This window comes from Bufo bufo, chromosome 6, assembly GCF_905171765.1.
Source record: "Bufo bufo chromosome 6, aBufBuf1.1, whole genome shotgun sequence".
In the NCBI taxonomy this organism is placed as follows: domain Eukaryota; kingdom Metazoa; phylum Chordata; class Amphibia; order Anura; family Bufonidae; genus Bufo; species Bufo bufo.
This window is the reverse complement of record NC_053394.1, coordinates 170,022,278-170,310,635: the sequence shown is the minus strand read 5'-3', so window position 1 is coordinate 170,310,635 and position 288,358 is coordinate 170,022,278. Positions and strand designations below refer to the sequence as shown.

Here is a 288,358-nt window from a genome sequence, read left to right as displayed (position 1 = left end):
AAGGCATCCGAGAGACCATGAGAGAAAGCAGCGACCAGAGCCTCATTATTCCAGCCCACCTCTGCTGCCAGGGTACGAAACTCAATGGCGTATTCAGCTACGGATCGTGAACCCTGTCTGATGGACATAAGGAGCTTCGCAGCAGAGGCAGCACGAGCCGGCACATCGAATACCTTCCGAAGAGAAGCAACAAAACCGGAAAACTCGGCAACCACCGGATTGTTGTTCTCCCATAAAGGGCTGGCCCAGGCCAAGGCCTTGTCCGAGAGCAGCGAGATCAAGAAGCCCACCTTTGATCTCTCAGTGGGAAAGGCATGTGGCAGCAACTCGAAATAAATGCCCACCTGGTTAAGGAAACCTCGGCACTGAGTTGGCTCTCCCCCAAAGCGCTGTGGAAGAGGGGCAGAACCGGTCATACCCCGAAACACCGCAGGTGCAACAACAGGTGTCAGGGTAGACTCTGGCGCAACAACCGAAGCGGCAGTAGGAGCGGGCCCAGGAGCGACAACCGACCCATCGGCAACGGGAGCGAAATGAGCCGTGCGTTCAAGCAGGGTTTGCAACGCCACAGCGAACCGACCCAACAGGTGATCCTGCTGATCAAGTCTGGCAACCAGCGTGGGTAGCGAGGATGGCCCTGTACCGTCAGAATTCATGGCTTGGTCCTAATGTCACGGAACCATGAACCAGACGTACAACAAGGGATAAGTGAAAATAAGAAGGCTTTATTGAAAATAAAGCTGTAGAGCAAAAGTCCAAACGGATGGCGAAACCGAAGCAGAGTCTTTGCGAAGCCAGAGGTCAGGAACCAGAAGAGTAGTCAGACGAAGCCAGGATCAGGAACCAGCAGGGTAGTCAGACGAAGCCAGGATCAGGAACCAGCAGGGTAGTCGGACGAAACCAGGATCAGGAACCAGCAGGGTAGTCGGACGAAACCAGGATCAGGAACCAGAAGCAGCAGCAGTCTAGAAGCAAGTGAACACAGGAGGACCAAGCAAGGAACTGAAGCCACAGACCTCCTATATATATGAGCTGGGCATCCAGCTCCTCCCAGTGGGAAGGAGGAGCCGCAGGGTGGGAGGCTACAAGAAACCCAGAAACCAAGATGGCCGCCAGCACATGTCAAACGAAGGAGAACAGCAAGAAGGTAAGACCATGACATCGGCCCCCCCTCACTAAACATACTGTCACGAGGGTATCAAGAGCCACGTCTGACTCTGTTATACCCGGGGTCAGGAAGTCGCAGCGGGTGGCTGCGCGCTCTATATCTAAAGATCACGTTGTTTTTTAGTGATTGTTTTCTGTGTTTGCCTTGCTATCCTTTTTGTCTCTCTCAGGGATCCGTAGCTTCTCCTCCTCAGCTGTTTCTTGTCTGCCACTCCCTAACTCCTTATATTCTCCCCTCACACTTCTCTAGTTGCCAGTTATAGAGCTTCCTGCCTGGACATCTATACTGACCCACTGGAGTGGTGAATCCTGCTTGTCGTTCCTGTGTGCTACCCTCCGGATCCCTGTTGGGCTTATTGTTGTCTCCTGTTGTCGCCCACCTGGGAATATATGTTGAGTCTGTGTTGTCTGTCCTCCCCTTGGTGTTTTCCCTTAGAGTTAGTGGTGCGGACTAGTGTTCCCATCGCCCTGTTCACTACCTAGGGCTCAGCTCAGGGAAAGCCAGGGCTTTAGGCACGTGATCGGCGTACGGGTGAGGAACCCGTCTAGGGACGTCAGGGCAGCCAGGTGCCAGCCGCCAGGTGAGTCAGGGGTCACCATCTTCCCTCTCACTTGGGCAGGGCCTTCCTCGTTCCCTCCCTCTGTGTCACGTATGTGATAGCCACGCCGACCGTGATATTATAACTGGCCCTTACTTTTTGAGAAAAAAAAAATAAAAAATTATATAATTTTTATTTGTTGTTTTTTTTTCTCTCTCTACTTAGAATCCAATATGGATCCTATTGATGCCTTGGCAGAACAGCTTCAAAGCCTGTCTTTGGAGGTGGCAGGATTGAAGGCGTCTGTTCTCCAACAACAGCAGCAAATGCAGCAGACCGCACCCCCAGCGGTTGCTATGGGTAACCAGGTTGTCACTGAACCCAAGGTTGCTCTTCCCGACAGATTTTCTGGGGGAAGGGACAAATTTGTGACGTTCCGTGAGGCCTGCAAATTATATTTTAAGTTGCGCCCTTACTCCTCAGGTCATGAAGAACAGCGGGTAGGGATTGTCATTTCCCTGCTTCAGGGGGATCCGCAATCCTGGGCGTTCTCGTTACCCCCTGGTTCTCAGGCTCTTCGGTCAGTGGAGGGATTTTTTGGGGCTTTGGGTCTCATATATGATGACCCTGACCGAGTCGCCCTGGCTGAGTCGAAGTTACGGAGACTCCTACAGGGAGATCGGTCAGCAGAGGAATATTGCTCAGAGTTCCGTAGGTGGGCTACGGATACTCAGTGGAACGACCCGGCTCTCAGGAGTCAGTTCTGCTCTGGGTTATCTGAAAGGGTTAAGGATGCACTGGCGCTGTATGAGACCCCCCTTTCCCTTGATGCTGTTATGTCCCTCTCTATCAGAATAGATAGACGTCTTAGGGAGAGATCGAAAATTCCGGAGCAATTGGTTACCTCTCCCAAGCAACAGTCAGCCTGTACTGACTTAGATGAGCCTATGCAGCTAGGCGGAACTTCTCGTCAGGTCCGTCCTCCCGAGGTTCGCCCTAGGGGGGGGCTTGTTTTTTCTGTGGGGGGAGGGGTCATTTCATTAATGTCTGTCCCTCCTTTCTCAAAAACAAAAGACCGTCGGAAAACTACTAACCCCGGGCTGTGCGGAGGATGTCAGCCGGGGGGTATACGTTTCCTCCATACGAACATCTCAATTTGTGTTACCAGCGGTCATTGTTTTTGGTGTTAAGACGGAGTCTATTTCTGTTTTTCTAGACAGTGGAGCAGGGGTAAACTTGATTGATGCCCATTTTGCCCGCACTATGGGTTTGTCTCTCTGTACGCTGCAGAGACCTATTCCCGTATTCGCTATAGATTCTGCTCCTCTGTCTCAGAGAAACCTCACCCACATTGTTCGTAATTTACACCTTCGGGTAGGGGACCACCATAATGAGTGTCTTTCATGTTACGTTCTGGAGGGCCTTCCCCCTCCGGTGGTATTGGGTCTTCCCTGGTTGATAGCGCACAATCCAGTGGTGGATTGGCAGGCCAGGGAGATATTGGAGTGGAGTGAGCATTGCAGAGAGAATTGCTTAAATAACAATTGCTTAATCGCCTCCATAGCTTCCCTACCTACATTTATTTCGGACTTTGAGGACGTTTTTTCTGAAAAGGGTTGTCAGAAACTACCACCTCATCGTCCTTATGATTGCCCGGTTAACCTGATTCCAGGGGCAAAATTACCCAAGTCCAGGTTGTATAATCTTTCGGGTCCCGAGAGACAAGCCATGAAAGATTATATCTCCGAGAGTCTGGCTAAGGGACACATCAGACCCTCTTCTTCACCCGTGGCTGCAGGGTTTTTCTTTGTTAAAAAGAAAGATGGGGGCCTGCGTCCTTGCTTAGATTTCCGTGAGTTAAACCAGATAACCATCCGTGACCCATACCCTCTTCCTCTCATTCCTGACCTTTTTAATCAGATTGCGGGTGCTAAGTGGTTCTCCAAACTTGATCTTAGGGGGGCCTACAATCTGATTCGTATCAGGGAAGGGGATGAGTGGAAGACAGCTTTTAACACCCCTGAGGGGCATTATGAAAATCTAGTTATGCCTTTCGGTCTGACCAATGCCCCTGCTGTCTTCCAACATTTCGTTAATGATATTTTTAGTCATCTCATCGGCAGGTTTGTAGTCATATACCTAGATGATATCTTAATTTATTCGGCTGATCTGAAAACACATGAGGTGCATGTCAGGCAAGTACTGCAGGTCCTACGGACGAATAAATTATATGCGAAAATTGAAAAATGTGTCTTCGCTGTTCAGGAATTACAGTTCCTGGGATATCTATTATCTGCTTCAGGTTTCCGCATGGATCCTGGGAAGGTCCAGGCAATTTTAGATTGGGAACTACCTGAGAACCTTAAAGCCCTACAACGGTTTTTGGGTTTCGCTAATTTCTATAGAAAGTTCATTAAAAATTATTCAGTGATCGTTAAACCCCTTACCGACATGACTAGGAAGGGGACGGATTTTTCCAAATGGTCTGTCGCCGCTAAAGATGCATTTTCCTCTCTAAAGGAGAGGTTTACCTCGGCACCTGTTCTAATTCAACCTGATGTCTCCCAGCCTTTTATTGTCGAGGTAGATGCGTCAGAGGTGGGAGTGGGAGCTGTATTGTCTCAGGGTCCGTCTCCTGGCAAATGGCGTCCTTGCGCTTTCTTTTCCAAAAAATTATCTTCTGCGGAGAAGAATTATGATATTGGAAATAGGGAACTGTTGGCGATTAAACTGGCGCTTGAAGAGTGGCGTCACTTCTTAGAGGGAGCAATCCATCCCGTCACGGTGATTACGGATCACAAGAACCTTCTGTACCTAGAATCGGCTAAGCGTCTCACCCCTAGACAAGCTAGGTGGTCGCTATTCTTTACCAGATTTAACTTTGTAATCACCTATCGTCCTGGGGCAAAAAATACCAAGGCAGACGCATTATCTCGTAGTTTCCCTGGAGGGGGTAATGTTTGTGATCCGGTACCTATTTTACAAAGAGGAGTGGTTATCTCTGCTGTACACTCTGTTCTAGAGGGAAAGGTGTTAGAGGCTCAGGGGGACGCCCCGGACTCTTGCCCCTCAGAGAAATTGTTTGTACCGTTAAACCTGCGTCTTGAATTATTAAAAGAACATCATAATTCGGCACTTGCTGGACACCCAGGTAGTAAAGCAACCTTGGAGCTTTTATCTCGTCGTTTTTGGTGGCCAAGGTTGCGTCAGGATGTAATGGATTTCGTGTCTACTTGTTCTACTTGTGCACGCGCGAAAGTCTCTCATACACGTCCAGCAGGGTCTTTATTGCCACTTTTCATCCCCAATAGGCCATGGACACATCTGTCAATGGATTTCATCACTGACTTACCGTTGTCGGCGGGTAAAACAGTTATCTTGGTAGTAGTAGACAGGTTTAGCAAAATGGTACACTTTATTGCGCTACCCGCACTTCCTAATGCTAAAACTCTCGCTCAGGTGTTTATCAGTGAAATCGTGAAGCTTCACGGGGTCCCTTCCGATGTGGTTTCGGATCGGGGAACCCAGTTTATTTCTAAGTTTTGGAAAGATTTTTGTTCCCGTTTGGGGGTTCACTTGTCCTTTTCCTCAGCTTTCCATCCTCAGTCGAATGGACAGACTGAGCGTACCAACCAAAACCTTGAAACATATTTAAGGTGTTTTGTGTCTGAAAACCAAGAGTTGTGGTCATCATATTTACCGTTAGCTGAGTTTGCCATAAATAATCATTATCAGGAGTCCACTGGCAAGTCACCATTCCTTGGTGCATACGGTTTTCATCCCCAATTTTGTACTTTCAAAGAGGGGGGGTCTTCTGGGGTTCCCGAAGACGAAAGGTTTTCTTCATCTCTTTCATCGGTATGGCAGAAGGTGCAAGTTAACTTGAAAAAGATGAGTGGTAAATATAAATGCATGGCCGATAAGAAACGGTCGCCAGGTCCGGACCTAGGAGTGAATGACTATGTGTGGTTGTCTACTAGGAATATTAAGTTGAAGGTTCCTTCTTAGAAACTGGGTCCTAGGTTCATTGGTCCCTATAAAATAGTAGCCGTCATTAACCCTGTGGCTTTTCGCCTGGAGCTACCTCAGACTTTTAAGATCCATAACGTCTTCCATAAATCGTTACTCAAGAAGTATGTTCCACCTCTAGAACCATCGCCGCTGCCACCTCCTCCTGTCATTGTGGCTGGTAATCTGGATTTTCAAATAGCCAGAATTGTTGATTCTCGTCGGGTCCGCCGCTCTCTTCAGTATCTGGTGCATTGGAGGGGTTACGGTCCCGAGGAAAGAATGTGGGTTCCAGCGTCAGAGGTAAACGCCAACAGGTTAATTCAGACTTTCCATGCCTCTCATCCGGAGAGACCTGGTCCTGAGTGTCCGGAGGCCCCTCGTGAAAGGGGGGGTACTGTCACGAGGGTATCAAGAGCCACGTCTGACTCCGTTATACCCGGGGTCAGGAAGTCGCAGCGGGTGGCTGCGCGCTCTATATCTAAAGATCACGTTGTTTTTTAGTGATTGTTTTCTGTGTTTGCCTTCCTATCCTTTTTGTCTCTCTCAGGGATCCGTAGCTTCTCCTCCTCAGCTGTTTCTTGTCTGCCACTCCCTACCTCCTTATATTCTCCCCTCACACTTCTCTAGTTGCCAGTTATAGAGCTTCCTGCCTGGACATCTATACTGACCCACTGGAGTGGTGAATCCTGCTTGTCGTTCCTGTGTGCTACCCTCCGGATCCCTGTTGGGCTTATTGTTGTCTCCTGTTGTCGCCCACCTGGGAATATATGTTGAGTCTGTGTTGTCTGTCCTCCCCTTGGTGTTTTCCCTTAGAGTTAGTGGTGCGGACTAGTGTTCCCATCGCCCTGTTCACTACCTAGGGCTCAGCTCAGGGAAAGCCAGGGCTTTAGGCACGTGATCGGCGTATGGGTGAGGAACCCGTCTAGGGACGTCAGGGCAGCCAGGTGCCAGCCGCCAGGTGAGTCAGGGGTCACCATCTTCCCTCTCACTTGGGCAGGGCCTTCCTCGTTCCCTCCCTCTGTGTCACGTATGTGATAGCCACGCCGACCGTGATACATACAAAACTGAGGATGGAAACCATACGCACCAAAAAATGGTGACTTATCGGTGGATTCTTGACGACGATTATTAATGGCAAACTCGGCTAACGGTAAATAAGATGACCATTCCTCCTGATTTTCGGAAACAAAGCATCTCAAATATGTCTCTAGGTTTTGATTGGTACGTTCAGTCTGACCGTTGGACTGTGGATGGAAAGATGAAGAAAACGACAGGTGAACCCCTAAACGAGAACAAAAAGCTTTCCAAAATTTAGAAACGAGTTGGGTACCACGATCCGAAACAATATCGGAAGGGACCCCGTGAAGCTTCACGATGTGGTCAATAAAAACCTGAGCCAGTGTGTTAGCATTAGGCAATGCGGCAAGAGCAATAAAGTGCACCATTTTACTGAATCTGTCAACAACTACAAGAATAACAGTTTTCCCCGCTGATACTGGTAGATCCGTAATAAAATCCATAGATAGGTGCGTCCAATGCCTGTTGGGGATGGCTAGAGGTAAAAGACGCCCTGCCGGACGAGTATGATCTACCTTAGAACGAGCACAGGTAGCACATGCAGACACAAAATTCAACACCTCCTGGCGCCACTTAGGCCGCCAGAACCGACGAGACACTAATTCAGAGGTTGCCCTACTACCTGGGTGTCCTGCCAGTGTGGAGTTATGGTATTCTTTTAGTATCTCCAGGCGTAAATTTTCTGGCACAAACAGTTTACCCGAGGGGCAGGAGGCCGGGGCATCCCCCGGAGCTTCCAACACCCTCCCCTCTAAACCTGAGTGTAATGCGGAGACCACCACCCCCTTTTGCAAAATGGGCTCTGGTACCTCAACATCACCCCCTCCAGGAAAACTTTGAGACAATGCATCCGCCTTAGTATTTTTTGCCCCCGGGCGATAGGTTATTACAAAATTAAACCTAGTAAACAATAACGACAACCGAGCCTGTCTAGGGGTGAGATGTTTAGCAGACTCCAGAGATAATAAGTTTTTGTGATCAGTAATCACCGTGACGGGATGAACCGCCCCCTCCAAAAAATGGCGCCACTCCTCAAAAGCCAACTTAATAGCCAAAAGTTCCCTGTTGCCAATATCATAGTTCCTTTCTGCAGTAGACAATTTCTTCGAAAAGAAAGCACACGGACGCCATTCACCAGGGGACGGGCCCTGAGATAGTACCGCTCCCACCCCCACCTCTGATGCGTCAACCTCTACAATAAAAGGAAGCGAGACATCTGGCTGTACGAGAATAGGGGCCGAGGTGAATCTCTCCTTCAGAGATGCAAAGGCAGTTTTGGCTGCATGTGACCATTTGGAAAAATCGGATCCCTTTCGGGTCATGTCAGTCAGTGGTTTGACCACCAAGGAATAGTTCTTTATAAATTTTCTATAAAAATTGGCAAACCCCAGGAAGCGTTGCAATGCCTTCAGGTTCTCAGGCAGATCCCAGTCTATAATCGCCCGGACTTTCTCTGGATCCATGCGGAAACCTGAATCTGACAACACATACCCCAGAAATGGCAGTTCTTTTACGGCGAACACACATTTTTCTAACTTAGCAAACAATTTGTTGGCCCTTAATATCTGCAGCACTTGTCTCACATGGATCTTATGTGTATCCAGATCCGGGGAATAGATCAGGATGTCATCAAGATATATCACAACAAATCTCCCGATAAGGTGACTAAGATATCGTTGACAAAATGTTGGAATACCGCAGGCGCATTAGTAAGACCAAATGGCATGACCAGATTTTCATAATGCCCTTCCGGAGTATTAAAAGCCGTCTTCCATTCATCCCCCTCTTTGATGCGAACCAGGTTATAGGCTCCTCTCAGATCCATTTTGGAGAACCATTTAGCACCAGCAACCTGATTAAAGAGGTCGGGAATGAGAGGAAGAGGATATGGATCTCGGATAGTTATCCGGTTTAATTCCCGGAAATCCAGGCAAGGACGTAGGCCCCCATCTTTCTTTTTAATAAAAAAGAACCCTGCAGCCACAGGTGAAGAAGAGGGTCTGATATGTCCCTTAGCCAAACTCTCCGAAATATAATCTTTCATAGCCTTCCTCTCCGGGCCGGAAAGATTGCATAACCGGGTTTTAGGTAGTTTTGCCCCAGGTAATAGATTAATCGGGCAATCATATGGACGATGAGGTGGTAACCCCTGACAACCCTTCTCAGAGAACACATCCATAAAATCTGACAGAAAGGCAGGTAAAGATGTTACAGAGAGTGTAGAGCACCTCCTACTCAAGCAGTTGTCCTTACAATGTTCACTCCACTCCACAATCTCCCCGGCCTGCCAATCCACCACTGGATTGTGAGTCACCAGCCAGGGAAGCCCCAATACCATAGGAGCCGGAAGACCGTCCAGGACATAACAAGAGATATGCTCTTTATGGAGGTCCCCTACCTGCAGATGGATATTATGGATGATCTGAGTTAACTCTTTCTGAGTAAGAGGGGAGGAGTCGATGGCAAAAACAGGAATAGTTCTGCGTATCGGTTCCGGAGTAAAACCCAGAGCCAGAGCAAACCGTGAATCCACCAAGTTGACCCCCGCCCCACTGTCCAAAAAGACGGAACAGATCTCAGTCTTATTGCCCGCCTCAACGGTAGCGGACAACAAAAACTGAGACATGCGTATGGAGGAAACGAATACGCCCAGACTGTTATCCTCCGCACAATCTGGGGACTCTAGTTTTCCGGCGGCTCCTTTGTTTGTGGTCTCTTGGGTTCTGAGGGACAAACCTTTACAAAATTACCCCTCCCCCACAACGAAAACAAACCTCTGACCTACGGCGGAACTTAGGAGGATTCACCCGTCTAGTGGCGCCCCCTATTTGCATTGGTTCGACTGGATCATAACAAACCGATCCCTGCCCTATAGAGGCCTCCGTAAAATTTAATAGTCTCTCCCTGAGTCGTCTGTCGATTCTTATGGACAGAGACATAGCAGCCTTAAGAGACCCAGGGACCTCGTATACCGCCAGCGCGTCTTTTAATTTTTCAGACAACCCCTGGCAGAACTGACTCCTAAGGGCCGAGTCGTTCCATAACGTATCAGTAGCCCACCTACGGAATTCGGAACAATATAGTTCAGCAGACCGGTTCTCTTGCCGAAGTCTACGTAGCTTAGACTCAGCCAGTGAGACCCTGTCCGGGTCATCATATACGAGACCCAGGGCTTCAAAAAACTCCTCCACTGATCGTAAGGCCAGAGAGTCTGATGGTAGGGAGAAAGCCCAAGCCTGCGGATCTCCTTGCAGGAGAGAAATTACAATGCCCACCCATTGTTCCTCACCGCCGGAGGATCTAGGGCGTAACCTGAAGAACAATTTGCAAGCTTCTTTGAAGGTTACAAATTGGTCTCTCCCTCCTGAGAACCTATCAGGTAAAGCCACTTTTGGCTCAGGAGTACCTTGGTTTCCCGAAGCAACGGTAAAACCCAAGGATGGCTGCTGCTGCTGCAGCACTGTTGCTTTTAATCCTGCCACTTCAAGGGATAATCCCTGTAATTGTTTCGCCAAAACCGTAACCGGATCCATAGTGGAACAGAAAAATACAAAGCAAAACAGCAAGAAAAAAAAAAAAAAAAAAAAAAGGAATGTCACTTTATATTTTTATTTTTTTATTTTTTTAAGAGGCCAGATATACTGTCATGACCGCTATCCCAGCAGCAGTCGTGTCGCACCAGACGGAGGGGAAGGGGGACCCTTATCTACGGATGGGAATAGTATGGCCACCCCTGACTAACCCTAAGCTGGCACCTGTCTGTCCTGATACCCTAGACGGGGTGTGAACCCGTGCGGCGAGCAGTATGCCTAAACCCTCAGTAACCCTAACAAGCCTAGAGTGGGGAAAGACCGATGGGAGCACTAGTCACCATCACTCATGTCTAGGAGAACAGCAGGGGAAGACAGCAACAAACAAACTATAGCAGAGATAGACTTATCCAGTCACGAGCAGAGAAGGCGATCCCAATCACGACAGTCCACGCCGGACAAGAGCTCCACAGCAACACCATCAAACGATCTCCTTCAAAGGTCAGAATAGAACTGGAAGTAAGGACTATATCTGGCAATGAATGCAAGTGAAACTGAAACTAATATAGTAGCTGGGAGTGGCAGACAGGACTCACCTGAGAAGGATGCCTACAAACTCCCAGTCAGGACAAAAGGGTTCACAAGGCAAAACCTGGATGACATACCCTGAACCATGGGGCAAACTCACAAGCTATCGCGAGTAGCAAGTCGCTGCGACCTTCTCCTCCCAGACCTGTCTGGATCAGTCACAGTCGTGACAGGCTGCTTGATATGGAATCCTGGGGGAGCAATTCAATGATTAAGAGATGCAGGACATGTTGGAGCCTGCATCTCATATGGTTTGTTAATACCGAGAATGGGGCTCCTGTTTGGGCTACAAGGCCTACAGGAGGGATACTGGTTTACTTCAAGGAGTTGGTGCCCTTGGGTCGGTGAGTGCGGCCAAGGGTAAGCTTGAAGTACGAGGTGAGGCGGTGAAGGAGGATACTGCTAGTTTGGGTTGCCCTCCAGGATCCTTGTTACGGTGCAGTAGGTGATAATGTTGAGGGATGTTTAAAAAGTGCCTGCTGTTGTTATTGTTATTATTATTCATGTTATATGGTGAAAGATGTTGCTTTTAATGTGTGGAATAATAAAGTTTGGCCGTCATGGTCATTTTACCAAAGCAAGTAGGTGTTGGTGTGATTATTTAAAGGGGATCAGGGTAGGTATCAGTAGACGGAGGAAATTCTTCCATCCTATTAAGTCATGTAACAGACAAATTAGTGAAATGTTTTTAACTGTCTACTAGGTACAGCAGTGGTATATCATAGCCAAAAATTTGTGAATTTCACCCGAATATGTAACAGACAAATTAGTGAAATGTTACCTGTCTACTAGGTAGAGCAGGGGTATATCACACCCAAAAATTTGTGAATTTCACCCGAATATGTAACAGACAAATTAATGAAATTTTTTTACCTGTTTACTAGGTATAGCAGTGGTATATCACAGCCAAAAATTGGTGAATTTCACCCAAAAATATAACAGACAAATTTGTGAAATGTTACCTGTCTAGTAGGTAGAGCAGGAGTATATCACACCCAAAAATTGGTGAATTTCACCCCGAATATGTAACAGACAAATTAGTGAAATGTTACCTGTCTACTAGGTACAGCTGGGGTATATCACACCCAAAAAGTGGTGAATTTCACCCAAAAATGTAATAGACAAATTAGTGAAATGTTACCTGTCTACTAGGTACAGCCGGGGTATATCACACCCAAAAAGTGGTGAATTTCACCCAAAAATGTAACAGACAAATTAGTGAAATAACATAAAATAAAATACGTACAAATAAAAATAAAATAAACTTGATTTATGAGGTGGAGGTCCATATGGAGTAGGAGTTTGAGGAGGCTGTGGACATAGCGGTGTAGGTTGAAGCGGCGGTGGAGGAGGACGAGGTAGCCAACACTGGTTTTTGGTTTTAAATTTTTTAAATATTTTTTAAATATTATTAAATATTTTTTATTAGGGTACACTGTAAAAGAGTGTGAAATATCCAAAATACAACAATGAGCAATTGCGCTGTAGTATAACAATGACTAGTTAAGGCCGGTATACATGTCTATTCTACACAAGGTATGGACAAGTCCTGTGGGATCCATGCCTGGTTCATTTTGATGAACGTGAGCTGGTCCACATTGGCTGTGGACAGGCGGCTGCGCTTGTCTGTGATAATGCCCCCTGCCGTCCTAAACACACGTTCAGACAATACACTGGCTGCAGGGCAGGCCAGCACCTCCAAGGCTTAAAGGGCAAGCTCAGGCCATGTGCCCAATTTGGAGACCCAGAAGTTGAAGGGGGCAGACCCATCATTCAGTACGTGTAGGCGTGTGCACACATACTGCTCCACCATGTTGCTGATATGCTGCCTCCTGCTAAGACGTTCCATATCAGCTGGTGGCGCTGGTTGTTGTGGCGTGCTGACAAAGAATTTCCACATTTTGGCCATGCTAACCCTTCCTTCTGATGTGCTGGTGGTGCCCCAGCTGCGTTAGCGACCTCTTCCTCCTCCTCTGCCTCCGCCTTGTGCTTCCACTGTGCCCCCGCTGTCAGGTGGGAATGTCACCAGCAGCGCATCTACCAGCGTGCGCTTGTAGTTGCGCATCTTACAATCACGCTCCAGTGACGGAATTAAGGACGGTACGTTGTCCTTGTAATGGGGATCCACCAGCGTGGCCACCCAGTAATCAGCACAAGTTAGAATGTGGGCAACTCGGCAGTCGTTGCGGAGACACTGCAGCATGTAATCGCTCATGTGTGCCAGGCTGCCCAGAGGCAATGAAAAGCTGTCCTCTGTGGGAGGTGTATTGTCTGTGTCCTCTGTCCTCCTCTTCCTGTGCCACATCCTCTTCCATCATCGCCAGCAGCGTTTTTTCAAGGAGGCATAGAAGTGGGATAGTAAAGCTGAGAACGGTGTTATCGGCACTGGCCATGTTGGTGGAGTACTCGAAACAGCGCAACAAGGAACACAGGTCTCGCATGGAGGCCCAGTCATTGGTGGTGAAGTGGTCCTGTTCCGCAGAGCGACTCACCCATGCTTGCTGCAGCTGAAACTCCACTATCGCCTGCTGCTGCTCGCACAGTCTGGCCACCATGTGCAAGGTGGAGTTCCACCTTATGGGCACATCGCATATGAGGCGGTGAGCGGGAAGGCCGAAATTACGCTGCAGCGCTGACAGGCGAGCAGCAGCAGGGTGAGAACTCCGAAAGCGCGCACAGACGGCCCGCACTTTATGCAGCAGCTCTGACATATCGGGGTAATTTTTAAGGAACCTCTGCACCACCAAATTCAGCACATGTGCCAGGCAAGGGATTTGCGTCAAACCGGCTAGTCCCAGAGCTGCTACGAGATTTTGCCCATTATCGGATCGAATTCCACTTTGTCAACTTCAATTCACTCATTTCTAGTAGAAGGAGTTAAAGGTTGGCCACTGTCTGGTCATTGTTGACCGATGTGTTTGTACAATTATTATATGACACTTACTAATTTAGTCTTTGTTGAAATTCTGTGGTATTTTCTATATTTCATAAATGCTCCCTTTTTTTTTTTACAAAATCTTCTGTGCTGTCCACACAGAGGTCCTGTCCATAAGATGGCTGCTGATGGAGGGTCATGTGACCCAGGAAATCATCTCCATGTGATGCCTCCTCCATTCAAATACACTGCCCCTGCACTAAACTCCCAACAGACCAAGTGCAGATAACAGGTGCAGAGTATTTGCACATATAAGGGTTTGTCTGCCATCCAAAAACAACAAGTTTGAGTTCGCTCATCTGTGTTTTTCGGTCCGCAAATTGTGGAACAGGCGGTCAATTATATAAATGCTTATTCTTGTCCATGATTGTGGACAAGAATAGGACATTCTCTATATTTTTTGCTGGACCGCGGAACGGAACAACAGATGTCTGCACCTTTTGTGGCCCCTTTGATATGAATTGATCCGCACCCATGCAAAATTGAGTAACGGATACCGACCTATTCATATGACCGTGTGAATGAGCCCATAGTCTAAGACTATAACATTTTCCTAGGAAGCTGCATTACAATCTATGACCACATGGTTGTGGTCTATCCAAACTCCTCAAGTGCTCTTCAGTTCTTGATTTACATCTTATACTCTAGTCACAACTAATATGACATTGTGCATTCTTCTGAATTCCTAATAGGACTTTTACCATCATATTGTATGGCAGTTCCTGTTTACTCTTTGGAGTAGTTTTAAAAACAATATATCTCTCATGGTTCCCCTCGCCGGTGCTGCCTCAATGCAGCAGTGGCATCCGGTTGCCAGAGGAAACAACATTTTGATGCAGATGAATACAGTTCAGTATTTCTCTCCTGGTTTTTGACTTGTGGTGTGTTTGGCTCTCTGTTTGGCTTCTGGCATTCTTGGCACTTGACCGACTGGCTTTTGACCATGGTACTGTACTTCTACTCTTATTGTGTCTGTTTGTTTATTCCCTGTTTGTGTGTCGCTCCCTCACCTATGTAGTATAGGGACCGTCAACCAGTTGTGGGGTTACTGTGTCGGGTGACTGTGCAAGTAGGCAGGGGTAGTGGGTCTGGGGAGTTTGAGGGCTGAACTATCCGAGTGTATGCGTGCTACATTGCCATCATATCCTGACAGTATCTACTCTTATGGGGAAGCCTTCATAAACCCAGTGCAGAGCCTGTGAGTGAGTCATGCACTACCCCCAACATCATCCAGACACTACAGTATGCATAATACAGTATATCTTTTTTTTTCTTTCAGTGTTCCTTTAAGCTGAGAACTAGTTATACTTAATAATACATGCAGCTATAAATTCTAAATAATAATATGGGGAAATCAATTTTAATTGATTTGAGATAGGGGAAAAGTTCCGGGATTACACATCTTAGTCATACACTTGCTAGCATGCCATTTCCAGAATAATGTCTGTCAATATGAAATCAAAAGTATATTAAAAGTACCATGTGCAGATGAGAAAGAGTCCACAAATTAGATGATAACATTATGGCTGTGTGTTCCTTACCAGAAATCAAGTTTATTTTATCATAATTACAATCTGCCAGCAGCAATTATCTGGATGCAGCAGTGTTCTATGGAATTGACAATGCACCATAGGGCACATGAGTGTAGATAGATAGATAGATAGATAGATAGATAGATAGATAGATAGATAAGAGCTTGAACATAAAAAAACAACAACATAGTATGGTTCAGATTTGTAATACAACTCCTGACCACATGGTGTGCTGTTGGACTACTTCTTTGGCCCCATTTAATGATCAAGGATGCAATGATCACTCCTTACCCACTGGTTATCATACCTTTAGCAATGTTCCACCTCCTAATATTCCTCCACCGACATATCCGCTTAATAGCCCACCTATTGAACAATGGAGCGTGGAAACACCAAGACATACTATCAACACTTCACCCTCTCAAGCAACAACTGTCTACAATCAACAATGGAATGCAGAAACACCAGCATCTACCCACCATGGCTATTCCACCCCCCCCAAAAAGGGCTTATGGTAATCGTTTCCAGAATGTAAGGAACATGACCACCCAAAGGACAACTTCATCTGTCAATGAATAAAGACTTCTAAAAGGATGAAAAAAAACGTCCTTGGGGCGAGTTATAAATACAAATAAAGTAAAGTAGTTATACAAAAAGGAAATCATAAAATAAAGAATATATGACAAAAATAAATAAATCATAGAGGATCAAAAGGAATGTATGTTTAATGTAAAGGATAGGTTATCCCATGAGAATTATTCATCAACTGTTCACCACATATGTGATAAATAATGTAATGTCCAGCAGTATTGATCCCTTTAAAACATAACTTTTACTTATTATATTATAAAATAATACCACGGTAGTGGTTCACCAGTGAAAAATAGTGAGACGAACAACAATAATAAAAGATACAAGATACAACCATCATCAAATGATAAGATAAATCAAATATACTTAAGATATAGTTGAGGACACAGGACCAGAGACGCAGATGATGATAAGCATAGGACCAAGGGACCAGTTTGATATGTCCCATATCTACCAAGATAAATCCCACTCTTCACTCATCTCTGACATATCAAACTGGTCCCTTGGTCCTATGCTTATCATCATCTGCGTCTCTGGTCCTGTGTCCTCAACTATATCTTAAGTATATTTGATTTATCTTGTCATTTCATGATGGTTGTATCTCTGACCGTGAATGCCCCCTGATGAACCTAGGAATAGGGGAAACGCGTAGGGGCTTATGTGGAACCAGCCTGGGAACGCACCGTTATGATGCCCCTGTGCTTGGCTCCTTATTATTATAGGTTATATCTATCCTATTCACCTAAATGTGATTTGGTCTATGTTTATCCATCGGTGTCCCTTAGGGTAATTAGTTACCAGGGACGCATTATTACACCCGTCAGCTTTCTGGGGAGCGTATTTGTTACCTTTATTGTTGGAGAGGAGGGTAAACGCAGGGCAGTCAGCCCAGGCACGAGGACAGGGAGTCTCCACCATCAGGGGACGTCCCTGGGCTGAGGTTTTAGTCAGGGTGAGCGTAGGGAAAGGACAGTTTCACCCACTGCTCCCCCCAGCTGCCTTGTGTTTACTCACCACCTAACCAGTGTATCTACGGCTGGCTCCCAGGAGCATCTTGTATCTTTTATTATTGTTGTTCGTCTCACTATTTTTCACTGGTGAACCACTACGGTGGTATTATTTTATAATATAATAAGTAAAAGTTATGTTTTAAAGGGATCAATACTGCTGGACATTACTTTGATTCTAAGATCCTTTTTCATTGATTTATATTGATTTAGCTGGACATTTATTTCTGTGATAAATAATGCCTCCACTCAGGCCCAACCATTGTAATCCTCTGCGGTCCTAAGAAAAAAGGTTCCCTGGGACCCCTGTCTGAGTGGAGCAGTAGTATGCATGTCTGTTTGGCACTCAATTTACTTTTACTGAACTATGTACATTCTTGGGAATGTGGGGAGGTCCCAGCAATCGGACCCCTTGTGAGCCATTATTTATCACCAATCCTGTGGGTACAGTCTTAAAGCAACATTAAACCCTGAAAAACAAGAAAAAAAAGAGACATAACCTGCTCAGGAAATTTTGTCTTTAGTACTTTATGGCCATCTACAAACTTCTGAATAAAACATTTAAACAGATACTATAGTTTCTACATTTTTAGCTAGAGATGATGATCTCACGGGGAAACAGGACGATCAGGAAAGGGGCAGGACTGAACACTACATTCACTCAATACACACTGGGAAAGCTGGAAGATGCAAAAATATTGTAGGGCCGTTGACACTACAGAAAGTGCTGCCCAGCTTATCCAAGTGCCCGAATGTCAAATTTGCCTATATATGCAGGATGGATGTCTCACTGCCTATCTTGGCGAATTTGACATTCATCAATATTGGAGACCTAGATTACAAGCCTTGTGGAGCTTTACAAACTGACCAAATAATATTACCCTTATATTGTACAAGTAACCCAATTACCCTTATATTGTCCAAATAAGGCATCTTGCACACGAACGTACGGCGGGTCCGCAATACACAGGCACTGTGTATTGCATACAGCGGGTCCGCAATACACGGGCACTAGCCCGTGTGCACTCCGCAACACGGATGCGGACCCATTCACTTGAATAGTTCCACAATCACGGAGATGCGGAACGGAAGCACGGATCGGAACCCCACAGAAGCACTACGGAGTGCTTTCATGGTGTTTCTGTCCGTGCCTCCACACCGCAAAAAAACAGAACTAGTTCTATTTTTTGGCCGTGCGGACGGATCACGGACACATTAAAGTTGAATGGGTCTCGATCTGTCCCCGCCGCCGCACGGAAACTGCCGATCTCCAATGCACGGAACGGATGCAAAACATCCGTGTGCAAGAGGCCTAACACAGTGCTGGTTTCCCAGGACCCTAAAAGGCAAATCTGCTCTCTTATGGCACTATTTATGAGTGAAGAGTGGGATTTATCTTGGTAGATTTAGAATTCTGCAGTCTATTACAGCTCTACATGTTTGAAATCGAGCATCCCCAGAACTCTGAAACACAAATCTGCCTAGCTATGGTACTATTGGGAATAAAGAGAATGATTTATTCAGGTAGACTTATTATTTAGCAGTCCCTACTACAATTCCATATATTTTTTTTATTTTACTCGCTTATATAGCGCCAACATATTTTGTAGCCCTTTATAGGCAATTATTAGAGATAAGCAAATTGTTAAAAAATTTGATTCGGCCGGTTCGCCGAATAAAAAAAAAAAGTTGGTTTGATCAGAATTTACTTGTGGCAAATTTAGCTAAAAAAAGCGATTTACTGGCTGCAGAGAGCCTTTATCGTGATGTAGAACACTGTGCCTTACAGTAACACGCATAGGGAGTCTGCTCTGGTAGTGAAATAATACTGTGAGTCAGTATGACATGCAGATGATAGGTGTCGCTTTTAGAATCACTGCACACTTCACTTATTTGGGCAGTCATGGGGTCAAAACTGACCAAATAACGTAAGTATGAACTCAGCCTTACAGTTCGATGTTAGCAACAAGAAGAAGCGCACTCCTTTTAAACCGTCGTCAGCTGATTCCACATAGATGTTGTAGGGATTTTCTCTGGTAGGCAGGGTAAGCGGACGCAATACAGAAGCAAGACCACGGTTGAAAAGCAAAGGTTCAGTGTTTATTCACACAAAAAGGCAGAAAAGAAAAACAATACTTTGCAAGGTCCTGGTGTTAATTCACACAGCAAGAGTCTGGTGTTAATTCACACAGCAAGAGTCTGGTGTTAATTCACACAGCAAGTGTGAACTCGGTCAGCATTTGGTCGGTAATCCATCAGTATTGCTAATGCCAAAAAAACAGGAGTGGATCCAAAACAGAGATGACATGTGAATGGAATATTTGCATGTCTTCTGTGTTTTGTACCCACTCCTGCTTTTCGCTACTAAATCACAAGCCAATTCTGATGGGACCATACAGGCCTTACAGCTGCTACACAGACAGGATATGTTGTGGGTCTAATTTTTCCTTCCTTCTGACAGATCAGAAGAAGGGTCAAATAAATGATGATGTCAGCGAGGCCGAAAGGCAAAATAGTGGCCCAGTCATGAAGTGGGGAGGGTGGGAACAGAATAAGAAGTCCACAGAGTGGCCCTATGACATAGTGGTGAAGTGGAAGCAGCATGAGGAGGCCACAGAGTGGCCCAATGACAGTATGGAGGTGGTGCCAGCATCAGGAGACCAAAGAGTGACCCAGTGGCATAGTGTGGAGGTGGTAGCAGTATCAGAAGACCTGTCACGGCGGGCGCGCACTCAGTATAACAGATAACGAACCAACCAGGATCTGGGCGAGAGACAGGGGAAGGGTCACCTCCTAGCTAATCCCTGACCTCTTTCTCTGCACTGCTCAGCCCACCTACAGACCTTGAAGGTAGATCTGAGATGTCCCCGTGCCTGGGCTGACAAAACCCTGAATTCCCTGAGATGGTGAAGTGGGAAATAGGAGCAGCCTGCTCGCACAGAACCTGGATGGGATAGATGACACAAAACAACCAACTAGAAACAACACTTATCTTCCTGAGCTGGAGCAGACAGCCAACCTTCCTTCCTAGCTTCCAAGATCACCATGATGAGTATAATCCGCTCAGGGCACTGGGCTGAGGAGCTATTTAAACTAATGACTCCACCCAGTGCACCTGATGAGGGGCGGATCCAGCACGACTCCAAAACAAACACTAAACTCGTGCTGCAATCCTGGCCGACCTCCGCACATCTTCAGAGTGGGGCATGACAGTACCCCCCCTTCTACAGGTGACCTCCGGACACCCTGGACCAACCTTATCCGGATGGGACCTATGAAAAGCCCTCACCAGTCGGCTGGCATTGACATCCGATGCCGGAACCCACATCCTCTCCTCAGGACCGTATCCCCTCCAGTGCACCAGATACTGAAGGGAACCCCGAAGAACTCTCGAGTCGAGAATCCTGGAGATCTCAAACTCCAAGTTTCCCTCGACTAGAACAGGAGGAAGAGGCAATGGCGATGGTTCCACCGGTCTCACATATTTTTTTAGTAAAGACCTTTAGAACACATCATGGATCCTCCAAGTCTGCGGAAGATCCAGCCGAAACGCCACAGGATTGATCACCGCAGAAATTTTATACGGACCAATAAATCTTGGACTCAGTTTCCAAGATGGGACTCTCAATTTGATATTTTTAGTGGACAACCACACCAGATCACCCACACACAGGTCCGGACCAGTCATACGTCTCTTGTCAGCCATTCGTTTATACCTCTCACCCATCCTCTCCAAATTCCCTTGAATCCTCCGCCAGATAGAGGATAAGGCAGAAGAGAATCTCTCCTCCTCTGGCATCCCAGAGGAACCAGACCCAGAGAAGGTACCAAACTGGGGATGGAAACCGTATGCGCCAAAAAATGGCGACTTACCCGTGGACTCCCGTCTACGGTTATTCAACGCAAATTCTGCTAAAGACAAGAATGAGGACCAGTCCTCCTGATTCTCAGCCACAAAGCACCTCAAGTAGGTCTCCAGGTTTTGATTAGTATGCTCCGTCTGACCATTCGACTGCGGATGAAAAGACGAAGAGAATGAAAGTTGAATGCCAAGCCGGGAGCAGAACGCCCTCCAAAACCTGGAGACAAACTGTGTGCCCCTATCAGAGACCACGTCCGAAGGAATACCATGCAATTTCACAATATTATCCACAAAAATCTGCGCAAGAGTCTTAGCGTTAGGCAGACTAGTTAGTGGTATAAAGTGAGCCATCTTACTGAAACGGTTAACCACCACCAAAATCACTGTTCTCCCGGAGGAACTTGGCAGATCCGTAATAAAGTCCATAGACAAATGCGTCCAAGGACAAGACGGAATTGACAATGGAAGAAGTGAACCAGGCGGTCGAGTATGAGCGACCTTTGACCGAGCGCAAGTTTCACAAGCTGTCACGTAATTCTCAATGCTCTTACGTAACCCTGGCCACCAGAACCTCCAGGATACTAGATCACAGGTGGACTTACCACCAGGATGTCCAGCGAGAACAGTATCGTGATGTTCCTTGAACACCTTGTATCGTAGGCCCTCGGGAACAAACAACCTCCCTGGGGGACAAGAACCAGGAGCCCCCTCCTGGGCTCCCAACACCTCCATCTCCAATTCAGGGTACAGAGCGGAGACCACCACCCCATCCGCTAAAATCGGCGCAGGATCCTCTGAATCACCTCCCCCAGGAAAGCTGCGAGACAAGGCATCTGCCTTGACGTTCTTGACCCCTGGGCGAAAGGTAACCACAAAATTGAACCTGGTAAAAAACAGTGACCATCTGGCCTGCCTACGGTTCAGACGCTTGGCAGATTGCAGGTAAGCCAAATTCTTATGGTCAGTATACACCGTAACGGGGTGAGACGCCCCCTCCAACCAGTGGCGCAATTCCTCAAAGGCCAACTTGATAGCCAACAACTCTCTATCTCCAACATCATAATTCCTCTCGGCAACCGAGAGCTTCTTGGAGAAGAAGGCACACGGGACCCACTTGCCAGGAGATGAACCCTGTGACAGCACCGCCCCAACCCCCACCTCTGATGCATCAACCTCCACTACGAATGGTTGAGACACATCCGGCTGCACCAGAATGGGAGCGGACGCAAAACGCTCCTTAAAAGCCAAAAAGGCCTGCAATGCCTCATCCGACCAGACAGAGACATCGGCGCCCTTCTTGGTCATATCAGTAAGAGGTTTTACTAGGGTAGAATAATTTGAAATAAATTTCCTATAATAATTAGTAAACCCCAAGAACCGCATCAAAGCTTTCTGATTCTCTGGTCGGTCCCACTCCAGAACCGCCCGGACCTTTTCGGGGTCCATACGAAAACCGGAATCAGAAAGCATGTATCCCAAGAACGGAAGTTCTTGCACCGCAAACAAACATTTCTCCAATATGGCATATAAGTTATTCTCCCGAAGGATCGTCAAAACCTGTCTCACATGATCCTGATGGGTCTTCAGATCAGGAGAATAAATTAAAATGTCATCCAGGTAAACTACTACGAACCTCCCCACCAAGTGATGAAAATGTCATTGACGAATCGCTGAAATACTGCTGGCGCGTTCGTCAACCCAAAAGGCATCACCAGGTTCTCAAAATGACCCTCGTGCGTATTGAAGGCCGTTTTCCACTCATCCCCCTCCTTGATCCTGATCAGATTGTAGGCTCCTCTCAAATCCAACTTGGAGAACACCTTGGCTCCAACAATCTGATCAAAAAGATCAGAGATCAAGGGCAGAGGATATGGATCCCGGACTGTAATACAGTTCAATTCCCGGAAATCCAAACACGGTCTCAGTGATCCATCTTTTTTCTTCACAAAGAACAAACCTACTGCCACTGGAGACTTAGATGGTCTAATATGACCCTTTGCCAAACTCTCGGCGACATACTTTCGCATGACATCTCTTTCGGGTTGAGAGAGGTTGTAAAGCCGAGACTTTGGCAATTTAGCGCCAGGAATGAGATTAACTGGACAATCATAGTCCCGATGAGGGGGCAATTCCTGAGCCCCACCCTCCGAAAAGACATCCGCAAAATCCGAGAGATACGGAGGTAAAGCCGTAATGGACATACCAGAGATAGATGTGCCAAGACAATTATCCGAACAAAACTCGCTCCAACCAATGATTTGTTTCGCCTGCCAGTCTATAATTGGGTTATGTCTAGTCAACCATGGCAACCCCAAAACTATAGGAGCTGGCAAATCCTTCATGACAAAACAAGAAATAATTTCAGCATGTGAATCATCCACCCTTAAGTGAATACCATGAACAATGTGAGTAAGACTCCTTTGAGAAAGAGGGGAAGAATCAATTGCAAAAACACAAATCTCGTTCTCTAATGTGCAAGTACTTAGTCCCAGGCCTTGAAGAAAAAGAAAGTCAATTAGGTTTACCCCAGCACCACAATCAAAGAATACATCAACAAACAATTTTTTTGACTCTAGCGCCACCATAGCTGAAAGGAGAAAACGGGAACTGCAGGGAGCTTGCATACCTGTCTGCTCCACCACACCGTTCATACAACCAAGTGTGAGGGAAGTTTTTTTTTCTTTTTTCTTTTTCTGTTCCACCTGTGATTTAACATGAGGACAAGAAAAAATAAAATGACCCCTCTTTCCACAAAAGTAACATACACTCACCTAAAGAATTATTAGGAACACCATACTAATACGGTGTTGGACCCCCTTTTGCCTTCAGAACTGCCTTAATTCTATGTGGCATTGATTCAACAAGGTGCTGATAGCATTCTTTAGTAATGTTGGCCCATATTGATAGGATAGCATCTTGCAGTTGATGGAGATTTGAGGGATGCACATCCAGTGCACGAAGCTCCCGTTCCACCACATCCCAAAGATGCTCTATTGGGTTGAGATCTGGTGACTGTGGGGGCCATTTTAGTACAGTGAACTCATTGTCATGTTCAAGAAACCAATTTGAAATGATTTGAGCTTTGTGACATGGTGCATTATCCTGCTGGAAGTAGCCATCAGAAGATGGATACGTGTTCTCATTCTGTTTACGCCAAATTCGGACTCTACCATTTGAATGTCTCAACAGAAATCGAGACTCATCAGACCAAGCAACATTTTTCCAGTCTTCTACAGTCCAATTTTGGTGAGCTTGTGCAAATTGTAGCCTCTTTTTCCTATTTGTAGTGGAGATGAGTGGTACCCGGTGGGGTCTTCTGCTGTTGTAGCCCATCCGCCTCAAGGTTGTGCGTGTTGTGGCTTCACAAATGCTTTGCTGCATACCTCGGTTGTAACGAGTGGTTATTTCAGTCAACATTGCTCTTCTATCAGCTTGAATCAGTCGGCCCATTCTCCTCTGACCTCTAGCATCCACAAGGCATTTTTGCCCACAGGACTGCCGCATACTGGATGTTTTTCCCTTTTCACACCATTCTTTGTAAACCCTAGAAATGGTTGTGCGTGAAAATCCCAGTAACTGAGCACCAGTAACTGAGCAGATTGTGAAATACTCAGACCGGCCCGTCTGGCACCAACAACCATGCCACGCTCAAAATTGCTTAAATCACCTTTCTTTCCCATTCTGACATTCAGTTTGGAGTGTTTGGACTTCAGGAGATTGTCTTGACCAGGACCACACCCCTAAATGCATTGAAGCAACTTCCATGTGATTGGTTGACTAGATAATTGCATTAATGAGAAATAAAACAGGTGTTCCTAATAATTCTTTAGGTGAGTGTAGATTGTGCACTTTTCTAAAGTCTCTAATATCAGAATGGCAAGATATCTGACCAAACTGCATGGGTTCCTCCCCTACTCCAGAGTTATAAGCAATATCACCCTGGGCAGTAGAAGAAACAAAACCACACGCAGGAGGGATACCCTGCACGGAGGGACCCTTACACCTCTCTCGGATACGTCTATCCAACCGTATAGCCAAAGACATTGCATTCTCTAAAGTATCCGGATACTTATGAAAAGCCAGGGCATCCTTCAACCTTTCAGATAACCCCTGACAAAACTGACTACGTAACGCGGGGTCGTTCCACCCCGACTCAGTAGCCCACCTCCTAAACTCTGTACAGTAACCCTCTGCAGTATGTTCACCCTGCAGTAAGTTACGCAATTTCGATTCTGCCATCGAGACCCGATCTGGGTCATCGTAAATCAATCCCAGGGCTTGGAAAAATTCCTCCACTGACCGGAGAGCCAGAGAACCAGGCGGCAGAGAAAAAGCCCAGGATTGCGTGTCCCCTTTAAGCAGAGACATGATGATACCAACCCTCTGATCCTCATTTCCTGACGAAAATGGACGCAGTCGAAAGTACAATTTGCATGACTCTTTAAAGCGGAAAAAATCTTCCGTACTCCCTGTAAATCTGTCGGGAAGAGCGACTTTAGGCTCCCCACCAATTTGACCTGTACCTGATGCCAGAAACCTCTGACACTGTGTGACCGAACTACGCAGATCCGCAACCTCTAGGGATAAACCCTGCATGCGGTCACTCAGTGCATCAATTGACGCAGTATGGCGGATTATAATGTCACGGCGGGCGTGCACTCAGTATAACAGATAACGAACCAACCAGGATCTGGGCGAGAGACAGGGGAAGGGTCACCTCCTAGCTAATCCCTGACCTCTTTCTCTGCACTGCTCAGCCCACCTACAGACCTTGAAGGTAGATCTGAGATGTCCCCGTGCCTGGGCTGACAAAACCCTGAATTCCCTGAGATGGTGAAGTGGGAAATAGGAGCAGCCTGCTCGCACAGAACCTGGATGGGATAGATGACACAAAACAACCAACTAGAAACAACACTTATCTTCCTGAGCTGGAGCAGACAGCCAACCTTCCTTCCTAGATTCCAAGATCACCATGATGAATATAATCCGCTCAGGGCACTGGGCTGAGGAGCTATTTAAACTAATTACTCCACCCAGTGCACCTGATGAGGGGCGGATCCAGCACGACTCAAAAACAAACACTAAACTCGTGCTGCAATCCTGGCCGACCTCTGCACATCTTCAGAGTGGGGCATGACAAGACCACATATTGGCAAGTTGACATAGTGTGGAGGTGGCAGCAGTGTGAGGAGACCACAGAGTGGCAGGGTGACATAGTGTGGAGGTGGCAGCGGCATCAGGAGGCCACAGAGTGGCCCAATTACAGTGTGGAGGTGGCAGCAGCAGCATCAGGAGGCCACAGAGTGGCACAATGACATAGTGTGGAGGTGGCAGCAGCATGAGGAGACAGCAACTGGTAGTCTCTTGCTGCTGCTTATTAGCCTCCCGCTGGTGCAGGTTGGTCTCTCGCTGCTGCAAATTAGCCTCCATGAGGTCCTTCACAACAGCCTCCATTTTGTCATGTGACACAGGTTTAAATTTAGCTGGTTTGATAAATGACATACAACAGTGCCAAAAAAATGCAAACCAAAAATATTTCAGCGTTCACGCCAGTCTCACTGCACTTGTCCGCTCCAAGCATCCAATTCTAGGGATTTGCTCTGGTAGGCAGGGTAAGCGGACGCAGTATAGAGGCAAGAACACGGTTGTAAAAGTAAAAGTTCAGTGTTTATTCACACAAAAAGCAATAAAGCAAAAACAACACTGTGCAGAGTCCTGGTGTTAATTCACACCACATAAAGTCCACAGCACAAACGTGTCACCTGGCGGACTGTATTGTCCATGGCAATCCACAGCCGTCCACAGCAGGCTTTAGGGCGCCTGATTTTCAGCGTGCAGCTCTCCAGCACGCTACCAACTGGTTGGAACCCAAAAACCACAATGCTTCACAGATCCACTATGAAAATGCAGGGTAATCCACACACAGCTGTGACTGCTGGCTGGGTTTTTATTCCCAGCCCAAAACCTGGCCTGCATGAGGGGAACAGCCACCCACCCTGCTCTTTGGCTGCTCCCAATAAGAACCGGCCCGGATCGGCTTTACAACCACACTAAGTAAAACAGTGTCAGCGAGCATTAGCTGCTGCCTGCACACAAAATTACCGGTTCTTATCTCACCGAGGCCAGGAACCTCGTTGACACATACCTTCAGTCAATGACGGACCCTTGCACCTATAAAAAAAAAAAAAAGGGGAAATGATGGCGGCACTGGAAAAAACAGATGCTAGCAGGTGCTAGGTCCAGGGATATAGCTGCTTACCCCGTGAAGATAAAGACAAAAAGCGGACAGCACTCCAGATAAAAAGCAATAGATGTTTATTCACCCATGTGAAAGGCAACGTTTCAGCTCATACAATAGCCTTTCTCAAGCAATGAACACAGTGCATTATGGGGTATATATTGTCCAACCCCTATTACATCATAATAAAATCAATCAATAATTAATACAAAAATAAAGTGCAAAAAGTGCATAAAAAATTGTGAATACCTCCCACATTGTTAATGATGCGCACATGTATCCGCTTACTGTTTATTGCACTTTATGATGTAATATGTATGTTTTGTACTGTACACATGTTGTAATGTCATTGCGGGTTGGCCGCACATGAGAGGTGCACATCTAACATGTATTCACAATTTTTTATGCACTTTTTGCACTTTATTTTTGTATTAATTGTTGATTGATTTTATTATGATGTAATAGGGGTTGGACTATATATACCCCATAATGCACTGTGTTCAATGTCCGCTTTTCGTCTTATATATATATATATATATATATATATATTTATATATATAGTGGATATAAAAACACCCCTGAAATACACACCCCTGTTAAAATGTCGGGTTTCTGTGACGTAAAAAGATGAGACAAAGATAAATCATTTCAGAACTTTTCCACCTTTAATGTGACCTATAAACTGTACAACTCAATTGAAAAACAAACTGAAATTTTTTAGGTAGAGGGAAGAAAAAATATAAAAATAAAATAATATGGTTGCATAAGTCTGCACCCCCTTAAACTAATACTTTGTTGAAGCACCTTTTGATTTTATTACAGCACTCAGTCTTTTTGGGTATGAGTCTATCAGCATGGCACATTTTGACTTGGCAAGATTTGCCCACTCTTCTTTGCAAATACACTCCAAATCTGTCAGATTGCAAGGGCTTTTTCTGTGCACAGCCCTCTTCAGATCACCCCACAGATTTTCAATCGGATTCAGGTCTGGGCTCTGGCTGGGCCATTCCAAAACTTTAATCTTCTTCTGGTGAGCCCATTCCTTTGTTGATTTGGATGTATGCTTTGGGTCGTTGTCATGCTGAAAGATGAAGTTTCTCTTCATATTCAGCTTTCTAGCAGAAGCCTGAAGGTTTTCTGCCAATATTGACTGGTATTTGGAACTGTTCATATTTCCCTCTAGCTTAACTAAGGCCCCAGTTCCAGCTGAATAAAAACAGCCCGAAAGCATGATGCTGCCACCACCATGCTTCACTGTGGGTATGGTGTTCTTTTGGTGATGTGAGTGTTGTTTTCGCACCAAACATATCTTTTGGAATTATGGGCAAAAAGTTCAACCTTGGTTTTATCAGACCATAACACCTTTTCCCACATGCTTTTGGGAGACTTCAGATGTGTTTTGCAAAATGTAGCCTGGCTTGGATGTTTTTCTTCGTAAGAAAAGGCTTTCATCTTGCCACTCTACCCCATAGCCCAGATATATAAAGAATACAGGAGATTGTTGTCACATGTACCACACAGCCAGTACTTGCCAGATATTCCTGCAGCTCCTTTATTGTTGCTGTAGGCCTCTTGGTAGTCTCCCAGACCAGTTTTCTTCTTGTCTTTTCATCAATTTTGGAGGGACGTCCAGTTCTTGGTAATGTCACAGTGCCATATTTTCTCCACTTGATGATGACTGTCTTCACTGTGTTCCATGGAATATCTAATGCCTTGGAAATTCTTTTGTACCCTTCTCCTGACTGATATCTAGTGATGAGCGGCAGGGGCAATATTCGAATTTGCAATATTTTCGCGAATATATGGTAGAATATTCGTCATATATTCGCGAATATTCGTATTCGAGATATACGTTTTATTGCAAAAAATCTGTAATAAAAAAAAATCGCATAATGCTAATTTTTATGCGAAAAAAAGGTATTGGTCAAAAACGAGTATATAGCACTACAGAATATACTGCTATATATTCATTTTTAGTATATTCGTCATTTTTTCCATCTGAACAAATGATTCCTCCCTGCTTAAAATGCTTGTGGTCAATGAGTCATTGGCCCACAAGCAAGAAGCAGGGAGGAATCATGACTTTAGATGTTGAAAAAAGACGAATATTCTAAAAAATAAATACACTGCTCAAAAAAATAAAGGGAACACTTAAACAACACAATGTAACTCCAAGTCAATCACACTTCTGTGAAATCAAACTGTCCACTTAGGAAGCAACACTAAGTGACAATCAATTTGTCTGTGTGCTGTTGTGCAAATGGGATAGACAACAGGTGAAAATTATAGGCAATTAGCAAGACACCCCCAATAAAGGAGTGGTTCTGCAGGTGGTGACCACAGACCATTTCTCAGTTCCTATGCTTCCTGGCTGATGTTTTGGTCACTTTTGAATGCTGGCCGGGCTTTCACTCTAGTGGTAGCATGAGACTGAGTCTACAACCCACACAAGTGGCTCAGGTAGTGCAGCTTATCCAGGATGGCACATCAATGCGAGCTGTGGCAAGAAGGTTTGCTGTGTCTGTCAGCGTAGTGTCCAGAGCATGGAGGCGCTACCAGGAGACAGGCCAGTACATCAGGAGACGTGGAGGAGGCCGAATGAGGGCAACAACCCAGCAGCAGGACCGCTACCTGCGCCTTTGTGCAAGGAGGAACAGGAGGAGCACTGCCAGAGCCCTGCAAAATGACCTCCAGCAGGCCACAAATGTGCATGTGTCTGCTCAAACGGTCAGAAATAGACTCCATGAGGGTGATATGAGGGCCCGACGTCCACAGGTGGGGGTTGTGCTTACAGACCAACACCGTGCAGGACGTTTGGCATTTGCCAGAGAACACCAAGATTGGAAAATTCGCCACTGGCGCCCTGTGCTCTTCACAGATGAAAGCAGGTTCACACTGAGCACATGTGACAGACGTGACAGAGTCTGGAGACGCCGTGGAGAACGTTCTGCTGCCTGCAACATCCTCCAGCATGACCGGTTTGGCATTGGGTCAGTAATGGTGGCATTTCTTTGGAGGGCCGCACTGCCCTCTATGTGCTCGCCAGAGGTAGACTGACTGCCATTAGCAGTGCCGTTTCTAGGGGCGGGCGGGACGGGCGGCTGCCCGGGGCGCTGTCAGAAGGGGGACGCCAGCAGGGGCGCCCTCTTGTCGTTTCTCTGCCGTGCGCCCTGCCTCCCTCCCTCTGACATCTCGCCTGACCTGCGCCCGAGTGCCGGCCCGAGTCCTCTCACGATTCAGACAGTGCGGGCGGCACTTACTGACGTCACGCGCCTGCTCCTCCCACTAGGCGGCGCAGACCCGTGACATACAGTGAGTGAGTGAGCGCCACACTGCCTGCCTGTTACCGCCCGCCCTAAGCAGTGCTGATGCCTGCTGTAAGGTGAGTGATGGTCGGGGGGGGGCATTAATTACAATGGGGGGGCATTAACTACAATGGGGGGACATTAATTACAATGGGGGGGCATTAATTACAATGGGAGGGCCACTGTCACTGTGGGGGACATTAAGTTTAATAAGGATCACTATGGACATTATTTAGAATGGAGGCTGCTGTGGGTGTCATTACTCATTATACTGTATAACTGTATAATGTCTGATAGGCCTAGTCCTGAGTTATATATACCCTGCCCTGTATAATAATGTACCCTGATACCCCTTAGTTATATTACTCCAGCGGGGTAATATAACTAAGGGGTATCAGGGATGGGTACATTATTATACAGGGCATGGGCAGGGTAATATAACTCAGCTCAGGACTAGGCCTATCAGACATTATACAGTTATAATGAGTAATGACACCCACAGCAGCCTCCATTCTAAATAATGTCCATAGTGATCCTTATTAAAAATAATGTCCCCCCACAGGCAGGCTCTGCGGGCGGCGGCGCTCACTCACTGTACGTCACGCACTGCGTGACGTACAGTAGTGAGGTGAGCACCGCCGCCCGCAGAGCCTGCCTGTTACTGCCCGTCCGGAGCAGTGCTGAGAAAGAAGCCTGCTGTGAGTGAGAGCCTGAGTCTATGGGACAGTGGGTCACTGGGTGCGTCACTGTTACCGTCCGTGCAATGTGGTTCCACATTTTTTACAATGGGGAGACACTTATTTCATCGAGCAGTTTTGAGGGGGGGGGGGGGGGGGGGAGTTTTTTGGACACTCGCCCTGAGAGAAATTTTACCTAGAAACTGCACTGGCCATTAGGTACCGAGATGAGATCCTCAGACCCCTTGTGAGACCATATGCTGGTGCGGTTGGCCCTGAGTTCCTCCTAATGCAAGACAATGCTAGACCTCATGTTGCTGAAGTGTGTCAGCAGTACCTGCAAGACGAAGGCATTGATGCTATGGACTGGCCCGCCCGTTCCCCAGACCTGAATCCAATTGAGCACATCTGGGACATCATGTCTCGCTCTATCCACCAATGTCACGTTGCACCACAGACTGTACAGGAGTTGGCAGATGCTTTAGTCCAGGTCTGGGAGGAGATCCCTCAGGAGACCGTCCGCCACCTCATCAGGAGTATGCACAGGCGTTGTAGGGAGGTCATACAGGCACGTGGAGGCCACACACACTACTGAGCCTCATTTTTACTTGTTTTAAGGACATTACATCAAAGTTGGATCAGCCTGTAGTGTGTTTTTCCACTTTAATTTTGAGTGTGACTCCAAATCCAGACCTCCATGGGTTGAAAAATTTGATTTCCATTTTTTAATTTTTGTGTGATTTTGTTGTCAGCACATTCAGCTATGTAAAGAACAAACTATTTCAGAAGAATATTTTATTAATTCAGATCTAGGATGTGTTATTTTTGTGTTCCCTTAATTTTTTTGAGCAGTGTATATAGCACAGGTCTGTGTGGCGTATGCTTATAGCAATGCGCCACACAGACCTGTGAGTTTGAGAAGAAGGAGCGCCCGGCGGCCCCAGCGCAGGTAAGTACAATGCTGACTAACTGACCATGGCAGCCAGGACTTCAGTAGCGTCCTGGTTGCCATGGTAACCGATCGGAGCCCCAGCATTACACTTCTGGGACTCCGATCGGAGCTGCGGGTGCACTGCCAACAATGATTAATACTGGGGAGGGAGGGGGGATTGAGGGCGCACTGCCAGCAATTATTAATACTGGGGGGGGGGGGGGGGGGGATTGAAAGCGCACTGCCAGCAATGATTAATACTGGGGAGGGGAGGGGGGGAGCACTGCCAGCAATGATTGTAATACTGGTGAGGGGGGGTTAGGGCGCACTGCCAGCAATGATTGTAATACTGGTGAGGGGGGGGGGAGTTAGGGCACACTGCCCATGAATGATTTTAATAGTGGGGGGGGGGGGGCGCACTGCTGCCCGGCAGCACCCGACCTCTGACAGGGTGCTGTGATCCGCACAATTAACCCCTCAGGTGCGGCACCTGAGGAGTTAATTGTGTGGATCACAGTGCCCTGTCAGAGGTCAGGTGCCGCCAAGCAGCAGGGGGCCAGTATGTATGCGCCTGTTGGTATACTCTAACTTCAAGCGTCCCCATCACCATGGGAACGCCTCTGTGTTAGAATATACCATCGGATTTGAGTTTTCACGATCTAACTCAGATCCGATGGTATATTCTAACCACCAGGCATTCCCATGGTGACGGGGACGCTTGTGGGGAGGAGTATGCCTGATTCATTGACCACAAGAATTTTAAGCAGGGAGGAATCATTTGTTCAGATGTAAAAAATGACGAATATTCAATATAACAAATATATAGCAGTATATTCGTAATATTCGCGAATTATCGAAGTTGCGATATTCGGGATTAATATTCGTTATTCGAATATTCGCGCTCAATACTACTGATATCTTTTAACAATGAGATCCGTCTGATGCTTTGGAAGCTCTCTGTGGACCATGGCTTTTGCTGTGGGATGCGACTAAGAAAATTTCAGGAAAGACCAACTAGAGCAGCTGAACTTTATTTGGAGTTAATCAGAGGCACTTTAAATGATGGCAGGTGTATGCTGACACCTATTTAACATGATTTTAAATGTGATTGCTTAATTCTGAACACAGCTACATCCCCAGTTATAAGAGAGTGTGCACACTTATGCAACCACATTATTTTTTTTTATTTTTTCTTCCCTTCACCTTAAAGATTTCAGTCTGTTTTTCAATTGAGTGGTACAGTTTTTAGGTCACATTAAAGGTGGAAAAAGTTCTGAAAAGATTTATCTTTATCTTATTTTTTTACAGCTCTGAAACCTGACATTTTAACAGGGGTGTGTAGACTTTTTATATCCATTGTGTATATATATATATATATATATATATATATATATATATATATATACATACATACACACACAGTACAGACACAGTACACCTTCTCATTCAAAGAGTTTTCTTTATTTGAAAAGGCATGAAGGCATCAAAACTATGAATTAACACATGTGGAATTATATACATAACAAACAAGTGTGAAACAACTGAAAATATGTCATATTCTAGGTTCTTAAAAGTAGCCACCTTTTGCTTTGATTACTGCTTTGCACACTCTTGGCATTCTCTTGATGAGCTTCAAGAGGTAGTCACCTGAAATGGTCTTCCAACAGTCTTGAAGGAGTTCCCAGAGATGCTTAGCACTTGTTGGCCCTTTTGCCTTCACTCTGCGGTCCAGCTCACCCCAAACCATCTCGATTGGGTTCAGGCCTGGTGACTGTGGAGGCCAGGTCATCTGGCGCAGCACCCCATCACTCTCCTTTTATGGTCAAATAGCCCTTACTTTCAAAGTTTTCCCAATTTTTCGGCTGACTTACTGACCTTCATTTTTTAAAGTAATGATGGCCACTCGTTTTTCTTTACTTAGCTGCTTTTTTCTTGCCATAATACAAATTCTAACAGTCTATTCAGTAGGACTATCAGCTGTGTATCCACCTGAGTTCTCCTCAATGCAATTGATGGTCCCAACCCCATTTATAAGGCAAGAAATCCCACTTATTAAACCTGACAGGGCACACCTGTGAAGTGAAAACCATTTCAGGGGACTACCTCTTGAAGCTCATCAAGAGAATGCCAAAAGTGTGCAAAGCAGTAATCAAAGCAAAAGGTGGCTACTTTGAAGAACCTAGAATATGACATATTTTCAGTTGTTTCACACTTGTTTGTTATGTATATAATTCCACATGTGTTAATTCATAGTTTTGATGCCTTCAGTGTGAATCTACAATTTTCATAGTCATGAAAATAAAGAAAACTCTTTGAATGAAAAGGTGTGTCCAAACTTTTGGTCTGTACTGTATATACAGTCAGGTCCATAAATATTGGGACATTAACACAATTCTAAAATTTTTGGCTCTATACACCACCACAATGGATAATAAATGAACAAACAAGATGTGCTTTAACTGCAGACTGTCAGCTTTAATTCAAAATCAGGTGAATGGTGTAGGAATTACAACAGTTTGCATATGTGCCTCCCACTTGTTAAGGAACCAAAAGTAACGGGACAATTGGCTTCTCAGCTGTTCCATGGCCAAGTGTGTGTTATTCCCTCCTTATCCCAATTGCAAAGATCAGATAAAAGGTCCAGAGTTCATTTCAAGTGTGCTATTTGCATTTGGAATCTTTTGCTGTCAACTCTCAAGATGAGATCCAAAGAGCTGTCACTATCAGTGAAGCAAGTCATCATTAGGCTGAAAAAACAAAACAAACCCATCAGAGAGATAGCAAAAACATTTAGTGTAGCCAAAACAACTGTTTGGAACATTTTTAAAAAGAAGGAACGCACCGGTGAGCTCAGCAACACCAGAAGACCCGGAAGACAACGGAAAACAACTGTGGTGGATGACCAAAGAATTCTTTCCCTGGTGAAGAAAACACCCTTCACAACAGTTGGCCAGATCAAGAACACTCTCCAGGAGGTAGGTGTATGTGTGTCAAAGTCAACAATCAAGAGAAGACTTCACCAGAGTGAATACAGAGGGTTCACCACAAGATGTAAACTATTGGTGAGCCTCAAAAACAGGAAGGCCATATTAGAGTTTGCCAAACGACATCTAAAAAAGCCTTCACAGTTTGAAACAACATCCTATGGACAGATGAGACCAAGATCAACTTGTACCAGAGTGATGGGAAGAGAAGAGTATGGAGAAGGAAAGGAACTGCTCATGATCCTAAGCATACCACCTCATCAGTGAAACATGGTGTTGGTAGTGTCATGGCGTGGGCATGTATGGCTGCCAATGGAACTGGTTCTCTTGTATTTATTGATGATGTGACTGCTGACAAAAGCAGCAGGATGAATTCTGAAGAGTTTCAGGAAATATTATCTGCTCATATTCAGCCAAATGCTTCAGAACACATTGGATGGCGCTTCACAGTGCAGATGGACAATGACCCAAAGCATACTGCAAAAGCAACCAAAGAGTTTTTTAAGGAAAAGAAGTGGAATGTTATTCAATGGCCAAGTCAATCACCTGACCTGAATCCGATTGAGCATGCATTTCACTTGCTGAAGGCAAAACTGAAGGGAAAATGCCCCTTAGAACAAGCAGGAACTGAAGACAGTTGCAGTAGAGGCCTGGCAAAGCATCACCAGGGATGAAACCTAGCATCTGGTGATGTCTATGCATTCCAGACATCAGGCTGTATTTGACTGCAAAGGATTTGCAAAGAATTTGCAACCAAGTATTAAAAAGTGAAAGTTTGATTTATGATTATTATTCTGTCCCATTACTTTTGGTTCCTTAACAAGTGGAAGGCACATATGCAAACTGTTGTAATTCCTACACCGTTCACCTGATTTTGATGTAAATACCCTCAAATTAAAGCTGACAGTCTGCAGTTAAAACACATCTTGTTTGTTTAATTTCAAATCCATTGTGGTGGTGTATAGAGCCAAAAATGTTAGAATTGTGTCGATGTCCCAATATTTATGGACCTGACTGTATACACTGTAATCTGAAGAACTATAGGTAATTAACAGACTGCAGAGCATCTGTCAGCAGATTTGTGAAATTGGCTGACCTGTTGAATGTGCCATTAGCAGGTGGAGGTATCTGTGTTGGTCCCATGTTCATATGTGCCCTTATTATTAAGAAAAATTATGTTTTAAAAAATGCAAATGAGCCTCTGGGAGCAATGGGGACTTTGTCATTACACCTAGAGGCTTTGCTCTCATTGCAATTGCCATGCTCTCTCCACTCTGATTGACAGGGCCAGATGTGATAATGTATCACTGCCTGACATGTCAATCCAAGTGGAGAGAGCATGGCAATTGCAGAGTGAGCAAGCCTCTAGGAGTAATGGCAACTCCCCTGTTGCTCCTAGATAGAGTTGAGCGAACACCTGGATGTTCGGGTTCGAGAAGTTCGGCCGAACTTCCCGGAAATGTTCGGGTTCGGGATCCGAACCCGAACCGAACTTCGTCCCGAACCCGAACCCCATTGAAGTCAATGGGGACCCGAACTTTTGGGCACTAAAAAGGCTGTAAAACAGCCCAGGAAAGAGCTAGAGGGCTGCAAAAGGCAGCAACATGTAGGTAAATCCCCTGCAAACAAATGTGGATAGGGAAATGAATTAAAATAAAAATAAAAAAAATAAAAATGACCCAATATCAATTGGACAGAGGTCCCATAGCAGAGAATCTGGCTTCACATCAGCAGAGAATCAGTCTCTTCATGCCATAGCAAAGAATCTGGCTTCATGTCAGCAGAGAATCAGTCTCTTCATGCCATAGCAGAGAATATGGCTTCATGTCACCCACCACTGGAAGAGGCCACTGTCACATATTTAGACCCCGGCACCCAGACAGAGGAGAGCGGTCCCGTAACAGAGAATCTGGCCTTGTGTCAGCGCAGAATCTGTCTTCATGTTATAGCAGAGAATCAGGCTTCACGTCACCCACCACTGGAACAGGCCACTGTCACACATTTAGGCCTAGGCACCCAGGCAGAGGAGAGAGGTCCCGTAACAGAGAATCTGGCCTTATGTCAGCACAGAATCTGTCTTCATGTCATAGCAGAGAATCAGGCTTCACGTCACCCACCACTGGAACAGGCCACTGTCACACATTTAGGCCCCGGCACCCAGACAGAGGAGAGAGGTCCCGTAACAGAGAATCTGGCCTTATGTCAGCACAGAATCAGTCTTCATGTCATAGCAGAGAATCAGGCTTCACGTCACCCACCACTGGAACAGGCCACTGTTCCCGTAACAGAGCGGTCCCGTAACAGAGAATCTGGCCTTATGTCAGCGCAGAATCTGTCTTCATGTCATAGCAGAGAATCAAGCTTCACGTCACCCACCACTGGAACAGGCCAATGTCACACATTTAGGCCCAGGCACCCAGGCAGAGGAGAGAGGTCCCGTAACAGAGAATCTGACCTTATGTCAGCACAGAATCAGTCTTCATGTCATAGCAGAGAATCAGGCTTCACGTCACCCACCACTGGAACAGGCCACTGTCACACATTTAGGCCCAGGCACCCAGGCAGAGGAGAGAGGTCCCGTAACAGAGAATCTGGCCTGATGTCAGCACAGAATCTGTCTTCATGTCATAGCAGAGAATCAGGCTTCACGTCACCCACCACTGGAACAGGCCACTGTCACACATTTAGGCCCAGGCACCCAGGCAGAGGAGAGAGGTCCCGTAACAGAGAATCTGGCCTTATGTCAGCACAGAATCTGTCTTCATGTCATAGCAGAGAATCAGGCTTCACGTCACCCACCACTGGAACAGGCCACTGTCACACATTTAGGCTCAGGCACCCAGGCAGAGGAGAAAGGTCCCGTAACAGAGAATCTGGTCTTATGTCAGCGCAGAATCAGTCTTCATGTCATAGCAGAGAATCAGGCTTCATGTCACCCACCACTGGAACAGGCAACTGTCACACATTTAGGCCCAGGCACCCAGGCAGAGGAGAGAGGTCCCGTAACAGAGAATCTGGCCTGATGTCAGAAAAGAATCTGTCTTTATGTCATAGCAGAGAATCAGGCTTCACGTCACCCACCACTGGAACAGACCACTGTCACACATTTAGGCCCAGGCACCCAGGCAGAGGAGAGAGGTCCCGTAACAGAGAATCTGGCCTTATGTCAGCGCAGAATCTGTCTTCATGTCATAGCAGAGAATCAGGCTTCACGTCACCCACCACTGGAACAGGCCACTGTCACATATTTAGGCCCAGGCACCCAGGCAGAGGAGAGAGGTCCCGTAACAGAGAATCTGGCCTGATGTCAGCGCAGAATCTGTCTTCATGTCATAGCAGAGAATCAGGCTTCACGTCACCCACCACTGGAACAGGCCACTGTCACACATTTAGGCCCAGGCACCCAGGCAGAGGAGAGAGGTCCCGTAACAGAGAATCTGGCCTGATGTCAGCACAGAATCTGTCTTCATGTCATAGCAGAGAATCAGGCTTCACGTCACCCACCACTGGAACAGGCCACTGTCACATATTTAGGCCCAGGCACCCAGACAGAGGAGAGGTTCATTCAACTTTGGGTTGCCCCGCAATATAATGGTAAAATGAAATTAAAAATAGTATTGAATGAGGAAGTGCCCTGGAGTAGAATAATATATTGTTAAGGGGAGGTAGTTAATATCTAATCTGCACAATGGATGGACAGGTCCTGTGGGATCCATGCCTGGTTCATTTTTATGAACGTCAGATTGTCCACATTGGCTGTAGACAGGCGGCTGCGTTTGTCTGTAATGACGCCCCCTGCCGTGCTGAATACACGTTCAGACAAAACGCTGGCCGCCGGGCAGGCCAGCACCTCCAAGGCATAAAAGGCTAGCTCTGGCCACGTGGACAATTTGGAGACCCAGAAGTTGAATGGGGCCGAACCATCAGTCAGTTTGTGGAGGGGTGTGCACAGGTACTGTTCCACCATGTTAGTGAAATGTTGCCTCCTGCTAACACGTTCCGTATCAGGTGGTGGTGCAGTTAGCTGTGGCGTGTTGACAAAACTTTTACACATCTCTGCCATGCTAACCCTGCCCTCAGAGGAGCTTGGCGTGACACAGCTGCGTTGGCGACCTCTTGCTCCTCCTCTGCCTTCGCCTTGGGCTTCCACTGGTTCCCCTGTGACATTTGGGAATGCTGTCAGTAGCGCGTCTACCAACGTGCGCTTGTACTCGCGCATCTTCCTATCACGCTCCAGTGTAGGAAGTAAGGTGGGCACATTGTCTTTGTACCGGGGATCCAGCAGGGTGGTAACCCAGTAGTCCGCACACGTTAAAATGTGGGCAACTCTGCTGTCGTTGCGCAGGCACTGCAGCATGTAGTCGCTCATGTGTGCCAGGCTGCCCAGAGGTAAGGACAAGCTGTCCTCTGTGGGAGGCGTATCGTCATCGTCCTTTGTTTCCCCCCAGCCACGCACCAGTGATGGGCCCGAGCTGCTTTGGGTGCCACCCCGCTGTGAACATGCTTCATCCTCATCCTCCTCCACCTCATCCTCGTCCTCCTCGTCCTCCAGTAGTGGGCCCTGTCTGGCCACATTTGTACCTGGCCTCTGCTGTTGCAAAAAACCTCCCTCTGAGTCACTTCGAAGAGACTGGCCTGAAAGTGCTAAAAATGACCCCTCTTCCTCCTCTTCCTCCTGGGCCACCTCCTCTTCCATCATCGCCCTAAGTGTTTTCTCAAGGAGATATAGAAGTGGTATTGTAACGCTGATAACGGCGTCATCGCCACTGGCCATGTTGGTGGAGTACTCGAAACAACGCAACAGGGTACACAGGTCTCGCATGGAGGCCCAGTCATTGGTGGTGAAGTGTGTCTGAACCACAGTGCGACTGACCCGTGCGTGCTGCAGCTGAAACTCCACTATGGCCTGCTGCTGCTCGCACAGTCTGTCCAGCATATGCAAGGTGGAGTTCCACCTGGTGGGTACGTCGCATATGAGGCGGTGAGCGGGAAGGCCGAAGTTACGCTGTAGCGCAGACAGGCGAGCAGCGGCAGGGTGTGAACGCCGGAAGCGCGAACAGACGGCCCGCACTTTATGCAGCAGCTCTGACATGTCGGGGTAGTTGCGAATGAACTTCTGCACCACCAAATTCAGCACATGCGCCAGGCAAGGGATGTGCGTCAAACCGGCTAGTCCCAGAGCTGCAACGAGATTTCGCCCATTATTTCACACCACCAGGCCGGGCTTGAGGCTCACCGGCAGCAACCACTCGTCGGTCTGTTGTTCTATACCCCGCCACAACTCCTGTGCGGTGTGGGGCCTGTCCCCCAAACATATGAGTTTCAGAATGGCCTGCTGACGTTTACCCCGGGCTGTGCTGAAGTTGGTGGTGAAGGTGTGTGGCTGACTGGATGAGCAGGTGGAAGAAGAGGAGGAGGAAGCTGAGTAGGAGGAGGAGGAGACAGGAGGCAAAGAATGTTGCCCTGCGATCCTTGGCGGCGGAAGGACGTGCGCCAAACAGCTCTTCGCCTGGGGCCCAGCCGCCACTACATTTACCCAGTGTGCAGTTAGGGAGATATAGCGTCCCTGGCCGTGCTTACTGGTCCACGTATCTGTGGTTAGGTGGACCTTGCCGCAGATGGCGTTGCGCAGTGCACACTTGATTTTATCGGACACTTGTTTGTGCAGGGAAGGCACGGCTCTCTTGGAGAAGTAGTGGCGGCTGGGAACAACATACTGTGGGACAGCAAGTGACATGAGCTGTTTGAAGCTGTGTGTGTCCACCAGCCTAAATGACAGCATTTCATAGGCCAGTAGTTTAGAAATGCTGGCATTCAGGGCCAGGGATCGAGGGTAGCTAGGTGGGAATTTACGCTTTCTCTCAAATGTTTGTGAGATGGAGAGCTGAACGCTGCCGTGTGACATGGTTGAGATGCTTGGTGACGCAGGTGGTGGTGTTGGTGGTACATCCCATGTTTGCTGGGCGGCAGGTGCCAACGTTCCTCCAGAGGCAGAGGAAGAGGCCGAGGCGGCGGCAGCAGCAGCAGAAGAGGCCGAGGCGGCGGCAGCAGAAGAGGTAGCAGGGGGAGCCTGAGTGACTTCCTTGTTTTTAAGGTGTTTACTCCACTGCAGTTCATGCTTTGCATGCAGGTGCCTGGTCATGCAGGTTGTGCTAAGGTTCAGAACGTTAATGCCTCGCTTCAGGCTCTGATGGCACAGCGTGCAAACCACTCGGGTCTTGTCGTCAGCACATTGTTTGAAGAAGTGCCATGCCAGGGAACTCCTTGAAGCTGCCTTTGGGGTGCTCGGTCCCAGATGGCGGCGGTCAGTAGCAGGCGGAGTCTCTTGGTGGCGGGTGTTCTGATTTTGCCCACTGCTCCCTCTTTTGCTACGCTGTTGGCTCGGTCTCACCACTGTCTCTTCCTCCGAACTCTGAAAGTCAGTGGCACGACCTTCATTCCATGTGGGGTCTAGGACCTCATCGTCCCCTGCATCGTCTTCCACCCAGTCTTGATCCCTGAACTCCTGTTCAGTCTGCACACTGCAGAAAGACGCAGCAGTTGGCACCTGTGTTTCGTCATCATCAGAGACGTGCTGAGGTGGTATTCCCATGTCCTCATCATCAGGAAACATAAGTGGTTGTGCGTCAGTGCATTCTATCTCTTCCACCCCTGGTGAAGGGCTAGGTGGATGCCCTTGGGAAACCCTGGCAGCAGAGTCTTCAAACAGCATAAGAGACTGCTGCATAACTTGAGGCTCAGACAGTTTCCCTGATATGCATGGGGGTGATGTGACAGACTGATGGGCTTGGTTTTCATGCGCCATCTGTGCGCTTTCTGCAGAAGACTGGGTGGGAGATAATGTGAACGTGCTGGATGCACTGTCGGCCACCCAATTGACTAATGCCTGTACCTGCTCAGGCCTTACCATCCTTAGAACGGCATTGGGCCCCACCAAATATCCCTGTAAATTCTGGCGGCTACTGGGACCTGAGGTAGTTGGTACACTAGGACGTGTGGCTGTGGCAGAATGGCCACGTCCTTTCCCAGCACCAGAGGGTCCACTAACACCACCACGACCATGTCCACGTCCGCGTCCATTACTAGTTGTTTTCCTCATTGTTACCGTTCACCACAATAAGAAAAATATTATTCGGGCCAATGTATTGAATTAAAATTCAGGCCTTTTTTTACAGACACCTAACACTGTCTGGCTATCTATTTAGGTACCGTATTACACTAATACAGGCACACAAGTAATGACAGATTTGGTTGAATATAAATGTGAGGCCTATTTTTTACACGCTGTGTGACAGATATACCTTTAATCACAGAATTAGACTTGTATCTGCACGGTAGCGTGTGTGTTAAGTTTTTCAGAATGACACTATCAGCACCTTCAATCTAAGATATCCTTTTTGGGATAGATTTAAAGTAGGCCTGATATAGCAGAAACTACTAATTTTGAGAAAGGCAAATTTGGGAATAGTTTTTCAACCCAGAACAAAAACTGTGCTTTTACGGTCACTAAATATAACTTGACCAGCTAAAACTGTACTGATTTGGAGGAATAGAAATGTCAGGCCTATTTTTTACGCGCTGTGTGACAGATATACCTTTAATCACAGAATTAGACTTGTATCTGCACGGTAGCGTGTGTGTTAAGTTTTTCAGAATGACACTATCAGCACCTTCAATCTAAGATATCCTTTTTGGGATAGATTTAAAGTAGGACTGATATAGCAGAAACTACTAATTTTGAGAATGGCAAATTTGGGAATAGTTTTTCAACCCAGAACAAAAACTGTGCTTTTACGGTCACTAAATATAACTTGACCAGCTAAAACTGTACTGATTTGGAGGAATAGAAATGTCAGGCCTATTTTTTAGGTGCTGGGTGACAGGGTCAACTTGCCCCTGATGTAGTATATGGCCAAAAATTAACCACACTATTGATGGTTAAATGCACTTGGGTGATACAGGCTCAGCCTGCACCTAATGTAGTATATGGCAAAAAATAACCACACTATTGATGGTTAAATGCACTTGATGAAAGCTTGACCCTGATGCAGGATATAGCAAAAAATAACCACACTATTGATGGTTAAATGCACTTGGGTGACACAGGCTCAGCCTGCACCTGATGTAGTATATGGCCAAAAAATAACCACACTATTGATGGTTAAATGCACTTGAGGAAAGCTTGACCCTGATGTAGGATATAGCAAAAAATAACCACACTATTGATGGTTAAATGCACTTGGGTGACACAGGCTCAGCCTGCACCTGATGTAGTATATGGCCAAAAAATAACCACACTATTGATGGTTAAATGCACTTGGGTGACACAGGCTCAGCCTGCACCTGATGTAGGATATAGCAAAAAATAACCACACTATTGATGGTTAAATGCACTTGGTGGTAGCTTGTGCTGGCGCACCACAAGCCACAAAATGGCCGCAGATCACCCCAGAAAAAAGTGATATAAAAACGTTCTGGGCAGCCTAAAAAAAGTGAGCAATTCAATATCAGCACTTCAATGATCCACAGCTGGAGATCGATCACTAAATTAAGTCTTTTGGAGGAGTTAATCTGCCTAATCTCGCCCTAACGTCGCAGCAGCAACCTCTCCCTACGCTTGTATCAGCAGAGTGACGTGCAGCGCTACATGACCCAAGCTTATATAGAGGCTGGGTTACATGCTGCACTGGCCAATCACAGCCATGCCAATAGTAGGCAAGGCTGTGATGGCCTCTTGGGGCAAGTAGTATGACGCTTGTTGATTGGTTCAAAAAGCGCCAAGAAAGCGCCGAACACCGAACCCGGACTTTTACGAAAATGTTCGGGTTCGGGTCCGTGTCACGGACACCCCAAAATTCGGTACGAACCCGAACTATACAGTTCGGGTTCGCTCATCCCTAATCCCAATCTCAATCTCTCTAAATTCCCCAGCTGGTATCATTGTGGGGCTGGGGGTGCTGCCTCGAGAGGCGTTAGTATAGGCTTTCACAGGAGTCTTCCCTTTCAATATTTATCCCATGTACAGGATCCAGATGGTAGATATCTCATTCTCAAGGGCCAAGTGGGACAATCCCTATTCACATTTGTGAACATCTATGCCCCCAACTCAGACCAAGTTAACTGGCTTATTAATATTTTTTCCTTAGTCGAAACACATAGGGAAGGTTTCCTGATTTTAGCTGGAGACTTTAACTTGGCTTTCAACCCACTTATCGACACTTCATCTAGGAAATCACCTATATCAATGAGAGCCCTTAAATTGTTCCATACTGAGCTCTACAACCTGGGTATGGTAGACATATGGCGTTGCCTTAACCCTGAGACAATAGACTACTCCTTTTTTTCCCCAGCAAATACCTCTTATAGCAGGATAGACTATATTCTATTACCAAAAGAAAAGATACAACTCTGTTCGTCCTCCCATATAGGAGACATTACCTTATCCGATCACTCCCCCATATACTGTATCATACGCCCGGATTACAAATCTGACAGACACCCAATTTGGAGGTTTAATGAGTCTCTGCTGGGCAATGCCAAACATAAATCACAAATAGCTTCCTTCCTGGAGGAATACTTTTTAATTAACAATACCCCTGAGATATCCCCCCAGATTCTCTGGGATGCTCATAAACAATACATTAGGGGCAGACTGATTGGTCTCTGCTCCTTCCTAAAGAAAGAGTCAGAAAAAAAGCTTGCTACATTACTAACTAAAATTCACGTGGCGGAAAAGGCCCATAAGCAGTCCCTACTCGCCCATCAATTATTGGAACTCTTCTCTCAGAACTCAATTGAAAAATTTATTGAACGAACGTTCAGCCAAGTTTTTTTTGTCTGCTCAACAAAAAAACTTCGCTCACGGTAATAAAGCCTCAAAATATATGATGCGTAGGATAAAACAGAGAAGAGACTCCCGATATGTACAAAGCATCAAATCCCCTCAGGGCACTCAACTATTCAAAGCAGAGGAGATTGCGGAACAATTTAGGTTGTTCTATGAGTCCCTATATAACCTTCCACCCTCTGATCTCCCAAACCCTTCCTTGGGAAGAGAGGCCAACATCAAATCCTTTTTAGACACCCTCAACCTTCCGTCCCTAACTCCATCACAGCAGGAATCTTTGTCCAAACCATTTACCTCCCTAGAATTAACAACTGCCATTAAATCAACTCCTAAAGGGAAAATCCCCGGCCCTGACGGCCTTCCTATATCTTATTATTCGGCCTTTGGAGAATTATTACTGCCATTTATGCTCCCTATTTGTAACCGTGCATTAGCCGGTCACTCGCTTTCCTCAGATATGACAAAAGCCACAATCACAATGATACATAAAGAGGGAAAAGACCTCACATCCTGTTCCAACTATCGACCCATATCATTGCTCAATGTGGACCTTAAACTTTTAGCAAAAATGTTGGCCACAAGATTGCAAAACCTACTTCCAGACTTGGTCCACCCAGACCAAGTGGGTTTTGTTAAGGGACGTGTGGGGAAGGACAATACTACCAAGATATTGGATGCTCTATACTACGCGTCCCATAAAGCCACCCCTCTAGTCATGATTGGCACGGATGCTGAAAAAGCATTTGACAGAGTGGACTGGTCATATATTAGGCAGGTCCTCTCTAAATTCCAGCTACCTGAACAGTTCATTAATGCAATGTTTTCTATGTATACACATTCTTCAGCATCCGTGTCGGTCAATGGCCTTATGTCCTCCCACTTTCCTATAAGAAATGGTACGAGGCAAGGCTGCCCGCTGTCACCCCTAATATTCATCTTAGTGATGGAGTCACTGTTGCAATCTCTTAGGCAAGACAGGGAGATTGGTGGATTGGTGGTCGATGGTCATGAACTTAAACAGGCGGCCTTTGCAGACGATCTACTGATCCTGACTACCAACCCCCTTAAATCCATGCCCAAAATAGTTTCAAAGCTTAATCTATTTGGTTCTTTATCCAATTTCAAAGTTAACCCTTCGAAATCCCAAATCTTACATGTTGGTCTCTCTCCTCCAAGTCTCAATTCCCTCCAAGCAAACTCCCCATTTAATTGGCAAACCTAACAACTAACATACCTAGGGGTAAAGATCTCCCCTCACCTACCAGATTTATTCCGACTGAACTATAAACCCCTCCTAGCATCCATACAGACCCAGTTGGACTCATTGGACTTCCCCTACCTTTCCTGGTTTGGGAGAAAAAACATACTTATGTCTCTAATCCTTCCCAGACTCACTTACTTGATGCAGGTGCTCCCCATTGAAATCCCTAAATCCTACTTCATCTCCCTGAATAAACTAATACGCAAATTTATTTGGCAGGGCAAACATCCTCGCATCTCATTTAGCACCCTGACTAGACCTAAAGCTAAAGGGGGAATTAGGCTTCCTGACCCAGAGACGTACTTGAGGGCCATACAACTCTCTAGAATTGTAGATTGAATTAGAAACCCGTCCCATAAATCCTGGCTCATAATAGAAAATGCCTTTCTACCCTCCCCTACCAGGGCCCTCCTGCTGGCTGACAGATCACCTCCTGTACCAAGCTCTACCCTCAATCCCCTCATCCGAAACACTTTAAAGGTCTGGAGGTGGTTCTCATCCTGCTCCAGGGCTCTGGCTCTGTCCTCCCCTTTACTGCGGATAAAAGATGTAATTAATTTGGCTCCCAGAGATCTGAGAGATAGCTGTCCTATCGCTCTAAAGGTCCTCGGAGACCGCTATTTCACAGATCCTAGATCAGGATGGTTGTTTACTCCCAGACATTGAAATCTGCAAAATACTTGACACACAGACTCTCAATCCTATCCTCTTGAGTTTCATTAAAACAGAATCCCTCCTTCTCATAAAGAAAACTTCTCCTACTAATGTTACTAGCTGGTTTGAAGAGTTGTTAAGCAGCAAGAAATATCCTCACAAAACCATCTCCACAATATATAAACAGCTGATAGCCCCCTCTTCAACACTCAAACCTGCAATAATCGCCCTATGGGAAAAAGACCTTCAACGAACCCTGACACCTCTTGAAATAGCTAAAACATTGATCTCCCCACACAGGATTTCTAGATGTGTACGTATTCAAGAAAATAGTTACAAGGTCCTTATGAGATGGTACAGGACCCCGGATAAGACGTGTCTATATAATCCCAATGCTCTTGATACCTGCTGGAGATGTAATAAGGCCAAAGGCTCTTTTTAACACATCTGGTGGTCTTGTGAGCTAATCAACCCCTGGTGGCACAACATAATCAATTTGAGCAATCAGATTTGCCAGACTTCCTTCCTCTGCTCCCCCGATCTAACTTTGTTATCATTAGGTATGGGCGGAGTATCCCCCTTTAAGTCCTCGCTCTTCTCTCTCTTGGTAGCAGCAGCTAGACTACTTCTTCCGACTCATTGGTTATCCATTGGTCCCTAGTACTGAACACTGGATTAACAGAGTTGACCAGATATATAGAATGGAGGAGATCTCGCATTGGGAGTTGCGCTCCAGACCCACTTTCCTCCAAATTTGGTCCCCCTGGAAAACTTATAGAAACTTCTCTTAACTCCCACCCCTCAACATCCGCTGACCAGCTCCCATATCATAGGACTTTCCTACACTAGTTACCTTTCATCTCATGTTATAACAATCTTGCTTCAGTATCCCTGTCATACTGTTAACTCAATTGAGTGTTTGTGTTCACTTTTCCTGGACACCTGTCTTTTTGAGGCCTTGTAGGCCTTCTTTTGCTTTTTCAATTGCTCTTTGTACTTACGTCTGTTACTCTCAGGCATTTATTTTGTAAAAGTTTATATACTATGTATCTGACAATGCTTGATCTATTGAATATTAAAAACAATAAAAATTGTCAATATAAAAATTAAAAAATGCGCCATTAACTCACCGAACAACGAACTCAAACTTTTACTGAAAAGTTCGGGTTCTGGTCCGGGGTCCAAAAATCCTAAAGTTCGTTACGAATTCAAACTTTACAGTTCGGGTTCGCTCAACCCTAGCAACCAGCCCACACAAAACCTGTGGCAGACAGTGTACAAGTAGCATAAAGTGGTAAATGATTTTGTTATGCACCAGACCACTTCAGCAGGGAGCATATATCATTTTGACCTCAGGCAGTGGCAACTCATCAGGGAAGCATGTTGCTCACTTAGACCCTTAAAGAAGCCATAACATTTGTCAGTAGGGAAAACTGCGGCATCAACAATGTTATCCCCCTGATATTTATATTAGAGCAAATGCTCATGCTGATAAAACAAAGGATAGCAAAAGAAGAACAGCTTCAGAATCTTGCTGGCTTCCCTGTAGCTGTTGAGGACCTACACAGACAGTGCCATGGAGGAAGCAGTGGAGGAGGAGGATAAGGAGCTACCACTGGTGGAACAGGAGGAGAAGGATTCACTTGTGCTGGAAGACAAGGCTGATGATGATGACAATGACACTGGCCATTAAAATTAATCATCTCAGTGGAGGGCAGAGCTGGAAAGAATTAGGTCCTCGGGCATGCTGGTGAACATGGCAAACTATATGCTTACTTGCTTATGTATTGACAGGCATATTATCAGTATGAAGGAATCTAATGATTGCTGGATAGAAAAATGGGAGAATAGTTCCCTGATGCCAAACAAGACACCAAATTGCTGTATTACCAGAATAGAATTAGTGATGAGCGGCAGGTGCCATATTCGATTTCGACGAAATTCGTGAATATTTGATGGAATATTCGTTTCATATTCGCCGAAATCGAATATTCGTCATTATTCTAGTTGTGGTCATGGCTACGGCCAAGAGGTATCCGAAGAACCCTAGGGAGAGAAACAACAGGAACAACCTAACCCAGCTAGGCGTGTCTTAGCTGACCTGACTAAATGGCTTGTTGTGTGCCCTGAGCCACGATCGTGGGTAGGCCTATAAGTGGGCATACCCTGTGGAAATGAGAAGATAAGGGAGGGAGGGTGGGGCACCTGAGAACACACGCCTGGAAGTGAGGGTGTGGCTCGTATATGAAGAGCCTCCGCCCCTCCCACAAATGCAGGCTGACTAATCAGCCTTACCAACTTGTGGTCATGGCTACGGCCAAGAGGTATCCGAAGAACCCTAGGGAGAGAAACAACAGGAACAACCTAACCCAGCTAGGCGTGTCTTAGCTGACCTGACTAAATGGCTTGTTGTGTGCCCTGAGCCACGATCGTGGGTAGGCCTATAAGTGGGCAAAAACCAAGCCAAGTAGGGTAGAAAAGGAATTCGAATGGCATGTGCAAACTAATCCCCAAGCCAACTGCAAGGCGTCAGGGATCTAGAGCGAAAATTCGGGGTATACGAGGCAAGACCAGTAGGAGACCTACAACCCATCTTGTGGATGACAAGGCCAGAGACATGATTCTCAATATTGCGTATACTGCCCCAAAGCGGAATGGAGGACCGGGAATACGTTGTGAAATGGATCATAAAAACCAACTGAAACTTGTAAAGTTTGGCTCTAGTGCGAGTACTGGCAATGCCCTAGCCTCAGGAGATCGTGGGACCGCAACCTAACTGCCTAGACTATTTAGAAATGAGGGCCAAAAAGAAACCATGAAGATAGGAAGAGAATTCTTGAATAGTTCCCCAGACAACAGCTATCTGCTAGCCGTGGTCCGCGCGTTGTTCTACTGTGTGCCCGAGAATTATTTCTGCGTTTGAGACGTGAAGACCGACCTACAATCTGAAACTTCTACCGTGAGGAAATGCTGGACCTTGTCCAAAATCCGATTTAACGTGGTTGTAGGGAGTCTGAGGTTAGTGCGGCAAGAAGCTACGAAGCCATAATATACAAGATTCTGTCTATGCCCTCCCATGAGTGAGGGAATGCAATGCAATGAAGCTACCGACGAAAATGAGTTCCTGGTCATGGTAAAAAGGCAAAGACTTTGCGCGGGGACCTGGTTGACAAGATATGATCGACTACGATCAGAGACTGAAATGTTAGAGGGAATTGCCCTACTTGTTCTTCATCTGGCAGGACCCGAACGAAAGCATGAACCATTAAAGAAAGACTAAATATCTGCGTAAGACATGACAATGATGCTGTAGGGCGAACCGGACCAGTTTGTGGTCAAAACATAAAGTGAGCAATCAACGTTGATTATTAGGAAATTAGGGAAGCAGGTATGTATGCGATACATAGGGGCCAAATCAGCCCAGATGCACAACCAACCAGGCAATCAGCCCAGCAGGACTGAAAAACAGTCATCGGGCCCCCGAAGCCATGGGGCCGAAGCTGTCATCGGGCCCCCGAAGCCATGGGGCCGAAGCTGTCATCGGGCCCCCGAAGCCATGGGGCCGAAGCTGTCATCGGGCCCCCGAAGGCATGGGGCCGAAGCTGTCATCGGGCCCCCGAAGCCATGGGGCCGAAGCTGTCATCGGGCCCCCGAAGGCATGGGGCCGAAGCTGTCATCGGGCCCCCGAAGGCATGGGGCCGAAGCTGTCATCGGGCCCCCGAAGGCATGGGGCCGAAGCTGTCATCGGGCCCCCGAAGGCATGGGGCCGAAGCTGTCATCGGGCCCCCGAAGCCATGGGGCCGAAGCTGTCATCGGGCCCCCGAAGCCATGGGGCCGAAGCTGTCATCGGGCCCCCGAAGCCATGGGGCCGAAGCTGTCATCGGGCCCCCGAAGCCATGGGGCCGAAGCTGTCATCGGGCACCCGAAGCTGTCATCGGGCCCCCGAAGCTGTCATCGGGCACCCGAAGCTGTCATCGGGGGGCCGAAGCTGTCATCGGGCCCCCGAAGCCATGGGGCCGAAGCTGTCATCGGGCCCCCGAAGCCATGGGGCCGAAGCTGTCATCGGGCCCCCGAAGCCATGGGGCCGAAGCTGTCATCGGGCCCCCGAAGCCATGGGGCCGAAGCTGTCATCGGGCCCCCGAAGCCATGGGGCCGAAGCTGTCATCGGGCCCCCGAAGCCATGGGGCCGAAGCTGTCATCGGGCCCCCGAAGCCATGGGGCCGAAGCTGTCATCGGGCCCCCGAAGCCATGGGGCCGAAGCTGTCATCGGGCCCCCGAAGGCATGGGGCCGAAGCTGTCATCGGGCCCCCGAAGCCATGGGGCCGAAGCTGTCATCGGGCCCCCGAAGGCATGGGGCCGAAGCTGTCATCGGGCCCCCGAAGGCATGGGGCCGAAGCTGTCATCGGGCCCCCAAAGCCATGGGGCCGAAGCTGTCATCGGGCCCCCAAAGCCATGGGGCCGAAGCTGTCATCGGACCTGAATAAAAGGTGCAGGTTAAATTAAACCATGAGCCTGACCAATGTGGCAGGCGATACCTAAGATAAACTACGTGGCCTGAATGACATGCAAGGCGAAATATCGTTAGGAACGAGACCTGACCGACGTGGAAGGTGACCCCAATAAGAGTTCAACTGCATGACCTGAAAAGACGAAGGGAAACGTGACAGAAAATGGAGATAATAACGGACAAAGTAAAATTAAACCTGAATAAAATAAGCTGGCAAGCAGGTAAAGATATGAGTCATTCAAAAGCATAGATGCACAGGTGGACAGACAACCATTGGTCGGACCCCTGAAGCCATGGGGCCGAAGCAACCACCAGGGGCCCATGGGGCCGGGCAGCCGCCAGGATGCGAACCTTAGAATTAAGGACGGCAGGGGAAAAGATTGGGGCTTAACCCAACGGGTTTAGTAATCAACCGGGACTCGATAACCTAGAAAGACAAAGACATGGGGTAAAGCTTCTTAATGAAATGAGGCTGAAATGAACTGCAAGTACTAATCTGTAAAATATAAATGAACAAAAGAAAACTTCTGAAAGGTGTGCCATGGAAAATAGTAGCAGATGGCCGTATGACCTACCAATGTCGATGACGATTGTGAGATCCTCTAAGCCAAGAGCCATGCGTGAGAGTCCCCCATGGCGGGAGCCATGCGTGAGAGTCCCCCATTGCGGGAGCCATGCGTGAGAGTCCCCCATGGCGGGAGCCATGCGTGAGAGTCCCCCATGGCGGGAGCCATGCGTGAGAGTCCCCCATGGCGGGAGCCATGCGTGAGAGCCCCCCATGGCGGGAGCCATGCGTGAGAGACCCCCATGGCGGGAGCCATGCGTGAGAGTCCCCCATGGCGGGAGCCATGCGTGAGAGCCCCCCATGGCGGGAGCCATGCGTGAGAGCCCCCCATGGCGGGAGCCAAGCGTGAGAGCCCCCCATGGCGGGAGCCAAGCGTGAGAGCCCCCCATGGCGGGAGCCAAGCGTGAGAGCCCCTCATGGCGGGAGCCATGCGTGAGAGCCCCTCATGGCGGGAGCCATGCGTGAGAGCCCCTCATGGCGGAACAAGTATCAGATGACCGTGCGAACCACGAATGACGATGCCAGTCGTGAGGTCCTATAAGCGAAGAGCCACTCGTGCGAGCCTCTTATGATTTTATTATTATTATTTTTTATAAACCACTTATGCAGCACCAGAATGCCTTGGGGACTCGCATAACCATGACCCCCTCCAACAGCAAACCTGGAAACACTAACCAGCCTACAACCATGTTGTACCCCTAACAAACAGAACATGAAAAAACGGTCATGGGGCCCCCGGAGCCATGAGGCCGGATCAGTCATAGGGCCCCCGAAGACAGAGGGATGACGATAAGTAATTAAAACGTAAGCCGGACCTGATGGCATATGAAGCGACTTGAATGATTAGATTGGCTAGAAGGTGGCCTAAGGAAGATGACTGCCAACAGGCGTTAAAATATAGTCATTAGTAATCCGAAGCACGTGCATACATAAAACACTAACCACCGCGAACCATAAACGTAAACATGAAATTGAAACAGAGATGGGAGAAAAAACAAGAGCCTGAGGCATTGCAAGTTCGCTAAGAGAAGTCTCTTATCGTGACAAACAAATAAACGGTTTGTGAAAACATAGCAGGAAACTTACTGGCCCACTGCTGAGGAGCTGTTTGGTGAACTGGGGCAGGAGACCAATCTGAGTGAATACGAACCAGAAGTAAAAGGAGACCAGTCTGAGTGAATATGAACCAGGATTAAAACAGAAAGTAGGCCTATGGAATGTAACAGACCACCGAGGAAGGGAACGTAAGCCTGAAAAGAACGCAGTTATGTTTGTCGGGAGAGAGGTACCAGAGCGGTGGGTGCAGACTGCCCCAATGAGATTGAGCAAAACCATGACGTAGCAATGAACAGGAGAATGCAGCTTTGAGTGGGAGCAGAGTACAACACATGATGTAACAAATGGGTGAATGCAGCTTTGGATGTGAGTGGTACCTAAAAAACATGGTATGGGCGCAGCTCTGAGTATGGGTAGCGCATGAAAAGCATGGTATAAAGCGGACGTATAAATGCAACCTGGAAGTGAGCAGAGTATTGACGTGATGCGAAAGCAGACACGTGGACGCAGCTCTAGTAGTGAAAGGAGTATAGGACAACATGCGAAAGCAGACATGCGGACGCAGCTTTGGATGTGAACAGAATATTAACTTGATGTGGCAGCAGACATGGAAAGCGGCTTTGGTGAGTGGGGTATACGACCTGGTGTAGCAGTAGAAGTGTGAACACAACTTTGGGTATAAGCAGAGCATGAAATTTGGTATAAACGCAGCTCTGGTTGTGAGTGGAGCAAGGTGGGAACACCAGGGTGGTGCGTCCAGAGCATGAAAACAGAGTAACAGTAGCAGCTATGGCTGTAAGCCGAGTATACAACATGTAATAACAGGCGTGTAATACGGATCCGGCTGTCGGCTGGGGACAGAATGAGATGTAACAGCCAACAGGTGAACGCAGCTTGAATGCGAGACCAATCTGAGTGAATACGAACCAAGAGTGGAAAAGTACAGGACAGTAAGGACGTGCGGATGCAGCATAAGACATGAAATAAAAGCCGAAAGTGTAAATGCAGCTCAGGATAACAGCAGAGCATGAAAGTGCGGCAGGGTTTTTAAGTACATGAAGCAGTGAAATACGTGAAGTCTAAAGATGGTGGTAGCGGGGGGAGGGGGGGGGAGACACATCGCAAGGAACAGCTACAGCAAGAGGCCTAAACAATAACAGCTGCGTCTGATCTCCAAACATGACGTCACGTGCAGCCCGGGTAACTTTTTTTACAGCAAACCGGCTGAAGTAACTTTTCATACGAGACGAACGAAACAAAGTGAAACTTGTAAGATTTATAGGAGCTAACTCCCATTACCAACAAACAAAGTTGAAAAGAAAATAGAAGTATTTAGGCCCAACAAGCAAACCTGAGGTAGCAGATTCTGAGGCAAAGCCTCCCGTTCGCTAGCAAAGTCGGTTCCGACCGGCCAGGAGAGACGGCCCCGGCACAACCTACTTACGTAGTACGGCGCGTGCATGCCACGGTAGCAGAGAGCCAAATAACAAGCTCCATGCTGCAAAGAAAGACTCCTACCACCAGAGAAGCTAGTCTGCTAATGACACCCAGCAGCAGCTGTGCACCTGAGAACACACGCCTGGAAGTGAGGGTGTGGCTCGTATATGAAGAGCCTCCGCCCCTCCCACAAATGCAGGCTGACTAATCAGCCTTACCAACTTATCGCGATTAAAATGCAATTTAAATAATCGCGTATTGCGATTTTAACTTAAGGCTACTTTACTAATGGTTTGATATCTAGAATTAGCGAAGATGACGAATATGACGAATGTATTCGTCATATTCCTCAAAACGAAGATAAAGAAGTATTCTCCATCTTCGTTTTTAGCTACCTATTTGTCAACTTCGCTAATTCTAGCAATCAAATAGGAAAGTTGACTATAGAGACAGCCAGCTAAGTTTAATTCGCTATGCAATTATATTACTTTGCTTTTTTTTAAAAAAAAACTGAATAGTTAAATACTTGATTATTACAATGATTCTTTTTATAAAAAAAAAAAAGCTAAGTAATTAAATTGCATAGCGAATTAAACACAGCTGTCTCTATAGTCAACCTTCCTATTTGATTGCTAGAATTAGCGAAGTTTACGAATAGGTTGCTAAAAACGAAGATGGAGAATACTTTGTTATCTTCGCTTTGAGGAATATGACGAATACATTCGCCATATTCGCTAATTCTACCAAGCTAATCATAGTAAACAAGGTTGAAATCGCAATTCGATTATTATAACTTGAATTAATCGAATTGCGATTTCAACGTAATTCTCAAATCCGACAGTACATTCTAGTATGGAGACGTTCCCATGAGCACGGAAGTCGGCAGAAGCGGCAACGGGCACTGACTGGAGCAGGAAGTCAGGAATCCTAAGGACAGGTAAGAACAACTTTAGGGAAGTGGGAAAGAAAAAAATATAACAATAAAAAAAAATTTTTAAAAAATGGATATTCGAAATATCGAATTTATAGCACTATATTCAAAATATTCGCAAATTAGCGAAGTGCCGATATTCGCAAAAAAAATTTGAGATTCGAATATTCACGCTCAACACTAAATAGAATGTGCATGGGGCTTTCAGCATGCATACGCCTGCTGTCTGGGTGTCTGACCAGAAGGCCCCTCACCAGCTCCCACAGTCATTCCCCTCTCTGCTAGCACAATTAGCAGAAGCAGCAGCAGTTCAATCTCATGAACATGATGTAGCATTTTTTTCAAGTTCCAAGTGCCAGGCTGACTTAAATCAGCAAGCTGAGATGAACTGCCTGAACAAATAGGTTTCGTACTATCCGGACTGTGCCCTTTCTCTAGCACTTTCAGTTTTCCTTGACAACATGGACTTCTAGGCAAGCAGACTGGATCAGTAGCTGACATTGACCTAGTATGCTCTCGTTATACTGTGTAGTCCAGCCTCCAGTGCCATTTCAGAGAAGGCTTTCAGCACAGCAGGTTGCATCATCACATCAAAATGGACAAGCTTGTCTTCCACAAGTGTACAAAACATCACTTTGTTCAAAATTAATAGGATATTGATCCATAAGGATTTTCATACACCTCCGACTGAGGCCAATGAATAGTTCTCCAGCCCTATCATGCCACTTCCGCTGTTTACTGACCATCATGTTCCTTACTGTATGGCTGCTGATGCCACCAGCGCTGAAGATGCTAATCTTTCTGTTTCCAGTACCATTACCCCTATATAGCCACCACTACTACCCCTAAAAAGCTGCACACACACACACAATCTACTTTCTCTTCTGTTCCATGCTGTACTGCTACTGCTGCCACCTGACATTGCTATACTGCTACTGTTGCCATATTTGCCCCCATTAAGGCATACATTTTGGATGCTTTTGCAGAACAAGCTACTATCTGTTCCGACACTACCATTTGTGTGTATAAATCCAAATAGGCATCTGCCCCTATTAAGGCCAAATTTTTGGATGCTTGTGCAGAACAAGCCACTGTTTATTGTGATACTACTATTTGTGCATGTATAAACAGGCCTCATTAAGGCATAGTTTTTTATATTTATTGGAAGGTTTCTAACATCAAAAAGCATAACAAATGTGGCAGTGCAGTGTGTTTAACACCGTCAAGCATGAGCTTACCCATAGGTATATATCAGTGTCACTGCAACATTATGTACTATTGCTGTCATTGCATTAAAGAGCTTAAAAAGGGGGCGGAGCAATTTTTTAAAAAAAATATTACAAAAAAACCCATACAGAGTATGAGTCCTACGAGACTGCAGAGTGTCATATACAAACTTTCAGGCAAATTGAGGCACATTCAATTTAGGTAGAGTTGATTTGGATCTTAATCAAAATCTCCAAAATTGTCCTGTTGGAATTGCATTGATGGTCTCACTTGGATGTAGAGAAATTGCATGAAACATGGAATTTACTGAGGTTTGTTTATGGAATTAATCTAGCTGAATAAAACTATCTTAGCTTGCCTTACTTCCATCTGATCTTCAAGAATTTGCATCGCTTCACACACCATAGACACTTGTGGATGCATTGTCTTCCTTTCGGTGGTACCATTTCTTAAAAATATGTGACCATGCAAATAAGTGTAAATCAAATTAAGAAGAAGAAAATGTAAGACCTCTTGACTAAACATTTAAGTCACAAGGAGACAATTCATGTGTAAAGAGATTTATTGCCTTCAAGTTGTTATGCCCAGGTGGACAGGGCCGGTTTTAGACAAAATGTGACCCTGGGCAAAATCAAAAGTGGGGCCCCAAATCTTGGAATAAGGTACTAACAACAGTCACATTCTGTCGATTCCGGCCCTCCCTCACAAATTTGCACCACATAAAGCCCCACACACACAGATCTGCACCCTCATGGCCCCTAGAATATATCACATGCCCCCTCCCCTCACAGGAATGAGTTCCCCTCCCTCACAAAAAGCTATAGCAATGGAATTTGTCATCAACAGCATGTACCCCAGGACTCCACTGCACACCACTAGACCATCCCTCACATGGCCGTTTGCAGAACTCTGTGCATAAAGAAAGCTCTGTGCTATACACATTTGGTCATGTGACCATTAACCCCTTCCCAACATCTGCCGTAAATGTAACAGCGCATGTCAGGTCTCTACTGATTGTGCCTATAAAAGGATTGTGACTATAAAAAAGTAATGGGGGGTCATATTATAGCAATGAAGAGAAAAACATATTTTAATTTTTTTTCCCAGTATTAAAACGTGGTATCGTCGGATTTGTACTGACCTGGAGAATGAAGAGCACAAATCAGCTTTACCACCTAGGGAACACCATAAAAAAAACTGGTGGAATTGTGTTTTTTCCCAATTCAACCACATTTGGAATTTTTTACCCACTTCCCACTACATCCTATATATTATTAAATGGTGGCATTAGAAAGTACAACTTGTCCCGCAAAACAAGCCCTCATAAGGCTATGTGAATGGAAAAATAAAAAAAGTTATGGCTCTGAGAAGGCAGGGAGCGAAAAACTAAAATGCAAAAACAGAAATCATCACGTCAGGAAAGAGTTAAACAGCATGTGACGTCACAAACCTCCCTCTAACAAATCCATTCTAGCTTCTACGCTAGCACAGCAGTGTGGTAAGAAGAAGGAGGAGGTGACAGCAGGTTTGCGCTCCTCACAGAATGTCCTCACACTAGTGTCCTGACATTTTGAACACTGAGTCTGTGCTTGCTGCAGTGAGTGGGCCTATAGAGGTCCTGAGCAGGAGTGCTGTTAGGGTTGCCACCTTTCCCAACAAAAAAAAAAAATAGCAGCCAAATTTCCTCAAGTTAAAAAGGTTGGCGTGGTTTAACACAGGTATTATTTGATTATATTTTATGTTTTCACTATTGGGAATACCCTGTGTATTTAAGTTTTTTCATTAGCTTTTTGAAACGTTTCTGCCAGGATTCAAACTCGCGACCATCTACATTAAAGGTAAGAGCTTTAACCAATGAGTTATAGAGATCAACGTTAAACTACTGCAAATATATTATGGCTAAAAACTGCAGTAGTAGTAGTTTTTCATGAATAGCAAAAAAAACATCCAGCTCCTTATCCTTAAAAACCAATGCTTTATTCTTTCACATATTCAATTAAAATGCATGTGTACAAACGGAGAAACTGTAGCACAATGTGACGCATTTCGGGCCACTTGCGTATGAGCCCTTCATCCAGGATGGATAATGTCTGGATGAATGGCCCATACGCAAGTGGCCCGAAACGCGTCTTATTGTGCTACAGTTTCTCCGTTTGTACACATGGATTTTAAGAAGACAGGTTGGCCTAATTTATTTTGTGCCATACATCTTTTTTTACAATTACAAAAAAATATATAAAATGATACTTCTGCTATTTATGAATGACTAATACATGCAGCAGTTTAACATTGAGCTCTATAACTCAGTGGTTAAGGCACTTGCGTTTCATGTAGATGGTTGTGAGTTGAAGTCCGGTAGAAACACTTCAAAAATAGAGGCTAATTAAAACTCAAAGGGAACCGGTCATCAACTTTATGCTGACCGTACTGAGGGCAGTGTAAAGTAGTGATAGAAATGCTGATTTCAGCAGTGTGTCACACATCAGCTAAGGCTACTTTCACACTAGCGTTCGGAGCGGATCCGTCTGATGTTTCATCAGACGGATCCGCTCCGATAATGCAGACGTTCGCATCCGTTCAGAACGGATGCGTCTGCATTAAAACGTAGAAAATTTTCTAAGTGTGAAAGTTGTCTGAGCGGATCCGTTCAGACTTTACATTGAAAGTCAATGGGGAACGGATCCGCTTGAAGATTGAGCCATATTGTGTCATCTTCAAGCGGATCCGTCCCCATTGACTTACATTGTAAGTGTGGACGGATCCGCTCGCCTCCGCACGGCCAGGCGGACACCCGAACGCTGCAAGCAGCGTTCAGGTGTCCGCTCACTGAGCGGAGCGGAGGCTGAACGCTGGCAGGCGGATGCATTCTCAGTGGATCCGCCTCCACTGAGAATGCATTGGGGCCAGACGGATGCGTTCGGGGCCGCTCGTGAGCCCCTTCAAACGGTGCGCACGAGCGGACACCCGAACGCTAGTGTGAAAGTAGCCTAAAAGTGGTTGCTGAGAACCAGCATCATAATTATTGAATTAAAGAGTCAAGTCTATTTGAGAATAGTCATAATCTCCTGCTCTCCCCGCCCATCTCCTGATCATTGGCAGTTCTCTCCTAGAGAGAAAGGGAGAAAACTAGGTAGAGAACTGCCAATCATCCGCAGGTGAATGGGGAGAGCAGGAATTCATGAATAACCATGACTCTTCTCAGGTAGATTTGACTCTTTTCAAGCCCTGTGCTGCAATGATTATGATGCTGGTTCTCGGCAACTACTTACTTTTAGCTGATGTGTGACACACTACTGAAATCAGCATTTCTGTCACTATTTTATACGGCCTTAGTACGGTCAGCATGAAGTTGATGACAGGTTCCTTTTAAATACACATGGTGTCCCCAAGCATACTGATAATGCTTGGGGATACCCCCTGAACTGACTCCCTATATGGACACAGCCATATATAGAGTTAGAGTAGGGACTCCCAGAAGCACTGACTCCATATATGGATATAGAGCAGGGACTCCTAAGCCATATATGGAGTCAGAGCACAGACGGGAACAGGAACACTGCCAGAGTTTGGACCTGCCGCCTGTGCGGACGTTCAGCTGAGAAGGGGGCCCTGGGCAAATGCCGTTTTCAGCCCCTAACTCTAGCCCTACAGGTGGATGACTTTCATACTAGTCTGTTGTTTGTGGCACTTTTATGTCTGATTAAGTTTGGGTATCCATGGAGGGTTTTGTGTATACTGACTTATCACAATGTGGTGTCTACTGTATCCAGAATTGTAAATATGGTACTGTTGTTAATGCAATTTCAAACTATTAAATCACTGAGCAGTTCAGATAAAAGTGCCCTCTGGCTAGGTAGTGACGTAATTTACTGTTTTGTCGATCTGGGAGTGCTGCCAGCTACAGAGGAAATGATCTGTCTCTGACATTTATTTGTAATAAACACGAGACTGTAGAAGATGCAGCTCCAGTTAATTCTTTCACTGGTTTCTATGAAGAACTGAACAGTAGATACAAGGGAGAAGGTTCGTTATTGTGGTAAGTCAGTGCCCAAACAACAGATATTTTATTTTGTAGACTGCATCCATTAATGCATGACAAATTTGTGGAGTACTTGTGGAGTCACATACCTTATTAGCTTGTGTGTATCAGCTGATCTTAAAGGCTAGCTACACCTTCAGGGGCATTTTTTTATTATTGCATTATACTCATTTTTAGTGTTGATTCTAAATCGCAAATCTTTATCACGAATATTGGCACTTTGAGAATTTGCAAATATCTAGAATATAGTGCTATATCTTCGCAATCGCGAATATTCTAGATTTTTTTCATCAGTACCCATGATCCCTCACTGCTTCTTGCTTGTGGGCCAATGAGAAGTCTGCAATATCTTTGATGTTAGGAATAGTGTTGATCGCAAATTTTCAGATTGCCGATTTTCGCAATCAAGAAAATAATGATTGGAGATCAGGAATTCTCAAATATATGACAAATATTCCTGAAATATTGCGGATTCGAATATTGACCCTGCCGCTCATCACTGCTCATTTTGATCTAAAAATCATTTTCTGACATACAGGGATTCATCAGTCTGTTTGCAAGCTGTCACTTTCTGTTTTCTTGTTCTCATCTGACAGCTCATGTATAGATCCTATCTCTGATCTTCTGACTTCATAAACACTTATATAAGCCTTATTCTTATCAGTTCAATAAGAATGTATCTATTATGAGGTCAGGAGATCAGAGATAAGTCCTACACATGAGTAGTCAGATAACAGAATTAAAAGAAAACAGAACATGACAGCCTGCAAATAGACGGGTTTTAACCCTTGTAGCTCAGAAACGGCTGAACATTTTTAACAAAGATTGGAAAATAGATTTTTAGCCTAAAATGAGTAAAATGCAATCATAACAAAATGCCCCTGAAGGTGTATATCGTGTGGGGATTCGCTCTGGTAGGAAGTGTAAGCGGACGTAGAACAGAGGCACCAAAAACTGTTCTTGCTCAAACTGCAGTGTTTTATTCACACAAGCAGGTTTAGCATATCTGCAAACTTCACCTTAGTTGAAAGTCCTGATGTTCACATCATGCTGCAGGTCCTGCATAAAGAGTCCAACTCAAGGATCTCTGGTCCTCTTTTGTGATTATTATGTCACTGCTTGGGTCCTCCAGAGTGTGCTCTGGTTTCAGATCCCCTTTTGAGCCTATTGAAACACTAAGCATTTTTATATATTTCTGTTCTGAATAGATTTTTGTTTTGCAACAAGTGTGTTAAAGGGATTTTGCACTTTTTGAAAAAAATGGGGGTCTCCCGTCTATTAGACCTGTGAAGGGAAGCATACTAACCTGCTCCCTGCTATTCGGTTCTGACTTCTTCCATTCACAGAGCTCCAGTCCCTGCTTGTCAACATCCCCCATGGATGGTGGTCATGTGTGCTGTTGCAGCCAATGACTGGCCAGGGTTACGTGCCATATTGCCTCTAGTCTGCAGCCAATGACACATGATCCCCATCTATACCGGAAGTCGACTAGCTGGGTTTGGAGCACTGCAAATGGATGAAACCAGAAGCAAGCAGCCAGGAGCAGTCAAGTATGCTTCTTTCCACAGGTTTAAGGGGAGGAAGTGGACCCAAAATTTGTTCAAAAGGTGAAGATCACCTTTAATATGTCCTGACACTTTCTAGCTGACATTTTTTAAATGCTACAACAGAAGGCATAGTACCTACCATGTCCTTAACGGTACAAAAGCTTATTATAAATGTTGTTGGGTTAATGATTACTGCATCTTTAACTGCATCGACTCAATACATAATGAGGTATGAGACATAATGTTTTGAATGTTTGTACAGGTTTTTCTATGTGTTTCACCACAGAAAGAATTACAGGAAACCTCCTTGACAAGACCATCCAAAATTACTTTAAAAAATGCTCCTTCCCCTTTTCCTATCTCTTCCTTGCATTCTTTATCTCACTTTTCTCACTTTGCATTCATGTTTAAGAGATGGCAGCAATTATTGCTGGGTCCATACATCAATGTTCTTGCAATATTGTATAGTCTGAAGGTTTTATCCTTAAATGTTAATGGTTTAAATTCCCTGCACAATAAGTACTTGGCATGAATAATAAGCAAGGGGCCATTCACACTTCGGAATTTGCCCCTTGGCGCTGCAGTTCGCGGGATGGCAGTTTAAAGCCATGAATGCGCCAAAAGGGACATGTGTGGGTGCCCGCTTGCTGTTTAGCTTCAATGGTGCTAAACCATGATCAGGTCCGCGGCATTCAAAGTGTACAACCATGGCAGAAACTGGTGGTTTCTGCTGCAGAGTACATGGCATTTGACAGCACCAAAATATGTTGTGTGAACAAAACCTAACTACAGCAAGTGTATTTTTTTATGATCTCATCTGCTAATAGGGATAGAACTGGATTTACTATATCTTTTACTCATATATTGTATATGAATAGTTAGAACTACAGGTCCCCGGTCGCTAAGAGGAGGAGGTCCTCCTCATAGCGGTGGCTGGACCATAGTGATCGGGGGCAGCTGCCCATTGTGGCTGGGGTCACAGTGTCTTCTATCTCATCATACTGGGACACACCCAAGCAGTTCATAACATCTTGTTGCTTTGTCTATATGACCAGCTTTGGCTATATGTGCCATGTTTTGTTTTTATGCATACCGATATGTCGTTTTCTTTCTGTGCAAAATTTGAAAAGGGAACTAATACCTGGAGAAGTACTGCATTGTGACGTGGTATTTCAGAAGAACTGTTTTACTCATCAACTACTATTCATCCTGTCATACCTCACAACTTTTAAATAATTTTAAGAAAGATACTAGTGGCACAGCAACTCTTTTTTTTTTTTTTTACTTTAAGTCACGCTTCCATCCCTTCCCAATCTTTATCCATGTACATCTAATACCACCTAGTCCCTTTTGTGACCCCCACACAGTAATAGTGGCTGTTTGTGCCCCCATACAGTAAGGATTAAATCATACTCTAACAACTTTAGTTGTTTCTTTATTGTTGTTATGATGTTCATTATTATAAAAAATAATAATAATAATAATAATAAGTGGCTCACCCTGTCAGAAAATGGAACATATATATCAAGTGCACTGCTAAATTCTGGTACACTCAGAAGAAAGGTTTGGTTATAACTAGGGTTGAGCGAACTTTAGGATTTTTGGACCCCGGACCCGAACATTTCAGTAAAAGTTCGGGTTCGGTGTTCGGCGCTTTCTTGGCGCTTTTTGAAAGGCTGCAGAGCAGCCAATCAACAAGCGGTTAACTGTTTGACCTTTGAAGCCATCACAGCCATGCCTACTAATGGCATGGCTGTGATTGGCCAGTGTAGCATGTGACCCAGCCTCTATATAAGCTGGAGTCACGTAGTGCTGCACGTCACTCTGCTGTGCTTAGTGTAGGGAGAGGATGCTCGTGGTGATTTCAGGGAGAGAATAGGAGAGAGTCTTTGCTCAAAATCTGAATCTAACTCGGCGATCTACATACATTGTGTTTTGTGGGTGCAGGGCACAATTTTTTTATCCTGCCCTGAGCCCAGTGACCGAAAAAAAAGAACTTTAATAAGTCAGTTAGGTGGGGGGTGGCAGCCATTTTATGCAAGCTCAGTGCACCAGCACTGCATCTAAGCTTTTGGGACATGAAAATCCCAATTTTTTGGGCAATTTACAACATCTGGATTAGTCAGTGTGCAATTTAAGCTAGAAATACACCCATCATTTTCTGGGGTTTTAAAAACACACTTTTTGGCCAAAAAACACTATTTTCCTGATCTGCAAGTGTTAAATTCAAGTTTAATATATACAGCTTTCATATTCTGTTACCAAAAAAACACTTTTTTTTGGCAATATACAACATCTGGATTAGTCAGTGTGCAATTTAAGCTAGAAATACACCATCATTTTCTGGGGTTTTAAAAACACACTTTTTTGCCAAAAATCACTATGCAGCATCAGCACGTGTGCAATTACAGGCTTATATACTGCTGTCAAATTCAGTTATTAATTGAGGCCTACAGTGGGTCAGGCCGTGTCAGATACAACCTGTATATACAGGGCTTATATTTTTTCATTAATAAAACACCCTTTTTGGGGCAAAATACACAATATTTCAGGCCTTGCATCATAAGCACGTTTGAAATTCCTGGGTCATATACTGCTGTAATATTGAGTTATTAAACAAACACCTGTTTGGGCAAAAAAGTTTATTTGGCAGCCTTTGCTGAATATGTCATTGTGAGATACACCCATAATAAATTTGGGTTAGATTCAGATATTTTAAATACCGCCATTTGGTGCACAAATCTTTAATTCAGGCCTACTGTGGGTCAGGCTATGTGAGATACACCCTTTACATACATGGGTTTGATTCAGGCATTTGAAATACAGCCATTTTCGGCAAACAAATCTTTAAATGAGGCCTACAGTGGGTGAGGCTGTGTAAGATACACCCTTTAAATACAGGGGTTTGATTCAGACATTTGAAATACAGCCATTTTGGGCAAATAAATCTTTAATTGAGGCCTACTGTGGGTCAGGCTGTGTGAGATACACCCTTTACAAACAGGGGTTTGATTCAGGCATTTGAAATGCAGCCATTTTGGGCAAATAAATCTTTAATTCAGGACTACTGTGGGTCAGGCCTTGTGAGATACACACTGTATATACAGGGGTTTGATTCAGATATTTGAAATACAGCCATTTTGGGCAATGAAATCTTTAATTCAGGCCTACTGTTGGTCAGGCCATGTGAGATACACCCTGTATATACAGGGGTTTGATTCAGGTATTTAAAATACAGCCATTTTGGGCAAAGAAATCATTAATTGAGGCCTACAGTGGGTCAGGCCGTGTGAGATACACCCTTTAAATACAGGGGTTTGATTCAGGCATTTGAAATACAGCCATTTTGGGCAAACAAATCTTTAATTGAGGCCTACTGTGGGTCAAGCCGTGTGGGATACACCCTTTAAATACAAGGGTTTGATTCAGGCATTGGAAATACAGCCATTTTGGGCAAACAAATCTTTAATTTAGGCCTAGTCTGGTTCAGGCCGTGTGAGATACACCCTTTACATACTGACATTCTATTCTACTATTAATTAAACCCCCATTTAGGGCAAGATCCTAAATTCGAGAAATATGAGGAGAGCGTCAAATAAGGGACGTGGCACAGGTCGTCGTGCTGCTGGTGGAGCTCCTGTTGCAGGGAGAGGACGTGGTCGATCTGTGCCAGCTACACGAACAAGTGAAAACCCTTCCACAGGTGCGAGTAGGCGACAGAACCTGCAGCGGTATTTGGTCGGGCCTAATGCGGCTCTGCGAATGGTTTGGCCTGAACAAGTACAGGCGATAGTAGATTAGGTTGCTGACAGTGGATCCAGTTCATTCACATTGTCTCCCACCCAGTCTCCTGCTGAAAGACCACAGTTGGCACCTGCAGCCGATGTCCATCAGTCTTTCACCTCACCCCCTTGCAAATCAGCCAAGCAGTCTGAGCCCCAAGTAATGCAGCAGTCTCTTCTGCTTTTTGATGACTCTGTTAGCAGGATTTTCCAGGGCCATCCACCTAGCCCTGCCCCAGAAGTGGAAGAGATTGAGTGCACCGATGCCCAACCACTTATCTTTTAAGATGAGTACATGGAAGGACCATCGCAGCACGTCTCGGATGATGACGAAACAGGTGCCAACTGCTGGGGCTTTCGAAAGTGTGCAGACCGACAAGGAAGGCAGGAGTGAAGACTGGGTGGAAGATGATGTGGACGACGATGAGGTCCTCGACCCCACATGGAATCAAGGTCATGCGAGTGTCTCTAAGTTTCATTATCCTGGTAAACTGTGTTAAAATTTAATGTAAAATGCCTGCAGTATTTGTTTGGTCAGTAGATGGCAGCATAGGACCAATTTGCATTGGAGGTTACCATAGAGAAAGTGTATTAATGTGATACTGGTCCTTTAAGGCAGTCTTCTTTTTCTTTTTCTTCTTTTCCTTCTTTCCATTTTTTCCTCTTACAGGAATTCATCTGCAAACAGTTGTGTTTTTCTTGCAGCAACCATTACATTAACATCAGGATCGATCCACGATATAGGGTGTAAAAATACACGATTTATGACATCATGCTATTACTATTATAATATTGTGTGAAACCCTTATTAGTGACTTAGTGATAATATTTAATTGTTTAGAAATTAATCTTTTATTCTTTTTTTTTTTTATGTATAAGTACAATAAACCTTGTGATCTGCACTAAACCATACAGTCCCATGTTTTGAGTGTGCCAGTCTTCTAGTACTATATATTTTCTTGCATTTGTGAAGGGTGATTCATTTTAGACTAGAGCACCTCTCTGTGGCTGTGAAAGGGTGAGCTATCTCCCACATTATAACCTATATTCGTTATCTGACCGTTAATTCTCCCAATACCACCGTTATCAAAATCGCCTAAGTTGTAATCACAATGCAATAATAACTTACATTGAGGAAGATGTAGAATACTTCGCTATCTTCGTTGATGTAGATTCTACATCAACAAAGATAGCGAAGTATTCTACATCAACGAAGATAGCGAAGTATTCTACATCAACGAAGATAGTGAAGTATTCTACATCAATATAGATAGCGAAGTATTCTACATCAACGAAGATAGCGAAGTATTCTACATCAACGAAGATAGCGAAGTATTCTACATCAACGAAGATAGCGAAGTATTCTACATTGTAGAATACTTCGCTATCTTCGTTGATGTAGAATACTTCGCTATCTTCGTTGATGTAGAATAAAGAATACTTCGCTATCTTGATTCTTTTATTAATATAAAGACATAGAATATAGTGCTATATTCGTGTTAAATCTAGATCTCCAAGATTAAAGAATAGGAAAGTTGCCTTATTATTAAGTTATAAGGCAATTAGAAGTTATAATTTATAACTTCTAATTCTAAGCTTAAAACTCGCAATATGCGTATAATAAAATCGCATATTAATCGCGATAAATACAAAAATGCTGAATATTCGATTTCGACGAATATAAGACGAATATTCAAGTGAATATTCGCGAAATCGAATATGGCACTCCCGCTTAACACTAGCTACAAGTTAAGGTTTTGCAACAGTTGTAGAGCAAGAGGTTGGAGACCCTTGGATAAATGCTAATGTTGAATAATATATTTTCTGTTGCTTGACAATACACAGTGCCATCTAACAAACAATTGTCACTCTTTTGCTGCAGTAAACCCAACAAATGTCCTCACCAGGCAGGGGAGTCAACCTGAATAACTATGGATTTGTTCACTATAGACCTTCTGGATATCCAGGTTCATATTCAGTTCAACCTACAAATCAACAGCAGCATAATTATTCCCCTCCTCCTGCATATGACACCATTGACAGATTACCAACATGGAGTGAGGAAAATTCCTACTTGAATACACCACAAACTACTGAAATTTGGATACGAAGAACTGAAAACAATCTTCCCTCGACTTCTCAAGAATCAAATATGCCTCCTAATGTTCAACAAGCTCCATGCCCACTGTGTAATACTCCATCCATCTCTCCAGAACTAAGTGAAACTTCTGCTCTCTCACATCAGAACTCTACCCCAGTGGTGTCACGAACAATTGACTTTAAACAAGTGTTTAGGAATTTCCGACCACAATTTCTTGGGGTGAGTCGTGATCTGTGAAAAAAATGTTTTCTAGTTCACAGTTTTTGCACCCAGTAGACCACTAGCACCTTCAGCATGTATTCAGTTCTACCATGAAAGTTTAAAGGGAGTCTGTCACCTCCATATAGCCATATACAGTGCTTACATTGCCCTATAGCACACCTATACATGAATGTTATGGTACCTTTGTCTTTGTCTTTAGACTTGCAGAAGCTGGAAAAACGAACTTTAAATGATATGCAAATGAGCACTCTCAAGTGCCCAGGGGCGGGTGCCCTGCCCCAGCCTGTGCATATGCCCGCCCTCCTATTCCCTTGCGTCATCCTAAGGTCCGGCCAAGATCCCGCGACTGTGCACTGCCTCGCCGGGCCGGAGCATGCGCACTGCAATGCCCATTGTTGGCACGGCATCGCTTTAACTACTGCGCATGCTCCGGCGAACGGCGCAAAACCAGCGCAGTAGTTAAAGCGATGCCGTGCCAACAATGGGCATTGCAGGGTCTCAGCCGGACCTTAGGATGACGCAAGGGAATAGTTGGGCGGGCATATGCAGAGGCTGGGGCGGGGGAACAATGAAAAAAGGCAGGGAAGCCTGGGCACCAACACAGTGAACGTCGCCCCTGGGCACTTGCGAGTGCTAATTTGCATATCAATCAAAGTTCGTTTTTCCAGCTTCTGCAAGTCTAAAGACAAAGACAAAGGTACCATAACATTCATGTATAGGTGTGCTATAAGGCAATGTAAGCACTGTATATGGCCATATGGAGGTGACAGACTCCCTTTAAGATATAAAATGCATACAATATGACTAGAGATGAGCGAATAATTTTTAAACTACCCAAATTTATCTTGAATAGAAAAAATCTTTTGCAATTCGATTCAGACTAATTTCTCAAAATGGGGCTGCTTTTTGACAGGTCAGAAACAGAGAAGAAATCGCCACCAAAAGGGGATCATTTGTAGACCATGTTTTAATTTAACAACTTTAACCACCAGACCAGGCCATTTACCATCTTTCTTAGGGCTCATTCACATGGCCGTTGCCATATTGCAGCCCACATTCGGCGGGTCTGAAATACACGGGGCACCGGCCATGTGCATTGCAGCAAATCCGGAGATGCGGTGCGGAACGGAAGCACGGAACGTAACCCCACAGAAGCACTACGGAGTGCTTCCTGGGGTTCTGTTCCGTGCCTCCGCACCGCAAAAAGATAGAACTTGCTCTATCTTTTTGTGGAACAGTCGGATCGCGGACCCCATTCAAGTGAATGGGTACGCGATCAGCATGCAGCTGGCCCATGGTCGGTGCCCGTGCATTGCGGACCGCAATTTGCAGTCCACAGCACAGGCACAGAGCCCTTATGTTCGTGTGAACAAGCCCTTAATCAGGTGTTTTTTTTAAGTACATGCTTCTTAGACATGTATTTTTTTGGTTATGTAAATAATATTTGCACCTTTTTTTGGTCATATATGGGGCTTTATTTTTATGTAATTTTTATTTTAGTATTTTTGTTTTTATTTTTATAACCAGAAACATTTAAAAAAAAAGGGAAAAATACAATTCTTTTTTAAATAGCACAATGTGCAACTAAAATATATTCTTTATTATGACCCCTTTCCATAATAGTTGATTCAATATATGGGATACATGGGTTTTGGTCGCTGGGAGTGGCGCTAGATGCTATGGTTCAGCATGCGGTGGCGGTTTAAATTTCTCACTGTGCCATGAGTAGAGATGGTCTTGCGTTTTGCCCGGCGGTTGTTTCGCGGCAAACTTTGCTCGTTCGCTAAAAGGGCCACAAAAGTCCTTTTAAGGACTGGTATAGGTGTACTATCAATAGGTGTGACTTACTCAGGGGTGTGATTTACTTATAATATACTTTCTAACACAGAAAGTATATTATAGTGTATTTGTATTGTGCAGCACATGTGTGCGTTTCTGCTGAGATACTGCAGCTATACAGAAGGGCAAACGCTCTTGAAACAAATAATTTCAACTAGTGTGATATACCAGTTTTCCCCTTAAAAAACTGATTGCGGCAGGGGTGTGATATAACAATAATATACTTTCTATATAGTGCATTTAGGTAGTGCAACATTTGTTTGCGGTTCTGCTGCGTTACACCGGCTAAACAGAGTGACAAACACTATTGGAACAAATAATTTCAAAGGGTGTGACAAACCAGTTGCCCCTCAAATAAAATAATTGATGCAGGGGTGTGATATAACAATAATATACCTTCTATATAGTGCATTTGGGTAGTGTAGCATTTGTTGGCAGTTCTGCTGCGTTACCGCAGATACACAGAGTGACTAAAGGCTATTACAATAAATAATTTCAACTGGTGTGATATACCAGTTGCCCCCCCAAAAAACTTATTCAAGCAGGGGTGTGATATACCAATAATATACTTTCTATTCAGTGCATTTGGGTAGTGCAGCATATGTTTGTGGTTCTTCTGCGTTCCCGCAGCTACGCACAGTGACAAATGCTATTGGAACAAATTATTTCAACTGGTGTGATATACCAGTTGCCCACCAAAAAACTGATTGAAACAGGGGTGTGATAAACCAATAATATACTTTCTATATAGTGCATTTGGATAGTGCAGCATTTGTTTGCGGTTCTGCTGTGCTGCCGCAGCTACACAGAGTGACAAACGCTATGGGAACAAATAATTTCAACTGGTGTTATATACGTACCAGTTGCCCCCCAAAAAAACTTATTGAGTCAGGGGTGCGAAATACTAATAACATACTTTCTATATAGTGCATTTGGGTAGTGTAGCATTTGTTTGCGGTTCTGCGGCATTACCGCAGCTACACAGAGTGACAAACACTATTTGAACACTTAATTTCTACTGATGTGATATACCAGTTGCCCCCCCAAAAAAACTGAATAAAGCAGGAGTGTGATATATCTATAATATATTTTCTATATAGTGCATTTGGGTAGTGCAGAATTTGTGTGAGGTTCTGCTGCGTTACCGTAGCTACACAGAGTGACAAACGCCATTGGAACAAATAATTTCAACTGGTGTAATATAACAGTTGCCCTCTAAAAAACAGATTGAGGCAGGGGTGTGATATAACAATAATATACTTTCTATATAGTGCATTTAGGTAGTGCAGCATTTCTTTGCGGTTCTGCTGCGTTACCGCAGCTAGACAGAGTGACAATTGCTATTGGAACAAATAAATTCAACTGGTGTGATATACCAGTTGCCCCCCCAAAAAACTGATTCAAGCAAGGGTTTGATAAACCAATAATATACTTTCTATATAGTGCATTTGGGTAGTGCAGCATTTCTTTGCAGTTCTGCTGCATTACTGCAGCTACACAGAGTCACAAACGCTATTGGAACAAATATTTTCAACTGGTGTGAAATAACAGTTTCCCCCAAAAAAACTGACTGAAGCAGGGGTGTAATATACCAATAATTCACTTTCTATTTAGTGCAGCATTTGTCAGCGGATCTGCTGCAATAACGCAGCTACAAAGAGTGACAAACACAATTTGAACACTTAATTTCCAATGGTGTAATATACCAGTTGCCCCCCAAAAAAACTGAATAAGTGTGATATACCAGTTGCCCCCCCAAAAAACTGATTAAAGCAGGGGTGTGATATACTAATAATATACTTTCTTTATAGTGCATTTGGGTAGTGCAGCATTTGTGTGAGTTTCTGCTGCGTTACAGCAGCTACACAGTGACAAAAGCTATTGGAACAAATAATTTCAACTGATGTGATATACTGTACCAGTTGGCCCCTAAAAAAACTGATTGAGGCAGGGGTGTGATATACCAATAATATACTTTCTAAATAGTGCAGCATTTGTTTGCGCTTTTACGGCATTAACGTAGCTAAACAGAGTTACAAACGATATTGGAACAAATTATTTCAACTGGTGTGATATACTAGTTGCCCCCCAAAAAAACTAATTGAAGCAGTGGTTTGATATACAGTACCAATAATATACTTTCTATATAGTGCATTTAAGTAGTGCAGCATTTGTTTGCGGTTCTGCTGTGTTTCCGCAGTTACACAGCATGACTAATGCTATTGGAACAAATAATTACAACTGGTGTGATATACCAGTTGCCCCCAAAAAAACTGATTGAGGCAGGGGTATCATATACAATGAATATACTTTCTATATAGTGCATTTGTGTACTGCAGCATTTGTTTGTGGTTCTGCTGCATTACCGCAGCTACAGAGCTACACAGAGTGACAAACACTATTGGAATAAATAATTTCAACTAGTGTGATATACCAGTTCCTCTCCAAAAAAAAGATTGTGGCAGGGGTTTGATATACCTATATTATACTTTCTATATGGTGCATTTGGGTAGTGCAGCATTTGTGTGAGGTTCTGCTGCGTTACCGCAGCTACATAGTGACAAACGCTATTGGAACAAATAATTTCTACTGGTGTAATATACCAGTTGCCCTTCAAAAAAACTGATTAAGCAAGGGGTGTGATATACCAATAATATACTTACAATATAGTGGAGCATTTAGGCGATGCAGCATTTGTTTGCGCTTCTACTGCATTACCGCAGCTACACAGAGTGACAAACGCTATTGGAACAAATAATTTCAACTGGTGTGATATACCAGTTGCCACCCAAAAAAACTGATTCAAACAGGGGTGTGATATACCAATAATATACTTTCTATTTAGTGTAGCATTTGGGTAGTGCAGCATTTGTTTGTAGTTCTGCTGCATTTCCGCAGCTATACAGTGACAAACGCTATTTGAACACATAGTTTCCACTGTTGTGATATACCAGTTGCCCCTCAAAAAAAATGAATGAGGCAGGGGTGTGATATACCAATAATATACTTTCTATATAGTGCATTTGTGTAGTGCAGCATTTGTTTGCGGTTCTGCTGCGTTACCGCAGCTACACAGAGTTCCAAACGATATTGGAACAAATAATTTCAACTGGTGTGATATACCAGTTGCCCACAAAAAAAAAAATGAATTAGGCAAGAATGTAATATACTATTAATATACTTTCTATATAGTGCATTTGTGTAGTGCAGCATTTGTTTGCGGTTATGCTGCTTTACCACAGCTACACAGAATGGCAAACGCTATTGGAACAAATAATTACAACTGGTGTGATATACCAGTTGCCCCCAAAAAAACTGATTGAGGCAGGGGTATCATATACAATGAATATACTTTCTATATAGTGCATTTGTGTACTGCAGCATTTGTTTGTGGTTCTGCTGCATTACCGCAGCTACAGAGCTACACAGAGTGACAAACACTATTGGAATAAATAATTTCAACTAGTGTGATATACCAGTTCCTCTCCAAAAAAAAGATTGTGGCAGGGGTTTGATATACCTATATTATACTTTCTATATGGTGCATTTGGGTAGTGCAGCATTTGTGTGAGGTTCTGCTGCGTTACCGCAGCTACATAGTGACAAACGCTATTGGAACAAATAATTTCTACTGGTGTAATATACCAGTTGCCCTTCAAAAAAACTGATTAAGCAAGGGGTGTGATATACCAATAATATACTTACAATATAGTGGAGCATTTAGGCGATGCAGCATTTGTTTGCGCTTCTACTGCATTACCGCAGCTACACAGAGTGACAAACGCTATTGGAACAAATAATTTCAACTGGTGTGATATACCAGTTGCCACCCAAAAAAACTGATTCAAACAGGGGTGTGATATACCAATAATATACTTTCTATTTAGTGTAGCATTTGGGTAGTGCAGCATTTGTTTGTAGTTCTGCTGCATTTCCGCAGCTATACAGTGACAAACGCTATTTGAACACATAGTTTCCACTGTTGTGATATACCAGTTGCCCCTCAAAAAAAATGAATGAGGCAGGGGTGTGATATACCAATAATATACTTTCTATATAGTGCATTTGTGTAGTGCAGCATTTGTTTGCGGTTCTGCTGCGTTACCGCAGCTACACAGAGTTCCAAACGATATTGGAACAAATAATTTCAACTGGTGTGATATACCAGTTGCCCACAAAAAAAAAAATGAATTAGGCAAGAATGTAATATACTATTAATATACTTTCTATATAGTGCATTTGTGTAGTGCAGCATTTGTTTGCGGTTATGCTGCTTTACCACAGCTACACAGAATGGCAAACGCTATTGGAACAAATAATTTCAACTGCTGTTATATACCAGTTGCCCCCCCAAAAAAAAATGATTATGGCAGGGGTATGAAATACCAATAATATACTTTCTATATAGTGCATTTGTATACTGAAGCATTTGTTTGCAGTTCTTTTGTTTGCGGTTGTCCTGCTTTAATGCAGCTACACAGAGTGACGAACGCTATTGAAACCAATAATTTCAACTGGTGTGATATACCAGTTGCCCCCCCAAAAAAGTGATTGAAGCAGGGGTGTGATATACCAATAATATACTTTCTATATAGTGCATTTTGGTAGTGCAGCATCTCTTTGAGGTTCTGCTGCGTTACCGCAGCTACACAGAGCGACAAACGCTCTTGGAACAAATAATTTCAACTATTATGATATACCATTTGCCTCCCCAAAAAACGGATTTAGGCAGGGGTGTGATATACCAATAATATACTTTCTACATAGTGCATTTATGTAGTGCAGCACTTGTTTGCTGTTCTTCTGCATTACCGCAGCTAAACAGAGCAACAAACGCTATTGGAACAAATAATTTCAACTGGTGTGAAATACCAGTTGTCCCCCCAAAAAACTGATTGAGGTAGGGGTGTGATATACCAATAATATACTTTCTATATAGTGCATTTGGGTAGTGCAGCATTTGTGTGAGGTTCTGCTGAGTTAATGCAGCTAAACATAGTGACAAACGCTATTAGAACAAATATTTTCAACTGGTGTGATATACCAGTTGTCCCCCCCAAAAACTGATTGAGGTAGGGGTGTGATATACCAATAATATACTTTATATATAGTGCATTTGGGTAGTGCAGCATTTGTTTGTGGTTCTGCTGCGTTACCACAGCTACACAGAGAGACAACCGCTATTGGAACAAATAATTTAAACTGGTGTGATATACCAGTTGCCCCCCCCCCAAAAAAAAAAACTAATTGAAGCAGGGGTGTGATATGCCAATAATATACTTTCTATATGTCATGGTCTTACCTGCTTGCTGCTCTCCTTCGTTTGACATGTGCTGGCGGCCATCTTGGTTTCTGGGTTTCTTGTAGCCTTCCACCCTGCGGCTCCTCCTTCCCCTGGGAGGAGCTGGATGCCTAGCTCATATATATAGGAGGTCTGTGGCTTCAGTTCCTTGCTTGGTCCTCTTGTGTTCACATGCTTCTAAGACTGCTGCTGCTTCTGGTTCCTGATCCTGGCTTCGTCTGACTACCCTGCTGGTTCCTGATCCTGGCTTCGTCTGACTACCCTGCTGGTTCCTGATCCTGGCTTCGTCTGACTACCCTCCTGGTTCCTGACCTCTGGCTTCGCAAAGACTCTGCTCGGTTTCACCATCCGTTTGGACTTTTGCTTTACAGCTTTATTTTCAATAAAGCCTTCTTATTTTCACTTATCTCTTGTTGTACGTCTGGTTCATGGTTCCGTGACATTAGGACCAAGCCATGAATTCTGACGGTACAGGGCCATCCTCGCTACCCACGCTGGTTGCCAGACTTGATCAGCAGGATCACCTGTTGGGTCGGTTCGCTGTGGCGTTGCAAACCCTGCTTGAACGCACGGCTCATTTCGCTCCCGTTGCCGATGGGTCGGTTGTCGCTCCTGGGCTCGCTCCTACTGCCGCTCCGGTTGTTGCGCCAGAGTCTACCCCGACACCTGTTGTTGCGCCTGCGGTGTTTCGGGGTATGACCGGTTCTGCCCCTCTTCCACAGCGCTTTGGGGGAGAGCCAACTCAGTGCCGAGGTTTCCTTAACCAGGTGGGCATTTATTTCGAGTTGCTGCCACATGCCTTTCCTACTGAGAGATCAAAGGTGGGCTTCTTGATCTCGCTGCTCTCGGACAAGGCCTTGGCCTGGGCCAGCCCTTTATGGGAGAACAACAATCCGGTGGTTGCCGAGTTTTCCGGTTTTGTTGCTTCTCTTCGGAAGGTATTCGATGTGCCGGCTCGTGCTGCCTCTGCTGCGAAGCTCCTTATGTCCATCAGACAGGGTTCACGATCCGTAGCTGAATACGCCATTGAGTTTCGTACCCTGGCAGCAGAGGTGGGCTGGAATAATGAGGCTCTGGTCGCTGCTTTCTCTCATGGTCTCTCGGATGCCTTGAAGGATGAGGTTGCAGCTAAGGACCTACCAGTTGAGCTCGAGTCTCTTATTTCTTTCCTGATTTTGATTGACACCAGACTCAGGGAGAGACCTTCCTTTAAGGAGAACCTGCGGAGGTCTTCTAACAGATTGGTGCCTACGTTTGCTGTCCCACCCGTGCCTCCCTCTCCTCCCACGCCTCCTGGGGATGACTTGTCTGGGGGTGAACCCATGCAGCTGGGGTTTGCTCGCCTGTCCGAGGGGGAGAGGGCACTCCGGAGACGCGAGGGCCGATGCATGTACTGTGGTCTCGGTGGGCATTTTCGGTTGGCATGTCCGAACCGTCCGGGAAACGCTCGTACCCTGAGATCCTGTCGGGGGCAGATCTTGGGTGGAGTCTCCTCGTCCCCGGTTTCCCGTGTTGACAAACCACTGATCACTGTTGTCCTCTCCTGGGTCGGGGGCTCGGTGACGACCCAGGCGTTGGTGGACTCTGGTGCTGGTGGTTTGTTCATTGATAGTGTGTTCGCTGCCGCCAATTCCATTCCTCTGCAGGCTCGAGGTTCCCCACTGGCTCTTGAGGCGATAGACGGCAGACCCCTTCTGCCGCCACACGTGACTCATGAGACCCTTCCAGTGGGGATAGCCATTGGTGCCGTTCACAGAGAGTCGGTCTGCCTCCAGGTTATTTCGTCTCCACACTACTCGGTGGTCTTGGGGTACCCCTGGCTCCAGAAGCATAATCCGACTTTCGATTGGAGATCGGTCGAGATCCTCTCGTGGTCACCGCAGTGTGGGGCTAGTTGCATCCATGGGTCTGTCAAGTTGCTGTGTACTTCCTCGGACTCTCTGTTGCCTCCTGAATACGAGGAGTACCGGGATGTATTCGATAAGGTGCGCGCGGTTGCCCTACCTCCGCACCGCCCATACGATTGTGCCATAGAGTTACAAGCTGGTGCCGTTCCTCCTCGTGGCAAAGTCTATCCACTGTCGGTAGCGGAGAATGAGGCCATGGAGGAGTACGTGAGGGAGGCGCTTTCACGCGGACACATTCGCAAATCTTCGTCCCCGGCAGGGGCTGGATTTTTCTTTGTGAAAAAGAAGGGCGGTGAGTTGAGGCCTTGCATCGATTACAGGGGTCTCAATCGCATCACGATCAAGAACGCTTACCCGATACCCTTGATTTCCGAGCTGTTCGATCGCCTTAAAGGGGCCACGGTCTTTACCAAACTCGACCTGAGGGCGGCATATAACCTGGTAAGGATCAAGGCGGGTGATGAGTGGAAGACCGCGTTTAACACCAGGACCGGTCATTACGAATCCTTGGTTATGCCCTTTGGGTTGTGCAATGCGCCCGCAGTCTTTCAGGAATTCATCAACGATGTTTTCCGTGACCTGTTGCAGCAGTGTGTGGTAGTCTATTTGGATGACATCTTGGTATATTCTGAATCCATGGAGGCCCACATTCTGGATGTCAGACGAGTGTTGCAACGGTTACGAGAGAACAAGCTGTTCGGTAAGCTTGAGAAATGCGAATTTCACCGATCCCAGGTAACCTTCTTAGGTTACATCATTTCCGCTGAGGGGTTCTCCATGGATCCTGAGAAGGTTTCGGCTGTCTTACAGTGGCCCCAGCCCAGTGGTCTTCGTTCCCTGCAGCGCTTTTTGGGCTTCGCCAATTATTATCGGAAGTTCATCAGGGACTTTTCCATGCTGGCCAAGCCTCTCACGGATCTGACCAGGAAGGGCAGTAATTCCCAGGTCTGGCCGCTCGAGGCCATCCGAGCTTTTGAGGCCCTAAAGTCCGCCTTTGTGTCGGCTCCGATTCTGTCGCATCCCAACCCTGGGTTGCCCTTTGTCCTCGAGGTGGACGCGTCTGAGACGGGAGTAGGCGCCCTTCTGTCTCAGCGTAGAACACCAGAGGGTCCTCTGCTTCCTTGTGGGTTTTACTCCCGGAAACTGTCTTCCGCGGAGTGCAACTATCAGATTGGTGACAGGGAGTTATTGGCCATCGTGCAGGCCCTTAAAGAATGGAGGCACTTGCTCGAGGGTTCGGTGGTTCCGGTTCTCATCCTGACGGACCACAAGAATCTGACCTACCTTTCTGAGGCCAAGAGATTGAAACCACGTCAGGCCAGATGGGCTCTGTTCTTGTCACGTTTTAATTACGTGGTCTCCTACCTCCCCTCTCTACAAGCCCTTCAAGAACATCAGGGCGGATGCCTTATCACGGCAGTACTCCGAGCTGTCCAGGGAGGAGTCGATTCCGACTTCGGTCATACCTCCGAATCAGATGCTGGCCGCCATTCGCACCAGCCTGACCTCTCCCCTGGGTGAGCAGATTTTGGCGGCTCAATCTGGTGCTCCCTCTGGGAGACCCAACGGCAGATGTTTTGTGCCTGAGGAGTTGCGCACTCGGTTGTTGCGAACCTACCATAACTCCAAGACCGCGGGGCATCCTGGAAAGAATCAGCTGTCCTGGGCTGTTTCACGTCTGTTCTGGTGGCCTTCCCTACGTTCCGACATCGCCGCATATGTAGCGGCATGCTCCGTTTGTGCCCAGAGTAAGTCCCCTCGGCACCTTCCGTTGGGCCTTCTGCAACCCATAGCCACCGGGGAGCGCCCATGGTCACACCTGGGGATGGATTTCATTGTGGACCTCCCTGCATCCCGAGGCCATACGGTCATTCTCATGATTGTGGATCGGTTTTCCAAAATGTGCCACTGTGTTCCTCTCAAGAAGTTACCCTCTGCACAAGAGTTGGCCACGATTTTTGCCAGGGAGGTCTTCCGGTTGCACGGTTTGCCTAAGGAGATTGTGTCGGATCGGGGGAGTCAGTTTGTGTCCAGGTTCTGGCGCGCCTTTTGCTCCCAGTTGGGGATTCATCTCTCCTTCTCCTCGGCCTACCACCCTCAGTCCAATGGGGCCGCAGAACGATCCAATCAGGCCTTGGAGCAATTCCTTCGTTGCTATGTCTCCGATCACCAAGACAATTGGGTTGACCTCCTGCCTTGGGCTGAGTTTGCCAGGAACACGGCGGTGAACTCTTCCTCTGGGACGTCTCCCTTCATGGCCAATTATGGGTTCCAACCTGCCGTGTTACCGGAGGTATTCTCTCCCCAGGATATTCCGGCTGTGGAGGATCACCTTTCCGTCCTACGTGCTTCTTGGGTACAGATCCAGAAGTCCCTTGAGGTCTCTGCGCAGCGCCAGAGACTCCAGGCTGATCGCAGACGAGCGCCTGCTCCTTCCTACCAGGTCGGAGACCGTGTATGGTTGTCCACCCGCAACCTCAACCTTCGAGTGCCCACTCCCAAGCTGGCGCCTCGCTTTGTTGGTCCCTTCCGAGTGCTTCGCAGGGTAAACCCGGTAGCCTATGCCCTTGCGCTTCCTCCTGGCATGCGGATCTCCAACGTGTTTCATGTCTCCCTGTTGAAGCCACTGGTGTGTAATCGTTTCACTTCCTCGGTTCCTCGGCCTCGTCCGGTCCAAGTGGGCAATCGTGAGGAATATGAGGTGAGCAATATCCTGGACTCACGCCTGGTCCGCGGTCGGTTGCAGTTTTTGGTCCATTGGCGTGGTTATGGTCCAGAGGAGCGTTCCTGGGTTCCCTCCGCAGATGTCCATGCTCCTGCCTTGCTCCGAGCCTTCCACGCACGCTTCCCTCAGAAACCGTTTTGTGCTCCGCGGAGGAGGGGCCCTTGAGGGGGAGGTACTGTCATGGTCTTACCTGCTTGCTGCTCTCCTTCGTTTGACATGTGCTGGCGGCCATCTTGGTTTCTGGGTTTCTTGTAGCCTTCCACCCTGCGGCTCCTCCTTCCCCTGGGAGGAGCTGGATGCCTAGCTCATATATATAGGAGGTCTGTGGCTTCAGTTCCTTGCTTGGTCCTCTTGTGTTCACATGCTTCTAAGACTGCTGCTGCTTCTGGTTCCTGATCCTGGCTTCGTCTGACTACCCTGCTGGTTCCTGATCCTGGCTTCGTCTGACTACCCTGCTGGTTCCTGATCCTGGCTTCGTCTGACTACCCTCCTGGTTCCTGACCTCTGGCTTCGCAAAGACTCTGCTCGGTTTCACCATCCGTTTGGACTTTTGCTTTACAGCTTTATTTTCAATAAAGCCTTCTTATTTTCACTTATCTCTTGTTGTACGTCTGGTTCATGGTTCCGTGACACTATATAGCGCATTTGGGTAGTGCAGCATTTGTTTGCGGTTCTGCTGCGTTACTACAGCTACACAGAGTGAAAAAAGCTATTGGAACAAATAATTTCAACTGGTGTGATATACCAGTTCCCCCCAAAAAAACTGCTTGAGGCAGGGATGTTATATACCTATGATATACTTTCTATACAGTGCATTTGGGTAGTGCAGCATTTGTTTGCGGTTCTGCTGCGTTACCGCAGCTACACAGAGTGACAAAATTCTATTGGAACAAATAATTTCAACTGGTGTGATATAACAGTTGCACCCCAAAAAAACTGATTGAAGCAGGGGTGTGATATGCCAATAGTATACTTTATATATAGTGCATTTGGGTAGTGCAGCATTTGTTTGTGGTTCTGCTGCGTTACCGCAGCTACACAGAGAGACAACCGCTATTGGAACAAATAATTTCAACTTGTGTGATATACCAGTTGCCCCCCAGAAAAACTGATTGAAGCAGGGGTGTGTTATACCAATAATATACTTTCTATTTAATGCATTTGGGTTGTGTAGCATTTGTTTGTGGTTCTGCTGCATTACCGCAGCTACACAGAGTAACAAATGCTATTGGAACAAAAATGTCACGGATGGTGTACAGGAAACAAGACAAAACCATATAAACAATGTCTCTCTGGATCCACAACTAAGGAACAAAGGGAGACCCCTGCAATAGAGCTGCCGCTCTCCCTCACTGCTTAGCCTATGCGAACACCCCAAAGGTGGATGGCCGCATATCCACGTTCCTCGGCTATCTATTACCTGAAGACCCTACAATAGTGAAGGGACACGACCACCGGCTCCCTACACTGACACGGAGGGAGTCAGGGTCACCTGGATCCAGAAAAGACAAAAACATAAATACATAAACAGCACTTATCTGCAGACGACTGATGACTGAGGACTGGGAACTGGGAACTGGGAACAGCATGCACACATACTCCAGGAAGTTGTATCAGCCGCACACTACTGCATTATGGGGAGGAACTTAAAGGGTAGCGATCAGTCTGACTGCATGACAGCTGAGATAGACTAACGAGATGAGAAACTAAACCAAAACAAAGAAATTCAAGGAGGAGGATCTGAGAAGCTCCTGTGAGCGCTTCTCAGCTGTCTGGCTGTGACAGTACCCCTCCCTCTAGGAGTGGACTCCGGACACTCAGGGCCCACCTTCTCAGGATGGGACCTATGGAAAGCCCTGATGAGACGAGAGGCCTTAATGTCCGTCACTGGGACCCACATCCTCTCCTCAGGACCATAACCCTCCCAATGAACGAGGTACTGGAGGGAACCGCGGACAAGACGAGAATCCACAATCCTAGAGACCTGAAATTCAAGATTTCCATCAACCATAATCGGAGGAGGAGGCAAAGGCGAGGGTACAATAGGTTGAACATAAGGTTTCAATAAGGACTTATGAAAAACATTATGGATCTTCCAAGTCTGAGGAAGATCAAGACGGTAGGCAACAGGATTGATGACAGACAGGATCTTGTAAGGCCCAATAAACCTAGGACCCAACTTCCAGGAGGGAACCTTCAATTTGATATTCTTGGTAGACAACCACACCAGATCACCAACATTCAGGTCCGGACCAGGCACACGTCTCTTATCCGCCACACGCTTATATCTGTCACTCATGCTCTTTAGATTATCCTGAATCTATTGCCAAATAGATGACAAAGACGAGGAGAATCTGTCCTCATCAGGCAAACCAGAAGAGCCCTCTCCCGAGAAAGTCCCAAACTGCGGATGGAACCCATATGCACCAAAAAATGGTGACTTATCAGAGGACTCCTGACGACGGTTATATAAAGCAAACTCAGCAAGGGACAAAAAAGAACACCAATCCTCCTGATTCTCCGCCACAAAACAGCGCAGATATGTCTCCAGATTCTGATTGACGCGCTCTGTCTGGCCATTCGACTGCGGATGGAAAGCAGAAGAGAATGACAACCGAACCCCCAAGCGAGAACAGAAAGCCTTCCAGAATCTGGAAACAAACTGCGTGCCCCTATCAGAGACTATGTCTGAAGGAATCTAATGCAATTTGACAATGTGGTCAATAAATGCCTGCGCCAGCGTCTTAGCATTGGCCAAACCAGGGAAAGGGATAAAATGCACCATTTTGCTAAAACGGTCCACCACCACCAGAATCACAGACTTCCCCGAGGAACGAGGCAAGTCCGTTATGAAGTCCATGGACAGATGTGTCCAAGGACGGGAAGGAATGGGCAAAGGAAGGAGAGGACCTGATGGCCGTGAATGAGGGACCTTGGCACGAGCGCAAGTCTCGCAAGCTGCCACAAAACCCTCACCCGACTTACGAAGCGCAGGCCATCAGAATCTCCGAGCGATGAGATCCAGTGTGGCTCTTGCCCCCGGGTGCCCAGCAAGGACCGTGTCGTGGTGTTCTTTAAAAATCTTGTGTCTCAAAGCGAGAGGCACAAACAACCTCCCAGGAGGACAAAGATCAGGAGCTTCTGACTGGGCTGCCTGCACCTCTGCCTCCAATTCAGGAAAAAGAGCAGAGACCACCACACCTTCAGCCAAAATAGAACCTGGGTCTTCAAAATTCCCACCTCCTGGAAAACAACGTGACAGGGCATCTGCCTTCACATTCTTAACCCCAGGGCGGAACGTAACAACAAAATTAAACCTTGAAAAGAACAAAGACCATCTGGCCTGTCTCGGGTTCAGACGCTTGGCTGACTCCAAATAGGCCAGATTTTTATGGTCAGTAAACACGGTAATAGCGTGTCTGGCTCCCTCTAGCCAATGGCGCCATTCCTCAAAAGCCAACTTGATGGCCAATAATTCCCTATCTCCCACATCATAATTTCTCTCTGCGGAGGAGAGTTTCTTTGAGAAAAAGGCACACGGTTGCCATTTGGCAGGAGAGGAACCCTGAGACAAGACCGCACCCACCCCTACCTCAGAAGCATCAACCTCAACTATGAAGGGTAACGAAATATCAGGTTGTACTAGGATGGGAGCGGAAGCAAAACTCTCCTTGATATTAGAAAAGGCCTTACGCGCCTCTACCAACCAGGAAGAAAAATCTACCCCCTTTCTGGTCATATCAGTGAGTGGTTTAACAACAGAGGAATAATTCAAAATAAATTTCCTGTAATAATTGGCAAAGCCCAAAAAACGCATCAGCGCCTTCTGGTTCTCAGGAAGCTCCCACTCAAGCACAGGGCGGACCTTCTCGGGGTCCATGCGAAAACCAGAAGCGGAGACAAGAAACCCCAGAAATTGGATTTCTGGAACCGCAAACACACATTTTTCCAGTTTTGCATATAATTTATTCTCCCGCAGAATGAGCAAGACCTGACGTAAGTGTTCCGTATGAGTTTTGAAAGCAGGAGAAAAAAACAAAATGTCATCCAAATACACTAATACAAATTTTCCCATTAAATGATAAAAAATGCTGTTGACGAAATGCTGAAAAACGGCTGGGGCATTCATCAAACCAAAAGGCATAACCAAATTCTCAAAATGGCCCTCAGGGGTATTGAAAGCCGTCTTCCATTCGTCTCCTTCTCTGACCCTAACCAGGTTGTATGCCCCTCTTAGGTCTAATTTGGAAAAGACTTTAGCCCCAACAACCTGGTTAAACAGGTCCGGGATCAGAGGAAGCGGATAAGGATCACGAATAGTGATACTGTTCAGCTCCCTGAAATCCAGACAAGGTCTTAAAGAACCATCTTTTTTCTTAACAAAGAAAAAACCAGCGGCAACAGGTGACTTCGAGGGTCGTATGTGTCCTTTTCTCAAACTCTCAGAGATATAAGCCCGCATAGCGACCCTCTCAGGTTGGGAGAGATTGTATAAACGAGATTTAGGCAGCTTGGCGCCTGGGATGAGATTAATAGGGCAATCATACTCCCTGTGCGGAGGCAAACCCTGAACTCCACTCTCAGAGAAGACATCCAAAAATTCAGAGAGGAAAGGTGGTACAGTCTTAGTAGAAACCTCAGAAACAGATGTTATGAGGCAATTCTCTCTGCAAAAGTTACTCCAACCATTTATTTGCCTCGCTTGCCAATCAATGGTGGGGTTATGTTTAGTGAGCCAGGGTAGCCCCAACACTAGAGGAGTAGGCAAACCGCTAAGGACGAAACATGACACATCCTCAACATGAGCATCACTCACAATTAAACGGATATTGTGAACTATGCCCTTTAATGATTTCTGAGAAAGTGGAGCTGAATCAATAGCAAAAACAGGAATATCCCTTCCCAAAGTGCATACCTGGAAACCATGAGTTATTGCAAATTGATTATCAATGAGGTTGACAGCTGCTCCACTATCCACAAAAATCTCACAAAAAATGCTCTTGCTCTCTAGCGCCACCCTAGCAGGCAGGACAAAACCGGAACTACAAGCAAACGGAAAACCTTCAATTTCCGCCTCAACCCTGCCAATAGTAACAGACGGAACATTTTTAAAAGATTTTTTCCTTTTTGTCTCTTTATTACTCCCAGAAAACTGCCTGAATCTCCTTGAGGGACAAACATTTGCCAAATGATTTATACCTCCACAACAAAAACAAACCCTCCCATGCGGGCTGAATCTTCTATTGTCAGAGGCAATCAACCCCAGCTGCATGGGCTCCTGCTCAGAAGGGGCTGACAGCGACTGAGACCCCTGCGCACAGAATGAGACCGCTGCACTGTCCCTGGACTGAGTATGACAGGAAGGAGTGATCTCTCCTCTCTCTCTAAGACGCCTGTCAATACGAACGGCCTGAGACATAGCAGAATCCAAGGAGGTAGGTCTCTCATGAAAGGCAAATGCATCTTTCAATCCCTCTGAAAGACCATGGCAAAATTGACTTCGGAGTGCAGCATCATTCCAACCAGTATCAGCTGCCCATCTCCGAAATTGGGAGCAGTATATCTCTGCGGATTGTTTACCCTGGCATAACAGACGTAGTCTAGACTCAGCCAGAGCAATACGATCCGGATCATCATATATCTGACCCAGGGCTAAAAAGAATTCATCCACTGAGCGGAGGGGCCGTGCCCCCTCCGGTAGCGAAAAGGCCCAAGACTGAGCGTTACCCCTGAGCAGCGATACAATGATCCCCACCCTCTGTTCTTCATCACCAGAAGAATGGGGAAGAAGGCGAAAATGGAGTTTGCAAGCCTCTTTAAAACGCACAAAATTCTCACTACCCCCAGAGAACGTATCCGGGAGCGAGACCTTGGGCTCAGCACAAACTCCATGAACGCAAGCTGAACCGGTCACTTGAAACTGAGAAAAAATCCTACGGAGATCAGCTACCTCCAATGAAAGACCCTGGAGGCGTTCAGCCAAAGTGAAACCGGATCCATGCTTGAGACGGTTTTGGCGGCTGATAATGTCACAGATGGTGTACAGGAAACAAGACAATACCATATAAACAATGTCTCTCTGGATCCACAACTAAGGAACAAAGGGAGACCCCTGCAATAGAGCTGCCGCTCTCCCTCACTGCTCAGCCTATGCGAACACCCCAAAGGTGGATGGCCGCATATCCACGTTCCTCGGCTATCTATTACCTGAAGACCCTACAATAGTGAAGGGACACGACCACCGGCTCCCTACACTGACACGGAGGGAGTCAGGGTCACCTGGATCCAGAAAAGACAAAAACATAAATACATAAACAGCACTTATCTGCAGACGACTGAGGACTGAGGACTGGGAACTGGGAACTGGGAACTGGGAACAGCATGCACACACACTCCAGGAAGTTGTATCAGCCGCACACTACTGCATTATGGGGAGGAACTTAAAGGGTAGCGATCAGTCTGACTGCATGACAGCTGAGATAGACTAACGAGATGAGAAACTAAACCAAAACAAAGAAATTCAAGGAGGAGGATCTGAGAAGCTCCTGTGAGCGCTTCTCAGCTGTCTGGCTGTGACAAAATAATTTCAACTGGTGTGATATAAAAGTTGCCCCCCCAAAAAAACTGATTAAAGCAAGGGTGTGATATACAAATAATATACTCTGTATTTAGTGCATTTTGTTAGTGCAGCATTTGGTTGCGGTTCTGCTGTGTTACTGCAGCTACACAGAGTGACAAACGCTAATTGAACAAATAATTTCAAATAGTGTGATATACTAGTTGACCCCACAAAAAACTGATTGAAGCAGGGGTGTGATATACCAATAATATACTTTCTATATAGTGCATTTGGGTAGTGCAGCATTTCTTTGCGGTTCTAATGCATTACCGCAGCTACACAGAGTGACAAAATGCTATTGGAACAAATAATTTCAACTGGTGATATACCAGTTGCCCCCCCAATTTTTTTTTATTGAAGCAGGGTTGTGATATACCAATAATATACTTTATATATAGTGCATTTGGGTAGTGCAGCATTTGTTTGCGGTTCTGCTGCGTTACTACAGCTATACAGAGTGACAAACGCTATTGGAACAAATAATTTCAACTGGTGTGATATACCAGTTCCCCCCAAAAAATCTGATTGAGGCAGGGGTGTGATATACCTATTATATACTTTCTATATAGTGTATTTGGGTAGTGCAGCATTTGTTTGCGGTTCTGCTGCGTTACTGCAGCTACACAGAGAGACAAAATTCTATTGGAACAAATAATTTCCACTGTGTGATATAACAGTTGCCCCCCAAAAAAACTGATTGAAGCAGGGTTGTGATATACCAATAATATACTTTCTATATAGTGCATTTGGGTAGTGCAGCATTTGTTTGCGGTTCTGCTGCGTTACTACAGCTATACAGAGGGATAAAAGCTATTGGAACAAATAATTTCAACTGGTGTGATATACCAGTTCCCCCCAAAAAATCTGATTGAGGCAGGGGTCTGATATACCAATAATATACTTTGTATATAGTGCACTTGGGTAGAGACTCTTTTGTTTGCGGTTCTGCTGCGTTAATGCAGCTACACAGAGTGACAAACGCTAATTGAACTAATAATTTCAACTGGTGTGATATAACAGTTGACCCTACAAAAAACAGATTGAAGCAGGGGTGTGATATGCCAATAATATACTTTCTATATAGTACATTTGGGTAGTGCAGCATTTGTTTGCGGTTCTACTGAATTACCGCAGCTACACAGAGTGACAAACGCTATTGGAACAAATAATTTCAACTAGTGTGATATACTAGTTGACCCCCCAAAAAACTAATTGAGTCAGGGTTGTGATCTACTAATAATATACTTTCTATATAGTGCATATGGGACTGCAGCATTTGTTTGCGGTTCTGCTGCTTTAATGCATCTACACAGATTGACAAACACTATTGGAACAAATAATTTCAACTGGTGTGATAGAACAGTTCCCTCCAAAAAAACTGATTGAGGCAAGGGTGTGATATATCTATAATATACCTTCTATATAGTGCATTTGGGTAGTGCAGCATTTGTGTGAGGTTCTGCTGCTTTAAAGCAGCTACACAAAGTGACAAACGCTATTGGAACAAATAATTTCAACTGGTGTGATATACCAATTGCACCCCAAAAAACTGATTGAAGCAGGAGTGTGATATAACAATAATATACTTTCTATATAGTGCAGCATTTGTTTGCGGTTCTGCTGTGTTAACGCAGCTACACAGAGAGACAAACGCTATTGGAACAAATAATTTAAAATGGTGTGTAGAGTTGAGCGGACACCTGGATGTTCGGGTTCGACGGGTTCGGCTGAACTTAGGAAAAAAGTTTGAGTTCGGGACCTGAACTTGACCCGAACTTGACCCCAAACACGAACCATATTGAAGTCAATGGGGACCCGAACTTTTGAGCACTAAAATGGCTGTAAAAATGTCATGGAAAGGGCTAGAGGGCTGCAATTTTCATCAAAATGTGGTTAAGAGCATGGCAAGTGCTCTGCAAACTAATGTGGATAGGGAAATGACTTAAAATAACATAAAATGCGTAAAAATAAAAAATTATCTTGATCTTGGAGGACCAGGTCCATATGGAGTAGGAGGTTGAGGAGGCGGTGGATGTGGCTGTGTAGGTGGAAGTGGCGGTGGAGGAGAAGGACGTAGCCTACACTGCTTTTTGGTTTAAAATGTATTTTTATTTTTTTTAAACACAGGTTTAGACAATACACCGGCTGCAGGGCAGGCCAGCACCTTCAAGTCGTAAAGGGGAAGCTCAGGCTATCTGCCCAATTTGGAGACCCATAAGTTGCAGGGGCTGACCCCTGTCAGTTAGTTCGTGTAGGCATGTGCATGCTTACTGCCTCACTATGTCGCACGTCCCCGTGATGTTCACGATCCAATTTGATATCTGCTCTATCAACTTCCGATGTTCTTTTATGCGCCTACCATGGTGATTACAGGTGGCAGGGAATTAGGGTTCCAGGCCGGAGAGGTAGCGTGAGAAAAAAAGACCAAATTTAAGGGAGATAAATTTATTTTAAATAATTGGAATTGAGAAGAAAAGTTGGAAAAAACTATTGAGGCGCAAATGTGGGAGAAATTCTAGAAGCCCAAATGTGGGCCAAAAGAGTCAAGGGGAATTGTGGGAAAAGCTATTGAGGCGCAAATGTTGGCCAAAAGAGTATAGCTGAAATGTGGGACAAAGTATTAAACAAGTTTAAATGTGTTACAACTTGTTTAACAGCCTCCGGAGGATCGCGTTCCGGAGGCGGCAGCCCTGCGCAGAGTCAAGCATATATGCGTCATCTCGCGAGACGCGAGATTTCCTGTGAACGCGCGCACACAGGCGCGCGCGTTCACAGGATCGGAAGGTAAGCGAGTGGATCTCCAGCCTGCCAGCGGCGATCGTTCGCTGGCAGGCTGGAGATGCGATTTTTTTAACCCCTAACAGGTATATTAGACGCTGTTTTGATAACAGCGTCTAATATACCTGCTACCTGGTCCTCTGCTGGTCCCTTTTGCTTGGATCGACCACCAGAGGACACAGGCAGCTCAGTAATAAGTAGCACCAAACACCACTACACTACACCCCCCCTGTCACTTATTAACCCCTTATTCACCCCTGATCACCCCATATAGACTCCCTGATCACCCCCCTGTCATTGATCACCCCCCTGTCATTGCTCACCCCCCTGTAAGGCTATTTTCAGACGTCCGTATGTTTTTTACGGATCCACGGATACATGGATCGGATCCGCAAAACACATACGGACATCTGAATGGAGCCTTACAGGGGGGTGATCAATGACAGGGCGGTGATCACCCCATATAGACTCCCTGATCACCCCCCTGTCATTGCTCACCCCCCTGTAAGGCTCTATTCAGACATCCGTATGTTTTTTACGAATCCACGGATACATGGATCGGATCCGCAAAACACATACGGACATCTGAATAGAGCCTTACAGGGGGGTGATCAATGACAGGGGGGTGATCACCCCATATAGACTCCCTGATCACCCCCTGTCATTGATCACCCCCCTGTCATTGCTCACCCCCCTGTAAGGCTCTATTCAGACGTCCGTATGTTTTTTACGGATCCACGGATACATGGATCGGATCCGCAAAACACATACGGACATCTGAATGGAGCCTTACAGGGGGGTGATCAATGACAGGGGGGTGATCACCCCATATAGACTCCCTGATCACCCCCCTGTCATTGATCACCACCCTGTCATTGCTCACCCCCCTGTAAGGCTCTATTCAGACGTCCGTATGTTTTTTACGGATCCACGGATACATGGATCGGATCCGCAAAAAACACATACGGACATCTGAATGGAGCCTTACAGGGGGGTGATCAATGACAGGGGGGTGATCACCCCATATAGACTCCCTGATCACCCCCCTGTCATTGATCACCCCCCTGTCATTGCTCATCCCCCTGTAAGGCTCTATTCAGACGTCCGTATGTTTTTACGGATCCACGGATACATGGATCGGATCCGCAAAACACATACGGACATCTGAATGGAGCCTTACAGGGGGGTGATCACCCCATATAGACTCCCTGATCACCCCCCTGTCATTGATCACCCCCCTGTAAGGCTCCATTCAGAAATTTTTTTGGCCCAAGTTAGCGGAAATTGTTTTTTTTTTTCTTACAAAGTCTCATATTCCACTAACTTGTGTCAAAAAAGAAAATCTCACATGAACTCACCATACCCCTCACGGAATCCAAATGCGTAAAATTTTTTACACATTTATATTCCAGACTTCTTCTCACGCTTTAGGGCCCCTAAAGTATAAATACCCAACATGTGATCCCATTTCGGAAAGAAGACACCCCAAGGTATTCAGTGAGGGGCATATTGAGTCCATGAAAGATTTAAATTTTTGTCCCAAGTTAGCGGAAAGGGAGACTTTGTGAGAAAAAAATAATAATAAAATTTCCGCTAACTTGTGCCAAAAAAAAAAAATTTCTATGAACTCGCCATGCCCCTCATTGAATACCTTGGGGTGTCTTCTTTCCAAAATGGGGTCACATGTGGGGTATTTATACTGCCCTGGCATTTTAGGGGCCCTAAAGCGTGAGAAGAAGTCTGGGATCCAAATGTCTAAAAATGCCCTCATAAAAGGAATTTGGGCCCCTTTGCGCATCTAGGCTGCAAAAAAGTGTCACACATGTGGTATCGCCGTACTCAGGAGAAGTTGGGCAATGTGTTTTGGGGTGTCATTTTACATATACCCATGCTGGGTGAGAGAAATATCTTGGTCAAATGCCAACTTTGTATAAAAAAATGGGAAAAGTTGTCTTTTGCCGAGATATTTCTCTCACCCAGCATGGGTATATGTAAAATGACACCGCAAAACACATTTCCCAACTTCTCCTGAGTACGGCAATACCACATGTGTGACACTTTTTTGCAGCCTAGGTGGGCAAAGGGGCCCACATTCCAAAGAGCACCTTTCGGATTTCACCGGCCATTTTTTACAGATTTTGATTTCAAACTACTTCCCACACATTAGGGCCCCTAGAATGCCAGGGCAGTATAACTACCCCACAAGTGACCCCATTTTGGAAAGAAGACACCCCAAGGTATTCCGTGAGGGGCATGGCGAGTTCCTAGAATTTCTTATTTTTTTTCACAAGTTAGCGGAAAATTATGTTTTTTTTTTTCTTACAAAGTCTCATATTCCACTAACTTGTGACAAAAAATAAAAACTTCCATGAACTCACTATGCCCATCATGAAATACCTTGGGGTGTCTTCTTTCCAAAATGGGGTCACTTGTGGGGTAGTTATACTGCCCTGGCATTCTAGGGGCCCTAATGTGTGGTAAGTAGTTTGAAATCAAAATCTGTAAAAAAATGGCCGGTGAAATCCGATAGGTGCTCTTTGGAATGTGGGCCCCTTTGCCCACCTAGGCTGCAAAAAAGTGTCACACATGTGGTATTGCCGTACTCAGGAGACGTTGGGCAATGTGTTTTGGGGTGTCATTTTACATATACCCATGCTGGGTGAGATAAATATCTTGGTCAAATGCCAACTTTGTATAAAAAAATGGGAAAAGTTGTCTTTTGCCGAGATATTTATCTCACCCAGCATGGGTATATGTAAAATGACACCCCAAAACACATTGCCCAACTTCTCCTGAGTACGGCAATACCACATGTGTGACACTTTTTTGCAGCCTAGGTGGGCAAATGGGCCCACATTCCAAAGAGCACCTTTCGGATTTCACCGGCCATTTTTTACAGATTTTGATTTCAAACTACTTACCACACATTAGGGCCCCTAGAATGCCAGGGCAGTATAACTACGCCACAAGTGAACCCATTTTGGAAAGAAGACAGCCCAAGGTATTCCGTGAGGGGCATGGCGAGTTCCTAGAATTTTTTATTTTTTGTCACAAGTTAGTGGAATATGAGACTTTGTAAGAAAAAAAAATACATCATTTTCCGCTAACTTGTGACAAAAAATAAAAAGTTCTATGAACTCACTATGCCCATCAGCGAATACCTTAGGGTGTCTACTTTCCGAAATGGGGTCATTTGTGGGGTGTTTGTACTGTCTGGCCATTGTAGAACCTCAGGAAACATGACAGGTGCTCAGAAAGTCAGAGTTTCTTTAAAAAGCGGAAATTCACATTTTTGTACCATAGTTTGTAAACGCTATAACTTTTACCCAAACCATTTTTTTTTTTACCCAAACATTTTTTTTTTATCAAAGACATGTAGAACAATAAATTTAGAGAAAAATTTATATATGGATGTCGTTTTTTTTGCAAAATTTTACAACTGAAAATGAAAAATGTCATTTTTTTGCAAAAAAATCGTTAAATTTCGATTAATAACAAAAAAAGTAAAAATGTCAGCAGCAATGAAATACCACCAAATGAAAGCTCTATTAGTGAGAAGAAAAGGAGGTAAAATTCATTTGGGTGGTAAGTTGCATGACCGAGCAATAAACGGTGAAAGTAGTGTAGTTCAGAAGTGTAAAAAGTGGCCTGGTCATTAAGCGTGTTTAAGCTAGGGGGCTGAAGTGGTTAAGTTGAAGCATTGAATCAAAGGAGGTGGATATTTTACCCTCTCAACTACGTAAATCCAATCTTCCGCCTCAGGAATTATTAGACAATGAAGGTACCTTTCTTACCCTCACCTCCGTAATAACGAAGTTTAATTTAAAAAGCTTTAACCAGTTGCAATTGGCACATCTGAAGGCCGTCATTACACCCATTCTAACTAAGAATCAAGTAACCCTGCCACTTACATGGTTTGAAAAACTTGTCTCACAGACACAATATCCATCAAAGATCATCTGCACTGTTTCCAGAAACCTAATATCATTGGAAATACCTTCCTCTCTCTACTTCATAAAGGAGTGGGAGAAAGATCTAGATGTAAAATTCTCAGATAAAGAAACTCAGATTATCTTAAGTACTCCCAAGAGTATATCCAGATGTGTAACCATACAAGAGAACGCATACAAAATCCTCACAAGGTGGTACTTAACCCCGGTAAGATTAAGCCTGATGTATGATGGCACTTCGAATAGTTGCTGGAGATGTCTCTCTGATAGAGGACCTTTTTACACATATGGTGGTCATGCCCCAAAATTAAAATCTTTTGGGACTCGGTCTTTAAGGCAATAAGGGATATCCTTGTATTAAATGAGAATCTACTTCCTAGTTGTCCAGGAATAGCTCTTCTGACTCTAATACCTAATCCTTTGGCAAACCTGAAACTATCACTACTAAGAGTTTTGCTGGCAGCGGCTAGGATACTAATTGCCTCCAATTGGAAATCAACCATAGCTCCATCAATCTCCCAATGGAGAGGGAAAGTTGAAGCTCTAGCTAGGCTAGAAGAATTATCACATTGGGAATTACGCTCCCATCACAAATATACTAAAATCTGGAGCCCCTGGACAACTGGGAGATTTAGCATGAATCAATATTAACTCAAACAGATATCTTGAGCTCTTATTATCTAAGGTCTCAGGGTATTTTGTTAACATCACCACTGAGGTGATTTATTCATATCACTGCCATTGCTAGATAACTGGTTTTCTGGCTTATACAGCTAGTCCTAAATTGTCTGTTTACTTTCCACTGGATCCAAAGACCTCAAAGCGCAATTATATCCTGTCAACCACACCTTCCCTCTTTTCCCTTTATCCCTCCCTCCCTTCCCCTCCCTCCCCCGGTTTTTTGTGTTTTCAACAGTTTCTTTGTTGGATTACTTAGCTCATTCGAATAAGCTTCCAATTTTGCACTAAACAGCGTATCGCTTATATGAGAAAGAAAGGTTTATACTCCAGGCCAAAATTATTACAAAATATTGAGACCCTGCTCACTTATACTGTGCTTGAGTCTTTTCTAGTCTTAGTTATGCTATTCAACTGGATAGCTCTCTTTTGCCGCTTATTATAGCTCCACACGTGTATGCGGGAAGCCTTTTCTCATCTAGGCAATATGTTATTGTCCTGCTATTAAATATAATCATCTGCACCAGACCTCTTTCTTTGTTTATATTCATTGATTGAGCACTGTACAGTCGTGGCCAAAAGTTTTGAGAATTACATAAATATTGGAAATTGGAAAAGTTGCTGCTTAAGTTTTTATAATAGCAATTTGCATATACTCCAGAATGTTATGAAGAGTGATCAGATGAATTGCATAGTCCTTCTTTGCCATGAAAATTAACTTAATCCCCAAAAAAAACCTTTCCACTGCATTTCATTGCTGTCATTAAAGGACCTGCTGAGATCATTTTAGTAATCGTCTTGTTAACTCAGATGAGAATGTTGACGAGCACAAGGCTGAAGATCATTATGTCAGGCTGATTGGGTTAAAATGGCAGACTTGACATGTTAAAAGGAGGGTGATGCTTGAAATCATTGTTCTTCCATTGTTAACCATGGTGACCTGCAAAGAAACGCGTGCAGCCATCATTGCGTTGCATAAAAATGGCTTCACAGGCAAGGATATTGTGGCTACTAAGATTGCACCTCAATCAACAATTTATAGGATCATCAAGAACTTCAAGGAAAGAGGTTCAATTCTTGTTAAGTAGGCTTCAGGGCGTCCAAGAAAGTCCAGCAAGCACCAGGATCGTCTCCTAAAGAGGATTCAGCTGCGGGATCGGAGTGCCACCAGTTCAGAGCTTGCTCAGGAATGGCAGCAGGCAGGTGTGAGCGCATCTGCACGCACAGTGAGGCGAAGACTTTTGGAAGATGGCCTGGTGTCAAGAAGGGCAGCAAAGAAGCCACTTCTCTCAAAAAAAAAACATCAGGGACAGATTGATCTTCTGCAGAAAGTATGGTGAATGGACTGCTGAGGACTGGGGCAAAGTCATATTCTCCGATGAAGCCTCTTTCCGATTGTTTGGGGCATCTGGAAAAAGGCTTGTCCGGAGAAGAAAAGGTGAGCGCTACCATCAGTCCTGTGTCATGCCAACAGTAAAGCATCCTGAGACCATTCATATGTGGGGTTGCTTCTCATCCAAGGGAGTGGGCTCACTCACAATTTTGCCCAAAACACAGCCATGAATAAAGAATGGTACCAAAACACCCTCCAACAGCAACTTCTTCCAACAATCCAACAACAGTTTGGTGAAGAACAATGCATTTTCTAGCACGATGGAGCACCGTGCCATAAGGCAAAAGTGATAACTAAGTGGCTCGGGGACCAAAACGTTGACATTTTGGGTCCATGGCCTGGAAACTCCCCAGATTTTAATCCCATTGAGAACTTGTGGTCAATTCTCAAGAGGTGGGTGGACAAACAAAAACCCACTAATTCTGACAAACTCCAAGAAGTGATTATGAAAAAATGGGTTGCTATCAGTCAGGAATTGGCCCAGAAGTTGATTGAGAGCATGCCCAGTCGAATTGCAGAGGTCTTGAAAAAAAAGGGCCAACACTGCAAATACTGACTCTTTGCATAAATGTCATGTAATTGTCGATAAAAGCCTTTGAAACGTATGAAGTGCGTGTAATTATATTTCACTACATCACAGAAACAACTGAAACAAAGATCTAAAAGCAGTTTAGCAGCAAACTTTGTGAAAACTAATATTTGTGTCATTCTCAAAACTTTTGGCCACGACTGTACAATATTGGTTTATATACCATTGTCTGTAATATGTTATTGCATGTTATAAAATCAATAAACAGATTTAAAAAAGAATCAAAGGAGGTGGCGTCCATCAATTAAAGAACCATTTCAGAAGTTTTATTCTCTGTCACCTATGCAGAGCAGGGGTTTATTCACAACTAAAATTGTATAATGTCAACCCAAGAATGTAACAGAAAAATTACAGAAATTAATTAACCTGTCTACTTGGTAGAGCAGGGGTCTATGACAGAAAGCAATTGTTTATTGTCACCCTAAAATGTAAAATAAAAATTATTGAAATTTATTAAGCTGTCAACTAGGTAGAGGAGGGGTATATTACACCCAAAAATTTGTGAATTTGACCCTAAAATGTAACTGACAAATGTTATTTATGTTTTTTTCCGGTCTAATAGGTATAGCAGTGGTACTTCACACCAAAAAATTGCTGAATTTCACCAGAAAATTTAACTGACAATTTTTTTTTTTTTTGTTAAACGGCCTACTAGGTATAGCAGTGGTAAATCACACCCAAAAATTGGTGAATACCACCCGAAAATGTTAATGACAATTTATTTTATTTTTTTAAAGGGTTTCTATCACTTCGTATGCCATAATTAGCTTTCAGACACTAGCGATCTGCTAGTGTCTGCTCTGGCCAACCATCCTACTATAATCACTTGTGGGGCAGCGGTTTTGCTAAAAAACTAACTTTTATAAATATGCTAATGAGCCTCTAGGTGCTATGTGGGCGTCATTAGCACCTAGAGGCTCCGTCTACCTTCATACACAGCTGCCGCCCAGCGCGTCCCTCCTGCCCGCCCATGTCCTCCTCCGTGTGACGCAGCGGCCGAATTCTCGCGCATGTGCCGTGCGCGGCTGTATTCGGCGCATTTGAGATGTCTGAGCTCGGAGCGGTCAGACATTCAATGCGCATGCGCGGATGTATTCGGCGCATGCGCATTGAATGTCTGACCGCTCCGAGCTCACATCTCAAATGCGCCGAATACAGCCGCGCACGGCGCATGCGCGAGAATTCGGCCGCTGCGTCACACGGAGGAGGACATGGGCGGGCTGGAGGGACGCGCTGGGCGGCGGCTGTGTATGAAGGTAGACGGAGCCTCTAGGTGCTAATGACGCCCACATAGCACCTAGAGGCTCATTAGCATATTTATAAAAGTTAGTTTTTTAGCAAAACCGCTGCCCCACAAGTGATTATAGTAGGATGGTTGGCCAGAGCAGACACTAGCAGATCGCTAGTGTCTGAGAGCTAATTATGGCATACGAAGTGATAGAAACCCTTTAAACGGCCTACTAGGTATAGCAGTGGTACTATACACCCAAAAATTGGTTAATTTAACCAGAAAATGTTAATGAGAATTTTTTTTTTTACCGGCCTACTGGGCATAGCAGTGGTACTATACACCCAAAAATTTGTGAATTTCACCCGAAAATGTTAATGACAATTTGTACGAAAAAAAATATGGATTTATGAGGTGGAGTTCCATATGGAGTAGGAGTTTGAGGAGGCGGTGGACGTATCGGAGTGGAAGGAAGCAGCGGTGGAGGAGGACGAGAGAGCCAACACAGATTTTTGGTTTTAATTAAATAAAATTTTGTAAAATTAAGGTACACTCCTAAAGAGTGTGAAATATCCAAAATACAAACATGAGCAATTGCGCTGCAGTATAAAAATGGCTGCTTAGTGCCGGTATACATTTCTATTCTGCACAAGGTATGGACAAGTCCTGAGGGATCCATGCCTGGTTCATTTTAATGAACGTGAGCTTGTCCACATTGGCTGTGGACAGGCGGCTGCGCTTGTCTGTGATGACGCCCCCTGCCGTGCTAAACACACGTTCAGATAATACACTGGCTGCAGGGCAGGCCAGCACCTCCAAGGCGGAAAGGGCAAGCTCAGGCCATGTGCCCAATTTGGAGACCCAGAAGTTGAAGGGGGCAGACCAGTCATTCACTACGTGTAGGCGTGTGCACACATACTGCTCCACCATGTTGCTGATATGCTGCCTCCTGCTAAGACGTTCAATATCAGCTGTGGTGCTGGTTGTTGTGGCGTGCTGACAAAGCTTTTCCACATTTCGGCCATGCTAACCCAGCCTTCTGAGGTGCTGGCGGTGCCCCAGCTGCATTGGCGACCTCTTCCTCGTCCTCTGCCTTCGCCTTGTGCTTCCACTGTGCCCCCGCTGTCAGGTGGGAATGCCACCAGCAACGCATCTACCAGCGTGCGCTTGTACTCGCGCATCTTACGATCACGCCCCAGTGACAAAATTAAGGACAGTATGTTGTCCTTGTAACAGGGATCCAGCAGTGTGGCCACCCAGTAATCAGCACAAGTTAGAATGTGGGCAACTCGGCGGTCGTTGCAGAGACACTGCAGCATGTAATCGCTCATGTGTGCCAGGCTGCCCAGAGGCAACGAAAAGCTGTCCTCTGTGGGAGGTGTATCGTCTGTGTCCTCTGTATCCCCCCCATCCACGCACCAGTGATGGCCCTGAGCTGGTCTGGGTGCCACCCTGCTGTGAACATGGTTCCTGCTCCTCCATCTCCTCCTCCTCATCCTCCACCTCGTCATCTTCCAGAACTGTGGCCTGGCTGGACAATTGTGTATCTTGGGTTTGTGGGTGCAGGAACCCACCCTCGAACCCACTTGGGAATGACTGGCCGGAAACCCTACAAAATGATCCCTCTTCCTCCTCCTCCTGTGCCACCACCTCTTCCATCATCGCCAGGAGCGTTTTTTTTAAGGAGGCATAGAAGTGGGATAGTAACGCTGAGAACGGCGTTATCGGCACTGGCCGTGTTGGTGGAGTACTCGAAACAGCGCAACAAGGAACACAGGTCTCGCATGGAGGCCCAGTCATTGGTGGTGAAGTGGTGCTGTTCTGCCGAGCGACTCACCCGTGCGTGACACCACCAGGCCGGGCTTTAGGCTGACTGGCACAAACCACTCATCGGTCTGTTGTTTAGGGCCCGTCCACAGCTCCTGCGCGGTGTGGGGTTTGTCCCCCAAACAGATACGTTTTAAAACTGCCTGCTGTTGTTTACCCCTGGCTGTGCTGAAGTTGGTGGTGAAGGTGTTGCGTTGACCGGATGAGGAGCTGGTAGAGGATGAAGAAGCAGAGTAGGAGGAGGAAGCAACAGGAGGCAAACTGAAGCGCCCTTCAATCCTCGGTGGTGGAAGGACATGCTCCAAACTGCTATCCGCCTCAGGCCCAGCCGCCACTGCATTTACCCAGTTTGCTGTTATGGAGATATAACGGCCCTGACTGTGCTTACTGGTCCACGTATCCGTAGTCAGGTGCACCTTGCCACAGATGGCGTTGCGCAGTGCACACCTGATTTTGTCTCCTACCTGGTTGTGAAGGGAAGGGATGGCTCGCCTTGAAAAGTAGTGGCGGCTGGGCACGACGTACTGTGGGACAGCCACCGCCATAAGGTCTTTAAAACTATCCGTCTCCACCAGACGGAATGATGGCATTTCAAAGGCCAGTAATTTAGAAATGCTGGCATTCAGAGCTAGGGATCGAGGGTAAGTAGGGGGGTAGAAAAATATATATGGTGTCTTCCCAGGATATTTGACTGCAGGGGCAGTTCACCTGGGTACCGCTCAGGAAGGTAAGGTATATGCAAAGAAGGGGAGTAGTAACAATTTAAAACTTAGTTTTTAATATGTCTATTCTCCCAATTGAGGGAGTAAAAGACCCCTTACAAACAAAAAAACACAAAAAGACAGACAAGGCCCCTGGGGGGTTGTGCCGCGTGTGTAGCGCTGCGCACTAACACAGGTGTCGTCCTCCCTAAGCCTATGGTGGTTAACACAAGGGCCTATGGTGGAAGGACCATATGATCCCTAGTATCTGGAACCTTTAAGGTAGTGTGGGGATCAAGTGGATAAGAAATGGAAAAGTCTTACCAGTTCTTAAGAGGGCCTCACTTAATAACCACGTGTAATGGGTTAGTACAGGAGGCAGGTAGGTACTTCATCAGATGTCCATAGGTGGAGGAGAAAAGACATCCGAGGTGTCCATAAGGTCTGGTATTAGAGTAGCCTCAAAAAAGAAACTAACCCTAGTACCTCCCTACTTGACCTATCCGGCCCTAGTGACCTAACACGGGGTCCGTGCCCCGCAAGGGGTGGCCCCGTCCGGAACATTGCCCTGATACGGAATCCCTAGGTAACCCTATCACAGGGTAACTAAGGGCAGAGTACTATATCTCAAGGCAGGTAGAGATATAAATAATATGAATTTACATAAATCTCAAAAAAATAAAAAATAAAAAATAAATAAATAAATAAAGTGAAGAAAATAATAAGCACAATAAGAGTGCGTGTCTAATGATATGTAGGCGTATCCCGACGCGTTTTTTTTAGTATAACATATCCTAAGTCCACTTTTTAAAAAGCCTAAGGCCCCATAAATCATCAGGGGACACGGGGCTTAGTATTATGGCTCCTGTCAGTCTAATTAGTTCTGGAGACAGGCCAAGATAGACTCTGAACTAAAGTGCTGCAGCTGTGACCCAGAGAAAGAGACTGCACTGTGTGTTCCAGAAGAAGTGGGACCGTGTAGAGACACGCCGGATCCGTCCTGCCAGAGGTGGAGAGCTGCATCTGTGACCAGAGAGAGAAAGACAGCCAAGCAAGCGGCCGGACCTGGATCCAAGAGAATCTGCAGAACTGTGAAATGGACGTCCTGACCCTAACAACTTGAATTGATGATTCTACCCTGATGAACTCTTTTGGCATACAGCAAATATCCTGACCCTTACACCGATAGAGTCATAATCAAAGCTCCTACATCGGAGAATCTCTACATTGAGGGCTGTCAAATCGCTCACACTACTCCTGCTGAATCGTTACTAACAGGTAACGGCGTAGCTGACTCCATTAGCCACGTGGGACGCCACTGTGTGCTTTAGTCAGACGGCAATTGCAAGTGTGATTTTTTCTTTGCCATACAGGGGATACTAATCGAATATGTTGTTATAATTGAAAAGAACAATTGAAAGCAAATATTGAATTTTAGTCCGGACATTCATTTGAATATTATAACATTTATTCGATATAAATTAATCATCGAATTGTCGATCATCTAACATCGAATTGTCATCGATTTTATACTCAATCAGGACATATTTATTTACCTGAGTTGCACCAAGCACCCTTTGCATGCCATTGCATATCCAGTTATTTATTTTTGATGTTGCTCTTAATCTGAATATTTTTAATATTGAATATTTTTTTATTGTGTATTTTGTTATATTGTTTATTCCATTTTTTACCTGATTTATAAATTGGTGTTATAAATATAATATTTTTGAATCAGTCTTTGTGTGGTCCATTGGGAGAGTGCTCAGCCTTTCTATATATTTTATATTTTCCTTTTGACTGGGTGAGTCATTCAGGCTTAGTAGCACCCACTCATAGCTACAGGCGCCAGAGAGCCACCATACTCTTTATATTATAAAGATTTCTTTGCCTAAAATGGCTGTATTTCAAATGCCTGATTCAAACCGCTGTATGTAAAGGGTGTATCTCACATGGCCTGAACTAGTGTAGGCCTCAATAAAAGATTTCTTTGCCCAAAATGGCTGTTTTTCAAATGCCTGAATCAAACCGCTGTATGTAAAGGGTGTATCTCACACGGCCTGAACCAGTGTAGGCCTGAAATAAAGATTTCCTTGCCCAAAAATGGCTGTATTTCAAATGCCTGAATCAAACCCCTGTATGTAAAGGGTGTATCTCACACAGCCTGAACCAGTGTAGGCCTGAATTAAAGATTTCTTTTCCTGAAATGGCTGTATTTCAAATTCCTGAATCAAACCCCTGTATGTAAAGGGTGTATCTCACATGGCCTGAACCAGTGTAGGCCTGAATTAAAGATTTCTTTGCCCAAAATGGCTGTATTTCAAATGCCTGAATCAAACCCTTGTATGTAAAGTGTGTATCTCACACGGCCTGAACCAGTGTAGGCCTGAATTAAATAATTCTTTGCCTAAAATGGCTGTATTTCAAATGCCTGAATCAAACCCCTGTATGTAAAGGGTGTATCTCACATGGCCTGAACCACTGTAGGCCTGAATTACATATTGGTGCACCAAATGGTGGTATTTCAAATCTCTGAATCTAACCCAAATGTATTAAGGGTGTATCTCACAATAACATATGCAGCAAAGGCTGCCAAATGAACTCTTTTTTGCCCAAACGGGTGTTTTTTTTAATAACTTAATATGGCAACAGTATATAATCCTGGAATTTCAAACGTGCTTATACTGCAAGGCCTGAAATGTTGTGTATTTTGCCCCAAAAAGGGTGTTTTATTAATGAAAGAATATATGCCCTGTATATACAGTGTGTATCTCACACGGCCTGACCCACAGTAGGCCTCAATTAAAGATTGGTGCACCAAATGGCGGTATTTCAAATCTCTGAATCTAACCAAAATGTATTAAGGGTGTATCTCACAATGACATATGCAACAAAGGCTGCCAAATAAACTTTTTTTGCCCAAACGGGTGTTTGTTTAATAACTCAATATGGCAGCAGTATATAACCCAGGAATTTCAAACGTGCTTATGCTGCAAGGCCTGAAATATTGTGTATTTTGACCCAAAAAGGGTGTTTTATTAATGAAAGAATATAAGCCCTGTATATACCTCACAATGACATCTGCATCAAAGGCTGCCAAATAAAAAAAAAATTCCCAAACTAGTGTTTGTTTAACAACTGAATTTGACAGCAGTATATAAGCCTGTAATTTCACGCGTGCTGATGCTGCAAGGCCTGAAAATAGTGTTTTTTTGGGCAAAAAAGTGTTTTTTTAAAACCACAGAAAATGATGGGTGTATTTCTAGCTTAAATTGCACACTGACTAATCCAGATGTTGTAGATTGCTAGAAAAGTGTTTTTTTTGGTAACAGAATATGAAAGCTGTATATATTAACCCCTTAAGGACCTAGGACGTACCGGTACGCCCTATTTCCCGAGTCCTTAAGGACCCAGGACGTACCGGTACGTCCTGACTTAAAATCTGTATTCCGGCGCCCCAGGGGTTAATTGGAACGGGATTTCGGCTGAAATCATTCAGCCGGCATCCCGTAACAATGCAGGGGGGAGTCATTTGACCCCCCCGTATCGGCGATCGCAGCAAACCGCAGGTCAATTCAGACCTGCGGTTTGCTGCGCCTTTTGCAGTTTCTGATCGCCGCGGTCCCTGACCGCGGGGATCAGAAACTTTAGAGTGGCTAAAATAAATATTTTTCACCCCCCCCTGCACCCCTGCACGATTTTATGCCGGAGGGTGGTGCGGGGAGGTGTCGCAGGCGGTGGGGGCGTTGAGGGAGGCGGGCGGTGCGGCAGGCGGGATCGCGATCCCCCGCCCGCCTCCCCATGAACGATCGTTGGCTTCTAGTGGTTGTACCAGGGTGCCAGCACATTGCTGGCACCCTGGTATAAACGGCTGACATCTGTGAAGATGTCAGCCGTTTAATCCTTTCCATACCGCGGTCCGTACGGACCGCTGTATGGAAAAAGTTAACTGTCATCGGTCAGGGAGCTCCCTCCCTCTCCATCGGGGGGCTGCTGTGGCTTTGCAGCCCCCCGATGGAGAGGGAGAGAGCCCCCAGAGAGCCCCCCTCAGCCCCGTGCTTACCCTTCCCCGTCTGCGAAGTTCTGAGCAGACGGGGAGGGTTCCCATGGCAACAGGACGCCTGCTCAGGCGTCCTGCTGTCCATGGTGCTGAACAGATCTATGCTAAAAGCACAGATCTGTTCAGTGTAAGTAAAATACAGTACAGAACAATATATATTGTTCTGTACTGTATTATACAGACACCAGACCCACTGGATCTTCAAGAACCAAGTGGGTCTGGGTCACAAAAATGTAAAAAAAAGTGAAAAAAGTTAAGATTAAAAAAAAAACATTTATCACTGAATAAAAATTAAAAAAATAAAATAAACTACACATATTAGGTATCGCCGCGTCCGTAACGACCTGATCTATAAAATGGTCATGTTACTTTCCCCGCACGGTGAACGCCATAAAAATGAAAAAATAAAAACTATGAGAAAATTGAAATTTTGCCCACCTTACTTCCCAAAAAAGGTAATAAAAGTGATCAAAAAAGTCGCATGTACGCCAAAATAGTACCAATCAAACCGTCATCTCATCCCGCAAAAAATGAGACCCTACTCAAGATAATCGCCCAAAAGCTGAAAAAACTATGGCTCTTAGACTATGGAGACACTAAAACATGATTTTTTTTTTTTCAAAAATGAAATCATTCTGCAAAACTTACATAAATAAAAAAAAAGTATACATATTAGGTATCGCCGCGTCCGTATCGACCGGCTCTATAAAAATATCACATGACCTAACCCCTCAGATGACCACCGTAAAAAAATAAAAATAAAAACAGTGTAAAAAAAGCAATTTTTTGCCATCTTACATCACAAAAAGTGTAATAGCAAGCGATCAAAAAGTCATATGCACCCCAAAATAGTGCCAATCAAACCGTCATCTCATCCCGCAAAAAATGAGACCCTACTCAAGATAATCGCCCAAAAACTGAAAAAACTATGGCTCTTAGAATATGGAGACACTAAAACATTTTTTTGGTTTTAAAAATGAAGTTATTGTATAAAACTTACATAAATAAAAAAAAAATTATACATATTAGGTATCGCCGCGTCCGCGACAACCTGCTCTATAAAAATACCACATGATCTAACCTGTCAGATGAATGTTGTAAATAACAAAAAAAAAAAACGTGCCAAAAAAGCTATTTCTTGTTACCTTGCTGCACAAAAAGTGTAATATAGAGCAACCAAAAATCATATGTACCCTAAACTAGTACCAACAAAACTGCCACCCTATCCCGTAGTTTCTAAAATGGAGTCACTTTTTTGGAGTTTTTACTCTAGGGGTGCATCAGGGGGGCTTCAAATGGGACCTGGTGTAAAAAAAAACAGTCCAGCAAAACCTGCCTTCCAAAAACCGTATGGAATTCCTTTCCTTCTGCACCCTGCCGTGTGCCCGTACAGCAGTTTGCGACCACATATGGGGTGTTTCTGTAAACTACAGAATAAGGGCCATAAATATTGAGTTTTGTTTGGCTGTTAACCCTTGCTTTGTAACTGGAAAAAAAATATTAAAATGGAAAATCTGCCAAAAATGTGAAATTTTGAAATTGTGTCTCTATTTTCCATTAAATCTTGTGCAACACATAAAGGGTTAACAAAGTTTGTAAAATCAGTTTTGAATAGCTTGAGGGGTGTAGTTTCTTAGATGGGGTCACTTTTATGGAATTTCTAATCTAGGGGTGCATCAGGGGGGCTTCAAATGGGACATGGTGTCAAAAAACCAGTCCAGCAAAATCTGGCTTCCAAAAACCAAACCGCGCACCTTTCACTCTACGCCCTACTGTGTGCCCGTACAGTAGTTTACGGCCACATATGGGGTGTTTCTGTAAACTGCAGAGTCAGGGCAATAAAGATACAATCTTGTTTGGCTGTTAACCCTTGCTTTGTTAGTGGAAAAAATGGGTTAAAATTGAAAATTAGGCAAAAAAATAAAATTCTCAAATTTTATCCCCATTTGCCAATAACTCTTGTGCAACACCTAAAGGGTTAACGACGTATGTAAAATCAGTTTTGAATACCTTGAGGGGTGTAGTTTCTTAGATGGGGTCACTTTTAGGGAGTTTCTCCTCTAGGGGTGCATCAGGGGGCTTCAAATGGGACATGGTGTCAAAAAACCAGTCCATAAAAATCAACCTTCCAAAAACCAAACGGCGCACCTTTCACTCTACGCCCCGCTGTGTGGCCGTACAGTAGTTTACGGTCACATATTGGGTGTTTCTGTAAACGGCAGGGTCAGGGCAATAAAGATACAATCTTGTTTGGCTGTTAACCCTTGCTTTGTTAGTGGAAAAAATGGGTTAAAATGAAAAATTTGACAAAAATATGAAATTCTCAAATTTCCTCCCCATTTGCCAATAACTCTTGTGCAACACCTAAAGGGTTAACAATGTATGCAAAATCAGTTTTGAATACCTTGAGGGGTGTAGTTTCTTAGATGGGGTCATTTTTGGGTGGTTTCTATTATGTAAGCCTCGCAAAGTGACTTCAGACCTGAACTGGTCGCTAAAAATTGAGTTTTTGTAAATTTCTGAAAAATTTCAAGATTTGCTTCTAAACTTCTAAGCCTTATAACATCCCCAAAAAATAAAATATCATTCCCAAAACAATTCAAACATGAAGTAGACATATGGGGAATGTAAAGTCATCACAATTTTTTGGGGTATTACTATGTATTACAGAAGTAGAGAAACTGAAACTTTGAAATTTGCTAATTTTTTTCAAATTTTTGGTAAATTAGGTATTTTTTTGTGCAAAAAAAATAATTTTTTTGACTTCATTTTACCAGTGTCATGAAGTACAATATGTGACGAAAAAACAATCTCAGAATGGCCTGGATAAGTCAAAGCGTTTTAAAGTTATGAGCACTTAAAGTTACACTGGTCAGATTTGCAAAAAATGGCCTGGTCCTTAAGGTGAAAATGAGCCCGGTCCTTAAGGGGTTAAACTTGAATTTAACACTTGCATATCAAAAAAATATAGGTTTTTGGCAAAAAAGTGTGTTTTTTAAACCCCCAGGAAATGATAGCTGTATTTCTAGCTTAAATTGCACACTGACTAATCCAGATGTTGTATATTGCCAAAAAAGTGGGTTTTTTTTGGTAACAGAATATGAAAGCTGTATATATTAAACTTGAAGTTAATACTTGCAGATCAGAAAAATAGTGTTTTTTTGGGAAAAAAGTGTGTTTTTAAAACCCCAGAAAATGATGGCTGTGTTTCTAGCTTAAATTGCACACTGACTAATCCAGATGTTGTATATTGCCAAAAAAGTTTTTTTTTTTTGGTAACAGAATATGAAAGCTGCATATATTAAACTTGCATTTAACACTTGCAGATCAGGAAAATACATTTTTTGGGCAAAAAAAGTGTATTTTTAACCCCTTAAGGACTTCTGACCAGTGTCACTTTAAGTGCTGATAACTTTAAAACGCTTTGACTTATCTAGGCCATTCTAAGAATATTTTTTCGTCACATATTGTACTTCATGACACTAGTAAAATGAAGTAAAAAAAAATCATTTTTATTTATAAAAAAATACCAAATTTACCAAATATTTGTAAAAAAATTGCAAATTTCCAAGTTTCAATTTCTCTACTTCTATAATACATAGTAATACCTACAAAAATAGTTATTACTTTACATTCCCCATATGTCTACTTCATGTTTGGATCAATTTGGGAATGATATTTTATTTTTGGGGGATGTTACAAGGCTTAGAAGTTTAGAAGCAAATCTTGCCATTTTTCAGAAATTTTCAAAAACCCACTTTTTAGGGACCAGTTCAGGTCTGAAGTCACTTTGTGAGGCTTACATAATAGAAACCACCCAAAAATGACCCCATTCTAGAAACTACACCCCTCAAGGTATTCAAAACTGATTTTACAAACTTTGTTAACCCTTTAGGTGTTGCACAAGAGTTATTGGCAAATGGAGATGAAATTTGAGAATTTAAATTTTTGGGCAAATTTTCCATTTTAAAGAAAAAAATAAGGGGTTGGGTCAGCACAACCTGCCTGTAGGTGCAGATCACTATGGCGAAATACATATATAAACGGAAAATGCAAATGTGATCGCACACTACATCCAGCACTCTGCCCTCCATGCTGGATGAGACATTGGTTTATATTTTGGCCAAAGCATAGTAAGCCACTCACCGCGTCAAGGTCGTCTCATGAGTGGTCCCTAACTCTTGTTCCTACCTGTTCATGGGCCATGACAGCCACATAAAATCCAGGGAATGCAGGTCATCATGCAAGCCAAGTACACTTTGCTTGTAACCCCGTCCGGTGCCATTACAGCTTTCATCGGATCCAGGGATGCAAGTACCAACATGCATGCTGAACCCACCATATACTTCTCCTGGAGCCAGATGGCTAATGGTAGGTTCTATACAAGCAGACTCAGTTTTATACTGACTTTAAAACCAGCCTCAAGGACAGATTAACTGGTCAGGTGTGCAATGACTCCAAGGAGATCGCCACGCCTCCAATATATACTACAAAGAAAAAAATAAGGGGTTGGGTCAGCACAACCTGCCTGTAGGTGCAGATCACTATGGCGAAATACATATATAAACGGAAAATGCAAATGTGATCGCACACTACATCCAGCACTCTGCCCTCCATGCTGGATGAGACATTGGTTTATATTTTGGCCAAAGCATAGTAAGCCACTCACCGCGTCAAGGTCGTCTCATGAGTGGTCCCTAACTCTTGTTCCTACCTGTTCATGGGCCATGACAGCCACATAAAATCCAGGGAATGCAGGTCATCATGCAAGCCAAGTACACTTTGCTTGTAACCCCGTCCGGTGCCATTACAGCTTTCATCGGATCCAGGGATGCAAGTACCAACATGCATGCTGAACCCACCATATACTTCTCCTGGAGCCAGATGGCTAATGGTAGGTTCTATACAAGCAGACTCAGTTTTATACTGACTTTAAAACCAGCCTCAAGGACAGATTAACTGGTCAGGTGTGCAATGACTCCAAGGAGATCGCCACGCCTCCAATATATACTACAAAGAAAAAAATAAGGGGTTGGGTCAGCACAACCTGCCTGTAGGTGCAGATCACTATGGCGAAATACATATATAAACGGAAAATGCAAATGTGATCGCACACTACATCCAGCACTCTGCCCTCCATGCTGGATGAGACATTGGTTTATATTTTGGCCAAAGCATAGTAAGCCACTCACCGCGTCAAGGTCGTCTCATGAGTGGTCCCTAACTCTTGTTCCTACCTGTTCATGGGCCATGACAGCCACATAAAATCCAGGGAATGCAGGTCAGCATGCAAGCCAAGTACACTTTGCTTGTAACCCCGTCCGGTGCCATTACAGCTTTCATCGGATCCAGGGATGCAAGTACCAACATGCATGCTGAACCCACCATATACTTCTCCTGGAGCCAGATGGCTAATGGTAGGTTCTATACAAGCAGACTCAGTTTTATACTGACTTTAAAACCAGCCTCAAGGACAGATTAACTGGTCAGGTGTGCAATGACTCCAAGGAGATCGCCACGCCTCCAATATATACTACAAAGAAAAAAATAAGGGGTTGGGTCAGCACAACCTGCCTGTAGGTGCAGATCACTATGGCGAAATACATATATAAACGGAAAATGCAAATGTGATCGCACACTACATCCAGCACTCTGCCCTCCATGCTGGATGAGACATTGGTTTATATTTTGGCCAAAGCATAGTAAGCCACTCACCGCGTCAAGGTCGTCTCATGAGTGGTCCCTAACTCTTGTTCCTACCTGTTCATGGGCCATGACAGCCACATAAAATCCAGGGAATGCAGGTCAGCATGCAAGCCAAGTACACTTTGCTTGTAACCCCGTCCGGTGCCATTACAGCTTTCATCGGATCCAGGGATGCAAGTACCAACATGCATGCTGAACCCACCATATACTTCTCCTGGAGCCAGATGGCCAAAATATAAACCAATGTCTCATCCAGCATGGAGGGCAGAGTGCTGGATGTAGTGTGCGATCACATTTGCATTTTCCGTTTATATATGTATTTCGCCATAGTGATCTGCACCTACAGGCAGGTTGTGCTGACCCAACCCCTTATTTTTTTCTTTGTAGTATATATTGGAGGCGTGGCGATCTCCTTGGAGTCATTGCACACCTGACCAGTTAATCTGTCCTTGAGGCTGGTTTTAAAGTCAGTATAAAACTGAGTCTGCTTGTATAGAACCTACCATTAGCCATCTGGCTCCAGGAGAAGTATATGGTGGGTTCAGCATGCATGTTGGTACTTGCATCCCTGGATCCGATGAAAGCTGTAATGGCACCGGACGGGGTTACAAGCAAAGTGTACTTGGCTTGCATGCTGACCTGCATTCCCTGGATTTTATGTGGCTGTCATGGCCCATGAACAGGTAGGAACAAGAGTTAGGGACCACTCAGGAGACGACCTTGACGCGGTGAGTGGCTTACTATGCTTTGGCCAAAATATAAACCAATGTCTCATCCAGCATGGAGGGCAGAGTGCTGGATGTAGTGTGCGATCACATTTGCATTTTCCGTTTATATATGTATTTCGCCATAGTGATCTGCACCTACAGGCAGGTTGTGCTGACCCAACCCCTTATTTTTTTCTTTGTAGTATATATTGGAGGCGTGGCGATCTCCTTGGAGTCATTGCACACCTGACCAGTTAATCTGTCCTTGAGGCTGGTTTTAAAGTCAGTATAAAACTGAGTCTGCTTGTATAGAACCTACCATTAGCCATCTGGCTCCAGGAGAAGTATATGGTGGGTTCAGCATGCATGTTGGTACTTGCATCCCTGGATCCGATGAAAGCTGTAATGGCACCGGACGGGGTTACAAGCAAAGTGTACTTGGCTTGCATGCTGACCTGCATTCCCTGGATTTTATGTGGCTGTCATGGCCCATGAACAGGTAGGAACAAGAGTTAGGGACCACTCATGAGACGACCTTGACGCGGTGAGTGGCTTACTATGCTTTGGCCAAAATATAAACCAATGTCTCATCCAGCATGGAGGGCAGAGTGCTGGATGTAGTGTGCGATCACATTTAAATTTTCCATTTTAATCCATTTTTTCCAATAACAAAGCTGGGTTAACAGCCAAACAAAATGCTATTTTTATTGCCCCGATTCTGTAGTTTGCAGAAAAACCCCATATGTGGCCGTAAACTACTGTACGGGCGCACAGTAGGGCGTAGAAGGAAAGGTGCGCCGTATGGTTTTTGGAAGGCAGATTTTGCTGGACAATTTATTTTTACACCATGTCCCATTTGAAGCTCCCCTGATGCACCCCTAGAGTAGAAACTCCATAAAAGTGACCCCATCTAAGAAACTACACCCCTCAAGGTATTCAAAACTGATTTTACAAACTTTGTTAACCCTTTAGGTGTTGCACAAGATTTAATGGAAAATAGAGATACAATTTCAAAATTTCACTTTTTTGGCACATTTTCCATTTTAATATTTTTTTTTCCAGTTACAAAGCAAGGGTTAACAGGCAAACAATACTCATTATTTATCGCCCTGATTCTGTAGTTTACAGAAACACCCCATATGTGGTCGTAAACTGTTGTACGGGCACACGGCAGGGCGCAGAAGGAAAGGAATGCCATACGGTTTTTGGAAGGCAGATTTTGCTAGACTGTTTTTCTGGACACCATGTCCCATTTGAAGCCCCCCTGATGCACCCCTAGAGTAGAAACTCCCAAAAAGTGACCCCATATTAGAAACTACGGGATAGGGTGGAAGGTTTGTTGGTGCTAGTTTAGGGTACAAATTAATTTTGTTTGCTCTTTATTACACTTTTTGTGAGGCAAGGTAACAAGAAATAGTTTTTTTGGCACCGTTTTTTTTTTTGTTATTTACAACATTCATCTGACAGGTTAAATCATGTGGTATTTTTATAGAGCAGATTGACACGGACGCGGCGATACCTAATATGTATATATGTTTTTTTATTTATGTAAGTTTTACACAATGATATAATTTTTGAAACAAAGAAAATCATGTTTTAGTGTCTCGATAGTCTGAGAGACATAGTTTTTTCAGTTTTTGGGCGATTATCTTAGGTAGGGTCTCATTTTTTGTGGGATGAGATGATGGTTTGATTGGCACTATTTTGCGGTGCATATGACTTTTTGATCGTTTGCTATTACACTTTTTGTGACGTAAGATGACAAAAAATGGCTTTTTTTACACCGTTTTTTTTTTTTTACGGTGTTCATCTGAGGGGTTAGGTCATGTGATATTTTTATAGAGCCGGTCAATACGGACGCGGAGATACCTAATATGTATACTTTTTTATTTATTTATGTAAGTTTTACACAATGATTTAATTTTTGAAACAAAAAAAAATCATGTTTTAGTGATTCCATAGTCTAAGAGCCATAGTTTTTTCAGTTTTTGGGCGATTATCTTGGGTAGGGTATGATTTTTGCGGGATGAGATGACGGTTTGATTGGTACTATTTTGGCATACATGCGACTTTTTTTATCACTTTTATTACCTTTTTTGGGAAGTAAGGTGGGCAAAATTTCAATTTCCTCATAGTTTTTATTTTTTTATTTTTATGGCGTTCACTGTGCGGGGAAAGTAACATGACCGTTTTATAGATCATGTCGTTACGGACGCGACAATTTCTAATATGTGTAGTGTATTTTATTTTTTTTATTTTTATTCAGTGATAAATGTGTTTGTTTATCTTAACTTTATTCACTTTTATTTTTACATTTTTTTGACCCAGACTTGGTTCTTGAAGATCCAGTGGGTCTGATGTCTGTATAATACAGTACAGTACACTATATAGGGTATTGTACTGTATTTTACTTACACTTTGTCTGAACAGATCTATGCCTTTAGCACAGATCTGTTCAGCACCATGGACAGCAGGATGCCTGAGAAGGCATCCTGTTGCCATGGGAACCTTCCCCGTTTGCTCAGTTGTGGCCACAATTGAGCAGACGGGGAAGGGTAAGGAGGGGGGCTCCCTCCCTCTGTCACCCCATCCTGTCTGGGGGCTGCAAAGGCACAGCAGCCCCCCGATGGGAGAGGGAGGGAGCTCCCGACTGTTAACCTTTGCTCTTCCATATCGCGGTCCGTACGTAAGGGTTAAACGGCTGACATCTGTGATGCGATGTGCTGACACTCTGGTATACCACTGGACGCCAATGAATATTCAAGAGGAGGCGGGCGGGGGATCACGATCCCGCCTGCCGCACCTCCCGCCTCCCGCACCGCCTGCAACACCCCCCCTGCACCACCCGCCAGCATAAAATCATTCAGTGGTGCAGGGGGGGGTGAAAAAAACTTTATTTGGGGCATTTTAAAGTTGGGACCCCGGGGATCAGAATCTGCAGAAAGCGCAGCAAACCGCAGGTCATATGACCCCCCCCCGGTGTTGTGACAGGATGCCCGCTGAATGATTTCAGCGGGCATACTGTTCCGATTAACCCCCGCAGCTCCGCAATCTCATTTTAAACTCATGACATATCGGTACGTCATGGGTCCTTAAGGACTCGGGAAACATGCCGTACCGGTACGTCATGCGTCCCTAAGGCGTTAAAACCCCAGAAAATGATGGCTGTATTTCTAGCTTAAATTGCACACTGACTAATCCAGATGTTGTATATTGCCCAAAAAATTGGTATTTTCAATGTCCCAAAAGATCAGATGCAGTGCTGGTGCACTGAGCTTGTATAAAATGGCCGCCGCCGCCGCCACCCACCTAACTGACTTATTAAAGTAATTTTTTTTTTGGTCACTGGGCTCAGGGCAGGATAAAAAAATTGTGCCCTGCACCCACAAAACACAGTGTATGTAGATCGCTGAGTTAGATTTTGATTTTGAGCAGAGTCTCTCCTATTCTCTCCCTGAAATCATCCTCTCCCTACACTAAGCACACCGAACCCGAACTTTTACTGAAATGTTCGGGTTCGGGTCCGGGGTCCAAAAATCCTAAAGTTTGGTATGAACCCGAACTTTACAGTTTGGGTTCACTCAACCCTAGTAAAAACATTTAACTAATTTGTCTGTTACATTCTTGGGTGACATTTGACCATTTTTGCCGTGATTAAACCCCTGCTCTGCATAGGTGATAGGGACATAAATGTCAAAAAATCGTCTGTTACATTGTCAGGTGACATTTTACCAATTTTGCCGTGTACAAACCCCTGCTCTGCATAGGTGACAGGGAATTAAATTAAAAAAATTCTTCTTAAACAATTAACCTCCCTTGGAAGTGGTCTCTCTTTCTCGTACTCCCTCTCCGGCGTGGAACCCTGATTCGCTGCTAACCGTGATCAACATGGTAGGCGCAGAAAAGAACATCGAAAGTTGATAGAGCAGATATCCAATTGGATTGTGGACAGATTCACGGGGACTAGAGATGGCCTTGCGGTTCGCCTGGCGGTCGGTTCGCGGCGAACTTTGCGCGTTCGTGATTCGCCGAACATGCAAACATATGGAGATATTCGCGTCCGCCATATTCTTTTACATTGTGAAGAACTTTGACCCATGACACATCCATTAGGTGGTACAGGACAGCCAATTGAGAAGTTTCAGCCATGGACATACCCCCTACCTTATAAATAGACCTGATCTGGCCACCATTTTACATTCAGTCTTTTGTCAGTGTAGGTAAAGGTTGCTGTGTGGAGCAGGAACAGACTGTTAGGGACAAAAACGCTATCAAATAGGTCCACAAAAGTCCTTTTAAGGACTGGTATAGGTGTACTATTGATAGGTGTGCAGTGCAGAGGGGTGTAATACACTTATAATATACTTTCTAACATAGAAAGCATATTATAAAGGATTTGTATTGTGTAGCAGTGGTGAGCGGTTCTGCAGCGATACTGCAGCTACACAGAATGACAAACGCAATTAGAAAAAATAATTATAACTAGTGTGATATACCAGTCGCCCCCCCCCCCCCCCCCGAAAAAACTGATAGAAGCGGGGTGTTATATACCAATAATATACTTTTCATATAGTGCATTTGGGTACAGCAGCATTTGTTTGCAGTTTTGCTGTGTTCCCTCTGCTACACACAGTAACAAACGGTATTGGAAAAAATAATTTTAACTGGTGTGATATACCACCATACGTTCGCGCGATCGCGTTCCGCGAACTGTCCCGGCAGATGTTCGTCAATCACTAACGGGGACGTGCCATATGTTGGGGCAGAATGTGCGCACATGCCTACCGTTACTGACTGATGGGTCTGCCCCTTCAACTTCTGGGTCTCCAAATTGGGCACATGGCCTGAGCTTGCCCTTTACGCCTTTGAGTTGCTGGCCTGTCCTGCAGCCAGTGTATTGTCTGAACGTGTGTTTAGCACGACTGGAGGGGGTTATCTCAGGTTATATTTCCCAATGTTTTGGGGTGTACCCTAATTAAAAAATAAAATAAAAATTAAAACCAAAAACCAGTGTAGTCTACCTCCTCCTCATCCACCACCGCTTCCCCCTACACCACACCTCCACTGCCTCCTCAACCTCCTACTCGATATGAACCTCGTCCTCCTACATCATGATTTTTATTTTTATTTTTTTACGCATTTTATGTTATTTAAAGTCATTTCCCTATCCACATTTGTTTGCAGAGCACTTGCCATGCTCTTAACCACATTTTGCTGGCATTTGCAGCCCTCTAGCCCTTTCCATGACATTTTTAGAGTCATTTTAGTGCTCAAAAGTTCGGGTCCCCATCGACTTCAATGGGGTTCGGGTTCAGGGTCAAGTTCGGGTTAAGTTCGGGTCCCGAACTCAAACTTTTTTGAAGTTCGGCCGAACCCATCAAACCCGAACATCCAGGTGTCCGCTCAACTCTAGCCTTTAGTCCACTGGCCTGCAGTAAAATTTATATCCATTGACCTTCTAATATACCTCCAGCCACATAATCACTTGATTTTTTCTGTACGATAAATGCCTAATTGTTGGGGCCTCGGAGGAATTCAACACCTGTGACGACCATGCGTTATCGAATTTCACCTATTATCATTTGGGGTTTATTCAAGAGGGGGGATTTCATTAGCCATGTTTTTAATCCAATTTTATATTTTTAGTTCTTTTAAACATATGTATTTGACATGTATTTGTACTGGCCTGCAGTAAAATTAATATCCAATGACCGTCTAATATACCTCCAGCCACATAATCACTTAATGTTTTCTGTCCGGTGAATGAATAATTTTTGGGGCCTATAGTCCACTGGTCTGCAGTAAAATTGATATCCATTGACCGTCTAATATACCTCCAGCCACATAATCACTTGATCTTTTCTGTATGGTGAATTCCTAATTTTTTGGGGTCTGTAATCTAACTGGACAACAGTAAAATTGTTATACGGTGACCGCCTAATGTACCTCCAGCCACATAATCACTTGATCTTTTCTGTCCAGTAAATTTATAATTTTTGGGGCCTGTAGTCCACTGGCCTGCAGTAATATTAATATCCATTAACCGTCTAATATACCTACAGCCACATAATCACTTGTTCTTTTCTGTACGGTGAATGAATAATTTTTGGGGCCTGTAGTCCACTGGCCTGCAGTAAAATTGATATCCATTGACCGTCTAATATACCTCCAGCCACATAATCACTTGATCTTTTATGTACGGTGAATGCATAATTTTTGGGGCTTGTAATCTAACTGGCCAACAGTAAAATTGTTATACGGTGACCGCCTAATGTACCTCCAGCCACATAATCACTTGATGTTTTCTGTCCGGTGTATGCCTAATGTTTGAAACCTTTAATCCCGTGGCCTAAAATAAAAATTTAATAGGCTCCAGCAGTGCAGATTTTTGAGAGTTTCCATTTAAGACGAATAAAAATGTCCCCTGATTAAAATACATATATTTTGTGAGAATTTTTGCCATTTGATCCCCCTCTGGTATGTCACTGTCCATGTTGTGGGACAATTTGTGCACTTCTAGTAAGTATTTGGTGGCTGCAAATATGACCTGAAGGCTTTTCAGGTTCACCTGCCATTAAACTGAATGGGGCCCGCTGCGAACTTACGGTTCGTGAACATTTGATCGCGTTAGCGCGAACGCATTCGTGAATCATCCCGGTCGATGTTCGTCCATCACTACCTCTAAGCTCTAGAGAGTTCATTACTGGCTGCTTGAAATTGAGATGGACTTCTCTCCCGGTTATCATCCCCAGACCAACGGGCAAGTGGAGCGGGTCAATCAAATATTGGAGAACTATCTCCGGCATTTTGTTTCAGCCCAACACGACAACTGGGTACAATTGCTACCTTGGGCTGATTTCTCCTATAACAACCACACTAGTGAGTCTACTGGATCCTCTCCATTCTTTGTCATTTTTGGTCAACACCCTACATCCTACATATTATGGGGTACCAGCTGCGGATTCCTCTTTTAGAGATTTTTTGAAGATTTGGCGTGACACCAAGGTCTGCATCAACAAAGCGGTGACCCGCATGAAAACTAATGCAGACAAGAGAAGAGGAAAACCACAAAGAAAAGTCCAGCTCACCCAATTATCCAAACACCTGCGTACGCGGAAGAGGCTGGTGAGCCTATATATCCTTGATATGAAACACAATGAAATTCCAGCACTCACGATTTTGGTAGCTAAAATATTCGTCTTTTATTCAGGCAGTAGACAAATTAGACAGGACATCCACCCACAAGTGTAGCAACTTTGACGCGTTTCGAACAGTAGTTCTTGGTCGTTACGACTAAGAACTACTGTTCGAAACGCGTCAAAGTTGCTACACTTGTGGGTGGATGTCCTGTCTAATTTGTCTACTGCCTGAATAAAAGACGAAGATTTTAGCTACCAAAATCGTGAGTGCTGGAATTTCATTGTGTTTCATATCAAAGAGGAAAACCACCTAAGTTCTCATCTGGAGATAAGGTATGGCTCTCTTCCAAAAACATCTGCTTAAGGGTTCCCAGTTTTAAGTTTGCTCCTAGGTTCCTTGGACCCTTTTAAGTATTGAGGAGGATCAACAAAGTGACATATAAGTTACATCTGCCTCTCTCTCTGCGTATTCCCAGTGCCTTTCACGTGTCCTTACTGAAACCAGTAGTCCTTAATCGCTACTCGACAACTCCTTCTACTCCAACTCCGATATCTAAAGATTAAGACAAAAAATTTGAGGTCAAAGACATCCTGGACATCAAGAAGCGTGGCAAGAAGACCTACTATCTGGTGGACTGAAAGGGCTTTGGTCCTGAGGAGAGGTCTTGGGAGCCAGATGAAAACATTCATGATCTGGACCTGATAAAAAAAATGCTGTCTTGTCGTGGACTCAAGAAGAGGGAGGGATGATGGGGGGGTACTGTAACAGCGTCTGCTGTGCACCGCTGTTCCCCTGATTTCCACTGTGGTCCACAGGCAATATGCTCAGTGGTGATCTGTGGCCAGAGCTTCCCATTCACCGCGGCAGCTCTGCGCTCTGTTTGTGTAGGTGCTGCGGTTCTGAGGATCTGCTCCACAGTTCCATCTCAGCCCGGGCCACAGCATGCTCGCTGCTGGTTTTGTGCAGCACTTCCTTAAGGGCCGGCACTTGTCACTTCCTGGGTTTTATGGGTTAGGTCATGTGACCTCCCTGACCAATCCTAACCCTCATGCGCATATATAAGTAGCTCAGCTCCCTTCCCAGATGCCTCAGTGTCAAGGTTCTTGTGCTGTGCTTAGGTTCCTGATAACCACCTGTGTTCCTGTGTTCCTGACTCGTACCTGTGTTCCTGTATTCTGTTACTCATCTGATCCCTGCCAGCTTGCCTTGACTCTCCTGTTGCCGATCCGGATTGCCTGACCTATACCTGTGCCACCTGCCCTGACCTTTTGCCTGTCTGACAATGCCTCTGCCTCATCCTTCTGTCCTGCACTGTTTCTCCTGGTATCGACCTCGCCTGCCTGACTATGCCTGTACTTTTGGTACCTTTTTCAGTTACCTCCTGGTCCACCTGGACCAGCTGACTCGCGAACCTATCCTCCTCAAGAGCTAGCGACCTGGTGTTCCCTTCGGGAAAGTCTATCCCCACCATCAGGGGTATTGTGAAGAATCGAGGGGTTCACTTAGACAACGCCCTTAGAGGACGCAGGACACATGGCACAGTTGGTTCACACCTGCTAGTTCGTGACAGTAATGAAGCAAATTTCTTTGAGAAATTCGGAGAACAAGCCAAATCGAATATTTTGAAAACTTCGCTCATCTCTAGTTGCCAGGAGATAGGCACACATTTCCATTTTAGTGGTCATACCAGTTTGCTTTGAGAATTTGGTCAAGAAAATTTAACCTTCTTAGTACTATTATATGAAAAAATGATTTTCATTTTTGAATTAGTCTCACTAGGAACCAGATTGATTAAGCAATTATTAAATGGTTTTGCACAAAGAACACAGAAATAGAGATATTTCCTAATCAGACCTGTTTTGTTTTCTTTATAGAGTGTCCTGATAATTACATCCATTTTGCAGATTTCATTGGGCATACTAGTGGCAGTTTCTCGTTTCAACCATGGCATGATATCCTTATGGTATGGCACTTTGTTTTGGGTGCCTGCGTTTGTAAGTATTTAAAGAATTTGCTTGGATAATTTTTTCTGCACAGGCAGTGTCCACTTTTGCAAGATAAGGCAAACAGAGGACTTGTAGACTCCTACCTTAAAGAGAACCTCTCCTGAATTGTCTGTTTTAGTAGCTATAGATCTATCCACCTTTATTTTTGACAGGCTTAACCCAACAAAAACACATTACAGGAATATAATCATGTTAAAGTGACCATCCTGGCACAGCTGGTGTTAAAAGAATGTCAGCTACATCTGTATTTGTTTCTCCTATGTAATAATTCTGGAGCATCTATTCTTATTAGGGCTGCAACGATTAATCAAAGTTATCGATAATATTCAATAACTGGATTCGTTGTCAACGAATCCAGTTATCGAATAATCGGCCGATTCGTTGCTATCTGGGGCGGGAGCGGGCGGTCAGGGTCCTTCATCGGCAGTAACTTTTACTTCAACATTAAATCGGCCCATCTTTATTAACTTACAGTGAAGCTCCAGTAACAGGCAGAGCGGGCGGCGGCGTTACGTCACTTACTCACGTGACGAGCCTGCTCCATTCATAAAGTGGGCGGAGCAGGCGCATCACGTGAGTGAGTGACGTAACGCCGCCGCCCGCTCTGCCTGTTACTGGAGCTTCATTGTAAGGTAATAAAGATGCGCTGAGTAAAAGTTACTGCCAGAATCGTCTGCTGTTATGGGAGGGGGATCTGTGTCTGGCACTGCTATGGGAGGGGGATCTGTGGATTCCACTGCTATGTGGAGGAGAATCTGTGCACTGTCATGGGGAGGGGGGGGGATCTGTGAATGACACTGTTATGGGGGAGATCTGTGGTTGACACATATAGCATAAGATGCTATATAGTGTCATCTATAGATACCACCATATCAGTGTCATCCACAGATCCCCCTCCCCATAACAGTGTACAGATCCCCCTCCCCATAACAGTGCCATCCACAGACCCCCCTCCCCATAACAGTGCACAGATCCCTCTCCCCATAAAAGTGCTATCCACAGATCCCCCTCCCATAAAAGTGCTATCCACAGATCCCCCTCCCATAAAAGTGCTATCCACAGATTAATCGATGAAATTATCGACAACTAATCGATTATTCAAATAATCGTTAGCTGCAGCCCTAATTCTTATGATACTATGATGTGCCACCCCTGTATTTTTCATGCTAGAAGTTAAGAATGAATTACTAACAGTTTCCAAGGAAGGTTCAGATGGATGTTACCATTTGAGGGAATGTCTTGCACAGCCTGACATTATGCAAGCAGTGCTGCCAGTGCCAGGACACAACCCAAATTTATAAGATCCATTTGGACTTTCATTGAAAACTGCTAGTAATTTATTCATAACATGGTAATTCAGTCATAACTTCTAGCAGGAATAATAAAGGATTACAATATAAATATAGGGGGTCATTTATTAAGATGCCGGTCTTAATACCCCCTTTAGCTGGCGGTGGATGTGCCAAATTTATGCAGAGCCGCTGTCTGGCATAGATTTAGACCATTTTCTATGCCTAAAACAGGCGTAGAAAATGATAAATGAGACGGGCCTGCCAGAAAAAGAACATGATTTTTCTTAATAAAAATGTTTTGTGTAAAAGTGGTAAAACATAAAAAAAAATATATAAACTTGGTATCCCAGTAAATGTACTGACCAGCAGAATAAAGATAACGTGTCATTTTCCCCGCAAGTTGTATGCCGCAATAACAAAACCTAAGAAGCAATGGCAGAATTGTTGCATTTCTCTATCCTGCAGCCCAAAAAGCGAAATAAAAAGTGATCAAAAAGTTGTATTTGCCCCAAAATAGAACCTTTCAGTGGCGTGCCTAGGGTATTTGGCACCCAGGGCGGGTCCTTTCTCTGCCCCTCCCCAATACTTGACCACATACCTCTTACATCCAGGGACATCTCCATTCATGTAGACCTTCTCTTTCCTCTTCTCCTTCGTTAGACCTTAATGAAAAATTCTTTCAGCCACATCTCATCTCTACAGATTATTTAATACAGACACGAGATTTCTCTGTTTTTCCATCAACCTCCCTATCCTGGTGTCCCCACAGTGTCATCCTGCTGCCACCCCCAATACTTCCCCATTGTGCCCCCAAATGCCCCAGGTACTATACTGCTGAAAAAATATGACCTCAGTAGACATAATTGGGGTCATTTATCAAACTGGTGTAACGTAGAACTGGATTTTCAAAAGATCTGTCAAATATGAAAGGTGGAATCTGATTGGCTGCTATGGGCAACTAAGCCAGTTCTACTTTACACCAGTTTGATAAATTACCATAACTGCCCCTTTAGAGTCTACAGCAGCTATGATGTCCCCTAGAGTGCCCCCAGTAATAATAACACCCTATATTCCTGTATAGTGTCCCCAGAAATAATAGAATTGCCCCAACAGTGCCTCCCCAATAGCAACGCCCCCCACACTGCCCCCCATAGTAATCCCCCATAGTAATTTGCCCCCCACACAGTAATTTCCCCCACACTGCCCCCATATAGTAATTTGCCCCACACAGTAGTTTCGCCCACACTGCCCCCCACAGCAATTTCCCCCACACTACCCCCATATAGTAATTTGTCCCACGCAGTAATTTCCCCCACACTGGCCCCATATAGTAATTTGTACCACACAGTAGTTTCCCCCACACTGCCACATACAGTAATTTCCCCCACACTGCCCCCACACAGTAGTTTCTCCCACACTGCCCCCATACAGTAGTTTACCCCACATTGTACCAACACAGTAATTTCCCCCACACTTCCCCCCACTGTAATTTCTCCCACACTGCCCCCCACAGTAATTTCCCCACACAGTAGTTTCCCCCACACTGCCCTCCACACAGTAATTTCCCCCACACTGCCCCACACAGTAATTTCCCCCACACTGCCCCCACACAGTAGTTTCCCCCACACTGCCCCCACACTGTAATTTCCCCCACACTGCCCCCACACAGTAGTTTCCCCCACACTGCCCCCACACTGTAATTTCCCCCACACTGCCCCCACACAGTAGTTTCCCCCACACTGTAGTTTTCCCCCACATTGCTCCATATAGTAATTTGCCCCCCACATAGTAATCTCTCCCATAATTATTAGCCCCCACTTAGTAATCCCTCCCATAATAATTTGCCCCCACACAGTAATCCCTCCCATAATAATTTGCCCCCACACAGTATCCCACCATATTTTTCCCCACATGTCCTCCTGTGTGCCCCTCCCATGTCCTCCATGTACCCAAAGTTGGCACATAAAATGAAAAAAAAGCTGGAAAAAAAACTAAAAGCTAAATACTCACCTGCGCTTGCTCGCAGAGGAAGGGGCTCACACTTCACTGTGCTGCTGCGTCCCAGCACAGGCGCTCGCAATGATGTCATCACGCACGCCTGCACCGGGATTTCACTACTGCATAGGCCTAAGGCCTACCAAGCCTGAAGCCTATGGCGGTGATTGGTGGTGAGGCAGGGAACTATGTGCTCCCGTGCCCCGCCGCAGTATGTGGGCGTCAGCACTCCAGCAATGAGCGCTCCCATCTTTATTGATGGAAGCGCTCATTGCTTCTGGCACCCCCGTGAGAGTCGGCACCTGGGGCGGACCGCACCCCACGCCCCTTCCTAGGCACGCCACTGGAACCATTGATGATGGCAACTCATATCACAAAAAATACTATAAGTCCTCACACAGAGAAAAACGTATGGTTATCACTGGTACCCTAAAGACTGTTCAATACCAACATGGTTCCTATAGACCAATCTATCAAAATCTGTGCTGCAAAAGCCATATTGCATTCCTTCCCTTCTGAGTCCTGCGGTATGCCACTACAGCAGTTTACAACCACATATGGGGTGTTGCCGTATTCAGGAGAAGATAAGAAATTATGGAGTGCTTATTTTAACTCCTGTTACCCCTTGTGAAAATCAAAAATTTGGGGCTAAAGCCTGTGAGATTAAAGTGCTCAGTACACCCCTTACTAAATTACTTGAGGGGTATAATTTCCAAAAAGGAAAGTACAACTTGTCCTGCAGAAATAAAGCCCTCATATGGCTATGTGAACAGACAAATAAAAAGTTATGGCTCTGGGAAGGTAGGGAGCGCAAAACGAAAATGCAAAAAAAATAAAAAAAACTCTGGGGCTGAAAGGGTTAAAAAATGCTTCTGTATTGCATACTTCAGGCTTGATGGGGCACCAACAAATATGGTAAATGTACACTACAGATGCAGTCTGAAAAGATCCTCAATCATTTAAAGGGGTTTTCCTGAAGTGCAATATTGATAACCTATGCCTATGGTGGAAACACATCCCATCAGCAATAGGAACAATATGCAAATACTGCAAATATATTTTATACATATATTAATATGAAACCTTTAAAAAAATAGGTAATTTTCTAATGATACACTTTAAACATGGAAAATTTTTATCAACTTTTCAACAAACAGGTCCTAAAGACTTTGACCTCTTCTGTTTCCACAGCATTTCTTTGCAGGAACTATGCTGATTCTAAGTTGGACCAATATATCCACCGCTTCTGTGAGTTCAAAGTTAAACATATATACCCTACTTTGATTAATGTAATTTTTATCTCCAGGTTTAAAGAGAACTTGTCACCACAAAAAACAATGCAGTCTGCAGACAGCATATAATAGAACAGGAGAAGCTGAGCTGATTGACACACTGTATACAAATGCATTTGGAAAGTCTTCAGATCCTTTTCCTTTTTTTCACATTTTGTTATGCCCTGTGCGAAAATAAAGAAAAATTCAATCTTCACTCAATATTCCCCAATGAGGATGTGAAAAGTGAATTTTAGAAATTTTAGCTGATTTATTAAAAAGGAAAAACTAAAATTTTGCATGGACATAAGTATTGAGAACCTTAGCTCTAGTGGCTTTCCATTTATCTTTATCATCTATGAGATGTTTTAAATCATGACTCATTTGATTGGACATGATTCGGAAAGACACAACCCTTCCTATAAAAAGGTCTCACAGCTGACAATGCATTTCAGAGAAAAAAAACAAGCCACATGAAAGCAAGAACTACCTAAAGTGCTCAGAGACAAGATTATATTGGAGGCACAGATCTGAAGAAGAGTACAAAAACATTCTGCTGCACTGAAAGTTGCCAAGAGCACAGAAGCCTCCATAATTCTTAAATGAAAGATGTTAACAACAACCAGGACTCTTCCTAGAACTAGCTGTATCACCAAATTAAGTAACTGTGTAAGGGGGAGGATATGGCCCTTGGTAAGAGGGTACATGGTAACGCTGGCTGAACTTCAAGGATCCTGTGTGCAGATGAGAGAAACTTCTAGAAGGTCAATCATCACTGCAGCACTCCACTAATTTGGGCTTTATGGCAGAGTGGCCAGAAAAAAAGACTCTCCTCACTAAAAGATACATGAGAGCCTGTCTGGAGTTTGAAAAAAACAAAGGGGGAGATTTATCAATATTGGTGATTTCTGTGCATGTTTTGATATCCCCTGCGCTGCTGGAGGATGCGCATAATTTGGCAAATTCTCCTGCAAACCGTGAGCCTATCCAAAAATCTATAACAGCTCAGAGCTGCAGTAGATTTATGACTTCATTTAGGCCAGAAAACTGGCGTAAATGAAGATAAATTTGTCGCTGCATCTGGCCACGCCACCTTCACCTCCCTTGCCACAACCCCTTTTAGAAAAGTGGCGAGGACGGCGAAAAAGGAGAGATGCAACAACTTTTTAAAAAGTTGCACTCCAAAAGTTGTGAATTTTTAACTCCACTTTTCAGGCGTAAGGGGAATGATAAATCTCCCCCATAGCATCTAAAGGGCTCTCTTTTTGGCTTCAATTCTAAAGGTCATGTCTGGAGGAAGTCAGGCATTGTTCATCACCTGCCCATTACCATCCCTACAGTGAACAATTGAGATGGCATCATCATGCTGTGGGGATGTTTATCAGAGGCTGGGACAGGGAAGCTGGTCAGAATTGAGGGAGAACTGAATGGAGCAGAGTACAGACTGGATATTCTTAATGAAAACCTGATCCACAGTGCTCTGGACTTCAGACTGGGCTGAAAGTTCCCCATCCAAGACTCTGACCCTAAGAATACAGTAATGATAACACAGTGACCCACAGTGAATGTCCTTGAGTGGCCCATCCAGAACCCTGACTTGAAGCCAACTGAACATCTCTTGAGAGACCTGAAAATGCTTGTCCACTGACTGTTCCCATCCAAACTGACAGAGCTTGAGTGGATCTGCAGAGAAAAATGGCAGAAAATCCCCAAATCCATGTGTGTGAACCTTGTGGCATTATACCCAAAAAGACTAGAAGCTAAAATCACTGCGAAAGGTGCTTCAACTAAGTCCTGAGTAAAGGGTCTGAATACTTATGTCAATGCAATATTTTAGTTTTTCCTTTTCAATAAATTAAAAAAGATTTCTAACAATCTGTTTTCACTTTCTCTTTTTGGGCTATTAATAAAGAATGATGGAGATTTTTTTTTTATTTGACTACAAAGCCGCAACAGAACAAAGTTTGAAAAAATGTAAGGGTCTGAAAACGTTCCAAATGCATTATATGTTGTGGGAAAAGATTCAGTAAAACTTGTAATTTAAACATTTAAATTAGGGCTGAGCAAACCACTCGAAATTCGTTTTGGTTCAGGTTCGCCAAATATTTCAAAAAGTTGCTCCAAATGCTCTGAAAATTGGTATATAATCACCATTCGTCTCCTAGGACTATGAATTTTTTAGGATATTTCAGATTTTTCCCTCCTCAAGCTCTTGACTGACAGCAATGGAAAAAAATGTCTGAGTGACACTAACATTCATAGCAAACATAGTGTTTAAAAACACACTGCACCGGCACATGTATCATGCTTTTTCATATTCCAAAGCTTCCAAAAATTGTCCCTTAGTGGGGCAGATAATGTTTAAAAACACACAGTGTAGGGGATAAAACATTTTAAAAACAGTGCTCGTTGGGGCACCAAGTGTCCAAAAATTATACCTTGACAAGGTCAGAATGCCTGCCCATATGACACGCACAAGTGTTAATTGTCAAAAGAAAAAGTGGCTTATTGTGAACGAGCCTATAAAAATTCTCCATTTTAATTGGGAGCAGCAGGAGTGCAGTTCGTATGTGGAAAGGGTAGGATAATAAGAAGCAGGTTGCAGCAATATTAGGAGCAGCAGAAGCAGCATAGCATGGAACAAGGCAGTATGTCGGCTGTCTATAGGTAGCAGAATCAGTAGCAATAGTAGTAGTAACAGTGATAGCAGTAGTGGTGGTAATGGTAGTAACTAGAGATTAGCGAAATTTTTTTAAATTCGATTCGCCAGATTGCCTAATTTTTGGGGGAAAATTGGGTTTCGATCCGAATAAATTTGCGGCGAATTACATTAAAAATGGCTATTTCCTGGCTTCAGAGAGCCTTTATAGTAATGTAAACATGGTGCCTTGCAGTAACACGCATAGGGAGTCTGCTTTGGTAGTCAAATAATACTGTGAGTCCATATGACATGCAGATGACAGGCGTCGCACTTAGAATCACTGCACACTTCACTTATTTGGGCAGTCACGGGGCCAATACTGACTATATAATGTTTTTCCCTTCCTCTGATTTGTCAGAAAAATAACCCACAAAAAACGGATCCTGTCTGTTGAGCATCCGTCTTCACTCGGTCAGCATTTGGTCAGTAATCCATCAGTATTGCTAATGCCAAAAAAAACTGAGTGGATCCAAAACAGAGAGGTGACATGTGAACTAAATATTTGCAAGTCTTCTGTGTATTGTACCCACTGCTGTTTTTGGCTACCAAATCACGAGCCAATTCTGAAGGGACCATACAGGCCTTACAGCTGCTACACAGACAGGATCCATTGTGCATCTCATTTTACCTTCCTTCTGATAGATCAGAGGATGGGTCAAATAAATGATAATGTCAGCCAAGCCAAAAAGGCTAAATAATGGCCCAGCAAAGAAGTAGGAAGGGTGGGAACAGCATGAGAAGTCCGCAGAGTGGCCCTATGACATAGTGGTGAGGTGAAAGCAGCATGAGGAGACCACAGAGTGGACCAATGACAGAGTCTGGAGGTGGCGGCAGCATCAAGAGGCCACAGAGTGGCTAGATGACATAGTGTGGTGGTGGCAGCAACATCAGGAGGCCACAGAGTGGCACAGTGACAGAAAGTGGAGGTGGCGACAGCATCAGGAGGCCACAGAGTGGCACAATGACAGAGTGTGGAGGTGGCAGCAGCATGAGGAGGCCACAGAGTGGCAAGGTGACATAGTTTGAAGGTGACAGCAGTATCAGGAGGCCACTGAGTTGCTAGGTGACATAGTGTGGTGGTGGCGGCAGCATCAGGAGGCCACAGAATGGCAAGGTGACAGAGTGGAGGTAAAAGCAGCATAAGGAGGCCACAAAGTGGCAAGGTGACATAGAGTGGAGATAGGAGCAGCATCAGGAGACCACAGAGTGGCAACGTAACATAGAGTGGAGGTGGGTGGCAATACCAGTACCCGCTGAAGATGGTGGGTGAAAGAAGGAGCTGTCACGATTGGGAGTGGGGAAAACTCCCCACCGTACAATGAGGATAGTAAACGGAGAGACTACTAAGCCAGGACACCGAGGACAGGGAGCAGGTCACCTCCTAATGCTTCCCTAATCCTCGCCCTAACTCCTCACCATATGAGCAGACCTGGATTGTCGTACGGCTCATACCCAGGAATCTCGGACCCTGAGTCGTCTTGATAATCCCTCATAATAGGGAAGGGGCAGAGACGACCTGTTCATCCCAGACACGGAGTCTCCCCCGGCCTAGTTGCAGGGAAAAGTGGAGACCATAGCAACTGGATCGGCAGGTAAGAACACAGAACAACACACTTATCTGCTGCTGCCACCACGACTGGAACCCGAGCATAAGTACTGGAGCCCACACACCAAACCGGACACCGTACCAACAACACACACAGATATCCAGCATACCAGTTACTACCTGGACCCCCATGCAACAAGATGCACGGTGGCCCCAGACAGCACTGCATACAGGCTTGTGGTTCCCCCTCCGGGGAACCCTGAGCCCCCCTTCGGGAGGCACAGACAAACAAGGGGATGTCTAGCAACCATGCCGGGCAATACACCAAACATACCAGACATAGAACACAAAACTAGAAATAACAACTAGTGTTGGGCGAGCATGCTCGACCGAACAATAATTTTACTCGAGCATTGCGATACTCGGCACATCACGGTGTATGGAATATCGGATGTGCTTGAGCGCGATACTCGAGGCTCCTCCCCGCACATTAGTTGGCTGCTATGCAGTCAATAAACATGCAGGTAAGTACTGCCATTCACTGTAATGCCATAGCCATGTTGGCACGATGACACGTGTTCAGCTCAGTCTTAGTCAGGGAGAGCTGGAGAGCAGAAGGGAGAGATAGTGTAGGGAGTGAAATAGGAATATTTTAGCTTTTATACTTGTTATAGACCCAAAAGTCCTTTTAAGGACTATTGTTGTGTGTGGCAGCAATATATATTTTTTGCGCAACCTGCGCTAAATAGCTTGCAATTGTTTGGCCGCTGCAGACAGCGACATTATCTGCGCTACATTATCTGCGCTACATCTCCTGTCTATCTGTGACATCCAGTATACTTTTTCCATAGACGGTGTCCGCTGCGGACAGTTACATTACCTGTGCTACATCTCCTGTATAACGTTTGCGTATCTGAAATATCAGTGACATTCAGTCTAATTTTTTTGCTGCTGGTGGCAGCGACATTACCTACGCTACATCTCCAGTATAACATTAGCGCATCCAAAATATCAGTGACATTTGGTGTCATTTTTTTTGCCGCTGGTGACAGCGACATTATCTGCGCTACATCTCCTGTGTAACGTGTGCGTGGCCTAAAAATATCTGGGACATCCAGTGTACTTTTTCTGTAGACTGTGTCCGCTGTGGACAGTTACATAACCTGTGCTACATGTAACGTTTGCGTATCCGAAATATCAGTGACATTCAGTCAAATTTGTTTGCTGCTGGTGGCAGTGACATTACCTGCGCTACATCTCCTGTATAACGTTTGTGCATGCTAAATATCAGTGACATTCATTCAGTGTAATTTTCTATTAGGCAGTGGTGACAGCAACATTACTTGCGCTATACCTACTATATAACGTTTGTGCAACCTAAATATCAGTGACATTCAGTGTAATTTTTTTATTAGCCGGTGGTGACAGCGACATTACTTGCATTATACCTCCTGTATAACATTTGTGCATCCTAAATATCAGTGACATTCATTCAGCGTAATTTTCTATTAGGCGGTGGTGACAGCGACATTACTTGTGCTATACCTCCTGTTCAACTTGTGTGCATCCTAAATATCAGTGACATTCATTCAGTGTATTTTTTTATTAGGCGGTAGTGATAGCGGCATTACTTGCGCTATACCTCCTGTTTAACGTGTGCGCATCCTAAATATCAGTGACATTCATTCAGTGTAATTTTTTATTAGGCGGTGGTGACAGCGACATTTCTTGTGCTATACCTCCTGTTAACGTGTGCGCATCCTAAATATCAGTGACATTTATTCAGTGCGCTACTGTACGTGTGACATACTTGCAAGCATATATACCATTTAATATGCGCAAGGCGAGCAGTAAGGGACGGGGAAGGGGCCATGCTGCTGATGGTGCACGCAGCGGCCGTGGCCCTGGGCACGGTGAAACTGTGCCTGCCACCAGAGCACAAGAAACACACTTATCCATGATACCTAGCTTCATGTCCCAGTTTGCAGGGTGGCGCAGTTAGACCAGTGCGACCAGGTGGTTGGTTGGATTGCAGCAGATAATGCTTCCAGTCGGTTAAGCACCACCCTGTCTTCCACAAAGTCCAGTCTCAGTAGCCAAGAGTCTGGTGAACAGAATCCTCACTCCTTCTACCTACCATGGAGAGTCTTGGCAAACAAGTGATCTCACACTCGGATATTCCGAGGAGCTGTTTTCATCGCCATTCCTTAATTTGGGCCTTTCGCCAAGCCCGCTTGAAGAGCGACATGAGGAGATCTTGTGCTCTGATTCCCAAACTCTGGAGCATCCACAGTCAGAAGAAGATGACGGTGGGGAACGGCAATTAGTGTTTCACAAGGTTGATGATGATGAGACACAGTTGCCAATAAGTCAACAGCAATTAGTGTCTCAAGAGGTTGATGATGAGGATGAGACACAGTTGTCAATAACTGAGGTTGTTGTTAGGTCAATTCAGGAGGATGACCAGACTCAGGAAGTGGAAGAGGAGGTGCTGGACAATGAAGTCACTGACCCAACCTGGGAAGGTGGCAAGCCAAGCGAGGACAGCAGTACAGAGGGGAAGGGATCCGCAACACCGCAACAGGCTCGAAGAGACAGTGGGGTGGCTAAAGGGAGAAGGTGGGCCACACCAAACAGGCCAGCAACTGTTCCCCGGAGCACCCCCTTGCGGCAATCTGCCTTGCCAAGGGGTAGGTGTTCTGCAGTCTGGCACTTTTTTGAGGAACGATAAAAGAATTGTCATTTGCAACCTGTGCCATACCAAAATGAGCAGGGGTGTGAACACTAGCAACCTCACTACCACCAGCATGATCCGCCACATGGCATCAAAGCACCCTAATTGGTTGGCCAAACACCTGGGTCCACAACGAGTGTCTGCGGGTCACACCACTGCCTCCTCTTCCACTGTGTTATGTGCTGGCCAATCCCCTATCCAAGACGCAGGCCCAGATGCCTCCCGCCATGCACCTGGACCTTTGCAAGCACCATCAGCTAGCACATGCACTTCTGTGTCCCAGCGCAGCGTACAGATGTCTATACCCCAGGCCTTTGAACGAAAGCGCAAATACCCAGCCACCCACCCACAGACCATAGCACTTAATGCACACCTTTCCAAATTGCTGACCCTGGAAATGTTGCCATTTAGGCTTGTGGACACTGAGGCTTTCTGCAGCCTGATGGAGACGGCTGTCCCGTGGAACTTTGTCCCCAGCTGCCAAAAATTTTCACGGTGTGCAGTCCCAGCCTTACACCAGCATGTGTCCTGTAACATTACCCGTGCCCTGACCAACGCAGTTATTGGGAAGGTCCACTTAACAACTGACACATGGACAAGTGCTTTTGGCCAGGGACGCTACATTTCCCTGACGGCACACTGGGTGCTTTGTGGAGGCCGGGAGCGAGCCATACCCTGGGATGGCACAGGTGCTACCGACGCCAAGGATTGCGGGCCTTACTTCCATCAGGGTTTCCGCTGCCACCTACATTAGTGGCTGCAACCCCCCCTTCTCCTCCTCCGCCTCCTCCTTCACTTCCACCTCTGAATTATCATCTTGCACCACCAGTCAGCCATCAGTCAGTAGCTGGAAGCAGTGTAGCACTGCAGTGGGGAAGCGGCAACAGGCCAAGCTTAAACTGATCTGCTTAGCTTAAACTGATCTGCTTAGGTGACAAACAGCACACCGCCGCAGAGCTGTGGCAGGGGATAAGGGACCAGACTGAGCTGTGGCTCTCGCCACTCAACTTACAACCAGGCATGGTTGTGTCTGATAATGGCCGTAACCTGGTGGCGGCATTGGAGCTTGGCAAGCTCACACACATACCATGCCTAGCCCACGTGTTCAACATAGTGGTTTACTGGTTTCTCAAAACCTACCCCAATTTTCCTGAGCTACTGGTGAAGGTATGCCGCATGTGTGCCTATTTACACAAGTCGTCGACAGCTTCCGATGATCTTTCAACACTGCAGCAGCGCTTGCAATTGCCAGCTCACCGACTGTTGTGCGATATGAGCATCCGCTCGACGTTCCACATGTTGGCCAGGCTTTGTGAGCAGAGGGCAGTAGTGGAATACCAGCTGCAACAAATTGGTCGTCACCTGTCCAGTCAGCGTCCGCTCTTCACAAGCGACGAGTGGGCATTGATGTCTGACCTCTGTGAGGTTTTATGCAACTTTGAGGAATCAACACAGATGGTGAGCGTCGATAACGCTATTATCAGCATAACCATCCCACTTCTGTGTCTACTCAAACGCTCACTGCTCACAATCAAGGCGGACGCTTTGCTTGTGGAAGAGGTGGAAATGGGGGAAGAAAGTACACGGGGTGATATCCAGACCACCCTCAGTTTGTCTTCTCAGCGCGAATTGGATGATGATGAGGAAGAGCAGGAGGCAGTTGCCTCAGCTACAGAGGGTGGTACCCATGGAAGTTTTATTCCATCTGTTCAGTGTGTATGGGTAGAAGAGGAGGAAGAGGATGAGGAGATTGAGAGTTATCCTCCTGATGAGGACAGCGAAGTCTTTTCTGTTGGGACTCTGGCACACATGGCTGACTTTATGTTAGGCTGCCTTTCCCAGGACACTCGCGTTGTACGCATTTTGGCCAACACTGATTACTGGTTGTTCACCCTTCTCGACCCATGCTACAAAGAGAACTTCTCATCTCTCATTCCTGTGGTGGAGAGGACGAGCTAAATGGTGCAATACCAGAAGGTACTTGTTGAAAAATTGCTGCAAAAATTTCCAGCTGACAACACTGGCTGCAGAGTACGTAGTTCCTTGGCCAACCGAGGAGGGAAGACAAGGGGAACACACAGCAGTTCCAACAGAGGCAGGGCAACACTCTCCAAGGCTTGGGACAGTTTTGACACCCCGCCAGCATCCTCAACCTGATGCGTGGCCTAGTCTCACAAGGAAGGAAAAATTTTAGAAAATGGTGAAGGAGAACTTAGCAGACAGTGTCAGTGTCCTCAGTGATCCCTGTGTGCCTTACAACTATTGGGTGTCCAAGCTGGACACATGGCACGAACTGGAGCTCTACGTCTTAGAGGTGCTGGCCTGCCCTGCCGCCAGTGTTTTGTCAGAGTGTGTATTTAGTGCTGCTGGGGGCATAATGACTGATAAGCGCATCCGCCTGTCAACTGAAAATGCTGACCGGTTCACTCTTATAAAAATGAACAAGGCCTGGATTACCCCTGACTTCTCTACTCCACCAGAGGAAAGCGGCTGAAGATAAAGGCACTCTAAATGTGGCTTTTATGGTGTATTGATTACACTGTATTCCCATGCTCCCCTTCCACCACTAAAAAGGGTATATGGTTCAATCACCCTTTTCTCGTCCTCCTCCTCCATTATATTAACATGCTTATTAGGCTGCCCTTGATCCTAATGTTTTAGAGGGTCAGCTCAGCAGCGAGCCCTCACCCATAATGTTTTAGAGGGTCACCAGCAGGCCCTCACCCATAATGTTTTTGAGGGTCACCAGCAGGCCCTCAACCATAATGTTTTAGAGGGTCAGCTCAGCAGCAGACCCTCATCCACAAAGTTTTTTAGATGGTCAGCTTGGCACCAGGCCCTCGCCCACAACATTTTTTAGATGGTCAGCTCGGCAGCAGGCCCTCGCCCACAAAGTATTTTAGATGGTCAGCTCGGCAGCAGGCCCTCACCCATAATGTTTTAGATGGTCAGCTCAGCAGCAGGACCTCGCCCACAAAATTATTTACATGGTCAGCTCGGGAGCAGGCCCTCACCCACAACATTTTCTAGATGGTCAGCTCAGTAGCAGGCCCTCGCCCACAACATTTTTTAGATGGTCAGCTCGGCAGCAGGCCCTCGCCCACAAAGTATTTTAGATGGTCAGCTCGGCAGCAGGCCCTCACCCATAATGTTTTAGATGGTCAGCTCAGCAGCAGGCCCTCGCCCACAAACTTTTTTAGATGGTCAGCTCGGCAACAGGCCCTCACCCCTAATGTTTTAGATGGTCAGCTCAGCAGCAGACCCTTACCCCTAAAGTTTTAGATAGTCAAATCAGCAGCAGGCCCTCCCCCCTAATGTTTTAAAGGGTCACCAGCAGGCCCTTGCTCCTAATGTTTTTGAGGGTCACCAGCAGGCAATCAATCATAATTTTTCACGGGTGTGTATGATGCCCTCCTTTATGTGTAATAAAGGGTGTATTGGAGTGCCAATTCCTTGTAATTTTTGGCAGCCCTTTCCCTTAGTGCATAGGCTTTATGAGTGTAGGAGTCTCACTACCTGAACAATTGTACAACAATGTGAATGAGGCCCTCCTTTATGTGATATACAGGTTGTATCGGAGTGCCTCTTCTTTGTGATTTTTGGCAGCACTAGCACTTTATATACAAGTAAATATACAGTAAAGAATGTTTCCTAACAATTTTTCCCTCTAAAATCGATTTTATCTTCGGTTTGGTGCTTATTATTGTCAGTTTGTAAAAGTGGCGTACTACTCGGACAACATTGTTCCCAGCAGCGACCTGGGAGTCCAAGATGCATCCAGACATCCTCCCCATGCTGTTCCCGAACCATTTCAGTGGTGTTTTCATCAATTTCTGACCTTTTCCTATAAACCAGACACCCTCCCCTCTTCAGAACAGGGGGTGCCTGGTTTAATGCTCGGATTCTCCCATTAACTTCCATTGTGCTCTGGTGCTCAGTGCTCTGGTGTTCTAATCGAGCATCCAAGCACCTGAGCATTTTGGTGCTCGACCAACACTAACAACAACAAATCCCCAAAACAAACCCACACCAAACATAACAACAGGTAAGGTAGGGAACAAGGAGGAGAACATAGGGAGACATTGCTAAAGACCTTGATGTTCCACAAGAAGGCCCTCATGGACAGGTGAAATATCCAGAGAGGAGCAAAGCTCCTTCTCCTACAAAGGTAGACAAACAACTGACCTCTTGCACACAACTCAAACTTAAGAAGAGCCATGAGGCCACACCCAGCTCCACCTTGCACACACCTGCTGCTGATGGAGCTAGTACTGCTCCTGCCACCCCACCCCTCCACAGCAACCATGGCAGTGGAACGTGAGCTCAGAGGGCTTCCCCCAGTCAGACCTGCAAGAGGATGGATGATGGTGCAGATAAGCAGCGGCCAACTAACTACATACAGTCAGGTCCATAAATATTGGGACATCGACACAATTGTAACATTTGTGGCTCTATACACCACCACAATAGATTTGAAATGAAACAAACAAGATGTGCTTTAACTGCAGACTATCAGCTTTAATTTGAGGGTATTTACATCCAAATCAGGTGAACAGTGTAGGAATTACAACAGTTTGCATATGTTCCTCCCACTTGTTAAGGAACCAAAAGTAATGGGACAAGTGGCTTCTCAGCTGTTCCATGGCCAGGTGTGTGTTATTCCCTCATTATCCCAATTACAAGTGAGCAGATAAAAGGTCCAGAGTTAATTTCAAGTGTGCTATTTGCATTTGGAATCTGTTGCTGTCAACTCTCAAGATGAGATCCAAAGAGCTGTCACTATCAGTGAAGCAAGCCATCATTAGGCTGAAAAGACAAAACAAACCCATCAGAGAGATAGCAAAAACATTTGGCGTGGCCAAAACAACTGTTTCCAAAACTCTTAAAAAGAACTAACGCATCGGTGAGCTCAGCAACACCAAAAGACCCGGAAGACCACGTAAAACAACTGTGGTGGATGAACAAAGAATTCTTTCCCTGGTGAAGAAAACACCTGTAATGACCGGCGTCACGCTAAGGGAGGGAAATGGGAAGGCCCTGTCCAAGGGAGAGGGAAAGAAATGGTGACCCCTGACTCACCTTGCGGCTGGCACCTGACTTCCCTGACATCCCCAGACGGGTTCCTCACCCGTACGCCGATCACGTGCCTAAACCCTGGCTTTCCCTAAGATGAGCCCTATGTAGTGAACGGGGCGGTGGGATCACTAGTCCGCACCACTGACACTAAGAGGAAAACACCAAGGAGAGGACAGAGAATACAGACAAACATATAATCCCAGGTGGGCGACAACAGCAGACCACGAAGGCCCAACAGGGATCCGGAGGGTAACGTTCTGGAACAACAACCAGGGAACACAGCTACACAGCTCCAGTGGGTCAGTATAGAAGTCCAGGCAGGAAGCTCTATATCTGGCAACCAGAGAAGTGAGAGATGGGAATATAAGGAGGTTGGGATTGCTGGACAAGAAACAGCTGAGGAGGAGAAGCTACGGATCCCTGAGTGAGCCAAAAAGGATTGCAAGGCAAACCCAGAAAGCTACCATTAATAAACAGCACTGTCTTTAGACATAGAGCGTGCAGCCACCCGCTGTGACTTCCTGACCCCGGGTATAACGGAGTCAGGCGTGGCTCTTGACACCCTCGTGACAACACCCTTCACAACAGTTGTAAACCATTAGTGAGCCTCAAAAACAGGAAGGACAGATTAGAGTTTGCTAAAAAAGCCTTCACAGTTCTGGAACAACATCCTATGGACAGATGAGACCAAGATCAACTTGTACCAGAGTGATGGGAAGAGAAGAGTATGGAGAAGGAAAGGAACTGCTCATGATCCTAAGCATACCACCTCATCAGTGAAGCATGGTGGTGGTAGTGTCATGGCGTGGGCATGTATGGCTGCCAATGGAACTGGTTCTCTTGTATTTATTGATGATGTGACTAGTGACAAAAGCAGCAGGATGAATTCTGAAGTGTTTCGGGCAATATTATCTGCTCATAATCAGCCAAATGCTTCAGAACTCATTGGACGGCGCTTCACAGTGCAGATGGAAAATGACCCAAAGCATACTGCAAGAGAAACCATAGAAAGAAGTGGAATGTTATGCAATGGCCAAGTCAATCACCTGACCTGAATCCGATTGAGCATGCATTTCCCTTGCTGAAGACAAAACTGAAGGGAAAATGCCCCAAGAACAAGCAGGAACTGAAGACAGTTGCAGTAGAGGCCTGGCAGAGCATCACCAGGGATGAAACCCAGCGTCTCGTGATGTCTATGCGTTCCAGACATTAGTCTGTAATTTACTGCAAAGGATTTGCAGCCAAGTATTAAAAAGTGAAAGTTTGATTTATGATTATTATTCTGTCCCATTACTTTTGGTTCCTTAACAAGTGGGAGGCACATATGCAAACTGTTGTAATTCCTAAACCGTTCACCTGATTTGGATGTAAATACCCTCAAATTAATGTTGACAGTCTGCAGTTAAAGCACATCTTGTTCGTTTCATTTCAAATCCATTGTGGTGGTGTATAGAGCCAAAAATGTTAGAATTGTGTTGATGTCCCAATATTTATGGCCCTGACTGTAGGATGTCTCTATAGTATTTCAGTTTGTCCTCCCTCTCAGCGGGTATAAAAAAGGCCCCCATTGTGGTGGTGTATAGAGCCAAAAATGTTAGAATTGTGTTGATGTTCCAATATTTATGGCCCTGACTGTAGGATGTCTCTATAGTAGTTCAGTTTGTCCTCCCTCTCAGCGGGTGTAAAAAAGGCCCCCATTTTGGACCGGTAGCGAGGGTCCAACAAGATGGAGAGCCAGAAGTCATCCCTCTGCCGAATGGTGACAATTCGGCTCTCACTACCCAAGCGGGCCTCTTCAGAACAGGGGGTGCCTGGTTTAATGCTCGGATTCTCCCATTAACTTCCATTGTGCTCTGGTGCTCAGTGCTCTGGTGTTCTAATCGAGCATCCAAGCACCTGAGCATTTTGGTGCTCGACCAACACTAACAACAACAAATCCCCAAAACAAACCCACACCAAACATAACAACAGGTAAGGTAGGGAACAAGGAGGAGAACATAGGGAGACATTGCTAAAGACCTTGATGTTCCACAAGAAGGCCCTCATGGACAGGTGAAATATCCAGAGAGGAGCAAAGCTCCTTCTCCTACAAAGGTAGACAAACAACTGACCTCTTGCACACAACTCAAACTTAAGAAGAGCCATGAGGCCACACCCAGCTCCACCTTGCACACACCTGCTGCTGATGGAGCTAGTACTGCTCCTGCCACCCCACCCCTCCACAGCAACCATGGCAGTGGAACGTGAGCTCAGAGGGCTTCCCCCAGTCAGACCTGCAAGAGGATGGATGATGGTGCAGATAAGCAGCGGCCAACTAACTACATACAGTCAGGTCCATAAATATTGGGACATCGACACAATTGTAACATTTGTGGCTCTATACACCACCACAATAGATTTGAAATGAAACAAACAAGATGTGCTTTAACTGCAGACTATCAGCTTTAATTTGAGGGTATTTACATCCAAATCAGGTGAACAGTGTAGGAATTACAACAGTTTGCATATGTTCCTCCCACTTGTTAAGGAACCAAAAGTAATGGGACAAGTGGCTTCTCAGCTGTTCCATGGCCAGGTGTGTGTTATTCCCTCATTATCCCAATTACAAGTGAGCAGATAAAAGGTCCAGAGTTAATTTCAAGTGTGCTATTTGCATTTGGAATCTGTTGCTGTCAACTCTCAAGATGAGATCCAAAGAGCTGTCACTATCAGTGAAGCAAGCCATCATTAGGCTGAAAAGACAAAACAAACCCATCAGAGAGATAGCAAAAACATTTGGCGTGGCCAAAACAACTGTTTCCAAAACTCTTAAAAAGAACTAACGCATCGGTGAGCTCAGCAACACCAAAAGACCCGGAAGACCACGTAAAACAACTGTGGTGGATGAACAAAGAATTCTTTCCCTGGTGAAGAAAACACCTGTAATGACCGGCGTCACGCTAAGGGAGGGAAATGGGAAGGCCCTGTCCAAGGGAGAGGGAAAGAAATGGTGACCCCTGACTCACCTTGCGGCTGGCACCTGACTTCCCTGACATCCCCAGACGGGTTCCTCACCCGTACGCCGATCACGTGCCTAAACCCTGGCTTTCCCTAAGATGAGCCCTATGTAGTGAACGGGGCGGTGGGATCACTAGTCCGCACCACTGACACTAAGAGGAAAACACCAAGGAGAGGACAGAGAATACAGACAAACATATAATCCCAGGTGGGCGACAACAGCAGACCACGAAGGCCCAACAGGGATCCGGAGGGTAACGTTCTGGAACAACAACCAGGGAACACAGCTACACAGCTCCAGTGGGTCAGTATAGAAGTCCAGGCAGGAAGCTCTATATCTGGCAACCAGAGAAGTGAGAGATGGGAATATAAGGAGGTTGGGATTGCTGGACAAGAAACAGCTGAGGAGGAGAAGCTACGGATCCCTGAGTGAGCCAAAAAGGATTGCAAGGCAAACCCAGAAAGCTACCATTAATAAACAGCACTGTCTTTAGACATAGAGCGTGCAGCCACCCGCTGTGACTTCCTGACCCCGGGTATAACGGAGTCAGGCGTGGCTCTTGACACCCTCGTGACAACACCCTTCACAACAGTTGTAAACCATTAGTGAGCCTCAAAAACAGGAAGGACAGATTAGAGTTTGCTAAAAAAGCCTTCACAGTTCTGGAACAACATCCTATGGACAGATGAGACCAAGATCAACTTGTACCAGAGTGATGGGAAGAGAAGAGTATGGAGAAGGAAAGGAACTGCTCATGATCCTAAGCATACCACCTCATCAGTGAAGCATGGTGGTGGTAGTGTCATGGCGTGGGCATGTATGGCTGCCAATGGAACTGGTTCTCTTGTATTTATTGATGATGTGACTAGTGACAAAAGCAGCAGGATGAATTCTGAAGTGTTTCGGGCAATATTATCTGCTCATAATCAGCCAAATGCTTCAGAACTCATTGGACGGCGCTTCACAGTGCAGATGGAAAATGACCCAAAGCATACTGCAAGAGAAACCATAGAAAGAAGTGGAATGTTATGCAATGGCCAAGTCAATCACCTGACCTGAATCCGATTGAGCATGCATTTCCCTTGCTGAAGACAAAACTGAAGGGAAAATGCCCCAAGAACAAGCAGGAACTGAAGACAGTTGCAGTAGAGGCCTGGCAGAGCATCACCAGGGATGAAACCCAGCGTCTCGTGATGTCTATGCGTTCCAGACATTAGTCTGTAATTTACTGCAAAGGATTTGCAGCCAAGTATTAAAAAGTGAAAGTTTGATTTATGATTATTATTCTGTCCCATTACTTTTGGTTCCTTAACAAGTGGGAGGCACATATGCAAACTGTTGTAATTCCTAAACCGTTCACCTGATTTGGATGTAAATACCCTCAAATTAATGTTGACAGTCTGCAGTTAAAGCACATCTTGTTCGTTTCATTTCAAATCCATTGTGGTGGTGTATAGAGCCAAAAATGTTAGAATTGTGTTGATGTCCCAATATTTATGGCCCTGACTGTAGGATGTCTCTATAGTATTTCAGTTTGTCCTCCCTCTCAGCGGGTATAAAAAAGGCCCCCATTGTGGTGGTGTATAGAGCCAAAAATGTTAGAATTGTGTTGATGTTCCAATATTTATGGCCCTGACTGTAGGATGTCTCTATAGTAGTTCAGTTTGTCCTCCCTCTCAGCGGGTGTAAAAAAGGCCCCCATTTTGGACCGGTAGCGAGGGTCCAACAAGATGGAGAGCCAGAAGTCATCCCTCTGCCGAATGGTGACAATTCGGCTCTCACTACCCAAGCAAGTGAGCATGCAGCGGGCCATTTGCGCAAGTGACTCGGAGGGACGCCTTGCCTCCATCTCCACTGCATACTGCCACGGTGTGTCTTGGTCCTCTGCCTCATCTTCCTTATCGTCCTGTAGCTCCTCTGGCTGCTCCTGCTCCTTCTCTCCTGTCACCGTTGTAGCAAAACCACCCATTTCACTAGACATTGCTTGTGCTCCAATGTCCTCCAGTTCAGCCCCCACAGGGCTCATGTGGCTGTGAGATCTAGGCGCCACGTCTCCAGTCCCCTTACCAGCCAGATTTACCAGCATCTATTCCTGGACATTAAGCAGTGAAATGACATAGTTCATCCCGTAGTCCTGGCGACTGACAAATAACGTGGCCTTCTCAAAGTGCCTGAGCAAACGGCAGGTGTCACGCGTGAACTGCCACTGGCTGATATCAAAGTTACACAGGAGAGTACTTCTGTCTGCTCGGATCATCAGGAAATCATTGATGGCCTTTCTCTGTTCGTACAGTCGGTCCAACATAAGGAGGGTGGAATTCCAACGGGTGGAAACGTCGCATATCAGCCTATGTTGGGGGATGCTGTTCTGCTGCTACAGCTCAAGGATGGTGTGCTTTGCAGTGTATGAGTGGCTGATGTGCATGCAAAGTTTCCTGGCCATTTTTAGGATGTCTTGCAGATGGGTGGAAGACTTCAGGAACTGCTTGACAACCAGATTGAACATGTGTGCCATGCAGGGCACATGGCTCAGCCATCTGTGAAGCATCACCTACACAATGTTATTCCCGTTGTCGATCACTATGGTTCAGATTTTTAGTTGTCACGGAGAATGCCAGGATTCAATTTCTTGCTGAAGGACATGGAGCTGTTCCTCCCCTGTGTGACTCCGTACGCCCATGCAAACAAGGGGCAGAACAGCATGACACCGCCGCTCCCTGCACATGTGGTATGCTGGAGAGGCACTGTGCATTGTCCCTGCAGTGGAGGCTGAGGACAGGGTGGAGGATGAGGAGGCAGAGGCGGACATTGTCGCAGGACCAACGGAGTGACAACGTGGAGACGGAAGCGACGTGACCTGGCCAAGTTGCTGGTGTGGCTGTGTAGGAACCACATTCACCCAGTGGGCCGTAAAGGACATATATTGTTCCTGACCTTAGTTACAGCTCGGGGAGGACTGACCATTCGGGCACTCGGGCATGGTCCGAGGGCCTGTGGCCACTAGGGGGTCCGTCATGCCCCACTGGCCACTGCCTACCCTCCGCCAGCTCCGTGTGTCCCGATCCTATCCTTCACTATGCGAGCGGCATAGCTTGTATAGTGAAGGACTCACCGTGAATACTAATCAGCGCTTCCATTTTGGAAGCGCTGATTAGTGCCGGAGGACCGGGAAGCGGTGAAGGATCGGTACTCACCACTTCCTGGTCCTCGGATGTTGGCTGTGCAGGGCTGCACACAGCTTGAGTCGCTCTGTGACGTCATGCTGTGCGCGCTAGCCGACAGCAGGAGGAAGAAGATTGCGGTGCCGATGAGGAGCGTCGGAGTCCAAGAGCAGGAGAGGTAAGTGTTTTATTTACTGTATTTTTGCTGGGGGCATAATGGCTAGGCTGCTGAAGGCTGAAAGGCATAATGGGGGGTCTGAGAGGCATAATGGGGGGCCTGAGAGGCATAATGGGGGACCTGAGAGGCGCATAATGGGGGCTGAGGCATAATGGGGGCCTGAGAGGCATAATGGGGGCTGGCTGAGAGGCATAGTAGGGGCTGAGAGGCATAATGGGAGCTGAGCCATGGTTGGAGAAGGGGGAGGGGGGATGGAGAAAAGGGAGGGGTGGATGGAGGGGTACAGTACTATCTGCACATTGTAAAAAAAAAAATAGTAATCTGCAAAATACTATATATTGGTGTCAGAAGTTGTGCTTTTTAAATTTTTAGAATGATACAGCCATTTTATTTGATACTTTTGTGCTGATTCTTTTTTTTTCTTTATATTAAGGGACACTATAGTCACCAGAACCACAACAGCTAAACGTAGTAGTTCTGGTGGCTATAGCATGTCTTTGCCTTTTCAGAAAAAAGACAGTATTTACATTACTGCCAAGGAACACCTCTAGTGGCCACTTATCAGACGGCCACACGAGGTGCTTTCTAGTCCAGTGTTGCACAACGTGCAACACTGGGATTCACGCTAAACACTCCTCATAGAAATGCATTGATTCAAAACATCTCTATGAAGCTACGCATGCACAATTGCCTCCCAATGCTTCCCTATGAGAAAGCAGTGGGTTGGCTATGATATACTCACACACTGCACATTCCTGTGCATTGTATTGATGAGTAGTGTTGAGCGAACAGTTCGAGCATAGTTCGGGTCCGTACCGAATTTTGGGGTGTTCGTGACACGGACCCGAACCCGAACTTTTTCGTAAAAGTTCGGGTTCGGGTTCGTCGTTCGGCATGTATTTTGCCGCATTTTGAAAGGCTGCAAAGCAGCCAATCAACATGCATCATACTACTTGCCCTAAGATGCCATCGCAGCCATGCCTACTATTGGCAAGGCTGTGATTGGCCAAGTGCAGCATGTGACTCAGCCTCTTATAAGCTTGTGCGCACGTCGGGATGTGCTCACTCCCGATGTGAATAGAACAGGGTTAGACGCAGCTGATGCTAGGGCGAGAATAGGCAGGGATAATTGAATAACTGGAAGCAAATTTCTCTCCTCCACCTGTGATTCATCTGAACAACTGCAGCTGAGCTGCTTTTTTGATAGGGATTGGCTATTTTTAGAGTGGCCAGAGTGATTTTTCCATCCATATGTACCCGGGCTGACCGCCGGCCGCCATTTTGCGACTTGTAGTGCTGCAGCAGAAGCTGCCACAGTGTGCATTCCAAAGCTCCAAACAAGTCAGACATCTACACCTGGGATTCAGACCAATAGCGATTTAGCAGCACAGTCCAAGGCTATTTTTTTTAAAGGTTGTGCAGACCATTTTGTGGCACATGTTACTGGGCTGATAGGCGGCGGCTATCTTGGGACTAGTGCTGCAGCACAATCTCTCCCAACGTCCATTAATCACTTGTAATAGTGGTCTGTGCCATAGAAATCCTACATCAGGGACTTGGGTGTGCTTGTGTCACCCCTACTAATACCAGTCCACCTGTAATCCATACAGTGAAAAGCCATAAAGTATTCCAGTGAGGGAATTTTTTTTTTATTTAAAAAAGGCCAAGTTAGTTTATCTGGCGTTCAATATACTAGATACAGTTAGGCCTGCGTTTCATACATCTGGAATTAGCAAACTAATTTGCTGGGGTTGGGAAAACATATATGTACCCATACTAGAATCTGTCAAAGAAAGCGGTACTCACATATAACAGTCATTCCATCTGTAATCCATACAGTCAAAAGACTGAAAGTATTCCAGTGAGGGAATTTTTTTTATTTAAAAAAGGCCAAGTTAGTTTATCTGGCGTTCAATATACTAGATACAGTTAGGCCTGCGTTTCATACATCTGGAATTAGCAAACTAATTTGCTGGGGTTGGGAAAACATATATGTACCCATACTAGAATCTGTCAAAGAAAGCGGTACTCACATATAACAGTCATTCCATCTGTAATCCATACAGTCAAAAGACTGAAAGTATTCCAGTGAGGGAATTTTTTTTTTATTTAAAAAAGGCCAAGTTAGTTTATCTGGCGTTCAATATACTAGATACAGTTAGGCCTGCGTTTCATACATCTGGAATTAGCAAACTAATGTGCTGGGGTTGGGAAAACATATATGTACCCATACTAGAATCTGTCAAAGAAAGCGGTACTCACATATAACAGTCATTCCATTTGTAATCCATACAGTCAAAAGACTGAAAGTATTCCAGTGAGGGAATTTTTTTTTTATTTAAAAAAGGCCAAGTTAGTTTATCTGGCGTTCAATATACTAGATACAGTTAGGCCTGCGTTTCATACATCTGGAATTAGCAAACTAATGTGCTGGGGTTGGGAAAACATATATGTACCCATACTAGAATCTGTCAAAGAAAGCGGTACTCACATATAACAGTCATTCCATCTGTAATCCATACAGTCAAAAGACTGAAAGTATTCCAGTGAGGGAATTTTTTTTTTATTTAAAAAAGGCCAAGTTAGTTTATCTGGCGTTCAATATACTAGATACAGTTAGGCCTGCGTTTCATACATCTGAAATTAGCAAACTAATTTGCTGGGGTTGGGAAAACATATATGTACCCATACTAGAATCTGTCAAAGAAAGCGGTACTCACATATAACAGTCATTCCATCTGTAATCCATACAGTCAAAAGACTGAAAGTATTCCAGTGAGGGAATTTTTTTTATTTAAAAAAGGCCAAGTTAGTTTATCTGGCGTTCAATATACTAGATACAGTTAGGCCTGCGTTTCATACATCTGGAATTAGCAAACTAATTTGCTGGGGTTGGGAAAACATTAATGTACCCATACTAGAATCTGTCAAAGAAAGCGGTACTCACATATAACAGTCATTCCATCTGTAATCCATACAGTCAAAAGACTGAAAGTATTCCAGTGAGGGAATTTTTTTTATTTAAAAAAGGCCAAGTTAGTTTATCTGGCGTTCAATATACTAGATACAGTTAGGCCTGCGTTTCATACATCTGGAATTAGCAAACTAATTTGCTGGGGTTGGGAAAACATATATGTACCCATACTAGAATCTGTCAAAGAAAGCGGTACTCACATATAACAGTCATTCCATCTGTAATCCATACAGTCAAAAGACTGAAAGTATTCCAGTGAGGGAATTTTTTTTATTTAAAAAAGGCCAAGTTAGTTTATCTGGCGTTCAATATACTAGATACAGTTAGGCCTGCGTTTCATACATCTGGAATTAGCAAACTAATTTGCTGGGGTTGGGAAAACATATATGTACCCATACTAGAATCTGTCAAAGAAAGCGGTACTCACATATAACAGTCATTCCATCTGTAATCCATACAGTCAAAAGACTGAAAGTATTCCAGTGAGGGAATTTTTTTTTTATTTAAAAAAGGCCAAGTTAGTTTATCTGGCGTTCAATATACTAGATACAGTTAGGCCTGCGTTTCATACATCTGGAATTAGCAAACTAATGTGCTGGGGTTGGGAAAACATATATGTACCCATACTAGAATCTGTCAAAGAAAGCGGTACTCACATATAACAGTCATTCCATCTGTAATCCATACAGTCAAAAGACTGAAAGTATTCCAGTGAGGGAATTTTTTTTATTTAAAAAAGGCCAAGTTAGTTTATCTGGCGTTCAATATACTAGATACAGTTAGGCCTGCGTTTCATACATCTGGAATTAGCAAACTAATTTGCTGGGGTTGGGAAAACATATATGTACCCATACTAGAATCTGTCAAAGAAAGCGGTACTCACATATAACAGTCATTCCATCTGTAATCCATACAGTCAAAAGACTGAAAGTATTCCAGTGAGGGAATTTTTTTTATTTAAAAAAGGCCAAGTTAGTTTATCTGGCGTTCAATATACTAGATACAGTTAGGCCTGCGTTTCATACATCTGGAATTAGCAAACTAATTTGCTGGGGTTGGGAAAACATATATGTACCCATACTAGAATCTGTCAAAGAAAGCGGTACTCACATATAACAGTCATTCCATCTGTAATCCATACAGTCAAAAGACTGAAAGTATTCCAGTGAGGGAATTTTTTTTATTTAAAAAAGGCCAAGTTAGTTTATCTGGCGTTCAATATACTAGATACAGTTAGGCCTGCGTTTCATACATCTGGAATTAGCAAACTAATTTGCTGGGGTTGGGAAAACATATATGTACCCATACTAGAATCTGTCAAAGAAAGCGGTACTCACATATAACAGTCATTCCATCTGTAATCCATACAGTCAAAAGACTGAAAGTATTCCAGTGAGGGAATTTTTTTTATTTAAAAAAGGCCAAGTTAGTTTATCTGGCGTTCAATATACTAGATACAGTTAGGCCTGCGTTTCATACATCTGGAATTAGCAAACTAATTTGCTGGGGTTGGGAAAACATATATGTACCCATACTAGAATCTGTCAAAGAAAGCGGTACTCACATATAACAGTCATTCCATCTGTAATCCATACAGTCAAAAGACTGAAAGTATTCCAGTGAGGGAATTTTTTTTATTTAAAAAAGGCCAAGTTAGTTTATCTGGCGTTCAATATACTAGATACAGTTAAGCCTGCGTTTCATACATCTGGAATTAGCAAACTAATTTGCTGGGGTTGGGAAAACATATATGTACCCATACTAGAATCTGTCAAAGAAAGCGGTACTCACATATAACAGTCATTCCATCTGTAATCCATACAGTCAAAAGACTGAAAGTATTCCAGTGAGGGAATTTTTTTTATTTAAAAAAGGCCAAGTTAGTTTATCTGGCGTTCAATATACTAGATACAGTTAGGCCTGCGTTTCATACATCTGGAATTAGCAAACTAATTTGCTGGGGTTGGGAAAACATATATGTACCCATACTAGAATCTGTCAAAGAAAGCGGTACTCACATATAACAGTCATTCCATCTGTAATCCATACAGTCAAAAGACTGAAAGTATTCCAGTGAGGGAATTTTTTTTATTTAAAAAAGGCCAAGTTAGTTTATCTGGCGTTCAATATACTAGATACAGTTAGGCCTGCGTTTCATACATCTGGAATTAGCAAACTAATTTGCTGGGGTTGGGAAAACATATATGTACCCATACTAGAATCTGTCAAAGAAAGCGGTACTCACATATAACAGTCATTCCATCTGTAATCCATACAGTCAAAAGACTGAAAGTATTCCAGTGAGGGAATTTTTTTTTTATTTAAAAAAGGCCAAGTTAGTTTATCTGGCGTTCAATATACTAGATACAGTTAGGCCTGCGTTTCATACATCTGGAATTAGCAAACTAATGTGCTGGGGTTGGGAAAACATATATGTACCCATACTAGAATCTGTCAAAGAAAGCGGTACTCACATATAACAGTCATTCCATCTGTAATCCATACAGTCAAAAGACTGAAAGTATTCCAGTGAGGGGATTTTGCTTATAAAAAATAATATATTTCATTGTGGTGCGAGTTGAATCGCAACAATGAAGAAAAATACTATTAAGGGACGAGGACGCGGTCGTGGTGGTGTCCGTGGAGCCTCTGTTGCTGGTAGAGGACGTGGCCGTTCGGCCCCAGGCGCACACAGTAGGGAACGAACTCCCTCAACTAGACGGCAGAATGTACCGCAATATCTCGTGGGGCACAATGCCGCTCTTAGGATGGTAAGGCCTGAGCAGGTACAGGCATTAATCGATTGGGTGGCCGACAGTGCTTCCAGCACGTTCACCACATGGTCTTCCACCCAGTCTTCTGCGGAAAGCGCACAGGTGGCACCTGAAAACCAAGCCCATCAGTCTGTCACATCACCCCCATGCATATCAGGGAAACGGTCTGAGCCACAAGTTATGCAGCAGTCTCTTCTTCTGTTTGAAGACTCTGCTTCCAGGGTTTCCCAGGGGCGTCCACCTAGCCCTTCCCCAGTGGAGGAAGACATACCATGCACTGACGCACAACCACTTATGTCTCCAGATGAAGAGGACATGGGAATACCACCACAGCAGAGTCACCGACTCTCTGATGATGACGAAACACAGGTGCCCACTGCCGCGTCTTTTTGCAGTGTGCAGACTGAACAGGAGGAGGTCAGGGAGGGAGACTGGGTGGAAGACGATGCAGAGGACGATGAGGTCTTAGACCCCACATGGACTGAAGGTCGTGGCGATGACTTTCACAGTTCAGAGGAAGAGGTAGTGGTGAGACCGAGACAACAGCGAAGCCAAAGAGGGAGCAGGGGGCCAAAGCAGACGAGCCGCCGCCCCCAGAGTTCGCCTGCTACTGGACATCGCCAACAGGGACCCAGCCCCACAAAGGCAGCTTCAAAGAGCTCCCTGGCATGGCACTTCTTTAAACAATGTCCTACCGACAAGACCCGAGTGACTTGCACGCTCTGCCATCAGAGCCTGAGGCGAGGCATTAACGTTCTGAACCTCAGCACAACCTGCATGACCAGGCATCTACATGCAAAGCATGAACTGCAGTGGGGTACACACCTTAAAAACCAGGCACTCGCTGAGGCTCCCCCTGCTCCCTCTACCGCTGCTGCCTCGGCTTCCGCCTCGAGAGGAATGTTGCCACCTGCCGAGCAGCAAACAGAGGATGTGCCACCGACACCACCACCACCGCCACCGTCAACTAGCGTCTCCACTATATCACACAGCAGCGTTCAGCTCTCAATATCTCAAACCTTAGAGAGGAAGCGCAAATTCCCCCCGAGTCACCCTCGAGCCCTTGGCCTGAACGCCAGCATTTCTAAACTGCTGGCCTTTGAAATGCTGTCATTCCGCCTGGTGGACACAGACAGCTTCAAAAAGCTGATGGCCATGGCTGTCCCGCAGTATGTGGTTCCCAGCCGCCACTACTTCTCCAAGACAGCCGTGCCTTCCCTGCACATGCAAGTGTCCAATAAAATCAAGTGTGCACTGCGCAACGCCATTTGTGGCAAGGTCCACCTAACCACAGATACGTGGACCAGTAAGCACGGCCAGGGACGCTATATCTCACTAACTGCACACTGGATGAATGTAGTGGCGGCTGGGCCCCCGGCGGACAGTTCCTTGGCGCACGTCCTTCCGCCCCCTAGGATCGCAGGGCATCATTCTCTGCCTCCTGTAGCCTCCTCCTCCTACTCGGCTTCCTCCTCCACTGCTTCCACCAGCTCATCCGGTCAGCCACACACCTTCACCACCAACTTCAGCACAGCCCGGGGTAAACGTCAGCAGGCCATTCTGAAACTCATATGTTTGGGGGACAGGCCCCACACCGCACAGGAGTTGTGGCGGGGTATTGAACAACAGACCGACGAGTGGTTTCTGCCGGTGGGCCTCAAGCCAGGCCTGGTGGTATGCGATAATGGGCGAAATCTCGTGGCAGCTCTGGGACTAGCCGGTTTGACGCACATCCCTTGCCTGGCGCATGTGCTGAACTTGGTGGTGCAGAGGTTCATTCACCACTACCCCAACATGTCAGAGCTGCTGCAAAGTGCGGGCCGTCTGTGCGCGCTTCCGCCGTTCACATCCTGCCGCTGCTCGCCTGTCTGCGCTACAGCGGAACTTCGGCCTTCCCGCTCACCGCCTCATATGCGACGTGCCCACCCGGTGGAACTCCACCTTGCACATGCTGGAGAGACTGTGCGAGCAGCAGCAGGCCATAGTGGAGTTTCAGCTGCAGCACGCTCGCGTCAGTCGTACTGCCGAACAGCACCACTTCACCACCAATGATTGGGCCTCCATGCGAGACCTGTGTGCCCTGCTGCGCTGTTTCGAGTACTCCACCAACATGGCCAGTGGCGATGACACTGTTATCAGCGTTACAATACCACTTCTATGTCTCCTTGAGAAAACACTTAGGGCAATGATGTTAGAGGAGGTGGCCCAGGTGGAGGAGGATGAGGGCTCGTTTCTAACACTTTCGGGCCAGTCTGTTCGAAGTGGCTCAGAGGGAGGTTTGTTTAAGCAGCAGAGGACAGGTTCACAAGTCGCCAGCCAAGGCACTGTACTGGAGGACGAGGAGGATGAGGATGAGGAGGAGGAGGTGGAGGGGGACGATGATGGTTCACAGCGGGGTGGCAGCCCAGGCCCATCACTGGTGCGTGGCTGGGGGGATACGGTGGACGATGACGATACGCCTCCCACAGAGGACAGCTTGTCCTTACCCATGGGTAGCCTGGCCCACATGAGCGAATATATGCTCCAATGCCTGCGCAACGACAGCAGAGTTGCCCACGTTTTAACGTGTGCAGACTACTGGGTGCCACCCTGCTGGATCCCCGGTATAAAGACAATGTGCCCACTTTAATTCCTGAACTGGAGCGCGACCGTAAGATGCGCGAGTACAAGCGCACGCTGATAGAGGCGCTCTTGAGAGCATTCCCACATGTCACAGGGGAACAGGTGGAAGGTGAAGGCAGAGGAGTGGCAAGAGGTCGCCAACGCAGCTGTGTCACGGCCAGCTCATCTGAGGGCAGGGTTAGCATGGCAGAAATGTGGAAAAGTTTTGTCTCCACGCCACAGCTATCTGCACCGACACCTGATACGGAACGTGTTAGCAGGAGGCAGCATTTCACTAACATGGTTGAACAGTATGTCTGCACACCCCTCCACATCCTGACGGATGGTTCGGCCCCATTCAACTACTGGGTTTCGAAATTGTCCACGTGGCCAGAGTTAGCATGTTATGCCTTGGAGGTGCTTTCCTGCCCGGCGGCCAGCGTTTTATCTGAACGCGTATTCAGCACGGCAGGGGGCGTCATTACTGACAAGCGCAGCCGCCTGTCCACAGCCAACGTGGACAAGCTGACCTTCATAAAGATGAACCAGGCATGGATCCCACAGGACCTGTCCCTCCCTTGTGCAGAGTAGTCCTTATTAACTGCCTAAAACATGTCTTGTTGTGCTACGGGCCACTTCTTTATTTCATACAAATTTTATGAAACCCACAGTTGAATGAAACTCTTCTCTGTCTGGGCGCCGGGGCCTAACCAGATGAAAGTGGCCGGTTAAACTAATGGGTGACATGAAGCCATAACCTCTGCCATGCTACCTCTGTCTTCTGTCTGGGTGCTGAGGCCTAAGTCAAATAAAGCGGTCTTCTGCTGTGCTGGGGGATATGAAGCTAATCTCTGACCTCTCTCCTCTGTCTGGGTCCAAAGGGCTAAATCACTGAAAGAGGCCTTCTCCTGTGGTGTGTGATATGATGCCAGAATATGTGCTGTGGGGCCTCTCTCCTCTTCCTGGGTGCAGGGGTCAAATAAACTAAATTGTGGCCTACTCCTGTGGTGGTTGATATGATGCCTGATTCTCTGATGTGGAACCTCTCTCCTCTGTTTGGGTGAAGGGGTCAAAGTAACTAAATGGTGGCTTCTCCTGTGGTGGCTGATATGATGCCAGAATATGTGCTGTGGGGCCTCTCTCCTCTTCCTGTATGCAGGGGTCAAAGTAACTCAATCGTGGCTTCTCCTGTGGTGGCTGATATGATGCCAGAATATGTGCTGTGGTGCCTCTCTCCTCTTCCTGGGTGCAGGGGTCAAAGTAACTAAATGGTGGCTTCTCCTGTGGTGGCTGATATGATGCCAGAATATGTGCTGTGGTGCCTCTCTCCTCTTCCTGGGTGCAGGGGTCAAAGTAACTAAATGGTGGCTTCTCCTGTGGTGGCTGATATGATGCCAGAATATGTGCTGTGGGGCCTCTCTCCTCTTCCTGGGTGCAGGGGTCAAAGTAACTCAATGGTGGCTTCTCCTGTGGTGGTTAGTATGATGCCAGAATATGTGCTGTGGGGCCTCTCTCCTCTTCCTGGGTGCAGGGGTCAAAGTAACTCAATCGTGGCTTCTCCTGTGGTGGCTGATATGATGCCAGAATATGTGCTGTGGTGCCTCTCTCCTCTTCCTGGGTGCAGGGGTCAAAGTAACTCAATGGTGGCTTCTCCTGTGGTGGCTGATATGATGCCAGAATATGTGCTGTGGTGCCTCTCTCCTCTTCCTGGGTGCAGGGGTCAAAGTAACTAAATGGTGGCTTCTCCTGTGGTGGCTGATATGATGCCAGAATATGTGCTGTGGGGCCTCTCTCCTCTTCCTGGGTGCAGGGGTCAAAGTAACTCAATCGTGGCTTCTCCTGTGGTGGCTGATATGATGCCAGAATATGTGCTGTGGTGCCTCTCTCCTCTTCCTGGGTGCAGGGGTCAAAGTAACTAAATGGTGGCTTCTCCTGTGGTGGCTGATATGATGCCAGAATATGTGCTGTGGTGCCTCTCTCCTCTTCCTGGGTGCAGGGGTCAAAGTAACTAAATGGTGGCTTCTCCTGTGGTGGCTGATATGATGCCAGAATATGTGCTGTGGGGCCTCTCTCCTCTTCCTGGGTGCAGGGGTCAAAGTAACTCAATGGTGGCTTCTCCTGTGGTGGTTAGTATGATGCCAGAATATGTGCTGTGGGGCCTCTCTCCTCTTCCTGGGTGCAGGGGTCAAAGTAACTCAATCGTGGCTTCTCCTGTGGTGGCTGATATGATGCCAGAATATGTGCTGTGGTGCCTCTCTCCTCTTCCTGGGTGCAGGGGTCAAAGTAACTCAATGGTGGCTTCTCCTGTGGTGGCTGATATGATGCCAGAATATGTGCTGTGGTGCCTCTCTCCTCTTCCTGGGTGCAGGGGTCAAAGTAACTAAATGGTGGCTTCTCCTGTGGTGGCTGATATGATGCCAGAATATGTGCTGTGGGGCCTCTCTCCTCTTCCTGGGTGCAGGGGTCAAAGTAACTCAATCGTGGCTTCTCCTGTGGTGGCTGATATGATGCCAGAATATGTGCTGTGGTGCCTCTCTCCTCTTCCTGGGTGCAGGGGTCAAAGTAACTAAATGGTGGCTTCTCCTGTGGTGGCTGATATGATGCCAGAATATGTGCTGTGGGGCCTCTCTCCTCTTCCTGGGTGCAGGGGTCAAAGTAACTCAATGGTGGCTTCTCCTGTGGTGGTTAGTATGATGCCAGAATATGTGCTGTGGGGCCTCTCTCCTCTTCCTGGGTGCAGGGGTCAAAGTAACTCAATCGTGGCTTCTCCTGTGGTGGCTGATATGATGCCAGAATATGTGCTGTGGTGCCTCTCTCCTCTTCCTGGGTGCAGGGGTCAAAGTAACTCAATCGTGGCTTCTCCTGTGGTGGCTGATATGATGCCAGAATATGTGCTGTGGTGCCTCTCTCCTCTTCCTGGGTGCAGGGGTCAAAGTAACTAAATGGTGGCTTCTCCTGTGGTGGCTGATATGATGCCAGAATATGTGCTGTGGTGCCTCTCTCCTCTTCCTGGGTGCGGGGGTCAAAGTAACTCAATGGTGGCTTCTCCTGTGGTGGCTGATATGATGCCAGAATATGTGCTGTGGTGCCTCTCTCCTCTTCCTGGGTGCAGGGGTCAAAGTAACTCAATGGTGGCTTCTCCTGTGCTGATTGATATAAAGCTGATGGTTGTGCCATCTGACATGGTTGCCAGGGTCTGATTCAATGGGGGCCTACTCCTGTGGTGGGTGATCTAAATGCCTGATTCTCTGCTGTGAAACCTCTCTCCTCCGTCTGGGTGTAGGGGTCAAAGTCTTTCAAAGTCGCCTTCTCCTGTGCTGATTGATATGAAGCTGATGGTTGTGCCATCTGACATGGTTGCCGGGGTCCCATTAAATTGTGGCCTACTCCTGTGGTGGTTGATATGATGCCTGATTCTCTGATGTGGAACCTCTCTCCTCTGTTTGGGTGAAGGGGTCAAAGTAACTAAATGGTGGCTTCTCCTGTGGTGGCTGATATGATGCCAGAATATGTGCTGTGGGGCCTCTCTCCTCTTCCTGGGTGCAGGGGTCAAAGTAACTCAATGGTGGCTTCTCCTGTGGTGGCTGATATGATGCCAGAATATGTGCTGTGGTGCCTCTCTCCTCTTCCTGGGTGCGGGGGTCAAAGTAACTCAATGGTGGCTTCTCCTGTGGTGGCTGATATGATGCCAGAATATGTGCTGTGGTGCCTCTCTCCTCTTCCTGGGTGCGGGGGTCAAAGTAACTCAATGGTGGCTTCTCCTGTGGTGGCTGATATGATGCCAGAATATGTGCTGTGGTGCCTCTCTCCTCTTCCTGGGTGCAGGGGTCAAAGTAACTAAATGGTGGCTTCTCCTGTGGTGGTTGATATGATGCCTGATTCTCTGCTGTGAAACCTCTCTCCTCCATCTGGGTGTAGGGGTCAAAGTCTTTCAAAGTCGCCTTCTCCTGTGCTGATTGATATAAAGCTGATGGTTGTGCCATCTGACATGGTTGCCAGGGTCTGATTCAATGGGGGCCTACTCCTGTGGTGGGTGATCTAAATGCCTGATTCTCTGCTGTGAAACCTCTCTCCTCCGTCTGGGTGTAGGGGTCAAAGTCTTTCAAAGTCGCCTTCTCCTGTGCTGATTGATATAAAGCTGATGGTTGTGCCATCTGACATGGTTGCCAGGGTCTGATTCAATGGGGGCCTACTCCTGTGGTGGGTGATCTAAATGCCTGATTCTCTGCTGTGAAACCTCTCTCCTCCGTCTGGGTGTAGGGGTCAAAGTCTTTCAAAGTCGCCTTCTCCTGTGCTGATTGATATAAAGCTGATGGTTGTGCCATCTGACATGGTTGCCAGGGTCTGATTCAATGGTGGCCTACTCCTGTGGTGGGTGATCTAAATGCCTGATTCTCTGCTGTGTAACCTCTCTCCTCCGTCTGGGTGTAGGGGTCAAAGTAACTAAATGGTGGCCTACTCCTGTGGTGGGTGATATGATGCCTGGTTCTCTGCTGTGGGACCTCTCTCCTTTGTCTGGGTGCTGTGGTCAAAATAATAGTAAGTGACCTTCTCCATTGGTGGGTGACTTGAAGCCTGATTCTGTGCTATGGGACCTCACTCCAATTAATATTGTTTAATTTTTATTTATTTTATGTTAACTCATCATTTCCCTATCTACATTTGTTTGCAGGGGATTTAACTACATTTTGCTGCCTTTTGCAGCCCTCTAGCCCTTTCCGGGTGTGTTTTACAGCCTTTTTAGTGCCCAAAAGTTCGGGTCCCCATTGACTTCTATGGGGTTCGGGTTCGGAATGAAGTTCGGGTCGAGTTCGGATCCCGAACCCGAACATTTTTCGAAAGTTCGGCCGAACTCGTCGAACCCGAACATCCAGGTGTTCGCTCAACTCTATTGATGAGGTGATCTGTAATACACTCACAAACTGCACATTCCTGTGACTTATATTGCTGTAGAGCTTGCGATACTCACACACTGCACTTTACTATGCATTTTATTTCTGAGGTGATCTGTGATGTACTTGCACATCACACATTACTGTGAGTTGTATTGCTGTGGAGCTATGCAATACACTGAGTCTGAGATACCGCTTGTGTTGTGGTGGAGGGCGTGATTATTTTTTTAAAATTAGTAAACATTTATTTTGAACATAGTGAAGAGAAATTCTGTACAAAGTGTAGGTGATGTGGGCGGCACGATATGTGGGTGGGGCTTGAGGGTGTGCAGGGACACAGGGGCCCCATAATCTCCTATTGCCTGGGGGCCCCATGAGTTGTCAGTCCGCCCCTGCTACAGCGCCACATGTCGGCGCTGCCGTGCACTTTGGCAGACACTGACAGGCTCAAGGACTGGCCCACCTTCTGTTCTACATGTGTGAAGGGCTGGTACTGCCATTAGTTCTCTGAAAGGTGCAGAGTTCACCATTTGGAAAGGGATGGACTGCAGCACCAGCAACTTGGACAGGAGCACATTCAGCTTCTGCGCCATTGGATGAGTGCACGCATAATGTTGTCTCTTGGCAATCGCTTCGGTTTTCGATTGCTGGCGAAATGCGATGAGTAGGAGGCGCAGGAGCATCAGGACCGGCAGATGATGGGAAGGAAAGACAGCTCCCTTCGGCTGAGGTGGTGGAGCCTTGACTGCCAGAAACCAGGTGAGTGCCAGTGGGCGACGCAGCGGTTGCTGCGGCAGGCTGGACCACCACATCAGAGCCACGGTTCTCCCACGCCACTTTATGGCGACACTGCATATGTTGACGCAGGGACGTAGTGCAAACATTGGCACCCTCAAGTAGGTCATGCCTCAAGTAGGTGCCAGCAACATTTGCAATGATAAGCAAGTAAATGATTCTGCTGGTGGAATTACAAGATAATGCCCAGTCGGGCGTTAATTGCTCCGTTATAATGAAAATAATGTTGCGCCGTGAGTCATGTGGAAAGTTGTGATGTTTCAGACGTTTCGGTCATATGAGACCTTTATTAATAGATCGCTGAAAGTGTAAAACATAAAATGAGAATCTGAGGCATATAGATGCAAATTGGTGATGAAAAGACATTCAAACGAAATACGCAGGTCCGACACAGATAGGTAGATAAAATTAGCTTGTGAGGCAATGCCTGAATACAGGTAAATAATAAAGGAGGACAAAATCGTATTATCTAAGGTAATTGAATATATACTCAGAAAGTAAGGCGAAAAAGAGGACGATGTAACGAAATGCAGCTGAACACAAGTTGTCGTAGGAAAGCGGTACACAAATGCATGGTTGTACTCCTGGAGTGCTGAGAGGCCGTGGAGATGGTAATGAGGTGTGAGGTGCCTATAGTAGTGGGGCCATGGAAACGGTTACGTGGTATGTGGAGCCTGTGGGGGGAGCGTATATGTGGGATAACATAGGAGAAATATGGAGAAGAGGCAAAAGGTGGGAAGGCAGTATACAAATATATGGTTGTGCCCTTGGACCGCCGTGGGTGAGTGAGGCCATGGGGTAGGTGATGGGGTATGAGGTGCATCTGTGGGGTAATGGTCAATGCCGCGGTAATAGGGAGCAGAGGCAAGATAAGGGGATCGGGAGAGGCAGAGCTAAACTTACCAGGTACAGTTGCAGAAGGGCGGGGCGGCTGCACGGCAGAGTAGGCATGGAGCTGCCGGTCTAATGTGTGGGTCGGGTTTAAATGCGAAATCGCGCACGCTATGGGACGCCAGTGCAGGCGCGTTGTAAGATCCGGGCGGCGCATGCGCCATGCAGTGGTATGTTGGGAAGCGGCCATCTTGGTGGAGGGAATGTGTCGGATAGTAGGCAGTGCATGGGCTGTATGGTGGCGTGGAGAGCAGCGGCCATCTTGGTGAGGGGAGAGTGTTATGTAGCGCAGTGTGATGTATGTGAAAGGATGGGAGGGCAAGGTTACTGGTTAATGACATGGGCGATGTAGGCCTAATGTGGAGAAAAGATGGATAGAGTTAATATGGGAAAGGAGTGGGTAAATAATACTACCTCAAATAGAATAGGGCAATGGATTCAGCGGGTCTAAAAAGGAAAAAGAGACACCAAGTGTTAGACACACGTCACAAGTCAACATCATATGAGGAGAAATCATAGCTTATATCCATATGAATAAATAAATTCATGTATACAGAGCTGGTATATTAAATACGGGATATAATCCAACTTGTAAAGAAGTGTGGGTCGCAGAAAAAGTCTGAAAGTCCAGGATGAAAGGCTGTTATGTTGGAAAGACGTCGTATTTGCTGTTGAGGCCCCTGGGGGCCAGTGTGCCAGGGTATGGATCCAGTAGGATTCTTATTTTTTTTAAAAGTCCAATATGGTTACCGCCCCATCTGGGACTGGTTACTCGTTCGATGACCTGAAAGCGCAGTTGGGATACGTTGTGTCTTGCTTTTACAAAATGGTCTGGTAGTGGAAGCCATGTTTTTTGTCAGCGTATGGTTGATTTGTGGCTCGATATCCTGTCTCTAATTGCTTGGGTGGTTTCGCCAATGTACATGAGACCGCAGGGGCATTTGATGGAGTAGACGACGAAATTGGAATCGCAGGTGAATTAGTCTTTTATTGGGAAAGAGCGTCCCGTGTGTGGATGGTGTAATGTATTGCCCTTTTGCAGATTAGTACAGCTGGCGCAATGTAGACATGGAAAAGTGCCTTTTCTCCGGGTTTCCAGACAAAGTTGTTTAGCGGCTTTTATTTGGCTTCCTATGTCAGCTCGTACTAAGTGGTCTCTAAGGTTTTTTGGTCTTTTAAGGCACATAAGTGCAGGTGATTGGAACTCTGTAACAAGGGGATATGTGCGTTGCAATAGAGGCCAGTGTTTACGGATGACCTGTTGGATCTTAGAGACAATGGGATGATAAGTGTGGACAAATGCTACCCTGTTCAAGGTGGTGTGTGTCCTGTTCTCTGTTTGTGTGGTGTTTGTGATTTAATTGACCAAAAGATGGTCTGGATATCCCCGGTTGGCGAATATTTGTTGCATGTTATCTAATTGTGTTGATAAACATCTAGGGTTTGAGACGATGCAACGTACTCTAGTGAATTGGGACTTAGGTAGGGATCTTTTAGTGGCTTTTGGGTGACAACTTGTGAATTGAAGTAGGCCGTTCCTGTCAGTGGGTTTTGTATATAAGTCGGTTGATAGTGTACCCTTCTCGTCCTTCTGGACCAGTGTGTCCAGGAAGCTAATGGAGGTGGAATCATAGTGTAGAGTGAAGGTAAGTTCATGCCTGATCTGATTGATAGATTCCACAAAGTGTGTCAGGGAGTGGCTGGAACCCGTCCAGATGCAGAACACATCATCTATGTATCTGTGCCAACATATGGCAAATTGTTTGAATAATGGGTGTTCATAGATGTAGGAAATCTCAAACTGAGTCATGCACGTATTAGCATAGGGTGGCGCCACATTAGAATCCATCGCGGTTCCGCACTTCTGTATGTAGTATGTGTCCCCAAATAGAAAATAATTCTCTTTCAGGACTAGTGTCAACAGCTCAATGCAAAAATATATGGAATTGGGAGTCAGCGTTTGTGTTGAGGTTAGCAGTTGTCGGGTCGCCTCTATTCCTAAATCGTGGGTGATAGATGTGTAGAGGCTATTGACATCTAATATGACCAAGATGATGACTGGATGTTGGTGATTTCACGTAGAATGCGTAAAAAATGGCCTGTGTCCAGAAGGAAAGATTTGGATTTGTGAGTCAGAGGAGTGAGAATTTTTTCTAGAAAAATTGAGATGGGGGCTAGGATGGAATCGGTGGAGGCAACAATGGGTCTGCCAGGTGGGTTGATGAGTAATTTATGTATTTTTGGAAGAGTGTAGAATACGGGAGTGACAGGATGTGTATTGATGAGAAAATCGTATGTTTTTTTGCCAATGGTTTGTGTCAGTAGGTATCTGTCTAGTGTGGTTTGTATTTTGGACCGAATGGAGTGAATTGGATCCGATGTCAATTTGGAATAGGTCGTAGTGTCAGAGTTGCCGCTCAATCTCATTTGTGTAATCCTTTTTGCTCATGACTACGACGGCACCCCCTTTGTCCGCTGGTTTGATTATTATGTGTGGGTTGGTCTTGAGATTGCATACTGCTGTTTGTTCGCCTGGTGTTAAGTTGTGTTTAGTAGGGTATATGCCCTGTTTGAATTCAGTTGTAATTTTCCGGATGTCGCGGTCGATAAGTGTGATGTATGTTTCAATCCCATGTTTGGTTTTAGGGGGGTTGAAAATGCTGGGTTTTCGAAGGGCTAATGTCTCTAATGATAGTTCGGATTGCTGTGGGTTGATTGATCCTGTGGTGTTGCTCTGGTCTCCCGAAAAGTGGGCTTTGAGTCTCAGGGTTCTATAGAACCGCTGAGGTTCTTGGTCTAAACCAAATGTATCATGTGGTGGTATGGGACAAAAGGAGAGTCCTTTCTGTAGTACTTGTATTTCTGATGCTGTGAGGGTGTGAGAGGAAATGTTTATGGTTAGATCAGGTGTCATCTTACCTGTGAACGTGTCTGGATGGGTCAGTGATTTCCTCTTTGAGCGTTGCAACCTCCTGGTGGGTTTCCCCTTCCTCTGCGTGGTCCTAAAAAAGATGGTGGATAGGCTTGACCTTGTGGGGCTTTGCTTCCCGAGCTTGAAGAGTCGTAGTTGCGATTTCTCCTTGGTGGTCTTGTGTAGTTGTGGGATGGGTCTTCTACCCATTTGTATACTCTGTTAGAGGTATAGTCATCGGCGTCTCTCTGGAATCTAATCTGTTTCCTTTCTTGGGTGGTGGTTCTTTGTTCAGTCAGAATATGGTCAACTTTGTTCTTTATGGCTGTTAAATCGTCAGTTGTGAGGATGGAGGTTAGTTGAGTTTGAATCGCGCTCAGATTTTCCTTGGTTTTGGCTATGGAGAGTTGGAGGAATTCCAGGTTCAGTAAGATCAAATCGAGTGAACACTTGTTTAATATTTGTTGGAATCGGATTCTGAATTTTTTATCGTCTGAGAAGAGAGTTGGGCGTAGATTACATCTAAGGCCTCTGGGGATCCTGTTGAGTTTGTGGTATTCTGCTAGGGTAGCACTGTGTAACTCGTGTGCCAGTAATTTCTTGGATTCTTTTTCAAAATCACGTGCTCAGAGGTCCTGTGTGGATGTTCTCAGGAAATCTCCCGACGTGGTCACTTGTGATAATATGTTCTCAGCTACATTTGTGTCATACGTGTAGCTTTCGGTAGACATCTGAGAGGAGGGTGCACAGGTCCCACAAAAATTAAATAATGTAGGGGGGAGGAACTTGCACTCCTGGTGGTAGGGTGAGGTGCTGTGGTATACGGCAATGGATTCAGCGGGTCTAAAAAGGAAAAAGAGACACCAAGTGTTAGACACACCAAGTCAACGTCATATGAGGAGAAATCATAGCTTATATCCATATGAATAAATACATTTATGTATACAGAGCTGGTATATTAAATACGGGATATAATCCCACTTATAAAGAAGTGTGGGTCGCAGAAAAAGTCTGAAAGTCCAGGGTGAAAAGCTGTTATGTTGGAAAGACGTATTCGCGGTTGAGGCCCCTGGGGGCCAGTGTGTCCAAGGTATGGATCCAGTAGGATTCTAGTTTTTTTTAAAAGGTCTCATATGACCGAAACATCGCAACTTTCCACATGACTCATGGAGCAACATTATTTTTATTATAACGGAGCAATTAATGCTCGACTGGGGCAGTATCTTGTAATTCCACCAGCAGAATCATTTACTTGCTTATCATTGGAAATGTTGCTGGCACCTACTTTACAGTTTGAAGTGTATGATTCACAATAAATCCACTTGACATATCTAAACTCTCAAGAGTATGTGTGGTTTTCTCTACAAATATACACGGGCTCTGCCGTATACCACAGCACCTCGCCCTACCACCAGGAGTGCAAGTTCCTCCCCCCTATGTTACTCTCCTCATTACTACTTGTCCGCCTAGCGGAGGAAGCGGAGGTTGTCTCCTCCACATCTTGGCTGGGCAGTAGCTGCTGACTGTCTTCTAGTACCTCTTCATTGCTGAAAAGTCTAGCAGAGCCTACAGCATATAATACTTCTCGGGGTGACAAAGGACAGAGGCAGGTTGAGCACAGGTGCCGGGCCATGCCAACTAAGGGTTGTGTCTGACAAACCCACTGACTCTTGGCTGGGGGTGTCTGATGTAAGTTGCGTCAAAGTAGAAGATCGAGTCAACCTTTCAAGAAGCACTGTGTTGCTGGTCACAACACGACTGCTAGCTGACACTGGGAGCTAAGACGTCTCGAAGTGACCCCTGCTGCCATGGCCCCTTACTCTGCTGCGACCTCTGCCTGTGCCAGAAACATTTATGCCTCTGCCACTACCCTGTGCAGGGCCTGGCACTTCTCTGCCTGACATACTGTTAGATCAAATATTTTTTATTTTGCCACTACTACACAGCAAACAGGGCTTTAGAATATATCACTGCACCGCTAAACAGCAATTAGGCCCACATTTTTACAAAAAAGGCTTTTCAACAGATACCGTTAAGTGCAACGATGAAACGCGAATATATTTGTATTTCGCCAGTAATACACGACAAACTGGGCTGTAAAATATCTTACTGCACTGCTGAACTGCAATTAGACCCAAATTAATTTCTATTTTTACAAAAAAGGCTTTTCAATAGATAAGTGCAACAATGAAAGGCAAATATATTAGTATTTCGCCAGTAATACACGGTAAACTGGGCAGTAAAATATCTCACTGCACCGCAGAGAGGCAAAGATATTTTTTCTTTTTCCACTAATACACGCAAAAAAGGGCTTTAAAACAGATAACTGCACCGCTGAGCGGCAAATATATTTTTTCTTTTTCCACTAATATACGGAAAAAAGGGCTTTGAAACAGATAACTGCACCGCTAAGCAGCAAAGATAGTTTGCTTTTTTTCACTGATACACGCAAAAAGGGCTTTAGAACATATAACTGCACCGCTGAGCACAATGGCTAATAAGCCCTTTTTTCCCACTAATACAAGCCAAAAAATGCTTTAGAAAATATAACTGCCCCCCACAAGGGCAAATAAAACGTAGAAATATTTCCTTGTAATAAACCCTGTTAATGCCTGTATCAAACAGCACTTGCACCCTAATAAGAACGGTTTGCTGGAATTACAGAGCTGTATAATGGCAATTTGTATCACCAGTCTGTGCTGAATGGTGTAAACTGATTGTTCCTATTGCCCAGGCTGTCACCTCCCCGACTGAACCCTGTTCAACAGAAATCCAGTGGCATGATTCCTCCTTATCCTTTCCCTACACCTTGAATAATCTTTCCCTGCACTTGTAAATCTTTTTTTTTTTTTTTTTAGCACAATGACGATTTTTCTATTACTGTCCCTAGCGCCTGCAGACACGTCTCTCCCTGCACTAAGTACGCTGTTGAATGGCAGAATCTAAGATGTGACATCACAGGGTTGGCTGGCTGTTGATTGGCTGCATGCATGTCAGTATGGGTGATCCCGCCTTCCCAGACTTCCTTTCTCCATGTCCTCGCACATGGTAGCCATTTTACTAAGCGAGAGGAAATTCACATTCGGTGCTAATCGAATTTTTCCTGAAATTAGTAACGAATTCCACTTCATCAGCTTCAATTCGCTCATCTCTACCAGCCACCATACCTTATCATCTGGGAATAGGAATTGCACTATATACAACTACTGCTGGATGTACTACAACTTCTATTTTGCACTTGATAAAGAGATACTTTTATTCTTCTACTTTTGGCCTGATTCCTTATGCCACCTTTTCACTGCACTGATTCCCAGGCAGCAACAGCCTGAGGGAGCACACTGTGTCACATAATTTTATCAGGGCCACTACCACTACCCTTCTGAGAGCACCACCTTCCAGAAAACTTTCAGATCTAGCTCCGCCCCTGCCACAATTAAGTTTGCCTGTCAGGTAAAGTTTCTTGTGTGCACCACATTCACAGTATGAAATAGTATCTTCCGTCACTGTATAAAACTTCCTGATGCTAGGTAGCATCAGGACCTTGTGTGGAAGGCTGAAGCAGGTGGCCCGCTATTTGAACATGTTTATAGAATTTGATAGGAAAGAGCTGGACCTGGCCAGCACACTGTGTGACCATTAAGAGAGGCCCACCTGGAATCTGCCTGGAAGGGCAGAGTGCCAGTCCAGATCTGACACCTCACCGATGTACTGAGCAAAATGTATAAGTGTATAAATTACAAGTTTTACTGAATCTTTTCCCACAAAAATATAAATTAATCTGCTCTTCCTGATGTATAACATGCTGCCTGCATTGCAATTTGTGATGACAAGTCTTCTTTTTTGAAAATCAGTTGCCATTATATATTGGCACCTCTGTTATTATTGGTGTATACTGTAATGATGTTTTTGAATGGGGATCTCTGGAGTCAATGTGCAAGGCAACCATTTTTTGTTTTATTGTAACCAGGGAAGGACCCTGAGGATTGTAGCTCTTATAGGCCCATTTCATTAATAAATATAGATTATAAAATTTTTAACAAAGATTTTAGATAATTGGTTCTGTCTAGTCATCCATGACATAATTCACCCTGATCAATCCAATTTCATCCCCAGTGAAAATCCATCACAGATAATAATCGAAGAGCACAGCTCGCCTGGTAGATTGGTTGATGGGAGCAGAAAGACTGGGATTTGGCCTCACTTGATGCAGCCAAGGCATTTGATTCCATGGAATGGCCATATCTTCTATCTGTCCTATCATGTTTTAGATTTGGTGGCCAGTTTAGGAAATGGATTTTGATCTATATAAAGCTCTTTGTGCCCAGGTGATGTTGAACTCTATCGGTTGGTGGGTACAGCAAGATTGGGCATTGGCCTCACGTGATGCGGTCAAGGCTCTTGATTCCATGGAATAGCCGTATCTTTTATCTGTCCTATCACATTTTGGATTTGGAAATGGATTTCGATTCTATATAAATATTTTTGTGCCCAGGTGATGGTGAATGGTTTACTGTCTTCCATCTTTGGATTTTTCAGAAGCACTAGACAGGATCAAACCATTAGCAATAACAATTTGACAAAATTCAGCATATTTAGGCATCGGGAGTGGTTCTCGAGAAGACAGTATAGGGCTTTATACCAATGACATGTCCGTATTTATAGCCAAACCGAATGCTACTCTTCCTAGTGCTGTGTCCCTCATTAATAGATTTTTGGGGCATACACTGGCCTCCTGATTATTTGGCAAAAAGTATATTTAAAGCCTTTATAAAGGGATAATTGTGGGTGGGCTGTAAAGTTCTGCGGTTTACAGGTGAAATTTCATTTTAAATACTTGGGTATTATTATATCATGAGATAGTTCCTTATCTTATACTTTAAACCTGCATCCCTTATTAGATTACCTCAGAGGTAAATACGCCATTGGGAAGTTACTACCTCTCTCTGTAGCAGGAAAGATTAGCTTACAAAAAATGATAGTCCTTCCTAAAATGTTATATGTACTGGAACACGCTCATGTTATAGTAGCTAGAGGTTTACTCAGGTTAACTCTTTTTCACAACATTCACATGGTTCTCAGGTAGGCCTAATCTAAAACTAACCATGCTGCAAAAATTCTAAATTGGGTGAAATTATAAGAACAAAAACACAATTCTTACACAGTTTTATGGCTTTTGTTTTTACAGCGTTTAGTGTGCAGTAACATTGACCTGTTACTTTAATTTTCCCGATCAGTACGATTACCATGATACCATATATGTAGAGTTTTTCTTGCATTTTAATACTGAAAAAAAACCTTTGAAAAAACTTTTTTTTTCTTTGCATTGCCTTATTCTGACCCCCATAACTTTTTTGTAGTTATGTATATGGAGCTGTGTGAGGGCTCATTTTTGTGGGACAGTCTATAATGTTCAGTAATACCATTTTGAAGTGTGTGTGTGAATCACTTTTTATAAAAAAATTCGGGGAGATGAAGCAACCAAAAAAATGGTGATCAGCCATTTTGACTTTTTTATTCAATTTCATAGTTTGCCATATGGGGTAAATGTTATTATATTGGAACCCGTACAGTACCAGCACCGTACATGTATGGGTCTGGCTACTGTGTTTAAAATCCCAGCGCCGATCAGCTGCAGGGGTCCGGCAGTCACTGATAGCCGGACCCCTGCTGTATGTGCCTGCATCGGTAAAAACACAGATGCCGGTGCATTAACCCTCGCTGCTGTGACGGGGACCCAATGGATGGGACTGCAGCCTGATGACTTTCTTAGGCATCGTGGCTACCTTCCTGTAAACCTGTGAAATCCATCCCCTTGATCTCACAGGCAAGCAAGCTGTAAGTGTATTACACTCAGTGTAATACACTTACAGCCAATGCATTACAATACAGATGTATTTTAATTCATTGGAGAGGAGATCATACCCCAAAAGTTGAAGGCCCATAGTGGGACAAAATAAAAAGTAAAAAAACAATAAAAAAAACAAAGAATAAATAAATAAATAAATAAATAAAAAGTTTCAAGTAAAAAAAAGTATCCTTTTCCTAAAATTAATTTAAAAAAATGGTAAAAAATAGGGAAAAAAGAAAAGTATACATATTAGGTACCGCCGCGTCAGTATCGACGGCTTTATAAAAATATCACATGATCCACTTCGTCAGATGAACGCCATAAAAAAATAAAAAAAAGTGCCAAAACAGTCATTTTCTGGTCATCTTGCCTCTCAAAAAGTGAAATACCAAGCGATCAAAAAGGCTTATGTATCCCAAAATAGTACCAACCAAACAGTCATCTCATCACGCAAATAATTAATTCCCTACCGAAGACAATCACCCAAAAAAAAATAAAAAATATGTCTCTCAGAGAATCGCAACACAAAACAAGATTTTATTCTGTTCAAAAAGGATTTCACTGTGTAAAACCTAACAAAAATAAAAAATAATACACATATTGGGTATCGCTGCATCCTTAACAACCTGCTCTATAAAAATATCACATGATATGCCCCCTCAGGTGAATGCTGTAAAGAATAAAAAAAAAAAAAACTATGCCAAAACAGCCATTTTGTTACCTTTCCTTACAAAAATTGTAATACCAAGCGATCAAAAAGTCTTATGCACCCCAAAATGGTACCAATGAAAATGTCACCTCATCCCACAAAAAATGAACTCCCACATAAATCACAGAAAAAATAAAAAACAATGGCATCCGTAAACCAATCCATCAAAATCTGCGCTCCTTCCGTTCTGAGTCCTGCCATGTGCCCCCCACAGCAGTTTACCACCACATATGGGGAGTTGCAGTATTCAGGAGAAACTGGGTATTGTAACACATTATGGGGTGCTTTTTCTCCTGTTACCCCTTGTGAAAATGAAAAATTTGGGGCTAAAGCAACATTTTATTGGAAGAAATGAAACCTTTCATTTTCACAGCCAAGCGTTTCCAAACTCTGTAAAATGCTTAGGGGGTCAAAGTGCTCAGTACCCCCCTTAAAATATTCTTTAAGGGGTGTAGTTTCCAAAATGGGGTCACTTTTTGAGGGTTTCCACTGTAGGGATATGTCAGGGTCTCTTCAAATACAAAATGGTGCCTAAAAACCATTCTAGCAAAATCTGCCTCCAAAATCCATATGGCGTTCCCATGCTTCTAACCACTGTCACGTGCCCATAGAGCAGTTTACTGCCACATATGGGGTATTTCTATAAACTTCAGAATCAGAGTAATATATATTGAGGTTTATTTTTCTGTTAACCCTTGCTGTGTTGCAAGAAAAAAATAATTAACAAAAAAAGTCTACCAAAAAAGTGAAATTTTGAAATTTCACCTCCATTTTCTTTTAATTCTTGTAAAACACCTCAAGGGTTAACAAAGTTTGTAACATAGGTTTTGAATAATTTGAGGGGTGTAGTTTCTAAAATGGGGTCATTTATAGGTGGTTTCAATTACAAAAACCCCTCAAAATTCTAAGGCCTCTTTTTCTAATGCACGATTTTTCCGCGCGAGTGCAAAGCGTTTTAATGTTTTTTGCATGCGCGTGAGAAAAATCTGCATGTTTAGTACCCAGACCCGAACCCGGACTTCTTCACAGAAGTTTGGGTTTGGGATCGGTGGTGTGAAGATTTTATTATTTTCGCTTATAACATGGTTATAAGGGAAAATAATAGCATTCTTAACACATAATGCTAAGTAAAATAGTGATGGAGGGGTTAAAAAATTTTTTTTTAACTCACCTCATCCACTTATTCGCGCAGCCCGTCTCGTCTTCTTTCTTCTTCTTTGAGAACCTGGGAAAAAAGGACCTTTGGTGACGTCACTGCGCTCATCACATGATCCATCACATGGTTTATCAGCATGTTGCTTGCGGATGCTTGCGATTTTCACGCAGGCCCATTCACTTCTATATAGAGCATGCTGCGATTTTCACGCAACGCACAAGTGATGCATGAAAATCACCGCTCATGTGCACAGCCCTATTGAAGTGAATGGGTCCGGATTCAGTGCGGGTGCAATGTGTTCACCTCATGCATTGCACCTGCGCATAAAACTCGCCCGTGTGAAAGAGGCCTAAGCCTTCTAACATTCTAAACAAACCATAGGAAGCAAAGTGCAGCAACCTCGTATCAGAGGCTGCTGCACACACTTCCGCGCACTTCCAGGTTTTTGCAACTGCAGATGCTTTAGTCATGTTTGACCATGGCATCTAAGTGGTTAAAAGTATGCTTTCGATGCTATCGTTGATTGCATTCATTAGTACCAGGGCCTGCGGTTTAAAATAGCCGCTTGCGAGCAGGTGCCATTTTCAAATACCAGACCTTCTACGTGAATTTACGTGAGGCGGTCAGGAAGGGCTTAAGAATTTGTTCTAGATGCTTCATAACGGTATATTCAAGTGTATTCAATTAGATCATGCTCTTCTTTCTCAATTCCCCTCTTATCCTAATGTCCTCCTATCCTTTAATTGGAATACTTCTCTAATTGGATCCCAGGGTTTTAGTGTCCCTCATATACACCCATCTGCTGTGTACCAAATTGCTGCAAGAACCTAGAGTAGCTGAATCTAAATAGAAGGTAATGATTTATTTTCTTTCCTCAGAGGATTGGGTAAACAGCCAAAAATAATAAAATCAGCAATTAGAACAAGTTGACCTGTAGAGCAGAATTGCTCTGCCAAGAAGGTAGTTAAATAGATGATTGGTAGTAGGAGTGGCACTTTATTAGGACAACCCGTTTTGGGGGCCGGAACTCTCCATTTGTCAAGGTCGAATACAATAAATCCTTACAGTCACTACTACAATTTTTAAATACAAACTTCTCCCTCTGGAGGTGTTTTACAGACATAAATTTATAAATATAGTATAACACATTAACACTTTGTGGCAGACCTCTCTACCTTTGGATTACTATATAAAACCGTATTTGTCTATTTGTTCAGGGGTCACTGGTTGTTCGCCCAGATGAGAGCTATCCAGGGATGTGTAGTTTATGGGAATATGTGGGGTTTGGGGGTTTTCCTGTGTTTTGGGAAAGGTGTGTGTTTTCTGCCTGTGAGCCCATTGTGTTTGCTAATTATATCACAGGCAGAGCCCATTGTTTTTGTTAATTATGTCACAGGCAGAGGGGGTTTGTGTTCATTTATTGGAAGACCTGCATAAAAGGCTGACATGTAACCCATTAAACAGTTCCTGCTTGACCCTCAATACAGAGCCTCATCTCGTACTTGGGGGGGGGGGGGGGGGGTTAATTCGTATGATTCCTGTTCGGCGCCTAGGAGTGTTCAATAGCTGACTTAATATTCGGGAAAAAGAACAGCTTTGGTGGCATTACCCCCTTTACCTACTGGGGTGCCGTAATACACTTGCAGCGTACCACTACGTGTGTGTGGGCACTGCTTAAAAGCACTAGGTTGTAATGTATGATTTTGTATGTATGTATCTGCAAAATCCCTGTTAACAGGCCTATTAGGTGTAATTTATACATCCCGCCACTAGATGGGGATAAAGTTCAGGTCCTATATATACCTAGGTCAGGCCTAGTTAGTCAGTTGAATAGAGTGGGACCAGAGGTCAGTGTGAAGATCAGTAAGTAGACTGATACTGAGAGAGTGAAAAGGTGCAGATCCAGCACTTCAGCTCTGAAGAGAAGTTTTAGTCCAGAAAGGGACAAGAGAGAAGGACAAATTTAAATTCCTCCAAAGGATAAAAGCCGTAAACCAGGCATAAGGGACCTTTGGGATATTCAGGTGAAGGATACCATAGCCTCCGGCAACCTCACCAAAATTCCACTGACATTGAAATAACCCACTGCTCCAAAACCAAGGAACCTAAAAAGCCTAGAAACAGTGGATTTGCAGAATTAACTCTGTACCATCTAGAGACTGCATATTTGTACTGCTGCAACCAAAAGACATCCAAAGTAAAAGTTGTGAGTTGCATCTTACCACTGTCTACCTCATTATTACCACTTATGGTTGTACCACCATTAACGGTACTGGCGTCACGACAAAAACCATCAAGGGACTCAGCCGCAACAAGCCCCCTAAGCACCCCTAACATCAAGGGCACCTCAACCACCATCTTGGCTGATGCTTCCTACCACAGAGCGTGCCCCGGAGGATTTCGTGCTGTCCACCTCAACACTGTGCTGCCAGCCCAGGGAGGCTTTCTGCTAACCGTGAGTAAACTGATGAACTGTGTGTTATATCATTTGGCCCCTCATCAGTCCACCGATCACCTCACGTATTGCCCCTGCGACTGGCTGGCTGCAGACTTCCAAGATTAATAGTGTCATATCGTAAATGTGCAATGTAATGAACTTATAATAGGAACATGATCGGAGTATTGTCAACGTGACATTACTTCCGGTCATGTGGTCGCAAGACATCCGAGGGAGCCTCTCAGGGTCACAATATTGCATCAAGGACACTCAGTGTTATGGTTTCTTTGTAACATTAATATTGTTTTAAGGGGGCAGGGTGCAGTGGAGGTCACTGTTAAGGGGAGGAGTAGGTGCTGTGGAGGTGTCTGTTAATAGGGTGTGGTGCTGTGGAGGTCACAGTTAAGGGGATGTGGCGCTGTGGATGTCCCAATTAAGGGGTCTGGTGCTGTGGAGGTCTCTGTTAAGGTGGTAGGGTGCTATTGAGTTCACTGTTAAGGGGAGGAGCCATGTGGAGGTCACTGTTAAGGGTTGTGGTGCTGTGGAGGTCACTGTTAAGGGGAGGAGGTTCTGTTCAGTTCACTGTTAAAGGGATATGGCATTGTGGAGGTCACAGTTAAGGTGTCTGGGTGCTGTGGAGGTAACTGTTAAGGTGGTAGGGTGCTGTGGAGGTCACTGTTAAGGGGAGGAGGTGCTGTTGAGTTCACTGTTAAGGGGGTGGAGCCATGTGGAGGTCACTGTTAAGGGTTGTGGTGCTGTGGAGGTGTCACGAGTTGGAGATCCCAGGAGAGACCACCGCGTCGTCAAGCAATAAACAAACGGAAATCAGGTACAGACATATAGGGGTTTATTGCACAAACAAAAAGCAGGGAAGGCAGCACAGACAAAACATGAGCTCTATGTACCGTCAGCACAGTGGGAGAAAACCCCCACTGCGCCACTGTCTAGTAATACTCCAGAGGGTCGTGACTAAGCAACTCCTGGTATTCACTAGAGCCCTAGATGGTAGGGTTAGACTTTGCAGCAGGAAGTTGCCAGGGTCCACTCTGGAGCGTGAACTAGACAGTGACAGCAGGAACGAATGGACAACAGGTACCAGAAGGTACCGACGGCACATAGGCAAACATAACAGACAGGCAAATACAAAACAGGGCAACTAATAACACAAGCAGAAATACATAGCAAGGTAACTAAAAATACAAGCAGGAGTTCACGCAAGGGAGCAGGAGTGGCAATGAGCAGAGAAGGACTTGCTCCACCAGTAGTAAACTGCATGGCCTTGCGCATACCACTCTGCTGCAAAGAAAGGTGCAGCAAGGGCTTGCAGAACAGAGACATATGAATAAACACAAAGTAACTAAAACATAACTGACAGAACAGATAACAGAAAGACAGGAAAGAGGACGTCAATGAACAAGTAGGGAAACCCACAGAGCACAGACAGACAGACACGGATCCCATGGGTCAGCAGCATGGGAGAGAGAGTACAAACCAGGAGCAGGACAGGACAAGACAACACACACCAGGAGAGCTGACCCAGAACTGAGGAAACCTCAGCCTTATATACAGGTTCCATGGGTGCAGCAGAGAGGCCACACCCATGGAGCAGACAGAGAGGATTAACTCCTAATAGACACACAGGGGAGTTAACCCATAAAGAACCACAAATGACACACAGAAACGAAACTTCAGCGAGGAGCGCCGAACAAGCAAGGACGGAAGGTCACAGCCAGAGATAGTGGCTGTGACAGGAGGTCACAGTTAAGGGGTCTGGGTGCTGTGGAGGTAACTGTTAAGGGGAGGAGGTGCTGTTGAGTTCACTGTTAAGGGGGTGGAGCCATGTGGAGGTCACTGTTAAGGGTTGTGGTGCTGTGGAGGTCACTGTTATGGGGAGGAGGTTTGGTTGAGTTCACTGTTAAAGGGATGTGGTATTGTGGAGGTCACAGTTAAGGTGTCTGGGTGCTGTGGAGGTAACTTTTAAGGTGGTAGGGTGCTGTGGAGGTCACTGTTAAGGGGAGGAGGTGCTGTTGAGTTCACTGTTAAGGGGGTGGAGCCATGTGGAGGTCACTGTTAAGGGTTGTGGTGCTGTGGAGGTCACTGTTAAGGGGAGGAGGTTTGGTTGAGTTCACTGTTAAAGGGATGTGGTATTGTGGAGGTCACAGTTAAGGTGTCTGGGTGCTGTGGAGGTAACTGTTAAGGTGGTAGGGTGCTGTGGAGGTCACTGTTAAGGGGAGTAGGTGGTGTTGAGTTCACTGTTAAGGGGTCGGGGTGCTGTGGAGTTCACTGATAAGGGGGTGGGGTGCTGTGGAGGTCACTGTTAAGGGGGTATGGTGCTGTGGAGGTCACTGTTAAGGGGACAGGGTGCTGTGGAGGTAACTGTTAAAGGGGTGGGGTGCTCTGGAAGGTACTGTTAAAGAGGGCAGGGCACTGTGGAGGTCACAGTCAAAGGGGTGAGGTGCTGTGGAGGCCACTGTTATGGGGGACAGTTAATAAAATAAACAATGTGTAACTGGTGGGGTATATAGGGCTACTAGCGATTTCCCTGTAAAATAAACTAGGGCATGGATTGGCCTCCTGGGCACCTTTGGATCAAATTCAATAAACACACAAAAAGAACACTTCATACTCAGGGGGCGCCAGATACTTTTTCAAGTTGTTGGATTAGTCGAAATCTCTCCAGGTTTAAGGCCTTCATAAGAGAGAGATATAGTTCTTTTGTGGGCATTCTTCAAAATACCTTTGGGAAAACCTTTTTGTCTGAAACTATTATATAAAATGTTGGACTGTTCTTTAAATGAGACAGTATTGGCGCAGTTTCTTCTTATTTTTTTATATTGGCTAAAAGGTACATTAGTAAGCAATTTTTGTAGTTTACACTTGAGAAGTCTAAGAAATTATCAATATCCACACTCTTCAAGTGTATTTGGGTGTGTAGTTGTGTGCTATTCGGGCTAACTGATATGGAAAGGTCTAGAAACTCAACCTGGATCCAGAACCAATTTGGTGTTAGTGAGATGCTCTCTTCTTCCTCATTTCCCAAATCACATGACGCACCTGACGTCACATAACCCGTGACATCAGTGTGAGCGCTCACTCTTATTGGCCAGCGCTCCTCCACAGGGAGACCCGGTCTGTCGTAACCAGACACCGGCCGCACAGTGGCAAAGTGTGCCTGCTGGCTAGAAACAGTACAACCAAACTCAATGGGAGCTGTAAAATATTTATACAGGTAGCTCCCCCTAATTGCTTGAAGAAAGCAGGAGAATCTGTCTAGATGGTAATCCACTGGTCACAAATTTGATGTCAGTATAGGGGAGCGTCACCACTGTGACCATTCACTGGAGCTGTCTGTGCTGAAGGGGTAGTCTTATGTAGTTCATACAGAATTTGTTTTAAAATGTTGAAAAAAGTTGATAACAGGAAGCCCAAGGGAGTTAGAAGGCTATAAAATGCCACATAGAGGTAGTTCTGTTTACAAAAACAATTTTGTCCTAAATGTTTCTTACGAGCAAGTCAAAGGCCACATTTACTAATGTGTGTGCACCTGTCCTAGATGGCATAATTTGGCAGATTTTTTTTGTGCAATTTTGCATCCAGTTTTAGAGATGTCCTTTGCACCTAGCTTGCCAAGGAAGCGTAGCTTAATGTAAACGGAGTGTAAGGGATAAGGGATATGGCCCAAGATGCAACATTTTGCATGAAAATTGGACCACAATTCTGTCTCAAACTAAGCCAAGCAACAGTTCCTATAGAGTCAGAGAAAAGTGTCCATCCCTGCACCAGATTTATCATCCAGCCTGAGCCCCTGTAATAAATCTGGTGAAGGTCTAGATTGCTGGTCTAAGTTTACACCATTTCAGATGACCCGCTAACCCAGGAGGTCAAATTAAATATTCCAATAGCCTACTGACTATAAATTCCTGTTTCTGGTTTTATAATTAAAATATAACCTTTATTTTCCTTTTATTAAACAATATATCCTACAAAAACACAGTGAATTGTTAAAAATATATATGGAGGGCTTGGACCTGTGGGTGCAATATCTCTGCAATTATGGTAGATCAGGGGAACGCTATATCGCTAAACCACATGCGGGCTATTGATATCTGACCTATGTGATTACACTTTAGTGCCTATAGTGTCAGCTGACACTAGGCATTTATTCATCTAAGGCTCCATTCACACGTCCGCAATGTGTTTTGCGGATACACGGAGTCACGGATCCGCAAAACACGGAAAGCGGCAATGTGCGTTCCGCATTTTGCGGACCGCACATTGCCGACATAATAGAATATGCCTGTTCTTGTCCGCAATTGCGGACAAGAATAGGACATGTTCTATTTTTTTGCGGAAACGGAAGCACGGATGCGGAAGTGCGGATCCGCAAATGTGGATGCGGACAGCACATTCCGTCCCCATAGAGAATGAATGGGTCCGCACCCTTTCCGCAAAATTGCGGAAAGGATGCGGACACATTTTGCGGACGTGTGAATGGAGCCTTAGCCGCACTTTATTAGCTGAGAGCTCTATCCACACTCCTGCCTTGGTTGTATAATATCCCTCAGTGAAAGTCTCTCAGTAGCTATACTACTTATGTGCTTCTATCTAGATTCGCCCACAGGGACGTCCGGCGTCTGCAGATCGCCTTTCCCTAGTCCATTATTAGCCATTCCATAATTTTAAAAAATTGTTAAAGACACAGCTCCCCCAACATGTTTCACCGCAGATGCGGCGTCTTCAGGGGAATTGAGCTACTATCGACACAAATGCTTCCTGTCTACGATTCTTTATGTCAAAAAGGTGGGTCTTACTTGTAAACCACCCATCGCAATGCAATCTCGTGTCGATTGATGTCCTTGAACGGCCAATCACATACATCTCTTCGGGAGGGACTGCGCCTGCGTCTGGTGTTTGAAACTTTTCGGATCAGCAGGTTAATGCGCATGCGTTGGGAGATAGACTCTTTTTCAACTATGTCCCCAGATGCTATGTACGCATGCGCTGGGACTTAGAGTTCCTCCTCTACGTCAGTCACATGCGCATGCACTACAACTTAGACTCACTCTCAGTCGTATCTCCATATCCCATACGCTTGCGCCAGGACTTAGGGCTCCAGAATGGTACGAATCCATCCCTATTGCATGCGCCTGCGTGCGGACTTAGACTCTTTCTCCTCCCTTTCCATACATCCGCGCCTGCGTTGGCACTTTTACTGAAGTCTGTCTATATCCCACATTTTATGCGCATGTGCTAATACTTAGGATTCCTAGCGTTAGAATCGAATCTACATTCCTTCATTCGATATATCTCTATTATAAAGCGCATGCGTTGACACTTAGAATCTCTCACATTTATTCCAATGGCAACAGCGCATATGTCGGGACTTAGACTATATTTGGCCTCATATTTAACAGACGCATGCGCTTGGACTTAGATTCCAAGCCCCCAGTCCAGGAATTCCTATACATTCCAATCTGATAGTACATACTTTGAACTGAATCCCAGATGGTAAAATTCAGGATTACAGAGTATTCTTGTATGTATAGATATTTAAGTATCCGGAGTTAGTTGTTATTTCTCCATTATATGTATATAAACTAAAGGATTTTAAAAAAAAAAGGGTTTTTTATCTATATAGATATTCTGAGTCTTTTTTGGTTATTATTTCTCCCTCGCATACATTTTCCTTCAACCTTTTCGAGATGTATATCATTCTTCATGATTTTTTATATATATATATATATATATATAGGGATCCATCTCTTGGATTCCCCAAATGTGATGGCCTATGTTTTTCTGGACATATTTCTTCATTTGAGTAATTCTTAATATTTTTATTTTAGTAACTAGCTAAAAATATATGATAGAGAAAGAGCACACTGGTCTAAGTTTACATCACCTACAAGATCACTGTATCTGCCCAAATATCTTTATAGCAAATTGACAAGTGCTATATATCTGTTCACATTCATTTAATTATTCATTCTTATACCATACTTGTTTTTTTTTCACAGGTAAAATGTGTACTTTGCATCAGCATCTTATCATTCATTGCCAGTGGGGTTGGACTTGCACTTAACATTAGTGATCTCAATGATCTACAGTGCTTCTCCAGTGGCTTCCCTTTCATTTGTAATAAAATACATGTAAGTTGCATGTTCTAATAAAATATATTTCTAAAGTATATCTTTGAAGAAGCACTGCCATAAAAATGCTCATTCTTTAGCCCGTTAGACAGGTACAGGTGACTGCTTGGGTGTAACTATAGCCATAGCAGCCATACAGTGGCGGATCCAGAGCCTGGTCTCGGGAAGGGCACTTCCAGATTATTTTCTGTCCGCCGCCACAAAACAATGGTGCTTATAGAACAGACTCCACAGTGTAGAGGTATACTGTATATTGTGGGGCACAGTGTAGAGGTATACTGTATATTGTGGGGCACGGTGTATGCTATATGTGTATGACAAACATATTTCACATGAAAACTTACTTGGCTTGGCCCTTGGGGATCTCGGACACCACTTCAGCACTTTGGCTGGGGGGCTCGGTGGAGCTGATGTTGTGCTTTATCCATTCCTAATGAGAAATATTTCATAATAAGGATTTGGAGACGGGGCAGAGGGATAGCAGAGCAGAGATAGGCTGGTGCTGCTACTAGGGGGTCATACCATGGGGGAGTAATGAAGCCCCCCCCCCAGTAGAAATAATTCTCCTTATAATGTGACAGTGCAAAAAATACCCCCTTGTAATGCCCCCAGTTGAGCTAATGTCCCCATAGTGCCCCTATGATGTGCCAGTATAAAATACCCCAATATAGTGCCCCCAGTAAATGCCCCCATAGTGCTCCTCTCCCCCTTCCTTCTAGTGCCCCCCATAATGTACCAGTATAAAATGCCCCAGTAGATGCCCTCAGTATCCCTGATAATTTGCAAGTATAAAATACCCCTTCTTAGTGCCCCCCGTAGATAACCCCATAGTACTCCTCTCCCTCCTTCCCCATAGTACCCACCATAATGTGTCCCAGTATAAAAATTTTCGATACTGTATTAACATTCAGCCACTATAGGAACATAGCTAATAAATACACTCTGTATCTACTACATTCTATATCTGTATACTGTACACTGCTCCATTACATATCTGTATACACTTCATTATATATCTGTATACACCGCAACATTATATATTTGTATGCAGTAGGCCGCAAAAATCCGGTACAATGTATCACCAGGTGTTATCCAAAACTAATCCACTTGTATCACAGATGTAAAGACATAATGGAGCAGTGTATACAGATATATTATAGAGCTGCATATGCAAATATATAGTCTAATATTCTCTATGTACTGAATCATAATTGTGATCGATACATAAATATATGAATGTACATTTAGTCCATTGTACTGTAGTTAGTCCTGTAACTGTGCTTAGCATGAGCACAGCTACAGCTCCTAACAAAAAGAAAGAGTGCTTAAAACCATTGGACTCACAACTGCTGTGACTAATCCCAACCCCCACAATTATCATCTATTGTTCTCAAAGAAAAAAAAAAAAGTAGTGCATATAGTACTTTCTTTAGCTGGGGGAGGGGGGGAGGGTAACACACCAAATGTGTAACACCAAACCAGAAATAGAGGTGGGAAACTCTGTTTTATTCTTTTTATTTTATTTATCCATGGTATCTTTCTGAGTGTATATACTATGTACAGTACAGACCAAAAGTTTGAACACACCTTCTCATTCAAAGAGTTTTCTTTATTTTCATGACTATGAAGGCATCAAAACTATGAATTAACACATGTGGAATTATATACATAACAAACAAGTGTGAAAGAACTGAAAATATGTCATATTCTAGGTTTTTCAAAGTAGCCACATTTTGCTTTGATTACTGCTTTGCACACTCTTGGCATTCTCTTCATGAGCTTCAAGAGGTAGTCCCCTGAAATGGTCTTCCAACAGTCTTGAAGGAGTTCCCAGAGATGCTTAGCACTTGTTGGCCCTTTTGCCTTCACTCTGCGGTCCAGCTCACCCCAAACCATCTCGATTGGGTTCAGGTCTGGTGACTGTGGAGGCCAGGTCATCTGGTGCAGCATCCCATCACTCTTCTTCATGGTCAAATAGCCCTTACTTTCAAAGTTTTCCCAATTTTTCGGCTGACTGACTGACCTTCATTTCTTAAAGTAATGATGGCCACTCGTTTTTCTTTACTTAGCTGCTTTTTTCTTGCCATAATACAAATTCTAACAGTCTATTCAGTAGGACTATCAGCTGTGTATCCACCTGACTTCTCCTCAACGCAACTGATGGTCCCAACCCCATTTATAAGGCAAGAAATCCCACTTATTAAACCTGACAGGGCACAACTGTGAAGTGAAAACCATTTCAGGGGACTACCTCTTGAAGCTCATCAAGAGAATGCCAAGAGTGTGCAAAGCAGTAATCAAAGCAAAAGGTGGCTACTTTGAAGAACCTAGAATATGACATATTTTCAGTTGTTTCACACTTGTTTGTTATGTATATAATTCCACATGTGTTAATTCATAGTTTTGATGCCTTCAGTGTGAATCTACAATTTTCATAGTTATGAAAATAAAGAAAACTCTTTGAATGAGAAGGTGTGTCCAAACTTTTGGTCTGTACTGTATACTAACCTAACCTCGCACCCTCAGAAATGATTAAGTGCCTGCCCTTCAAGTACAAGTGACACTGGAGCGCTGTACTTTTATTAATGATGTACAGTCGTGGCCAAAAGTTTTGAGAATTACATAAATATTGGAAATTGGAAAAGTTGCTGCTTAAGTTTTTATAATAGCAATTTGCATATACTCCAGAATGTTATGAAGAGTGATCAGATGAATTGAATAGTCCTTCTTTGCCATGAAAATTAACTTAATCCCAAAAAAACCTTTCCACTGCATTTCATTGCTGTCATTAAAGGACCTGCTGAGATCATTACAGTAATCGTCTTGCTAACTCAGGTGAGAATGTTGACGAGCACAAGGCTGGAGATCATTATGTCAGGCTGATTGGGTTAAAATGGCAGAGTTGACATGTTAAAAGGAGGGTGATGCTTGAAATCATTGTTCTTCCATTGTTACCATCGTGACCTGCAAAGAAACGCGTGCAGCCATCATTGCATTGCATAAAAATGACTTCACAGGCAAGGATATTGTGGCTAATAAGATTGCACCTCAGATTAAATAAGATTAAATAAGATTAAATAAGAAAGTACTGTGTCTACCCTTTTGCATATATTTAAATATAGGATCGATGGTCGGCTCTGTATATAAAATATAAATCTATTAATTTTTTTAATAATTTACTGTGCATAAAATCACAAAAATCCCTGTATCCTTATTTTAAAAAAAACATAGAAAAAGATAAAAAAAAAATAGAAAAATACAATTGCACATTTTATTACTACCATATAATAGTACTGTAGTGAGCAGATAACCACTACACAAGATCCATGATTGCCAGCAAAATATATATATATATATATATATATATATATATATTTATACATAAATAAATACAGTAGATACACTGTACAGTATTTTAAAGAAAACAGAGATTTTGAGCAGCTCTCACCTGCCAGGGATTCCACTGTTATAGCACGGAACAACTCCTTCACCCGAATCAGGAGAAATACGGAAGTATAGAGAAAAAGAGGTTTTGTCCAGCTTGTAGTTGTGGTAATCCAAAGGCTTCTTTATTGAATATTCAGTATAAAATCCAGGTACAGAAAGCAGAGTCTACATGTTTCGGGCACAATGCAATCTTAGCCCTTACTCATGACTGTTTCAAACACACTGTGAGTTACTTTTGTAGAGAGGAGGGGGAGGCTCCCTCACCTGAAATAATCAGGCTGAAATTCAACCCCTCCCTTCCACAAATGTGTACATAGGTAAAATCATGCCAAAAGACAATTCATATGGTCCATAAAACAATAGATTGAAGGAAATGGGAAATAAAGGAAGAGAAGAAGAAGAGAAATAAACTGTTGATTAATATTGCAAAATTAGATCCAGTTTCTTATTTAAACCTTGAGGCTGGCGACTTTCAAGTCGGAAAATCCAATATGATTCTCTGTTTAAGAGTTTCCTTTTTCTGTCGCCACCTCTTATTGGTTTTTAACCTTTTCAATGCCTTGTACTGACATATAGGAGACATCACCACCATGTACCATGGCAAAATGGAGACTTGCCGCAGATATGTTGCGGTTCTCATGGTGCGGTATGTCTGATATATGTTTTCTGATGCGTGTTTTTATTGCATTTGTGGTGCATCCCACATATTTTAACTTGCAACTTGTGCATGTTATGCAATAAATCGCATAGGTAGTATTGCAATTTAAAAATGATTTTATTTTGAAAACCTGTCCGTTAATACTGGATTAAAAATTTTGACAGATCTTCATATATTTACAGCAAATGCAAATGGAGTGACCGCATTTATAATTTCCTGTTATTGACAACCATGTATTTTGTGTTGTTCGGGATTTGTCATTTTTAAAGAGAGATGGGCTCACGGAACTGGCTATTGTGGGTGCCTTTCGGGCTGCGCATTTAATGCCATTGTGTACCATGGATGCCCATATTTTGTCACACGCTAGCACCTGGAAGTGCTTTCTGACGATGTTACAAATTTGAGTGTATTCCTTACTATATTGTGTGACAAAAATATTTTTTCTTTCCTGGTTAGATATCTCTCTGATTTTTTGTCTCTTTGTTTCTACAGGTGTGTTCAATAGTATATTCCTATTCATATGTCGAATATCTCTGCTGCATTTCTTCATCTTTTTTTCGGAATATGCTCTATGTGTTAATCTACTTATGATGTTTTGCGCCTCTGTTTCATAGGTCGACTCATCACTGCAATTTCTTCTAGCTCTAATTAGTTCTCCTTTTGGTATATTTCTGATGGTATGCATGGGATGGCATGACTGTGCATGTAATATTGTATTGCCTGATGTTGGTTTTCTGTAGGTGCTGGTGTATATGGAGGCCGTGGCGGAGTCTCCCCTGAGGCGGAGATCCAGGAACTCAATGTTCCTGGCGCTATGTTGAACGGTAAATTGGATACCGTTCACACATGCGTTCAGATAGTCTGCAAAAGATGGTATGGTCGCCACATCACCAGACCAGATAAAGATCAGGTCATCGATGTAACGGCCATACCATCTTATGCTATCCGAAAATGGGTTGGTGTCGATGAGGAGGAAGCCCCTCTCCCACCATGCCATAAAAATATTGGCTATGGAGGGAGAGAACTTAGCCCCCATCGACACACCCGATGTCTGCAGGAAAAACTTTCCATCAAACATAAAATAATTCCGCCTCAGGAGGAAGTCCACTACGGCCACCACATACTCCATTAGCACCACAGAAAAATTTGCAAAATTCTCCAAAAACCATACCAGGGAAATATTCACCAATTTATGAGGAATACTAGGGTAAAGTGCGACTACATCCGCTGTCACCCATGAATATTCTTGGGACCATACCAGGCTTTGTACAGCCTGCAAAACCGATTTAGTATCTCTCAAAAGACCGGGGATATTTGGAATCAAGGGTTGCAGTAGTGAGTCGACCCACTGGCATAGGCATTCAGAATACGACCCTATGCCTGAGACAATTGGTCTCAGCGGAGGGGGAAAGATTGATTTATGCACTTTTAGTAGAGCATGTAGGATCGGAATAACTGGGAATGCAACAAAGATATAATCACATTCTTTTTGGTTAAGAACACCTATATTGGATCCATGTAGTAACAGGTCTTTCAATTCTTTCTTAACCCCTTAAGGACTCAGCCCTATTTCACCTTAAGGACTTGGCCATTTTTTGAAAATCTGACCAGTGTCACTTTAAGTGCTGATAACTTTAAAACGCTTTGACTTATCCCAGCCGTTCTGAGATTGTTTTTTCGTCACATATTGTACTTCATGACACTGCTAAAATTGGGTCAAAAAAGTAAATTTTTTTTGTATAAAAAAATACCATATTTACCAAAAATTTTGAAAAATTTGCAAATTTCAAAGTTTCAGTTTCTCTACTTCTGTAATACATAGTAATACCCCCAAAAATTTTGATGACTTTACATTCCCCATATGTCTACTTCATGTTTGTAGCATTTTGGGATTGATATTTTATTTTTTGGGGATGTTACAAGGCTTAGAAGTTTAGAAGCAAATCTTGAAATTTTTCAGAAATTTACAAAAACCAAATTTTTAGGGACCACTACAGCTCTGAAGTCACTTTGCGAGGCTTACATAATAGAAACCGCCCAAAAATGACCCCATTCTATAAACTACACCCCTCAAGGTATTCAAAACTGATTTTACAAGCTTCGTTAACCCTTTAGGTATTGCACAAGAGTTATTGGCAAATGGGGATGAAATTTGAGAATTTCATTTTTTTGCCTAATTTTCCATTTTAACCCATTTTTTCCACTAACAAAGCAAGGGTTAACAGCTAAACAAGACTGTATCTTTATTGCCCTGACTCTGCCGTTTACAGAAACACCCCATATGTGGCCGTAAACTACTGAACGGGCACACAGTAGGGCGTAGAGTGAAAGGTGCGCCGTTTGGTTTTTGGAGGGCTGATTTTGCTGGACTGTTTTTTTGACACCATGTCCCATTTGAAGCCCCCTGATGCACCCCAAGAGTAGAAACTACATCAAAGTGACCCCATCTAAGAAACTACACCCCTCAAGGTATTCAAAACTGATTTTATAAACTTTGTTAACCCTTTAGGTGTTGCACAAGAGTAATTGGCAAATGGGGATGAAATTTGAGAATTTAATTTTTTTGCCTAATTTTCCATTTTAACCCATTTTTTCCACTAACAAAGCAAGGGTTAACAGCCAAACAAGACTAGTAGAACCGAAAATAATTTCTCAAACAATGAGAAAATCATATGTGAGAATTAACTCAATGCATCCGAAAAACAACAAAACACATATGCATGAATAATAAATTTTATTGAATAGTCACATAAAGGACAACAACATAGACAATAATGGGTAAAAATAATGAACAAGTTGCAGTAATGTAGTGGCACTGTGGACCAGCGCGTCACCAAGGTCCCAGATAATGAGTCTATCCCAAAAGCGTACGTCAACTGTTGGTCCGAGTAAGCCTAATGGCGAATGTCTGAGAAAATAATCTCATAACCGGACCACAGAATGGCGTAAGCACACAAATAATATAAATGACACAGTGCTGGCCTAGTTGTAGGTGTGGATGGGTGCAGTGTGTGGATAGAGTTATTCACACACAGTAGCTAATGTAATTGCAACATGCACCCAACACCCAAACGTACAGCCAGCACGGCAACATGCATAATAGTAACAATTGTAGAAAAATGTAAGGGGAACCAACCTGGAGACCTGGGTGAGCGCACCCCTGACGCGCGTTTCGCACAGCTTCCTCAAAAGGGGCCCCATTTTAGAAACTACAGGTTAGGGTGGCAGTTTTGTTGGTACTAGTTTAGGGTACATATGATTTTTGGTTGCTCTATATTACACTTTTTGTTCGGCAAGGTAACAAGAAATAGCTTTTTTGGCACGTTTTTTTTTTTTTGTTATTTACAACATTCATCTGACAGGTTAGATCATGTGGTAATTTTATAGAGCAGGTTGTCGTGGACGCGGCGATACCTAATATGTATACAATTTTTTTTATTTATGTAAGTTTTATACAATAACTTCATTTTTAAAACCAAAAAAAGTTTTAGTGTCTCCATAGTCTAAGAGCCATAGTTTTTTCAGTTTTTGGGCGATTATCTTGAGAAGGGTCTCATTTTTTGCGGGATGAGATGACGGTTTGATTGGCACTATTTTGGGGTGCATATGACTTTTTGATCGCTTGCTATTACACTTTTTGTGACGTAAGATGACAAAAAATGGCTTTTTTTACACCGTTTTTATTTTTTACGGTGGTCACCTGAGGGGTTAGATCATGTGATATTCTTATAGAGCCGGTCGATACGGACGCGGCGATACCTAATATGTATACTTTATTTTTATTTATGTAAGTTTTACACAATGATTTCATTTTTGAAACAAAAAAAAATCATGTTTTAGTGTTTCTTTAGTCTGAGAGCCATAGTTTTTTCAATTTTTGGGCGATTATCTTGGGTAGGGTATGATTTTTGCGGGATGAGATGACGGTTTGATTGGTACTATTTTGGCGTACATGTGACTTTTTTGATCACTTTTATTACCTTTTTTGGGAAGTAAGGTGGGCAAAATTTCAATTTTCTCATAGTTTTTATTTTTTTATTTTTATGGTGTTCACCGTGCGGGGAAAGTAACATGACCGTTTTATAGATCAGGTTGTTATGGACGCGGCGATACCTAATATGTGTAGTGTATTTTATTTTTTTAATTTTTATTCAGTGATGAATGTTTTTTTTTTTATCTTAACTTTTTTCACTTTTTTTTTTACCCAGACCCACTTGGTTCTGGAAGATCCAGTGGGTCTGATGTCTGTATAATACAGTACAGTATAATATATATTGTTCTGTACTGTATTTTACACTTGTCTGAACAGATCTATGCTTTTAGCACAGATCTGTTCAGCACCATGGACAGCAGGACGCCTGAGCAGGCGTCCTGTTGCCATGGGAACCTTCCCCGTCTGCTCAGAACTTCGCAGACGGGGAAGGGTAAGCACGAGCTGAGGGGGGCTCTCTGGGGGCTGTCGGGGGGCTCTCTCCCTCTCCATGGGGGGGCTGCAAAGGCACAGCAGCCCCCCGATGGAGAGGGAGGGAGCTCCCTGACCGATGACAGTTAACTTTTTCCATACAGCGGTCCGTACGGACCGCGGTATGGAAAGGGTTAAACGGCTGACATCTGCACAGATGTCAGCCGTTTATACCAGGGTGCCAGCAATGTGCTGGCACCCTGGTATACCCACTAGAAGCCAACGATCGTTCATGGGGAGGCGGGCGGGGGATCACGATCCCGCCTGCCGCACCGCCCGCCTCCCGCAACGCCCCCACCGCATGCGACACCCCCCGGCATCAAATCGTGCAGGGGTGCAGGGGGGGGGTGAAAAATATTGATTATAGGCACTGTAAAGTTTCTGATCCTCGCGGTCAGGGCCCGCGGGGATCAGAAACTGCAAAAAGCGCAGCAAACCGCAGGTCTGAATTGACCTGCGGTTTGCTGCGATCGCCGACACGGGGGGGTCACATGACCCCCCCCTGGCGTTGTCACAGGATGCCGGCTGAAGGATTTCAGCCGAAATCCCGTTCTGATTAACCCCTGGGGCGCCGGAATACTGATTTCAAGTTAGGACGTACCGGTACGCCCTGAGTCCTTAAGGACTCGGGAAATAGGGCGTACCGATACGCCCTGCGTCCTTAAGGGGTTAAAAGAGGGGAGCGGGTCACCAGGTAAAACATCATAGATCTTGTCATTATGTAACATCTGATGGATAAGGGATCTATAGAGTTTCACTATCAAGGATAACCACCGCTCCCCCCTTGTCAGCTTGCTTCACAACAATATCATCTCTATTACTAAGATTACGCAATGCTTGGGATTCTTTTTTGGATAGATTATTGGTATTTAAATCCTTTTGTTGTGAAACAACAGAATTATTTGTAGGTCGTTTTCCCCTTCCTGAATCTTGTGGGATAACGGCGACTTGCGATGTCGTCGCCCTCCTCTGCGTTTTTTGCCGCCTGTCTGTGTGGATTGGCTCCTAATATAGGGCGATTGTTGGATGTCTCTGTCTGTGTCTGATTGATATCACATTCCGATTCAGGTGAGTCAGCCTCCGTAGAGCTAAATGAGACTCTGCGACGCTGAGCCCTTTTGGATCGCAGGCCTCTTAATATAGATCTTGGTATATGTGCTCACATTTCCGGCCAAGTATACACTTCACTACTTGAATATACCAACAACCCAGCTTTTCTCAAGTTTGATGATAAACTAAAGGAGGATCTCACCTCAACGGAAGAAGCACTTATGCAAATGAAGCAGTCCAAGTTCAATAGAGACTTACTTGATTACAATCACAAAGAAGTGTATACTTGGTCGGAAATGCGAGCACATATACCAAGATCTATATTAAGAGGCCTGCGATCCAAAAGGGCTCAGCGTCGCAGAGTCTCATTTAGCTCTACGGAGGCTGACTCACCTGAATCGGAATGTGATATCAATCAGACACAGACAGAGACATCCAACAATCGCCCTATATTAGGAGCCAATCCACACAGACAGGCGGCAAAAAACGCAGAGGAGGGCGACGACATCGCAAGTCGCCGTTATCCCGCAAGATTCAGGAAGGGGAAAACGACCTACAAATAATTAACCTGTCAGCCTGTTTATTGTCAGACCATGAACTTAAAGTTCTAGGTCGAGGTTTAACTTTTGCGCCGTCATGTCATTTTGATTTGTACAAGACCATATTGGACGTGAAAGGACTGGCCCGCAGTCTAACTCTGCAGCAACATTTCCAATCAACAGACTCACAGGTGTGTAGTCCAGGAGATGCTGCAGCTTGTGCGTTCACCTCCAATGTGGATTTTGATTCAGCCATGAATACAATTTTGAGTCCAGACCATATATATGATCCAGCCAGTATGTCCTTCAATGAAATGCTACATGTGTATGATCTATTGGAATTGGGAAACACTTGCCCACCGTCTAATCCTTTTTATTGTTCGCCAGACTTTAATCCTTCTAATCGTGATTTCTATCCCGTGCAATCCAGATCTCATGCACTGGATAGATTTCAGGAATTAGTTGAAAAAGACTTAGTCTCTTTGCACAATTCTGTTGTTTCACAACAAAAGGATTTAAATACCAATAATCTATCCAAAAAATAATCCCAAGCATTGCGTAATCTTAGTAATAGAGATGATATTGTTGTGAAGCAAGCTGACAAGGGGGGAGCGATGGTTATCCTTGATAGTGAACTCTATAGATCCCTTATCCATCAGATGTTACATAATCATTAAATCACCTGCAGTCTTGAAAATAAACGGTACACTCCCGCAATTACATAAAACCACAATAAAGAAAAAGAGTGCTAGACACACCGGTATGAGAAAATACAAATCAATTTTATTCAATATCCATAAGGAGGAAGCAAACTATCCATAAGGAGGAAGCAATATCCTGAGGAAGCAAACTATACGCGAAACGCGCGTTGAGGAGCGCCATTGCCCTGGTACCTGTCCCTGCTCTGTTGGTATGTAGCCCTATACACCTGCCTTACCTTATATTTTCGGATCTTGTGTCTGCTATTTTGGTATTCATGCACACCGGTGTATTGAGGCAAGCGCACCCTTGCTATAGATTCTCCATGCTCCTGGTACTATATCCTTTGGGATAATAGATTATTTATATATTACACACATGGAGATCCATTTACGTCCGTCCAATGGATGGGGCAGGTAGCAGTGTGATGCAGGATTGTGGTTGTCCCTGCTCATTTATTGTCTTATAATATGTATCATGTATGTCTTTTATGGATATTGAATAAAATTGATTTGTATTTTCTCATACCGGTGTGTCTAGCACTCTTTTTCTTTATTGTGGTTTTAGATGTTACATAATGACAAGATCTATGATGTGTTACCTGGTGACCCGCTCCCCTCTTTTCAGAAAGAATTGAAAGACCTGTTACTACATGGATCCAAAATAGGTGTTCTTAACCAAAAAGAATGTGATTATATCTTTGTTGCATTCCCAGTTATTCCGATCCTACATGCTCTACCAAAAGTGCATAAATCAATCTTTCCCCCTCCGCTGAGACCAATTGTCTCAGGCATAGGGTCGTATTCTGAATGCCTATGCCAGTGGGTCGACTCACTACTGCAACCCTTGATTCCAAATATCCCCGGTTTTTAGAGAGATACTAAATCGGTTTTGCAGGCTGTACAAAGCCTGGTATGGTCCCAAGAATATTTATGGGTGACAGCGGATGTAGTCGCACTTTACCCTAGTATTTCTCATAAATTGGTGAATATTTCCCTGGTATGGTTTTTGGAGAATTTTGGAAATTTTTCTGTGGTGCTAATGGAATATGTGGTAGCCGTGGTGGACTTCCTCCTAAGGCAGAATTATTTTATGTTTGATGGAAAGTTTTTCCTGCAGACATCGGGTGTGTCGATGGGGGCTAAGTTCTCTCCCTCCATAGCCAATATTTTTATGGCATGGTGGGAGAGGGGCTTCCTCCTCATCGACACCAACCCATTTTCGGATAGCATAAGATGGTATGGCCGTTACATCGATGACCTGATCTTTATCTGGTCTGGTGATGTGGCGACCATACCATCTTTTGCAGACTATCTGAACGCATGTGTGAACGGTATCCAATTTACCGTTCAACATAGCGCCAGGAACATTGAGTTCCTGGATCTCCGCCTCAGGGGAGACTCCGCCACGGCCTCCATATACACCAGCACCTACAGAAAACCAACATCAGGCAATACAATATTACATGCACAGTCATGCCATCCCATGCATACCATCAGAAATATACCAAAAGGAGAACTAATTAGAGCTAGAAGAAATTGCAGTGATGAGTCGACCTATGAAACAGAGGCGCAAAACATCATAAGTAGATTAACACATAGAGCATATTCCGAAAAAAAGATGAAGAAATGCAGCAGAGATATTCGACATATGAATAGGAATATACTATTGAACACACCTGTAGAGACAAAGAGACAAAAAATCAGAGAGATATCTAACCAGGAAAGAAAAAATATTTTTGTCACACAATATAGTAAGGAATACACTCAAATTTGTAACATCGTCAGAAAGCACTTCCCGGTGCTAGCGTGTGAGAAAATATGGGCATCCATGGTACACAATGGCATTAAATGCGCAGCCCGAAAGGCACCCACCATAGCCAGTTCCGTGAGCCCATCTCTCTTTAAAAATGACAAATCCCGAACAACACAAAATACATGGTTGTTAACAACAGGAAACTATAAATGCGGTCACTCCATTTGCATTTGCTGTAAATATATGAAGATCTGTCAAAATTTTGAATCCAGTATTAATGGCCAGGTTTTCAAAATAAAATCCTTTTTAAATTGCAATACTACCTATGCGATTTATTGCATAACATGCACAAGTTGCAAGTTACAATATGTGGGATGCACCACAAATGCAATAAAAACATGTATCAGAAAACATATATCAGACATACCGCACCATGAGAACCGCAACATATCTGCGGCAAGTCTCCATTTTGCCATGGTACATGGTGGTGATGTCTCCTATATGTCAGTACAAGGCATTGAAAAGGTTAAAAACCAATAAGAGGTGGCGACAGAAAAAGGAAACTCTTAAACAGAGAATCATATTGGATTTTCCGACTTGAAAGTCGCCAGCCTCAAGGTTTAAATAAGAAACTGGATCTAATTTTGCAATATTAATCAACAGTTTATTTCTCTTCTTCTTCTCTTCCTTTATTTCCCATTTCCTTCAATCTATTGTTTTATGGACCATATGAATTGTCTTTTGGCATGATTTTACCTATGTACACATTTGTGGAAGGGAGGGGTTGAATTTCAGCCTGATTATTTCAGGTGAGGGAGCCTCCCCCTCCTCTCTACAAAAGTAACTCACAGTGTGTTTGAAACAGTCATGAGTAAGGGCTAAGATTGCATTGTGCCCGAAACATGTAGACTCTGCTTTCTGTACCTGGATTTTATACTGAATATTCAATAAAGAAGCCTTTGGATTACCACAACTACAAGCTGGACAAAACCTCTTTTTTCTCTACACTGTACAGTATATACACTCTGAACCTAAGCCATTCCAATATTTATATGTGGACATTACATTAAGGCTGAGTTCACACGGGCGAGTATTCCGCGTGGGTGCAATGCGTGATGTGAACGCATTGCACCCGCACTGAATCCTGACCCATTCATTTCTATGGGGCTGTGCACACGAGCGGTGATTTTCACGCATCACTTGTGCGTTGCGTGAAAATCGCAGCATGCTCTATATTATGCGTTTTCCACGCAACGCAGGCCCCATAGAAGTGAATGGGGCTGCGTGTAAATCGCAAGCATCCGCAAGCAAGTGCGGATGCGGTGCGATTTTCACGCACGGTTGCTAGGAGATGGAGACCCGATCATTATTATTTTCCCTTATAACATGGTTATAAGGGAAAATAATAGCTTTCTGAATACAGAATGCATAGTACAATAGCGCTGGAGGGGTTAAAAAAATATAAAAAATAATTTAACTCAGATCCGACAGTATATTCTAACACAGAGGCGTTCCCATAGTGATGGGGATGCTTCAAGTTAGAATATACTAAGAACTGTGTACATAACTGCCCCCTGCTGCCTGGCAGCACCCGATCTCTTACAGGGGGCTGTGATCCGCACATTTAACCCCTCAGGTGCCGCACCTGAGGGGTTAATTTTGCGGATCTCAGCCCCCTGATTGGGTGCTGCCAGGCAGCAGAAGCCAGACCCCCCTCTCTCCCCAGTATTAAAGCATTGGTGGCCAGTGCGGCCCGCCCCCTCCCTCCCCAGTATTAAAAGCATTGGTGGCCAGTGCGGCCCCCTCCCTCTCTAGTATTAAAAGCATTGGTGGGTGTGCGCCCCCCCCTCCCTCCCCAGTATTAAAAGCATTGGTGGCCAATGCGGCCCCCCCTCCCTCCCTCCCTCCCCAGTATTAAAAGCACTCTGGTGAACAGCTATTAGGGTTAAAAATAGGGCTGGAGGGGTTAAAAATTAATAAAAAATAATTTAACTCACCTTAATCCACTAGATCGTGCAGCCCGGCTTCTCTTCTGTCTTCTTCTTTGCTGTGTGCAGGAAAAGGACCTGTGGTGACGTCACTCCGGTCATCACATGATCCATCACCATGGTAAAAGATCATGTGACCACCCCCCTGTAAGGCTCCATTCAGACGTCCGTATGTGTTTTGCGGATCTGATCCATGTATCCGTGGATCCGTAAAAAACATACGGTCATTTGAATGGAGCCTTACAGGGGGGTGATCAATGACAGGGGGGTGATCAATGACAGGGGGGTAATCAGGGAGTCTATATGGGGTGATCACCCCCCCTGTCATTGATCACCCCCCTGTAAGGCTCCATTCAGACGTCCGTATGTGTTTTGCGGATCCGATCCATGTATCCGTGGATCCGTAAAAAACATACGGACGTCTGAGTGGAGCCTTACAGGGGGGTGATCAATGACAGGGGGGTGATTAATGACAGGGGGGTGATCAGGGAGTCTATATGGGGTGATAAGGGGTTAATAAGGGGTTAATAAGTGACAGGGGGGGGAGTGTAGTGTAGTGGTGTTTGGTGCTACTTATTACTGAGCTGCCTGTGTCCTCTGGTGGTCGATCCAAGCAAAAGGGACCACCAGAGGACCAGGTAGCAGGTATATTAGACGCTGTTATCAAAACAGCGTCTAATATACCTGTTAGGGGTTAAAAAAAATCGCATCTACAGCCTGCCAGCGAACGATCGCCTCTGGCAGGCTGTAGATTCACTCGCTCACCTTCCGATCCTGTGAACGCGCGTGCCTGTGTGCGCGCGTTCACAGGAAATCTCGCGTCTCGCGAGATGACGCTTAGATACGTGACTCTGCCTGGAGCTGGTTAAAAGAGCTTAGCAGTGAACTAGCAAAACCATTAACAGATTTATTTAACCAATCACTGGTAACAAGAGTCGTCCCAGAAGATTGGAAATTAGCAAATGTTATGCCCATTCACAAGAAAGGTAGTAGGGAGGAATCGGGCAACTATACGCCAGTAAGCCTGACATCAATAGTGGGGAAATTAATGGAAACCATACTTAATGGGAGGATTGTGGAACATCTAAAATCCCATGGATTTAAAGATGAAAAACAGCATGGGTTTAGTTCAGGGAGATCATGTCAAACTAAGCTTATTGATTTTTTTGATTGGGTGACTAAAATAATAGATAATAATAAAATAATTCATATTGTTGAATGGATTAGGAAGTGGCTGAGGGACAGACAACAGAGGGTTGTAGTCAATGGAGTATATTCAAACCATGGTCTTGTTACCAGTGGGGTACCTCAGGGATCTGTTCTGGGACCCATATTGTTTAATATCTTTATCAGCGAAAATGCAGAAGGCCTCGATGGTGTGTCTTTTTGCTGATGACACAAAGATTTGTAACAGGGTTGATGTTCCTGGAGGAATACACCAAATGGAAAAGGATTTAGGAAAATTAGAGGAATGGTCAAAAATCTGGCAACTAAAATTTAATGTTAATAAGTGCAAGATAATGCACCTGGGGCGTAAAAAACCAAGAGCAGAATATAAAATCAGTGATACAGTCCTAACCTTAGTATCTGAGGAAAGGGATTTAGGGGTCATTATTTCAGAAGACTTAAAGGTAGGCAGACAATGTCATAGAGCAGCAGGAAATGCTAGCAGAATGCTTGGGTGTATAGGGAGAGGCCTTACCAGTAGAAATAGGGAGGTGCTCATGCTGCTCTACAGAGCACTAGTGAGACCTCATTTGGAGTATCGTGCGCAGTACTGGAGACCATATCTCCAGAAGGATATTGATACTTTGGAGAGAGTTCTGAGAAAAGAGATACTAAACTAGTACATGGATTGCAGGATAAAACTTACCAAGAAAGATTTAAGGACCTTAACATGTATAGCTTGGAAGAAAGACGAGACAGAGGGGATATGATAGAAACTTTTAAATACATAAAGGGAATCAACAAGGTAAAAGAGGAGAGAATATTTAAAAAAAGAAAAACTGCTACAAGAGGACATAGTTTTAAATTAGAGGGGCAAAGGTTTAAAAGTAATATCAGGAAGTATTACTTTACGGAGAGAGTAGTGGATGCATGGAATAGCCTTCCTGCAGAAGTGGTAGCTGCAAATACAGTGAAGGAGTTTAAGCATGCATGGGATAGGCATAAGGCCATCCTTCATATAAGATAGGGCCAAGGGCTATTCATAGTATTCAGTATATTGGGCAGACTAGATGGGCCAAATGGTTCTTATCTGCTGACACATTCTATGTTTTGCCACTAATACACAACAAAAAGGGCTTTAGAACACATAACTGCACCACTGAACTGCAAATATATTTTACTTTTGCCACTAATACACGTCAAAAAGGGCTTTAGAACATATAACTGCACTGCTGAACGGCAAATATATTTTCTTTTGCGAGTAATACACGACAAAAAGGGCTGTAATTTTAGCACTTCACCTCACAACGGCTAATTAGCCCTTTTTCCCATTAATACAAGCCAAAAAAATGCTTTAGAACAAATAACTGCACCCCACAAGGGCAAATAAGACATATAAATATTTCCTTGTAATAAACCCTATAATAGCTGTAATAAACCCTATAATGGCTGTATCAAACAGCACTTGCATCCCAATAACAAGAACGTTTTGCTGCAATTACAGAGCTGTATAATGGCAATTTGGATCCTTATTCAGTGCAGCAAGGTCTAATAGGATTGTTCCTATTACCCAGGCTGTAACCTTCCCTACTGAACAATGTTCAATATAAATGCTGTGGAATGATTCCTCTCTATCCTTTCCCTACACCTTGAATAATCTTTCCCTGCACTTTTAAATCGTTTTTTTTAGCACAATTAAGTTTTTTCTAGCACTTTCCCTAGCGCCTGCTTACGTCTCTCCCTGCACTAAGTACACTGGAAAATTGCAGAATCCAAGATTGCTGAGGCTATTTATAGGGCTGTGACATCACAGGCATGGCTGGCTGCTGATTGGCTGCATGCATGGCATTATGGTTGATCCAGCCTTCCCAGAGTTCCGTGCTCCATGTCCTCACATGTGCAGCAGCCATTTTAGGAAAAAATGCAATTCGTTACCACGAAGTGTGAGGAAATTCGGATTCAGTGCAAATCGAATAATTCCTGAAATTCAGATCGAATTCCACTTGGTCAGCTTCGATTTGCTCATCTCTACCAGGCGCTAACATTGACATGTAAGGCTGAGTTCACACTTGAGTTATTTGGTCAGTTTTGGCCCCGTAACTGGCCAAATAAGTGAAGTGTGCAGTGATTCTAAGAGCGACGCCTGTCATCTGCATGTCATACCGACTCACAGTATTGTTTCACGACTACAGCAGACTACCTATACGTGTTACTGCAAGGCACAGTGTTCGACACCACTATAAAGGCTCTCTGCAGCCATGAAATAGCTGTTTTTTAACGCGATTCACCACAAATAAATTCGGATAGAACAAAATTTTTTCTGAAAATTCAGCGAACCGACCGATCTAATTTTTGACAAATTCGTTCTTCTCTAGTCATAATCTTTGAACGAAACAAAGACCCGATAATATATATTAGGGATGGATAGACCCCAGGGTTGCCAACCACAATTTTTCTTTTTTCTGTTCAACGTAACCCAAAATCACAGATGGCCAACATTTTTTACGGACTAATTGGAAAACCATAATGAAGGATAAATATTATAAGTAATATATGTCTATAGCTCAATATACTGATCGGAACTCATTATCAGCATTTACTGTGAGCCAAAATAATCTAGTCTGGTACCTCCAGCCTCAAAAAAATCATGGACACCTCTATTTTTTTCACGGACAGAAGGAAAGAAGTTTCCTATTTTTTCGGACTGTCCAGAAATTTTTGGACTGTTGGCAACCCTGATAGGCCCCCGATCTGTTGGTATCTTAAAGGGGTTCAGCACTTTGTTTAAACTGATGATCTATCCTTTGGATAGATCATCAGCCTCTGGGACACCCGCCGATCAGAAGCTGATGATCTATCCAGAGGGTAGATCATCAGTTTAAACAAAGTGCAGAACCCCTTTAACCACCTCCGGACCGCCTAACGCAGGATCGCGTTCCGGAGGTGGCAGCCCTGCGCAGAGTCACGCATATATGCGTCATCTCGCGATGGCCGAGATTTCCTGTGAACGCGCGCACACAGGCGCGCGCGCTCACAGGAACGGAAGGTAAGAGAGTTGATCTCCAGCCTGCCAGCGGCGATCGTTCGCTGGCAGGCTGGAGATGTGTTTTTTTTAACCCCTAACAGGTATATTAGACGCTGTTTTGATAACAGCGTCTAATATACCTGCTACCTGGTCCTCTGGTGGTCCCATTTGTTTGGATCGACCACCAGAGGACACAGGTAGCTCAGTAAAGTCCCACCAAGCACCACTACACTACACTACACCCCCCCCCCCCGTCACTTATTAACCCCTTATTAGCCCCTGATCACCCCTGATCACCCCATATAGACTCCCTGATCACCCCCCTGTCATTGATTACCCCCCTGTAAAGCTCCATTCAGATGTCCGCATGATTTTTACGGATCCACTGATAGATGGATCGGATCCGCAAAACGCATCCGGACGTCTGAATGAAGCCTTACAGGGGCGTGATCAATGACTGTGGTTATCACCCCATATAGACTCCCTGATCACCCCCCCTGTCATTGATTACACCCCTGTCATTGATCAACCTCCTGTAAAGCTCCATTCAGACGTCCGCATGATTTTTACGGATCCACTGATAGATAGATCGGATCCGCAAAACGCATCCGGACGTCTGAATGAAGCCTTACAGGGGCGTGATCAATGACTGTGGTGATCACCCCATATAGACTCCCTGATCACCCCCCTGTAAAGCTCCATTCAGATGTCCGCATGATTTTTACGGATGCACTGATAGATGGATCCGATCCGCAAAACGCATCCGGACGTCTGAATGAAGCCTTACAGGGGCATGATCAATGACTGTGGTGATCACCCCATATAGACTCCCTGATCACCCCCCTGTCATTGATCACCCCCCTGTAAAGCTCCATTCAGATGTCCGCATGATTTTTACGGATGCACTGATAGATGGATCCGATCCGCAAAACGCATCCGGACGTCTGAATGAAGCCTTACAGGGGCATGATCAATGACTGTGGTGATCACCCCATATAGACTCCCTGATCACCCCCCTGTCATTGATTACCCCCCTGTAAAGCTCCATTCAGATGTCCGCATGATTTTTACGGATGCACTGATAGATGGATCGGATCCGCAAAACGCATCCGGACGTCTGAATGAAGCCTTACAGGGGCGTGATCAATGACTGTGGTGATCACCCCATATAGACTCCCTGATCACCCCCCTGTCATTGATTACCCCCCTGTCATTGATTACCCCCCTGTAAAGCTCCATTCAGACGTCCGCATGATTTTTACGGATCCACTGATAGATGGATCGGATCCGCAAAACGCATCCGGACGTCTGAATGAAGCCTTACAGGGGCGTGATCAATGACTGTGGTGATCACCCCATATAGACTCCCTGATCAACCCCCCTGTCATTGATCAACCCCCCTGTCATTGATCAACCCCCCTGTCATTGATCAACCCCCCTGTCATTGATCAACCCCCCTGTCATTGATCACCCCTCTGTAAGGCTCCATTCAGATATTTTTTTGGCCCAAGTTAGCAGAATTTTTTTTTTTTTTCTTACAAAGTCTCATATTCCACTAACTTGTGTCAAAAAATAAAATCTCACATGAACTCACCATACCCCTCACGGAATCCAAATGCGTAAAATTTTTTAGACATTTATATTCCAGACTTCTTCTCACGCTTTAGGGCCCCTAGAATGCCAGGGCAGTATAAATACCCCACATGTGACCCCATTTCGGAAAGAAGACACCCCCAGGTATTCCGTGAGGGGCATATTGAGTCCATGAAAGATTGAAATTTTTGTCCCAAGTTAGCGGAACGGGAGACTTTGTGAGAAAAAAATTAAAAATATCAATTTCCGCTAACTTGTGCCAAAAAAAAAAAATTTCTATGAACTCGCCATGCCCCTCATTGAATACCTTGGGGTGTCTTCTTTCCAAAATGGGGTCACATGTGGGGTATTTATACTGCCCTGGCATTCTAGGGGCCCCAAAGCGTGAGAAGAAGTCTGGTATCCAAATGTCTTAAAAATGCCCTCCTAAAAGGAATTTGGGCACCTTTGCGCATCTAGGCTGCAAAAAAGTGTCACACATCTGGTATCGCCGTACTCAGGAGAAGTTGGGGAATGTGTTTTGGGGTGTCATTTTACATATACCCATGCTGGGTGAGAGAAATATCTTGGTCAAATGCCAACTTTGTATAAAAAAATGGGAAAAGTTGTCTTTTGCCAAGATATTTCTCTCACCCAGCATGGGTATATGTAAAATGACACCCCAAAACACATTCCCCAACTTCTCCTGAATACGGCGATACCACATGTGTGACACTTTTTTGCAGCCTAGGTGGGCAAAGGGGCCCATATTCCAAAGAGCACCTTTAGGATTTCACAGGTCATTTACCTACTTACCACATATTAGGGCCCCTGGAAAATGCCAGGGCAGTATAACTACCCCACAAGTGACCCCATTTTGGAAAGAAGACACCCCAAGGTATTCCGTGAGGGGCATGGCGAGTTCCTAGAATTTTTTTTTTTTTGTCACAAGTTAGTGGAAAATGCTTATTTTTTTTTATTTTTTTTTTCATACAAAGTCTCATATTCCACAAACTTGTGACAAAAAATAAAAAGTTCCATGAACTCACTATGCCCATCAGCGAATACCTTGGGGTCTCTTCTTTCCAAAATGGGGTCACTTGTGGGGTAGTTATACTGCCCTGGCATTCTAGGGGCCCAAATGTGTGGTAAGGAGTTTGAAATCAAATTCTGTAAAGAATGACCTGTGAAATCCGAAAGGTGCTCTTTTGAATATGGGCCCCTTTGCCCACCTAGGCTGCAAAAAAGTGTCACACATCTGGTATCTCCGTAATCGGGAGAAGTTGGGGAATGTGTTTTGGGGTGTCATTTTACATATACCCATGCTGGGTGAGAGAAATATCTTGGCAAAAGACAACTTTTCCCATTTTTTTTATACAAAGTTGGCATTTGACCAAGATATTTATCTCACCCAGCATGGGTATATGTAAAAAGACACCCCAAAACACATTCCTCAACTTCTCCTGAATACAGAGATACCAGATGTGTGACACTTTTTTGCAGCCTAGGTGGGCAAAGGGGCCCACATTCCAAAGAGCACCTTTCGGATTTCACAGGTCATTTACCTACTTACCACACATTTGGGCCCCTAGAATGCCAGGGCAGTATAACTACCCCACAAGTGACCCCATTTTGGAAAGAAGAGACCCCAAGGTATTCGCTGATGGGCATAGTGAGTTCATGGAAGTTTTTATTTTTTGTCACAAGTTTGTGGAATATGAGACTTTGTATGAAAAAAAAAAAAAAAAAAAAAATCATCATTTTCCACTAACTTGTGACAAAAAATAAAAAATTCTAGGAACTCGCCATGCCCCTCACGGAATACCTTGGGGTGTCTTCTTTCCAAAATGGGGTCACTTGTGGGGTAGTTATACTGCCCTGGTATTCTAGGGGCCCAAATGTGTGGTAAGGAGTTTGAAATCAAATTCAGGAAAAAATGAGGAGTGAAATCCGAAAGGTGCTCTTTGGAATATGGGCCCCTTTGCCCACCTAGGCTGCAAAAAAGTGTCACACATCTGGTATCCCCGTACTCAGGAGAAGTTGAGGAATGTGTTTTGGGGTGTCTTTTTACATATACCCATGCTGGGTGAGATAAATATCTTGGTCAAATGACAACTTTGTATAAAAAAATGGGAAAAGTTGTCTTTTGCCAAGATATTTCTCTCACCCAGCATGGGTATATATAAAATGACACCCCAAAACACATTCCCCACCTTCTCCTGAGTACGGAGATACCAGATGTGTGACACTTTTTTGCAGCCTAGGTGGGCAAAGGGGCCCATATTCCAAAGAGCACCTTTCGGATTTCACAGGTCATTTTTTACAGAATTTGATTTCAAACTCCTTACCACACATTTGGGCCCCTAGAATGCCAGGGCAGTATAACTACCCCACAAGTGACCCCATTTTGGAAAGAAGAGACCCCAAGGTATTCGCTGATGGGCATAGTGAGTTCATAGAACTTTTTATTTTTTGTCACAAGTTAGTGGAATATGAGACTTTGTAAGAAAAAAAAAATAAAAAATCCAAATTTTCCGCTAACTTGTGACAAAAAATAAAAAGTTCTATGAACTCACTATGCCCATCAGCGAATACCTTAGGGTGTGTACTTTCCGAAATGGGGTCATTTGTGGGGTGTTTGTACTGTCTGGGCATTGTAGAACCTCAGGAAACATGACAGGTGCTCAGAAAGTCAGAGCTGCTTCAAAAAGCGGAAATTCACATTTTTGTACCATAGTTTGTAAACGCTATAACTTTTACCCAAACCATTTTTTTTTTTACCCAAACATTTTTTTTTTATCAAAGACATGTAGAACTATAAATTTAGAGCAAAATTTCTATATGGATGTCGTTTTTTTTGCAACATTTTACAACTGAAAGTGAAAAATGTCATTTTTTTGCAAAAAAATCGTTAAATTTCGATTAATAACAAAAAAAGTAAAAATGTCAGCAGCAATGAAATACCACCAAATGAAAGCTCTATTAGTGAGAAGAAAAGGAGGTAAAATTAATTTGGGTGGTAAGTTGCATGACCGAGCAATAAACGGTGAAAGTAGTGTAGGTCAGAAGTGTAAAAAGTGGCCTGGTCTTTCAGGGTGTTTAAGCACTGGGGGCTGAAGTGGTTAAGGTAGGCCAGATTCAGTCTCCCATTTTTTCTGTCCCAGATTAATTCAATCATCAATGCTCAATTGTCTTAAATATTTTCTCTTGAATCCAGACCAGACAAGCACTGAAATAAATAAACTGGAGCAGCCTGACCATTTTTACCAGGGATATTCTCTGGGCCCTGGATAAGGGTAGTTTAACCAAAACTTTGACTTTTTTTCCTAACTTTATGAATAAGGGGGAAAAATATTAAGCAGTACATATTCTTTCAATCTCCTGCTGATATGTAACCCTAAGTACTCCAACATAGACACCTCCTGAGAAACCTCCTGAGAATGTTCCCATATTCTCTGTAGATTTCATAAGGAAAGCTCTCAGAATCCGGTAAGGAGCTCCCAGAGATTCCACCAAGAGCTTGTTTAACCTCCATAGCAGATATAGGAGCATTTAATATAATCCTCTGAGCTTCTGAAATCTCTGGAAAAGTAATTTCAGGGCTCCAGATGGCGACCAAAACGGTCGCCAATGCGCCTTAAAATTTGCAGATGGCGACAAGACTTTTTTGTCTTGTCGCCATTTGCGACTGTACCGCCGCGATCCTGCGCAGCCTAAGTTCTCTTCAGTAGGACAGTGGAGAAGGAAGGAGTCACTCCCTCTCCACTGTGACGCGGCAGCCACTACCACCAATGGGGAGATAGCAGGGCAGGAGCTGTCGCCACTGCGCCACCAATGAATGTAAAACATAAGTATAGACAGCGGTATCACAGACCCGGCATCCGGCCTCAATAACAGGGCATGCGATCCGCGGCAATTAACCCCTCAGGTGCCACAGATCGCATGCTCTGTTATTGAGACCGGGTGCCGGGTCTGTGATACCGCTGCAGACAATTGTATAAAGGAGTTAAAGAGGACCTTTCGTGGGTCCAAAGAATATGAACTAAGTAGCAGGCTGCATAGAGCGGTGCCCAGGGATCTAAGTACACTTACTATTATTCCTGGGCGCCGCTCCGTTCGCCCGCTGTGGCCCCCGGTATTTTCAACATTCAGAGCAAGGAGGAGGAGACGCCAGTGTCTCTCCTTCTCCCTGACAGCAGCGCTGTCCAATCAGAGCTCGGAGCGAGGGAGGTTTTTTCGACACGTCCTCTTTTTTGTACATAATTTAATCGATATACCATATGATGTATGTCTATTGCACACCCATTTGCGACACTATGTGTACTATACAGTTTATCCTATACCTATTGTGATTATTGTACATTTATTGTGACACTTTATATGCCTCTCCAGCTACACTGAAGAAGGCTATTCAGCCGAAAACGTTCTTTTTGACTGGAACCGCACTAAATAAAAGCTTTGCATTGAAACTCAAGTGGAGTACAGGAGTCTTTATATATTGCATGTATCTGGTTTGGGAACCATCTCCTAACACCCACGCCATCCAATTGGAGAACCATCCAACCTTTTTTCATCTGGACAGCGCTGCTGTCAGGGAGAAGGAGAGACACTGGCGTCTCCTCCTCCTTGCTCTGAATGCTGAAAATACCGGGGGCCACAGCGGGTGAACGGAGCGGCGCCCAGGAATAATAGTAAGTGCACTTAGATCCCTGGGTGCCGCTCTATGTAGCCTGCTGATAAGTTCATATTCTTTGGACCCATGAAAGGTTCTCTTTAATTACATTCAATGGTGGTGCAGTGCGCCCCCCCAAAGCCTTCCCCCCCCCCATTATCACTGACCACAAGTCGTCGTCCCCCATTGTTATATGGTGGCCACAGGGTCCCATCCCCTTCATTGGTGGCAGTGGCAGATTACACTGCTGGGGCTCAGATCGTTACCATGGCAGCCAGGACGCTACTGAAGCCCTGGCTGTCATGTGTGCACAAAGCACAGGGCAGCAGGGAGAGTGTGAGATCCTATTCACCCTAATAGAGCTCTATCAGGGTAAATAGCACGAGGGATGAAAAGATCCAGGTTCTAGTCCCTAAGGATGGTTATTAAATAAAAAGTAAAAAAAATATATATATATACTAAAAGTTTAAATGGCCCCCTTCCCAGTTTTACATATAAAATTTACAAACAATAAAGAATAAACATATTACATATCGCCAAGTCCCAAAAAGTGTGAGATATTAAAATATTAAAAAATATTTCCACTCGGTGAAAGCCGTAACAGAAAAAAACCTCTAAACCACGCAATTCGCAATTTTTAGTCACCTTGTCCCCCAGAAGATGTCCCTGGATGTGAGAGGTATGTGGTGCTGTTTTCTCCTATATGTAGTGCTGGCTCACTACTGTGACCTGCGTCTCATCTTCTCAAAGTCCTTTTTTTAAAATTATATGCATTTTAAATTTGGCGACTAAAAAATGTAATTTGACTCCTGAATTTTTTAGTTTAGGAGCCAATGGCTCCTGGTCATTTTTTTTTGTCTGGAGCACTGAATTTCCAATAAGAATTTATTAATTTCTACTTCATTGCTGTTCAGTGAGGCTTTATATAATTTGGGCTAATAATCAGTGAACTTCTCCTTAACCTCCTCCCGACCACCTAACACTGGGATGCGTCCTGCGGGCGGTCGGTTTGTTCCTCCTTGACGCATCGGCGCGTCATCTCGCGAGACGCGAGATTTCCTGTGAACGCGCGCACACAGGAGCGCGCGTTCACAGGATCGGAAGGTAAACGAGCTGATCTACAGCCTGCCAGCGGCAATCATTCGCTGGCAGGCTGTAGATGCGATTTCTTTAACCCCTGAAAGGTATATCAGACGCTGTTTTGTTAACAGCGTCTGATATACCTGCTACCTGCTCCTCTGGTGGTCCCTTTTGTTTGGATCGACCACCAGAGGACACAGGCAGCTCTGTAAGTAGCACCAATCACCACACTACATTACACCCCCCCTGTCACTTATTAACCCCTTATTAACTCCTGATCACCCCATATAGACTCCCTGATCACCCCCCTGTCATTGATCACCCCCCTGTAAGGCTCCATTCAGACGTCCGTATGTGTTTTGCGGATCCGCGGATCCGCAAAACGCAGACACCACGGATCCGCAAAACATGGACACTGGCAATGTGCTTTCCACATTTTGCGGATCCGCACATTGCCAGAACTATATAGAAAATGCCTTTTCTTGTCCGCAATTGTGGACAAGAATAGGACATGTTCTATAGCCTCTACAAAAAACGCAGTGTTCGCCCGATCAGGCCTGATCTTGTGCGCACACTTGCGTTCAGTCCGTCCCACCGCTGTGACAGAAATGTTTTTTTTTCTGATCACTGCAAAAACACCGAAAAATCGCTGCGGCGCTATAAAGATCACTTTTGAGGGGCATGGCGAGTTCATAGAAGATATATTTTTTTTGGCACAAGTTAGCGGAAATAGATTTTATTTTGTATTTTTTTTTCTTACAAAGTCTCATATTCCACTAACTTGTGGCAAAAAATAAAATCTCACATGAACTCACCATACCCCTCAAGGGAATCCAAATGCGTAAATTTTTTTTGACATTTATATTCCAGACTTCTTCTCACACTTTAGGGCCCCTAAAATGCCAGGGCAATATAAATACCCCACATGTGACCCCATTTTGGAAAGAAGACATTCCAAGGTATTCCGTGAGGGGTATGGCGAGTTCATGTAAAATGTTATTTTTTGTCACAAGTTAGTGGAATATGAGACTTTGTAAGAGAAAAAAATAAAATAAAATAAATCATTTTCCGCTAACTTGAGCCAAAAAATAATAATTCTAGGAACTCGCCATGCCCCTCACGGAATATCTTGGGGTGTCTTCTTTCCAAAATGGGGTCACTTGTGGGGTATTTATACTGCCCTGGCATTTTAGGGGCCCTAAAGCGTGAGAAGTAGTTTGGAATCCAAATGCGTAAAAAATGCCTGTAAAATTCTAAAGATACTCATTGGAATTTGGGCCCCTTTGCGCATCTTGGCTGCAAAAAATGTCACACATGTGGTATCGCCGTACTCAGGAGAAGTAGGGCAATGTGTTTTGTGGTGTAATTTTACATATACCCATACTGTGTGTGAGAAATATCTCTGTAAATGACAACTTTGTATAAAAAAAGGGAAAAGTTGTCATTTACAGAGATATTTATCTCACCCAGCATAGGCATATGTAAAAATAGACCCCAAAACACATTGCCCTACTTCTTCTGAGTACGACGATACCACATGTGTGACACTTTTTTGCAGCCTAGGTGTGCAAAGGGGCCCAAATTCCAATGAGTACTTTTAGGATTTCACAGGGCATTTTTACGCATTTGGATTCCAAACTACTTCTCACACTTTAGGGCCCCTAAAAAGGGCAGTATAAATACCCCACAAGTGACCCCATTTTGGAAATAAGACACCCCAAGGTATTCCGTGAGGGGTATGGTGAGTTCATGTAAAATTTTATTTTTTGTCACAAGTTAGTGGAATATGAGACTTTGTAAGAAAAAATAAAATAATAAAAAAAAAAAACATTTTCCGCTAACTTGTGACAAAAAATTCAAACTTCCATGAACTCACTATGCCCATCAGCGAATACCTTAGGGTGTCTACTTTCCGAAATGGGGTCATTTGTGGGGTGTTTCTATTGTCTGGGCATTGTAGAACCTCAGGAAACATGACAGGTGCTCAGAAAGTCAAAGTGCGTAAATTCAAATTTTTTCACCATAGTTTGTAAACGCTATAACTTTTACCCAAACCAATAAATATACACTTATTGCATTTTTTTTTTATCAAAGACATGTAGAACAATAAATTTTGAGAAAAATTTATATAGAAATGTAGTTATATTTGAAAAATCTTACAACAGAAAGTGAAAAATTTCGGTCGATTTCAATTAATATCAAAAAAAGTAAAAATGTCAGCAGCAATGAAATACCACCAAATGAAAGCTCTATTAGTGAGAAGAAAAGGAGGTAAAATTCATTTGGGTGGTAAGTTGTATGACCGAGCAATAAACCGTGAAAGTAGTGTAGTGCAGAATTGTAAAAAGTGGTCTGGTCATTAACCACCTCCGGACCGCTGTACGCAGATTCGCGTTCCGGAGGTGGCAGCCCTGCGCTCAGCGACGCATATACGCGTCATCTCGCGTGAGCCGGGATTTCCTGTGAACGCGCGCACACAGGCGCGCGCGCTCACAGGAACGGAAGGTAAGAGAGTTGATCTCCAGCCTGCCAGCGGCGATCGTTCGCTGGCAGGCTGGAGATGTGTTTTTTTTAACCCCTAACAGGTATATTAGACGCTGTTTTGATAACAGCGTCTAATATACCTGCTACCTGGTCCTCTGGTGGTCCCCTTTGTTTGGATCGACCACCAGAGGACACAGGTAGCTCAGTAAAGTCCCACCAAGCACCACTACACTACACTACACCCCCCCCCCCGTCACTTATTAACCCCTTATTAGCCCCTGATCACCCCTGATCACCCCATATAGACTCCCTGATCACCCCCCTGTCATTGATTACACCCCTGTCATTGATCAACCCCCTGTAAAGCTCCATTCAGATGTCCGCATGATTTTTACGGATGCACTGATAGATGGATCGGATCCGCAAAACGCATCCGGACGTCTGAATGAAGCCTTACAGGGGCGTGATCAATGACTGTGGTTATCACCCCATATAGACTCCCTGATCACACCCCTGTCATTGATCAACCCCCTGTAAAGCTCCATTCAGATGTCCGCATGATTTTTACGGATGCACTGATAGATGGATCGGATCCGCAAAACGCATCCGGACGTCTGAATGAAGCCTTACAGGGGCATGATCAATGACTGTGGTGATCACCCCATATAGACTCCCTGATCACCCCCCTGTCATTGATTACCCCCCTGTCATTGATCAACCCCCTGTAAAGCTCCATTCAGATGTCCGCATGATTTTTACGGATCCACTGATAGATGGATCGGATCCGCAAAACGCATCCGGACGTCTGAATGAAGCCTTACAGGGGCGTGATCAATGACTGTGGTTATCACCCCATATAGACTCCCTGATCACACCCCTGTCATTGATCAACCCCCTGTAAAGCTCCATTCAGATGTCCGCATGATTTTTACGGATGCACTGATAGATGGATCGGATCCGCAAAACGCATCCGGACGTCTGAATGAAGCCTTACAGGGGCATGATCAATGACTGTGGTTATCACCCCATATAGACTCCCTGATCACCCCCCTATCATTGATTACCCCCCTGTCATTGATCAACCCCCTGTAAAGCTCCATTCAGATGTCCGCATGATTTTTACGGATCCACTGATAGATGGATCGGATCCGCAAAACGCATCCGGACGTCTGAATGAAGCCTTACAGGGGCGTGATCAATGACTGTGGTTATCACCCCATATAGACTCCCTGATCACACCCCTGTCATTGATCAACCCCCTGTAAAGCTCCATTCAGATGTCCGCATGATTTTTACGGATGCACTGATAGATGGATCGGATCCGCAAAACGCATACGGACGTCTGAATGAAGCCTTACAGGGGCGTGATCAATGACTGTGGTTATCACCCCATATAGACTCCCTGATCACCCCCCTGTCATTGATTACACCCCTGTCATTGATTACCCCCCTGTAAAGCTCCATTCAGATGTCCGCATGATTTTTACGGATGCACTGATAGATGGATCGGATCCGCAAAACGCATCCGGACGTCTGAATGAAGCCTTACAGGGGCATGATCAATGACTGTGGTTATCACCCCATATAGACTCCCTGATCACCCCCCTGTCATTGATTACACCCCTGTCATTGATTACCCCCCTGTAAAGCTCCATTCAGATGTCCGCATGATTTTTACGGATGCACTGATAGATGGATCGGATCCACAAAACGCATCCGGACGTCTGAATGAAGCCTTACAGGGGCATGATCAATGACTGTGGTTATCACCCCATATAGACTCCCTGATCACCCCCCTGTCATTGATTACACCCCTGTCATTGATTACCCCCCTGTAAAGCTCCATTCAGATGTCCGCATGATTTTTACGGATGCACTGATAGATGGATCGGATCCGCAAAACGCATCCGGACGTCTGAATGAAGCCTTACAGGGGCATGATCAATGACTGTGGTTATCACCCCATATAGACTCCCTGATCACCCCCCTGTCATTGATTACACCCCTGTCATTGATTACCCCCCTGTAAAGCTCCATTCAGATGTCCGCATGATTTTTACGGATGCACTGATAGATGGATCGGATCCGCAAAACGCATACGGACGTCTGAATGAAGCCTTACACGGGCGTGATCAATGACTGTGGTTATCACCCCATATACACTGCGTGCAGAATTATTAGGCAAATGAGTATTTTGACCACATCATCCTCTTTATGCATGTTGTCTTACTCCAAGCTGTATAGGCTCGAAAGCCTACTACCAATTAAGCATATTAGGTGATGTGCATCTCTGTAATGAGAAGGGGCGTGGTCTAATGACATCAACACCCTATATTAGGTGTGCATAATTATTAGGCAACTTCCTTTCCTTTGGCAAAATGGGTCAAAAGAAGGACTTGACAGGCTCAGAAAAGTCAAAAATAGTGAGATATCTTGCAGAGGGATGCAGCACTCTTAAAATTGCAAAGCTTCTGAAGCGTGATCATCGAACAATCAAGCGTTTCATTCAAAATAGTCAACAGGGTCGCAAGAAGCGTGTGGAAAAACCAAGGCGCAAAATAACTGCCCATGAACTGAGAAAAGTCAAGCGTGCAGCTGCCAAGATGCCACTTGCCACCAGTTTGGCCATATTTCAGAGCTGCAACATCACTGGAGTGCCCAAAAGCACAAGGTGTGCAATACTCAGAGACATGGCCAAGGTAAGAAAGGCTGAAAGACGACCACCACTGAACAAGACACACAAGCTGAAACGTCAAGACTGGGCCAAGAAATATCTCAAGACTGATTTTTCTAAGGTTTTATGGACTGATGAAATGAGAGTGAGTCTTGATGGGCCAGATGGATGGGCCCGTGGCTGGATTGGTAAAGGGCAGAGAGCTCCAGTCCGACTCAGACGCCAGCAAGGTGGAGGTGGAGTACTGGTTTGGGCTGGTATCATCAAAGATGAGCTTGTGGGGCCTTTTCGGGTTGAGGATGGAGTCAAGCTCAACTCCCAGTCCTACTGCCAGTTTCTGGAAGACACCTTCTTCAAGCAGTGGTACAGGAAGAAGTCTGCATCCTTCAAGAAAAACATGATTTTCATGCAGGACAATGCTCCATCACACGCGTCCAAGTACTCCACAGCGTGGCTGGCAAGAAAGGGTATAAAAGAAGAAAATCTAATGACATGGCCTCCTTGTTCACCTGATCTGAACCCCATTGAGAACCTGTGGTCCATCATCAAATGTGAGATTTACAAGGAGGGAAAACAGTACACCTCTCTGAACAGTGTCTGGGAGGCTGTGGTTGCTGCTGCACGCAATGTTGATGGTGAACAGATCAAAACACTGACAGAATCCATGGATGGCAGGCTTTTGAGTGTCCTTGCAAAGAAAGGTGGCTATATTGGTCACTGATTTGTTTTTGTTTTGTTTTTGAATGTCAGAAATGTATATGTGTGAATGTTGAGATGTTATATTGGTTTCACTGGTAAAAATAAATAATTGAAATGGGTATATATTTGTTTTTTGTTAAGTTGCCTAATAATTATGCACAGTAATAGTCACCTGCACACACAGATATCCCCCTAAAATAGCTAAAACTAAAAACAAACTAAAAACTACTTCCAAAAATATTCAGCTTTGATATTAATGAGTTTTTTGTGTTCATTGAGAACATGGTTGTTGTTCAATATTAAAATTAATCCTCAAAAATACAACTTGCCTAATAATTCTGCACTCCCTGTAAACTCCCTGATCACCCCCCTGTCATTGATCACCCCCCTGTCATTGATCACCCCCCTGTCATTGATCACCCCCCCTGTCATTGATCACCCCCCCTGTCATTGATCACCCTCTGTAAGGCTCCATTCAGACATTTTTTTGGCCCAAGTTAGCGGAATTATTATTTTTTTTTTTCTTACAAAGTCTCATATTCCACTAACTTGTGTCAAAAAATAAAATCTCACATGAACTCACCATACCCCTCACGGAATCCAAATGCGTAAAATTTTTTAGACATTTATATTCCAGACTTCTTCTCACGCTTTAGGGCCCCTAGAATGCCAGGGCAGTATAAATACCCCACATGTGACCCCATTTCGGAAAGAAGACACCCCCAGGTATTCCGTGAGGGGCATATTGAGTCCATGAAAGATTGAAATTTTTGTCCCAAGTTAGCGGAACGGGAGACTTTGTGAGAAAAAAAATAAAAAATATCAATTTCCGCTAACTTGTGCCCAAAAAAAAAAATTTCTATTAACTCGCCATGCCCCTCATTGAATACCTTGGGGTGTCTTCTTTCCAAAATGGGGTCACATGTGGGGTATTTATACTGCCCTGGCATTCTAGGGGCCCCAAAGCGTGAGAAGAAGTCTGGTATCCAAATGTCTAAAAATGCCCTCCTAAAATGAATTTGGGCCCCTTTGCGCATCTAGGCTGCAAAAAAGTGTCACACATGTGGTATCACCGTACTCAGGAGAAGTTGGGGAATGTGTTTTGGGGTGTCATTTTACATATACCCATGCTGGGTGAGATAAATATCTTGGTCAAATGCCAACTTTGTATAAAAAAATGGGAAAAGTTGTCTTTTGCCAAGATATTTCTCTCACCCAGCATGGGTATATGTAAAATGACACCCCAAAACACATTCCCCAACGTCTCCTGAATACGGCGATACCACAGGTGTGACACTTTTTTGCAGCCTAGGTGGGCAAAGGGGCCCACATTCCAAAGAGCACCTTTAGGATTTCACAGGTCATTTACCTACTTACCACACATTAGGGCCCCTGGAAAATGCCAGGGCAGTATAACTACCCCACAAGTGACCCCATTTTGGAAAGAAGACACCCCAAGGTATTCCGTGAGGGGCATGGCGAGTTCCTAGAATTTTTTATTTTTTGTCACAAGTTAGTGGAAAATGATGATTTTTTTTTTTTTTTTCATACAAAGTCTCATATTCCACTAACTTGTGACAAAAAATAAAAACTTCCATGAACTCACTATGCCCATCAGCGAATACCTTGGGGTGTCTTCTTTCCAAAATGGGGTCACTTATGGGGTAGTTATACTGCCCTGGCATTCTAGGGGCCAAAATGTGTGTTAAGGAGTTTGAAATCAAATTCTGTAAAAAATGACGAGTGAAATCCGAAAGGTGCTCTTTGGAATATGGGCCCATTTGCCCACCTAGGCTGCAAAAAAGTGTCACACATCTGGTATCTCCGTATTCAGTAGAAGTTGGGGAATGTGTTTTGGGGTGTCATTTTACATATACCCATGCTGGGTGAGAGAAATATCTTGGCAAAAGACAACTTTTCCCATTTTTTTATACAAAGTTGGCATTTGACCAAGATATTTATCTCACCCAGCATGGGTATATGTAAAATGACACCTCAAAACACATTCCCCAACTTCTCCCGAGTACGGAGATACCAGATGTGTGACACTTTTTTGCAGCCTAGGTGGGCAAAGAGGCCCATATTCCAAAGAGCACCTTTCGGATTTCACTCGTCATTTTTTACAGAATTTGATTTCAAACTCCTTACCACACATTTGGGCCCCTAGAATGCCAGGGCAGTATAACTACCCCACAAGTGACCCCATTTTGGAAAGAAGAGACCCCAAGGTATTCGCTGATGGGCATAGTGAGTTCATGGAAGTTTTTATTTTTTGTCACAAGTTAGTGGAATATGAGACTTTGTATGAAAAAAAAAAAAAAAAAAATCATCATTTTCCACTAACTTGTGACAAAAAATAAAAAATTCTAGGAATTCGCCATGCCCCTCACGGAATACCTTGGGGTGTCTTCTTTCCAAAATGGGGTCACTTGTGGGGTAGTTATACTGCCCTGGCATTCTAGGGGCCCAAATGTGTGGTAAGTAGTTTGAAATCAAATTCTGTAAAAATTGACCTGTGAAATCCGAAAGGTGCTCTTTGGAATATGGGCCCCTTTGCCCACCTAGGCTGCAAAAAAGTGTCACACATCTGGTATCTCCGTATTCAGGAGAAGGTGGGGAATGTGTTTTGGGGTGTCTTTTTACATATACCCATGCTGGGTGAGATAAATATCTTGGTCAAATGCCAACTTTGTATAAGAAAATGGGAAAAGTTGTCTTTTGCCAAGATATTTCTCTCATCCAGCATGGGTATATGTAAAATGACACCCCAAAACACATTCCCCACCTTCTCCTGAGTACGGCAATACCAGATGTGTGACACTTTTTTGCAGCCTAGGTGGGCAAAGGGGCCCATATTCCAAAGAGCACCTTTCGGATTTCACAGGTCATTTTTTTTACAGAATTTGATTTCAAACTCCTTACCACACATTTGGGCCCCTAGAATGCCAGGGCAGTATAACTACCCCACAAGTGACCCCATTTTGGAAATAAGAGACCCCAAGGTATTCGCTGATGGGCATAGTGAGTTCATAGAACTTTTTATTTTTTTGTCACAAGTTAGTGGAATATGAGACTTTGTAAGAAAAAAAAAAAAAAAAATCATCATTTTCCGCTAACTTGTGACAAAAAATAAAAAGTTATATGAACTCACTATGCCCATCAGCGAATACCTTAGGGTGTGTACTTTCCGAAATGGGGTGATTTGTGGGGTGTTTGTACTGTCTGGCCATTGTAGAACCTCAGGAAACATGACAGGTGCTCAGAAAGTCAGAGCTGCTTCAAAAAGCGGAAATTCACATTTTTGTACCATAGTTTGTAAACGCTATAACTTTTACCCAAACCATTTTTTTTTTACCCAAACATTTTTTTTTTATCAAAGACATGTAGAACAATAAATTTAGAGCAAAATTTATATATGGATGTCGTTTTTTTTGCAAAATTTTACAACTGAAAGTGAAAAATGTCATTTTTTTGCAAAAAAAATCGTTAAATTTCGATTAATAACAAAAAAAGTAAAAATGTCAGCAGCAATGAAATACCACCAAATGAAAGCTCTATTAGTGAGAAGAAAAGGAGGTAAAATTCATTTGGGTGGTAAGTTGCATGACCGAGCAATAAACGGTGAAAGTAGTGTAGGTCAGAAGTGTAAAAAGTGGCCTGGTCTTTCAGGGTGTTTAAGCACTGGGGGCTGAGGTGGTTAAGGGTGTTTAAAGGGAACCTGTCATGTGGATATTTGATTATAATCTAACTAATTGCATACAATCATTAACTACTAAAAAGTGCCTTAGATGTATTCACTTACTGGTGTGACAAATGGTTACCTCATAATATACACACAAAGATGCCACATGCCGTATGCTATTGAGCTGATTGGAGTCCAGCGTGATGTCATTGAGTCCAGCGTATATTTAATTCAGAGCTATAGCCACTCCCCTGCCCACCTGCTGCTGATTCCTATGGAAACAAACTGTCATTCAGCAGCAGGTGGACGGGGAGAGTCAGGAGCTCATAAATATTCATGACTCATCATTATCAGCTGGAGCTTTTCAATACAAGATGTTGGCAGATTGACTGGGTCAATTAAAGAAAGTGACCCAGCATTGTGCTAAGAGAATCAGTCACTTATTTATGTTGCCCTTAGTTAGGACACCATAAAACTGGTGACAGGTTCCCTTTAAGCTAGGTGGGCTGAGGTGGTTAAAGGGCTCCTGTCACCCCACTAAAGTCATATCTATTTTTTGGGCTACTTAAATTCCTTATACTGCGATATATCAATATATAATGCTCTTACTCATTTTCGTTCAGTAGTTTCTTCAAAAAACAGACTTTTATAATATGCAAATTACATCTACACCCAGCGCAGGCGCACTGAGGAAGGAGCGGCCGAGCAAGCGTCCTCCTATCAGTGCGCCTGCGCCGACTGAAGACCGGTACGGCGAAGGAACGAGATTTAAAATGCAGACAGGGCCAGTCAGAGGACGAGCGCGTTCGCTGGCCCTGTCAATCAACATGTGGAGGGGGCGTCTTTATGAAAGGAGGATGCGGCTGCTACCAGCAAGTAGCCGCCCTACTTGCTGGTAGAGAGGTAATTTACATATTATAAAAGTCAGTTTTTTTAAGAAACTACTGAACGAAAATAAGTAAGAGCATTATATATTGATATATCGCAGTATAAGGAATTTAAGTAGCCCAAAAAAAAAAAATTACTTTAGTGGGGTGACAGAAGCCCTTTAATGATATTTAAGCTGTTACAGATATTCCCATCCCTAGCTTTAATTGCTACAATGACCATAGGTGGTTTTTGACCATTGACAACTTAAACTCAATAATTTTCCTGGTTTAGGCCTGTAAAGGGGGAATATTAATCACCAATATTTATGCAAATATCAATAATTAATATTCATAAATAGGAGGAGCCGTCTATTGATGACTCCACCTATTTTTACTTTTATATTAATAACACTACTTTCACTTTGCCTTACACTAATCACTAAATTAGCTGCAAGCGCCTAACTGAGCTAGCTACCGCTAATCACACGTTACACAGTGGGTATAATACAAATAATAGCAAATATTTATTATCACCTACAGTACACAATACACACACTACAGCACCATGAATACAGCACTAAATACACTATTCAATACAGTACTATAATACAGTACTAACAATACAGCACTAAATATACAGTACTAAACTACACTACACAATCCCAAGTTCCACCCACAAACTAACTATTACACACACACACACACAATAACAGCCCACCCTTACTATTACTGGTCTATCCCTAGGGAAAATAAGACTGGGACCTGCAAGGGTTAATGCAGGCCACAGATACACCAGGCTGAAGACTGTTGCAGGGGTATAGCAGGGCGGAGCAGGGGAACAGGGTTGGCAAGGTCTGTTGGGCAGGGAAGGGGTAAATATGGTTGGCAATGCAAGGGATACAATGCCATGCCAGGGTATACTCAGCCATCTCCAGGGGCATATAGGCCTCTCCTCCTTCAGGGACCTGTTCCCATGTGTCTCTCTCTGTAGTCCAGTTCCAACCCCCCCTGTTCCTGGCTTCGGGCTCATATATCAGCCTCAGAAACAGCCCACCTTCCCTTCCTCAGGGATGTGACATCATAGTGTGACTGTGACGTATGCCTGCACTCAGGACAGCCAATTGGCCCCCTGAGGCTAGCAGCACCACACACCCAGCCATGTCACAAACACAAGGTGGGGCAGAGCATAGTAAGTAGGCTGATAAACTCAACAAAAGGCCTCAGATCTATTGATCCCTTAGCCTTTGAAGTCACCAGCCACCTGGAGACATATCCACCCCACTGCAGGAACTGGCTGTCCCTATGGGGGGCATTTAAGTATATATATGTATATAGATACTTGGGGCGCATCTATACACACATATATACTCATTATAAACCTGGGGCATACATGGGCAGTTATAGGCCCATATCTATATACACACACACATACACATAATTAGCCAGATGGCATCAGTGCGAATGCTTGGGGCACATTCACACTGATACATCTGGCTTCAGGTGAACCAGGGGACATAATACATAATATACTTATGGTCAGGGCTAGGAAACGTCAGCGTACGCAGAGACCCCTGCCCTGAGCAAGGTGGCTGAATTATGCCGGGAGCCACGACGAGGGTACACCAAGAAAAGGGGGCATACCCAGTGAAACCTTGGAAAAAGGGGCGGGGGGGAGGGGCGTGAAGCTCGGGCGCCTGGCTGGACGGGAGTGAGCGGAATATAAGGCCAGACGCCCCTCCCACAAATGCAGGCTGGAACCAGCCTTACCTATTTATGGTCAGGGCTAGGAAACGTCAGCGTACGCAGAGACCCCTGCCCTGAGCAAGGTGGCTGAATTATGCCGGGAGCCACGACGAGGGTACACCAAGAAAAGGGGGCAAAAACAACCATTAGTAACAACATTTTATTACATGATTTACAAAGCCAAAGAACAAAAGGCACGTGCGATCTCAAATTGAGGATCAGGAATATATCTAGTGTAGCAAGAGGACCGCCAACGCCCCATGCTTCGAATGACGTGAGCTGGCACCTGATGTCGTGATGCGGCAGAAGCTGCCCCTATGCGGAAAGAATGCCCTGATATAATTTTGGGGTCGTATCCTAAACCTTGGGCAAGAGCACGGATGCAGGTAATGAACCGTGTGGCGGTAAGGGGTTTGCCGGCGTGCGGCAGGAGAGGACTATCTGAAGGACCGACCCGAATGAGTGATAATAATTGGTGCAGCACCTGAACTGGGCACCATAAGTTGGAGGACGGATAAAATTTGATTGCAGTAGGGGGACCCGTCTGACTGGTCTTGGTAGAGGGAAGGAGAAGAGTGTAGCAACCTCGGCCCCAAGACAGATGCTGTTTCAACGGGTGACCCTGACGGTTCGGACCGGCTAAAACTTCCCCCGGCCTAAGAAACCCATAAAAAATGAGGTACATGGCTGCTTTCAAGACCAAGCTAGTGGAGGGCCCAAAAGGATGACCGTCCAAAGACGAGGAGAGAGCCCTAAACAACTCGCTAGACACGGGTTGCCTACGGCTCTGGGACCCCTGACCCTCTTTCTGAATACCCCGAAGGGTGGCCTTAATGGCCTGAACAGAGAAAAAGGACCCGCGGTGTGGATCATCCATCATGAAGTGGTGTTGCAGCCCAGCTAAATAGAGTTTGATGGTATTGTGTGACAGCCCCAGTTGGTAGTGACAATGGGCTAAAAAGGCCATGATGTGAGCCGTTTCGGAATGAAGACCCCTTGGGTGAGTTCTGGAGAATTTATCGAACGCCCTCAAGCCGGCCTGGTAATTCCTCGCTGTATTATGCGAAAGAGACTTTCTGACCAGACCCTTGGCTTCGTCTATGAGGACATCTAGCCCAGGGTGAGGGTGCTGAAATGAGGCACGGGCGCACCTGACCGATCCGCGTCGGGCACTTCCTGGAAAAAAACGGGAAAATTAAAGCGGGAAAGAGCGTCCGCGGCCCTATTCTGCTCGCCTGATATATGTATGCATCGGAAATGAAAATTGTGGCGGAGGGACAGCCAGACTAGCTTGCGCAAAAAAGCCATGATCTTGAACGACTGGGCCCTGCCTTTGTTAACGATGTCCACCAAGGTCTGACTATCCGTGACAAAGGACACGGACGAATTAGACCAAAGGTGACCCCAAACCTGGGCTGCCGCCACTACGGGATATAGTTCCAGGAGGGGAGAGGATTTAAGAGCAGCAGGATCAGAGGCCAATTCTGGCGGCCATCCGGCGGCCAACCAATGGGACCTGAAAATGGCAGCGAACCCGAATGACCCCGCGGCATCAGAAAAGACGAGAGGAGAAGCTGAACTCCACCGTGGCACGAATAGCGAAATGCCATTCCAAGTGGACAGAAAACTGTCCCACATGCACAGGTCCGCGATGGCATGACCGTCGAGATGGACAACAGAATCCTGCTCTGGAGCGGAGGGCAACAGAGATAATAAACTGGCGAGAAAGGTCCTGCCTTGAGGCATGATTCTGGTGGCGAAATTAAGCATCCCCAGCAAGGATTGCAACTCGACCTTGGTCAAAGAGAGGGACCGGACCGCCCGAGAGATGGCAGATCGGATCCGATGCAATTTCTCGCTGGGGAGGCTGGCCTCCATCTTAACTGTATCCAGAATTATGCCCAAGAAGGTGACCCTGGTGGCCGGACCCTCCGTCTTGGCGGCAGCGACAGGGACCTGAAGACGGGCAAAAATATCCAAAAGAGTGTGAGGAATGGATGGGACCTGACTAGGACTTTCTACCATAAGGAAGTCATCCAGGTAGTGAACTACCATGGATAACCCGCCATGATGGGTAAGGATCCAGTGCAGTGCTTTGGCTAGTTGGTCGAAAAGCCACGGGCTACTTTTAGACCCGAAAGTGAGACGGTTGGCGAAGTAGTAATTGCCCGCCCACTTGAAGCCATAATACTTCCAAAGCTGAGGGTGGATAGGAAGCTGCTTGAAAGCATCGGCTATATCTACTTTAGCCAACCAAGCCCCGGCCCCTGCCAGCAAAATGTACTGAATTGCCTCGTCGACCGAGGAATATTGCATTGAATACTCCTCGGATGGGATGAGAGAATTGAGACTCGGGATGGCCGACATATGAGGCGCAGAGAGGTCGTAAATGAGACGCTTTTTATTAGATGACAGTTTAGTAACAAGACCAATGGGACTGATACGCCAGGACTGGAAAGGAATGTCTGAGAACGGACCGATGACAAACCCCTTGTCGACCTCCAGTTGGATGAGAGAGGTGACAGCCTCAGGATCGTTGGCCGCGGATAGCAGGTTAGGACCCGTCCAACAGCCCTGCGGGAGAGTAATGAGGCCCGTATGGAAACCCTCTCGGAACCCATCCAACAAGAAGGAGACAAAAAGCCGATCAGGGTGGTCCCGCAGGAGAGCAGCCAGTAACCCCAAATTAATGTCGGCTAGTCAGGAATCCTTGGCTGCCCTCCTGGGACAGGAGGAGCGGGGATGGGCCCGAAAACAAAGGGAACAAATATGGAGCGCCCGGCAGGAATTGAAGGCACATCCCTTGGCGTTAAAATTATTGCAAACCTGGTTGCCCCCGAGAAACACGATGGGTCTGCCCAGCTTATCTAACGACGGGGAAGACCTGGATGACCCAGAAGGACCTGCCGAGGGGGCTGACTGTGGGGCTTGCACCGGATTGGGACACCAGTCGGTAGAATGAAAAATGGACTGGCAGGTAGCACAGAGGGGGGCCTTGAGACCCGCAAAATGCCGGCAAAACAATTCCATATCCAGCTCCGCCCAGCTAGACACGAACTGGAACTGACTCAAAGCGGCCGCGGCTTTAGCCGAAAAGAACGATGATAATCGTAAAAAGCCGTGCCGCCGTATTTGTGCCCCAAGTCCGCAATCCGGTACAAGTAAGTGTCCAGCTCTGCCCTGCGATCTGGTTGAGCAGAACACACCACGTCCCTGTAAAGGCTGAAGGCCAGGACAAACTCGGACATAGATAGTTTCCTATTGAGCCGAGCATCCTTAGCTCTCAATACCACAGATACCTCTCCGCAGTTGACGACCCGATTCTCTGAAATATCCTGGGAGGCAATAAGGATGGATGCGAGGTTCACGTCCTTGCCCGCCAGGATATCCTTTTTAATATGCTCGGGGACGAAGTGGGAAGGGGCGATCTGAGGGGTGACAGAAGGCCTACCTGCAACGTCCAGCGGAATGGCAGGGGTGACTGCCGACCCTGGAAATTGCGGTGGAACCGTGGGCCTGGATTCCAGGACCGCTAACCTAGCCTGAATGTCCGAAACTGAGCCAGCCAGCCCAGCGATGGACGACTGAATCTGAGCTAAGGCCAGCTGTATAGCATCCGGGTTGGAAGGGCCCGCCATCGGGGCCGGGGCCGTCATCAGCAGGCGATACAATTCGGCCTTGCGAGCGGACGCCGGATGCCGTATCCCCCTGCGGTTGAGTTCGGCGACCAATCTAGGCACCGTCCAGCTTCTTAATGATGTACCGCTGTCGCGCCCAGAGACGGGAGTTCCAGGTATGGAGACGTTATCGACCATATCGGAGGAGACGTGGGACATATCTGACCTGAGAAAAAAGACGAGTAAAGAACACCCAGAAAAAGCAACGAAACAGACGTATGCGAAGAGGCCGGACGGAAGAATGTGAGAAACAATAAAGTAAAAAATGCCCATCGGACGAACCACCTACCTGGTAGGACACGACTGAGTTTGGAAGCACGGCCCCAAAAACCCCAAATGCCAAAGATGGAGCTAATGAAAGGAAAATGACCCTGAGTAGAACCGAAATTTTAACCCTGCCTTGCGAACCCTCTATGAACTGACTTACCAGAGAGCGCTCCGGAATTGCCTGGTCGAAAACGTGGAACGCGTACAACTAAAGTCTGAACTAAAGGGAGGAACAATACAAGGATAGGATTTAAAGAACATAAACAGACCCTAAGAATAAACCGGAGACCCAGACAACCTGGGCGATCCAGGGACATTGAAAACCTGGGCGATCCAGGGACACTGACAACCTGGGCGATCCAGGGACACTGACAACCTGGGTGATCCAAGGACACAGACAACCTGGGCGATCCAGGGACACTGACAACCTGGGCGATCCAGGGACACTGACAACCTGGGCGATCCAGGAACACTGACAACCTGGGCGATCCAGGGACATTGACAACCTGGGCGATCCAGGGACATTGACAACCTGGGCGATCCAGGGACACTGACAACCTGGGCGATCCAGGGACATTGACAACCTGGGCGATCCAGGGACACAGACAACCTGGGCGATCCAGGGACACTGACAACCTGGGCGATCCAGGGACATTGACAACCTGGGCGATCCAGGGACACCGACAACCTGGGCGATCCAGGGACACTGACAACCTGGGCGATCCAGGGACACTGACAACCTGGGTGATCCAGGGACATTGACAACCTGGGCGATCCAGGGACACCGACAACCTGGGCGATCCAGGGACACTGACAACCTGGGCGATCCAGGGACACTGACAACCTGGGCGATCCAGGGACACTGACAACCTGGGCGATCCAGGGACACTGACAACCTGGGCGATCCAGGGACACTGACAACCTGGGCGATCCAGGGACACTGACAACCTGGGCGATCCAGGGACATCGACAACCTGGGTGATCCAGAGACATAGACAACCTGGGCGATCCAGGGACATTGACAACCTGGGTGATCCCAGGACCCCGCAAAAGGGGGAACCGGGAAGTAACGTGAAAAAATCCCCTCGCAAATTCTGGCACCATGATGCTGGAGGATTTCGAACCCAGAAATAAGCGTGAATTGATATATTGTTTCTTTTTTTTTTTTTTTTTTTTAAAATAACGCCCCCCCTTTTTTTTTTTTTTTCTTTTAACAACCAGCATTGCAGCTCCTAAACCCGCTGGTGACCTGCCGGAGGGGTTCAGGAGGCATGAATGTAGCGAAGCCCCCCTGGACACAGGAGTACCCCTGCACCAAACCTGAGAACCGTGCATGCCTCCAGAGCTGACAGCGCAGCTCCCGAGGCATAACACGCCGACTCGCCCCGACACAGGAGCACCCCTGCACCATAACATCAGAATTCGCGAGTACCTAAAGTGCAGATAGCGCTGTTATAAAGGCATATGAACAAAACCCCGCCGTGACACAGGAGAACCCCTGCACCAAAACCACAGAATTAATGAGTACTTTTAGTGCATGCAAACAAAGCCACGCCGCGGCGCTGCCGCTGGCCCCTGAACTCTTTAATGAGCCTTATGCAGAGCGGCATAAATGGAAGTGTGCTGAGTTAGGACACCGCTCCCCCGACCCGGCCGCCTGTGCCTGCGTGGGCGGAACATGCTGGGGGAGAGCGGCATCCCACCGGGCAACCCCCCGAAGCCAGTAACCCGGGCGAACGTGAAAGTAGAGTGGGGACGCGACACCCCGATTACCTGGCAGGCTGGCGGCGGAACTGGCGGCGGAGGCACGTGACCGCGATACCCGGAAGTGACAATACTGAAGGAGGGAGCGTAAGCCGCAGTAATGCGTGAAGCTCGGGCGCCTGGCTGGACGGGAGTGAGCGGAATATAAGGCCAGACGCCCCTCCCACAAATGCAGGCTGGAACCAGCCTTACCTATATGTATATAGATGCTTGGGGCACATCCATACACATGTATACACTGATATTGGGGATATATATTATATTATATACCTATTAGGGGGCACATATTTCCCACAGGGGCCACATATTTCCCACAGGGGCCACAATGAGTCCCTGTGGGCCACCAAGGGCAGATGTGTGGAGATGCTGGGCACATCTGCGCACATCATCCTATGATGTGGCAGTCAATGCATGCATATATATATCATACATGCATGCACGTGTTTGCATGCATATATGGATATATATGCATACGTCTCAACCCTTCCTCAACAATCCCCCTGTTGTCGGAAATACGACAATATATCTTGAGGAAAAGGGTTGAGATATATTTGCCCCCTCCTCAACCCCATCCTTGGTGGAAGTTCAGGAAGAACTGTAGTGCTCACTGATCTTTAGGTACCTAGACATCCCTCATCCAGCTTCCTCCGACCTGCCCTTCACCGTAACCCACTCCTGCATCCAAAGGATACACCGTCTTCTTCTCGCGGGAACTTTCTTGACATCTTTTGAATAGTCTTCCAGTGTCGGCCACTCCCAATGTTTGGAGTGACCATACCCCCACAGTCTCTCGGTAGTATTGCCGATCTTCAGGTATGGCCCGCCTCCAAGGAATCTGGAGCGGGTTCACCCTCACAACCTCAGTCTCCAACTTTCTTCAAGCACGACTTTCGTCCAACGTCTCTTGTTCCATCTTGATGGGCGCGGTACTCCCATGGACAGATTAATAGGTCTTTACAAGGCAGGTCAGATTTTTCATTGAGCGAGGTGATGTCATGGTACCTAAATTCTAACTGCGGAGAACACCTCCGCCACACTACACATCCAGCCCTTCCCTTAAGAACTTCATCGTTCCAGGGTTCAAGGTGGCAAATGGCAAACAGAGGAGGCCTGTCCCTATCGTGTCCTAATCTCATCCCCATTCACACAAACACAGGTCACAACCCTCCCAACACCACCAAATTCCATTAAATGTGTGTACCCATAGAGACTCATGCAACCTGGCCTATCTCTCTACACCTCCAAAGACACAGGTAGGTCGTAGACCCACGTGTCAATGGGAAATGATTATAGGATGCAAATGTGTACAGCCAAATTATAACTCACCGCAGTGTGTTGGGAGAGTTTCCCTGGGTATAGGCTGTCACACATTTGTACCTAGAGTGTTATGGGTACACAATTAACAACAAACAAAATCAATATATGTACATAGTGCTATGGGGTTTCAGGATAGCACAAGTTATACGTCCTGAACCCTCATAGGAAACAAAGTGTGTCCATAAGATATTTGGCTACAGGACTATGTTGGAGTTATGTCCTGAGCCTCCTCCTCCGGTTAGTTCGGTAAAGTTCTGTCTGGTTCTGGTGTGTTTGGTCAATAAGTCCCTTGACCCTCCGATACGCAGAATGTAGATGATGATGCCCAGAACCAGAAGAAGTTTCACTGGGTGAAACAAAAGATCGTAGCTGAATAAGCTCTTCCACCCGAACATCTCCAAGTCTTTCTCCAGAGCCTGAGATAATGCTCCCGCTGGATTGTGGCACAGTGCTCCATCTCTTGAAAACCTCTGAACTAAGGTCGCTTGATTGCCAAAATCCAGTGGGATCCTCTGGAGCCTCACAAGAGTGTCAGGGGGGATAGCTAGTCTCTTCTGTGGCGTCATCTGGGTTTTTCCTCTGCTCCATAGTGAACACACCTATGACAGAAGAAAATACCAGGCGCCCCTGGGGGATTTCTCCCCTCCGGTGCAGTTAGCTGCATTACCCCGGCCCCTATACCTTTGACCCATGAAGAGAAAAGACATTGGGCTGACCTCCATCTCGCAGGACCCCTCGTTATCCCAACACTGGTGTGAGAACACCCTACCCCGTCTCCCCATCCCTCTGCACCAACAGATCAGGATGGGTATCTTACTAAGTTAGGACATCTGAGGGGAGCTGCGGATGAGGCACCATCTAGTAATTAATGGCACTGTATCCCTGTCCACTCATGTGTACTCAAGCTGATTTCCCCCTGTCATCCTGTTTTGTGGAGGCCAGCAGAATCCATGGCATAAGTACTGCCTAGACTCTTCAGGACTCAACAAGACAAGGACACAGTCCACACTCCGCCACCAGTCACCCTGCGTTCAATCCCAATCAGAGCTGTGCTACCTGGTTGGACCAGAGTGCGCAGTGCCAACATTACACCAATGTTGCCTGTCCACCTTAGTCCCCAGTATAACACAGCCCCACCGAAAACCTTGAGCACAAACAGTGTTATCTGTGTCGATCTGAGACCCTGGTTGTCCAGAATAATATCACACCATCCTTTGTGTGCTGCATGGAGAAGGTCATTTAATCCGGAACGCCTTCTCCCGACCAGCAGGAATTCCTGTGTGACATTATCTGCTCGCGAACCTATACGTTCCCAATCCACAGTATAACACTGTCCCACTCCAAGGGGACACAAGAATGAATCGAAACAGCAGCGACTGGACTCACAGCGGGGAATGTAAACTACAACAATCAGCAGGGTGAGACACATTCATAGACAAGGACCTCTGCTGTACACATAAAAAACATACAAACAGGTAACAAACACACAACATGGACATACACGGGGAACAGACGGTGTAACAAATAGTACAGGGGTTTCAAATGTTGCCTTGCCTAGCTTGGCCATTCTGACCCCTCAGCGCCTGATGAGGCATGTGTCGCTGAGAGGTAACCCCTTCATGGCCAAACTGACTAGACCCCACTGCACGATTTGTTACCTGGATCCCATCACTGGACACATTGCAATTACTTGCACAAGGGCAATTCCTTGCAATGTGTCCTTTGTTCCCACACCTGAAGCACCCGATTGGGCTTTCTGTCCTGTTTGCTTTGTTCTTACTTGTTTTGCACTGTTTGCACGGCATGGCTTAGGTCAGTCCACACTGCATCAGCGCTCCCTGAATTGTTCCATCCTCAGGGAGGCACTTTTCACGATCTTTCTTTTTTCCAAAGTCAGGGAAAAATCTCTGTTAGTCTGGACAGGCTTGGTCTGGTGATTTGGCCTGTCACAGACTTCTCTCCCCCCTTTTTGCCCTGCACAGGGCAAAGTTTTGGGAGATTCCGACCCTGACTTTACGGAAAAAGAAAGGGCCGGCACCAACTTGGTGATGACCTGTTGCATGCCAGTCATTATCTGGGAGCTTACAGCAACCTGAGCCTTCAATTTGGCTAACGTCACATCAGTAGAGGCAGTATGCTCCTTGAAGGCCTTGACCTCAGTATATGACTGAGTCAACTTAGCCTCAACTTCCTCCTTCTGCCTCTGCAGCTCTACTAACTGTGACTCTAACCTAGCCACCTGTGCATCTCGGTCCATGGTAGACTGTACATTCTCTGCCAGCTGTGCCCGCAATGCCGAAACCTGGTCCGAATTACTGACACAGTACTGGCAGTTAATGGTCGGAGGAATTGTCTCCGTTGACCGAGACACCAGCGCAACTTCCTTTGGCTTGCAGATGCTAGTCTCAAATGTATGAACCAGTTTGGCTAGCATCTGAAGTCGCTTTGTGGATTTATTTAACACCGTCCGTTTGTTAACACATAGCCTGTCATAGCTACAAGCCTGTGTTAACAAATCGGACCACAGCATTTCTGCTGACTTGTGAGTAGCGGGGAGGATGGGATTAAATTTACTGTGTTTGCTCAAGTGTTGCAGTGTGGAGAAGTCCATACTCACTTTTTGATGAGCTTCCATCTTCTCATTGGTGCCGTACCTCTCCGTCCTATGCAGCTGCTTGGAAGAAGTCCTTTTTCTCCCGGATCGCCTCTTCCCGACCAGCTGGACTTGTACGCAGCTCAAACGAAGATGGATCTCCTCCAGTGACGTGTCCTCTTCTCTCTTGCAACACTCGAGCGATGCAGTGACGTGTAAAGCAAACAGCAAAATATTAATACACAGATAGATTATAGATTCTCTGCTAGAGATTTTGATCTGCGTTTGGTACTATAAGGAAGAGTCGCATTACCTGTCCGAATGATCAGGTCCTAGACGCTCAGAGCACTGACCGCGTCTCTCTTGCCTGATAATTCACAGTATAACCGACCTCTAGCCTCAAAAGGAAGAGTCGCGTTACCTGTCCGAATTATCAGGTCCTAGACGCTCAGACCACTGACCGCGTCTCTCTTGCCTGATAATTCACAGTATAACCAACCTCTAGCCTCAAAACCAAACACAGATTTCAAAATCTCAGCAGTGGGCCTGGCTCGCCAATGTAAAGGGGGAATTTTAATCACCAATATTTATGCAAATATCAATAATTATTCATAAATAGGAGGAGCCGTTTTTTTTTTCTCTCAGGCTATGAGCTGAGCGCTGCGATTGGCCAGCGCTACAGCATGGGAGAAAGAGACGCCGGCAGGTTCCACTGGGTGGAGCCTAACATGTGAAGATACCGGTGGCTATACCGGGAGAACGGAGCGGCGCCCAGGTATAATAGTAAGTGCAGGGAGATCCCTGGGCGCCGCTCTACATGTCTGTATACTTAGTTTAGATTTTTTAATCTAGTGAAAGGTCCTCTTTAAGTATATATATGTATATAGATACTTGGGGCGCATCTATACACACATATATACTCATTATAAACCTGGGGCATTCATGGGCAGTTATAGGCCCATATCTATATACACACACATACACATAATTAGCCAGATGGCATCAGTGCGAATGCTTGGGGCACAATCACACTGATACATCAGGCTTCAGGTGAACCAGGGGACATAATACATAATATACATGTGTATGGATGTGCCCCAAGCATCTATATACATGTATACACTGATATTGGGGATATATATTATATTATATACCTATTAGGGGGCACATATTTCCCACAGGGGCCACATATTTCCCACAGGGGCCACAATGAGCCCCTGTAGGCCACCAAGGGCAGATGTGTGCAGATGCTGGGCACATCTACGCACATCATCCTATGATGTGGCAGTCAATGCATGTATATATATCATACATGCATGCACGTGTTTGCATGCATATATGGATATATATGCATACGTCTCAACCCTTGCTCAACAAGGCCCTTCTACAAAATAAGTTTGCCCTGAGAAGAAAACCTTATGTTGAGCCTTATTGATCAGAAAATCCCTGTATTTATTTTGGGCTCGGAGCCAATGTACATAATGTGCATTAGTGGGGTTATTAATATATATGGACTTATTTATCAGTTCTACCTCCTTCAAGCCATATTTCTTCCATATATGGTTAATTTCACCAAGATACCTCTCAAACACACCTTAAAGCAATCCCAGACCACCTGTAGAGGGGCCGTAGAGGAGTTAACTGCAAATTATTTCTCAATGCAGTGTCAGACTGGGATACCTAGGGCCCATCAGTAAAATTTATTTTAGGGACCCACCGTACAGATGCATTCAAATATAATAAATAATCTAACACGTTTTTTTATATGAACATAGGCTGGTTGAGGTGCTGTACATTGAATAGATGTATGTAATGCAGTAAATCTAATGTGTTATGTGCCACTTGTGCAGGGGGTGGGAGACTATGGGCCCACCTTCTTCAGGGGCCCACCGGGGGAATCCCCTGTACCCCTGTGGGCCAGTCCGAGCCTGCCTCAATGTATTTTTGAATTATCCATTCTTCCTTTAAGAGTCCCAACCAGTAAAGATTAATTCTCACAGATCTCATACCAACCGCTTTCCTTGAACCTGATCTTACAGTAACGGAAATAGGACCGTGGTGAAAATTGTAACATACTGTAGTATGATTAAGCTGTAAAACAGTGACACCTACTGGGGTAAAGTTAATACTATATCAAGGAATAGAAAGTTATAACCAAGATTTAGTGCAAGAAATAAATCAAAGAGGAACTTGCTTCAAATTACTAATTTACCTGCAGAGAGGAATTTCAGACCACGCTCCCCTACAGATTATACTTTCTCTACCAGTTAGTGTCACTAGATCCACTTGGCGACTAAACCCAGTGTGGTTGGATGTTCTCCCGGTTAGATTGGCATGCCTGGAAGCAGTTTCAGCCTATTGGGAAATTAATGAGGGATCCTCTACTCCTCTAGTGGAGTGGGATGCCAGTAAAGAAGTCCTGAGAGGGACTTTGATAGCTGCAATCACGGCACATAGGTGGAATTTCTCTCCACGCGAGTAAATTTGGAAGGAACAATGACCCAGACTGAACAGGCATATCTCGTTGACCGCACTCCGGAGCATTATGCGCTCTGGCTTTCGCCTTAAAGGCAATATGCGTTATACTTAACTGAATTCACTAAGAAGCGACTACTAGCTCAAAAACAAGTCATTTTCTCAGATGGCGATAGGAGTGGTAAAGCGCTGGCGTATTTGGCTAGGATTGAAACCCCACAAACAGTAGTGGCTGCAATTAGAAATGAGAAGGGAGATATATTTACCACGCCGGAAGAGGTTTGTAATCAATTTGCTACCTATTATTCGGCACTCTACACCTCCAAAATTAATAGAACTGCAGGAGAAATCTCACGGTTTCCAGAGACCGTCCCTATGGCAAGGCTCGCACATGCGGATAGGCAGGTGTTGGATGGCCCCATTACCCCGCTAGAAATTCAAACTGCCATTATGTCAATGGCAAAGGGTAAGACTCCTGGTCCGGATGGCTTCCCGGTGGAGTGGTATACATTTCAAGTCGAGGAGGTGAGCAAAAGACTCAGCAACCTCTATACTATAAACAGGCTCTGGAGTGTGGATCCCTACCAGTCTCATTTTCCGAAGCCACCATAGTGGTTATACACAAAGCGGGGAAGCCACCAGATCAGTGTAGCTCGTATAGACCCATTTCACTGATTAACTCGGATGCCAAAATTTTGGCGAAAGTGTTGGCCAATCGATTGTCGTCGGTCATCTTGACGATGGTGGGGATGGATCAATCGGGTTTTATGCCCGGGAAGGCGACAGATATAAATTTGAGACGTCTTTTCACTAATCTTCAGGTAACGCACGACAATGCAGGCAGTAGGGCAATTGCCTCCTTAGATAACGAGAAGGCATTTGATTCAGTGGAGTGGGGGTTTATGTGGGCGGTGCTGGAGATCCTTCCTCCGATGGCTGCACATGCGTGTCCGACAGCCAGAGTCCGGGTCAATGGACACCTATCCAGACCCTTTGTTCTGCAGAGGGGCACCAGACAGGGGTGCCCACTGTCACCTCTCCTATTTGCATTGGTGATTGAACCTCTCTCGATCAGCATTGGACACAGCCCTGTGATACGGGGGTGGGAGATTGCGGGTATCTCTGAAATAATCTCATTATACGCGGATGATATGTTGATTTACTTGGGAGATGTGGGTCCCTCGCTGGAAGCCCTTCTGCAGACGGTTGACTCCTATGGTTCGTATTCTGGACTCCGGGTCAACTGTTCGAAATCGGCATTGTACCTAGTGGATGACATTCTTCCCAAAACATATCAACTAAGTCCTCTCTGCATATAGTGGACAAATTCACTTATCTGGGGATCGTGGTACATAAAGATGTCACCCAATTCAATGTGCTAAATGTGCAGCTCATAGTGCAGTATGTCACACAAAAATTGAAGGTCTGGGAGTCGTTACCACTTTCTCTGATTAATGTCTATAAGATGGTACTCCTAACCAAGCTGCTGTACTTGTATAGAGCAGCTCCACTAATGTTGACTAAATCTCACTTTCAGAGCCTGGAGCGTTTGATATCACCCTTCCTATGGAATAAGTCTGTGCCCCGCATAGCTAGGGATACTTTACGAGCCCCATGTGAAAAAGGGGGGCTGGCACTGCCTGACATGTACCGATATTATATAGCGACTCAACTAAACTATGCGGCTTGGTGGATCAAGGCGGATTCGCACAATCCGGCGGTGGTGTTGGAGGCAGCCCTGATAGGCTCATATGAGGCCATGTCGAACCTGGTATATCGGGCAGGGAAGTTTCAGGTGAAGCATCTTACTACGCTCATGACGGGTGATCAAGGCTTGGAATGTCTTTGCGGTAGGAAAGAGGAGAGCCGAACAGAGCACTGTTAAGTCTCCAGTGATGCCTCTATGGGGCAATCCTGAGCTAGTGGAATTATCTGCTCTGCCTGACTTTGTATTCTGGCCAAAGACAGGTATTAAATACCTTACCCAGCTCTATGATGAGGGAGTCTTAAAAAAGTTCTCGGCTTTACAGGCAGAGTATAGTCTGCCGCGGACTTCCTTTTTCAGATATTTGCAGCTGCGGCATACCTGTGAAACACAATTTGGGAACGGAACGCTGAGATTAGAGTACGGTGTGGTGGAGAAGATAGCCAGAAGGGCGACTCATTACAAAATGGTCTCGTCCTTCTATGGTTTCCTTATCTCATCCCGACCTTCACCGCTAGCGAAGGCTTTTCTCAGATGGCGGGTGGACATACCTATACTGGAGACCTCACATGAGAAAGAGCTGACTGCCTCCTGGAGAAAGTCAGTGATTGGTGCACGGGATCAGATGATTCAGAATAAATGGTTACATAGAATATACCTTGATTCAGATACTTGTACACGGTGCAATGGGGGAGGGGGACTCTGTTTCATATGATTTGGGAATGCTCAGTTATTAAGGAGTTCTGGACGGCGGTGCACAGGTATCTTAATGCTAGGTTGGGACTCCCAGCGGTGGTTGCACCAGAAGTTAGCTTGTTAGGTTTGGTTAATGACATTCTTCAAACCAAATTACGATAGAATTTTGTATAGGCTATTAATGTTCTATGCAAGGAAGTCGATGCTACTCAACTGGAAGCCCCCCAAAAAGCCGAATGTGTGTCACACTGGATCCAATTTATAACGAGGCCCTTCCCATGTATAAATTAACGTATGAAGCTAGAGAAATTCCAGAAAATTTGGGGCACTTGGTTAAGTGCAAATTCGGTTTCGGAATGTTGAACTAAATCAGCTAGGAATGGTCCAAGTCACTGTCCGGGTGAATGTGTGTGTGAATGGTGTTTGAATGTAGACGCAAGTTGGGGGAATACCACCAACGGACTTGCCAATCTAATGGGTGAGCAATGATTTTGATATGTATCCTACTTGTAATGACTGATACTATTTTTCCTACTATGGTGGAAATTCCCTGTGTCTATGATTAGTGTATCTTTGATTTTCAAAATAAAAATAAAGCCTATTAATTTTTTTTTTTACTAATTTGCTTTCAAGTTAATCTGTTACTATTTATAGGTTCCAAAACTATCACATTACAAATTTAAAGCACAGGTGAGTTCCCTTTATCAGGGTATCAAAAAGTGGGACTGTTGTCAACTACAGTATAGTATAGCTCATTACATCAGCATCAGAAGCTTAGGAGCACAGAAACATAGAACTTCAGTGTGGGCTCCCACAACAAAGATGTAAAAGGTAAAGTCACTGGCCATGGCAAATAATAGGACATACAGTATAATACAGCATAGCAGCAGTAATATACTAGTAATATAGTAAAGCCATGTATGAGGGCATAGCTTTAGGTTTTCTCACAGAGCGCTGCTTCCTGAGGGGACCTACATAAGTAGACTCTAATATATGGAAAATTGTGTTTTGGAGCTCCCACCTTGCTGTCTCTGGAGCTTAACGGGTGCAGGGAACAACCCAGAGGAAGCACAACATAACCAAAAATACTCAGAATGCTTTGGGGCAGTTTAAAAAATAAATTCTGCATTGACACAGGATCGCAGAATGAGAGGGCCCCCCAGAGTGTTTCGCTTGGGGGACACATGGGGACAATGGCATCTCATATATATATGTACAGTACACTGTTAGGATGGCTTCCCTTTCTCCCCTCCCTCTCTTTTTCTCCTCTCTCCTTTTTCCGCTTTTTCTTACAGGTTACCTCAGGCTTGGTTTGTTTTGATTTACCTGTGAGCCGTGGTGACAGCTGGGGCCTCAGCTGGTTGGCCGCTGCTGTTGCTGAGGGGATTCAGGGACCCTGGTTGGTGGCTATCACTGTGGCGAGAAGTGCCCAGTCTTTATATTGCAGGTGCGGCGGCGCTTCTGGGCCAGTTTTCAAGACCGGATCCTCACATCGCTGTCTGCAGGATGGAAGCCTTACTTCGTCGCCTGATAGAGAAAGCCGAGGGTGCCGGAGGGGAAGAATGGTTGAGAGCCTGCCTGGAGATGCCGCCTTGTCATGTGCCAACTACTTCTGCGCTTTACTCACCTCTTCATCTGTCGCCGGCTGATCCATCTCTCCTCTCATCACCGCTGCCTCCATTGCTGCTTCCTGCTGGGCCGACGCCGTCGCCTCTTCTTCTGACAACGCCTCTGTCTCAGCCTGAAGTTCCGGAATCGAAGGAGAGAGGACGTTGCGCTGTTTCCTGTGCTGGTCTGGTAATTCCTGTGGTTCCTGTGCCGGGTATGAGCGGGGAGTGGGGGGCAATAGCGGCCCAGGCAAGAGAGCTCGTAAAGCCAGGGTTGCCTATACCCCTCCCCCTGATGTTGGCCGCAGGAGGAGCTGTTCTCGCGAGACTTCAGCTCCGTCTCGCCGTCAGAGTCAGCGGTCCTCCAGCACCATAGAGAGGTCTGTACAGAGGGGCCGGAACAAGAGAGAAGCCGGCATCTGTGTGGGTGACATCCTTTTTCAGCGGAGCCAGGAGGCTGTGGGCATCACCGATCCTGTTCAGGTGGCTGTCAGCCGACGTCCAGAGGTGCTGGGGTCGCCTGTTGAGGGGCTCCCACAGTATGTGGTTGAGCCTGCTCTGGGCCCCCACAAAGCTTCAAGCCAAACAGTAGCCTTAACCTTTGGTAGTTTCCAGGAGGTTCAGCAGTGTGGTAAGAATGATATCCCTGTCCCTGAAACTTTAAATGGTTTAAGTTAGTTATGGACTGGGCTGGTAGTCAGAGGGTTAACGCAGTGAGCAAGTTAACAGGTAATGCTGCTGCGGGTGTATGGGGCGCTGGCTCCAAATCTCTTAATGCTGATGTTTATGTTCCGCTTCTGGATAAAGGCAGTGGTGTCAGGGAAACGTGTGTTAAGGAGGCGCTGGCATGTGAAGTGTCACCTCTTGGGTTTCATTTAAGCATCAGCATTAAGGAGAGGATTTGGCGTTCTGAATATGTTGACATTATGTCATTACTGCCTTCTGTTAAAGAGCAAGTAGCTATAAGTTGGATAAAAAGGATGACAAGGGTGATGAGGAAAGGAGACGTATTATGCCTAGATCACTTAACAATTGGATTCAGGCGTTTTGCATTTTTCAGCTGTCTTGGGTGAGAAGCATTCGGAATTCTATACTGGTTTGTTTCAGCATCTGGATAACATCATTGAGGCGTAGCCTGGTTTTATTACGATGAAACATTTTGCCAGAAGTTGGCAGTTCACCCTGCGCTTAAATGGGATGTTAAGGACATTGGTCTGTGGGTGAATTTAATGCTACCTCAGAAATCTGCCCCAGTCAGAACTGCGACTACGGCTCAGCTTGCTATAAGGAAGGGTTTTTGCTTTGCATTTAATGAAAGCTCATGCAAATGGTTAAATAATTTTCATTACAGGCACGAGTGCTCTTTTTGTGGGGGCGCACACCCCATGGTGCGTTGCTTCTAAAGAAACTCTCAGTCAAGTCAACAGCAGCCCGGTACCAAGGAACAGTTACTTAAAAGCATTGGGTCCAGTGAAATTGTCCGCAATGCTCCCATGGTTAGAACTCTACCCAGAGCGACAGAAAGCTAAGTTGATTTTTGATGGTTTCAATGAAGGGTTTGAGATTCCTGAGTTCCTTCGCACTGGCTGTTGTTGGGTTAATAATTTAAAATCGTTTTTTGTCCATAGGGATGTTGTTAGGTTGAAGTTACAGAAAGAATTGGAATTGGGTAGGATCGCAGGCCTGTTTAGAGATCCGCCTTTTGTGAATTTTAGACTATCTCCGTTAGGTATTGTACCAAAGAAAGAGCCGGGGGAATTTAGGCTGATACATCACCTGTCTTTCCCAGAGCAGAGTTCTTTGAATGATATGGTAGATAAATCGGTTGCGTCAGTTAATTATTCTTCATTTGATGATGCTTTAGTTTTGCTCAGGTGCTATGGAGAAGGGTCATTATTAGCTAAAGCCAATATTAAAATCAGCCTTCCGTCTTCTCCCAGTAAAGCCGTCTGGTTTCAGTTCGCTAGGTTTCCAATTTGACGGGTTTTATTATTTTGATAAATGTCTCCCTATGGGTTTTGCATTATCTTGTTTCTATTTTGAAGCGTTTTCTTGTTTTATTCATTGGGTTTTGAATTCTCAGAGTTGTTTGGGTGGGATTTTACATTATCTAGGTGATTTTTTGTTTGTTGGTCCCCCCTGTTCCAGCGTTTGTTCGGAATTATTGTTAAAAAATTTTGACGTGTGTAGTTCATTTGTTATTCCAGTGGCAGAGGAGAAAACCGTTTTGCCGTGTCATTGTCTTGAGTTTTTAGGTATCACGATTGATTCGGCTAGGATGGAATTTCGGTTGTCAGAAGTTAAGTTAGACAAGCTGCGGTATTTGGTGGTTTCTTTGTTAAGAAAAAAGAAATGTACTTTGAAGGAGATGCAATCGGTTTTGGGTTCGCTTAATTTCGCAAGCAGAGTTATCCCCATTGGTAGAGTCTTCTCTAAGCGCTTGTATTTTTCTACTAGAGGTTTAAAGTCTCCTAGTTCTCATATCCGCTTAATTAAGGGTTTGAAGGATGATTTGGCTATCTGGTTTGAATTTCTGCAGGATTTCAATGGTTCTAGTTTGTGGCAGGATGATTTCATTGATTCTGAAGCGCTGGGCTTGTTTACTGATGCCACTGGGAGTTGCGGATATGGTGTTTTTTGGAACGGTAAGTGGTCCGCTGAGGAATGGCCAGAGGAATGGGTCAGGTGTAGAGTTGAGCGAACACCTGGATGTTCGGGTTCGAGAACTTCGGCCAAACTTCCCGGAAATGTTCGGGTTCGGGATCCGAACTCGACCCGAACTTCGCCCCGAACCCCATTGAAGTCAATGGGGACCCGAACTTTTCGGCACTAAAAAGGCTGTAAAATAGCCCAGGAAGGGGCTAGAGGGCTGCAAAAGGCAGCAAAATGTAGGTAAATCCCCTGCAAACAAATGTGGATAGGGAAATGAATTAAAATAAAAATAAAATAAATTAAAATAACCAATATCAATTGGAGAGAGGTCTCATGGCAGAGAATCAGGCTTCATGTCATAGCAGAGAATCAGGCTTCACGTCACCCACCACTGGAACAGGCCATTGTCAGATATTTAGGCCCCGGCACCCAGACAGAGGAGAGAGGTCCCATAGCAGAGAGTCAGGCTTCATGTCATAGCAGAGAATCAGGCTTCAAGTCATAGCAGAGAATCAGGCTTGATGTCATAGCAGAGAATCAGGCTTCACGTCACCCACCACTGGAACAGGCCATTGTCAGATATTTAGGCCCCGACACCCAGAAAGAGGAGAGAGGTCCCATAGCAGAGAATCAGGCTTCATGTCATAGCAAAGAATCAGGCTTCACGTCACCCACCACTGGAACAGACCATTGTCAGATATTTAGGCCCCGGCACCCAGACAGAGGAGAGAGGTCCCATAGCAGAGAATCAGGCTTCATGGCATAGCAGAGAATCAGGCTTCACGTCACCCACCACTGGAACAGGCCACTGTCAGATATTTTTAGGCCCCGGCACCCAGACAGAGGAAAGAGGTCCCATAGCAGAGAATCAGGCTTCATGTCATAGCAGAGAATCAGGCTTCAAGTCATAGCAGAGAATCAGGCTTCATGTCATAGCAGAGAATCAGGCTTCACGTCACCCACCACTGGAACAGGCCATTGTCAGATATTTAGGCCCCGGCACCCAGACAGAGGAGAGAGGTCCCATAGCAGAGAATCAGGCTTCATGGCATAGCAGAGAATCAGGCTTCACGTCATCCACCACTGGAACAGGCCATTGTCAGATATTTAGGCCCCGGCACCCAGACAGAGGAGAGAGGTCCCATAGAAGAGAATCAGGCTTCATGACATAGCAGAGAATCAGGCTTCAAGTCATAGCAGAGAATCAGGCTTCATGTCATAGCAGAGAATCAGGCTTCACGTCACCCAACACTGGAACAGGCCATTGTCAGATATTTAGGCCCCAGCACCCAGACAGAGGAGAGAGGTCCCATAGCAGAGAATCAGGCTTCATGTCATAGCAGAGAATCAGGCTTCATGTCACCCACCACTGGAACAGGCCATTGTCAGATATTTTTAGGCCCCGGCACCCAGACAGAGGAGAGAGGTCCCATAGCAGAGAATCAGGCTTCATGTCATAGCAGAGAATCAGGCTTCACGTCACCCAACACTGGAACAGGCCATTGTCAGATATTTAGGCCCCGGCACCCAGACAGAGGAGAGAGGTCCCATAGCAGAGAATCAGGCTTTATGTCATAGCAGAGAATCAGGCTTCATGTCACCCACCACTGGAACAGGCCATTGTCAGATATTTTTAGGCCCCGGCACCCAGACAGAGGAGAGAGGTATCATAGCAGAGATTCAGGCTTCATGTCATAGCAGAGAATCAGGCTTCATGTCACCCAACACTGGAACAGGCCACTGTCAGATATTTTTAGGCCCCGGCACCCAGACAGAGGAGAGGTTCATTCAACTTTGGGTTGCCCCGCAATATAATGGTAAAATGAAAATAAAAAAAGGATTGAATGAGGAAGTGCCCTGGAGTACAATAATATATGGTTAAGGGGAGGTAGTTATAAATGTCTAATCTACACAAGGGATGGACAGGTCCTGTGGGATCCATGCTTGGTTCATTTTTAGGAACGTCAGCTTGTCCACATTGGCTGTAGACAGGCGGCTGCGTTTATCTGTAATGACGCCCCCTGCCGTGCTGAACCTCCAAGGCATAAAAGGCTAGCTCTGGCCACGTGGACAATTTGGAGACCCAGAAGTTGAATGGGGCCGAACCATCAGTCAGTACGTGGAGGGGTGTGCAAAGGTACTGTTCCACCATGTTAGTGAAATGTTGCCTGGTGCAGGTGCAGTTAGCTGTGGCGTGGTGACAAAACTTTTCCACATCTCTGCCATGCTAACCCTGCCCTCAGAGATGCTGGCCGTGACACAGCTGCGTTGGCGACCTCTTGCTCCTTCTCTGCCTTCGCCTTGGGCTTCCACTTGTTCCCCTGTGACATTTGGGAATGCTCTCAGTAGCGCGTCTACCAACGTGCGCTTGTACTTACACATCTTCCTATCACGCTCCAGTGCAGGAAGTAAGGTGGGCACATTGTCTTTGTACCGGGGATCCAGCAGGGTAGCAACCCAGTAGTCCGCACACTTTAAAATGTGGGCAACTCTGCTGTCGTTGCGCAGGCACTTCAGCATGTAGTCGCTCATGTGTGCCAGGCTGCCCAGAGGTAAGGACAAGCTGTCCTCTGTGGGAGGCGTATCGTCATCGTCCTGCGTTTCCCCCCAGCCACGCACCAGTGATGGGCCCGAGCTGCGTTGGGTGCCACCTCGCTGTAAACATGCTTCATCCTCATCCTCCTCCACCTCCTCATGCTCGTCCTCCTCGTCCTCCAGTAGTGGGCCCTGGCTGGCCACATTTGTACCTGGCCTCTGCTGTTGCAAAAAACCTCCCTCTGAGTCACTTCGAAGAGACTGGCCTGAAAGTACTAAAAATGACCCCTCCTCCTCCTCCTGGGCCACCTCCTCTTCCATCATCGCCCTAAGTGTTTTCTCGAGCAGACAGAGAAGTGGTATTGTAATGCTGATAACGGCGTCATCGCCACTGGCCATGGAGTACTCGAAACAGCGCAACAGGGCACACAGGTCTCGCATGGAGGCCCAGTCATTGGTGGTGAAGTGGTGCTGTTCCGCAGTGCTACGCAGCTGAAACTCCACTATGGCCTGCTGCTGCTCGCACAGTCTGTCCAGCATGTGCAAGGTGGAGTTCCACCTGGTGGGCACATCGCATATGAGGTGGTGAGCGGGAAGGCCGAAGTTACGCTGTAGCGCAGACAGGCGAGCAGCGGCAGGATGTGAACACCGGAAGCGCGCACAGACGGCCCGCACTTTATGCAGCAGCACTGACATGTCGGGGTAGTTGTGAATGAACTTCTGCACCACCAAATTCAGCACATGCACCAGGCAAGGGATGTGCGTCAAACCGGCTAGTCCCAGAGCTGCAACGAGATTTCGCACATTATCGCACACCACCAGGCCGGGTTTGAGGCTCACCGGCAGCAACCACTCGTCGGTCTGTTGTTCTATACCCCGCCACAATTCCTGTGTGGTGTGGGGCCTGTCCCCCAAACATATGAGTTTCAGAATGGCCTGCTGACATTTTCCCCGGGCTGTGCTGAAGTTGGTGGTGAAGGTGTGTGGCTGACTGGATGAGCTCTTCGCCTGGGGTCCAGCCGCCACTACATTTACCCAGTGTGCAGTTAGGGAGATATAGCGTCCCTGGCCGTGCTTACTGGTCCACGTATCTGTGGTTAGGTGGACCTTGCCACAGATGGCGTTGCGCAGTGCACACTTGATTTTATCGGCTACTTGGTTGTGCAGGGAAGGCACGGCTCTCTTGGAGAAGTAATGGCGGCTGGGAGCAACATACTGTGGGACAGCAAGCGACATGTGCTGTTTGAAGCTGTCTGTGTCCACCAGCCTGAATGACAGCATTTCATAGGCCAGTAGTTTAGAAATGCTGGCATTCAGGGCCAGGGATCGAGGGTGGCTAGGTGGGAATTTACGCTTTCTCTCAAATGTTTGTGAGATGGAGAGCTGAACGCTGCCGTGTGACATGGTTGAGATGCTTGGTGACGGAGATGGTGGTGTTGGTGGTACATCCTCTGTTTGCTGGGCGGCAGGTGCCAACGTTCCTCCAGAGGCGGAGGAAGAGGCCGAGGCGGCGGCAGCAGCAGAAGAGGAAGCAGGGGGAGCCTGAGTGAGTTCCTTGTTTTTAAGGTGTTTACTCCACTGCAGTTCATGCTTTGCATGCAGGTGCCTGGTCATGCAGGTTGTGCTAAGGTTCAGAACGTTAATGCATCGCTTCAGGCTCTGATGGCACAGCGTGCAAACCACTCGGGTCTTGTCGTCAGCACATTGTTTGAAGAACTGCCACGCCAGGGAACTCCTTGAAGCTGCCTTTGGGGTGCTCGGTCCCAGATGGCGGTGGCCAGTAGCAGACGGACTCTCTTGGCGGCGGGTGTTCTGCTTTTGCCCACTGCTCCCTCTTTTGCTACGCTGTTGGCTCGGTCTCACCACTGCCTCTTCCTCCGAATTCTGAAAGTCAATGGCACGACCTTCATTCCATGTGGGGTCTAGGACCTCATCATCCCCTGCATCGTCTTCCACCCAGTCTTCCTCCCTGACCTCCTGTTCAGTCTGCACACTGCAGAAAGACGCAGCAGTTGGCACCTGTGTTTCGTCATCATCAGAGACGTGCTGAGGTGGTATTCCCATGTCCTCATCAGGAAACATAAGTGGTTGTGCGTTAGTGCATTTTATCTCTTCCACCCCTGGGGAAGGGCTAGGTGGATGCCCTTGGGAAACCCTGCCAGCAGAGTCTTCAAACAGCATAAGAGACTGCTGCATAACTTGAGGCTCAAACAGTTTCCCTGATATGCATGGGGGTGATGTCACAGACTGATGGGCTTGGTTTTCATGCGCCATCTGTGCGATTTCTGCAGAATACTGGGTGGGAGATAATATGAATGTGCTGGATCCACTGTCGGCCACCCAATTGACTAATGCCTGTACCTGCTCAGGCCTTACCATCCTTAGAACGGCATTGGGCCCCACCAAATATCGCTGTAAATTCTGGCTGCTACTGGGACCTGAGGTAGTTGGTTCACTAGGATGTGTGGCTGTGGCAGAACGGCCACGTCCTCTCCCAGCACCAGAGGGTTCACTAACACCACCACGACCATGTCCGCGTCCGCGTCCCTTACTAGATGTTTTCCTCATTGTTACCGTTCACCACAATAAGAAAAAAATTATTTGGCCCAATGTATTGAATTCAAATTCAGGCCTTTTTTTACAGCCACCTAACACTATCTGGCTATCTATTTAGGTACCGTATTACACTAATACAGGCACAGCAGTAACGACAGATTTAGCTGAATATAAATTGTAGGCCTAGTATTTAGGTGCTGGATGACAGGTATCCCTTTTACGGACAGAATTAGACTTGGAAATGCGCGGTAGCGTGTGAAGTTATTGAGGATGACCCTATCCGTACCTTCAATCTAATATACCCTTTTATGGATAGATTTAAACTTGGCCTGATAGAGCAGAAACCACTAATTTAGGGAATTGCTAAGTTGGGAATTGTATTTCAACCCAGAACAAACACTGTGCTTCGGCAGACAGCAGACAGTATTACAATTGGCTAGCCACAGCTGAAACACCAGATTTAGGGTACTGCTATTTTGGCAATTGTATTTTACCCCTCAATAAAATAGCAAGCACAGCCAAGCCCCTGATGTAGGATATAGCAAAAACAAAACAAAACACTATTGATGGTTAAAAATGGACTTGGTGGCAGCTTGTGCTGGCGCACCACAAGACACAAAATAGCCGCCGATCACCCCAGAAAAAAGTGACTGAAAAACGCTCTGGGCAGCCTTAAAACAGTGAGCAATTGAATAGCAGAGGTTGTATGATACACAGCTGTATATCGATCACTTCAGTAAATAAATCCCTGCCTAATCGCGCCCTAACAGCAGCAGCTGCATCCTCTCCCTATACTGATCAGAGCAGAGTGACGTGCGGCGCTACGTGACTCCAGCTTAAATAGAGGCTGGGTCACATGCTGCACTGGCCAATCACAGCCATGCCAATAGTAGGCATGGCTGTGATGGCCTCTTGGGGCAAGTAGTATGACGTTTGTTGATTGGCTGCTTTGCAGCCTTTCAAAAAGCGCCAAGAAAGCACCGAACACCGAACCCGAACCCGGACTTTTACGAAAATGTTCGGGTTCGGGTCCGTGTCACGGACACTATACAGTTCGGGTTCACTCATCCCTAGTCAGGTGTGGTGTCACCAAGAATATTGTGTTTTTGGAGTTGTTCCCGGTTGTCGTGGCTGTTTATTTCACACGGATAATAAGGGAGTTCTTTTTGCAGTTAATACGCTATCATCCAAATCTGAATTAGTAGTTAAGCTCTTAAGGCATTTAGTTTTGTTTTGCATGAAATTTAATATTTGGGTCAAAGCAAAGTATGTGGAAGGAGCAGCGAATAGTTTGGCTGATACTTTGTCTCGCTTACAGTTTACACCAGTGGTCCCCAACGTTTTTTGCACCAAGGACCAGTTTCATGTAAGACAATTTTTCCAGGGACCGGGTGGGGTGGGGGGGTTCTGGGGCGGGGCTTAGGGGGTGGGCGGGGTTTATGGGGGTGCTGGTCGGCGCTGACTGATTCACGTGCACGACAAAACAGGTGCATATTAAAATATATAACACTATATAACGATTACATTTATTATTTAAATGTGACTCCAAAAAAAAAGTATTGCAACACCAATTCGATACCATGAAAAAAAAAATACTCACACGTTAACCTCGTGTTGCATGGGGTTAACGTGTGAGTATTTTTTAATTTTTACTTTTTGCAAAGTATCAATTGCCCATTATGTGAGGAAGTACTTGATGGGGTCACTTACTATTAATGTGAAGCAAATAGAGGTCTAAACTGATAAAGCCTTGTGCCTCATATTAATAGTAACACCAGCAAGTACTTCCTGACATAATGGACATTGAGCAGCATGGGGTTTATGTGTAGGCTGGTGTTGGGTACTACAGTATGATAAGGTTACTGGCTATTAATGTGAGGCACATGAAGTCTAAATTGATGAAACCATGTGCCACATATTAATAGCAACCTCGTCAAGTACCCCGCTTAACATAATGGACAACATGGGGTTAATGGCATCAGGTACATGCTGTTAATATGAGGCACATTGTTTTATCAATTTTGACCTGCATGTGCCTCACATTAATAGTAAGAAACCTCATTATGTGTACCTCATATTAATGGTTAACCCAATGTTGCCCATTATTTGATGATGTGCTTGGGGGCCACATAATTTTAATCTGAGGTACATGGGGGTACTAATGTAATAGCACCATGTACATCAGATTAATAATAGGTGACCCCATCTGTGGGACAGTGTGTGGGTACCTGCGCTTTCCAGATCACTAATGGCTGCTGGGACTGGTCTGAGAACAGAGTCAGGAGGAGGAGGAGGCCGCTGCTGCTGCCGTTTGCCGAGCACACTAGCTGAGACCGTGCAGCGGTAAACCCTCCCCCGTCCCTCCTCCTACTTTAATATTAGACATATTCATTGGTGGCAGTGTTGCGGCGCCTCAGAGCCCGCTCATTGTATTGGGCTCTGCAGCGGCCGCGTCATGGGAGGGAGGGATTCCCTCCCTCCGTCTCAACTAATGTTGGCAACATGTACGCGTCGGGCGCGCATGCGCCTGGCGTCTGCGCTCCTCTCTCCTCTGCGGCCCGGCAACATATCTCCCAGGGCCCGGTCTTGGGCCGCGGACGGCGGTTGGGGACCGCTGGTTTACACGGTTCCGGGAGCTCGCTCCGGAGGCGAATCAGCAAGGGATTCCATGTCCTCGTCATCTATGGGACCTGATTTGGGAATAATCTCGGACAATATTGTACGGTCTTTAGCCCCGAGAACATGGGCCGCCTATGCGGCTGCATGGCGCGATTGGTTGACATTTGCATGTGGCATTGATGGGAGTGTTAGTGTTCATGGGAAAGGTTTATTATTTGTGCCTGGATTGTGTGGCAAGCAATTGTCCTTTTCTGCAGTTTCTAGGACGGTTGCAGGGGTTTCTTTTTTTCAAAAATTGTATGGGGATCCACCTCTTTCTTCCTGTTTTCAGATTAAGCAGATGCTGAAGGGTTATAGGAAGCGGTTTTCTAATATTGATGTTAGGAGGCCGATTTCGATTCAGTTTCTGTTGGATTTGTCCAGAGTCTTATTGGGTGTTTGTTTTGATGATTTTGAGGTGCTTTTATTTTGGACGGCTTTTAGTTTTGCCTTTTTTGCTGCTTTGCGGATTGGGGAATTAGTGGCGGCGAGTAAGTCGGTTTGTTCTGGGTTAGCATATTTGGATGTGACAGTTAGGGAGGCATCGGTGGACATATTTTGATGGACCAATTTGGGAGAGGAGGGGTTATTAAGTTGAATCAATGGCCGGGTTCTGCGCTTTGTCCAGTGTCTGTGGCTAAGTCCTGGGTAGCAGTTTGTCCTTCTAAGGTAGGCCCGTTTTTATTGCATAGGGATTGTTCTCCGTTGACTAGATTTCAGTTCGGGTCAGTTTTAAAGAAATGTTTGAGGGTTCTGGGGCTTAGTTCTCTTAAGATTTTGTCTCATTCATTTAGAATTGGCGCGGCTACCGAAGCAGCCAGGTGTGGTCTTGACGAATCGGTGACTCGCAGGATCGGGCGTTGGGATTCTCAGAGTCAGGCTTTATGTGAGACCAGATTTATTAATATCCAGCTAATATGTATTTATTCTTTGCAGGCAACCAGGTTATAGTCTGGATTCTGGGCCATTCTTTTATATACTGGGCTCAGAAGCGAGCTGAGAAGAGGTCTTACTCAACGAATCAATCTTTTGACAGTTCATCGTTGAAGTTAGTTTGGTGGGGTGTTCGGGGTCTGGCGTGGAAAAGGGTAATGTTAGAAATTAGGAAGCTTATTGCTATGTGGCCTTTGCCTAATTTGATTATTATTCATGTCGGGGGTAATGATATTGGCAAGATCAAGACATGTGATCTATTGTGGGAGGTGAAGAAGGACCTCTCGCTGTTGCAGTGTATGTTGCCAAATAGTTAGTTGGTCTTTTCGGAGATAATCCCGAGATTGTGTTGGGCGCAAACGGACTGTGGCTTTTTTGAGAGGATTAGGAAGCGGGTGAATAGGGCTATGGAGAAATTTTGTCCGCTGTTGGGCGGTTTTAGCTACAGACATGTTGATCTGGAGGGTTTTGAGTCAGGGCTGTATAGAGCAGATAACGTATAACGTGCATTTGTCTGAGGTGGGTCTTGACATATTTAACGTGGGTTTGCAAAACGTGGTGGAAAAATGGCTGCAGTGCTTGTGGGGGGCCTCGCCTTGTTGAGGCTTGGCCTTTGGGGCTGTGTCACTCAGCTATTGCTGAGTGGATTTCAGTGATTAGTACAATTTCAAAGGGGTTTATTTAATGATCTGTTGGTTGTAATTGTGGTTCAGTTATTTATGGAAGTATGTATTTTAAGGTTACCCTTAATAAAGCATTGCGGCCATTTTTATTCCACAACACATCGTTTGTCTTTATTTATTAGTTGTTAAGAAATTGTTATTTAATAAATGATGTCATTTGCATCCATGCGAGTACGCATTTAGGAGAGTCATCCTTATTCATAGCTATCTGCTAATGAAAAACAAATTCCTTTTAAAAAGTCTTCTGAAGAACCTACATTATCAAATGATACCTATGAGCCAACCCCATGTTGAAAATGGTACATTGAAGGGGTGGAGAAACCACTTGTGCAGATGTGGCTCTGACTAGTAGGAGGCCAACATTAGTAGGGTCAGAAAACGGTTAGGCAGATCTATTGCCAAATCTGCAGCATTCACAATAGAAGTAAGGTGGATGAGGTTTAAATTCTCACCCACAAACAGGGGCGTAACTACCATATCGGCAGACCTTTCAAATGCTATTGGGCCCAGGGCAAGAGGGGACCCAGTCTTAGTTGGGATTATCTCCTCTTCTACTGGAGGTAAAAAACTGGGATTTTACCCTCTAAAGGAATAACTTTGGTCCAAAAGGGTCATTGAAAAGGATTTAAGTCGGAAACCCTTCTATCCTGTGTGGGGGGCCTGGTTTGATCCTTGTCATGGGGCCCTTACTTCTCTATGCACGCCACTGCCCACAAACTTTGGAAGTGTCACGAGTTGGAGGTCCCAGGAGAGACCACCGCGTCGTCATGCAATAAACAAACGGAAATCAGGTACAGACACATAAGAGTTTATTGCACAAACAAAACAAGAGCTCTATGTACCGTCAGCACAGTGGGAGAAAACCCCCACTGCACCACTGTCTAGTAATACTCCAGAGGGGCGTAACTAAGCAACTCCTGGTTTTCACTAGAGCCCTAGATGGTAGGGTTAGACTTTGCCGCAGGAAGTTGCCAGGGTCCACTCTGGAGCGTGAACTAGACAGTGACAGCAGGAACAAATGGACAACAGGTACCAGAAGGTACCGACGGCACATAGGCAAACATAACATACAGGCAAATACAAAACAGGGCAACTAATAATACAAGCAGGAGTTCACACAAGGGAGCAGGAGTGGCAATGAGCAGAGAAGGACTTGCTCCACCAGTAGTAAACTGCATGGCCTTGTCATGCCACTCTGCTGCAAAGGCTTGCTGAACACAGACATCAGAATAAACACAAAGTAACTAAAACATAACTGGCAGAACAGATAACAGAAAGACAGGAAAGAGGACATCAAAGAAGACGGGAGAGAACGCAAATGAACAAGTAGGGAAACCCACAGAGCACAGACATGGATCCCATGGGTCAGCAGCATGGGAGAGAGAGTACAAACCAGGAGCAGGACAGGACAAGACAACACACACCAGGAGAGCTGACACAGAACTGAGGAAACCTCAGCCTTATATACAGGTTCCATGGGTGCAGCAGAGAGACCACACCCATGGAGCATACAGAGGATTAACTCCTAATAAGAACACAGTGGAGTTAACCCATACAGAACCACAAATAATACAGAGGAACGGAGCTGCAGCGAGAGCATAGACAGAAGGTCACAGCCAGAGGTAATGACTGTGACAGGAAGGTTTGCTCAATGGAATTTGCAGATGATCTAACAAGTTGTGTATTTTAAATTATGTTGCAATGGTACAGATTTCCAACACGGATTTCACCCTTTGCAATGCATTTTCCCACGGAAATCTGCAGAAAAATCTGCATGATTTGCTGCTGCCGAAGCCAAAAAAAGTGGCTGTACCTTTGGTCTAACCACAGATGGTATCAACAAGCTGGTGAATAGGCAGTGGCAACATGTGTCACACAGTCTGAAAGTGTGACAATAGCAGAATAGTCAGGATATAACCTCGTTAGCAGCACCAAACAAATAGCACAATGCAACACAAAATACTTGTTCAGCAGTGCCAAATATCACAGTGAAGCACAACATACCTCCCGATCAGTACCAAATACCATGTTTAGCATAAAAGGCCTTCCCAATAATGCCAAACTCCACAATGAAGCGCAATGTACCCCACCAGCAGCAGAAAATAACATAGTGCAGCACAAAATTCTGCTCCTGCAGAACCAAATAGCATTACAAAATACCTCTCCAGAAGCTGCCACTCTGTGGTGGCCAGCGACAGCTGCCGAACACTGTCCTCATCCTCCTCCACATTCTAATCAAAATATGGAGGAGAGGGCTGAAAGTTAACAGCCATCTCTACCTTCACAACATGCTGCCCAGTCTTTCAGTGCTACCAAGCATATAGGAGAATACAGGACTACATACCTCCAAAGATGTCTCCTCTGTTGTTAACTTTCCACTTTCTCAACTTTGCCATTCAGCCCAGACCAACATGATGACTTGTTTCAGGGCATGTCTTGACTCTGCCCAGGTTACTACACAGACATATTTCTCCTTTTTAAATCATCCTCTCCCCCTTCTCAACAAACTCCCTATCCTGGTGTTCCAACAGTGTCATACTGCTGAAACCCTGGATACTGTGCCTGCCCTCAAATACTATACTGCAGAAAAGAAGTGCCATACAGATGAAAATACAATACAAAAATAATTCTGCCATTAACAGTAGGGATGAGCGAACCCGAACTGTATAGTTCGGGTTCGTACCGAATTTTGGGGTGTCCGTGACACGGACCCGAACCCGAACATTTTCGTAAAAGTCCGGGTTCGGTGTTCGGCACTTTCTTGGCGCTTTTTGAAAGGCTGCAAAGCAGCCAATCAACAAGCGTCATACTACTTGCCCCAAGAGGCCATCACAGCCTTGCCTACTATTGGCATGGCTGTAATTGGCCAGTGCAGCATGTGACCCAGCCTCTATATAAGCTTGGGTCACGTAGCGCCGCACGTCACTCTGCTATGATCAGTATAGGGAGAGGTTGCAGCTGCGACTTTAGGGCGAGATTAGGCAGATTAACTCCTCCAAAAGACTTCATTCTGTGATCGATCTGCAGCTGTGGATCATTGAAGTGCTATTATTGACTTGCTCACTTTTTTGAGGCTGCCCAGAGCGTTTTTAGATCACTTTTTTTCTGGGGTGATCGGCGGCCATTTTGTGACTTGTGGTGCGCCAGCACGAGCTATCACCAAGTGTATTTAACCATCGATAGTGTGGTTATTTTGTGCTATATCCTACATCAGCTGCAGGCTGAGCCTGTGTCACCGAAGTGCATTTAACCATCAACAGTCTGGTTATTTTTTGGCCATATACTACATTAGCTGCAGGCTGAGCCTGTGTCAAAGAAGTGCATTTAACCATCAACAGTCTGGTTATTTTTTGGCCGTATACTACATCTGGTGCAGGCTGAGCCTGTGTCACCCAAGTGCATTTAACCATCAACAGTGTGGTTATTTTTTGGCCATATATTACATCAGGGGCAAGTTGAGCCTGTCACCCAGCGCCTAAAAAATAGACCTGACATTTCTATTCAACCAAATCTGCACAGTTTTAGCTGGTCAAGTTATTTGTATGTCACGGAACCATGAACCAGACGTACAACAAGAGATAAGTGAAAATAAGAAGGCTTTATTGAAAATAAAGCTGTAAAGCAAAAGTCCAAACGGATGGTGAAACCGAGCAGAGTCTTTGCGAAGCCAGAGGTCAGGAACCAGAAGGGTAGTCAGACGAAGCCAGGATCAGGAACCAGCAGGGTAGTCAGACGAAGCCAGGATCAGGAACCAGCAGGGTAGTCAGACGAAACCAGGATCAGGAACCAGCAGGGTAGTCAGACGAAGCCAGGATCAGGAACCAGAAGGGTAGTCAGACAAAGCCAGCATCAGGAACCAGAAGCAGCAGCAGTCTTAGAAGCATGTGAACACAAGAGGACCAAGCAAGGAACTGAAGCCACAGACCTCCTATATATATGAGCTAGGCATCCAGCTCCTCCCAGGGGAAGGAGGAGCCGCAGGGTGGAAGGCTACCAGAAACCCAGAAACCAAGATGGCCGCCAGCACATGTCAAACGAAGGAGAGCAGCAAGCAGGTAAGACCATGACAGTACCTCCCCCTCAAGGGCCCCTCCTCCGTGGAGCACAAAACGGTTTCTGAGGGAAGCGTGCGTGGAAGGCTCGGAGCAAGGCAGGAGCATGGACATCTGCGGAGGGAACCCAGGAACGCTCCTCTGGACCATAACCACGCCAATGGACCAAAAACTGCAACCGACCGCGGACCAGGCGTGAGTCCAGGATATTGCTCACCTCATATTCCTCACGATTGCCCACTTGGACCGGACGAGGCCGAGGAACCGAGGAAGTGAAACGATTACACACCAGTGGCTTCAACAGGGAGACATGAAACACGTTGGAGATCCGCATGCCAGGAGGAAGCGCAAGGGCATAGGCTACCGGGTTTACCCTGCGAAGCACTCGGAAGGGACCAACAAAGCGAGGCGCCAGCTTGGGAGTGGGCACTCGAAGGTTGAGGTTGCGGGTGGACAACCATACACGGTCTCCGACCTGGTAGGAAGGAGCAGGCGCTCGTCTGCGATCAGCCTGGAGTCTCTGGCGCTGCGCAGAGACCTCAAGGGACTTCTGGATCTGTACCCAAGAAGCACGTAGGACGGAAAGGTGATCCTCCACAGCCGGAATATCCTGGGGAGAGAATACCTCCGGTAACACGGCAGGTTGGAACCCATAATTGGCCATGAAGGGAGACGTCCCAGAGGAAGAGTTCACCGCCGTGTTCCTGGCAAACTCAGCCCAAGGCAGGAGGTCAACCCAATTGTCTTGGTGATCGGAGACATAGCAACGAAGGAATTGCTCCAAGGCCTGATTGGATCGTTCTGCGGCCCCATTGGACTGAGGGTGGTAGGCCGAGGAGAAGGAGAGATGAATCCCCAACTGGGAGCAAAAGGCGCGCCAGAACCTGGACACAAACTGACTCCCCCGATCCGACACAATCTCCTTAGGCAAACCGTGCAACCGGAAGACCTCCCTGGCAAAAATCGTGGCCAACTCTTGTGCAGAGGGTAACTTCTTGAGAGGAACACAGTGGCACATTTTGGAAAACCGATCCACAATCATGAGAATGACCGTATGGCCTCGGGATGCAGGGAGGTCCACAATGAAATCCATCCCCAGGTGTGACCATGGACGCTCCCCGGTGGCTATGGGTTGCAGAAGGCCCAACGGAAGGTGCCGAGGGGACTTACTCTGGGCACAAACGGAGCATGCCGCTACATATGCGGCGATGTCGGAACGTAGGGAAGGCCACCAGAACAGACGTGAAACAGCCCAGGACAGCTGATTCTTTCCAGGATGCCCCGCGGTCTTGGAGTTATGGTAGGTTCGCAACAACCGAGTGCGCAACTCCTCAGGCACAAAACATCTGCCGTTGGGTCTCCCAGAGGGAGCACCAGATTGAGCCGCCAAAATCTGCTCACCCAGGGGAGAGGTCAGGCTGGTGCGAATGGCGGCCAGGATCTGATTCGGAGGTATGACCGAAGTCAGAATCGACTCCTCCCTGGACAGCTCGGAGTACTGCCGTGATAAGGCATCCACCCTGATGTTCTTGGAACCGGGTAGGTAGGAGACCACGTAATTAAAACGTGACAAGAACAGAGCCCATCTGGCCTGACGTGGTGTCAATCTCTTGGCCTCAGAAAGGTAGGTCAGATTCTTGTGGTCCGTCAGGATGAGAACCGGAACCACCGAACCCTCGAGCAAGTGCCTCCATTCTTTAAGGGCCTGCACGATGGCCAATAACTCCCTGTCACCAATCTGATAGTTGCACTCCGCGGAAGACAGTTTCCGGGAGTAAAACCCACAAGGAAGCAGAGGACCCTCTGGTGTTCTACGCTGAGACAGAAGGGAGCCTACTCCCGTCTCAGACGCGTCCACCTCGAGGACAAAGGGCAACCCAGGGTTGGGATGCGACAGAATCGGAGCCGACACAAAGGCGGACTTTAGGGCCTCAAAAGCTCGGATGGCCTCGAGCGGCCAGACCTGGGAATTACTGCCCTTCCTGGTCAGATCCGTGAGAGGCTTGGCCAGCATGGAAAAGTCCCTGATGAACTTCCGATAATAATTGGCGAAGCCCAAAAAGCGCTGCAGGGAACGAAGACCACTGGGCTGGGGCCACTGTAAGACAGCCGAAACCTTCTCAGGATCCATGGAGAACCCCTCAGCGGAAATGATGTAACCTAAGAAGGTTACCTGGGATCGGTGAAATTCGCATTTCTCAAGCTTACCGAACAGCTTGTTCTCTCATAACCGTTGCAACACTCGTCTGACATCCAGAATGTGGGCCTCCATGGATTCAGAATATACCAAGATGTCATCCAAATAGACTACCACACACTGCTGCAACAGGTCACGGAAAACATCGTTGATGAATTCCTGAAAGACTGCGGGCGCATTGCACAACCCAAAGGGCATAACCAAGGATTCGTAATGACCGATCCTGGTGTTAAACGCGGTCTTCCACTCATCGCCCTCCTTGATCCTTACCAGGTTATATGCCGCCCTCAGGTCGAGTTTGGTAAAGACCGTGGCCCCTTTAAGGCGATCGAACAGCTCGGAAATCAAGGGTATCGGGTAAGCGTTCTTGATCGTGATGCGATTGAGACCCCTGTAATCGATGCAAGGCCTCAACTCACCGCCCTTCTTTTTCACAAAGAAAAATCCAGCCCCTGCCGGGGACGAAGATTTGCGAATGTGTCCGCGTGAAAGCGCCTCCCTCACGTACTCCTCCATGGCCTCATTCTCCGCTACCGACAGTGGATAGACTTTGCCACGAGGAGGAACGGCACCAGATTGTAACTCTATGGCACAATCATATGGGCGGTGCGGAGGTAGGGCAACCGCGCGCACCTTATCGAATACATCCCGGTACTCCTCATATTCAGGAGGCAACAGAGAGTCCGAGGAAGTACACAGCAACTTGACAGACCCATGGATGCAACTAGCCCCACACTGCGGTGACCACGAGAGGATCTCGACCGATCTCCAATCGAAAGTCGGATTATGCTTTTGGAGCCAGGGGTACCCCAAGACCACCGAGTAGTGTGGAGACGAAATAACCTGGAGGCAGACCGACTCTCTGTGAACGGCACCAATGGCTATCCCCACTGGAAGGGTCTCATGAGTCACGTGTGGCGGCAGAAGGGGTCTGCCGTCTATCGCCTCAAGAGCCAGTGGGGAACCTCGAGCCTGCAGAGGAATGGAATTGGCGGCAGCGAACAGACTATCAATGAACAAACCACCAGCACCAGAGTCCACCAACGCCTGGGTCGTCACCGAGCCCCCGACCCAGGAGAGGACAACAGTGATCAGTGGTTTGTCAACACGGGAAACCGGGGACGAGGAGACTCCACCCAAGATCTGCCCCCGACAGGATCTCAGGGTACGAGCGTTTCCCGGACGGTTCGGACATGCCAACCGAAAATGCCCACCGAGACCACAGTACATGCATCGGCCCTCACGTCTCCGGAGTGCCCTCTCCCCCTCGGACAGGCGAGCAAACCCCAGCTGCATGGGTTCACCCCCAGACAAGTCCTCCCCAGGAGGCGTGGGAAGAGAGGGAGGCACGGGTGGGACAGCAAACGTAGGCACCAATCTGTTAGAAGACCTCCGCAGGTTCTCCTTAAAGGAAGGTCTCTCCCTGAGTCTGGTGTCAATCAAAATCAGGAAAGAAATAAGAGACTCGAGCTCAACTGGTAGGTCCTTAGCTGCAACCTCATCCTTCAAAGCATCCGAGAGACCATGAGAGAAAGCAGCGACCAGAGCCTCATTATTCCAGCCCACCTCTGCTGCCAGGGTACGAAACTCAATGGCGTATTCAGCTACGGATCGTGAACCCTGTCTGATGGACATAAGGAGCTTCGCAGCAGAGGCAGCACGAGCCGGCACATCGAATACCTTCCGAAGAGAAGCAACAAAACCGGAAAACTCGGCAACCACCGGATTGTTGTTCTCCCATAAAGGGCTGGCCCAGGCCAAGGCCTTGTCCGAGAGCAGCGAGATCAAGAAGCCCACCTTTGATCTCTCAGTAGGAAAGGCATGTGGCAGCAACTCGAAATAAATGCCCACCTGGTTAAGGAAACCTCGGCACTGAGTTGGCTCTCCCCCAAAGCGCTGTGGAAGAGGGGCAGAACCGGTCATACCCCGAAACACCGCAGGCGCAACAACAGGTGTCGGGGTAGACTCTGGCGCAACAACCGGAGCGGCAGTAGGAGCGAGCCCAGGAGCGACAACCGACCCATCGGCAACGGGAGCGAAATGAGCCGTGCGTTCAAGCAGGGTTTGCAACGCCACAGCGAACCGACCCAACAGGTGATCCTGCTGATCAAGTCTGGCAACCAGCGTGGGTAGCGAGGATGGCCCTGTACCGTCAGAATTCATGGCTTGGTCCTAATGTCACGGAACCATGAACCAGACGTACAACAAGAGATAAGTGAAAATAAGAAGGCTTTATTGAAAATAAAGCTGTAAAGCAAAAGTCCAAACGGATGGTGAAACCGAGCAGAGTCTTTGCGAAGCCAGAGGTCAGGAACCAGAAGGGTAGTCAGACGAAGCCAGGATCAGGAACCAGCAGGGTAGTCAGACGAAGCCAGGATCAGGAACCAGCAGGGTAGTCAGACGAAACCAGGATCAGGAACCAGCAGGGTAGTCAGACGAAGCCAGGATCAGGAACCAGAAGGGTAGTCAGACGAAGCCAGGATCAGGAACCAGCAGGGTAGTCAGACGAAGCCAGGATCAGGAACCAGAAGCAGCAGCAGTCTTAGAAGCATGTGAACACAAGAGGACCAAGCAAGGAACTGAAGCCACAGACCTCCTATATATATATGAGCTAGGCATCCAGCTCCTCCCAGGGGAAGGAGGAGCCGCAGGGTGGAAGGCTACCAGAAACCCAGAAACCAAGATGGCCGCCAGCACATGTCAAACGAAGGAGAGCAGCAAGCAGGTAAGACCATGACATTGTAGTGACCGTAAAAGCAGACTTTTTGTTCTGGGTTGAAAAAGCATTCCCAAATTTGCCATTCTGAAAATAACTAGTTTGTGGTATTTGAGGCCTACTTGAAATCTATCCCAAAAAGAAAATCTTACATTGAAGGTATTGATAGTGTGATTCAGAAAAACCTAAGACACACGCTAGCGTGCTGATAGAAGTGTCATTCTGTGATTAAACCTATAACTGTCACACAGCGCAAAAAAAAAACAGGTCTCACATCTCTATTCAACCAAATCTGCACAGTTTTAGCTGGTCAAGTTATTTGTAGTGACCGTAAAAGCAGACTTTTTGTTATGGGTTGAAAAAGCATTCCCAAATTTGCCATTCTGAAAATAACTAGTTTGTGGTATTTGAGGCCTACTTGAAATCTATCCCAAAAAGAAAATCTTACATTGAAGGTATTGATAGTGTGATTCAGAAAAACCTAAGACACACGCTAGCGTGCTGATAGAAGTGTCATTCTGTGATTAAACCTATAACTGTCACACAGCGCAAAAAAAAAACAGGTCTCACATCTCTATTCAACCAAATCTGCACAGTTTTAGCTGGTCAAGTTATTTGTAGTGACCGTAAAAGCAGACTTTTTGTTATGGGTTGAAAAAGCATTCCCAAATTTGCCATTCTGAAAATAACTAGTTTGTGGTATTTGAGGCCTACTTGAAATCTATCCCAAAAATAAAATCTTACATTGAAGGTATTGATAGTGTGATTCAGAAAAACGTAAGACACACGCTAGAGTGCTGATAGAAGTGTCATTCTGTGATTAAACCTATAACTGTCACACAGCGCAAAAAAAAAAACAGGTCTCACATCTCTATTCAACCAAATCTGCACAGTTTTAGCTGGTCAAGTTATTTGTAGTGACCGTAAAAGCAGACTTTTTGTTCTGGGTTGAAAAAGCATTCCCAAATTTGCCATTCTCAAAATTACTAGTTTGTGGTATTTGAGGCCTACTTGAAATCTATCCCAAAAAGAAAATCTTACATTGAAGGTATTGATAGTGTGATTCAGAAAAACCTAAGACACACGCTAGCGTGCTGATAGAAGTGTCATTCTGTGATTAAACCTATAACTGTCACACAGCGCAAAAAAAAACAGGTCTCACATCTCTATTCAACCAAATCTGCACAGTTTCAGCTGGTCAAGTTATTTGTAGTGACCGTAAAAGCAGACTTTTTGTTCTGGGTTGAAAAAGCATTCCCAAATTAGCCATTCTGAAAATAACTAGTTTGTGGTATTTGAGGCCTACTTGAAATCTATCCCAAAAAGAAAATCTTACATTGAAGGTATTGATAGTGTGATTCAGAAAAACCTAAGACACACGCTAGCGTGCTGATAGAAGTGTCATTCTGTGATTAAACCTATAACTGTCACACAGCGCAAAAAAAAAACAGGTCTCACATCTCTATTCAACCAAATCTGCACAGTTTTAGCTGGTCAAGTTATTTGTAGTGACCGTAAAAGCAGACTTTTTGTTCTGGGTTGAAAAAGCATTCCCAAATTTGCCATTCTCAAAATTGTTGTGAACGGGAACAATGAGGAAAACATCTAACAAAGGGACGCGGACGTGGACATGGTCGTGGTGGTGTTAGTGTACCCTCTGGTGCTGGGAGAGGACGTGGCCGTTCTGCCACAGCCACACGTCCTAGTGAACCAACTACCTCAGGTCCCAGTAGCCAGCAGAATTTACAGCGATATTTGGTGGGGCCCAATGCCGTTCTAAGGATGGTAAGGCCTAAACAGGTGCAGGCATTAGTCAATTGGGTGGCCGACAGTGGATCCAGCACGTTCACATTATCTCCCACCCAGTCTTCTGCAGAAAGCGCACAGATGGCGCATGAAAACCAAGCCCATCGGTCTGTCACATCACCCCCATGCATATCAGGGAAACTGTCTGAGCCTCAAGTTATGCAGCAGTCTCTTATGCTGTTTGAAGACTCTGCTGCCAGGGTTTCCCAAGGGCATCCACCTAGCCCTTCCCCAGGGGTGGAAGAGATAGAATGCACTAACGCACAACCACTTATTTTTCCTGATGATGAGGACATGGGAATACCACTTCAGCACGTCTCTGATGATGACGAAACACAGATGCCAACTGCTGCGTCTTTCTGCAGTGTGCAGACTGAACAGGAGGTCAGGGGTCAAGACTGGGTGGAAGACGATGCAGGGGACGATGAGGTCCTAGACCCCACATGGAATGAAGGTCGTGCCACTGACTTTCACAGTTCGGAGGAAGAGGCAGTGGTGAGACTGAGCCAACAGCCTAGCAAAAGAGGGAGCAGTGGGCAAAATCAGAACACCCGCCGCCAAGAGACTTCGCCTGCTACTGACCGCCGCCATCTGGGACCGAGCACCCCAAAGGCAGCTTCAAGGAGTTCCCTGGCATGGCACTTCTTCAAACAATGTGCTGACGACAAGACCCGAGTGGTTTGCACGCTGTGCCATCAGAGCCTGAAGCGAGGCATTAACGTTCTGAACCTTAGCACAACCTGCATGACCAGGCACCTGCATGCAAAGCATGAACTGCAGTGGAGTAAACACCTTAAAAACAAGGAAGTCACTCAGGCTCCCCCTGCTGCCCCTTCTGCTGCTGCCGCCTCGGCCTCTTCTGCTGCTGCCTCGGCCTCTTCTGCTCGGCGATGATGGAAGAGGAGGTGGCCCAGGAGGAAGAGGGGTCATTTTTAGCACTTTCAGGCCAGTCTCTTCAAAGTGACTCAGAGGGAGGTTTTTTGCAACACCAGAGGCCAGGTACAAATGTGGCCAGACAGGGCCCACTACTGGAGGACGAGGAGGACGAGGATGAGGAGGAGGTGGAGGAGGATGAAGCATGTTCACAGTGGGGTGGCACCCAAAGCAGCTCGGGCCCATCACTGGTGCGTGGCTGGGGGGAAACACAGGACGATGATGATACGCCTCCCACAGAGGACAGCTTGTCCTTACCTCTGGGCAGCCTGGCACACATGAGCGACTACATGCTGCAGTGCCTGCGCAACGACAGCAGAGTTGCCCACATTTTAACGTGTGCGGACTACTGGGTTGCCACCTTGCTGGATCCCCGGTACAAAGACAATGTGCCCACCTTACTTCCTACACTGGAGCGTGATAGGAAGATGCGCGAGTACAAACGCACGTTGGTAGACGCGCTACTGAGAGCATTCCCAAATGTCACAGGGGAACAAGTGGAAGCCCAAGGCGAAGGCAGAGGAGGAGCAAGAGGTCACCAACGCAGCTGTGTCACGGCCAGCTCCTCTGAGGGCAGGGTTAGCATGGCAGAGATGTGGAAAAGTTTTGTCACCACGCCACAGCTAAGTGCACCACCACCTGATACGGAACGTGTTAGCAGGAGGCAACATTTCACTAACATGGTGGAACAGTACCTGTGCACACCCCTCCACGTACTGACTGATGGTTCGGCCCCATTCAACTTCTGGGTCTCCAAATTGTCCACGTGGCCAGAGCTAGCCTTTTATGCCTTGGAGGTGCTGGCCTGCACGGCGGCCAGCGTTTTGTCTGAACGTGTATTCAGCACGGCAGGGGGCGTCATTACAGACAAACGCAGCCGCCTGTCTACAGCCAATGTGGACAACCTGACGTTCATAAAAATGAACCAGGCATGGATCCCAAAGGACCTGTCCATCCCTTGTGCAGATTAGATATTAACTACCTCCCCTTAACAATATATTATTCTACTCCAGGGCACTTCCTCATTCAATACTATTTTTAATTTCATTTTACCATTATATTGCGGGACAACCCAAAGTTGAATGAACCTCTCCTCTGTCTGGGTGCCGGGGCCTAAATGTGTGACAGTGGCCTGTTCCAGTGGTGGGTGACGTGAAGCCTGATTCTCTGCTATGACATGAAGACAGATTCTGTGCTGACATCAGGCCAGATTCTCTGTTACGGGACCTCTCTCCTCTGCCTGGGTGCCTGGGCCTAAATGTGTGACAGTGGCCTGTTCCAGTGGTGGGTGACGTGAAGCCTGATTCTCTGCTATGACATGAAGACAGATTCTGCGCTGACATCAGGCCAGATTCTCTGTTACGGGACCTCTCTCCTCTGCCTGGGTACCTGGGCCTAAATGTGTGACAGTGGCCTGTTCCAGTGGTGGGTGACGTGAAGCCTGATTCTCTGCTATGACATGAATACAGATTCTCCGCTGACATAAGGCCAGATTCTCTGTTACGGGACCGCTCTCCTCTGTCTGGGTGCCGGGGCCTAAATGTGTGACAGTGGCCTGTTCCAGTGGTGGGTGACGTGAAGCCTGATTCTCTGCTATGACATGAAGACAGATTCTGCGCTGACATACAGTAAGGCCAGATTCTCTGTTACGGGACCTCTCTCCTCTGCCTGGGTACCTGGGCCTAAATGTGTGACAGTGGCCTGTTCCAGTGGTGGGTGACGTGAAGCCTGATTCTCTGCTATGACATGAATACAGAATCTGCGCTGACATAAGGCCAGATTCTCTGTTACGGGACCTCTCTCCTCTGCCTGGGTGCCTGGGCCTAAATATGTGACAGTGGCCTGTTCCAGTGGTGGGTGACGTGAAGCCTGATTCTCTGCTATGACATGAATACAGATTCTGCGCTGACATAAGGCCAGATTCTCTGTTACGGGACCTCTCTCCTCTGTCTGGGTGCCGGGGCCTAAATATGTGACAGTGGCTTGTTCCAGTGGTGGGTGACGTGAAGCCTGATTCTCTGCTATGACATGAAGACAGATTCTGTGCTGACATAAGGCCAGATTCTCTGTTACGGGACCTCTCTCCTCTGCCTGGGTGCCTGGGCCTAAATGTGTGACAGTGGCCTGTTCCAGTGGTGGGTGACGTGAAGCCTGATTCTCTGCTATGACATGAAGACAGATTCTGTGTTGACATAAGGCCAGATTCTCTGTTACGGGACCTCTCTCCTCTGACTGGGTGCCTGGGCCTAAATGTGTGACAGTGGCCTGTTCCAGTGGTGGGTGACGTGAAGCCTGATTCTCTGCTATGACATGAAGACAGATTCTGTGCTGACATCAGGCCAGATTCTCTGTTACGGGACCTCTCTCCTCTGCCTGGGTGCCTGGGCCTAAATGTGTGACAGTGGCCTGTTCCAGTGGTGGGTGACGTGAAGCCTGATTCTCTGCTATGACATGAATACAGATTCTGTGCTGACATAAGGCCAGATTCTCTGTTACGGGACCTCTCTCCTCTGCCTGGGTGCCTGGGCCTAAATGTGTGACAGTGGCCTGTTCCAGTGGTGGGTGACATAAAGCCTGATTCTCTGCTATGACATGAAGACAGATTCTGCGCTGACATAAGGCCAGATTCTCTGTTACGGGACCGCTCTCCTCTGTCTGGGTGCCGGGGCCTAAATTTGTGACAGTGGCCTGTTCCAGTGGTGGGTGACGTGAAGCCTGATTCTCTGCTATGACATGAAGACAGATTCTGTGCTGACATGAAGCCAGATTCTCTGCTATGGCATGAAGAGACTGATTCTGTGCTGACATGAAGCCAGATTCTTTGCTATGGCATGAAGAGACTGATTCTCTGCTGACGTGAAACCAGATTCTCTGCTATGGGACCTCTGTCCAATTGATATTGGGTCATTTTTTTTTTTTTTTTTTTTTTTTAATTTACTTCCCTATCCACATTTGTTTGCAGGGGATTTACCTACATGTTGCTGCCTTTTGCAGCCCTCTAGCTCTTTCCTGGGCTGTTTTACAGCCTTTTTAGTGCCGAAAAGTTCGGGTTCCCATTGACTTCAATGGGGTTCGGGTTCGGGACGAAGTTCGGATCGGGTTCGGATCCCGAACCCGAACATTTCCGGGAAGTTCGGCCGAACTTCTCGAACCCGAACATCCAGGTGTTCGCTCAACTCTAATTAACAGTTATAATGCTCCCTCATAGTGGCTACAGTAGTAATTATGCCTTCAAGACTGGCCCCAGTAGTAACATGCTCCCCCAGGATCTTCTCTGTAGAACTAAAGACCCCTATAGTGCCCTCATTAAGAATAACACCACACTATATTGCCCTAGTAGTAATAATGCCCAATATAGTGCCCCAGCAACAACAATGCCCCCTATATTACCCCCAGTAACAAAAATGCCCCCTAGTGACAAGCGAAGTTTTGAAAAATTTGATTCAGCTGCTTCGCTGAATCACATTCCATTGCATGGAGCGAGCACAATGACGGGGAATGGTGATCGCATCACCCCTATTAGTCAACCATCATTTAACCTCTCAGATGCCACGTTCAATGCTGATCACCGAATCTAAGAGTCACATTCAGCCTATAAGAGGGTTAACGAGGGATTAAAACAAAAAAATACATATCTCATCCTTTTGATCGCGGAGAGGCCGTCGTGGCTATCTTAACTGAAGACAACCTGCCAATTCTCGCGCATGCTGACGTGATGACGTTACCGCACCCACCCAGTTAATTGACGTGCTGACGTTATTCATCTGCACAAGCGAGAATTGACGTGTTTTCTTTAGTCATGATGGCCGAGATGGCCTCTCCGCAATCAAATGGCTGAGGTGAGTATGTTTTTTTTTTTTAACTACCATTTCAAAAAATATATATTCGTTGCCACGAAGTGCCAAGAAATTCGGATTCCCATAGTGTCACCAGTAATATGCTCATAGGGTGCCATAACTTCAATGTAGTGCCTATATCCTATTAGTGATGACATTGCTTGCAGCTGATCCATTATCTCATAGGCTTCAAGGCTATTGGCTTATGAGAATGAACCGTGAGTCAAGGAGCCATAGCTTGCCTTGCCATGCCACAGGATAGAACTGTATATGCAACGGGCGCCTCCCCCCAGGGCCCTTCCTATTGTGTCCCAGGTGTAGAAAATGCCGAGTGGTATAGTGCGGCCTAAAATGTCTCTTTATGTGTGTCACAGTGCTCATACCTGGATATGGCTGGACCCCAGGCTTTGGCTCCGAAGAAATAAATAGGGGGAATAATTGAGGGATGAAATAATAACTTGAGTGCAGACCTTAAGAGGAAGTTTAATGGCAGCTTTACTTGAGTAAACATTTCTCCAAAATGATTTACAGGCTTTGTTTTGGTTCCAGCAGGCTTTAGCATGAAACTAGCAGGCAAACTCAACTCTGCTATATCTGTTTCTCTCTGACTCTGCTATACTGACAGGCAGGCTATATAACTCAGCTTCTTCTGTATGCTGCACTTCACTCTTTGTAGTCTGACTCTAGGTTATGCCAGGGAACTTTCCCCCTGGCTCCTGAGGCTTCAAGCTTTGGCCTCCATGGCCAACAGAGCTTAGGGTGCTCTGGCTGGTGTGGGCATGTCCAGCAGAGACGTGCCCCTGCACACCTGTCCCCTAGCAGGGGGTAAGCTAGACTGACTAGAACTTCTGCCCCCACCCTTCCTTCAGGAAGTCGGACTACCCCACTTCCCTACAGAGGGGGGTTAGAATGGAATGGTAAGTTCCATTATATCTACATACAGCTCTGTCGTGTTTGCTGCCACCTGCTGGTGAACCAGGCACATTACATGTGAACATAACAGTTGCATAACAAAATAGGAATGCACATTGTGGAGGAACTGGAATAAATACACAAGATGACTGTCACGAGGGTGTCAAGAGCCACGTCTGACTCCGTTATACCCGGGGTCAGGAAGTCACAGCGGGTGGCTGCGCGCTCTATGTCTAAAGATAGTGCTGTTTCTTAATGGTAGCTTTCTGGGTTTGCCTTGCAACCCTTTTTGGCTCACTCAGGGATCCGTAGCTCTTTCTCCTCAGCTGTTTCTTGTCCAGCAATCCCAACCTCCTTATATTCCCATCTCCCACTTCTCTGGTTGCCATATATAGAGCTTCCTGCCTGGACTTCTATACTGACCCACTGGAGCTGTGTAGCTGTGATTCCTGGTTGTTGTTCCAGGGCGTTACCCTCCGGATCCCTGTTGGGCTTTTGTTGTCCGCTGTTGTCGCCCACCTGGGATTATATGTTTGTCTGTATTGTCTGTCCTCTCCTTGGTGTTTCCCTTTAGTGTTAGTGGTGCGGACTAGTGTTCCCACCGCCCTATTCACTACGTAGGGCTCATCTCAGGGAAAGCCAGGGTTTAGGCACGTGATCGGCGTACGGGTGAGAAACCCGTCTAGGGACGTCAGGGCAGTCAGGTGCCAGCCTCAAGGTGAGTTAGGGGTCACCACCTTTCCCTCTCCCTTGGACAGGGCATTCCCATTTCCCTCCCTTTGCGTCACGTATGTGATCGGCACACCGGTCATGACAATGACATGAGGTTAGACCAATAAAGACAGTATCAGGGTTCAGAAGTGGTAACACCACTTTGGGGTGTTACATATAGCCTTACTGAGTACAGCAATGTAGTTCAATTTACGAGAGCAACCTGTGTCTTCTGACCCAGATATTTCCAGACACCGGCCTGGTACATAAGAATCTGACCATTTTAGTGTTAATTAACACCAGGAACATCATGTTATTATGTACCTGGCAATTTGGGTAACTCTTGGGATTCAAGCCACCAGAAAATTTCCTGGTAGGGTCTATGGTCTGTACAGGAGCACAAGGACATGACTGCAATGGACAGCTAACTACGTCCTGTGCTTTGATTGCTTAAAGGGGTTGTCTCACTTCAGTAAGTGGCATTTATCATGTAGAGAAAGTTAATACAAGGCACTTACTAATGTATTGTGATTGTTCATATTGCTTCCTTTGCTGGCTGGATTCATAGTAGAGTCACAAATTGTGACATTATTCTATTCTTCTATTCTGTATTGTGGGGGCACAGAAGGGCCCATAACTGCTGTGTAGGGGCACAAAGAGAGGGATCACCATGTAAGGAGCATAAGGGGGGGACTATTATTGTTTGGCACATTCAGATGTCACCATTAATGTGTGGGCAGTCTGTGCACTCTTACTGTTTGGTGAACATTGTGATGGTGTGAGACATAAAAGGGGGTACATTTATTCTTTGAAGCACCAAGGGGGGACATTATTTCCTTCCGGTGGCACTACGTCTGTGGTGGGGGCAGGTGATCCAGGTCCAAAATCTGCCCTGGGGCTTTTAGGACTCTAATTATACCTTTAGTAATAAAATACTTGACAAATGTTTTAATAATTAAATTGCATAGTCAACCACTGTCACAATTTTGTTCTTACAGGGCAAAGAGATTAAAATATATTGCTGTCTTATTGGACTGAATGTCCTGGCGCTGATTTTATCTTTCTTTGCATCATGCATTGGAAATGTCACTCTTGGATATAACAATAGGTAACTATACAATAATAATTAAATGATATTATGAAGGGATACAGAACTTGGCTAAATCCTAGTGTAACCAGCATTCCAAATTTGTTCATTGGGGTGCAATAAATGCAATTCAATTTAGGCTACTTAAAGAGGTATTCCCAGTTCAGACTTTTATCCACAGGATATGCCTTATAACAACCTCAGGGAGCCACAGCTACTGTATCTCAATAAGTTAGGCCATGGGACCAGAGAAGCAGGGAACATGATTCTTTCATTAGGTACCACATGCAAGGGGAACCAATTTAAAAGGGTCCAAATCCAGGAAAATCCCTTTAAAGAAAAGATAGAAAAGAAAAGCAAAGGAAAGAGAAAATGTGGAAGAGGAAAGGTAAGTGGTGGAAAAGAAAGCATAGAAGCTATAAAGTAGGAAAGGAATAAAGTTAAGTGGGTTCTCTACAGGAATAACCGTTTTTTTTGCTTAGTTTTTTTTTTAAAGGGACAGAATAGGTTAAAAATTGTAGCAATATTTACTTTACTGATCACTTGATTAGCGGGTTTCTGATGGTGGTCTTTATTCTAAATGCGCAAGAAATGGCAAGAGGTGGGTCACCACTGCAGTCAATGATTTGATGAGGGGGTATTTCCTGCATTTTCCTGAGTGTCAAGATGGGACCAGTAGGTGGAGACCAGCAGGGACCTGCGCCAGTACAAAAATTGTAGAGGATTAGTGAGGTTATTAATGCATCTTTTATTTCTTTAACCCATTCTATCCCACCAGACAACCTCTTTAAGGGAGGAAGGGGGGGAGTTGAAAGTAAGAGAGAGAAAAGGTAAAGGCTGGCAAGGAGAGGAAATAAAAGTAGAGGGTAGGAGAGATGAGAGAGAAGATAGGAAAGTAGGGGGATACATGCACAGTTTTTATCAGGGTGATTAAAAATGACAGAATTTACCAGATTCACATATTTTACATTTATTCTCTATTTTCTGTTTAGATCTCCACATCCCCACATCTAGTCACAGTGAGGTCAAGATGATGAGATGGATAATGACAAGAATGCAGAGTCCACAGTTGCCTTCAAAATAAATGTACTTACTACAATAACTTACTGTATTATTATAAGATCCAGATGCATTTGTATTCCATGACATATCAAGTTTTCACTTTATCATATGAAACATACTCCATTGTGACTACAGTAAATTGCATTATGGTTTTTGTGATGTTTGATGTCTTGTTCACTATGGCACTGAATGCACTATTTGTGCAAGGTTTTTTGGTTTATAGTACATATTCTGACTTTATTGTGTACTATAATATTATCTGTAATTCCTCTATTTTTCTAGTTATGTAAATAAGTAACTATGTAGTAAAATGTAAAATTCTTTGTCCACTCCACACATTGAGCTGGTATTACAGTACCTCCAGAACTGGGTCACCCCCACTACCTCCACAAAATCCGAATCCATTTTCTAAAAGAAGAATCCAGTTCGGTGCATCTGCACAACTGCAAGGAACCATACAGGGAGACTAGGTTTCTTGCTTGCTAACCTCTGCTGCTGCACCTTAACTTACTTTACCGATTAAAAGACCCATGTCAGCAGTTTTTGCTAAACAGTTGACAGTACTTGGTAGGAACTCGAGAAAGTTCTCTGAATTGAGCTACTTCACAGCCTCTCCCCTCAACAGCTGTAGTGGGCTCCTGTTTGGATGTTATAACTGTCACTCAGAGTAGAGGGGAGGAGCTATGGAGCAGTTCAATGCAGAGAACACTTCACAGTGAAGCCTCTCCTTCACTGGTGAATCTGGCGAAATAAAATTTCATATTCATGCTACTCCTGACAATAAAAGCTTGTAGGTAGGTAGAAATCATTTATCTTGCCCTATTTGTTGGTTAGGGTGAGTGTAGTGTCACAGGTGCAGTGGCACAGTTTAGGGTGGCCCCAATGCTATGCCAGGTCCTCAAGACACTGTCAAAGTGTCATCATGTGTTGCTGCTCTCTGGAGGGGATGGTAAGGTGTGGTGCACCCCAATGGAATAGAAGTCCAGATAGCCAGGATTTGCAGTAAACCATTGGGTTTCTTTACTGGAGGAACTCAAGTGCAATACAGGCAAGGCACTAAGCTGCCTTCTCCAGTTCCCTCCCTTGCAGAATAAAGTTTTGTGCTAAGGAAAAGCCTAAGCTAGCTATCCCTCTCTTAGAAGGCTGTTACCCTGGCCAAAGGGCTGGTGGTCCAGGATCTGTAGCTCAGTCGTCCAGCTGGCAGCAGCATCACAGGAATAGTAGCCCAGGATCTGTGGTTCAGTATCCACATCTCAGGATCTTCATATTGTCACTCATGCAGTCTGGCCAAGTCTCTTCTGCTAAACACTGGTCTCTATCTGCAGACTGGCAGAGTCTCTCATACTAAACACTGATCTCTATCTTTAGACAAATTGGGACTCTGTTTTATTTTATGAAGTTTCTAGCTGAACTAGAAACTTATAGTGGGATGGGGGGAGTGGAAAAGCACAGCCTAATAGAGACAATGTTGCAATTTCAGTTTGTCAGTTTGCTCAGTTTGTTAACCCTTCAAAGTGCAATAAAGTAGGGAGTTGATGGCTTTGCATAGTTGAAAAAGGAGCAAATGTCCACAAATGTCCTAAGTACCAGTAAGCCAGTTTTAATCGCAGCAGTAGTGTAACGGGGTGCCAAAGGCGCACTCGGTCTCCCATCAGCCGCAGACCTGCTGCTTAGCTTCGGGAGCGAGGATCTGCGTTTGACCTTGTTCCCAGGGCAGCTTTGCTAGCTGTCATGGCTGTATGTGAGCAACAATAGTAATACACAGTACAGAGCAACTGACTGGACCCAGAACTAGGGAGGATAAAGGGTGACCCCTGTCCGACCCTCAACGCTCTCCCTATTCTGCTAAAGCACATGCCCGGATCCCAATGGCGGAACGAGGCATGCCCACGTGCCTAAGACTAATGACTACTGTAACCCCTACAATAGTGGAAGGGGCACGGCCACCAGTGCCCTACTCAGTATATGGAGGGAACCGTGGCCACCTCAGATCCAGAAAAACAAACAGGAACACAACAATGTCTGCAGACTTAGCTGAAGGTGTTGCAGCCACAGAGAAGACGGATCCAAGGACAGGCTGGCAATATCCGGAGTGCTAGCTGCAGCAGAACACAGGTCCAGTGAACTGATAGCTACAAGTGAAGAAACTAAAGCAAGAGCTACAACTGAAGTGAGAACTATAATCCACATCCTATCATAGGAGGAGGGGTGATATAAAGAGAGGGAAATCAAACACATGAAGAACAGCTGTGGTGAAAGAAACCAAAAGTAAACAGAGTAGTGAGAACTCCTCCCAGCTCTAGTAGTGACATCATCACAGGGGTGGAGAAACAGAGCTGTGAGAATGTCCCAAAGCTCTGGTAGTGACAGTACCCCCCCCTCTACGGGTGGACTCCGGACACCCAGGACCCACCTTCTCAGGATGAGCCCTATGAAATGCCCTGATGAGGCGAGTGGCTTTAATGTCCGACACCGGAACCCACATCCTCTCCTCAGGACCATAACCCTTCCAATGAACGAGGTACTGAAGAGAACCGCGGACAATGCGAGAGTCCACAATTCTGGATACCTCAAACTCCAGATTGCCATCAACCAAAATCGGAGGAGGAGGCAAAGAGGAGGGTACCGTGGGCTGGACATATGGTTTTAAGAGAGATCTGTGAAATACATTATGTATCTTCCAAACCCGTGGAAGATCAAGACGGAAGGCAACAGGATTGATGACTGACAAGATTTTATAAGGCCCAATAAACTTGGGACCCAATTTCCAGGAGGGAACCTTCAACTTAATGTTTCTAGTAGACAACCACACCAGATCACCCACATTCAGGTCCGGACCAGGCACACGTCTCTTATCAGCCACACGCTTATACTTCTCACTCAGCTTTTTAAGATTACTCTGAATCTTTTGCCAAATGGTAGACAAAGACGAGGAAAATCTCTCCTCCTCAGGTAAACCAGAAAGAGCCCCGCCCGAGAATGTCCCAAACTGCGGATGGAACCCATATGCACCAAAGAATGGTGACTTATCAGAAGATTCCTGACGACGGTTGTTCAGAGCAAACTCAGCAAGAGGGAGAAATGAACACCAATCCTCCTGGTTCTCTGCCACAAAACAGCGCAAATATGTCTCCAGATTCTGATTGAGGCGCTCAGTCTGACCATTCGACTGCGGATGAAAAGCAGAAGAGAAGGACAGCCGAACCCCCAGGCGAGAACAGAAAGCCTTCCAGAACCTGGACACAAACTGCGTGCCTCTATCGAAAACAATATCAGAGGGAATGCCGTGCAATTTAACAATATGGTCGACAAAAGCTTGCGCCAACGTTTTAGCATTGGGTAAACCAGGGAAAGGTACGAAATGAGCCATCTTGCTAAAACGGTCCACCACCACCAGGATCACTGACTTCCCCGAGGAACGAGGAAGATCCGTGATAAAGTCCATGGACAGGTGTGTCCAAGGACGGGAAGGAATGGGTAACGGGAGAAGGGAACCTGAAGGCCGTGAACGAGGGACCTTAGCGCGAGCGCACGTCTCACAAGCAGCCACAAAACCCTCCACCGACTTACGAAGAGCCGGCCACCAAAATCTCCGAGCAATGAGATCTACCGTGGCTCTACTCCCGGGGTGACCAGCAAGAACCGTATCATGATGCTCCTTAAAGAGTTTGTGACGTAGCTCAGGAGGCACGAACAACTTCCCAGAAGGACAACGGGCAGGTGTCTCAGTCTGGGCAGCCTGGACCTCGGCCTCCAAATCGGAATATAGAGCAGAAACAACTACCCCCTCCGCCAAAATGGGACCCGGGTCCTCGGAGTTTCCTCCTCCCGGAAAACAGCGAGAGAGAGCATCAGCCTTCACATTTTTTATCCCAGGTCGGAATGTAACAACAAAATTGAATCTGGAGAAGAACAGAGACCATCTGGCCTGTCTCGGATTCATACGCCTGGCCGACTCCAAGTATGCCAGATTCTTATGGTCGGTAAAAACGGTGATAGGGTGCCTGGCCCCCTCCAACCAATGGCGCCATTCCTCGAAAGCCAACTTGATGGCCAACAACTCCCTATCTCCCACATCATAGTTTCTCTCTGCCGGGGAGAGTTTTTTAGAGAAAAAGGCACAGGGTCGGCACTTGGCAGGGGAAGGGCCCTGGGACAAAACCGCACCCACACCCACCTCGGAAGCATCCACCTCAACAATAAAAGGTAAGGAAACATCGGGATGCACCAAGACGGGAGCAGACGCAAAATTCTCTTTAATCTTAGAAAAGGCTGTAAGCGCCTCCTCCGACCAAGAGGAAAAATCCGCCCCCTTTTTTGTCATGTCAGTGAGGGGTTTGACAACAGAGGAATAATTCAAAATGAACTTTCTGTAATAGTTCACAAAACCCAGAAAGCGCATCAATGCCTTCTGATTCTCAGGAAGCTCCCACTCAAGTACAGCACGGACCTTCTCGGGATCCATGCGAAAACCAGAAGCAGAGAGGAGAAAACCCAGAAATTGAATCTCCGATACCATAAAAAGACATTTCTCCAGCTTGGCGTACAATTTATTTTCCCGCAGAATCTGCAGAACCTGAAAAAGATGATCCTGATGGGTCTGAACATCAGGGGAAAAAATCAAAATATCATCAAGATACACCAATACAAATTTCCCCATTAAATGATAGAAAATACTATTAACAAAATGCTGAAAGACGGCCGGAGCATTCATCAGGCCGAAAGGCATAACGAGATTCTGGAAATGCCCGTCAGGGGTATTAAAGGCCGTTTTCCATTCATCCCCCTCTCTGACCCTGACCAGGTTGTACGCGCCTCTCAAATCCAATTTGGAAAACACCTTGGCCCCAACAATTTGATTGAAGAGGTCCGGGATCAGAGGAAGGGGATAGGGATCGCGAATCGTGATACGGTTCAGCTCCCTAAAATCTAGGCAAGGTCTCAGAGAGCCATCTTTCTTTTTAACAAAAAAAAAACCCGCGGCCACAGGTGACTTTGAGGGACGAATATGCCCCTTTTCGAGACTCTCGGAGATGTAAGTTCGCATAGCGATTCTTTCCGGTTGTGAGAGATTGTAGAGGCGTGCTTTTGGCAGCTTGGCGCCGGGAATGAGGTTAATGGGACAGTCAAACTCCCGGTGAGGAGGTAGCTCCTGAACACCGCTCTCGGAAAACACGTCCGAGAAATCAGAGAGAAATGATGGCACAGTTTTAGTAGACACCTCTGCAAAAGTCGCTGTGAGACAATTCTCTCTACAAAAATCACTCCACTCATTTATTTGCCTTCCTTGCCAATCAATAGTGGGGTTATGTCTAGTGAGCCAGGGTAACCCCAAAACTAGAGGAGACGGCAATCCGTTAAGGACAAAACAAGATATGTCCTCCACATGAGTGTCACCTACAGCTAGCCGGATATTGTGAACAATGCCCTTCAGAGATCTCTGTGAGAGTGGAGCAGAGTCAATAGCAAAAACAGGTATATCTTTATCTAATGTGCAAACCTGAAAACCATGCATGGCTACAAATTCAGTGTCAATAAGATTGACGGCCGCTCCACTATCGACAAAAATCTCACAAGAAATGACTTTGCTCTCTAGCGCCACCCTGGCAGACAGGAGAAAATGGGAACTGCAGGTCAGAGGAAAAGCATCAAATCCTACATCAACTTTGCCCAAAGTAGCAGATGAAGCAGAACCTGATGATTTACCTTTTGAGATTTTTCTCTTATTATCGCTCTTAGTACGGTTCAAGAATCTCCTAGACGGACAAACATTTGCCAAATGACCTATGCCCCCACAACAAAAACAGACCATACTCTGAGGACTAAATCCTCTTTTATCAGGGGCAAGTCGAGCTAGCTGCATGGGCTCCTCCTCAGAGGGGAGCGAGACAGGATGAGGCCCCTGCACACTGAATGAGTCCGCACCACTGCCCCTAGACTGACAATGGTTGGACAGAGAGGTCTCGTTTCTTTCTCTTAGACGCCTGTCAAGGCGTACCGCCAATGACATGGCAGACTCTAAGGACGTTGGTCTCTCATGGAAAGCAAACGCATCTTTTAATCTCTCCGAGAGACCATGACAGAACTGACTCCGGAGTGCAGCATCATTCCAACCCGAATCAGCTGCCCATCTCCGAAACTCAGAACAATAAAGCTCCGCAGACCGTTTGTTCTGGCATAAAACACGTAGGTTAGATTCGGCCAGAGCAACACGATCCGGGTCATCATAAATCTGCCCCAGGGCCACAAAAAATCCCTCCACGGATCGAAGGGAGGGATCCCCTGATGGCAGCGAAAAAGCCCAAGTCTGAGCATTACCCCTGAGCAGGGAAATGACAATCCTCACCCTCTGCTCCTGATTACCAGAAGAGTGAGAACACAAGCAAAAATGGAGTTTGCATGCCTCTCTGAAACGAACAAAATTCTCACTGCCCCCGGAGAACGTCTCCGGAAGTGAGACCTTTGGCTCGCAACAGACTCCATGAGCCGGAGCAGGGCCCAATGCTTGAAGCTGGGTCATAGATTGACGGAGATCCGCTACTTCCAAAGAAAGACCCTGCATGCGGTCAACCAGGTCAGAAAGCGGATCCATGTCAAAAAAGGACGGTTTTGGTGGATTATAATGTCATGGCTGTATGTGAGCAACAATAGTAATACACAGTACAGAGCAACTGACTGGACCCAGAACTAGGGAGGATAAAGGGTGACCCCTGTCCGACCCTCAACGCTCTCCCTATTCTGCTAAAGCACATGCCCGGATCCCAATGGCGGAACGAGGCATGCCCACGTGCCTAAGACTAATGACCACTGTAACCCCTACAATAGTGGAAGGGGCACGGCCACCAGTGCCCTACTCAGTATATGGAGGGAACCGTGGCCACCTCAGATCCAGAAAAACAAACAGGAACACAACAATGTCTGCAGACTTAGCTGAAGGTGTTGCAGCCACAGAGAAGACGGATCCAAGGACAGGCTGGCAATATCCGGAGTGCTAGCTGCAGCAGAACACAGGTCCAGTGAACTGATAGCTACAAGTGAAGAAACTAAAGCAAGAGCTACAACTGAAGTGAGAACTATAATCCACATCCTATCATAGGAGGAGGGGTGATATAAAGAGAGGGAAATCAAACACATGAAGAACAGCTGTGGTGAAAGAAACCAAAAGTAAACAGAGTAGTGAGAACTCCTCCCAGCTCTAGTAGTGACATCATCACAGGGGTGGAGAAACAGAGCTGTGAGAACGTCCCAAAGCTCTGGTAGTGACACTAGCTGGGAGGCTCCCTGCTCCTAGGTCTGCCTTGAGCGCCGAGCTGATCACTCGGTGCTCGACTGGACGGTCTGTCGGTCATGTGATGCTGGCCACGTCACATGACCCTCACTCCCCACTATAAATACAGGCAGCCTGCTGGCCACAGGTTGTCTGTTAATTTTAGGTATCTGGTGATTGTTTTGTTCCTGCATACTTACCTGATCCTGTGTTCCCTGACGATTCTCTGCCTGCTCCTCCTGTACTGCGCATCTCTCCTGGTATCCTGACCCGGCTTCCACCTGACGATTCTTTGCGGACTCCTGTTGTACTTCGTTTCTCTCCTGGTATTTGACCTCGGCTTTTTTTTTTTTTTTTTTATTGTAACACATATATATAACAGTGGTCAAATGAGTTATACAGATGATCAAAGATATATAATCTTATTAGACCTGGTAATTAGACAATGCAGTCTTAGTTAAAATAAAATAGAACAATTAAGTACATAAAAGAAAATACAATTTAACAAAGAGGAGGACCACTGAGGTCCTAAAAGGATAGGTCGGACAATATTCAAGATACTATAACCCAAATAAGATATAATTATATCTCTGTGGAGAGGGGAATTGATATATGAGTAATTGCAAATCAGGTACCATATGTAAATAGCTGGATTAAATTAATGTTTAGGTGAAGTTTATGAAGTTTAGAATGACCTATAACTTCTAGCTAAATTTTCTATAATCTCTCCAAGGGGACCAAATCTGGAGGAAGATATGCCTGGTACGCTGTTCCCAATGAGAAATCTCTTCTAGACGGTAGATTTGATCAAGTCTATTGGTCCAATGTTCTAGACTGGGGATATCAGATGACAACCAGAGTTTAGGAATTAGTAGTCTGGCCGCCACTATCAAAAAGGAGAAAAGTGTTGATTTGCGGGATTTGTTTGTTCCAATACCGAGGCTGAGTAATGATATTTCGGGGTTGCAAGGGAAGGAGGTCTGGCAAATTTGATTACTAAGTTTGAAAATCATGGACCACCATGGCTGGATTAGGTCACATGACCACCAAATATGCAAAAAGGAGCCCCTCTACTTACGACATCTCCAACAGGTACTAGAGTAGTGTGGGCTATAGAGGCAGGTCTTATCTGGAGTTTTGTACCAGCGCATCAATATTTTGTAGCTGTTCTCTTGAATAAGGATACATCTAGATATCTTGTGTGGGATAATCAAGATCTTTGATATTTCAGAGGGAGTCAGTTTACGTTGCAAGTCTTTTTCCCAGAGTCCTATCGCAGCTGGTTTGATAGAGGAGGGCTGAGATTTAAGTTGCTTATAGCTATTAGATATAACTTTGGAGGGATAAGACGAAGCTCCAATCATCTTGTCAAACCAAAGAAGATCTTGGGTAGGTGAGGTTTTTTTTGCAATCAGGAGTGATTCCTTTCTAATAAAGCTTAAAAGGAAGGGGTTTTTGATTGTAACCTTAAAAAGGTCACACATATCTTGGTCTGAAAGGATACCTCAGTTTTCATTAAACAGTTTTGAAACCTCCATATCTAGTTTTTCAAGAACTGGGGGACAACTATCTCTCAACTCTTTGGGAGCGAGGGCGATCACATCTTTTATAGAGATGTAAGGAGAAGGAAGGGTCAAAGCCCCCGCATTGGCCGAGAACCACCCCCAGACCTTTAGGGTATTCCGGATCAAGGGATTCGATATAGAGCTGAGGACCGGGGGGGGTCTGTCGGCCAAAACCAGGGCTCGAATAGGGGAAGGTAGAAAAGTGTTCTCTAATACTAGCCACAATTTATGTGGGGGGTTCCTAATCCAATCTACTACTCTTGCAAGTTGAATGGCCTTCATGTAAACTTCTGGATCAGGAAGTCCGATACCTCCCATGGACTTTGGCTTTGTCAAAGTTTCGAAAGAGATACAGGGTTTTTTCCCCTGCCAAATAAATTTACGAATATTCTTGTTAAGAGAGGAGAAATAAGATTTGGGGATTTCAATGGGGAGTACTTGCATCAAGTATGTAAGTCTAGGTATTACAAGAGACATGAGGATGTTTTTTCTCCCAAACCAGGACAAGTAGGGAAAATTAAGTGAGTCTAATTGAGTAATCATAGATGCTAAGAGGGGTTTGTAGTTGAGATTAAATAATTCTCTAAGATGAGGGGATATTTTCACTCCTAAATATGTCAACTGCTGTGTTTGCCAATTAAAGGGAGATTTATTTTGGAGAGATGAGAGGCTATGTGAGGAAAGGCCCATGTGAATTATCTGGGATTTGGATGCATTAACTTTGAAATTTGACAAAGAGCCAAAGTGAGTAAGGTTGGACAAAATAACAGGTATAGACTTAAGTGGGTTAGTTGTGATAATTAAAAGATCATCTGCAAATGCAGCTAATTTAAAATCACAACCTCTAACCTGCAGGCCCTTAATATCTGGATCTTGTCTAAGTGATTGTAGTAAGGTTTCCATCACCAGGACAAAGAGAAGGGGGGAAAGTGGGCATCCCTGTCTTGTTCCGTTGCTAATGGGGAAACTAGGTGATAAGGTATCATTGACTGACACAGACGCCGAAGAAAGGGTATACATGGAGAAGATAGCATTAATAAATGATATCGGTATTTGGAATTTAGATAAAGTCAGGGAGATGTAAGTCCAATCTACCCTGTCGAATGCTTTTTCGGCGTCTGTGCCAAGCAAGACTAAGGGAGAGGATCTGTGAGAGGCAAAGTATAGGGCATTTAAGACTTTAGTGGTGTTATCTTTACCTTCTCTACCTCTAACAAAACCAACCTGGTCTGGGTGGACTAATTGAGGCAAAAGGTTCTGCAGTCTTGTAGCCAGCATTTTTGATAGTAATTTAAGGTCTACGTTTAATAGGGAAATGGGGCGTTAGTTTGAACATAATGTGGGATCTTTGCCTTGCTTAGGGATAACCGTGATGATAGCTTTTGTCATAACTGCAGTAAGTGGTTGTTTGTCTAAGGCCTGATTGTAGATTGGGAGCAAGAAGGGGAGGAGAGTTTCTTTAAAAGTTGAATAGTAAGTTATGGGAAGTCCGTCTGGACCTGGGCATTTTCCTTTAGGAGTCGATTTGATGGCAATTAGTAATTCTGGAAAGGTAAATGGTTTGGATAGGGATTCTCTTTGGGGCGTAGATAGTGATGGCAGTCTAAGTGTAGAAAGGAAGTTATTAATGTTAGACGTTCTATCTAATGAAGGGTCTGGAAGAGTACTAGGGGGGAGATTATAAAGAGACTCGTAAAATTTCCTAAATTGATCTGCAATTTCTTTTGCTTTGAACAAAGGGGTGTTCTGTGGGGATCTAATGCTTTGAATATAACGGGAAATTCTTCTCTGTTTAATTCTCTGCATTGCGAATTTGGAGGCTTTATTTCCATGTGCGAAGACTTTCTGCTGTGCAGATAGGTAATATTTAGCGGATCTCTCATTGAGAAAATTCTTTAATTCTGTCCTGAGAGAGGTGAGTTCTGAGAGTTGTTGGGCTAACAGGGATTGTTTATGTGCTTTTTCCAGAATGTGAATTTTGGATAATAAAGTGGAAAGTTTCTTCTCAGATTGTTTTTTAAGAAAGGAGCATAAGCTAATTAGTCTGCCCCTTATAAAGGCCTTGTGGGCATCCCAAAGAATCTGGGGGGAAACATCACCGGTATTGTTAATTGAGAAATATTCTTTAAGAAAGGAGGAAATTAGGGTTTTATGTTTCTCATTTCCTAATAGGGATTCATTAAGTCTCCAGTTGGATTTTTTATTAGATCTGTTGGGCAGATTTATATCGCAAAATATAGGAGAGTGGTCTGATATTGTTATATCACCTATTCTGGCAAGTGCACATAATTGTAGGTGTTCTTTTGAGATAAGAATATAATCGATTCTGCTGTATGATTTATTAGAGAGAGAGTAAAAAGAATAGTCTAGACTCTGGGGATTAAGGCAACGCCAAATATCAGTTACACCCAGGTTTAAGAGTTTAGTTTGGAGGAAATTAAGGGCTCTTTGGGAGATAGCTGATTTCTTGGAAGTGGTGTCTAGTAGCGGATTAAAGGCTAAATTAAAGTCTCCTGCCAGAATCAGTATGCCTTCTTTATATGTTTCTATTAGATCTATTAATGTGGAGAGCCAGCTAATTTGTTCCGTATTAGGAGCATGTATATTCACTAGGGTATATAACGAGCAGCCTATCAGGCCTTTGAGTATAAGAAACCTGCCTTCTGGGTCCTGTATATGTGAGTTATAGTGAAAGGGTAGGTTCTTATGGAAGCCAATACTGACTCCCCTCGAGGCGGCACCCCCAGCTCCACAATGGTACCAGGTAGGGAATTTAGAGAAAGAGAGGTTGGGGTAATTTCCATGTTTAAAGTGAGATTCTTGAAGGAAAATTAACGAACAACCCTCCTTGTTTAAAAGGGAAAAGATCTGGCATCTCTTAGATGGGGATCTCAGTCCCTTAACATTATATGTTACAACTCTCAAGTTTGACATATTTGTTATAGTTATAGGTATTGGACACAACCAAAGATATGGGTGTCATGTGTGTATGATCTACCAACCAGGGTGAAGGGAGGGTACCACCTCGAGGTAAGCGATGGCTCCAGTACAGGTAAGAGTATTCACAGAACAGAAGATGTACGTCAGTACTTGGGTAATACATTTTAGAGTTTTCTTGAGACCTATCGGAAGACAAACAAAGGTTAACAACATAACAAAATAAACAAAAACATAACCAAAAATAGCACCAGAATGATACTAGGATATAAGAGCAAACTAGCTCTAAAGGCAAGGGGGGTATTGCATTACTTTTAGTAAAATGCAACCATGACGATTCCTCTTTAAAGAGAAAATTTCTATGTGTTTAAATTCCAGCTACAGATGTAATTTAAAAACAGACTTCTTTTAGTGGTCTATCTAAGTGGCTTATATGTGAAATTAACAATAAGAAGATTGACTACATTCAAACCAGACATGACAACCTTATCTCAGACAAAGATTGAGAGGACAGGTGTAAGATAAGTCAATCATCTGTGAGTGTCAGCCGCTTTGAAGAGGATGGTTGGCGATTTCTTGTTATCCTTTGTGAAATTTGGGTGCGAGGGGTCTCCCAGGGTCCATCTGAAGTCAGCGTGGGTATTTCGGAGGCTTCTCGGACGAGTTCCCAGTTATCAATGGGAAGTGGCAAAATCTGCAAGATGTCGTAAGCCTTGTCTAAATCTGCATATGATTGAATGGAGATTCTGCGGCCATTATGGAAGAAAGACAACCCAAACGGGAACAGCCATCTGTATATGACTTTTTTACTTCTCATCAGGTCAGTGAGAGGTTTTAAAGATTTGCGTTTTTTCAGCGTGGATTGGGCTAAGTCCTGGTATATGGAAATTGGGTTGTCATCCCAGGAAACAGGAGAAGAATTTCTTGCGCCTTTTAGAATAGCTTCCTTAACAGGAAAATGCAAAAATTTGCAGATTATGTCCCTTGGAGGATCTGTGGATTGAGGCTTGGGGCGTAATGCTCTGTGGGCTCGTTCTATAGTGACTTCATGTGTGGAGTCAGGACCTAGAAGTTTCAAGCATATTTGCATCACCGTCTCAGGGATTTCATCTGGGCCTACTGATTCTGGAACTCCTCTGAAACGGAGGTTGTTCCTCCGGCCTCTGTTTTCCTGGTCTTCTAATTGCATATATAGGATGTTTAAGTGCTTCTGATGAGCGCTTAGATTATCAGAGATCGCGATTTGATGAGCGGTAAGGGCAGTGTTTGCGTCTTCCAGCGCTTCTACCCTTCTTCCTATGTGTTTCACATCCTCCATAATGGAGTTAAGGTCAGTCTTAAGCGGCTCTAAGGCTTCTGATAATGCCTTCTTTAGGAAGGATTTAGAGAGCGTGAGTGCGTCTGCCTCAGGGGACTCATCTCTCACCTTCTCTGCTGCACATTCAGCTTGCTGCTTGTTCCTCGGCGTGCGCGGTGGTTCCGGCGCCATCTTGGAGTCTCTGGCCACATAGGTTTGTGCCGCTTTCTTTATAAATTTCTCCATACCGCCCGCTTGAGAAGTTGATCTGGGGGGTTCTGGAGTATCAGCGGGTCTTGGTCCCCCGATCTTGACCATTTTGGGTTCAAATAGCTGGATATAGGAGCTTCTGAGGGAATTGTTGAGTGCAGAGCTACGCTTCACACAGCCATCCGGCTCAGACGCTAGCTCCGCCCCCTCCGATCTCGGCTTTTCCTGACTATTCTCTGCTCATTCCTTAGTACTGCGTAGCTCTCTAGGTATTGACCCGGTCCATTCACGTTCTGTTATTTGTCTTGTATTTCTTCCCAGCACGTATCCTAAGTTAGGGACTGCCGTCTAGTTGTCCCCTGTCATTAGGACTTCCGAGGCAAGTAGGCAGGGCCAGGGGTAAGGGTGGAGCGCAGTGGTCACTATCCTCCCCCCTGTGTTTAGTGTACGTTACCGTCACAAGTAGGAGAGATAAGGAGAGGCTGACTATGGCTGTGAAGAAGTAGCCAGGATGGAGTGACTAGGTGTTGAAGAGTCCAAAGTTGGCTAAACTCGACCTGATTTATCCTCCGAGTCAAAGTATCAACAGTGAGCTAGGTTTAGTGGGAGAAAGCCATTGACAGACAACAAAAATCCTTGTAAATCTGTTGTGAAACCTTGTTCAAGATGAAGAATCTCTTGTTATGATAAGAAGAAAGTATTACATAAAGAAAAAGTTCATAAATGTCCAAGTACTGTATTTTTAAAAACTAGTAGAGATAACCGAAGTTCTCAAAAATTCTATTCTGTTGTTTCGCCAAATTTTCATTACAAAGCGCATTTCTTGTAAATAACAGGGGAAGTAACAGGGATTGCGCCACCCCCTGTCACTGAACCCCTCAGATGCTGCGTTCATCGCTGATCGCGGCATCTGAGATCAGTATTAAAAATCATATTACTTACCAGTAATTTCCTTTTCATGAATCCTCCATGACGGCATACCATGAGAGATGACCCGCCTCCAACCAAGTAGGGACAGGAAGTATAAAATAGACCCTCCTCCAGCATCTCCTCAGTGTCTTCTGGACCGACAGCCTAGAGAATCTATTCCTGAAGGAGGGATGACCTCTGAATGGGTGTTACCCTGAAAAGGTTTTCTGGGGGAAGAAGACGGAATGAGATATCTAAACCTTCCGCTATGATGTTTAACACCCATGAATTCTGGGTGATATTTTCCCAGTTTTCTAGAAAAATTTTTAGTCTTTCCCCCACTTGGATCTTGGCGTCATTGTTTAGAAGCTTCCGTATTTTTGGGGGCAAACATGAAAGCTCTGTTCCTTCCCATACTCTTATTTTTTCCTTTCAACCACTGTCCTCCTCTATCTGCTCTTTTAGACTGAAAGGGACCCCTTTTCTTTGCTTTAGAAAACGGAAATTTTCTTTTATTTGTTTCCTTCGGAAAGGATTTTTTCGAATCCGCGGCTTTCTCTAATATGGATTCTAAGTCCTGCCCAAACATTAAATTGCCATGAAAATGTAAATTACATAATTTTATTTTAGATGCAACATCCCCATTCCAGGGCGGCTATTCTAACTGACTCCGCAGTTGTATCCGATAAAAAGTCTACCGCTTTTGATAAAAGGGGGAAAGAATCCTCTAGATTATGATAGGGACTCCCTTCTTTAAGTAGGACCTCCAACTGCTGTAACCACTTTTTTAAAGACCTTGAAACTGAAGTTGCAGCTTAATTGGGTTTAAACACGGCCGAAGCAGCCTCCCAGACTTTTTTTAAGTGGAATCTACTTTCTTATCCATAGGATCTTTTAGTGATCCCATATCTTCAAAGGGAAGCGAATTGGATCCCTTAACTAATTTTGAAAGTGAAACGTCTACTTTAGGGCAAGAGGTTAACAGGGTTTCATCCTCCTCATTAAAGGGAAACCTACGCCTCATGGTTCTGGAAATAAAGATTTTTCTATCAGGAGATTTCCATTCTCTTTTAAACATATTTAACAAATTTTTTGGACTGGAAAGACGTTTTTTTCTGTGCTCGAGTCCCCCATACATTTCATCCTGAACAGACCTACGAATTTGTTCATCGGTAAGGTTCATCGTTGTCCTAACTGCTTTTATCAACTCGTTTGTATCTTCTGAAGAAAATAAAAACTTTCGAAATTCTGTGTCTGACCATGAAGAACTGATGGAATCATCACTATCTGAATCTGAGTCCTGACCCGAGTTTGAGGAACCCGATTCGGAATTTTTACACCACGACTTAGTTTTATGTACAGTCGGGTTAGAGTTAGATGTGGAGTGTTCCGCAAACACTGACCGCATCTCCTCTCTAATCACATCTCTTAGTTCATCTCTAATGGATGGAACTAAATCTCTGGCCATGCTCGCCGTGCAAGTTTTACAGAGCTTTTTAGACCCCTCTGTTAATTTTGTCAGACAACTAACACATTTTTTGGTGTTAAGAGAGGATGTGGTCTTTTTAACCCCCTCTTTTTCACTCTATCATACACACATGAAGAGAGGGAGAGAGGGGAAGGGATAGAGAGAGAGAGAGAGAGAGGGGGGAGAGAGTAAGGGAGGAAGACATTAATAAGGTAACAAAATGTCATAGTCTTCCCTCCCCTTGGAAAAGACTTACTGCGGCAGCACCCCCAGGAGTCTCCATCTGTCCTGTCGCTATGTCCGACATTTTGCTGCTCTGCATCCCCACTTTTCAATCTCTCCTTACCTTCAGACCTCAGATCAGTGGACGACCTCCGTCTTGATCTGTCGCGCCGAATTAGGCTCCGCCCCCAACGGCCGTCACGTCGAATTAGGCTCCGCCCCCAAACAGGAAGTTCCCCGTGGAACGCATCGCACTTCCGGTGACATCATCACTAGGTGCCAGAGGAAGCGCTGTGATGAGGAGAGTCTTGCTGAGACCGGAGGAACTAAGTAAATGTCCGGTCAGCACATGGCCCCTCCAAGCCGGCACAAGCAAGGAGGTAAGGAGCAGGACATTTACTTACTTTTCCAGCACCAATACAACTCCAATATAGGAGGTTGGTGCTGCCTGCCCTCTCATGTGCAGAAAAAAGGCATTCCTTGATTTTTCCCACCTCTGCCTGCCTACACAGAGGTGGACCCATAGCAAATGCCATGAGTGTTGACCCATCTCCCACCTGGAGGGACAGGAAGACACTGAGGACATGCTGGAGGAGGGTCTATTTTATACTTCCTGTCCCTACCTGGTTGGAGGCGGGTTATCTCTCATGGCATGCCGTCATGGAGGATGAAAGGGAAAAAAAATATATAAATCGTATTTACCTCCATTTGAGTAGGAAGAGGCTGCCTTGGCTATCTTAAAGACACATTGCAAATTCTTGCACAGTGATGTGATTATGCACGAGATCTTGCGCAGGATATTCAAGCAAGATGTCCAGAGAGCCTACTTTGTGCTGTCGTCAGTTTAGCATATTCAAAACTGCTGACAGAGGTCTCTTGATAACACTAATTAATTGGATTGACAGGTCTGTCTGCAGCTGAAGCATCTTATTATTTTCAATATTTGGGGACAATCCCTCTAATTATATGCATATCCTAAAAGTGGATTCCTGCTAGATAGGTGATAATAACAGAAAAAAAAAGAAAATAAGAAATTGGGGATGATGTCAGCACTGCTGGTGTGCACTTTTCCGTTTTATTAGCTATTGGATCTCTTTTGTACACTGCAAAATGTGTCTGTTCATGACAAGTTTGCCTACTGCAAATCAGCCGCCAGAAAATGACATGAAAATTTGCATAGTAGGAACACTGTATGTGTCACAATAAGGCCCATCAGCAGGGCCTGGGTGGTGACATCATAAAGGGCACCAATAGTTTATCTCTTGGTAGGTAACAGCAGATATTAAATTGAATTAACCTGATTAAACAGGCATTGCACTTGGTATCAGCCAAAGGGCTAAGAAGCTATAACCAAAAATGATTTTGCACCCGTGGTACCTACTTTCTTGGCTGCCCTACCACTTCTTGTCTTGTCACCTAGGCACTCTCCATGTCCTGATAGTCATCTTGTCACAAATGAGTGATATAACTTGACTAGAGTTGAGCGGACACCTGGATGTTCGGGTTCGACGTGTTCGGCCGAACTTCAGAAAAAAGTTCGAGTTCGGAACCTGAACTTGATCCGAACTTGACCCCCATTGAAGTCAATGGGGACCCGAACTTTTGAGCACTAAAATGGCGGTAAAAATGTCATGGAAAGGGCTAGAGGGCTGCAAATGTCATCAAAATGTGGTTAAGAGCATGGCAAGTGCCCTGGAAACAAATGTGGATAGGGAAATGACTTTAAATAACATAAAATATGTAAAAATAAAAAATAATAATCTTGATCTAGGAGGACGAGGTCCATATGGAGTAAGGAGGCGGTGGATATGGCGGTGTAGGTGGAAGCGGCGGTGGAGGAGGTAGCCTACACTGGTTTTTGGTTTTAAATTTTATTTTTTTAATTAGGGTACACCCCAAAACATTGGGAAATATAACCCTCCAGTTGTGCTAAACACACGTTCAGACAATACACTGGCTGCAGGGCAGACCAGCACCTCCAAGGAGTAAAGGGCAAGCTCAGGCCATGTGCCCAATTTGGAGACCCAGAAGTTGCAGGGGCTGACCCTTGTCAGTCAGTTTGTGTAGGCGTGTGCATACTAACTGCCCCACCATGTCGCACATCCCTGTGATGTTCACAATACAATTTGATATCTGCTCTATCAACTTTCTATGCTCTTTTATGCGCCTACCTTGGTGATCACGAGTGGCGGGGAATCAGGGTTCCAGGGCGGAGAGGGAGCATGAGAAAAGGAGACCAAATTTAAGGGAAATAAATTTATTTTAAAAATTTGGGATCGAGCAGAAATGTGGGAAAAGCTATTGAGGCGCAAATGTTGGCCAAAAGAGTATAGCGGAAATGTGGGACAAATTATTGTAGTGCAAATGTGGTACAACTTGTTTAAGTTTAAGAATTGAATCAAAGGAGGTGGCGAGCATCAATTAAAGAAGCATTTCAGAAATTTTATTCCCTGTCACCTATGCAGAGCAGGGGTTTATTCATGTCTAAAATTGTATAATGTCAACCCAAGAATGTAACAGAAAAATTACAGAAATTTATTAACCTGTCTACTTGGTAGAGCAGGGGTCTATGGCAAAAAAATAATAATTGTTTATTGTCACCCAAAAATGTAAAATAAGAATTATTGAAATTTATTAAGCTGTCAACTAAGTAGAGGAGGGGTATATTACACCCAAAATTTGTGAATTTGACCCTAAAATGTAACTGACAAATGTTTTTTTTTTTTTACCGCACTACTAGGCATAGCAGTGGTACTACACACACAAAAATTGGTGAATTTCACCCGAAAATGTAAATGAAATTTTTTTTTTTTTAACCAACCTACTAGGTATAGCAGTGAAAAACAAAAAACAAAAACAACCATGGGTGTCAGTTGCCGAATACGTGTACACTGCAATAGTGCGGCTATATAAGCAGACTACCCAACATTATGTAACTGGACAAGCTTTTTAAATACAGGAAAGAAACAAGAGAACTAACTCTCATAGGCGTCCAATAATGAAAAATAGTATACTTTATTAGTTACAAAAAATCTATAGATAATAAATACCATAAAAAAGGGGGATAGGGAGCAAAAAACACCATCCCAGCATTACAGAGTCTAAATGTATCACGTCACATTGACATGCACAATAATTGATAGAGGCGAGTCCTAGTATGAAAACATCATAGCAAAATTGCCAAACAGTATAGCTATAACAGGTAGTATCCCCAAAGGGTGTTATACAAAAAGATGCAGGAGGGAGCTGCTGTATAGACCCACTGAAGCCGTATCCTGACTATGTGTGACAAGCCATGAGTATGGATGGAAATAACACGGACTCACCTAGAAGTGACAAAGACCTGAATACCTGGGATATCATACCATCCCAGGTATTCAGGTCTTTGTCACTTCACACCCAAAAATTGGTGAATTTCACCAGAAAATGTAAATGACAATTTATTTTTTATTTTTTTTCCAGTCTACTAGGTATAGCAGTTGTACTATACACCCAAAATTTGGTGAATTTCACCATGAAATGTAAATGACAATTTATTTTAATTTTTTTTTCCAGTCTACTAGGTATAGCAGTGGTACTATACACCCAAAAATTGGTGAATTTAACTAGAAAATGTAACTGACAAAGTAGTGAAATGATATAAAATAAAATACGTACAAATAAAAAAAAAAAATTTGATTTATGAGGTGGAGTTCCATATTGCGTAGGTGGAGGAGGTGGTGGACGTAGCGGTGTAGGTGGAAGCGGCGGTGGAGGAGGACGAGGTAGCCAACACAGGTTTTTGGTTTTAATTTAATTTTTTAAAATTAGGGTACACTCGAGGGGGCGGAGCTAGCGCCGTCAGGAGATGGCTGCATGAGTAGATAGCTCCGTACATAAATCACCCTAGTAAGCTTGTTATCATCGCTTGAAAATCCAAAAATGGTCAAGATCGGAGGTCCCAAGCCTAGCGACACTACTGATCCACATAAAACCCCTGTCTGCAAAGGGGACATGGACAAATTTATCAAGAAAGCGGCGGCTATCTATGTAGCACGAGAAGACAAGATGGCGCCGACTTCACCTCGCGCCTCAGGCCGCTCGCAGAAAGAACCGTCTGCAGCAGCGCAGCTCACAGAGGCAGAATCAGACAAGCTACCTATATCAAGAACATACCTAAAAGACATACTTACCTCCTCCCTGACAGCAGTGCTGGAACCCCTGAGCACTGATCTTTCGGAGATAAAACAGGATGTCCGGCAAGTAGGCAGAAGAGTCGAGGTCCTGGAGGAGACACAAGCAGCTCTGGTGAGTCACCAAATGGGGGTAACAAATAACCTGATCCTTGTACAAAGAAATCTAAACAGCCTATACTGTGCTATTGAAGATCAGGAAAACCGCGGCAGGCGTAATAACCTGCGATTCCGGGGGGTGCCGGAGACAATCACCGCAAGAGATATTCCCCATACCATCACTCAAATCTGCCTCTCTATTTTGGGCCCTGACTCAGCCCATGAAGTCTTGATTGAGAGAGCTCATAGGGCACTAAGACCCAAACCAGCCGCAACAGACCCACCAAGGGATATAATCTGCAGATTTTTAAGCTTCCAAGTTAAAGAAGCCATACTAATCAAAGCCCGTCCTATGGAAGAGATATCCTGGGATGGAAGCAGCATCACCATCTACCAAGATCTTTCCCAATCTACACTCAAGAAGAGAAGGTTTTTAAAACCCCTAACAGATTGGCTTAGAGCACGCAACATACCGTACAGATGGACCTTTCCTTTTGGTCTCTCTTTCTTCCACGAAGGCCGCAGGATGAATATTTCCACCTACACTGATCTTAACTCAGTGTACGACCACCTCAACATTGAACCTATGAACATCCAGAACTGGGATCTTGTTCAAGACCTATCCTCACTACCAGAACTGCCTATCCCGATTCCATGGGAAAAACAACATACCCCAAGACCTAATAGAACCAGAAGAGAAGTCCCACAGTCAACACCGAGAAGACTTCCATTGGGAGAGTGAGATGATCTGTCACATGTATATTTTATGTCATGTATTATCTCTCATACTCTTCAAACTTTAACCCTTTAACTGATTTATCTACATACAACCTCTCATCCTGATTTTCCTCTCTCTTATCTAACCCTTCTACTTTTACCTCCAATCCAATTCCTATTACTGTCCAGCAAAATCTTGGATATTTAGCCCAAATAGGGTGATATCTTTCACAGGTTGATAATTCCCCCTCTGATCAACCAAATAATTACTTGCGCAAGTGCGCAGATATTCTTTTATTTTAGTTTGTTCTTATTTCCATGTTTAAGTTCTTTTCAATTGTACTTGTTCCGTAGATATCTTGCATGTGGCGACCAAACCGTCTCTCAATTGAGACTTCATATAAGTGTGTTCCTATTTCCAAGGTATATTCCAACAGACATCTTGGGCTATATGTGGACCTCTCGTGTGGAGGGATCTGAGACGCAGTGGTTCATCTTACAAAACAGAAAGATATGGCTGATCTCACTGTAGCATCATTTAACGTAAAAGGCTTTAATGCCCCCTCAAAAAGATGTCAAATTTTCTCTCTTTTGAAAAAAAGAAACACCTCCATACTATTATTACAAGAAACTCATTTTAAGTTTAACCATTACCCTGATCTTTCCCGTTCCAGCTTTCCTGAGTGGTTCCACTGCGGCTCGGATTCCTCCGCCTCCAGAGGGGTCAGCATCGGTTTTAACAAGAACACAGCCTTCCAATACATTGCACATATTCAGGATGCGGACGGGAGATACATTATGCTAAAAGGTACCATAGCTAACCAAACCTACACACTAATAAACATATATGCTCCTAACGTTGACCAGGCTTCATGGTTTGATACTATATACCTAATTATAGAATCTTTCCAAGAAGGCACAATTATCATGGGAGGGGACTTCAATGTTACCCTCAACCCCATACTAGACTCTTCAAAAGGGAAGTCTGCCCTTTCACAGAAAAAACTTAACTCCATAAACAATAAACTACATAATCTTAACCTTATTGACACATGGAGAACATTTAATCCCACAGAAAAAGATTATACTTTCTTTTCAAGTGTACATGGCTCATACCAAAGATTAGACTACTTATTTATTTCAAAAGCACACCTACAGTTATGCTCAAAAACCCATATAGACTCTATACATTTATCCGATCACTCTCCAATATTTGTCACTATAACAACCCCTCAACCAGCCGGTAAAACTAACACCTGGAGACTCAATGAGCAATTGATCTCTTCAAAAGAAAACAAAGAAAAAATCCAAAAAACCCTTAATGACTTCTTCTCCCTAAATGCCCTCCCAGATACCTCCCCACATGTTCTATGGGATACACACAAAGCCTACATAAGAGGCCAATTTATTAGCCTTGGTGCTCATATTAACAAAATGAGGAAAGCTCACATTGATAACCTTTTGTCTGAAATCCGAAAGTTGGAAACGATCCACAAAAAATCCCTTTCTGACCACTATCTTCCTAAACTTAACTCCCTTCGATCTGAACTTAAAAACAATTTAAATGCTATATCGGCCAAATATTTCTTAAATTCCCAATTTAAATATTTCGCCCATGGCGATAAAGCATCTAAGTTCATCATGAACAGGATAAAGAAAAGAAGAAATTTTAACTATATCTGTAAGATCCATGATAATAAAGGTGAAATAGTCACTTCATCTAAAGATATAGCCTCCCAATTTCAAGCTTTCTACCAAGCCCTTTACAATTTACCCCAACATGCCCCACCATCTAATGCCCCACCTACCATAGAAGCTATCAACAACTTCCTAGATACTGTTTCCCTCCCTAAACTCAACACATCCAATATGGAAACATTGGGATCTCCTTTTTCTATGTTGGAACTGGAGAAAGCCATCAAACAACTACCAAAAAATAAAGCCCCAGGTCCCGACGGTCTTTCAGCCCATTATTATAACTCCTTTAGAGAAACTATTTCCCCTTATCTTCTAAATATCTGTAACCAGTCACTCAAAGGTACCCCCCTCACTACTGATATGACCAGAGCCCTAATAACCATTATTCCTAAAGAGGGCAAAGATCCAGCACATTGTGCTAATTACCGGCCCATTTCTTTACTAAACCTTGACCTGAAGCTTATGGCTAAGATGTTGGCAAACCGTCTCTCCCCTATTCTCCCCTCACTAATACACAGAGATCAAACTGGCTTTGTGATTGGAAGAGAAGGTAAAGATAATTCGGTCAGAATTATTAATGCCATTCATTATGCCACCAAACTCTCTCACCCCTTAGTTCTTCTCAGCACCGATGCCGAAAAGGCGTTCGACAGGATTAGTTGGGACTTCTTGCGTCTTACCTTGTCTAAATTTGGAATGCCAACACCTTTTATAGAAGCGATCTTTTCTATGTATTCCAAGGCCTCGGCGTCGGTGCTGGTGAACGAAACCATCTCCCCTCCTTTCCCCATTAGAAATGGCACTCGCCAGGGCTGCCCACTGTCTCCCCTAGTATTCGTTTTAACCATGGAACCACTCCTACAATCCTTCCGTCAAAACGACAAAATTAAAGGTATTAAACTCGGTAACCATGAACACAAGGTCGCAGCATTTGCCGACGACCTCCTTCTTCTTACCTCCAACCCCAAAACCTCCCTCCCACTAATATACGAAACCTTAGAAAAAATCAGTCCCCTCTCTAACCTTAAAATTAATATGAAAAAATCACATGTTCTGAGCATAGGTCTGAAATCTCGAACCAAAAGTGATCTAGCAGCCCAATCCCCGTTTAATTGGGATACCCCTTATATAACTTACTTGGGAGTTAAAATTAGTACTGACATTTCCAAATTGTTCCAACTAAATTATGCCCCATTGTTACAAAATATGCAAGAACAACTAAGGAACCTCCACTCTCATACATTATCCTGGTTTGGCCGAAAAAATATATTTACCTCACTAGTTCTCCCTAAGTTAAATTATTTACAACAAGTCCTCCCCCTCCCCATCCCTAAAACCTTCTTTCAAGCCTTTGACAAAGAAATTCGATCCTTCATATGGATTCATAAGAAAGCCCGCATACGCCTTTCTATACCTCAGAAACCCCAAAACTTCGGAGGTATTAATCTCCCGAATCCTTCTCTATACAATTTAGCTTCCCTATTAGCCAGATCTGTCGACTGGTTCAGGAACCCCACATACAAATCCTGGCCTGACATGGAAGCGGCCATAGCTAAAATCCCCTTTAGAACTTTATTGATCCACTCTCAACAAAACCATAACACATTCAAAAATACCAGCCCTAACATAATGGCCACTATAGAAGCATGGAATACATTCCAAAAATCTGATAACGGAATCCCACTACCCTCCCCACTTATACAAATAAAGGATTTAATAGATTTGGCCCCAATGGAACTGAAACAAAGCCTTCCTACTTACATTCGCAACTCTGAAACCCTGATTCTCTCCCTCTTTGGAGAAGATGATAACATGATCCAGAAAGATCAATTTGCCTCCCTTTTCCCTGAAACTAAGCTATTTCCCTCCCTGTATTCATTTTTACAATCCAACATAACAAAATATGTTCCCTACCATGCACTGCTAAGACCCCTCACTTGGTTTGAAAGCCTCATAAACACGAAACAACCCCCCAAGAAGTTAATCTCTCAGATATATAGAAGGTTGAGTATCCCTATCTGCCCTCCTAAACTGGCATTCATTGGTGCCTGGGAGAAAGACCTAAATATTACTCTTTCTGAAGAGAACCAGCTTAAACTCTTTAGAGAACCCCATTACTCATCCCGTTGCGTCAGGACTCAGGAAAATGGGTACAAAATACTCACCAGGTGGTACAAAACGCCCGATATCACATATAGATACAACAGTTCTGGTTCTGACGCGTGCTGGAGGTGTGGAGAAGAGGTTGGCAAATTTCTACATATATGGTGGTCCTGCTCACCTATATACAACTGGTGGACCGAGATCTTCAAACACTGTAATACAGTCTGCAAAACCAAGATTACATTATCTCCTCAACTTGCCCTCTTGGGCCTTCCTCCCCCCCATGCGAACATCGGTGTCACTCCACTTTTTAAGAAGCTTTTATCAGCTGCACGCCTCTTAATCCCTAGATTTTGGCTTTCTTCAGACCTCCCACCTACTGATTACTGGGTTAATAAAGTGGATTCCATATATAGATTTGAAGAACTCTCAGCTTGGGAAAACCGGTCTCACGATAAATTCACTGCCCTTTGGAAACCCTGGAGTGTCTATAGGCATTTCAACGAGATCCACTAATGGATATGGGACCTACTATATTTCTTATATATTTCTTATATATCTGCACTTATACTGCTCAAATATGCAATACGCCTGGCACTGATATCTACTATGTTAATGTTGTAACTTGTGTTAACTCAGTTACTATATTGATTGCTTTTGTGGTACACTGACAATGTATACGGCTGTATATCTCTACTTTTGTCTATTGAAATAGACCTACTTGTACTGCTGAAATAAGTTTTCAATAAAGCTTTGAAAAATTAAAAAAAAAAAAAAAAAAAATTAGGGTACACTCTAAAAGAGTGTGAAATATCCAAAATACAAGAATGAGCAATTGCGCTGCAGTATAACAATGGCTGGTTAGTGCCGGTATACATGTCTATTCTGCACAAGGTACGGACAAGTCCTGAGGGATCCATGCCTGGTTCATTTTAATGAACGTGAGCTTGTCCACATTGGCTGTGGACAGGCGGCTGCGCTTGTCTGTGATGACGCCCCCTGCCGTGCTAAACACACATTCAGATAATACACTGGCTGCAGGGCAGGCCAGCAACTCGAAGGCAAGTGGACAAAGCTTTTCCACATTTCGTCCATGCTAACCCTGCCTTCTGAGGTGCTGGCGGTTCCCCAGCTGCATTGCCCACCTCTTCCTCGTCCTCTGCCTTCGCCTTGTGCTTCCACTGTGCCCCCGCTGTCAGGGGGGAATGCCACCAGCAGCGTGGCTACCAGAGTGTGCTTGTACTCGCGCATCTTACGATCGTGCTCCAGTGAGGGAATTAAGGATGGTACGTTGTCTTTGTAACGGGGATCCAGCAGCGTGGCCATCCAGTAATCAGCACAAGTTAGTATGTGGGCAACTCGGCGGTCGTTGCGGAGACACTGTAATCGCTCATGTGTGCCAGGCTGCCCAGGGGCAACGAAAAGCTGTCCTCTGTGGGAGGTGTATCGTCTGTGTCCTCTGTATCCCCTCAGCCACGCACCAGTGATGGCCATGAGCTGGTCTGGGTGCCACCCTGCTGTGAACATGGTTCCTCCTCCTCCATCTCCTCATCCTCCACCTCGTCATCCTCCAGAACTGTGCCCTGGCTGGACAATTGTGTACCTGGC

The 288,358-nt window shown here is 45.2% G+C and overlaps 1 protein-coding gene across 2 annotated transcripts; it reads left to right on the top strand.

The window, feature by feature from the left end:
* Positions 1-60,451: 60,451 nt before the first annotated feature.
* LOC121005282 lies at positions 60,452-262,356 on the top strand. 2 transcript variants are annotated; one of them, XM_040437921.1, is made up of 7 exons: positions 60,452-60,495; positions 67,710-68,147; positions 119,174-119,293; positions 123,784-123,840; positions 176,260-176,391; positions 260,936-261,045; positions 262,017-262,356. In XM_040437921.1, the coding sequence occupies exons 2-7, from the start codon at positions 67,722-67,724 to the stop codon at positions 262,036-262,038; spliced, it is 867 nt and encodes a 288-aa protein (XP_040293855.1). In that variant the 5' UTR covers positions 60,452-60,495; positions 67,710-67,721; the 3' UTR covers positions 262,039-262,356. The 2 variants fall into 2 exon arrangements, with proteins under 2 accessions (XP_040293855.1, XP_040293856.1); XM_040437922.1 differs by lacking the exon at positions 176,260-176,391.
* Positions 262,357-288,358: the final 26,002 nt, after the last annotated feature.

What these genes read in the sequence shown, in the direction of transcription:
- LOC121005282 (XM_040437921.1), top strand. Translation starts at nt 67,722, where the DNA reads ATGTCCTCACCAGGCAGGGGAGTCAACCTGAATAACTATGGATTTGTT. An exon ending in CCAATATATCCACCGCTTCT is followed by an intron (nt 123,841 to 176,259) that starts GTGAGTTCAAAG and finishes TTTTTTTCACAG; the next exon opens with GTAAAATGTGTACTTTGCAT. An exon ending in ACTCTTGGATATAACAATAG is followed by an intron (nt 261,046 to 262,016) that starts GTAACTATACAA and finishes TTTTCTGTTTAG; the next exon opens with ATCTCCACATCCCCACATCT.